Raw genomic sequence first — 288,358 nt, 5'->3', positions numbered from 1 at the left:
AGTGCTGTGTAGAGGCGAAAGCCTGAGTAGTGTTCCAAGGTACAACACTGACCCTTACCACAAATCCACAAATGTGATGGCAATGCTTATACAATTTAATTTCACGAACTGAATAATTGACTTTACCCGTTAATGCTATTGTGGCGTACCAGAGAGTACGTCAGGCAGATGACTAGACAATCTTCTCCCTTTCCAATCTCTCTCTGTTCTTTAGCTCTGTCACCCTTCTCCCCACTCTGCCTCTCTTCCGCTACTCCTCCTCTCCACTTCTATTTGTGTGTGTGTATGTGTGTGTTTTGAGCAACAGCTGGTATCGCCGCAAGACGGGAGAGGACGGCTGTTGGCAGTAACTCTGGGACCGCCTGCGCGACAACTTGGCTTATGACAGCCAGGGGACGGCGAGGACTTGCTCACCGCTTGCCTGCAGCCTACCTCACCCCGAGCCCCACCCCCACCATCAAGCCACTGCCGTCGCTGCATCCTATGTCATCCGTGACGCGGCTGCCCCAGCCTGCGGTTCCACCCCGGAGCGTTTGGAGCCACAAACAGATGTGGAGGGACCACTCCGTCTTCCCCCTTCGTGTTTGCTCAGTTGGAGTCTCCAGTTGCAATAAGTTGGCGGCTTCTTCCTGTATATATGCCTACGTGCGAGTTCGGTTCTGTCTCATGATGCTGCACACATTTTCACATTTCGATTTCCAGGAATTAGCAACAGAGCTTCTGCACTGGACCACTTACGGTGAGATCAGAATTGTGTAGTCAGTAAGTGCAATTATAAAGTGATGTTGCGGCGGCGCGGTTCTTTCCGTCCCTTTACGACGAACCAGCACCTACCCGTGAACATTGTCTCAGCAGATCATCAGTAGGAAAGCCGAGTGAAACCTACTGTACTTCGACGTGAACCAGGCTGCAATTTAAGTCACTAATCTACGTTTCGGGAGAAACACGAAATGAAAGTTTGGAAATTTTGTCCTCAATTAATATATTCTCAAACTTGGGTGACCAAGTATCACTGCCAAGCCCGTGCCAGACTTAACACAGTCACTCATAAACCCGTTCACGCACGTTAGCAAGTTTACGGTGCTGCATTTCCCGAAAACGTAATAGCTACAAAAATTCTAATTGTTTTTGATTGAGAACGCTCGCCAAATATTAAGTCTGTCGGTACCAAATGCAGTCACAGTTGTTTAGCCACCGACCTGCTCAATACGCCACGCGGAATATACGACTTTTCTCGTCACAAAATTCACTTAAAAATTCCGAAATTTCTACACACACATCTGAATAACTATGCCGTCACTTTCCAACACTTTTGATGTATGAAACACTGCTAGATCCGGCAACTTATCATTTTCATCGGAACTACTACTGCACACGTCCGATCTCTTTCATGGCTAGGCTTCGACTCCTTTCTAGAATACTCTAAGTCTTCTCTACCAGCAGAGAAAGGCGCGCGAAGATTATTGCTTTACCATTGGTCAGTTAACTCAACAGCCAATAGCAAATAACACTCTCCCGCGTCAGTCCGCGCTTTTCATCCATAACCAATCGCAAAATAGTAAACCTCACGACTGCACTTTTTACCGACGTAATTATCTAATATGCTGAAGTTTTGCTTATGCGTAAGGTTAATTACTATTGTTATTTATACCTGAATTAACTTTCTCTTTACCATAAACTTACTTTACAAATCTATTCTACAAAAATCCCCTTTGTCCATATCCATACTTCTTCGAAATGTTCCCACACTATATCCTACTACATAACTCGTTAAACAATTATCTCCATATTAACGTTAAACCACACTCATGCATCATTCATACTGCTAAAACACATTTACAACATTTTACATACATAAAAGACATATAACACTTTATGAAAATACTAGAACAGTTTATGAAAAACATTCAATTACTTTAGTGTACTCTAGTGGGCACAATCGAAACTAAAGTCACCGTCCCCCTATCCAATACTGTCCTCTATCGGCTGATACATAAACTACGTGCGCGTTCAGTCTCGCGTCACGATCTGTCACTATCCAGCTCTGAGACACATCTCCCATTTAACCGCCTCCAAGGCAGGATCGTTATATGGCGCTACGCCTCAATGTGAGGTAAGAAAAATGAAAAACTCTTAAGAAAAATATTCAAAATGGGACGGTAACCGGCAGTTGTGGCGTACATTTGCAGACAAAAAAAAATTGTTGCAGTTTCGGACAAATTGGATGAATTATTGAAGAGAAAGAACTCCATAAATTGAGCAAGTCAACAACGTGTTGGTCGACCTCAGGGCTTTAAGCAAGTGGTTATTTGGCTTGGCATTGATTGGTGGAGTTACTGGATGGCGTCCTGAGGGATATCATGCCAAGTTGTTCTGTCCAGCTGGCGCGCGGATCGTCAAAATCCTGAGCCGGTAGGGGGCCGTGCCCATAATATTCTGCCCGTTCTGAGTTGGGAAGACATCCGTCGGCAATGCTGGCCAATTACGAAGGCAAGCAGTGGTTGTGCGGCATGGTTCAAATGGCTCTGAGCACTATGGGACTTAACTTCTAAGGTCATCAGTCCCCTAGAACTTAGAACTACTTAAACCTACCTAACCTAAGGACATCACACATATCCATGCCCGAGGCAGGATTCGAACCTGCGACCGTAGCGGTCACGCGGTTCCAGACTGTAGCGCCTTTAACCGCTTGTCCACACCGGCCGGCTGTGCGGCATGAACTGGACGGTTTTTTACATTAGAGTGTCTCGAGTACACAGAAAGGTCTCAGTCTCAATGGGCGCAGGTCGAACACAGGAAGAACGTAGCTTGAGGAATCATCGGTATAACAGTAGTAAATCGTCGTACCTGTGTTGGGAAAGTGTCAGAGCTCCAATCGTTAATAGAAAGCGCTGATGCTCAAATCATTATAAACAGTGAAAGCTTGCTAAAGCCGGAGATAAGTTCAGCTGAAATTATTGCGAAGGACCTAACGGCTTTCAGAAAGAATAGCCAATATATAGTTGGTGGGGGCGTGTTTGTTGCTGTTAAAAGTAGTTTATCTCTTAGCGAAATTGAAGTAGATCCTGTGGGTTACGATGGGTCGAGTCCATTTTTGGAATTATTAAAATAGTAATTGGATTCTTTTACCGACCTCCCGACTCAGATGATACAATTGCTGAAAAGTTCAAAGAAAACTTGAGGCTAATTTCAAACATCTACTCGACTCATAAAATTATAGTTGCTGGTGACATCAGTTTACCCTTTTTATGTTGGCGAAAATACATGTTTAAATCCGGATTTACGAATAAAACATCATCTGAAATCGCTCTAGACGCATTCTCGAGGGATTAGTGAACACAGGGTTGTCGTAGTGAGACTGAATATCGTAACTCACAAAGTCACAAAATTTAACAAAAAATATTTCTATTTAAAAAAAAATTCGTTTGGCACGTTTCTGAGAGACAATCTCCACTTTTTTCCAAATTAACAGAATAAGTGTAGACCGGATGTGGCTTGAAATCATAATAATAGTATCGACAGCAATTGAGAGGTTCATTCCAAATAAATTAGCAAATAACTGAGCTTATCCCTCATGATGCACAGTACAGGTCAGAATATTATTGCGGAAATAACAAAAAGAGCGTGCCAAATTTAAATGAACGCAAAACCCCCAAGATAGGCGGTCTTTCACAGAAGCTCGAAATTTAGAGCGAACTTCAGTGCGAAATGCTTATAATAGTCTCCACAAGAAAACTTTATCTCGAAACCTGGCAGAAAATGCGAAGAGATTCTGACCTTATGTAAATTATGCTAGCGGCAAGACACATCAAAGCGTTCTCTGCACTATAGCAATTGAAATACTGTCGATGACGGTGCTGATAAAGCAGAGTTATTAAGCACCGCCTTCCGCAGCTCCTTCAACAAGGAGGACGAAATAAATACTCCAGAACTCGAATCAAGATCAGCTACCAACATCAGTTACTGTAAAGTCGATATCTTCGGAGTGGTGAAGCAGCTTAAATCATTTAATAAAAAGCAAGTTTTGCAGACCATATTGTGTACCAGTTAGGTTCCTTTCTGAGTATGCTATTGCAATAACTCCGTTCTTCAAAATCGTACACAAAAAATGGCTCGCCGAAAGATCCGTGGCCGGCTGCTGTGGCGGAGTGGTTCTAGGCGCTTCAGTCCGGAACCGCGCGACTGCTACGGTCGCAGGTTCGAATCCTGCCTCGGGCATGGATGTGTGTGATGTCCTTAGGTTACTCAGGTTTATGCAGTTCTAAGTTCTAGGGGACTGATGACCTCAGATGTTAAGTCCCATAGTGCCCAGAGGCATTTTTGAAAGATCCGTACCGAAAGAATGCACAGCTCGCACATTTATTCAAGAAAGGCAATAATAGTAATCCCATAAATAACCGACCCGTATCATTAACGTCAATGTGCAGGAGGATTTTGAAACATATACTGTGTTCGAGCATTATAAATTACCTAGAAGAAAGCGGTCTATGGACATGCAGTCAACACGAATCTAGAAAACATCGTTCTTAGGAAACGCAACTACTTCTTTAGTCACACGAAGAGCTGAGTGCTATCGACTAAAGATTCCAGATTGATTCCGTATGTCTAGATTTCCAAAATCATTTTGACACCGTTCCTGACAAGCGACTTGTATTCACATTGCTTGTTTGTGAAATATCGTCTCAGTTATGTGACTGGATTCGTAATTTCCTATCAGGGATGTCTCAGTTCGTAGTAATTGACTGAAAGTCATCAAGAAAAGCGGAAGTGACTTCTGGCATTCTCCAGGCTACTGTTATAGGCCCTGTGCTGCTCCTTATGTATGTATACGATTTAGGAAATAATCGGAGCAATTATCTTAGGTTGTTAGCAGACGATGCTATGCTGTCGGCTGTCGTCTAATAAAGTCATCAGAAGATCAAAACCAATCGCAAAACTCTTTAGATAAGATATCTTTATGGTGCAAAAATTGGCAATTGACCCTAAACAGTGAATACTGTGATGTCATCCACGTGAATGCTAAAAGAAATACGCTAAACTTCGGTTAAATGATAAATCAGTCAAATCTAAAGACTGTAAATATAATTATATACCTAGGAAATACAATTACGAAAAACCTAAATTTGAAAATTCTTTGTGGGGAAGGCATAAAGAGGACTGCGTTTTATCAGCAGGACACGTAGAATATGCAACAGAACTACTTAGAAACTACTTACACTACGCCTGTCGTCCTCTTTTTGGGTACTACTGCGCGGTAGGATTAACGGAGTGCACCGAGAAAGTTCACTACATTTTTTACTATCGAGAAATAGGTGAGAGAGTGTCATTACTGTGGTACAGAGTTTGGACTGCACATCTTTAAAATTCTCGCGAAATTTCAATCATGAACTTTCTCCTCCGAAGACGAAAATATTTTGTTGACGCCGACCTACATGGGAGGAACGATGATCATAATAAAATAAGAGTAATCAGAACTCCCATGGAAAGATCAGGTGTTTGCTTTTCCCGTGAGCTGTTCGAGAATGGATTAGCAGAGAATTATTTTTAACGTGGGTCGATGAACGCTATGCTAAGCAATTAAGTGTGATTTGCAGAGTAGCCATGTAGAAATTCTGCCGTGTGTGGGAGAGCATTATCTTACTGAAATGAAAGCCCAGTATGGCCTCCCATGAAGGGTAACAAAACGGAGCGTTGAATGTCGTCGACGTACCGCTGTGCTGTAAGAGTGTCACAGATGACTGCCAAAGGGGTCCTGCTACGAAATGAGATGGCACCCCAGACCATCACACCTGGTTGTCGGGCTGTATGGTGAGTGACAAACAGTTTGGTATCCCCGCACTCCTCGGGGAATCTCCATGTCTTAACTGGTCATTGTGGCCTGCAATCCCCGCGTTATAGGCGTCTTTAGTGGTGAGTTTCACTTACAATTAGCCTCTAATGACCATCGTACACGTCTCAGGAGACACCCTGGAGAACGGTGTGATAAGAAACCCTAACCTTACTCGCTATACGGCCCGACAACCTGGAATGATGGTCTGGGGCGCCATTTCTTTTCATAGCAGGACTGCTCTGTTTGTCATCCGCGACACCGTTACAGAAGAGCTACAAGTTGACGATATTTCAAGCATCATTTTGTTGTCCTTCATGCCAAGCCTTCCTGCCCTGTCATTTCAGCAAAATAATTCCTGTCCAAACACAGCGAGAGGTTCTACTGTTTGTGTCATTTTGCCAAAGCCTTCCTTGGCAATATAGATCGCCGGATCTCTCCACAGTCCAGTATGTCGGGAGCTTTATGGACAGGCCCCTCCAACCAACTCTGTATTTGGACGATATTACGTACCAGTTGGACAGAATGTGGCACGATACCCTCACGAGGACATCCAAGAAATCTGTCATTTAATGCCAAGGCGATTAGCCGAGCAGTCTAGGGCACTGCAGTCATGGACTGTGCGGCTGGTCCCGGCGGAGGTTCGAGTCCTCCCTCGGGCATAGGTATGTGTGTTTGTCCTTAGGATAATTTAGGTTAAGTTGTGTGTAAGCTTAGGGACTGTTGACCTTAACAGTTAAGTCCCATAAGATTTCGCACACATTTGAACATCTGAACAATGCCAAGCCGAATAACTACTTACATAAAGAACGGAGGTGGACCAACACGTTCTTAACTTTTCCGTTTTTGAAACTCTTTCTCTAGATTGGATCATCTAATCTGCCAGAAATTGTAATCATTTTTTATCTATACATGTACGTCACATCTATCAATTTCTGCTTTCTTGAATCATTCCTTCGTGGTGCACCGTATTTTATTGTCTTTTGTTTTGTTTCCATTTCTTTTTGTTTTGCTTGCAGTGTATATTGGAACATATGCTAACAGCTAAATGGAGGTATTATGTAAATTATTTTCTTTCTTCTGTCATCATCCTATTTGGGCAGAGTACATCATCAGAGACGCAAGCCCATTAACAAGAGTTAACACTCGTCGTGTCACTTCTTCTGGTTCCATTGTAAAAGCTAACATATTTTTGACACAATGTATATACGCAATTCGGTGGTACTAAGACACGATTCTGGTTCATGTGACATCACATTATACAGACAATGAACCGGTCGCCTTGTAATGTTTTATGATATACAGGGTTTCCCAATAATCCTAACCAGCCCAAATAACCTTGTCCAGAAGCGAAATAAAAATTCCATCAGGTTCAAATGGTTCAAATGGCTCTGAGCACCATGGGACTTAACATCTATGGTCATCAGTCCCCTAGAACTTAGAACTACTTAAACCTAACTAACCTAAGGACAGCACACAACACCCAGCCATCACGAGGCAGAGAAAATCCCTGACCCCGCCGGGAATCGAACCCAGGAACCCGGGCGTGGGAAGCGAGAACGCAACCGCACGACCACGAGATGCGGGCTTCCATCAGGCATATGTTGTTTAGCTACCAGGTGACATAATCCAATATGACTGCCTTTTTTGTACCTTCGTTAGTTGCAAAGATACGAACAGCAGTACATTTCTCTTTTTAAATAGCATCCTGTGTTTTATCCCGTAGTTCACTTTCTCTACTCAAGACCTGTTCAAAAATGAATCACAGTGTACCATTCACGTAAACATGACGACAATAAAAACAAACACAAAACTGACTTTGATTCCGCCGGATGCAGGGAGTGTAACTCGTCCACTTGCTGTTGTTGACAGTTAAAAAAAAAAAAAAAAAAAAAGGAAACAGAAAGAGAAATGCACACCAATAATTCAGCCAGCCTCTTGTTCTGAGGCTCTGTGTGAGTGCAAACTACACCAACGAAGGGAAAGTTGAGACGCTGCTTACCTCTGGAGAAATTCAGTCTATGCTTAAACTTCCCGTTTCCTGGAGAGTCACAACAAGATGAGAAAACATCCTTCCTGTTAGGCTATTGCTCTATGTAAGAGATCTTCTACCTTCAAGGATAATAAAAGAAAAGTAATGACGGTCCAGTTTTAATCATGGACTACCTTTATTGTGCATAACATATACACAGACGGAAAACAATCAACACCAAGAAGGAGCTGTGCGACATAAACAAAAGTTGGCAGGATTCTTCCACCATGTGAAATACGACGCTTATTAAAGTTTCGTGCTACTCGCATATGATATGTGCTATGAGGATGCAAATCGGGTTTACTTCAAATGCACACTGTAACGGTCGTGAGCGTTAGTTACCTTTAGGATTATGCTGGTGAGTTGATGTTAGTCAAGAATGCCTTTAAGGTGACAAAAATGCGACATTGTCGACACATCAGGTACTGCTGTTCGTATCTTTGCAACTAACGAAGGTACAAAAAAGGCTTGAACGAGGTAGTGTAATAGGGCTACAACAAGCTGGATGTTCCTTCTGCGACACTCCAGGAAGACTGGGTAGGAATGGATACAATTTACACTATTGCTGTCAGCGGTTGTAACGGGAATGTACGGTGGCAGGAAGACCGCTACTCGGACGGAAACGTGGCACTACTCAGAGGGAAGACAATCGTTTCGGCCTATGGCTCTGGCGCATCGAACTGCAATTGAAAAGGCAATTTGAACAACAATTGGCATCACAGTCATACAACGAACAGTAAAAAAAATACCTTACTTCAAGGACAGCTCTGAGTAGGTGCCCTGTAACGTGAATTCCACTGATCCCAAACCACTGCCGAATGTGACTTCAGTGGTGTCAAGCGAGAGCTCATTGGTCGTCAGGAAAGAAATCTGTTTTGTTTTCTGATGAAAGCTGTCTCTATGGCAGAGATGGCTGCGTGCTGATTAGTAGTAGTCTAGTTAAGTGCCTGCTACCGTCCTGTCTACGTGCTAGACACATTTGATCTATTCGTGGAGTTACAGTCTAGGCTGCGATTTAGTATGGCAGCGGAAGAGCTCTCGTGGCTCTGCGAACTACCCTAATTTCAAATGGATGCACGTTTTCTTGATTCTGTTCTACACTCTGGTGACTAACGGTTATTGATGTACCAGCATTTCACTTTTGCAATGGCATATCTCGAGCTTACGTTAACTAGTGATCTTGGTATGTTATTCACTTACATATCTTATTTCGACAAATGTATCCACAATATTTCATCACTCTACGTTAATTATTCTCTGACGTTGCGAATATTTTTTCCGTCAGCGTTGATTGACAGTATTATGGTAGAGTGCTACATGTGGTATTATTATAAATGGGAAAGCATTATTGCAGCTACAGTTCTGGCAACTCACATTCTATAAAATTTCAACACAAGGTGGTCGACTGAATGGCCGGCATCTGTCTTCTTTCTGTTTCCACTTTTTTTACTGTCAGCTCTAGAAATGGGACGAGTTTATTACTCTGGATACCTGCGCTGTGTGCTAATGCAGGAGAGACAAAATTAATTTTATGTTACAATAACGTAATGTTTACATGAATGGTGCTGTGATACGTCGTGGAATATTTCCTGAAGATAAGAAGTGAGTTACCGGATAAAAATTCATAACTTCGTAACGAATAATGTTACAAGAAAGTCAATTATGCTGGTTAATGATCGACTGGTAACCAAACAACATCTACTTGATACATATTTATTTTATTTGTGGACCAAAATAAATATGCAGTGGACGACATAAATGCGACGTCGTGTATACTAAGCTCAGTGCACACAGGTGATATCAATACGTCTTTTGACTTACTTCCAAGTCATCACCAAATAACGCGCGCCTCTGCGGTGGTGTTCGATCCAGGGTAAGTCGGTTCGAATTCTGAGAGTGGTGAAGATTTTCACCAGCCGTGTTCGGTTGACTGAGAGAGGACCGGTGATAAAAATTTCGTGATTATCATACTTTTACTCAATATTCGTGATTTAGTCAAACCCTCTCTACAGTGTCTCATTAAGTCAACGTTTGTGATACCGTCTACGGAGACCCGTTCGTTGGTTGGGGACATTAAGCTCGGCTGTTCCCTTGGTGCTTTCGGAGAGGACTTGGCTAAGCGCTGGCATTGTGTTTTACTTCCCCGTTCTCTCATCACTACACAACAGAAACAGGAGATAACACTTCAAGCACCCATTACAGTCACCTACACTTCACCGATACGCAGATCACCATCCCTCATACTTCGCGAAGAAAAGGTGTCACTGTGCACAAAGAAAAGAAAAACTTATCCAATTAGGTGACTGAACGTGTCCTTCATGATCTCCTAGCCAGTAAGTCACACGATAATTAGTCAGTCAGATGATTTGGTTAATCAACATAATAACTCATCAACTGAATATTTGTAATTGTGAACTACTATGTAGTGCACACAACTCATCTGGTGACGACTTGTTAATAAGTCTAAAGTGGTAGTGATACCACTTATGTGAACTTTACCTAGAGTACATTACTAAAGGAAATCGTTTCACGTTCCTACAACATAAGAACCAGAGATTATTTCAGGTAGATAGCTGAGTCTTTTGCTGCTGCGTGGCCAGATCTTGTGGTCATTTTGATAGTGAAAATGTTATCCTACTCTCTGATTCTTCTGTTTTCTATACCGACTCATCTTCAGGTTTTAGTAACACATACACAAGCAGATGCTGCAGAAAATGGGATACTTTAGCTGTAACTTGGGCACGAACACGAATAGATGTCAAACCGGCGATCCGTTTTCATTTCATAAATTTACTGCAGCTATCCGGAGATGATCATCAGTTCGAAGAAAGCATTAAGGTGCTTAAATATGGATTCATTTTAGTAACTGGTAGTTGCTTTACAGTAATCTGTACAAGGTGGCAGTATTTCTTTGTTATGCAGTATCACGAATCCAGTAAGCCTGCTATAATTACCACATAAACATCATCGGTCGTTCACACGCGCTATGAATTTGCTGGTGAAAATCTGTCCATCTAATACAGGGTCTACATCATTTGCTTATTCCATTATTTAAGCAGCTATTCATGTGCTTTTAAGATCCCGAACGGAGATATTTTATTCTTCGAGAAATAGAAACATTAGAGGGCTTTCGAAATATCTATTCCATGACAGTTACATTAGTAGCCAGCAACTATAGTCGCTTTAACATCTAGCACTAATGTACGTAAACTTATTAATGTAATCGGTTCTTCATCTTTTCTTTTAACATCTTTTAAGTTCTGTCAGACATTTTACACTTCAGTAAAAAAACGGATCGACAGTCACCACCAAATGAAAGTAGGTACATAATTTTTCCTGTTTCTGAAAATTCGTATTTTTTCTACATTGTTCTATAAACAGATTTATGTAAATAAAGTTTCTGAAACAATAAATTCTGAAAATAAGCCATTGAAGTGTTATGGATCAACTCGCTTGAGGCTATACCGTAGATAAGTAGATTCCGATGTACGTGAGGTACTACAAAATAGATTTCTGATTTCTTCTTTAATATTTGCAGCTATGAAACTAAAAGTGATGTAGAAAATAAAGGTAAATTACCCCCAGACAGATACACATGAAACTCTAGTATATGTTTGATTAATTTTTGTTAGAGATTGAGATGATCATAGGACTCCGTATCCAGAACTTATTAGCAAAACTTCTCTCACACGGTAAATTTGAGTCCCCTCAACTCAACAGTATATAATGTAAGCAGCAGATGGAAAATGTACGACAGCATCGAGGATGGTTTGAAGTTTGGTACGTCACTGCTGTCAGGGACAGAATGTTGTGGTGAGTGTTTATATACACGCTCTTTTATGTAGGTGCGGAAGTAGCTACAGAATTAGATGCACGTCTGTGATAATGTCGGAAACTCCATTTTTAAATAAAAACAGAAATTTGTGATGAATCGTATTATTGGAGAATGAAATGTTGGAAGAGACATGGTAATTCTTGATGGCAGAACGTCTGCCAAATTGCGACAGTAAATGGTCGAAGGATGGGCACATCCCTGAACTATCCTCGAGATAAAACCTTATTTTTGAACTAACACATAGTTTGCAAACAACGGGTTATTGTATTTTTGCCGGCCGAAGTGGCCGTGCGGTTAAAGGCGCTGCAGTCTGGAACCGCAAGACCGCAACGGTCGCAGGTTCGAATCCTGCCTCGGGCATGGTTGTTTGTGATGTCCTTAGGTTAGTTAGGTTTAACTAGTTCTAAGTTCTAGGGGACTAATGACCTCAGCAGTTGAGTCCCATAGTGCTCAGAGCCATTTGAACCATTTGTATTTTTCACCTGAACATCAGCAACACTTCATCTTCGTTTACGCTGAGCGTCAGTCTGTTAACATATATAAGTAATATTTTATAGTGACGTTTGGTGACAGACGTTTTCGTATGGTAAGAAAATGGAAAACGCATGCTTTCGGATCTACCGCGTAAGCTTTCCCCCGTATACGATACCAGAGACTGAACTGTGTCGTCATTACAAGAAGAATACATCATTTGAAATGCTTTTAAATGCTCTCCAAATTAAGATTCCGATTTTAGGATAACGCATATAACCTATCATTCATGGCACATCTTTCCTCACTTTCTATTGCGTATTTCGTCGGTTCATAGTCATAGCTGTGCCACGGGTCATGCAGTTCCCCGACGTATTCGCATGGTAAGAACATGGTAAAATGATGTACTCTCATCCTCGAGCGCCTACCTGACGAGAGATCTACTCCATTATAACTTCTGTCGTGTTAGACTGTTTTAGCAGTTCGATGGTGACCCAAGTTATCCATACGCAGCAGATAATGGTAGCTCACCTTACTTCATTGCTCATTTCGACATTTCACCATCGTCGAAAGAACAGACAACTGAAGATACAAAGTACTGCGTCCAACTTACTGAACCTAAGTGAATTCATACTTAGTAAGAGTAAGTTGGACGCGATATTTTGTATCAACTGTGATCTGTTCCTTTGACGATAGAGAAATACCGACACGAGAAATAAAATAAAATAAAATAAAATAAAATAAATATTTTGCAATGAGAACGAGTTTCACTATGTCCAACAACCGTTAAAAGAATCAAATATTTTAGGGCTCCTGGTTTCTGAATAACCAGACTGAACTGATGAGCGGTGACTGTGGACATAGATAATGGACAAACTAAGAGAACGTTTAGTGAGATTTGACAAAGAGAGGACATTTGTGAGAGGAAGGACCTTATCAACAATGATTTGTATAAAAACATGCTATCTAAAGAACCACGGAAACGCCCCATCTTGATTCAGTGGCACCATTATGTTAATGTTATGAAAACAAAAACTGCTACTATCTCTCTACGAAAGAGACTGCAAAGAAATGTGGCTAGGAAACTTAGTAGTAACTTGTGTATCAGTAAGAAGGGCTATGTGTGAATCCTACGTCGATACTCGTATTCTTGGTCAGTTCCTGGCCGAAGACCAATCAGGAAATCTTAGCAACTTTTGCTCATACGTAAAGTAGTGTATGGATTGAGATTCTCTATTCCGTTCCTCCTGGATCCGTCTTGTGCTGAAATGAAAGAAAGGAACTTTATATTCAGAAATTAGAAAATTTTTGTACCACCGAGCAAACGTTTGACCGCCGAATAGACTCGCAAATGAGGAAGCTTCTCGGCCTACAAGGTACGGACATTCGCAGAGGGTGGGTGTGATGGTAGTTGGGAGGTCCAACGTTAAGCGCGTAATGGGGCTCCTTAGGAACTTGCCTGCCTAGGAGGGGAAGAAAGCGAGTGTGCACTCCGTGTGCATACCGGGGGGAGTCACAACAGATGTGGAAAGGATGCTTCCGGATACCATGAAGAGTACAGAGTGCGGCCAACTGCAGGGGGTGGCTCATGTCAGTACGAATGACGTGTGTCGCATTGGATCGGAGTCAATTCTCTCTGGTTTCGGGCGGCTAGCGGAAATGGTAAATACTGCCAGTCTTGATTGCAAAATTAAGCCGGAGCTCACCATCTGCACCATCGTCGATAGAACCGACTGTGGTCCTTTGGTGCAGAGCCGAGTGGAGGGTCTGAATCAGAGGCTCAGGAGATTCTGTGACCGTGTAGGCTGCAGATTCCTTTACTTGCGCCATTGGGTAGTTGGTTTTAGGGCTCCGCTTAATAGGTCAGGAGTCCACTACACACAGGAAGCGGCTACACGGGTAGCGGGGCCTATGTGGAAGGGACTGGGTGGTATTTTAGGTTTGAAGGTCTCAGGAAACCACAGAAAGGGCGTCCGTCTAAAAGGGGTCTGGTAAAACGCAGTAAGGTAATTGTAGAAACGATCGGTATTGTAGTTGAAAATGGCTGTAGCTGTGTTGGGAAAGAGGCAGAGCTCCAAGCCCTAATAGAAAGCACTGAAGCTCAAATAGTTATAGGTAGAGAAAGGATAGATTAAAGACAGTTGGTGGTGGAGTATTTATTGCTGTCAGAAGTACCTTACCTTGTAGTATAATTGAAGTAGATAGTTTCTGCGAAATATTATGGGTAGAGGTTATATTTGACAATCTGACTGAACTATTAACTGGATCGCTTCACCGACCCCTCGACTGAGAAGTTATAGTTGCTGAACAGTTCAAAGAACACTTGAGTCTCATTTTGACAATCTGACTGAACTATTAACTGAATCGTTTCACCGACCCCTCGACTAAGAAGTTTTAGTTGCTGAACAGTTCAAAGAAAACTTGAGTCTCATTTCAAATAGATACCCCTCTCACACTACAATCTACCCTCGATGTGCTGGAAAAATTATGCTTCTAAAGCCGGAGGCAGGCATAGAACGTCATCCGAAATTGTACTGAATGCTTTCTCAGAAAATTATTTTGAGCAATTATTTCATGAGCCCACTCGAATCGCAAATGGTTGCGAAAGCATACTTGACCTCTTAGCTACAAATAATCATGGACAAATAGGGAATATCGTCACGAATACAGGGATTAACGACCACAAGGAATTTGCTGCTAGGCTGAATACCGTAACCCCTACAACCATCTAAAGGAAACGCAAAGTACATCTATTTAAAAAAAAAAAAGGTGATAAAATGCCCTTAAATCGGTTTTAGGAGACAGTCTTCACTTCTTCCGACTTGAACATGTATGGTCTAAGAGTAGAAAAGATGTGAAATGTTGTCAAAGAGATAATATCAACGGAAATTGAGAGATATATACCTCATAAATTAATAACTGATGGTACTGAAGCCCATGGTACACAAAACTGGTCAGATCGCTGTTGCAAACGCTACGAAAAAAGCATGCCCAATTTAAAATAACGCAAAATCTCCAAGACTGGCAAAGTTTTGCAGAAGTTCGAAATATGATGCTTACTTCAAAGCGAGATGCTTTTAATAATTTCCACAACGAAACTCTGTCTCGGAATCTGTCAGGAAATCTAAAGAGATTCTGGTGATACATAAAGCACACCAGTCGCAAGACGCAATCAATACCTTCACTACGTGATAACAACACTGAAGTCACTCATGACAGTGCCACTAAAGCACAATTATTAAACACGGTTTTCCGAAACTCCTTCACCAAGAAAGACAAAGTAAATATTCTTAAATTCCAATCAAGAACAACTGCCAAGATGAGAAACATGGAAGTAGATATCCTCGGTGTAGCAAATCAGATTAAATTACTTAATAAAGCCGGCCGTAATGGCTGAGCGGTTCTAGGCGCTTCAGTCTGGAACCGCGCGACCGCTACGGTCTCAGGTTCGAATCCTGCCTCGGGCATGGATGTGTGTGATGTCCTTAGGTTAGTTAGGTTTAAGTAGTTCTAAGTTCTAGGGGACTGATGACCTCAGATGTTAAGTCCCATAGTGCTCTGAGCCATTTGAACCATTTCTTAATGAAGGCAAGGCCTCCGGTCCAGATTTTATATACCAGTCAGGTTCCTTTCAGAGTATGCTGATACAATAGCTCCATATTTAGCAATTATATAATAACGCTCGATCACAGAATGATCCGTACCTAAAGACAGGAGAGTAGCTCAAGTCACAGCAATACCCGAAAAGGGAAGTACGTGTAATCCTCTGAATTACAGACTCATATCACTGAAGTCGATTTGCAGTACGGTTTTGGCACATGTACTGTGTTCGAACATTATAAAGTACCTCGACACACAGTCAGCACGGATTCCGGAAACATCGTTCTTCTGAAACACAACTAGCTCTTTATACTCAGGAAGTAATGAGTGCTATCGACAGGGGATGTCAAATTGATTCCATATTTTTACATTTCCAGAAGGCTTTCGACACCGTTCCTCACAAATGTCCTCTAAACAAACTGCGTGCTTGTGGAATATCACCTCAGTTGTGCGACTGGATACGTGATTTCTTGTCAGAAAGGTCACAGTTCGTAGTAATAGACGGAAGATCATCGAGTAAAACAGAAGTCATATTCGGAGTTCCCCAAGGAAGTGTTATTGGCACTCTATTGTTCCTGATATGTATTAACGACTTAGGAGACAATATGAGTAGCCCTATTAGATTGTTTGCAGATGTCATTTACCATCTTGTAAAGTCATCAGCTGACCAAAACGAATTGCAAAATGATTTACATTAGGTATCTGCATGGTGCGAAAAATGGCAGTTGACGCTGAATAAATAAAACTGTGAAGCTATTCACGTGAGTACTAAGAGAGATCCGTGAAATATCGAATACACGATAAGTCACACAAATCTGAAGGCTGTAAATTCAACTAAATACTTAGGGATTACAATTACAAATAACCTAAATAGGGACGATCACACAGACAATATTGTGGGTGGAGCGAACCAATAACTGCAATTCATTGGCAGGACACTTAGAAGGTGCAACAGGCTTACTAAAGAGACTGCTTACACCACGCTTGTCCGCCCTATTCTGAAGTACTGCTGTGCGGTGTGGGATTCTCATCAGGTGGGACTGACGAATGACATCGAAGAATTACGAAGAAGGGCAGTTCGTTTTGTATTATCGCGAAATAGGGGAGATAGTGCCGCAGACATGATACGTGAATTGGGGTATCAATCTTTAAAACGAAGGCGTTTTTCGTTGCGGCCGGCTGCGGTGGCCGAGTGGTTCTAGGCGCTTCAGTCCGGAATCGCGCGACAGCTACAGTCGCAGGTTCGAATCCTGCCTCGGGCATGGATGTTTGTGATGTCCTTAGGTTAGTTAGGTTTAAGTAGTTCTAAGTTCTAGGGGATTGATGACCTCCGATGTTAAGTCCCATAGTGGTCACAGCCATTTGAACATTTTTGTTTTTCGTTGCGACGGGATCTTCTCATGAAATTTGAATCACCAGTTTTCTACTCCCATTGCGAAAACATTCTGTTGGCACCCACCTACATATGGAGAAACGATCATCACGGTAAAATAAGAGAAATCAGGGCTCGCACAGAAAAATTTAAGTGCTCGATTTTCCCGAGTGCTGTTCGAGAGTGCAACGGTAGAGATCTTGAAGGTGGTTCATTGAACCCTCTGTCAGGCTATTTATTGTGAATAGCAGAGTAATCGTGTAGATGTAAATGTAGACATCTGCGGAAATTTTAGGGCCTATACTATTTAGTAACAATCTGTTCCCTTATTTTAATAGAGAGGTCGTCCACCAATGTCGTCTACTCTTATTCATTTCTCAAGATCAGATACTTGAAATAATATAAATACTGCACATGTGACGACTGCCAAATCCTTTTATTCACTTATAATATCTGCTAGTACAATTGTATTTAAAACCCTTCTTTACATCAATAACAAAATGGGAACAACTTTTGCAAGTTATCAGAGATAACTGCAATTCCACTTGGCCGGTTCCCACGGCTCCAAGCCATTCGCTAGGTGTGGATGTGAAGCCAAATGCCATTACATTGGCGACCAACAATCAGCCAAATCAAGTCTCTATCGTTCGTTGGCCTTCGTCGGCCCAGTGTGTACGCGCCAAAGCTGCTGGCGTCCCGATAAGGCAACAGTGTATTAGTGATTAATAAATATATAACTGACAATCTTTTGTTGAAGATTGCGAGCGTCCGACTGATGCTCACCACCACATAACAGTGTAGGGGACACCGACTGATCGTTAGTAGAACGGAAATACCTTACATGTTACCACTACTATACTCTTAACCGTGTCCTATTGCTCTGGACGGTTAATAACAGAACGCCTCTGTGCAGTTGTGAAAGACTAGAAGTGTCCAGGTGATCAAAAGTCGAATGCAACCTGCCACTTCATCATCAGTGTCACATGTTCGAACACCGCGCCAGGTTCTGCGTAGAATTTTCCTAAGAGATGCAAGTTTCTGGGGCACAATCTGGCGATAAGCAACATCCTATTACTGAAATACACTCCTGGAAATGGAAAAAAGAACACATTGACACCGGTGTGTCAGACCCACCACACTTGCTCCGGAAACTGCGAGAGGGCTGTACAAGCAATGATCACACGCACGGCACAGCGGACACACCAGGAACCGCGGTGTTGGCCGTCCAATGGCGCTAGCTGCGCAGCATTTGTGCACCGCCGCCGTCAGTGTCAGCCAGTTTGCCGTGGCATACGGAGCTCCATCGCAGTCTTTAACACTGGTAGCATGCCGCGACAGCGTGGACGTGAACCGTATGTGCAGTTGACGGACTTTGAGCGAGGGCGTATAGTGGGCATGCGGGAGGCCGGGTGGACGTACCGCCGAATTGCTCAACATGTGGGGCGTGAGGTCTCCACAGTACATCGATGTTGTCGCCAGTGGTCGGCGGAAGGTGCACGTGCCCGTCGACCTGGGACTGGACCGCAGCGACGCACGGATTCACGCCAAGACCGTAGGATCCTACGCAGTGCCGTAGTGTCCCAGCAAATTAGGGACACTGCTGCTCCTGGGGTATCGGCGAGGACCATTCGCAACCGTCTCCATGAAGCTGGTCTACGGTCCCGCACACCGTTAGGCCGTCTTCCGCTCACGCCCCAACATCGTGCAGCCCGCCTCCAGTGGTGTCGCGACAGGCGTGAATGGAGGGACGAATGGAGACGTGTCGTCTTCAGCGATGAGAGTCGCTTCTGCCTTGGTGCCAATTATGGTCGTATGCGTGTTTGGCGCCGTGCAGGTGAGCGCCAGAATCAGGACTGCATACGACCGAGGCACACAGAGCCAACACCCGTCGTCATGGTGTGGGGAGCGATCTCCTACACTGGCCGTACACCACTGGTGATCGTCGAGGGGACACTGAATAGTGCACGGTACATCCAAACCGTCATCGAACCCATCGTTCTACCATTCCTAGACCGGCAAGGGAACTTGCTGTTCCAACAGGACAATGCACGTCCGCATGTATCCCGTGCCACCCAACGTGCTCTAGAAGGTGTAAGTCAACTACCCTGGCCAGCAAGATCTCCGGATCTGTCCCCCATTGAGCATGTTTGGGACTGGATGAAGCGTCGTCTCACGCGGTCTGCACGTCCAGCACGAACGCTGGTCCAACTGAGGCGCCAGGTGGAAATGGCATGGCAGGCCGTTCCACAGGACTACATCCAGCATCTCTACGATCGTCTCCATGAGAGAATAGCAGCCTGCATTGCTGCGAAAGGTGGATATACACTGTACTAGTGCCGACATTGTGCATGCTCTGTTGCCTGTGTCTATGTGCCTGTGGTTCTGTCAGTGTGATCATGTGATGTATCTGACCCCAGGAATGTGTCAATAAAGTTTCCCCTTCCTGGGACAATGAATTCACGGTGTTCTTATTTCAATTTCCAAGAGTGTATATCAGATTTAATAATTTGTGAAAGAAGCTTTAAAGTTTTAAGTTCTTACTGATCACATGTTGTCTAGTAGAGAATCGACTACAGAGTAACCATGGCACGAGGCATCACAAGATTTCATATCACACACACACACACACACACACACACACTCACACACACACACACTCTGTACAGAACATGCGGAGGAAATTTCAGCCCAGTATTAGTGACACTCTGTCCCAGTTCCATGTCGTACAGAGCTTGGGAAAATTGATCGTCGAATTGCCTGTGTTCGCGTCATATTCTCTGTTATCTTATTCCCATGACACCTGCACAAGATAAAACATGCCAGGAGCAGAATGATGAACAGCTTTCCTCAACCATAGGTCCTCAAAACTTGCCCAAATAAGGTTCGGGAGCAAAATGTTTTTTTTTTCCTTCTAGGTATTTTTCGAATGAGCTACACTGACCTGTTGCAATCAACAGCGCATCTGTGAAGGCGCCCATACGCAAGAACATTACTCTAGAACTGATCATAGTTGCATCTTGTATGCCCTATCGTTCACAAGTACACGGCACTTACGCAATACACCTTCTGTAAATTCTAATCTTCATTTGCCTTCCAAATACTGAATTTACTTGATTATTTCATTTCACATCCGGCTCAGTGACTTCGTCAGTCACAGACAAAGCGCGAACTCTGTTCGTCAAACGAACTAGGGAGGCCCTACGATCAGTTCCTTGGAAAGTCTTTCGCTGCTTGCCAGAGTTTGGAATGATCTCCCACTCGACCAGAGGTGAGGGTTCAACCCCAGTACAGGCAGTTACCCGTGGCGGCCACAGCAGTGGACTGATAGGGGGACACATGGGCTGTACTTGACGTCCCTCGCATCCCCGCGTCTGACCGCCCACACTGATACCGCTTGACAGCAGCCTCAAGCTGTGTGACCGAAGCCAACACAGCCTGGAGCTGTGAGCAAAGGGTAAAAAACTCAGCTAGTATCTGTACACAGCACTCACAGTTCCTATCCACCACTTAAGTCGTCCTGTTTGAAGCTCGTAAAAATATGTAACAAATGAACAATGTACTCGGTTTATTAGCAGCAGCACTGACGGTCCAACCGACACTGAACTATACTAACCTAAACAAACAAAAGCCTGTACGATACGAGGGTCGATACAGACGTCGATAACATTGGCTGTACGTTACACTGTTATTAAAATAAAATGTTGTGCCTAGTAAGCACTCAAACAGCCAAGAAACCACTTCTTTTAGTAGAGCTATACATGCAGTAGAAAGATTAATGGTCACTCACAGTATTGTTTGTTTTTCTTTATCGTTCACTGGGAAAATCTGTGAATAAGGAAACCATTTTCTGTAACACACTGTGCATATCACTTCTTAATAGCTGTGTCATTTCTCTCTAATCGTCTAATCTTTCCAGTTTGTTTTTATAATCGCAGTTCGTATGGACCCATAAACACGCCCGTTCAAGATAAAACTATATCAGCTTTAATGCTCTCACCTTACTACACTCTATGCTCCAGCATTTGTAAATACAAGAAATACGCACCCTTAGTGAGGGCAGACATTGCTTGCAAGGGAAACGGTGACTTTCGAAATTAAGTTTTTTCAGGACTGGCACAGGCTCAGTATGCTCCATTGACAGGTTTCCCTATTTAATTTAATGGCCAATTACTATACTGCAAACTATAAATTACAGAGTTTCTGATCATTCTCCTGACAAATTAAAGAGCGAAACCAGTCAAGAAATCGTATTAAGTGCAATTTGCGGCTGTTCTGAAAAACTCAAACGTGCGCCCGTTCAAGAGAAACCAAAAACTGCTACTGAACCAATGAACATTCGGCCCTGTGTCCACACTAGGAGAGGGGTCCCAGCGCCAACTAACCGCCATTTGTCTGACGTTAGCGCCAGTGGACGGCATCGCAACCAAGGCCAACCGCTTCGTAGGCTGAGATTCGCAGCTCGTTAGCACAAAGCCAACCTCAGCCAACGAAATGGATGGCTGCCGTTCGTTGGCCCTTTTTGGCCTATTGTGAGCGTGCCTTAGGCCCAGCAGTGAAGCGCACGCCAGGACATCGGTTACTGATGGGTGCACGCCTTGCAGTCTTACAGAGGCAGGCTGCTACGTCGTTGCTGGACGGCAACCTCGGCAGCTCCATCAAAATGCTTGTAGGACCTGCTGGTGAGCACTGCAGGATGGTCACAGTCACAGCATCCTATCAGTCTCGACTTCGTAGTAGCCGCTGCAACTCGCATCTGATGCCACAGGAAAGATCGAAGGCAACTAGGCTAGAAGACGGTCGACAGACATAAGCCTCCCCTCTCTACAGTGCCGCTGAAACAGAAAAGAAATTCAACAGGACAGGAGTAGTATATTGTAGGTGACTTTGACCGATTTTTAATGGGGGAGGAGGTGGAGAAGCAGGAGAATGAGGAGGAGGAGATTGGTGTTTAACGTCCCACTGCAACTAGTTCATTATAGTCGGAGCACAATACCGGGTTACGGAAGGATGAAGAAGGAAATCGTCCGTGCCCTTCCGGAGTAACCATTCCGGCATTTACTTTCAGCAATTTAGGGATATCACAGAAAACTTAAATCAGGATGATCTCCAGCGGGTTTGAACCGTCGTCCTCCCGAATGCAAGTCCAGTAATGTACGTCTGGAATACAATACTGAGGTACGCATTATTCAACTATTTGCCTGATTAAAATTGTGTGCACACTGGAAGTGATCTCATTTTAATATCTCATTTTTTTTCTTATTTTATGATTGATTTTTAATTCGTCCCTTATATGAACAAAGTAAAATTAATATACTCATTTGAGGATCAATTTTCCTTTTCATATCATATGGGAGATTACAGAAAACGACAGATAAATTACATTAACTTATGTGATAGCTGAGCCACTTTTTGCTTAGCGAAAGGAAATATGCACTTGAATCGAAGATAAATTGCTTCAGACGTCATTTATTTCAGAGAAAAAAAGAAAGCTATTTAGGTTCATTTTTCTCGGAGAGAGGAAACGCTGTTTAAATGTGTGCAGTGGTCAACAAACTTTCAAGTATCTCCAATTTCTACTTTCCCTGATATTGTCCGTTCATTTTACGTAATAGCATCACACAAGGAGTGCAGCACGATTTTTGGCGCTCAACTTGTGAACAGGTTTCTGACCTTACTGCAGGAAGAGTGCAGATTTCCGTTCGCTACGGCACTAAGAGGGGCACTGGCCATCCTAGAGACACTGGAACGAAGAAAAATTGCCTCTCGTACTCAGGACTGAACGCGATACTTCCAGGAACGGAGTGTAACGCTCTGTCCGCTAGCCCACCACGGCCTCTATGACAAAAACACATTTGTAAAACATTTCGTGCAAGATATATGTGCAAACCGCCACTGTTTTGAATTTTTATTTCTACCAAGATGCGTTTCGGCCGTTTTCCCCGTCTTCAGTTGATGTAATATACATTTAAATATTCAATTAGCTAATTATAAAAAACATAATCTGCACTTTCGATGCTGCACTGCCATGTGGAAAGTAATAATTTCCGTTAAATACTACACTTTGAAGTTGTATATTAATATCTGTATTTGTAAATCCAGATATTGCGAAACGCAATAGTTAATATTCTCTTTTTAATTTGTACATAGCAGCTGCAGCATTCAAATTGCAGTCGATGTTTTTCACGATTTGCAAAGTGGAAGATTTAAATATTTATTAGGCCAGCTGAAGTTGGGCGAAGGCCCGAGACTCATATTGGTTTAAATAAAAATACATTAAAAAGTGACTGGTTACTGTATTTCTTGAACTAATATAATCCACAGCTACGGAGCTTGACAACGGGTGAAATGGATAACTAATATTCATATAATTCTTTTAACAAATCGTCTAGTTGCAGATAAGCTATTGTTATAAAATACAGCAGCCGAGTCCTGCTTCCAGAAACTATTAACATGTTTTGTTACCCACTACTTCTTTGAAACTGTATTGTTACTGCATTTGACAGTTTCTATAAGCCAGCATCTATTACAGAGAAATAAGTATACAGATATGGTAAATCTAGTGCGGAGTAATAATCCGACGTAGTAATATAGGACAGTGGTTTCCCCGAGAGCGTTCATGTAGGCAGCACCGCCAAATATGCGATAGCGATAAACAGGGGCGGCGGTGAGTAACGCGGCTGGCAACAGAGCGGGCGCTCCCCTGATTACCGACCGGAACGCGCTCTGGCGCTGCCGACTCGGCGCAGTCGGATTAGCCCCTAATTTAGTTGCGAAACTAAACACGGTTGCCGGCTAACTGCTGGCCGGAGTAGCGGCCGAATAGTTGTTCCGACAAGCACCGCTCTGCCGCTCTCCACCGGCGCCCAAACCCCCGACAGCGTACAATCGCCCTGAACAGGCCCCGGCAGTTAACTCCGCAGTGAGAGGTACACAGGATTCCATTCAATTCCGAGACGTAACTGTGTCGTTTTTCTCATATATAGCTAGCTGGGAGGAATAAACGATAAAAGGTGAGTATCAGAAATTATGGAACATGAAAGTGGCGGACTAGTGACATTAAACTGAGATACGAAAAATCAGTTTCAGCGAAAACCTTTATATTCGAAATAACAAGGCTGAATGAATAGACCTTGTTGATGATCACAGCTGTACTAAATAATAATTACTTTGTGCAGCTACGTATCATCAACAAGGTCTGCTCCTTTACACAGGCAACCCTCGACGGGAATACGACGATAACAACATTAGTTTCAGTCTCCCTGGCACGTGAATCCAGTTAATAATGTTGGCGAATATTAGGTGATGAAAATAGTCGACTTTGATATAACGATGTAGACAGTGTGACATATGGAGGTTTCGGTCGGTCCGGGTAGCGTGCACAGATACGGAAATGCTTAGGGTGACCGCTCGCGATAAGCGGGAAATCCGACCTCGAGTCTAGTCCGGCACAGGTTCTGAAACGTCACTAATAAGTAATACACCTGCACCTAATACAGCCTTGTTAAATAATTTGCAGTCGGCGAATAAATTTCGAATTCATACTCAGAGAAAGTTTAGAATGTGAAAATGAGACCACAGTTAAAGTCTTATAATATCATTAAAGATCCAGCTACTGTCTCGTCGTCAATTCCTCACTGCCACAAATGTAAGATGTAATATATTCTAGATCAAGTTGAAGAAAGGGCACCGGTCGTTATCGGATATGTTTGCCAGTGACAGCAATCATCGTTTGTGTTACTGAACAGGTAACTTGACCATGATGCAAAGTCGCAGTAGCAGGTTGTCTATTTAATGACTACCAGAGGCAATAAAAATTAGATTTGGAATATTTCATACAGCTACTGTCTGAATATAAAAATCTAATGTTCTGTTATAATCTACCCGTTCTGAGGTGTAATCTTAACATTAATCTCAAGATTAATCCGTAACATGACAAGACAAGTATTACAGTCCGACACTGCCAACACAGGATGATTCCGTGATGATGTCACAAACTTTCAGAGATGACGAAGAAGAGTAAATATAGCAGTTTCGGCCAAGGTACCTTGGTATGGAAACAACCGAGTCGGAAGTTAAAAGCGAAATTCGTTTTGACGTCCTTGGTAGTGGAATACACGTACCGCCATTGTTGTTGCTGATTTATTTACTTATCATATGGTTAGCATCACATTCCTTTAACAATATGTATACATGTAATCAACATGTAGAAAAAATCACAATTATAATCTAAGTAAATCTGCAGTATATGTAATTAAGATTGTAGTGTAGACAACTTTCAGTGGCGGCATTATAGACGAAAAATGAAAAAATTGTGGTGTAAATGTTTCATGTAATGTGCATACTTCAAGAACTCTAGTCACTTGTTCGTTAGAAGAGATTGGTTTTTCAGTATCGATGTTGAACTGCTCATACTTTTTAAGGTATGCACTTTAGAGTCCAATTTTAGTAGACTTTTTTTCTTGATTTGGTCCATAATACCACCTCAGAAAGCTGCCTACCCTATAATCTTAGCAACTACAGTACTGGTACGTCTATCTCAGTGTCAGAGGTGTCCGAACGATTTTCGCTTATAACTGTCAACTCAGTCGTTTCCGGACCAAGGTTACTTACCTGAAACTATTCCTTTACCCTCCTCCATCATTTCCGTCTATTTGTAACGTCATCATGGAATCTCCTTTTACACTCAGAGACAGCGTAACTTACAGAGCGAAAGTTATCCATGCTAAAAGGCGAACATTATTTAAACTGACGAATACTGGGAAGTTGCACGGGACACTGAAACTAGTATTTTTCTGTAATGACACGAGTTTTCTCTGGATTAAATATAATAACCGGCTCCGAAAGATTGCATGGGACAATGAAAGCATGCCGGCCGCTTTGGCCGAGCGGTTCTAGGCGCTTCAGTCCGAAATCTCGCGGCTGCTACGGTCGCAGGTTCGAATCCTGCGTCGGGCATGGATGTGTGTGGTGTCCTTAGGTTAGGTAGGTGTTAGTAGTTATAAGTCTAGGAGACTGATGACCTCAGACGTTAATTCACATTGTGCTTAGAGCCATTTGAACCATTTGAACAACAAAAACACTTCTTCTAATGTCTTTTTCCTGTGACAACAAAAGGTAAAAGAAATAAGTTTTAAGTCTTTATTACGAGGGTACAACAACATTAACACAAAGATAGTTACTTCAGCTACAATAGATATTAAAAATGCCTCCATTGACTCATAAACAGATGTTACACCAGTGGGTCGTGTTCTGTCTAGAACGGGCAAAGACTGAAGGAATGTCGTTAATTTCTACTGCTGCTGCTGCTGCTGATGCTACTGCTAATATCCGGGCAACCAGATCCTCTTCTGATTCAGCAGGGGTTTTATAAACATGGTTGCACAATTCTCCACATACAGAAATGTTCAGAGGGGTCAAATCAGTGAATCGAATAGACCATGGTACAGGCCCATCATTGCCAACCCACTTTGATGCGTGGGTTCAAGCGTCGGCGCACACGACGACAAATGTGCCGGCGCCCCGTCATGCTGCAACCACGTGCGCTGTCTTGTAGCGAGTGACACGTCATCCAGGAACTCCAGGAATGTTCTGACAAGGAAACTGTAGTAGTGTCTGTCATTTAATGGCCTAGATAGGAGATATGGCCAAATTAAACAGTCACCAATAACATTTGTCCACCGATTCAGGTAGAACCGCAACGGACGAGCGCGAGTAAATGTTGCATTCGGATCAGACTCACTCCAAAAATGCTAATTGTAAATGCTAAAGACGCCATCACGCGAACTTTGCTCCATCTCTAAACAGCACAGAGAACGGAAGAGTAGCATGCATCTGACACTGCTCCAAATACTATTGCGGAAACTGTGTTCCAAGTGGATAATCATCTGATTCTAGGTTGCGCACACGCTGTAAGTGAAATGGATTAACAACTGCTAATGAATGACACTTCTTACACTCGTCTAATTTGTCCCGGCGTTATGCTGAGGGAGATTACGCTCTCTTCCGGATTAAATAATGTTCGCAGGTTATTTTGTCATTAGAGAACGATGTTTGTTTTAGTGTCCCGTACAACCTCACAGAGTTTTTCGATGTAAACACTTTCATCAGGTATGTGCAAAGAGATCATTTAGCGACTTCGTACAGACCTAAAACACTAATTTCAAACCTTCACAGGAGTTATTCTAGCAGATACCCCCACATAAAATGATGGCATTTTCGGTACTCGTGCGGTAAAGCTTCAGCATCAGCACGTAGTTTTACTTCTTTACTACTAACTTTGTTAGCAACACATTTTGCAGGCAATATCTACGTATACGACAGAACGTATGTATGAAGTTACTTCGGTGTACGGCACCCACGTCAGAAGAAATGGTGTCCCATAAACTGACATGCAGGAAAAGGTATTCTGTGCTTTTAACGGAACTCAAATTGCCCAGAAAATAATCATCCAATTTTTGATATTGAGAGTACCGAACGGCTTCTAAGGATTTTTAAAAATAATCTGAAACCTTTCCTAAATATTTTCTTGCTTAAATACTTAAAATTTGCAAGCTGTTATGTGTGTGGGATTTCGCTTTTGAAAGAATGAAATGTGGTAAACTATTCATTAATATTGACACATAAATAAAACAGGAAAAATATATCATGCACGGTTAATTCAATGGCTTCTACCACACAGGGCTGGGCCGGCCGTTGTGGCCACGCGGTTAAAGGCGCTTCAGTCTGGAACCGCGCGACCGCTACGGTCGCAGGTTCGAATCCTGCCTCGGGCATGGATGTATGTGATGTCCTTAGGTTTAAGTAGTTCTAAGTCTAGGGGACTGATGACCTAAGATGCTAAGTCCCATAGTGCTCAGAGCCATTTGAACCACACAGGGCTGGTGTGAGAACAATCCACAGTAGCGGGTTATAAATTAAAGCCGGGCCCCTCCCCCTTTTTCCTCGTACATTTTGACCCATGTCAGTTTTCGCTGCTAATTGTTGTGCGCACTGTATACAAATCTGGCACTTGGGCACCCAAGAGCTCTGTCTCAGCTTGGCGCTCCGAGTGGCCACTTCTAGCAGCTCAACAACCTGTATAGAAGTCACAATTGTGGCGTTACTGGGGCCGCTGTCAGACTGGTGCCCCATGTCGTCACTTGGGCCTTAAGACGGCCCCGCTAACCCCTGCATGTTTTAATCACTTGACGAGCTTACAAACACACATGTGTGTCAGCGACGCGGAAGAGAGTTAGAATGTGCCTGCTCAGGCAGTCTAAACAATGTGCTGTACAGCACGGCGTGCTGTTATGTGACAAATAACATAGCCTCTAATCCTTACCCTTCCCACGAAATCTTGATTCTGCTTAACCACAGCTCCGTGGCGCAGCCGAGGTCTAGTTTACCTTGACAGATGCCAATAAAATTATGATTTGGGAAAGAAAAGGAACGTGATTCCGTAAGATAGTTTGTGATCTGTCGCATTGAATATGGCTGTAGCCGGCTGGGGGAGGGGTTTGGGGACAGGAATTTGGAAGAGGTCAGGTGCCAGAGATAATTTGAAGCAGGATATTAACGCAAAGGTTTTATTAACTTATTCCTGTGCTAAAGGGAAAATATAATTTTCTTGCAAATGCATTCCCACATTTCTTCATAAATAAGAATTAACCTGTTCGATAGCAAAAAAGAATTTTGCGGAAATTTCATAACAAAAACAACCTTCAGCTACCTAAATTGGTCAACAAACGGTACCCCAAATAACACTGACATAGTAAAAAATAAAAACAAAAGGAAGTCTAAGTAGTTGTATTGAATAATCACTCTTGTTTCAAAACATTAGATGAAGTGTACTTCAGTTTATTGATGTTTTCATGACCAACCGACTGACTTCTTTCAGTAGTAATAACAAACGTACAGGATACAAAATAACGGGCTACTATATCAGACAGAAAGCAGCAGAATTAAAAAAAAATACAGCTTTCAGACCGTAAAAAATCTCCAATTAAACGCAGCTCCAGTCTTGTCCTTAACAGTACATGAGATGCACAAACGTATTTGGCTGAAAATTTAAAATTACTGCAGAATACCAACAGAGACAGGAACAATGGAGCGTTGTTAATTATATTGTGCTTTGGCCCTCCTGAAATCAACGTGGCTTACGAACTACAAGCAACAATAACATTAAAAGGATTCCAGCAGGCTCGGTGGTGGTTTATAAAATGTATTAATCAGTCCAACATGACTATTTTTGAAACTGGTAGTATGTTAATATTAATTTCAAAACCTAAACTTAGATTTTTCTGAATCGCATCGAATGGTTGCCAGTGACCACTGGTCAATTACTTTAGTGCAAAAGCACCACTCGCTCCCTTTACCAGAGCGGGCAGCATGCCAACGGGCATCTCACGTTTCTGAGATGCTGCGAGCGCCAAAAACGTTGAAGTTTCACCATCTCGATAAAAGATACTGAAACATAGTTCCGCTAATCCGCTTTCGTAGGTACACACTGTAATTATCAAAATCGCAATTCTATTGAGGTGGCCTAAAAAGTCGGTTCAGTCACGAAAAAACATGACGGAACTGCAATAATAGTAATGTAATTGAGACACTCTTTGTCGTCTAATAAACGGCAATTATAATAGCAAGAGACCGATAATTACAGTAATGTTAAGAACCTATTGTTTAAGACGAAGGCACTCGAAAGACAACGGTATCAGGCGCCTCTTCCCTTAGGCCTACGCACGTTGTATGATACTTCCAACACTCATGTTAAATATAAATCTCCTCTCTAATTAAATATTCACCACAAAGAGAACCTCACTCACGTTAGCCATTTAGAGGGTTACCGAAATCTATGTCAAGTACTTTGCAATTTTAGAAACGTAGAACACCGAGAAATAATCTGCAAAGAACCTTCCACTTGAATTAATTAATTTTGCACTGCCACATGAATCTTTATAATACACTCCTGGAAATGGAAAAAAGAACACATTGACACCGGTGTGTCAGACCCACCATACTTGCTCCGGACACTGCGAGAGGGCTGTACAAGCAATGATCACACGCACGGCACAGCGGACACACCAGGAACCGCGGTGTTGGCCGTCGAATGGCGCTAGCAGCGCAGCATTTGTGCACCGCCGCCGTCAGTGTCAGCCAGTTTGCCGTGGCATACGGAGCTCCATCGCAGTCTTTAACACTGGTAGCATGCCGCGACAGCGTGGACGTGAACCGTATGTGCTGTTGACGGACTTTGAGCGAGGGCGTATAGTGGGCATGCGGGAGGCCGGGTGGACGTACCGCCGAATTGCTCAACACGTGGGGCGTGAGGTCTCCACAGTACATCGATGTTGTCGCCAGTGGTCGGCGGAAGGTGCACGTGCCCGTCGACCTGGGACCGGACCGCAGCGACGCACGGATGCACGCCAAGACCGTAGGATCCTACGCAGTGCCGTAGGGGACCGCACCGCCACTTCCCAGCAAATTAGGGACACTGTTGCTCCTGGGGTATCGGCGAGGACCATTCGCAACCGTCTCCATGAAGCTGGGCTACGGTCCCGCACACCGTTAGGCCGTCTTCCGCTCACGCCCCAACATCGTGCAGCCCGCCTCCAGTGGTGTCGCGACAGGCGTGAATGGAGGGACGAATGGAGACGTGTCGTCTTCAGCGATGAGAGTCGCTTCTGCCTTGGTGCCAATGATGGTCGTATGCGTGTTTGGCGCCGTGCAGGTGAGCGCCACAATCAGGACTGCATACGACCGAGGCACACAGGGCCAACACCCGGCATCATGGTGTGGGGAGCGATCTCCTACACTGGCCGTACACCACTGGTGATCGTCGAGGGGACACTGAATAGTGCACGGTACATCCAAACCGTCATCGAACCCATCGTTCTACCATTCCTAGACCGGCAAGGGAACTTGCTGTTCCAACAGGACAATGCACGTCCGCATGTATCCCGTGCCACCCAACGTGCTCTAGAAGGTGTAAGTCAACTACCCTGGCCAGCAAGATCTCCGGATCTGTCCCCCATTGAGCATGTTTGGGACTGGATGAAGCGTCGTCTCACGCGGTCTGCACGTCCAGCACGAACGCTGGTCCAACTGAGGCGCCAGGTGGAAATGGCATGGCAAGCCGTTCCACAGGACTACATCCAGCATTCTACGATCATCTCCATGGGAGAATAGCAGCCTGCATTGCTGCGAAAGGTGGATATACACTGTACTAGTGCCGACATTGTGCATGCTCTGTTGCCTGTGTCTATGTGCCTGTGGTTCTGTCAGTGTGATCATGTGATGTATCTGACCCCAGGAATGTGTCAATAAAGTTTCCCCTTCCTGGGACAATGAATTCACGGTGTTCTTATTTCAATTTCCAGGAGTGTAATTTTAAATTATACTCTTGCTCATCTGCACATGATAAACGGAATCATGCGATTAGTCGGCCATCTACGTGGTTAAACCTTGGAGACATAATCATCGGGAATCTCGCAAGCGTCAAGCCAAACGCCGAAATCACCTACCCATCTCGTTGAGACAGCATAATGACTTCTGCACGTGGTCATATCATCGTTCTAATAATCGCCGCTGTTGGAAATAATACTTGCACACACATTAAAAATCACTTCTCACTTCTACACCTACTGCATGAAATATTTCCGGAATAAACTGTCCCTAACCGGGTAATCGGGGCTGTGTACGAAATGCGATAGTGCGATACTACTCTGCATTATCTCAGAAATGATCATATTTGCCGGGCGTTTAACCACGTGATCTGCTCTCACGCAGCGCGATAGCCACTTTTTCTACCCAGCGCGCCAACAACTTAGCTGATGCCCACTCCACTGAATACGTGCTTCGGCTTGTGAGTCACAGATGGACGGCCGTAGTGGTAGAGCGATTCTAGGCGCTACAGTCATGAACCGCGCGACCGCTACGGTTGCAGGTTCGAATCCTGCTTCGGACATGGATGTAAATGATGTACTTAGGTTAGTTAGGTTTAAGTAGTTCTAAGTTCTAGGGGACTGATGACCTCAGAACGTAAGTCCCATAGTGCTCAGAGCTATTTTAACCGGTCACAGATGAAGTAGCAACCTTTAAAAATAAAGGAATACGTATGAACTGAAACAGAGGAGTCTGATACATTAGGTTTTGTCCTCTGTTATCTTCTTTAAATCACAATTGAAATAAATAATTCTTGACTTCGAGGGTTAAGAATTCTCTCGACTATTTTATGTCTTTGTGAGATGTCGAACTATTGCGTAGCACATCAGTACGAGCGTTCCTTTCGGCATTGCCATTCCGTTCATTTCAGCTGACGGGAAGAGCTGTCTACGCAAAGATCCTTCTAAGACAATCGACACGTTTTCTGTGTGCATGCGCAAAGGTCACGACCATACAACTTCAGGCTACTTCACTCTCACCTTAACGTTCTGAGTAACTCACAGCCATCCATACGTAACGTTCAGGCTCTACCTGCCTTGTGTCATTTCAGGTCCTCCATCTTATGTTAACTGGCGTACAAAGTAACAAAGTTCATTGCATATCGCCTTATAGGTGATGTGAAACTCTTCTGTAAGTTTCTGTGAAGGCTTATTATTATTATTATTATTATTATTATTATTATTATTATTACTGATATTATTATTAACATCATCATAAAATTTAAGTGAAACCGGGAAATGACGGATACAATGATAGACTACTATGTAACGTAGTTGCTACGTTACACACAGCTTCAGTCAAAATGACAAAAAAAGCTGTATTCAACTGTTATCATGCAACTCAGAGGAATATCAATACGTGTTATCATTGACAATAAATAACAGTGGTGAATGTAAACACAGGAGAAAAAGGTTAAGGTCCAATAGCAATCTCCGTGAGATGCGAGAGTGCAGTGTTTAACATAAGATTCTCATCAAAATAATATTCCTCTGTGACCGTCTTGGAATTGCGTTTTCATAGCCATCGGCGTCAGATGTAAAAGTTCTGTTCTCTGTTGACCATGTTCTGGAATACTACAAACTTCGTGTAAGATGGTTTTTGTTATGGCAATGCACGAACTGTTTATCTTTTATTTCCTGTATCTGTTTGAACAGATGGAGCCTTAGGGCAACTTCAGGTCCTTCGCTTTGTGTCTGGCTCCGAGAGATGTGCAACGATCACCACTGGGGTCAGGTCAGGGGGCGCCGAGCTTGGTCAAATGAGGCGATGAAGTTACAAGTGTCAGAGCCCGAGCTCTGAGAACTGGTGTGTGTTTCAGTATTACACGCGAAGGCGTCAGTGAAACAGCGGTATTTGTAATAACATTTTACCAACTTGATTGCTACAACGAACATTGTCTTCTCTGGTGCTCTTGAAACAGGCCACGCTGCTCGCTCAGGTCCCTACGAGGAGTGCTAGACACATCACTTTCGGAGCCCACATAACTAGCGGCAGTCAGGCACAGTGCCTGAAAGCAAAGCGGCGCTGGGTGCTAGAACACGCTCCTTACATTGGTAATAGGGACAACAGCCTCTAGCTGTGACAGGGTGGAAATTCTAGCGAGGTGGTTGTTGGATTTCTCTAAATTCCACTCGCCTAGCTCACTGATTCGCAGCAGTGGAGACACTGATCGTGTCTTCTTTCAGAAGTGACTGATTTAGAGATTTAATGGTGATAGGTGGAGGAAATCCTTATCTGACGAATTTCAGTAAAGAGCATGTTGTCGGGCGTTTTAAGGGACGCCTGTAGTTTTTCACATCATATTCACTGTAGACTTAATATGAACACTCTCTGTGCTGCGTTTGTATACATATTACACTTTAAGTACCTCCGAATCTTTGTTTCTCACAGCTTTTACGCGACCACGCGAGAGATCGACGTGTACCTAAGCTGCTTTCATACTGGAACAATTAACATGACGGGTGAATGCCACCACCGACCCGCCTGTTCATTTTGGCCCTCCTCGCCACAAATACGAATCTCCAGCCTGTCAAAAGAAGGGGAATTTTGCGTAACTCGTTTCAGTCAGTTCCAGACAAGGAAATTTCGTTTTATTGTTGTTTTATCGTTGTATATTGGGGCGCAGCTCAGTCAGTTACATTCTTCTGATGTGGGTGACGCCTTGACGCCAAGTCAGGACACCCAGATGCCTCGCTAGAAACTCCACACTTTTGCGACTCCACATTGTCGTTCTATGCAAACAGTAGCCTTTACGTGGTATTAAACAATTTCATGCAGTCCTACATACCAGTTACGTAACACAAATGTTACAGTGGAGTAGCTGGGACTAGCGAGATGGCCTTCGGAGGCACCTCTGTGGGTTCGATGTCCTCAGCACACTCGAGGACGGACGCTCGCCTAGACACATACCCACAGCATCTTCCGTGTGGCGGTTGTTGCGAAGGCGAAAGCCTAGGGCTCTCTCAGCACACACAGCCTACAGCGAGGAAAGTGGCATAGTTACAGCCTGGAAGGCGACACTCAGGCGTCCATACAGCAAGTAGAAGGTGGCAGCTTGCAGTCAGTCGTTTTGGCCATTCACCAGAGAATGACCCAGAGGGTCCACATGTTCTATCAGTCATGGCTCTGCAGCATCAGCCGTGGCGTCATGGAATGATGAAGTCCACACACAGCAGGCTGCAAACTCGCAAATGAAGTTTTCAAAGAGGCACACCGTATTTTGCCAACAGAGTTAACATGTAACTAGCGAGACTGTCATTCCATTGGTATTTGTGATGCAGACAGAATGACTAGACACTGAGAACGAGGTATCCAAAACACGGATATTTAAAGCCGAAAATGAAGTCACTTCAGCAGTTAGGTGGCTATTGTCCTTGTATAACCAGAGATGTCAGCAGTCCTACCTGCAACGCGGTATCTGCAATTCTCATAATGCCAGAACGCTTTGCAGAGGCGAATTCGGATGCTGCATTTTATTAGCCAATGTTGTAGACTTTACAAAACGATGTTCTGGGTGCCGTCATATTGCACCGTTTGTGCTCCTCGTTGTGGCTTTTCCTGTGTAGCAATGAGTTACTAGCATTGCCATACTTTTGCACTCTTCTCGCCCTCTGTATTTTGATTGTAACACAGGACCTCAGTCGGACTTGTATCTTTTACCGTCTGTATCGAGAAACAGCGTCGAAAATTTATTAGTAAAACCGGGGATTGAGTTTCTATGTAATCGATGGAAGAATGACTATTTATGAACGGGTGGATGTTGTAAAACACTACGAAAAATTATTCCCTTCAGACATAAAAATATATTCACAGGACTTGCAGCCTTCAAAGATAACCTGATGATGACCTAGTTCTTTATTAAACATTCCGGTGACAATCCTGTTACCTGTTCGGATTTTCAAGTGGCTATTACTCAAAAGGGAGTTAGAAGAAAGAGGAATAAAATGCCAGTAGACATTTTTAGCTTGTGTGGGTTCACTGCAAATTTTAAGGACATATTTCGACAGGCTGAAGCTAGACTTGACAGAGATTGTTGAAATGAAGTTCAACAGAAAAAAAGACAAAGAATGACACCTATATAGGTAGCAACTGCTACGCGGTTTTTCGCATTTCTTTCGGCAGAATGATACATAACAGTGCGGATCAGTACAAAGTAACGTGTGTTCCTGAATGCTAAAGGACGCCACATTCGCCGTTGACGTTAGAATTTATTTATTTCACAGTTGCGTTCCTGTAGCGACAAAATTTTGAAAATGGCCCCAAAGGCTGAAATCGCAATTGTAAAATAAATAATTTGTACAGCCAATGGCGAATACGATGTCCTTCAAAACTTTCGACATGACTGTGAACCCCGACTATGTCAACTTAATGAGGCACAGAAATTGTTCAACTTCTATTTTTGCAGTTGAAAACTTATTTCTCACAACTTGTTCCCCAATTACTCCAAATTTCTCAGCGTAATTCCGTATCATTCTGCGCATTAACCACATCTGAACCGCCTCTCTTTGTTTTACGAACAAACTTAACTTTTGACACTTCCTGGCTGATTAAAACTGTGTGTCGAGCGGGGACTCCATATATTTGCAAGGCGGGACATCGGGTACTGATGCAAGTACAGCCGCGAGGGCGGGTCGTGAGCCCGTAGGGCATCTGTCTCCTACATGCGAAGGTCCCAAATTCGAGTCCCAGTCCGGCAAACAGTTTTAATTTGCCAGGAAGTTTCAAGCCAGCGCACACTCCGCTGCAGGTTGAAAATTCATATTGGAACTTCACTTTCGTCTACTATTTTTAATGCGAAAACTGCCCTCGTAAGAATAAATATCGTGAGAGCTTCACTAGAGATTTCCGGTTCTAATAATTGCGTGTGTAACGCCGGTATTTCTGCGCGAGGTCCGATCTGTCTCATTACCGCTAGGAATGACGAGTCGCTAATCAGTGACACATCGTATGTTATTCGCTCTTTCCAGAACGAATGGTCGTTTAAATTTCATGAAGGGTAGTATTGAGCACCCGCGAGAGGACCTATTTATATTCCCTATGATCACTGCGCATAACGGACACTTGTTGGCTTCTTCCCAGAAGGGGCCACCTAAATAACCAATGCACCGGCCATCGCTTTGGGAAATATGTTAATTAGTACGTTTTCTCCGGGTAATTACCCACGGGAATAGCTTTACACAGAACAACCACTACGAATGTGCAAAACGTGCGGTGAATAGTAGTGACATGAAGCGCTGCCATACTACTGTGCAGAGTAGTACATGGCAATATATGACGCCAGAGAACGTTCACGTCCACCTCTGTTTGGAAGTGTCTTTGCATGATCCACTACTAAACACATTTGCTATTACTGTACCGTTACTATAACAACGAATAGAGGCCCTAATATCGATCCAGTATAAATTTCTCACTTGTATTGTTTATGACAGTTATGATTAGATTTCTGCAACATCATCGCCTTGACGGTATGTTAAGATCTAATTTTGTATCCTTCGATAGTCGATAGCTATTACTGAATTAAAGTATTTTCATATCGATTAACGAAACCAAACATAAATTAGCAAAAATTCTACTTAAATTATTAGTACAAAGAAGGATGTTCTTACAAAATTTCCGGAATAGTTGTCAGTTAAAAATGTAATCGCGTTAATGTAATCGGTGTTTGCAATTTTGGAATTATTTGTTGTTGATGTTCAGTTGCATTGTTAAGTATCTATAAGGCAATCGAGAACACCTTTGTCCAAACGTACCTTAAATATAGACAAAATATAATATAATGTTCCGAAATAGCAGAAATGTCAGATAGCTTTCTACCTTCATATTACGGGAATGCCGACTACCCGTATTGACAATATTTTATAAAGTGCACTGATGTTTAAAAAAATAAAGTAAAAACCTATTATACGGAAGACAAATGGTCAGCTATATTCTGAAAATATTATGGACACTATGCTATATCCGGCAAGGAGACTGCGCATCAGGGTAACGAGTGAGTTTCCTTGGAACATTCCTCTGACGTTAGGAAGCTTACCTAGTACATTAAACGATTACACAATACAGTTGGTGAGTCTACTACTACAATATTTGTCAATATAGTCGCCACGAAATTCTTCAAGGGAAACATATGATGTTCCTCTTAGGATACTCTACTCTTTGAATAAATTTTACGGAAGTGGTTTTTAGCCGGCAGCTGCGACCGATCTGTTCTAGGCGCTTCAATCCGGAACCGCGGTGCTGCTACGGACGCAGGTTCGAAACCTACCTCGGGCATGGATGTGTGATGTCCTTAGGTTAGTTAGGATTAAATGGTTCTAAGTCTAGGAGACTGATCACCTCACATGTTAAGTCCCATAGTGCTTAAAGCCATTTGAACCATTTGGAAGTGGTTTTTGACATCCTGAATATATTGCCTGAAAGTCGGTGGCAGAAAGTCAGTTTTCCTTTCACTAGAACCTTTCGGGAAACGTTTTTAGGCCCATTATATGAGACATCCAGACAACTGTCCGTTCTACATCACTAAATTATCTCTGGCGAAAGATAGGAATATGAAAAGAGATGTTGAAAACTATACGTAAACTTATAAACAATCATTTTTAAGTGACTCGTAAGTGAAAATATTGACCATGTACCAACAAAATGAACTAGATTTAAACTTTGTGATTTTATGGTAGGGGAAGTCTTAGAACGAACGACCGGGGTTATTAAAGTTAGTGTTGAACCGTCTATAATCTACACAAATATACTGGTCTGTGTGGTGCTTGAAGTATTTATTTATTGGTTTAGTGTTTTTAAGTACTGTGTGGTGCCTGGCATTATCAAACTGAAGTGACTGAATATTACGTAAGTTTGATATCAGCGTAGCAGAGGCTTCATTATTTCTGCGTTATAACTTAAGAACTACCTAGGAAATTATCATCATATATTTCTGTAGATAAAAAAGTATGACTCTCAACTATCTTGTGTTGTAATAGAATAGAACAAAACTTTCTGGTGTAGCCCAAACGAAGATTATGCTTTGCTGGAAGTAGACTTGCCAAATCAGTAGTTGTGTAAAGTTCCCATCAAAGGAAACCTTAACTTTTGAGAGGTGTGGCACGTTTTACATATGCAAACCTTTGCCTCACCACATTTTGTATACTGCTAGAAGTGATTTCGTATTGAGGTGAGAAACTATGGCTTTTCGGTCTTCTGTACAAAATTAGTTTTATGTTTATATAAATTTTGAAAACTAAAAGGGGCCATTGCATGGGGAGTTAAAAATCAGGAATCATTGTAAGTTACGAAAACATTCTGGCTCTTTCGTAATTTTCTGGATTCTTAAGCGGCTTTATTTGGAACTAATCGCACCACTGTAGTTTTCTGATATGTTACAAGGAATATACAGAACATGTGAATTGTTTGCTTCAAGTGTTTATATCATATTTTCGTCGTAATAATGTGTGATTACATATTCTTCGTTTCTATATAACTTAATGAACTCGATTACATGAAACTCATTTTAAAAAGTTACGATTGATTTTTGTCTTTTTAACATATAACATCATTGAATAAATCCGGAAATCTTTAGGTGTCTCAGTGTTTGGTTAGCGTTACTGCTCCGTAGCTGTGTACTGAATTAATGAATATCCGCTCCAGTTGCTACTTTGTTTCTTATTTTAGAACACGGACTGTTTCAGCTTCTGCGCTGAAGCTACATTCTAGTGCATCTGAAACTGACATCCGAAGTTGGTGATACAATTTCCCGTTCTTTCCCGAAACAAATTGATAACAGTAGACCATATTGACATCTACGTGACAACCGTTTGTCGTCGAGGAAAAACCGTTAACGTGCTACTTTTAAGAAGAAGATATAGTTCCTTATCTCTGGCCATTACATATTTAGTTTGTTCGCCCTTTAAAGATGATGATATGTGATTGTGGCCGTTCATACACTTAGCCTCTTGTCGAGTAGAGAGCTGGATCACGAAACCTGTCGCAAATAGGTTCGATAATTGAAGGTAGCGGGGGCAGCCGGTATCACCGATAAGTATCTCCTCCCATACGGATCTGTTATTCGTTTTGGAGATGGCTTGAATTTGTTCCGGAACCCACAGTGTTTTGATCCACTTACCGAGATACACGGAAAGATAAGGCACACGCAGGCGATGCATTTGTCAACATAGCAGGAGGGACTGTCTCCAGTCACGAGACCTGGAGAGAAAGGAAGCGACTGGTAGTGGTGAGCCCTGAGGCTTATAAGCAACTGCAATGGCTTTAAAGAAGCACCGACACTAGTATATCCAAATTATAATATGGTTACCGTGAAATACCCGTAAAATTCGACAGCGAAATTGCTCACTATTGGCACGATAATGTTCAATACATTAGTAGTACACCTATCACCCGTACAACGAAATCTACAAGCTTTAACCGATTATTAGTTTTAACGGTGATTTCAACTGATGGAATGCACATGTACTCATGACGATGATTTTGGGAATCTTGTACAAAGAAACGATATTGAAATGGATAACGTTTGGGTGAGTGAATGAAATAGATTCGATGAAAAAAATTGCGAAGTTTGCAGTTTCATTTCGTTTGCGCAAATCGTGTGGCTACGCCATCATTTTATTTTCACTCGAATATTGCAAGACTTCACGCATAGGCGAAATATTGATAGTTATTGCCTAAAAATGAACAATCGTTGATACGTCATGTACGATAATGAAACAACACTTCATTGAAAGACAGGTTAAAGTTAATTTTTTTTTTACTTAAGTAGGTACCACGGGATTTCAAAAAGTGAGTTAGGCATTATCTTAGGGGGCGCAGCAAATTGTATTGAATGCAGTATTACACTTCCAAGTGATGCAGGTACACGACACTGTATTTCCCTCATAGTGACCGAGTCCTTGTAAACAACGGTCGACATATGCCACCAGTCGTTCGATTTCGCGACGAGAAAAATCAGCTCCTTCATTGCGGATACATTTGAGACCTTCTGTATGGACTTCCACATCGTTGTAAATTATTTTTTTGCCCACACGGTCTCCTTGCTTGCCGAAAAGACGGAATTTTCGTAGTGCTAGTTCTGGACTGTGTGGCGGATAAGGAACACCCTCGTCTCTGCGGCCCTGATCACGTTCTTGGTACCACTTCACTACAGCTGGACACAACTCTAAGTTTGGGACATGCGCCGCCATAATTTAACAGCAAATCTGTGTGCGATTTAGACTTTTTGCGCTCAAGAATTGAATCGAGTCGCGTACTTTAACTTTGGGGCACATTTCCTATTCCCACACTATTTTACTCGCACGCTCGGATGCTTGTGTTACCCGCATCGCAGCAGAACTGTGTATCTAGGAAAACCAGAACATGTACGCTCTTCCGACAATGTGAAACTCTTGTTGAGTAATGGACTTAGCGTGGGACGACATGTGGAACTTACTTTCTGAAGTAGAACTAAATTACATCTGTAGGAATGTAGCATGTACCGGGTGGTTATAATTAACGCGTAATAAGACGGAAATTAATTACCGTACGAGTAACAAGCTTGTAGCGCTGATGCCAAGGACTTGGGGAAGAGAGATAAAGCAGAATGGATTCAATCTAAACACTGCTTAGTACATCATACCATTACATACCAGTACCACTACTGCTCCAAATAGGCTCAATATGGCACCCACCATGTCGAGAAGAGTCTGAAAGCGCAGGATTGTTTTCTGCAAAGCAGAACGAAGCATGTCCGTATGTATGCTGTCTACCTCTGTTGATATTCTGTGCTTCAAAAGAGCACATGTGTGAATGTCCCCCTGGTAAATCGTATTCTTCAGGCAGCCCCACAATCACAAATCACATGGAGTGAGGTCAGCTGATAGTGACTGCCAGTCATTTAGAAACGATCGGCCGGTAATTCTATTGCTTACAAATGTGTTTCGGAGAAGCAAGTGAACTTCATAAGCGATTGATTCAAATGGCTCTGAGCACTATAGGACTTAACATCTGAGGTCATCAGTCTCCTAGAACTTAGAACTACTTAAACCTAACTAACCTAAGGACATCACACACATCCACGCCCGAGGCAAGATTCGAACCTGCGACCGTAGCAGTCGCGCGGTTCCGGACTATAGCGCCTAGAACCTCATGGCCACCGCGGCCGGCTTTATAAGCGATGTGCGAGACCCCATCTTGCATGAAAACTGTAGAGTTTAATTCGTCTCTCTCCTGCAGGGCAGGTATGACATGCTGGCGAAGCATATCGCAGTGACGCTGGCGAGTCACACTGCACGTCTTTGGTCCTTGAGCGCCAACGTGTCCAAAAAAGTATCGGGCAATGATGAACGTAGGCGTGAATTTACACCGTACGGTGACACGTTCACCACACAGAGGAGCTTCATGCATAGTGATTGCAGGTGAAAATCCCCATGCTCGGTAATTCTGTGTGTTCGCCTCAGCCGTCAGAGCAAAATGAGCTTCGTCTGTCCGTAGGATGGTCAGGGGCCAGTCCCCGTCAAATTTAATCCTCGGGAGAAACTGGAGAGGGAAGTCAACACGTCGTTCTGCGCCTAGTGGTGCAAGGTGCTGTACGGTTTGGATCTTGCACCGATACCTATTGAGAATGGTGCGGAACATCTCCCGTGCAGTGAACCACGGGATTTTCAACTGTCGTGACACAACTCGCACTGCCTGACGATCGCGCGCAGCGTCGTCGGCCATAGCAACCGTGATTTCATCAACCACTTGTGGCGCAACCGGTCGTCGGCCTCTTCCCGAAGCGATGCCCAGCTATCCAGTTGCTTCGAATTTCTTCATCAAGCTCCGCACACAAGGTGAAGAAAAAGAACCTATCCCAAATCTTTTCAACCGGCAGCTGCAGAATTACTGTTGTTTTGATAATAGAGCTTCGCCAATACTGCCCTGCTCCTTCTGTCGAAGATCATGATGACAATTCGAGATGTGCACTGCGACTGTTCAGGTGTGTAAGACCATGCATCACGATGACTGATCACAGCACCCAGTGGCCATAGTTTGAACTGGATGGTGGATCTGTCACGCATGGCAATCATGCTTCCCATACTCTGACGTTTATGCTATCAAGTTTGGTACTCTTACGGTAATTAGTTTCTGTGTTATAAGGTGTTTTATAGGATAAGTTTTATTATAACCAACCGGTAATTACACATTAGGATAAGGTCAGGTATCTGAGGTTCGTGAGGTATATTGGTCAACGCATTGTTTTCCTAGTAAGAATGGGAAAGCGGATGACTATAGCCACATCCAGATTTCACTTCTCTTCAATACAATTTTAACGTCTTGCCCATAAAATTTTCAGTAAGATTCATCTGTTTATCACACGAAATGGTGTAAATAGGTATAAAATGTACAGTAAAAAAGGACAAAAGATCTTAAAAATAGAGGAGACGGAGTGAGCTATTCAATTACTGCATTTGTGTGGAATACTTGACCTTACAGCTGCCCATTACGAGAGTGAGATTAATAACTATTTAAATAAAAATCAATTTCTTTAACTAACAATTTTTGAATCTGATTAAAAATGAAAATAATTTCTCATAGCCCCGTGCATATTTCTAACCTCACACAAATACTCCTGGAACTTAGTGACGGTGAATTTTTAGTAGCTATGAGATACTTCTTAATTACAAAACAAAAACTTGTGATGCCTGCAATAGGTAACAGTAAGCAGTTGACCTGATTATCGATTAATTTTGTCTACCATGCACTCCACGTTTTCGTTGTAGATCTTACAAAAAATTTTAGTAGCTATTAGAAAGTCATAATCATAGATTTTGCCAACTATGTGTATAGAGTTAAGATTAAATATGGGGACAGGAGAAATTATTTTACACTCTTTCGCCCAATTTGAAAACGTGGTATATTAAAAATTTCATTTTGGTTCAACTAATTGTTTTCTGTTTTATAGTCTGTGTGAAGGTTTAAAAGCGATATCAATCATTTAGATGAGTTTACAACCGTGGCGCATGGTAAACGTCGGTTTTATTTTACTTAAAAATCCTTATCTTCACCTGAATCAACCTGTATAATAATTAGTCCCTCATATTGTGAAGAGACTGTGAATATAAAAAGAAATAAAGAGAATCGAGCTCACATGGAGGCAACTAGCGGTAGTACGTCCCGCGAATTATTTGAGACAGGAAAAGAGTCAGGGGAGACGACAATGATACGTACAGTACCTTCCACCACACTCCAGACAAGAAAATTAGGTAAGGTTGCATTGTCATCCTATTCTGAGCTGTGTTCAAAGTTTCAGGTCCGCGGCTCACCGGGAATTTAATGACTGTTGGTCCATTATGACCAGGGGACATCTGCTGGTACGTACTTTTGAATTCAATAAACTTTACCAACAGCGGTATACATTAAGATATTTTATTTTATTTCGAAAGTAACCAGTTTCGGCAATTCATTTTTCCACCTTCATACGCACTTTTCGAATCAACGATCTTATCGTATAGCGCCATAAAACTTGATATCATGAATCCCAATCGTTGTGCCACTGATTCATAATAAAGCTTGACAGCAACTTACGCTTTCGCATAAATCAGCTGCACAACGATTGGGATTCACGATATCCAGTTTTATGGCGCTATACGATAACATCGTTTATGCGAAAGCGTGAGCTGTTGTCACGCTTTATTATGAATCAGCTGCACAACGATTGGGATTCATGATACCAAGTTTTATGGCGCTATACGATAAGATCGTTGATTTGAAAAGAACGTATGGGAACTGAAGGTGGGAAAATGAATTGCCGAAACTGGTTACTTTCGAAATAAAATAAAATATCTTAAAGTGTACCGCTGTTGGTAAAGTTTATTGAAGTGAAAAACATCGGTGATTTAGTTTAAAATCAGTTACGAAATTAATGGCGAACAAACAGGCAGAGGAGGAAGCAGTCTAATAAAAACGTATTAATAAACCGTCCGAATTGCTGCAACCAGCTTAAATATTCGTGTAAAGGCCACTGTATTCTCCTGAATATCAAAATGTAAATCTCCGAAACAAGTCACGTAATCGCCTTAACTATTAGTTTGTATGAGCGTGAAAGTCCATAAATGGTGAAGACGATTGTGTGTGGGTAAGTGTAATATAAATAAATGGAGTTTATTTGCGTGGTCACATCTAAAAGAGAACAAGACACAGATGTTGTTCTACAAATAATATTTCTCGTTGCCTTCGATGAGCGCTAGTCGCTACTCTGTACCGGTGGATGCGTTACCAAGGTGCGAAAAGCTGCAGAAGAAACCTGTTCGCGTGGAACCGCTTTGCCGCTACTCCTCCCAAGCCTGTACATAAATCTATTTTCAGGCCATTAAATTATCCGCAGGGGGTGGCCGCGAGGGGTGAGGAAGCGCTAGCGAGGGTGTGAGGGGGAGGGGGGGAGGTGAGGGGGGAGGATATCACGGCTCTCTGGGCGGCGGCCACCGCATTAATTCCGCGATTGCTATTAGTTAGCCAGATTTACTACACAAGCAGACGACGCGGGCCGCTATTGGCTTTTACGGTTTTCGCGAGCATAAATCCACGCTTTACGGCAGCCGTAGGCCACTAATGGCTGGCAGAAAACACTGAATTACTACCCGACACCGCACCTACACCCAGACGCCCGTATATCCACTTCAGCGCAGAACCGCTAATTTGTAATTTTCTGAAAGTTGTCGCAAAATAAATTGGTCACAAGGAAATCTGCTTCCAACTTTCTCCTGCACAAATATCGTGTTGTCGGTAACGACAATGTAATTTAAAACGAAATGCAACAGTTTTAAAAGTTGTTGGCTATTCCGAGAAGCCTTACAAAAATCTAGTACAGTAAACCGTACATTACGTGCATACGATTACATTAAATTTGTACTCGGGTGGGGCGCTTAAATCCGGAAAAATTTCTATTTCAATTTCCCGTCGTATCGTAGTTCCACCGGAGGTCACGATGCGAGTTCTGGAAAACCATAGGAATCTAGTAAACAGTCAGAATCTAGTAAACAGTCGGAATCTAGTAAACAGTCGGAATCTAGTAAACAGTCGGAATCTAGTAAACAGTCGGAATCTAGTAAACAATCGGAATCTAGTAAACAGTCGGAGTCTAGTAAACAGTCGGAATCTAGTAAACAGTCGGAATGTCAAAATGGCAGAGCTGTTACGGGCAAGTACGCAAACGAAGTTCCGCGATTATGAAATGTCTTCGCGCTGGGCGGTTGTCCAATGAAATAGTTCGATTCTCCAGGTACCCGAGATCAACTGTTTACGATATTTTGGCCAAGTAGAGTGCTTCGGAGCGGTCTGTGGCTCACGTCCTACATGTTGTGCCCAGTGAGCGTGATTTCATGCCACCGTATTTGTTTGAAATGGGAGAAACTATCACAAAAGTAGTTTATCCGCAAGTTTTTACGTACGTCGTGAAACCGTGGATGGTAACTGTTGCCTCGGGGAGACAATAAGTGTTTCAATAGGACTGTGCACCTTCTCACACGAGCCGTTTAGTTCAAAACTGGCTCTCGGATAACGTTGACATGTTCTGGTCAAAGGAGATCTGGTCCCCCAGCAGCCCAGATTTGAACTCCCTAGACAACTATGTTTGGAGCGTATTTGAAAGAGTTACATAGATGACGAGGCACCCTACAATCCCCGTTCTACGCACCGCTATCGAAGCAGAATTCGCGAATGTGAAGAGGGCTGTTTTAAAGAGTGCCTGCCACCGATTAAGGCCAAGATCGAAGGCGGTCATTGCGACTGAAGGGGGTTACATTGAGTAAAGTTACTCTTGAAAAATACTACTGCTCACATGTAAAAGGATTTTTATTTTGTTTTAATGACTTATACGGAGTTACATCGAGTAATATTACTCCTGAAAGATACCATTACTTACGTGAAAAGCTATTTTCATTTGTATTTTGTTTTAATAAATTTGCTTTTTAAAAAAAGTTTCATTTGTCCGTATTTCAGCGCCGCACCTGTATCACGTTATGAAACCAAGACCTGTTGTGTATCATTACACTGTTTATTACAACAGGCCCATTTCAGCGTGATTCAGGTCATCTGTGAATAGCACCAAGTTTGGTACAAAATTTCAAATATGATTCGCTACGTACAATAGAAGGTTTTGATAACCGTTTGCTATCGATGTCTCCGTTGCTGTCGAACTATTGTGTATGTTTGCTCCTTTCATGTTGTTAGAGCTACAGTAGATGTTAAACTTTTGCTCGAGCATTTATTTGTGTAGCTGTCGATTTACGAAAGTTTATTTCATAACGACGTTTCGTGCCAGCTGTATTGATAATTGAGTCAGCGATGATATATAGCTACAGGTTGTTTGCTATTCTATATGGTATTCTATATGTCATACTTTTGTAGTTGGCAACTATATTATACTGTTTGTATTGTTCGTGTTTGGTTCTACGCTCATATTTAATTTAATCCTAGTGTTTTTTATTGAATTAATTGTACCACCTAGTGTTGTGGCGTGCGAGGTTTGTGACAGTTTCCCGATGCTGTTTTCTTCAGCGCATGCTTTCCAGTGGTTACTTTTAATTTAGTGGTTAGTTGATCGCTGATACGTTTGTAGGTCTTGTTTTCCTATGCATATCATGTTTGTAAGGATGATTTCAACGAAATTTTCTGTGGAAAAATTTGTGTATCAATTCGCTCTGCTCCCTTGGAATTTCTTGAGGGTAATATTGTGTGTGTGAATATATTTCGATTTCTCATTAGTCGTCATTTTTGTGCAGTCTGTAATACCGCGACAACTCGTTCTATATCGTCTCGTGTATGTAGAAGTTTTACACACTGCACAAAAAGGATCACTAATGAGTATTCTTGCAGGAATTGAAATATATTCAGGCACAGAAAATTAACCTCCAGAAACTGTAAACGACAACAGGTCGATCTGAAACACAAATATTAAGTAAAAAATTTTACTGTAATTATCCTTCCAAACACGAGACGAGTAGAAAAACAAAGCCTAGAAACATATCCGTGATCATCTTACCACGAAATTCAGAATAACCATTTGAAAACATAATTTGAAGGAAGCATCATCGAAAAATTGTCACAAACCTTGTGGGGCGGCGAATCTTTTGTAAAAAATAATCTATCTAATTGCTGTATAAATGCTTGCATGTTGAATCAGTTTCTGGCTTTTAGAATGTTGTTAATGCTGTCTTTCGCCGTTCTCAACACTGGCTCTCTATTTACTTTTTAGCACCCAGAAAGTGATTTAACAAAACGTGGAGCCAGTAATTAGAGATCCTAGTGCCCACTTCATCTGAGAATACCATTATAGCTGCAGCTTATAGCTCTGAGGAATTAGGAGATTGTCCGGGATTTCTAATCAAAAACGGTTTTCCAAAATAGTTGAGTATATTCTGAAATTCACCGATAAAAAACACAAGTATCCCTACAACCTAACAGAGCAGTTCAGAGTCTAATGCGCTGATGCAACTATAAATGTCCGAATTGAATGTTAAAAAGAATGCTCGCCATAATTTGATGAAAATATTTCATCAAACGCCACGCTAAATATTTGGTAGAATGTCTGTCCCGCGACGGCACGTGAAAATACGACAATACGCAAACTGAAGCTAGATAATGAAAATCATCCCAGAATTAACACTTGAAATGTTTTCATGGTTCCGCGTATCTCTAGTAACTTAATACGGCACCCGAGGCTGTTTGTAGCAGTGACACTGATGCGACGCGACTCCCGACACAGATGGCGTGTCATTCATCGTCTGGAGAGAACTGGGGCCTTCCTTCCTCGCGCAGCGTTCTTATATATAAAGCCGCGGTGCGAACGCCTAAGGGAACTCCTGATCAAATCGGCTCTCCCGACTAGCCGCTGGGCTAGTAACGCACCACTTCAAGTTACATAATAATTTATAGCTTCTTTTGCTGATGGCCGATGAAGCTCTTAATTTAAACGTGCATTCAGCACGCAGGTAAGTATTGATAATAAAATTTTGACGTGACTAAGTTAAATATTTTGGGCGAGAGAATTAATTAAATTACACTGCACGCAGTAGATGAGCTCTGAACTGGCCCTTTTGAGATCCGCTATCGCTATAATTTTATAGGTATTCAAAAGAAACTTTTCACATCTTCATAGTCATAGCGGATCTCCAACCTATTTAAATCTAAACATCCTAGCCGTATTTATTAGCCTACTTAATCTATCTTGCTTCCTTCAGTTTTGAGACGAAAACCAGAAAATCATGAATTTCCACTACAGTCTTAATTTGTTAAATCCAAAGTACTGTTTTTATTAAATCATTATGAACGATGAATCTAAATATAAATTTTGAAGTCTCTAGCTCTTTTCTGTTGCGCCAATGATTTTTTCAGAGAAACGTCCAAATTTCGAAAATGGCTGAAGTTATCGAACTGATATTTAACACACATTACTTTAGTATTATTCCTGACATACTAGAAAAGTTTTAGGTCATTTGCTTGATTTTTAAGGTATCGCGCAACATTTATGACGTCAGAGCTAGTTACAGCAGACTGGCTGGCACACAATGGAAACTGATATGAATTTACTACAGCGTGAGTAGGCTGCTTCCCTACAACCTGGTGCACCACAACACTGTCTGGCTTAACCAATTCCATAGCAAAACAGTAGAATTAAATTACATATGAGTGTAATGCCACGTAAACACGAACCATGCAAGAAATATAATATAGCTGGAGGAACAAAGGTATGACCTCCAAAATACCTTAGCAGCAAACAGCCTGTAACCATATAACAGTGTTGACTCAGCTGTCAGTACAGGTGTCACGAAACATCATTATGAATTAAACTTCCATAATTCGACAGCTATACAAATAAATGTTCTAGCAGGAGATTAAAATTTGTTCCCACATCATAAAGGGGCAAACACACACAATACTGTGACAGCAACGGAGACAGCGGTGTAATATGGACATCAGGGCCATCTGAGTTACTTGACAAGCCATAATTCAATTATACGTTAAATCACCAATTTAAGCATTTGAAATATTGTACCAAACTTTGTAATTTTCATAGGTAACCTGAAGATGACGATCACACGGAAACAATCAAACAACATAATCATACAAAGCACTGTCTTCGTCTCACAGCATAATATACACTCCTGGAAATGGAAAAAAGAACACATTGACACCGGTGTGTCAGACCCACCATACCTGCTCCGGACACTGCGAGAGGGCTGTACAAGCAATGATCACACACACGGCACAGCGGACACACCAGGAACCGCGGTGTCGGCCGTCGAATGGCGCTAGCTGCACAGCATTTGTGCACCGTCGCCGTCAGTGTCAGCCAGTTTGCCGTGGCGTACGGAGCTCCATCGCAGTCTTTAACACTGGTAGCATGCCGCGACAGCGTGGACGTGAACCGTATGTGCAGTTGACGGACTTTGAGCGAGGGCGTATAGTGGGCATGCGGGAGGCCGGGTGGACGTACCGCCGAATTGCTCAACACGTGGGGCGTGAGGTCTCCACAGTACATCGATGTTGTCGCCAGTGGTCGGCGGAAGGTGCACGTGCCCGTCGACCTGGGACCGGACCGCAGCGACGCACGGATGCACGCCAAGACCGTAGGATCCTACGCAGTGCCGTAGGGGACCGCACCGCCACTTCCCAGCAAATTAGGGAGACTGTTGCTCCTGGGGTATCGGCAAGGACCATTCGCAACCGTCTCCATGAAGCTGGGCTACGGTCCCGCACACCGTTAGGCCGTCTTCCGCTCACGCCCCAACATCGTGCAGTCCGCCTCCAGTGGTGTCGCGACAGGCGTGAATGGAGGGACGAATGGAGACGTGTCGTCTTCAGCGATGAGAGTCGCTTCTGCCTTGGTGACAATGATGGTCGTATTCGTGTTTGGCGCCGTGCAGGTGAGCGCCACAATCAGGACTGCATACGACCGAGGCACACAGGGCCAACACCTGGCATCATGGTGTGGGGAGCGATCTCCTACACTGGCCGTACACCACTGGTGATCGTCGAGGGGACACTGAATAGTGCACGGTACATCCAAACCGTCATCGAACCCATCGTTCTACCATTCCTAGACCGGCAAGGGAACTTGCTGTTCCAACAGGACAATGCACGTCCGCATGTATCCCGTGCCACCCAACGTGCTTTAGAAGGTGTAAGTCAACTACCCTGGCCAGCAAGATCTCCGGATCTGTCCCCCATTGAGCATGTTTGGGACTGGATGAAGCGTCGTCTCACGCGGTCTGCACGTCCAGCACGAACGCTGGTCCAACTGAGGCGCCAGGTGGAAATGGCATGGCAAGCCGTTCCACAGGACTACATCCAGCATCTCTACGATCGTCTCCATGGGAGAATAGCAGCCTGCATTGCTGCGAAAGGTGGATATACACTGTACTAGTGCCGACATTGTGCATGCTCTGTTGCCTGTGTCTATGTGCCTGTGGTTCTGTCAGTGTGATCATGTGATGTATCTGACCCCAGGAATGTGTCAATAAAGTTTCCCCTTCCTGGGACAATGAATTCACGGTGTTCTTATTTCAATTTCCAGGAGTGTATAATGTTACATTTAAGTTGTTAAAATTGCTATCGTGGACGTGGTAGCTAGTATAATGTGGGCAGAATGAAGTAAGTGGTTGTGTGAAGGAGGACTGAGCAACTCTCTAAGAGAGACGATCATATCTTGAATGCCAGCCTTGTGGTTAAAAGATGTGGGTGACATATACAGAAGATATTCGAAGAGTATAGTGACATCTGTGCGGCGAAGATAGATTTAGCCAAACAAGAAAAGCCGAGCAGTGGAAAACGGCCTAAGCCGTCGACCTTGGAGCAGAATCAGAACACCTAAGCCGGTTGGGTTGGCCGAGCGGCTCTAGGCGCTACAGTCTGGAACCGCGCGACCGCTACGGTCGCTGGTTAGAATCCTGCCTCGGGCATGGATATGTGTGATGTCCTTCGGTTAGTTAGGTTAAAGTAGTTCTAAGTTCTAGAGGACTGATGACCACAGCAGTTAAGTCCTATAGTGCTCAGAGCCAATTGAACCAAAATACCTAAGAGGGACTCTTACAAGTGACGTGATGCAGGCAGTAAAGTTTCTTTATTCATATGCAGTCATATTCGTTATAAGAAGTATGTTGCGCTACGCTTCGTCTTCGTCCTGACTCTGTGTATTCCTTGGAACTCGATCCCTCAATCAGCTCTCTCGCAACCAGAGCGTGTGCCTTGCTGCCACAGTTGTATGCTTGAACTAGAAATATTAAGGAGAAACGCAGTACAATGATTAAATGTTATAACTTTCTTGGTTTCAACATTGATAGAGAAGGCCGGGGATGTACAATTGAATTCCAACGCTGGCCATAGGCTCAGCAGCAACACCTCCACCATTCCCCCGCCCCTCTTTGGGTAACCAATCTTCTGACTGACTTAATGTGGGCCGAAAGGATTAGTAGGAAAACCTCTTCCTCCCGCCCCCCCTCCCCTTTTGGGTTACCAGTCGTCTGACTAGTATAATGTGTGCCGACAAGAATTCTTCAGCTGTACCAACCTCTTCATCTCAGAGTAGCACATGCATGCAGCGTCCTCGATTATTTTTTGGATGTGTAGCAATCTATGTCCTCCCCCACAGATTTTAACTTTGATGGCTCCCTACAATACCATGCAAGGTAGTTTGTCAGGCGGGAAATGTAACGAGTAAATACTCGGAATCAGAACTTCAGAATTAGAGGAGAATAAGATTACAATTTAGGAAAGCAGTTCCAGAGAATTAAACTAATTAATGCAATAAGTTACAGAGAACTAACGTAGATGGGATTTTGTATCTGTAGAATATGTGAAAGATTTTCTGGGCCTGTCTGACATCCTACATACCTCACCAATAGAGAAGTTAAATATCAGGAATGTCAAAATTATTGAAAGCAGCTGGTTTGGTGCAGGGGGTAATCTGCAAACATGTGGTTGTGAGTTGTTACTGCAGATTATTATTCGTCTTGTAATTCTAGCAGACTACAGATCCCCTTTAGGAAACTTCCAACTAGTTGTGGGAAATACAGATTCATTATCGTCAGACAAGAAGTAAAATTTAGTAGTTTGTTGGGATTTCAGTATAGATTTCTTAAATGATTCTGACCGGAGAAGTGAAATAGCATCACTATTTGACTGTTTAAATGCGTTTTTAGTAATTAATTTTCCAACTCGTGTGCGTATATTCATCAGCGAGACTCTGACAACATGTTTATAGACAGTGCTCAAACTGAAACAATTAATGTGAAAACATTTGTTAAAGGACTACCTGATCAAAGTGCGCATTTAAAGGAAGTAAACTAAGTAGCATCTTAAAGCTCTGAAGGACCATTATACAAATCAATGAACCTTATTAATGATGTCAGGATGTAGTGTCTTAAGGATAAGTTAAAAGAGGTGGTGAGCGATTAGGTATGAATGGAAGGAAACGCATATTTGAAATTCCGTGTAGTCTATAATAAACTCAAGTCGATACGAAATAAATTATCCTAAAAACTTATCCAGCAAATCCATTAAAAACAAATAAGCCATGGATAAATGAATGAACTATAATATAATCTGAGAGGAAGAAGTAAACTTTTATAAATACCACAAAACCAGAACTAGTCAAAATCTGATGTTACTTCGATCCCACAAAAAAAATGCTCTAACACACTGAGAAAAGTCTTTAAAGTCACAAAAAACATGAATACCATGACAGAGATTCTTAATGAAAATAATACTGAAATCAATAAAGTTATAAAAGTTCTCAAAAGCAACTGCTGGTATGGAGTTTATGGAATGTCAAACATTACTGATACGAGTTGTTATAATGTAGTAATTAATGTCCTTAGACATATAATTATGGAATACATCATTGGCTTAGGGAATTCTTCCATGCCGATTAAAGTACATCATTCTTAAACCTCTTTATAAGAGAGGCGACATAGACTTAAATAATTATTGTTCACTTTCCAAAATATTCTATAAAATAATCTACTCATATTTAGTCTCATATTTAGGTAGTAACAGTTTACTCTGCACATTATAGTTGGAATTCCAGAAGGGTTACTCAACTAAGAATTCTATTTGTACATTCAGTCATGAAATATTAGAACCGTTAAATAATGAATTACCAACTGGAATTTTTTGTAACCTTTCTAAGGCATTTGATTCTGTAGATGAGGTTATTTTATTAAAAAAACTTAAGATTTATGGAACTGACTTTGCAGACAAGTAGTTAGAAATACGCTGAATATTCAGATTGGTAGGAGAAAACATTTTAAAATTTCTGCCCACCTTTATTAATTACACACCTGAGCGATCTTCCACATAACGTTCCCAAGCACGACTGGTACTTTATGCAGATGATACTAGCGTTAAAATAAATTTCAGTACAGAGAAAGGAACTTAAGAAATTTTTAATGATATTAGGTTTGTGCCCATAATACTTCATTATAGCTGAATAACTTTAACAAAATATTAATGTGACGAAGACATTGACTTTTCTAATCAAAGTGGTAACAAAAGTCACCAGTCTCTTCAGGGAGTACAAACGGACGCATTTCGTATTAATGATGATTTCCAAAGCAAGACTAAGTGCTTCTCTGAAAATGGATTCTCCCTAAATCTTGAGAAAATACACTAATTGAAGCCCATACAACGAATAGTTACACCTACATATGCCGTAGAATGTGAACAGAAGTCTGCAAATAGGATAGACTGCTCAAAAATTTAGGGTGTAAAGTATTGATGAAAATTTGAAGCGGAAGAAGCATATTACCCACCTGCTAAAACAATTAACTTCATTTACTTTAGGTCTTCATATAACTTCTAGCCTTTTAAACAAATAAATCAAGCTCCTAACATATTCTATAAATTTCCACTCAAGACTTATTGGATAATTTCTGAGGTAGATCATTACTTAGAAAGAAAGTACTGATTGTAAAAGTAGAAATAAAAGTGATTCTTTATCTTCACCTGTATTCACCTTTTGGATATCTCTTAAAGGAGCTACGCAGTGTAAATGCTCCATCACAGCGAACATATTCAATACCGCTAATGAAATGCGTCATAAATAATCTATATGAATTTGAGAAGAGTAGTGATGTCTACAAACATAAGAATTTCAGAGGAGCAGTTATGTCTGTAGATACAAGAATTTGAGAAGAGTGTTGATGTCTATAAATACAAGAAAAAGTGGTCTCCATTAGCAATTACTAACCGGTCAGTCTCAGAAAGGATTTCAGTATCCCTCAAGATAAGTCTCTCACCATTTGTCTATTGACATTACATACATGACAGATAGAAAAGCAAGTTTCAGTTCCTAACTAAACTAACTTCTCCTGGAAAATTCCTCCTATTCCGTAAACAAATTTTTATTTAAAACAGGTAACCCGCTATATATGTATCCTGTAAATTGGATCGTTCCACATCATTTCGATACAAAAATCGTCAAATGGTTTGTGCTACATGTAACTAACTGATAAACTTACTGACAACTTCCTTGGCAATTTTGGTTCAATACTGGAGGACTGTAACAGGTCTGCATCGAATGGATTGCCGACTAAGGTTTTGACAGGATAACACTACACATTCTTCGGCTTCATTGTGTCTCCACTGGCATGGACCGAACGCAACCCCTGGTAAACTGAAGTCTCCAGAGGGCAGTGTGACTTTCTGGCATATTGTAACTGCGCCAGACGCGGTCTTGAACCTGCAGTCTTCCCTTTGCATGTCGAGCACACCGTTTTAATCCCTCTTGATAACTCAAACAAGAGAATACTCCTATGCAGACTCAAAGATTCATTCTTGAAACTATTCCAAGGGTTGTGGCTAAGTCTTTTATCTGCGATATCTTTTTTTCTTTTCTTTCCAGGAGTACTAGTCCACCAGTGAATGCAGGACAACTGCTGTGAAGTATGGAATGTAGGAGAGAGAGACAGGCATAAGTGACGCTGTGAGGAGTAGTGAGTCATGCCTGGTTAGCTCAGTCAGTTAGAGCAGTGTCCGAGAAAGGTTGGGTTCCAAGTTTGGGACTCGGTCCACTACTCCGTTCTAATCTGCCACGAAGTTTAAAAAATGGAGTTGCTTAGTAAAACGTTTATTCCGGAAAAATTATCTGTCTTTGGACTAATACCTCTGCTACAGAGAGAGCCGTCTGCATCTTAGACGCAATCTGTCTGATGTTCTGAGTGGAATAGCTGAATAATAAATGCTGAGTGTAGCGTAATGGTGCTGAGCGTCATCATAGCCGGTGTAACATCTAGCCCCCACGTACCGAGAGCAGTTTCTGTAGTAACATGGGCGTCGTGGAGGTATCTTTAGCCACCTTCTGAGTCAAAATCATATACACAGTTCATTGGTGCAAAGTCTTTTGAGATTAGAGACTTTCGATCAGCAGTGATTATTTAATACGATACGAGGGCATTAGAGGGGCATGTTTATTCATCGACACTGATAGGAACTCCTTGAAAAATAGTTAGAATGAGTGTTGTACCTAGAGGAGAGGGCCGCATTATGTTTTTCGGTCATCACATCAGTCTAGAAACTGTTTTAACAATTAGATGGAGGAATCCACATAGACACCACCATAAACAGTTTCAACCATTATCCTCACTTTTCGTTGTTGTTGGACATGAGATGGTTTTCTGAGCAGCATTTAAAAATATTTCGCTTTCTAGACATTTGAAACCTGTGTAATACATTAAAGCTGTTCGGATTATATTGTTAATTCTTGAGGTACAGAATTTTATGGTGGGTAAATGATACATATCCTTAGAACTGTTTATACACTGAGGTGACAAAAATCATGGAAACCCTCCTAATATCTTGGCGAAGCTCTTTTTGCCCTCGTAGTGCAGCAGCTCGACGTGTCATGTACTCAACAAGTAGCTGGAAGTCCCTTGCAGAAATATTGTGCAATGCTGCTTCTATGGCCGTTCATAATTGAGGAAGTGTGGGACTTCGTACATGAACTGACGTCTTGATTATGTCCAATAAACTTTTGATGCATGTGGTGTTGGGCGACCTGGGTGGCCATATCATTGGCTCCATACGTCCAGAATCCCGATGAGATGGCGCATTGTCATCCATAAATATTCCATCGCTGTTTGGGAATGTATGAGAATGTAAGCACATGACTGGGTGCTGACAGTCTCCAAGTAGTCGAACATGTCAATATCCAGTCAATGATTGGTTCAATTGGACGAGGGGACCCAGTCATTACAATGTACCGGGTGATCAAAATGTCAGTATAAATTTGAAAACTGAATAAATAACGGAATAATGTAGATAGGGAGGTACAAATTGACACACATGCTTGGAATGACATGGGGTTTTATTAGAACCAAAAAAATAAAAAAGTTCAAAAAATGTCCGACAAATGGCGCTTCATCTGATCAGAATAGCAATAATTAGCATAACAAAGCAAGACAAAGCAAAGATGATGTTCTTTACAGTAAATGCTCAATATGACCACCATCATTCCTCAACAATAGCTGTAGTCGAGGAATAATGTTGTGACCAGCACTGTAAAGCATGTCTGGAGTTGTTGTTGTTGTTGTTGTTGTTGTTGTGGTCTTCAGTCCTGCGACTGGTTTGATGCAGCTCTCCATGCTACTCTATCCTGTGCAAGCTTCTTCATCTCCCAGTACCTACAGCAACCTACATCCTTCTGAATCTGTTTAGTGCATTCATCTCTTGGTCTCCCTCTACGATTTTTTCCCTCCACGCTGCCCTCCAATACTAAATTGGTGATCCCTTGATGCCTCAGAACATGTCCTACCAACCGAACCCTTCTTCTACTTAAGTTGTGCCACAGACTTCTCTTCTCCCCAATCCTATTCAATACCTCCTCATTAGTTTTATGTTCTACCCATCTAATCTTCAGCATTCTACTGTAACACCACATTTCGAAAGCTTCTATTTTCATCTTGTCCAAACTAGTTATCGTCCATGATTCACTTCCATACATGGCTACGCTCCAAACAAATACCTTCATAAACGACTTCCTGATACTCGATGCTAACAAATTTCTCTTCTTCAGAAATGCTTTCCTTGCCATTGCCAGTCTACATTTGATATCCTCTCTACTTCGACCATCATCAGTTATTCTGCTCCCTAAATAGCAAAACTCCTTTACTCCCTAATATAATTCCCTCAGCATCACCCGACTTAATTCGACCACATTCCATTATCCTCGTTTTGCTTTTGTTGATGTTCATCTTATACCCTCCTTTCATGACACTGTCCATTCCGTTCAACTGCTCTTCCAAGTCCTCTGCTGCCTTTGACAGAATTACAAAGTCATCAGCGAACCTTTTTATTTCTTTTCCATGGATTTTAATACCTACCCCGAATTTTTCTTTTGTTTCCTTCACTGCTTGCTCAATATACAGATTGAATAACATCGCCCGGGCGGAGTGGCCGTGCGGTTCTAGGCGCTACGGCCTGGAGCCGAACGACGGCTACGGTCGCAGGTTCGAATCCTGCCTTGGGCATGGATGTGTGTGACGTTCTTAGGTTGGTTAGGTGTAACTAGTTCTAAGTTCTAGGTGACTGATGACCTCAGATGTTAAGAGCTGTTTTTTTGAATAACAACGGCGAGAGGCTACAACACTGTCTCGCTCCCTTCCCAACCACTGCTCCCCTTTCGTGCCCCTCGACTCTTATAACTGCCATCTCGTTTCTGTACAAATTGTAAATAGCCTTTCGCTCCCTGTATTTTACCCCTTATTACTTCAGAATGTGAAGGAGAATATTCCAGTCAACATTGTCAAAAGCTTTCTCTAAGTCTACAAATGCTAGAAACGTAGGTTTGCCATTCCTTAATCTAGCTTCTAAGATAAGTCGTAGGGTCAGCATTGACTCACGTGTTCCAATATTTCTACGGAATCCAAACTGATCTTCCCCGAGGTCAGCTTCTACAAGTTTTTCCTTTCGTCCGTAAAGAATTCGCGTTAGTATTTTGCATCCGTGACTTATTAAACTGATGCACAATTTTGGTAAACATTTTTGGAATACAGTGATCAATTAATTGTTATATTTAGATTAAAGTTCAGTCTTGATCACGTTATGTCTGTTTTAATGAGTAACCGGTTTCGGTTTTTTCTATAAAACCATCATCAGACCCATTGGCTCCCTTGGGTTGGTAGGTGGAGCTCTCCTTGCTGCTGTGCAGTCAACTGTTGACTGCACAGCAGCAAGGAGAGCTCCACCAACCAACCCAAGGGAGCCAATGGGTCTGATGATGGTTTTATAGAAAAAACCGAAACCGGTTACTCATTAAAACAGACATAACGTGATCAAGACTGAACTTTAATCTAAATATATTAAACTGATGGTTCGGTAATTTTCACATCTGTCAGCACCTGCTTTCTTTGGGATCGGAATTATTATATTCTTCTTGAAGTCTCATACGTCTTGCCCACGAGATGGTAGAGATTTGTCAGGACTGGCTCTCACAAGGCCGTCAGTAGTTCTAATGGAATGTTGTCTACTCCCGGTGCCTTGTTTCGACTTAGGTCTTTGAGTGCTCTGTCAAACTCTTCACGCAGTATCGTATCTCCCATTTCATCTTCATCTACATCCTCTTCCATTTCCATAAAATTGTCCTCAAGTACATTGCCCTTGTATAGGCCCTCTATATACTCCTTCCACCTTTCTTCTTTTCCTTCTGTGCTTAGAACTGGGCTTCCAGCTGAGGTCTTGATATTCATACAAGTGATTCTCTTTCCTCCGAAGGTCTCATTAATTTTCCTGATGGCAGTATCTACAGGGTGTTTCAAAAATGACTGGTATATTTGAAACGGCAATAAAAACTAAACGAGCAGCGATAGAAATACACCGTTTGTTGCAATATGCTTGGGACAACAGTACATTTTCTGGCGGACAAACTTTCGAAATTACAGTAGTTACAATTTTCAACAACAGATGGCGCTGTAAGTGATGTGAACGATATAGAAGACAACGCAGTCTGTGGGTGCGCCATTCTGTACGTCGTCTTTCTCCTGTAAACGTGTGCTGTTCACAACGTGCAAGTGTGCTGTAGACAACATGGTTTATTCCTTAGAACAGAGGATTATTCTGGTGTTGGAATTCCACCGCCTAGAACACAGTGTTGTTGCAACAAGACGAAGTTTTCAACGGAGTTTTAATGTAACCAAAGGACCGAAAAGCGATACAATAAAGGATCTGTTTGAAAAATTTCAATGGACTGGGAACGTGACGGATTAACGTGCTGGAAAGGTAGGGCGACCGCGTTCGGCAACCACAGAGGCCAACGCGCAGCTAGTGCAGCAGGTGATCCAACAGCGGCCTCGGGTTTCCGTTCGCCGTGCTGCGGTCCAAATGACGCCAACGTCCACGTATCGTCTCATGCGCCAGAGTTTACACCTCTATCCATACAAAATTCAAATGCGGCAACCCCTCAGCGCCGCTACCATTGCTGCACGAGAGACATTCGCTAACAATATAGTGCACAGGATTGATGACGGCGATATGCATGTGGGCAGCATTTTGTTTACTGACGAAGCTTATTTTTACCTGGACAGCTTCGTCAATAAACAGAACTGGCGCATATGGGGAACCGAAAAGCCCCATGTTGCAGTCCCATCGTCCCTGCATCCTCAAAAAGTACTGGTCTGGGCCGCCATTTCTTCCAAAGGAATCATTGGCCCATTTTTCAGATCCGGAACGATTACTGCATCACGCTATCTGGACATTCTTCGTGAATTTGTGGCGCTACAAACTGCCTTAGACGACACTGCGAACACCTCGTGGTTTATGCAAGATGGTGCCCGGCCACATCGCACGGCCGACGTCTTTAATTTCCTGAATGAATATTTCGATGATCGTGTGATTGCTTTGGGCTATCCGAAACATACAGGAGGCGGCGTGGATTGGCCTCCCTATTCGCCAGACATGAACCCCTGTGACTTCTTTCTGTGGGGGCACTTGAAAGACCAGGTGTACCGCCAGAATCCAGAAACAATTGAACAGCTGAAGCAGTACATCTCATCTGCATGTGAAGCCATTCCGCCAGACCCGTTGTCAAAGGTTTCGGGTAATTTCATTCAGAGACTACGCCATATTATTGCTACGCATGGTGGATATGTGGAAAATATCGTACTATAGAGTTTCCCAGACCGCAGCGCCATCTGTTGTTGAAAATTGTAACTACTGTAATTTCGAAAGTTTGTCTGCCTGAAAATGTACTGTTGTCCCAAGCATATTGCAACAAACGGTGTATTTCTATCGCTGCTCGTTTAGTTTTTATTGCCGTTTCAAATATACCGGTCATTTTTGAAACACCCTGTATCTTACCCCTAGTGAGATAATCCTCTACATCCTTACATTTGTCCTCTAGCTATCCCTGCTTAGCCATTTTGCACTTCCTGTCGATGTCGTTTTTGAGACGTTTGTATTCCTTTTTGCCTGCTTCATTAACTGCATTTTTATATTTTCTCTTCCATCAATTAAATTCAGTATTTCTTCTGTTACCCAAGGATTTCTACTAGCCCTCGTCTTTTTACCTACTAGGTCCTCTGCTGCCTTCATCTCTCGAAGCTACCCATTCTTCTTCTACTGTATTTCTTTCACCCATTCCTGTCAATTGTTCCCTGAAACTCTGTACAACCTCTGGTTCTTTCAGTTTATCCAGGTCCCATCTCCTTAAATTCCACCATTTCTCAGTTTCTTCAGTTTTAATCTACTGTTCATAACCAATAGATTGTGATCAGAGTCCACATCTGCCCCTGGAAATGTCTTACAGTTTAAAACCTGGTTCCTAAATCTCTGTCTTACCATTATGTAATCTATCTGAAACCTGACAGTATCTCCAGGCTTCTTCCATGTATAAAACCTCCTTTTACGATTCTTGAACCAAGTGTTACCTATGATTAAGTTGTGCTCTGTGCAAAATTCTATCAGGCGGCTTCCTCTTTCATTTATTAGCCCCAATCCATATTCACCTACTACATTTCCTTCTCTCCCTTTTCCTACTACCGAATTCCAGTCACCCATGACTATTAAACTTTCTTCTCCCTTCACTATCTGAATAATTTCTTTTATTTCATCACACATTTCTTCAATGTCTTCGTCATCAGCAGAGCATATAAACTTGTACTACTGTAGTAGGAGTGGGCCTCGTGTCCATCTTGGCCACAATAATGCGTTCACTATGCTGTTTGTAGTAGCTTACCCGCACTCCTATGTTTTTATTCATTATTAAACCGACGCCTGCATTACCCCTATTTGATTTTGTATTTATACCCCTGTATTCACCTGACCAGAAGTCTTGTTCCTCCTGCTACCGAACTTCACTAATTCCCACTATATCTAACTTTAACCTGTCCCTTTTTAAATTTTCTAACCTACCTGCCCGATTAAGGGATGTGACATTCCACGCTCCGATCCGTAGAACGCCAGTTTTCTTTCTCTTGATAAAGACGTCCTCTTGAGTAGTCCCCGCCCGGAGATCCGAATGGGGGACTATTTTACCTCCGGAGTATTTTACCCAAGAGGACGCCATCATCTTTTAATCATACAGTAGAGCTGCATGCCCTCGGAAAAAATTGCGGCTGTATGTTCCCCTTGCTTTCAGCCGTTCGCAGTACCAGCACAGCAAGGCCGTTTTGGTTAGTGTTACAAGGCCAGATCAGTCAATCATCCAGACTGTTGCCCCTGCAACTACTGAAAAGGCTGCTTGCCCCTCTTCAGGAACCACACGTTTGTCTGGCCTCTCAACAGATACCCCTCCGTTGTGGTTGCACCTACGGTACGGCTATCTGTATCGCTGAGGCACGCAAGCCTCCCCACCAACGGCAAGGTCCATGGTTCTTGGGGGGAGGCATTGGCGTCGGATGTTGTCTTACAGCATCCCTTTAGCTGTCGGTCGATCACGATGCACTTGTGACTTCCGGTAACTCCAAAATCAATAATCGCACGGACTGATGTCAGGGGACCTGGGAGGCCAAGCATGACGAAAGTGGTGGCTGAGCACACGATCATCACCAAGAGAGCTTTCACGCGTCTAGCAATATGGGGTAGAGCCCCATCCTGCATAAACATCGTACGTTCCAGCAGGTGTTTATCAGCGAGGCTGGGGATGATGCGATCCTGTAACATATCGACGTAACTCTCACCCTTCACGGTGGCAGTTACAAAACCAGAATCACGCATTTCCTCGAAGGGAAAAGGCCCGATAACGGTAGATGGGGTAAATCCAACCCATACCGTGACTTTCTCGTTGTGCAATGGAGTTTCCACGACAGTTCTAGGATTTTTGGGTAGCCCAAATTCTGCAGTTGTGGGCGTTGACAGACCCTCGGAACGTGAAATGAGCTTCGTGGGTCCACAACACGTTACTCAACCAATCGTCCTCTTCTACCATCTTATGAAACGCCCACACCGCAAATGCCCTCCGCTTCACTAAATCGCCAGGTAACAGTTCATGATGCCGATGGATTTTGTACGGATAGCATCCGAGGGTACGCCTAAGTGCCAACCACAAACAGTAGTGTATGGAATGCCGGTGCGACGTGCGACTGCACGAGCGCTTAATTCCCCGTGCATACACGAACCCGCTACGGTCTCCATTTCTTCCTGAACTGTCTCAGCAGCATTACGCCTTTTGCTCGGTCGGCCATTACGGGGTCTATCGTCTAAACAACTTGAGGCTTCGAACTTCGAAATCATTCTCGCCACAGCTGCATTTGTCAACGGACATTTACCCGTTCGGATCCCCTTACTATGGCGATGGGATCGTAACGCTGAAGTAGCACATTCCCCTTTCTGATAATACAGCTTCTCTAAAAGCACCTTTTCAGGTAACGTCAACATGCTGTGACTCCAGGCGCATCTGATTCTCTCTCTCATTACAGCTCCTTTTATACACGATTGTCATGCGCAGTCACTGACGTTTTGCTGTCCAGTGCCATCTGTTGGACATTTTGTGAACTTTTTTTTCCTTTTTTTTGTTCTAAGTAAACCCCATGTCATTCGAAGCATGTGTGTCAATTTTTACCTCTCTATCTACATTATTCCGTGGTTTATTAAGTGTTCAAATTTATACTGACTTTTTGATCACCCGTTAAATACATCCCACACCGTAATGGAGCCTTCACCAGAGAGCACTGTAGCACGTTAACAACTAGGGAGCTTGGCTTCGGGGGGGGGGGGGGGGGGGTGGGGGTCGGGTCAGTGCCACTTTTGAATCCTGCTACCAGCTCTTACCAATGGAAATCGGGACTCATCTGTCCAGGCCACTCTTTTCAGCCGTGTAGGATCCAACCAATATGGTCACAAGTCCATGAGAGGTGCTGCTGGCGATGTCGTGGTGTTCATACAGGCACTCACGTCGATCACCTCCTGACAGAGGCCTTTAATGCAGATATCGCAGCGCCGTCCTGACGCATACGTACGTCGTAAGCTGCACATTCATTTCTGCGTTTATTTCACGCAGTATTGCTTGTATGTTAGCACTGACAGCTCTTCGGAAACATCGCTGCTCTCGGTCTTTAAATGGAGGCCGTTCGCCAATGCGTTGATCGCAGTGAGAGGCCACGCCTGAAATTTGGTATCCTCAGCACGTTCTTGACTCTGTCGCTCTCGTCATATTGAATTATCTAACGATTTTCGAAGCTGAATGTCCTGAGTCTATCTCCAACTACCATTTCGCGTTGAAAATCTGTTAATCGCCGTCGTGCGACCGTAATCTCGTCGTAAAAAAAATGGTTCAAATGGCTCTGATCACTATGGGACTAAACTTAAAATTCACACCTTATTAAGAACGTTCTACGTACTGCAATACGTTCAAATGGTTCAACTGGCTCTGAGCACTAAGGGACTAAACTTAAAATTCACACTTTATTAAGAACGTTCTATGTACTGAAATAGGTTCAAATGGTTCAAATGGCTTTGAGCACTAAGGGACTAAACTTAAAATTCACACTTTATTAAGAACGTTCTAAGTACTGCAGTAGTTTCAAATGGTTCAAATGGCTCTGAGCACTAAGGGACTAAACTTAAAATTCACACTTTATTAAGAACGTTCTAAGTACTGCTATAGGTTCAAATGGTTCTGAGCACTAAGGGACTAAACTTAAAATTCACACTTTATTAAGAACGTTCTAAGTTCAAAATGGTTCAAATGGCTCTGAGCACTATGGGACTCAACTGCTGAGGTCATTAGTCCCCTAGAACTTAGAACTAGTTAAACCTAACTAACCTAAGGACATCACAAACATCCATGCCCGAGGCAGGATTCGAACCTGCGACCGTAGCGGTCTTGCGGTTCCAGACTGCAGCGCCTTTAACCGCACGGCCACTTCGGCCGGCGAACGTTCTAAGTACTGCAATAGGTTCAAATGGTTCAAATGGCTCTGAGCACTATGGGACTTAACATCTGAGGTCATCAGTCCCCTACAGCTTAGAACTAACCTAAGGACATCACACACATCCATGCCCGAGGCAGGATTCGAACCTGCGACCGTAGCAGTCGCGCGGTTCCGGACTGAGCACCTAGAACCGCTCGTCCACCGCGGCCGGCTCATATCGTAAACCTTCTGACATTAATCACCTGAGTACACATGATAGCTCAGCCATTGCAGTGCAGTGCACGCTATACTATCGCCATCTACATATGTACACATCGCTATCACGTGACTTTTGTGTTCTTAGTGTTTAACATGTGAACAGTTAACGTCATCGGTCGTGTACAGTCTTGTACCCTGAAACAGAAGTTCTTTTGTCATGGAACATACGATACTCGCCAATAAGCTGAATTTCTTTAATTTCCTAACAATTTTACCTTTATTGTAAGTGGAAATGTGTGTTGGTGTTTAATAACTTTTATTTCAAAATACATTTAACATATAACTGCCTTTTGATAATATTTTCGCATAAGTTGGGTTCACTTACTGGTTATTGGTGTCTCGTGGGGTAGTAATGTAACGGATAAACTATTAAATGCAGTAGTTATAACATTTTCTCAAGTACAACGCCTTGAACTTTCAATCGAATGTTTGTTCCTTGATACTAGTGTTTTTGAAAACGTATCCACACTCAGAAAAATCTTAATTTTGCGGAGTAATTTTTGTGATTCCAGAAAAGTACTTAGCATATAAATAAGAAAAAACAATCTTTCAAAAGGAAAAAGACAATATATAAGACTTCCATTACGGGCATGGCTAGAGGCAGATGCCGGAAATATGTAGCATGGTACTACACTCCCTCTACACAGTCGTCTGTGAACCGTCCAAGGCGGATATTTTTCTGGTTTTACATGAAGCTGTTAGCATACGAAAACCAAGTAGAAAATGAAGATGAACTAGGATGAACTAGCAGCTGAGGGTCGTAGCTGCCTTTGCCATGTGGAATGCCAAGGAACTATGACAAAATTTTATGCACAGCTATAAATCATACATACAGACTGGCAGCCGTCTCTGAAATGTTTCTTTGTTCGTATGGTGTTGCTATAAAGTTTAAGTTGTTCGTGTCTACAATTGACTAAATATTCATCAGTGTCCACTATTTCCTTATGTAAAAGAAATCAGTTTGGAGTCTTCATTATCTCTTTCATAGTAAAGTGACTCCGACTGCAACGTGCACATCACCATTACTGGCGCGCTGAACAGTGGCCGTAGTGTTTTGTCACTACTCACTCACTCACTATCTCTCTCTCTCTCTCTCTCTCTCTCTCTCTCTCTCTCTCTCTCTCACACACACACACACACACACACACACACACACACACATCGTGCTGTGAGGACTACACACGGATGCAGTATACAGGGAGCAGAAAAATTATGTCACAAATTTTAACCCTGGATAGCTAATGCCAGTAGGAACCAAAATTACTAATGCTGTGTAGGTGGACAATGCACCATTTTTAAACTACGGAAACTTGGCGCCACGCGCTCCGATTGGCCGCCAGAGTGGAAAGATGGCGCGCTACCACCGAGCGTGCGGGCCGCTTCGGATACATCGCGATCGGCGGCTGGCAAAGCATTCGCGGTCATGCGTTGTCCAGAGCATCCGGCAACAGGGAAATCCTGCGGCCAATCAGAGCGTATGGCGCCAAGTTTCCATAGTTAAAAAATTGTGCGTTGTCGACCTTCACAACGTTTTGGTTTCAAGTGGCATCAGTATCCAGGGTTAAAATTTCGCCCCCCCCCCCCCCCTTCCCGTATAGTACCCATTTTTCCGGTAACTCCAAACAATTTTAGCCAGCAACAGATTTGGTAGCAGTGAATACTGAAAACAGCGGTAACCTTCTTCGAAGAACGAGTGCATCACCGCTTCTCTGACGCCTGTTATGACGCCAATTGGATAGGCCTGTGAAGTGATTGTTTAGGCGCTTGTTTATTAGACTGCCCTGTATTTGCTTCGTGTCCCCACATACGACCGTCTTGAAGGGAGATTCATCGAAACTTTAGCAAGCTCTTATTGATTTCATGCGTAGACACTAACATACCTTGATAATCACAAATATGACCTCAATAGCGTTCCACTCTTTGCTCCATTTACTAGTTTCGGAATAATTCCAATTTTCTGAACTTCGTTTTTTCTGTTTCTAACATGAAACAGATGAAGGTCTTAAGCAGACGTACGTCACACTCGGAAGAAGACCACAGCCATCTAGCCAGTTATTCACAATCGAGTCGAAATTAAATATGTTATTCTTTACAGGTGAAGCGCAAAGAATGCAGAAATAACGCGAAGAGAACGCTTGATATGTACGAAGAAAGATGATCCGGAAGACGTTGTCCGACAACAATGTGTCTCATGTCCAGTGTCTCCATTGACGATTAGACGTTGAACCGTAATTATCCTCATGTTTTGAACGACAGTTCACCAGAATCCAAATCAGTATGTCAATCACTAACCCAGCTCACTCGGTCCCATTCCGCCTTTGGCATCCTCTGGATGTCAGTGGTGGTGGTATAACGGCTTAAATATTTCGACTTAGAGTATTTCACAGAATGTCATTCGTATATGACGCCAGGAAACGAACTGGCCTTTCTGGTCTCTTGTTGAAGGTCTGGTTCACCAGGGTATCCCTTTGTCATCTGATAGTATTGTCCATCGTATGTTACACAACCCCATGTCCATTACAAAAAAACTGCATTCAAATTGCAGATTTTCATCCAAATGCCACATACAATCAGTCAGATTCCTTTATCGAAGACGTTGTAAAGTGAGGTTGTGTATGCACCTTAAACAGTTTCGTGAGATGGTGCTTGTCTGTCACGCAGTGATTTAGTGCGCACAGTTTAGTTACCACAACTGAAACGTCTCATCGTGGGACCAGAGTGTTCACTGGGTTACAGGCGTGATACGCTAACAATTCGAAACAGTATCACCGGCTGTCACTGACGGAGGACACGTTGTGAAAGGTGAGGCACAGAGTTTTACATTCAATGTTTGGTCCTATGACAAGCTACGGATTGGCGCCTATCCTGAACATTCAAGTGTTTACGTCTTGAAACAGCTTGACGCAGCAACTGACAGTGTTATGATGATAGGCAAAGGATGAGCGCAGGAATCACGAATTGAACTTGCTTTTGGACAGTGTGCACTTAGACAGCAGCAACAAGAAAAAGAGAAGCACACTAGCGTGGATGCTGTTTGGCAGCAATATCTCCGGGAAAATCAGCAGAACCATGGAGTGACACATTCCAAATGTGTATTTCGTCGAGCCACCAAGAGTTTGACATTACTAGGTTTAGTAACGGCAGCTACGGTCAAAGATGGTCTAATTAACAGTAATAACAACCTGTAACCAATGCAGGCGTAGAACCCTGCACTGTGCCGAGAAAAAGCAAAGCGTACCTGCACAATGAGATGCGCAATCTTCAACGATAAGAGCGGACACTGTAGTGGAGACTGCAGTTCGAAGCCGGGTTAAGCCACCCTCACCCCCCCACTATCCTAACCACCGCCACCATCCACCGCGGCGGCTGCACAGATATCGGCAGGAGGGCAATGATGGCGGCGATAATGGCCATCGTACACAGCTCGTCGACACGAGCGCAGCAGTTGTTGTCAGAAACGACATGAAGATAGTAATGAATCTGTTCGTCGAAATATCACGGAGAACTTGAGGCGTGACCGAAGTGGACTCCTGAGTATTGTACATGCAGAAATCACCATAGATTTACATAAACAATCCTAATTGTTTACTGATCCGTCGATTTACGTTTCGTACCGCTTTCATGTAAGATTGGTTATTTTATATGGATGCTTGAGTTTGGCTTCCTGCAGTTCACTTACATTGCACCATGTAACAAGCAGAGGGTACCATTCCAGTGCTATTGTAAGAACATTGCTTGGACTTTGATGCTATGAGTTAAAACGAAGATCACTATTAGCCACTTTTCCACGATTATTTCATAGCGATGGATTTCTCTTCTTACATCTGCATCTGTACCCTGCAAATCACCCAAGAGAATGTGGAGCTGTGTGCGTATTGTTCCATAGTCATTCCACCCAGACCTCATCCATTCATGCAGAAACAAAAAGAAGTACCCCTTTACCATAGCATGAATTTCTCTAATTTCACCACTATGGTCATTATGCAAGATGTAGATTGGAGTTGGTATTTTTTGGGACACTTGTATCATTACGAAACGAAGAAGTCGTAAGTCATCTGTCATAAACACATTCAGTCACTGACAAGATGGAGGTGAAAAGAGCTGACCATTCATTATTTAAACACTCCTCATTAGAGCATTGTAACTATCGTTCTTTTTTCTGTATGTAAAATATTGTAACAACACAAAAATGGTCATCATATGCCTTACGCACTACGGTAAACATAGGTAGCCCATATCTGTTTATAGCAGCATATTTTACGTTATCAGGCCCTTGCATTCCCTCCACCGCTATTGGTCACAGTCATAGCTCGACTCAGTTTGTAGGTAACGAACCACAATAAAACGCACTCATAGGTTGTAATTTCTTTGTTACTTACTCATTTGGCGAGTAAAAATACAGAGAATAGTATGTACCTTCAATATTTAACTCACAGAAGATAAAATGTATCACTATCGTCCAATAGCGTGATGTAACAGACTCGAGGAATTCAACACCATCATCGATTTGTTCTGGTACGGAATGGAGACGATCTTGCGTGTAGGTGACTACAATGGAACATGTGTAAATATCGTGTTTGGCAAGCATGATCTTGGCATTTTAGTACATGCGTATTTAGAGATTTTTAATGCTGCTAGAACTAGGTACTTGAGGGACAAATCTGGAGATGGTGCTCCCAAGCATCCTTTGTTATACTGTCTCTGTTTTACTTCAGTCGATGCATAACATATGCTAGGGATCTTATCGTACTTGCTAGTATGGCGGTGGGTGTTAATTTAGTTAAATATCACATGTATGCAAAGTGCTAGAAAACCAAATGGTTCCTTGAAGCTTGCAGAAGCGCTTATAGACGGTTTTTACAGGAAGCTTCCTGAAAGCTGCAATGAACGCCGCGAACAATTACATGCAGGAGAAAGCGTTGTCGCTCGATCAGGTAACACATGAGCCAGGTAGCTCACTTTGGGAGTCTCTTCAGACACTGTAACATCGTAAGTTCATTCGGGGGGAAAGTTTAGAACATTGAACTACAGACGTCCTTGCGACGCCGTTCCCTCCAGTGTGTTCGTCGATTTCGAATCTCACAGTGCAGCGAACTTCAGCTACGGGGTTGAACTCTAGACAGACAGAATAACCGGCCCATAATACCCATATTTGTACCTCGGTTTTGACTTCAGTTTCTTGAGGAATATGATGCCTTTACATGTCAGTAAATCATGTAGTGAAATCCCAGCATGTACCCCGGTGAAGTATGCCACCTTTCCCGTTCGCAGCCCTTTGATATGACCGAAAGCGAATGCTTTTTTCCTCTCCATTCCACCTCCAGCTGTAAGTTAGAAAATATTAGAAACTAAAAATATTTCGGAAAAGTTAACTCTGTTGACAGTTCAACTATCTTTCTACATTTCTCCGTGCCTTAGTGCCTCTTCTCCATCCGCATGGCGCTGGAGTTTACTGTTTACTTCCGTAAACAAGGTTACTGGTTTGTAATGAGCTTCTGATAATCAAAATACGTAGCCCATGAAAGGTGAGTTGAACGCTTGAACCCTGGAAAAAGGAAGACTAGAATATAATGTTTAGCTCGTTGTTGACGATGAGGTCATTCTAACAAGACCAAAGCTCTGCCTGAAAAAAGGGTCGGGAAGTAATTGTCCTTTTCAGTCGCTGCGTTGCTGTATTTACTTTAAAATGTATAGATAAATCATGCAAAACCTACACCCGGACGACCGGGCGTGGATTTGACAACGCATCTCACGAATACAAGTGCAAAACCGGAATCACATCGCCAGCCAACTTCATTTTAACATAATAAAATCAGATTAGATGTCTTCCTTCCTCTGTTCTTTTTGCTTGGTAAGTAATAGTATCAAGAGATAAGTTAAAGTCATACGTAGATTAAGGACTAGACAAATTAAAATTACGTAATAACACCCAGTAAATGGCAGAACAACGATTAAAATGTTGGATTCATATTCGGGTGGGCTGCTGCTCAAATCCCCGTACGGCTACCATGATTCAGCTATTCCGTGATTTGTCTAAAGGTCTTGACGAAATTGATGGGGAGGTTCCTTTCAGAGATAGGTTTCCTTCCCCATACTTTCTGATTTCACGTGTCTGCACCGTATCCGATGATCCGTCATTAACTGAACGTTAAACCTTCTTCCTTGTAAAAGGCACATTTAAGCTGTGATAGCAGGATTCTGTTCGCAATGATTTTTGTACGAGACAAGAGATAACGTTTTGCGTGCTCGTATTTACTGCGGTGGCTTCAGTGGGTAGCGAACGCTATTACATTAGCATTATCAATGAGACGTAATTTCCAAGAATGGCTTGTGCTGCTCCGTTGCCTAGCACCAGTCTTGAGCGTGTCTTTGCCACCGAGAGTGTGTTCGTGAAGAGTTCTCTCTACAGCGTGAAGAACTTTCTTTATTGAGGCTGCAGAAGATCTGTAGAATACGCACAGCTCCTCGTGATGCGGCAGGTATGTTATTACCAATATGAACACTGTAATTATTCGACTTCGTGCTCTTGAGTACGCAATAAACGCTTCTGTTAAATCATAGTTGTAAGGGTTACACATGTGACTCGCGCAAAGGATCTAGTCATGATCAATAACTTTATAGACTCCGGAGTCAGAGAAATGTAGTCACAGGTGCGGCATTAGGAACTATAATAATGGGTTATTTGAAGACGTGCTTGTTCTACGTTGACAATCATGCCACTCGATTAATAGCGCAGTTCTAATGTATCCTTGGTATTCCTCTCTTTAATATCGCTAATAGAATCTCTGTAAAGTTATTTGCAAGCATTCTACGCTTCGTTTTACATCGAAATGTTTTCACCAATTTATGAATTTAATTTCTGTAGTATGTTGTTTAAAACTTGATTATTTAACTAAACTATTGAAAATTTGTGTCTCGCACAGTTGAAACACTTCTATACGTGTAACATGCGGAGTCCTTAGATGGGTCCACTACATAGCTTGAGTTTCTGTAGAAGTTTTAAATGGAAACAATGCGAGAGAATACCATTTCGAGTGAGCTAAAGATAATCTCACCGGACACATTATTAGTCATGTCCTTAAAAGAGCACACGGGCGGATTTGGAACGCTGTACACCGTGTGGAACGGGTACCGGGCGGTTATGAGAGCCTCTGTGAGTGACACCACTCATGGTAGTGATGTGTTGTACGTATTCCATTCCATTGTTTAATAACAATGTATTATGTTGTGTTGACTTGTCCACATGACAGAATGGTAAAAGTAAGTTTGGTATTTGAACGTGTCCCTGACCACACAGTAAATGAAGATTCATAGTTTGTTGGTCTATCAGCCTGGACTGCCTCATGTTCATGGAAGGAATGGTGTACTAATCGCAGCCAAGCTACGTGGCGTAAGAGCAGTAATTCGAAAAAGATTCTGTTCGACAGGAACCGTGGACTGCTGTCACGCCCTGTTATTGACAGTCGATTTAAAGTCAGAATGGAATTGCTGCTTTCAGAAAATTTTGGCCCATATAGATCATTTTCCTAGCGAACATTGGGAAGGGAATTGCGTGCATTGAACATGTGGAGTCGCGCACCTCTTTAAAAGTCCGTTGCTTGGAGCAGCACGTAAAGCCACACGTCTTCAGTAGGCCAAACAACAGAAACCCGACAACAGCTGACTGCCTGCATGTAGTGTAGTCCGATGAGCCGTAAATTGAGTCTCTTTACATCATACATAAAAGAGTATTGCGATGGTTCAGCGTTGTATACACAGCACACAGTCTGAAGCACACAGTCTGGAGCACCCAGGCTGAAGCTCGTTCTCTTTTTTCCCCCTATTTTTTTATTTTATATTTCAATTTTTGTGTGGGGTTTATCATGGCATGGATTGCGTCTCCTCATGATGTTACCGGTAACATGAAGGATTATGTCTGTTTCAACTATGTGTTGCCCTTTAGTTTACTATGTCGGATAAAATGCATCGCGTTCAGGGCCTATGTTCAGGGGCACTGGGCATACTGGGAGGAAGTGGGGAGAGGATAGTAAAGTGTTACTGACTACTTTTGTCGTGGTTACTGGCGATCATATGGTACTTAGAAGGCCTATCTGTGCACCCTCTATTTGTACTCTGCAAGCAGTAACTGTGCTGAGTTCAGAGGCGATCAGTGATAGCAACATTCATTCTAGGGTACAACCATGTCCCACCGACGAGTACATATCACTATAGAATAGCTTCAGACATTTGAACGCCGTCGCGTTGTGGGCATATCGGAAGCTGGATTGAAGTATCGACGGATTGACGCACATGTTGATGAACTTGTATCGGTAGTGTGACACAGCTTTCAGTAGTAGTCTGTGGAACTTTCCCACATCAGCAGACCAAGTTCTAGACGTCCGTGTTGTACACACACACACGTCAACGCCAGCGCATTGCGTGAGCAGCGGTGGCCGACCGGACATCATTCAGTGACGAAAGCCGATCCCATGTTGCAATTGCTGTGTCTAATGAGAACATTAGGAAACGTGTGTTTGCATCAGGATTAAGATGACGTGCTTCTCTGGCCAGCCTATCACTGACACCACCATACATCCAAATATAGAAACTCTGGCGTCGTGGAAGTGTTGACTGGAGATAGGAATGGCACTCTTTGGTTTGCAGTGATGAGAGCTTCTTATGTCTGTATGCGAATGAGCGACGTAGAATTGTATTGCGTAGACCTGGTGAGCTATCAACTCCAGAGTGCATTCACCAGCACACACACGTCGCTTCCCAGGTTTCATGGGATGGGGCGTCATCAGTTGCAACTCGCTTGTGCATTTGGTGTTTCTGTGGTGTAAAGTATCCATGCATTTTATTGTCAGAAGATACAACATATCTACAAGTCTTAGGCCGCTTGCAATGCGCTTGTCCGTCCTCTGCTAGCGCCCTGCTTTGCAATATGGGAGCCTTGCCATATAGGATTAAGGGATGACATCGGAAAAGTTATAACAAGGGCAGCTCGTTTCGTGTGAACGTGAAATAAGAGGGAGAGTGTCAGGTATATGATACGGGAGCTGGGCTGGCAATCACTGAAACAGAGGCGTTTTTTATGTGGCGAGATCCTTTAAGAAAATTTTTATCCCCTACGTTCCTCTCCGCATGCGCAAGTGTTTGTCGACACCTCCCTACACTATGAAAAATTTTGATTCTAATAAAATTTGAGAAATCAAAGCTCACACGCAAAGATGTGTTCACCCATCCCGCGCGATGTAGAGAAATTGAGTGAAAGTCATTTGATCACCTACCGCCACATACTTAAGTGTGAACTGCAGAGTAGATGTATGTTGAGAAAAATAGTCTATACTTTGAGGAAGTCGACTGCAACATGACCAAATGCTGGTTACTTTAGTACTTCAAAATGTGGGTATTCCCAGAAGAATTTGAATCTTATCGACCGCTGCCAAGGAAGCCTACCTATTTGTAAAATGCATGTAACTAGCTAGATTCGAAGCAAAAGATGGAGAGAGGTAACGATTGGTTCTAACAAGCCATTTACTGGTCGTTAAAAGACGGATAATGTTCATAAAATTCGATGCACTCGTTATATCAACAGGCTACAGTAATTGAAGGCAGTTGTACTCTAATCTTATAGCAGAATGCTTTTTACTGTTGGCACATGAAATCTCTGGTACTCTGGAGTGGTTTATTTTTGCTCTTTGGGAACTTTTTGTGTTGTATGTTATTGAAAACACAGCCCTTTGAGATTGACAAGGAATGTGTAGTTATAATTTTTTCTTTAAGCGGCTGAGAATAGTGTACGGACCGGCTTCGAGGCGCCTCTGGGAGGCACCGAGCAGACACCATCGAGTGCCGCGAGCGCCTTTGACTGACGTCCGGACACCGTCGGCGGCGGCGCCCGGGTCGAAGGGAATCGAGTTAGCTGACCCCTGGCAGGCAAGCTACCTGCAGCGCCCCGGCACGAGAGCCCTCGGCGCAATTCAATCTAGAGGGCGCACCAGTCTGTCGCAAGACTTTTCTCTGGGAGAGGCGCCATCGCTGCAGCGCCAGAGCAGACTGTGGGAACTTGACTCGTCTCAAAAACTCAAACGTTACCTCGTTCCTTTCGGCAGACGGCTCACGTCATAGATACCACCCAGACGTCCCATTGCTCAAACAACTCAAGGGATTGCTTCCTCCCCTTTCCTTCCTCTTTCCTTTTCCATCCCAAACTGCCAACTTCTCCTTATTTAAATTTTATAGTTACGAGAGCGATCAAATCCTTACTCTTTTTAAGAATGAATGCAAGTAGTTTTGCCACACACAGAATGTTACTGTTGTAGACTTTCAGTGTGAGCACTGGTATGATGCAACACTTATAGCTAATTTGGACCAACTCTCCATCTCGCCATAGGTACTGCAACCTGTGTACTTCTGAAGCTACTGATGATAATTATGATGATGTTGCTATTTTAATTAGGGCTCTTAACAGAATAGTCAACAGCCTCGTTATTGGTAATCACGATACACATAGCGTAATTGGTCCAATGTTCGTTGTAAGAAGCGGAATTGCTGCGGCTGTTTCCCATTAGCTTACGTAGCAATTTTCTTCAAAATATCTGGCGATGACGACACAAATATGTGTTTTGTCATTGATTTTATCAGCTGGTTATTTACCTTTCCACGTACTAAAACTGGCAATATTTTGCCCCCACTTCCCTCTGTCACCAACATGACCATTCCTTCGTACCTCAGCATGAATACTTACAACCGTTCTTTCTTTCAGTTGTGTTGGACATTGCGATTTACTAGCTCGTCACGGTCACAAGTTATCTGACATCACCATCTGCAATTCAGAGCCTTTCCTGTAGCACCAAATTTCCAAACTTCTTTTGCCTCTGAGTTTTTACTGTTTATCATCAACTTTTCACTTCCTCAAAAGCCTACAACCCAGACATATGCGCTAAAAATACTTCCTAAGACCAGATAAACAGTGAAATTGTTTCCAAATTGTTTACATCTTTTATCGCAAGGAATACAGTTTTTGTTCTTGACGTCACGTTCCGTACAGACGAGGCCTTGTCCCATCGCTTTGGACGTGTTAACACAAAACACCCACTTACACGCCATTGCTTGATCAGAATACTGGAGGTGCGGCAATACTCACATGGCGCAGTACTGAACTTTTTTTTGGGAGCAACTGTGATCAGTGAACGTTATTGTTTAATTGGATTGGATTGTTTGGGGGAAGAGACCAAACCGCGAGGTCATCGGTCTCATCGGATTAAGCAAGGACGGGGAAGGAAGTCGGCCGTGCCCTTTCAAAGGAACCATCCCGGCAATTGCCTGGAGTGATTTAGGGAAATCACGGAAAACCTAACTCAGGAAGGCCGGACGCGGGATTGAACCGTCGTCCTCCCGTATTGTTTAATGATCCACGATTTCGCTGGGCAGCTTAAAGAAGTCGAAATAACTACTAATTGCTTCAACAAGATGGGGCTACTGAAGTCACAGTTAACAACACTTTGCGGCATCTGGAAAAGTTCTTTCGGGGGCGTGTTATCTGAAAAAATAAATCCGTGGCCCCCACGCTTGCTGGACCTTCCTCTACCAGACTTTTTTTGTGGAGCAGCAAAACTGCAGTGTATCGCAAGCTCCATGCACGCTTTGTGACTTAAAAACTGGAACAACTGCTTGCGTGCGAAGCGTATCACAACCAGTTAAAACACATTTCTAATCAAATCAAGTAGTACAATTTCTTAGGTTTCCTTGAGCAGCATCATTCTGAATAAAAGAATTTGGGTATTAAGTCGTGTCATGAAACATTAAAGCAGCTGAATTGACGACATTTCCACCATCTTTGCAGTGGTCCACTTCTGGGGCCCTAAAGGGGATCACTGTAAAGTCAGTCGAAACGCCGGTAGTTCAACTGCTTCAGTGTTTCTCATAACGCAAACCAATACCCGAAACCATTTTATTTAAAATTAAGCGGAATTAGTCTTGTATAGCCGCACGTGGACATCATTTGCAACAAATGTTTTAACGGTGCAGCAACGTGCCGAACACCATGTACAGTGAAAGAATGTTTATGAGGTTGGCGAGTTCAGTATTTGTTAAGGACTGAAGTAAAAGTTGTGAACACTAATCACCATACAGTACGTGTGTAGAAATACTTGCCGGCCGATGTGGCCGAGCGGTTCTAGGCACTTCAGTCTGGAACCGCGCGACCGCTACGGTCGCAGGTTCGAATCCTGCCTCGGACATCGATGTGTGTGATGTCCTTAGGTTAGTTAGGTTTAAGTAGTTCTAAGTTGTAGGGGACTGATCACCTCAGATGTTAAGTCCCATAGTGCTTAGAGCCATTTGAACCATTTTTAGACATACTTTCTTAGTTACGGTGGAAGGAAAACACGTACCCTTTCACCAATTACCAATTTAAATTTTTGTCTTAAAACTGTTATACCTTTCATATTCACATTATATTCAGGTTCCTTCATCGCATATTAATACAGAGAATTAATTACCGATGTTAGTTGTTTGTAACATATTTTCTTCTTTACTGTATATTTTATGTTTTCTGTCAACATATGACTGACCTGAGTTTTTTAGTTTCTTTCTTTGTACTTGTTTCCAAGCGTGAACTCTTCGTTTTTCCCCACGCTGAGATTCTGGAGGAATAGCGCTGTCAGGTAGGTCTTTCAGTGTTCCATCTACTGCTTCACCACTTTCTCGAACAAAAAATAGTTTTCAACGGACAATATTAAAATGGGTTCAAACACATTTTTAATAACATTAGAATAATGCACAATCCTGCTTCCTTTATCTCACTCTGGTCACATAGAGAGTTTATTTGATTATGCTACAGCGAGTGAGTCGGGCCTTACCAGAACATATAGATAAATTTACTTCTTTCAGAATAAAACCAATAAAATAATTAGGTTCCTGAGGCAAGGAGTACTACCATCTCAAAGATCTTCGAATAGGAGCAAAGGAGTGCTTGACTCTTCAGTGAATAGATTAAATAAATTATATTACCTGACAATTTTTCGCTGCTTGTAACACTTCCATCGCCAGGGTCATAGTCCTTGTCATCATCAGATTGATCTCTCGAAACGTATGGTGGATATATAAAGCACAATGCAATATTAAGCTTAGTAAACAAAACATGATCTGACTTAACCTTATTTTACAATGATTTCAGTGTAACTTTTTGAACTTCATTACTATTTTAATTTCAAATTCTAAAGTAATTTTACTGTCGATAGTTTTTAGTGTGATTCTACAGCTACTTTAACTGATTCAGAAAGATTGTCATCAGTGTTGGTGCTTTCTCTAGAAGAACCAAGCACTGAGTTTTCCATTTTTCGTTCACAGTTGAAAGATTACAGCATTGAAGAGTTATTATTCCTTATGTGGAAGCTGAATCATTATATTTATTGATAATCTCTTAAACGGCTTGGAAAAAACCAGGCCTAAATACCAATGAGCTTGAAACTTCCTGGCAGATTGAAAGTGTGTGCCGGACCGAGACTTGAACTCGGGACCGTTGCCTTTCGTGGGCAAGTGCTCTACCAACCGAGCTACCCAAGCACGACTTACGACCCGTTCTCACAGCTTTACTTCTGTCAGTACCTCGTCTCCTACCTTCCAAACTTCACAGAAGCTCTCCTGCGAACCAGGAGAGCTTCTGTAAAGTTTGGAAGGTAAGAGACGAGGTACTGGCAGAAGTAAAGCTGTGAGGACGGGGCGTGAGTCGTGCTTGGGTAGTTCAGTTGGTAGAGCATTTGCCCGCGAAAGGCAAACGTCCCGAGTTCAAGTCTGGGTCCGGCACACAGTTTTAATCTGCCAGGAAGTTTTATATCAGCGCACACTCCGCTGCAGAGTGAAAATCTCATTTTGGACATATGAGCTTATTGAAGTCAGAAGCAGATGGTAACATGTGACTAGCGAAACAAAACAAGTTAGAACGAAAGGGATCCAATTGACACACAGACAGCTAGCGCTATCAAAAATTAAGTACATCTGTTAGCTGGTGAACGGATGCTACGCTAGGTGGCAGCACCTGTCAAGAAATCCACTTACGAGGGGACCTTCTGTGAGGTGCATGGATTTATGAGCTCCCACTTCGCCTGCTTATAGTGTGGGTAGGCACATATCACACCCTAAAATTGTAGGTGCCAATGCGACCTCGTTTTTGAAATATTGCCCATTAAGGTTTCGGTAGCTCTTTATATATAGAAAAGTTTCATTATTGTGGCAAGTGAGCGAGTAGCCGAGTAACAAGGGAGCGAGACTCCAGTCCGAACGACTCTGGTTCAAGACCCGTCTATGCTACAAAAATAGCTCCTGTGAACGGGAACGCGTTCTGCAGATCTTCGTGAGACTCGCGTCCATCTAGAAAAGTTTTTACTGAGTTTAACGAAGGCAAATACCAAATTAAGATAACTTCAAGATGCCTAAATAAGGCGAAACGCGTAGATGAAAAATAAAAATTAAAATTGCAAACAAGACTGTTTTTAACCATTACTGATAATACTCAAAGTGAAGTCACAGCGTTTTATGATGATCTCTCCCCTTACTTCCTTCTTTCATCTAAGGTCCACATTAAAAAATGTCCAGTCCAAGTAATTAATAAGCAAAGTCTTTAATTAAAATTTGAGAGGAGCGAAGATTACAATAATCTTTTAAGTTTACGTAGCTTGACTTTTTGAGATGCCTCCAGTTCTTCTTGTCTAGGGGTCTGAGTCATGAAGCTGAAAATCTAACGTCAGTTCCTCAAGATTGGTTTGAGCTAAATAAATTGGAATATTGTTGTTGCAGAATTTCTTACGTAAACACATTTTCCATTGGCTTTCTCACATTTTAGTACATCATACAGTATTTTGATGTTTCACATTTACAAAGCCGAAATTACATTCTTCCCACCTGTTATACAAAAATACGTCTGATCACATCAGAGGCAAGCTTAATACCCCAACACCCTGCGGAAATAACAATATTCCATAGGTTTACAATTTTTATTAATAAGTGAATTCCTACTAGTTTTCATTACATTATTAATTTGATTATTATTCCGTAAATTAACCAAGAAATAAACATAGTAAAGAGTGCAGGTTGGCGTAATTAGTAACAGAAATTTTAACTGTGCAAATAATTCGTAATTTCAAATGTTTGTAAGAAAAATAATTGTAACTGCACATTCAGAAATAAAATATGTTATTCAGTAGTTCGTTTTCATAAACTTTAGCTTGAAATCTAACATACTGTGCATAAAATTATATGAAAGTTTTGAGAAAAGCAACTGAGAGAATATACAGCTGCCCAAATACGAAAATAATACTGGTATCGAAAACTACCGTTGAGGAAAAGTACTGGCAGAGAAGAATATCCCGCTACACCTGGAGATTAAAAAAGGTGGAACGTGATTCTTAGTATGGTCTGTGATCGGTGCGGACAGCAGCACGTACCGAACGCAACATCGAGAAAAGTTGTTGACGCAGAGCTTCCCACTCCTCCATTAACGCTGTTGACAGCTGTTGGATGGTCGTCTGTGTATGTGGACCTGGTGCAACACGTCTTCCCAACGCGCACCTCAAGTGCTCTACGAGGTTCAGCTCAGTGGCACGGGCAGGCCAGTCTATTTGCCGAATATCCTCTCGTTCCAAGAGCTCCTCCAAGTGCTCTGTTCTATGCGAACGCACAATGCCGTCCATAAAAATGAAGTCAGAGCCGAAAGCACCACTGAAAAGACGTTCAAGGGCACGGAATACAGTGTCACAATAACGTTGACTGGTGAGTGTACCTGTTCAATGCTTTGGAAGTCAGTATTCACATGCAACATTCTACGTCCTCAGTCCATAACACTTGGACCACCATAAAGATCATTTTCTACAACTTTCATCGGTGCCTTGCGTACCCTCATATGGCGAGAGGTGGGAACACTTAATGCCGCCGCCTCAGTTTTGGCAGAAGACTGCCTAGTGCACAGAGGGCTCTACTTTCCACAGCGAGCATGACTAAGCTCGACCGATGACCTCGCTGTCTGGTCTCCTTCCCCAAAACAAAACAATGACTAAGCTCACCCGCACAGTTTACGGAAAGCATCATAGTTACCAGACATTTCGAGACACTGAATTCTTCTAACGCCGTGAGGTTCTTATCTGGCACATCTCTGGCGTCTGATGTGCGAAGGAGTGTTCAAACGAAGCACAAAGAGCTCCCTTACAGCGGAAAACTCCATCTTGGTAAAAATAACTAACTTCCGTATTAACGGTAATTACGACGAGAATAAAATGGATAATACCTCTATACCAGTGCATCGGGAGTGTCTGTCTGTCGTATCTCGCCCCGCTCCCTCTCATCACAGATAAAATCACGAATCAAATTTTAGTCAAAATCAAGTCATATAACAATATCATTAGTAACCACAGAGGCTTATTATCCTCCAATTGCTCAACTTCTGATGAGACAGTAGAAGTTGATCCCATTTGTGAAACATTTTTACTTCGTTATTCTGATAAGATGAATAAATTCAACAGTACAACTGAAAGGCTACGTACTTCGCTTATATCCTCTCTAATCCGAGCATTTCGTTTTTTGCGTTACATTCTTATCTTTCCCTTTTGGTTGCTTGTATAATAAGCGAATCATGAATATTCCACGAAACGTGGGTCCAGAAATGAGCCGTTTGCGAGATAATTGCGAATGTGTGGTAACAAGCCACAAATGACGTAAGTGTGAAATAATGTCCAATGAAGTATAACTGTGTTTGAAATGTAACTTCTGAAAAATTACGCATATAGCAGGGCTCAAATTTTACCTATGGTCTATTTTAACAAGAAATACTATACTACTTCTGCACATTACATGTTATACACTATTTAGTCATATTAACCTGTCAAAAGCCTGAATAACTACCTTCGGCAACACAGACCGCTGCAAGACGTGCGGCAAGACAGTCAGTGATGATCTGGAAGATACCGATATGTATGTGGAGCCATGCCGACTCAGAGCCATGGCCAGTTGCGCAAGATTTCCCTCGTGAGGACCCATGGTGCGAACAGCACTCTCGAGGGGTCACACGGATTCTCGATTGGTTTTAATTCAGGGGAGTTCGGTGGCCAGAGGATTGCGGTAGACTCATCATGGTGCTCTTCGAACCACACCTGTACACTGGGCAGCGTGTTGCATTGTCCTGCTGGTAGATGCCATCTTGTCGAAGACAACCAAACTACATGTAGGTGTGGACATAGCCCTCAAGCACAGCGCATACTTACGTTGATCCATTGTGTCTTACAGAATGACAAGATCACCCAGCGAATGCCCTCCGGCCTGAACCCTTTCGAGGATTGTTGAAGGGTGTCAAATTTCAGACGTCGCACGCTGGACGCACCGAAGGCCATCTATCCGATGGAGCATAAACCGCGATTAATCTGAAAAGGCTACCTGTAGCCACTTAGTTTATGTCCATTTGCGGTATTGACGTGAAAATCGCATCCTTCATAGCAATGAACAGCAGTCAGCACGGATGCATGAACCAGACGGCTGCTGCGGTGGCCCAAAGGCAGAAACGTTCGCCAAATAGTCGTCGAGGAGACGCTGTTGGCCCATTCTTGGTTGATCTGTTGCACGTCTGTTCGCCCGTACACAACTCTGCAGCCATCATTCACCCCTGTTATCTATGGCCCGCGGTACACCACAGTTGCCTTGGCGCCGGCTTTGGACAGCGCCATCTTGCCATACATAGTATACTTCAACCAGGACGGCTCTCGAACGGTTTACAAACTCAACGGTTTCGGGAATGCTTCCGTTCTTGGCGCGAAAATCAATGACCATGCCCTTTTGGACGTCAGCCAAGTCACTCTATTTCCACATTACCATAACGACTGTACTGTTTTCGGCGTTCCCCCGACAAGCACTGTATACTGTCGACTACTGGTGCTGCCACATGCAATCTGTGAGTGACTATTGTACGCGGACGTTGAAAATAAGAGGTGGTAACGGGGCTGTGTGACTGGATGGTGAAATTGGCTGTGCATTCGTATCTCGTATTTGATGCAATACCGTGACTGCTTCAGAGGCGTGTTATGAATTCTATGAAACACCTTCGGACAGTATCATTCATTGATCCAGTTCTTCAATGTTCTCAATAGGAGCGCTGCGCGCTTCATTTTTTAGATGTCTGTAGACAGAAAAGTCTGGAGATTGAGCTAAAATAACGTTGGAGGCCCAGGTAGAGGCTCTTTTCCAGCGACACATGTTGGTCTAACTTATACTGGGGCGTCAGATGACACCCTAGATCAGCAGAAAAGTGCACCAGTGTCCTAACATTCAAGTAATACAGTTCCTAATCAAGAATAAGGGGTGCATTTTCAGTTGATTTATACGGAACTTACATTTGAACAAATGTTCAAATGTTTGTGGATTGCTAAGGGACCAACCTGCTGAGGTCATCGGTCTCTTGATTTACACAATTTTTAACAAACGTACGCTAGGAACAACACACACACTAATTCCCGAGGGAGGACTCGAACTTCCCGCTGGAAAGGACACGAAATCCGTGACATGGCGCCTCTAACCGCGCGACCATTACACGCGGCCTTACATTAGTACACACTATTTCAGAACTTCACACAGAGTTCACTGACGGTTCGTAAACAAAAATTATCAATGCTTCGTCAAACTGCTCGTTTGGCGAGACATATACAGGGTAAGTCACTGATTATTGCCACCTAGAATAACTCTGCAATTGTGATAGGAGCTGAAACTTTGGTGGAACAAGAGTTTCATGGGGCTGCTAGGGCTATAACATGACGTTGGTCTTTTTTCTTCTGCCAGGTTGAGACGCTTCAGAGATATGGTGAACTTCCTTTTTGTAAGTGGGATGCTATAGTTTGGTACTTATTTTCTGATAGCGGCTATCGAGAAGAATCCAATGATGGGTGACAGTAAGGTCTTTGATGGTCAACGATGATCAGAAACGTGGCATGAACGGCCATTTACAGAAGGTGCTCGAAGTGATGACCATTGGTATCATGGATTCAGTAGTATTCCTTATCGCTTTGGCACCTATCGAATCACGTGCTCTGACAAATCTCTCTCGTCTATTGTGCAAATAGTAAATATTCGCCCAATAAGGCCTATCCACCTAAAGTGCCACTGACATGTAAACACCAATGGACGGTTTCGCAATACATCACTAATAGGAAGGGTAAGACCAGTATCGTCGAATCCAGCTAATGTGAATGATGTATTCCTTCGAAGAACAAGTCGATATGCATCTCTTTTACGGAGAATGCCTACGAAATTCAGTGAGAGCTAGACACACGCTGAAAGATATCCTCAGTGTACTCACCCTACATCTCGTACAGTTAAATACGTGTATGATAAATTCAGAACAAGTGGATCTTTAACGCATCGGAAACATATCCTGCAAAGGAAAGTTACTAACGAGGAAATGGAAATTCGTACTCTTGCCACTGTTGTTCGAGATCCTTGTGTTAGTTCGCATCAAATTTCAAGGGAATCTGGGTTCAGCCTGAGAAGTGTTGTTCGTGTTCTGCATCACCATAAATATCATCCTTACCATATTAGTCTCCATCAAGAATTAACTGGTACGGATTGCATGCGTCGCACTGAATTCTGCCGATGGGCTCAACTTCAGATTCAGAGGGATGACACCTTTATTAATTTGATTTTATTTACTGATGAGGCTACATTCACGAACCATGGAAATGTTAATTGGCATAATATGCATTGCTTAGCAACTGAAAATCCATGTTTGCTGCTGCAAGTTGCACACCAAAAACCGTGGTCAGTGAGAGTATGGTGTTGGATTCTGGAGGACAGAATTATAGACCCCTACTCCATCGAAGGAAATATTAATGGTAGGACGTACACCACATTCCTGCAAGAAACATTCGGTCTGTTATTTCTTATTCGTAGTATCAAACATTGGCCTTAATTTGAATAAGAAATTTCTGAAAATGTCCGTCAGGGACATAGCATTGTATGACAGTGAAACATCGACTACCTAAAAACGAGAACGGAAGAGAATCGAAGGATTTGGAATGTGGCGCTACAGACGAATGTTGAAAATTAGGTGGAGTGTTAAGGTAAGAAATGAGGTGGTTTTGCGCAGAATCTAAGAGGAAACGAATACGTCGAGAACACTGACAAGGAGAAGGGACAAGTTGAGAGGACGTCTGATTAAATATCAGGAAATGACTCCAATGATAGTAGAGGGAGCTGTAGAGGGCAAAAACCGTAGATGAAGAAAGAGATTGGAATACATCCAGCAGATAATTGAGGACACAGATTTCAAGTGCTACTCTGAGATGAAGAGGCTGGCACAGGAGAGAGATTCGTGGCAGTCAGAAGACTGATGACACACACAAAAAAGAGAAGAATAGCTCCCTGAAGGCTTGCGGCATGTGTAGGCTGTCAACACACAGGCGCTTACGAAGCAGGTGAATACGCAATTAAGTGGCCAGCACCGACCGACTCTGGCAGCGGATGAATTCCGCCTGCCTCTCCTTCGCTGGTCCAAAGCCTGGTTTAACAGCTTCCGTTTACATAAACTTGGAAGTGTGAATGGCTCTGAGCACTATGGGACTTAACTACTGAGGTTATCAGTCCTCTAGAACTTAGAACTAATTAAACCTAACTAACCTAAGGACATCACACACATCAAAGCCAGAGGCAGGATTCGAACCTGTGACCGTAGCGGTCGCGCGGTTCCAGACTGTAGCGCTATGGAAGTCTGCAGCCCAATAGCAAAGCATAATTGACAGTCCGTAAGTCAACGCTGCGACATTATTTGGCGAATCCATGGCAACAATACATTCATCTAAAGAACGAAAACGATATTGTGTCTTTTGTCTTTAGAAAGGTTGTACCGTAGTATGCAGAAAATGTTGTGGTATACAAGGTACTTGAAAAGCTGTCACATATTCTTGCAGGAGGTAATACTGGTCCAAACTAGAAGGAAATTTCCAGTACTGGAAACAAATATGTATTGAGATTTTTGCCGTTGAAGATCCGCAGTTCACAGACCGCATTTTATTTATTTACAGATAAGACAGGATTCGCCAGAGAAGGCAAAGAAAATTAATATGATACGCATGTATTAGCATATGCATGTCCTCGAGGAATCAAGAAGGTCAGATCTTATAATCCCTTCAGTATAAACATGTGGCCGGGAATTGGAGACGGCAGACTCAAAGGGCCATACATTTCCCAAAGCACATTAACAGTCGCTAAGTTTCACCGATTTCTGCGCAGTGAATTACCAGCGCTAATGGATACAGTTACCCTTGCAGAAAGTCATTGAAAGTGGTTTCCGCACGACGGGCTACCACCTCGTTTTCTAGGGATCGTATGACGGTACCTCAACTCGACGTTTCATGAGCAGTGGATTGGCCGAGGAGGTCCGGTAGCATGTCCTTCCCGTTTGCAGGATCTGAATCCGTTGGATTTCTTCCTCTAGCGATATTTAAAGGCCATTGTGTATGCCCAGCCCAACGACAATGGGCAGACTCTACAGGTCCGTGTGACGAATTCATATGACACAGTCCTCATAGAGCCACTCGTAATTGAGAGTGTTCGTGTTTCACTGCAAAGAAGAACTGAAAGATGTAAGAGGATGTGTGGTAACCAAATGCAGCACTGCTTAGAGTAGCTGCTTGTACTAACAGAGAGCAAGGAATGAGAGAGAAGATTGTCCCTAATCTCGACAGGCATTGGTTTCTAGACATATCGCTAAAGGAACTTTTCTTCCAGCGTTCACCAATAGAGCCTCCCGTAGGAATATGTAACCATTTATTTAACATCCTGTATACGCATGTGCAATTGATTGGTAATGTAATGGAAACGTCTAACTAAATTTATCACTCATATCTTTATCATCACCGGAAATATCTCCAGATCACTTCACACTGACATTCGTGAAAGGAAGCACATATTTCACAATACATACTTGCTGCTCGTAGGGATAGTACTATCTACAATACCCAACATGTTAATGCCTATCATTTGTAATAACTTATAGATACATTTTTCATTTGTGATCCTGCCTCATCCACTCTCGGGCGTACATTGTGCTTCCAGCGTACATAATTTCTCGCTGATAAGCATCTTCCGAATGAATAGGCCTCTGATTAATCATGCGCCGCCCGCCTCTCAGTCCATTACGTAATGGGCGGTAATATTCAGACCGGAATTAAACTCATTACAGCTGTGAAGTTGCGAACGCCCTTCCCCTGCGGGCCCGGATGCCTAGGCGCGCACTTCGCGGCCTCAAGCGCTCATAAGGTATGATGGAAGAGGGGATCGCGTGTCAGCGCCTGCAGAAATGGAGGCCCCGCGTACAACGCAATTACGCTACTACAGGACTGTTGAAACCAGGGGCAGTATCTCATGAGGTACGGGAAAAATGTCTTGTTAGCAATTCGGAGTAAATTGTGAATTTTCGTATTGCTGCAGCTACCAAAATATCTCAAACATTAAGCATGTTTCCACAGGAGCGATGGAAAGTCGAACATAGCGTGATCAGTCTGTTGGTGTATCTAAGCGCATGTCACCAGTATTTTAACACGTGCACATATGGAAGTCTCTTTAGTATAAAGAACATAGTTACAGCATTCCCAGATATAACTAGACACTGTGTAAGTAGGCTGTTTATGTGTTTGTATGTTGGCAGCGCTATGTAGCGCTTTGCATTGATAACTCTGACAGCTCTGTGCGCATTCTGTAAGAGACTTTGTTGCTGGACGGACTCAGCAGTTGCAAGTTACTCGCCAGTAGTGGTGGCAATTGGAGGTGAACAGCCAGCACTGATGGAAGTTGGACGTGAGTGGTCAGTAGTGCTGGAGGTTAGAGGTTAATAATTAGCAGTATTGGAGGTTTGCAGCATTAGCGCGTGCGAACGGTCTGAATGTGTATCCGTCATGGAAGTTTATTACTGATGATTATACAATTTTTTTTAACTGGTTGTCACTTGATTAAGGTAAAATCTGCTAAATACATTGTTTACTCTGCATATTGTTTACTATGCAACAAAATTTTTCCTTTGCTTATCACATGCCTACTAATAGTTGTAGCCGACAGTAGTCAGAATCTTTTATTTAGCTGCTTTTATTGGTGTTTGCTGTGGTTTGTGTAATGAGGATTTTCTGTGAGATAAGTGACTTATGATATGTATGGGTTATTGTTAGGATTTCTTCTCATTCAGGGCCATTCTTTTGAGTTAACTTTAAAGCAGTCAGGTCGCGGTACCGCTGAATATTGTAACTAATGAATAGGAAAAGTTTGAGCTCCGTTTGTCAGGGCGAATTCTGTAGGTCAGTGTTGAAATGCTAAAATAGCAAAGAGACAGTATAATCAGTTTCATTCAGCAGTTTAAGAAAGTTCAGTTGCATTAAGGAATTGAAGTAAAAACGTAGAAGTTACACCGTCTCAGTTATTGCAATTTAAGTAAAAAAAATTATTAAATTAAGAAGTTTCAACTGTAAAAGGTCCTAGCATGGTTGAACTTCAAGAAGCGAAGTGGAACACATTAGAGTGAAGCACGTATAAATATTGCCAGAAGTCGGTGGTGGAAGAATATCTAACGAAAGGCAAATGATCAGGTCTTGCAGTTTCGCCATCCGAGATCACGGATAACACTACGCAACAATGAATTTGCTCCAGGGTGAAAGTAACACGAGTGTTACGTAATTGGATCTGCTGATTCCGATTTTGCAATCAGAAATGTCTTAGTACTGCTGGATTTGAAAGTCATATGATATTAAAAGATTGTAAAAGGGTTAATATGTAACTGCATCAATGACCAGTTTTTGGCGTACGATTGTGTGAGTGTATTCTCAAGGTTACTCTGCTTCATGCGTCTGTGGCAAAATAAATGTGCACTAGATAAAACAGACAGACGGGCTTTGACAAGCTGTAACTATCCCGCAACAAGTTCTAATTTGTCAGTGAGCTACAGAATCATGGAGGTTTCAGCATGTTTTATAAAATTAGTTCCTGTGCAATTTCTCCTGTTCGCCCATCATTCTGTTTCGGAGGTGACTAGAGAATAGTTCGAGCTAGTGTGATTCTATATTTTGTTAATCAACAGTCGCAATAACATGCATTTAAGTCATTTCGAATAAGACGATTCGGTAATTTGGTATATGGTGATTCAGTAAACGAAAGATGAATAGGTGCAGTTGTGTAAATTGTCGAGAGTGCTTTTTCAGCGTTTGTGGCAAGTATACGACGTCGGACCAGCACCAGATTAAGAACAGAAACCTACGTATAGCTTACAAACATTATTTCGCATGCGAAATCGGAGATTAAGCAAAATCCTGGGGTCCTCATCTCTATTACACAGTCCGTTACTACGACCTAACCCAGTGGCTAAACGGTTAGCGAAATCGAATGTCTTTTGCGATTCCCATGGTTTGGCGGGAGCAGAAAGATAACCCCTCGGATTGCTATTTCTGTTTGACCAACATATCCGGGAACAGCAAGAAAAGCAAGTCAAAAATCGTGTATCCGCATTGTCAGTATTCTCTAAAACTTGTGGGGTGTGGTACAGATTACGCAGTACCAATTCCTTCTTCATCCGAAGGAAGTGATACTGAAGGTATTGACAGCGACACTGGAGGTATGGAATACACGAATAATCCCAAAAATGACATTAAAAAGCCACATTTGGTCAGCTAAGCCGAAATGGACAACTGGTTCGTGATTTCTCCCAGTCGAAAGGAAAGTCTGGACTGTGGGATTCGAGACTGAAGGAGTGAAACTTATTCGAGAGAGGTGCTTCACTTACGCATTTTCAGATCGTGGCAAAAAGTTCGCAGCACACTATGCTGCTGAATGCGGTGTCTCCCCCTGCCATGAGGTGACAGGACTCATAAAGGAACTAGATAACAAATACGTAGCAGAAGAGTGGAGACTTGTTATTGACTCTAGCAGTCTCAAAGCTCCAATTCTACACAATGGGAACCAGAAACCTTTAATTCCTGTTGTTCACGCCGTGGGATGATGTAAACCTACGAAACAATGAACACTCTCTTGATGCTGATTAATTACTCTGAGCATAATTGGAATATAAGCGTTAATTTGATTGTTGTAGCCCCTCTCTTAGGAATGCTGACTGTGTACACAAAGGAAATATACCTTCTTTGTCTGTTGAGTAACCTTGATGACAAGAGTCTCTACATAGTGAAAAACTGGCAACCGACAAATTTCCCAGTAGTCGGACAGCGCTACGTTCAACATTTGCCTCTTGAGGATCGTAATAAGATTTACCTACCTCCACCCCATATCAAACTGGGTCTTATGAAACAGTTCGTTGCAGCAAAAGATAAAACAACTCGTGGTTTTGAGTAAATAAAAGGCAAATTCGTTAAGATGAAAACAGACGAAAGATTGAAAGCAGGAGTCTTTGTTGAACCAGAAATGCGAAAGTTGATCCACAATTCAGACTGGAGCTCACCGACGCGTTTGTACTTGTCGTGCAAAAATTTCTTGGGAACCACAGAGCAGACATGTATGCAGAAATTGTGGACAACTTGTTAAGTCTTCCAGCACCACGTTTGCCGAATGTCACTAAGTTGTGTTTCTTGCATTCGCATCTCACCTTCTTTCCGTCAAATATGCGAGCCGTGAGTGACGAGCGCGGTGAAAGATTTCACCAGGACCACGGAAGCAAGGTCCCTTCAATCCGAACATGATGAGGGATGGCGGTTGGTTTCTACACAAGGGCAACAGGTGATGTCCACAGGCGTAAAACAGGAAGCTCTACACATTTATAAACCAAGCCACTGGCGATATTAGTGTAAGTGTCCCTGACTCATTTCAGAGGTAAATAAACATTTATAATACACTTCTTAATTGTAATATTTAGTTTTTCCATCCCATAGTAGACACATTAATTTCCCTAAAATTTCTCACATTCGCAATTCAACGTAATTATTTTTATTTTCTTTGATAACGTTTAAATGTACATAGCTGTTTTTCCTGACGTGCCAGAGCAAATTCGATTGCATTTCTGTATTAAGCGCATATGGAGTACTGTAAGGAACGTATTTTCAAACACAGTAGCAGTGAAAAAATTTTATTTTTGTTGCGTGGTATATTGAAAAATTACCCCACGACGTAAATAGATATGCGAGAATTTTCGATTGTGACGCATAGGAAAAGCAAACAAAGTACCTTGCAAATGGCCGAGACCTTGTTCACCTGTTTATAGGTCGAGAATTCACTTATCAGGAATGATAAATATTACGATATTATGTAAGTATAATCGGATAAGTAGCTAAAATTTAGTCACGGATTTCAGACGGAGGAGGGTATCCTGTATATTCTGCCCTAGTTTATCTGCTGGGTACAAACGTTGTATAGAGTGAGGGACGCTCAAAAAATCGTAACAGACAATAAATTTACCACTGAAAGAACGTTTCATCTGCTCCGATGCCCGCAAGATTGCATATAATTCTGCTCTACATCCACCCCCCCTCCCCCAACCCCTTTAGCTGAGTAGTCAGCGAGGCGGAATGCAACGCCAAGGGAACCGGGTTCGATTTCCGGCTGGGGAAGGAGATATTCTCCATTCAGGGACTGAGTGTTGTGTTGTCCTCATTATCATTTCATACCCATCTCCGACGCGCAAGTCACCCAATGTGGCGTCGAATGCAATAAGTACTTGCCTTCGGCGTCCGAACTTCCCCGGATGGGGGACTCATGGCCCACAATGCAGTACGCTCATTTCCATTTTTTTTAAATATAATTATGCGTCGAAGACAACAAAGTCTCCAGGCAGTCAGATCTTGAGGACGCGATACGGGAAAACAACAGACCAACCAACTGTGGCCCCCTCTTTAGACCCATACGAAACACAGCTACATAGTTCTGGTGCTCAGACAATGTTAGAAAATATCGCATTAAGGATTGCAGGACGGCCTGAGTGGCCGAGCGGTTCTAGGCGCTACAGTTTGGAACCGCGCGACCGCTACGGTAGCAGGTTCGAATCCTGCCTCGGGCATGGATGTGTTTGATGTCCTTAGGTTAGTTAGGTTTAAGTAGTTCTAAGCTCTAGGGGACTGATGACCTCAGAAGTTAAGTCCCATAGTGCTCAGAGCCATTTGAACCAAGGATTGCAGTCTCTTCTGTACTGCCACAAATCGTATATCGCTCTTGGCCTCTGCAATAACGTGGACGGCAGACTGTTAAAACCCTTGATTTGAGGTTGTACTTGGTCCGCACTGAGTGAATCCAGCACACGTCGCACGTCGAACCGAAACGGCATTGTGGCTCGTGGACTGTTGGAGAATAGGCGTTCCAGAGTCGGACGAGCAATAGTAAGGTACGCTGGTGAAGTTGGAGCTTCAAGTAACTTGTACGCTGAAGCACGATGAGGAGCTACCGCCGGATGGTGAGTGTTGGCTCCCCAACCTCAGCACAGAATCTGAGTATGGCACTGGTCGTACAGTCACCCACGGCCAGCTGAACCCGCCTCATGGTGGACAGAGTAAGTGATCTTCAGATTGGAAGGCCATGCCGATCCATACACCGTGCACCCATAGTCGAGCAGCGAGCGCACGAAAGCCCAATAAAACTGTAGCAGACGCGCCGTATCTGCTCCGCAACACCTGTGTTATCGCACCGTGATGCGACATTGACACATACTTGCATTAGACGGCAAAAATACCTCTAAGACCACACACTTGAACATATGAACTGTGGTCTTGTTTCGAAAGTGTGGACACCTTGCTGTTCGAAGCGCCGTCGAGCCCAAAGATGACACTGCAGGGCGCCACGGTTTTGCATACTTACTGAGAATGTTTGTACATACCTTTGAGCAAAGTTTCAAATTTACTCGTTGCAGTGGTTGGGGATTACGGTGTTTCGAAAAAGTGACCCTTTAACTCTGTTGGGCAGTGAACATACATATAATATGTGTATTATACAGGCACCTATAACTTCGACGCTCTATAGCGTCGTTGTATGACGTTTCCGGACGCAGGCCGCTATCCTCATTTTGTTCCTCATGACACGTTCTACATCCTCTCGAACTTCGTCCGTGTTACTTTGAAACACCCTGTATTAATTTTATATGTGCTGGGCAGGAAAGGGCGATTCTATTCAGAAATAATGCAAAACACTATAACTAAGTTTCGTAAGTAGTGTGGCTTTACCCATTCTATTTGAGAACTAGTTGTAGAAAGACCAATACAAATATTTTACATTTATTGATCTAGCAGTATTGCACAGTATATCAATTACACTGATTTCATTAATGTGTCGTAGTTCTTCACTACTACAAGTCGTTCAAAAATTAAACGCAGCGTGGTGGTAATGAACAGGAAGGCTGCCGTCAGTTACTACAGGAAATTAAATAAAATATTTTCTATGTTCGGACAAACCTATAATAATTTCTATAAAGATATGTTCTAAAACAAATAATTTGTTGAGTTGTGGAGCATTCTGCTTGTGTCGAGATCGGTCAGTGCTCTATGGAGTAGGCTGTCTTCTTTCTCTTTACCACTCCGTATATTTTGTAACTTGCCTTGACGTGTGAAAGAATTTCGCTAAGCGTATGTTAATTAATTGTGAGTTTTATGTGAGTAAATTGACTGAAGACACATCAAAACATCTGTAGATATTATATTTGAAATGTTCCTTTACAACTTACAGCTTTCCTATAACTTAGATGTCAATATAAGCTTCCAGTCTGAGTTAAGGAGATGGTACAACGCCACTGCAAATTACGAAGCCATCTTGTCAGTTCCTCCAACACATTTCATTGCGAAAGTGTGGTAAGAATAAAAAATAAATTTGAAGAGTTTTTCGGTACTTAATGAGAAATGGTTTATAAATAAATTCAAACATGAGTAACATGAAACACTACAAACGACAAAACTAAGTAATTCTGACCAAGAAAAAGCTGAAATAAGCATATAGCATCTTCTTAAATATCATTAGGCCCTGATAGATTCAGCAGAATCTCTAGTAATCATCCACAAATAATTGCATAAATCGTGAATAATATTTTCTTATACTTTCTAGTGAGTCAACAAGACACTACGCTGGGTGAATTTGAAAGGGTGTAGAACATTTTTCGTCAAGGAACGTTTAGACATAGCGTCTGGGACAGTAGGTCACATTACAGTATTGCATCTTCTTAAGCATGCGAAAGATGGAGGGAAGCGTGGAAAATCGCAAGCAAATTTAATGTGCGTTCCAAGGTACTGGAGAAAGCCGCAGCTAATACCTATTTTAAAGCAATAACCATTTTGGTTTGGAGGAGGGGACCAAACAGAGGCCGGCCGTTGTAGCCGAGCGGTTCTAGGCGCTTCAGTCTGGAACTGCGCGACGGCTACGGTCGGAGGTTTGAATCCTGCCTCGGGCATGGATGTGTCTCATGTCCTTAGGTTAGTTAGGTTTAAGCAGTTCTAGGGGACTGATGAGCTCTGATGTTAAGTCCCATATTGCTCAGAGCCATTTGAACCATTTTGAACCAAACAGAGAGGTTATCGGTCGCTTCTGAATAGGGAAGAATGGGGATGGAAGTCGGCCGTGCACTTCGAAAGGAACTATCCGGGTATTTTCCTGATGCGATTTAAGGAAATCATGGAAAACCTGAATCAGGACTGCAGGATACGGGTCTGAACTGTTGTCCTCCCGAATGCGAGTCCAGTGTCCACTGCGCCACCAAGCTCATTAATATTAGTGTTATTGAAACTGCCAGCACTTAGTGTGCCCGAGAGAAGCGGCAAACAGTAAGCATGGAAATATGCCGCTGGAGGCTGCAACGATAGAGACGGAAGGAACACAATTACGTAACAACTGAAGGCAGGTAATCTTTACTTCATAGTTTCAGAAGGAAAGAGACAGTCAGTAACAAACAAAAACGTGGACGGCAATTACATACCGCGGGCAAGAGCCTCTAACGTAAAATTAAAAGTACCATACCAACTTCCACTATGTAGCTTCAGCCGGCCGTTGTGGCCGTGCGGTTCTAGGCGCATCAATCTGGAACCGCGTGACCACTACGGTCGCAGGTTCGAATCCTGCCTCGGGCATGGATGTGCGTGATATCCTTAGGTTAGTTAGGTTTAAGTAGTTCTAAGTTCTAGGGGACTGATGACCACCGATGTTAAGCCCCATAGTGCTCAGAGCCATTTGAACCATTTTATGTAGCTTCTACGGGCATTTGTTAATTTTTCATCATTGGCGAGTATTTACAATTTTTCTATCCAAACAAGCGCTTACTCCTTATAGATTTCCTCCGGAGTCTTAATTCAGCTCCTTTTTTAAGTCCATATCACCGGCTGACTGTGCTCATGTACATTATCTGCACCTGATACCCATTGAAATTTTGATGTTCCTTCGTGTAACCATGTGCTTTAGGCGGTTCTGGCAGTTCGAGTGTCACCCGAACGCTATGAGGCCGTGTATTTTTAACGAACCACTGTTAATTCCCCCCCCCATGAACCATGGACATTGCCGTTGGTGGGGAGGCTTGCGTGCCTCAGCGATACAGATAGCCGTACCGTAGGTGCAACCACAACGGAGGGGTATCTGTTGAGAGGCCAGACAATCGTGTGGTTCCTGAAGAGGGGCAGCAGCCTTTTCAGTAGTTGCAAGGGCAACAGTCTGGATGATTGACTGATCTGGCGTTGTAACAATAACCAAAACGGCCTTGCTGTGCTGGTACTGCGAACGGCTGAAAGCAAGGGGAAACAACAGCCGTAATTTTTCCCGAGGGCATGCAGCTTTACTGTATGATTAAATGATGATGGCGTCCTCTTGGGTAAAATATTCCGGAGGTGAAACAGTCCCCCATTCGGATCTCCGGGCGGGGACTACTCAAGAGGATGTAGTTATCAGGAGAAAGAAAACTGGCGTTCTACGGATCGGAGCGTGGAATGTCAGATCCCTTAATCGGGCAGGTAGGTTAGAAAATTTAAAAAGTGAAATGGATAGGTTGAAGTTAGATATAGTGGGAATTAGTGAAGTTCGGTGGCAGGAGGAACAAGACCTCTGGTCAGGTGACTACGGGGTTATAAACACATAATCAAATACGGGTAATGCAGGAGTAGGTTTAATAATGAATAGGAAAATAGGAATGCGGGTAAGCTACTACAAACAGCATAGTGAACGCATTATTGTGGCCAAGATAGATACGAAGCCCACACCTACTAAAGTGGTACAAGTTAATACGCCAACTAGCTCTGCAGATGACGAAGAAATTGAAGTCATGTATGATGAAATAAAAGAAATTATTCAGATTGTGAAGGGAGACGAAAATTTAATAGTCATGGGTGACTGGAATTCGAGTGTAGGAAAAGGGAGAGAAGGAAACATAGTAGGTGAATATGGATTGGGGCTAAGAAATGAAAGATGAAGCCGCCTGGAGATACATGGAAGACCCCTGGAGTATACATGGAAGACCCCGGGAGATACTAAAAGGTATCAGATAGATTACATGATGGTACGACAGAGATTTAGGAACCAGGTTTTAAATTGTAAGACATTTCCAGTGGCAGCTGTGGACTCTGACCACAATCTATTGGTTATAACCTGTAGATTAAAACGGAAGAAACTGCAAAAAGGTGGGAATTTAAGGATATGGGACCTGGATAAACTGAAAGAACCAGAGGTTGTACAGAGTTTCAGGGAGAGCATAAGGGAACAATTGACAGGAATGGGGGAAAGAAATACAGTAGAAGAAGGATGGGTAGCTTTGAGGGATGAAGTAGCGAAGGCAGCAGAGGATCAAGTAGGTAAAAAGACGAGGGCTTTTAGAAATCATTGGGTAACAGAAGAAATATTTAATTTAATTGATGAAAGGAGAAAATATAAAAATGCAGTAAATGAAGCAGGCAAAAAGGAATACAAACGTCTCAAAAATGAGATCGACAGGAAGTGCGACATAGCTAAGCAGGGATGGCTAGAGGACAAATGTAAGGATGTAGAGGCCTATCTCACTAGGGGTAAGATAGGTACTGCCTACAGGAAAATTAAAGAGACCTTTGGAGATAAGAAACCGGCTTTTATGAATATCAATAGCTCAGATGGAAACCCAGTTCTAAGCAAAGAAGGGAAAGCAGAAAAGTGGAAGGAGTATATGGAGGGTCTATACAAGGGCGATGTACTTGAGGACAATATTATGGAAATGGAGTAGGATGTAGATGAAGATGAAATGGGAGATATGATACTGCGTGAAGAGTTTGACAGATTACTGAAAGACCTGAGTCGAAACAAGGCCACCGGAGTAGACAACATTCCATTAGAACAACTGACTGCCTTGGGAGAGCCAGTCATGACAAAACTCTACCATCTGGTGAGCAAGATGTATGAAACAGGCGAAATACCCTCAGACTTCAAGAAGAATATAGTAATTCCAATCTCTAAGAAAGCAGGTGTTGACAGATGTGATAATTACCGAACTATCAGTTTAATAAGTCACAGCTGCAAAATACTAACACGAATTCTTTACAGACGAATGGAAAAACTAGTAGAAGCCAACCTCAGGGAAGATCAGTTTGGATTCCGTAGAAACACTGGAACACGTGAGGCAGTACTGACCTTACGACTTAACTTAGGAGAAAGATTAAGGAAAGGCAAACCTACGTTTCTAGCATATGTAGACTTAGAGAAAGCTTTTGACAATGTTGACTGGAATACTCTCTTTCAAATTCTAAAGGTGGCAGGGGTAAAATACAGGGAGCGAAAGGCTATTTACTATTTGTACAGAAACCAGATGGCAGTTATAAGAGTCGAGAGGCATGAAAAGGAAGCAGTGGTTGGGAAGGGAGTGAGACAGGGTTGTAGCCTCTCCCCGATGTTGTTCAATCTGTATATTGAGCAAGCAGTAAAGGAAACAAAAGAAAAATTCGGAGTAGGTATTAAAATTCATGGGGAAGAAATAAAAACTTTGAGGTTCGCCGATGACACTGTAACTCTGTCAGAGACAGCAAAGGACATGGAAGAGCAGTTGAATGGAATGGGCAGTGTCTTGAAAGGAGGATATAAGATGAACATCAACAAAAGCAAAACAAGGATAATGGAATGTAGTCTAATTAAGTCGGGTGATGCTGAGGGAATTAGATTAGGAAATGAGACACTTGAAGTAGCAAAGGAGTTTTGCTATTTGGGGAGCAAAATAACTGATGATGGTCGAAGTACAGAGGATATAAAATGTAGACTGGCAATGGCAAGGAAAGCGTTTCTGAAGAAGAGAAATTTGTTAACATCGAGTATAGATTTAAGTGTCAGGAAGTCATTTCTGAAAGTATTTGTATGGAGTGTAGCCATGTATGGAAGTGAAACATGGACGATAAATAGTTTGAACAAGAAGAGAATAGAAGCTTTCGAAATGTGGTGCTACAGAAGAATGCTGAAGATTAGATGGGTAGATCACATAACTAATGAAGAAGTATTGAATAGGATTGGGGAGAAGAGAAGTTTCTGGCACAACTCGACCAGAAGAAGGGATCGGTTGGTAGGACATGTTCTGACGCACCAAGGGATCACCAATTTAGTATTGGAGGGCAGCGTGGAGGGTAAAAATTGTAGAGGGAGACCAAGAGATGAATACATTAAGCAGATTCAGAAGGATGTAGGTTGCAGTAGGTACTGGGAGATGAAAAAGCTTGCTCAAGATAGAGTAGCATGGAGAGCTGCATGAAACCAGTCTCAGGACTGACCACAACAACAACAACTGTCAATTTTGTTATGTGAAAACTTGCTTCCCTGTGTCTCTGGTCAACAGACTTATTTTTCTCATTAATATACCCTCTAACTCATATTTTGTCATAGACGTATACACCTGAGGATGCAGTTAAACCATCGTGAAACCGGTTGTGTATGATTCTGTAGGGAAGGAACTTCTAAAGTTTTATCCGACTACCAAAAATTTTTAGAAGGTTTTAAAAGCTTGAAAAATATATATTTTATCATTATCTAAACTGTGGATGCCCAAAACGTAGCCGGCCGACTTCGGCGCGCGGTTCTAGGCGCTACAATCTGGAGCCGCGCGACCGCTACGATCGCAGGTTCGAATCCTGCCGCGGTCATGGATGTGTGTTATGCCCTTACGTTGGTTATAATAAATTAGTTCTAGGGGACTTATGACCTCATAAGTTAAGTCCCATTGTTCTCAGAGCCATTTGAACCAAAAACCTAAAATTATATGCTAATGGTGTGTGTCCGAAAACACCGAAAGTGGAATGATAACATTAGATGTATGACAAGCAGTTGTATGTTAGTAATAGATCGCCAAACTGTTTTTGAAATGTTAGTCACCTTTATAGGAAGTGGAAACATTATCAGTAACCCTTTTACGTATCGGACCTGTAGATGAGCAGCTACTCAGCAAAGTGAACCTTTGGCCTTGCGACGTTCCGCACCTATGCGAGGCCCACGAGGAAGACCGGCCATGGCGCGTACGTCATATCACGTGACACTGCAGGTCTTACGAGTGCCAGCAGCCGTCTCCAGTGGGGAACGAGTAGCTTTTCCGATGAGTTTGTTAATTCTTGACTGCGTGTTTAAATCCACGCACGTTCTCGATAGCACACGACAAAATTTAAGACCTTTCCGATTAAATTTTGACATACCGTATGCCCTCTACTGAGCCAAGCGTTGGCGAAGTATGGCGGAGAGGCCGACCTTTGTGACGTCACAGGTTCCTTGCAAGGCCCGTAGATTTCGTTGGCCCCGCTGCTCTGCTGTGGACGTCAGTATCGGCCTGATCCTGACTGATGCGGTGGAGCGTGTTCCTCCGGTCACGGCGAGTAGCCGCTTCTGATTACAACGGCCGGCTGCGCTGAGCTCCATGCGTGCCCGGTTGCAGATCGAGGCACGCGATACCGGCTCGCCTCACCTCAGCCCTGCCGTGCACTGTGCGTTCCCGCGTGGCCTGCCGAGCCCCACGCTGTACACAGAGGGGGCGCATTGTGCCGTGCGAAGGCCGTCGCTGAGCCTCTGACACCACACACTGCCCGTAGGCCGGCTCATCTGTTTACACGGATCCCTGCGCTGCTGGAATGTGTATCCAGTGCGTGCTCATTACCCGCACTGCATCTGGCTTGGCACGACCGACCGCCTTGGGCGTATACGGTGCGTTCATAAATTATCTGTACAATTTAAACACTTTAATAATTTTAAAACTGTACTATACAGAGTGGTCCATTGATCGTGACCGGACCAAATATCTCACGAAATAAGTGTCAAACGAAAAAACTACAAAGAATGAAACTTGTCTAGCTTGAAGGGGGAAACCAGATGACACTATGGTTGGCCCGCTACATGGCGCTGCCATAGGTCCAACGGATATCAACTGCGTTTTTTAAAATAGCAACCCCCATTTTTTATTGAGTATTCGTGTAGTATGTAAAGAAATATGAATGCTTTACTCGGACCACTTTATCCGCTTTGTGATAGATCGCGCTGTAATAGCCACAAACATGTGGCTAACAATTTTAGACGAACAGTTGGTAACAGTTAGGTTTTTTAAATTAAATTACAGAACGTAGCTAAGTTTGGACATTTTATTTCGATTATTCCAATGTGATACATGTATCTTTGTGAACTTATCATTTCTGATAACGCATGCTGTTACAGCGTGATTACCCGTAAATACCACATTAATGCAATAAATGCTCAAAATGATGTCCGTAAATCTCAATGCATTTCGCAATACGTGTAACGACATTCGTTTCAACAGCGAGTAGGTCGTTTTCCATAATGTTCGCACATGCATTGACAATGGGTTGACGCATGTTGACAGGTGTTGCCGGTGGATCAAGATACAAAATATCCTTCAACTTTCCCCACAGAAAGAAATCTGGGGACGTCAGATCCGGTGAACGTGCGGGCCATGGTATGGTGCTTCGACGACCAATCCTCCTGTCATGAAATATGCTATTCAATACCGCTTCAACCGCACGCGAGCTATGTGCCGGACTTCCATCATGTTGGAAGTACATCGCCATTCTGTCATACAGTGAAACATCTAGTAGTAACATCGGTAGATCATTATGTAGGAACTCAGCATACATTGCACCATTTAGATTGCCATCAATAAAATGTGGGCCAGTTATCCTTCCTCCCATAATGCCACACCATACATTAACCCGCCAAGGACGCTGATGTTCCCCATGACGCAGCCATCGTGGATTTTCCGTTGCTCAATAGCGCATAGTATGGCGATTTACGTTACCACTGCGTGAATGACGCTACGTCGCTAAATAGAACGCGTGCAAAAAATCTGTCATCGTCCCGTAATTTCTCTTGTGTCCAGTGGGAGAACTGTACACGACGTTCAAAGTCTTGGCCACGCAATTCCAGGTGCATAGACATATGGTACATATGCAACCGATGTTGATGTAGCATTCTCAAAACCGACGTTTTTGAGATTACCAATTCTCGAGCTATTTGTCTGCTACGGATGTGCGGATTAGCCGCGACAGCAGCTAAAACACCTCCTTGGGCATCATCATTTTTTGCAGGTCATGGTTGACATTTCACATTAGGCTGAACACTTCCTGTTCCCTTAAATAAAGTAGCTATGCGGCGAACTGTCCGGACACTTGGATGATGTCGTTCTGGATACCGAGCAGCATACATAGCACACGCCCGTTGGGCATTTTGATCACAATAGGCACACATCAACACGATATCGACCTTTTCCGCAATTGCTAAACGGTCCATTATAACACGTATATATACCACGAAGCAAATACCATCCGCACTTACGGAATGTTACGTGATACCACGTACTTATACGTTTGTGACTATTACAGCACCATATATCAAAAAGCGAAAAAAGTGATCCAACTAAAAGATTCATATTTCTTTACGTACTACACAAATATGTAATAAAAATTGGGGTTTCTATTTTTAAAAAAGCTTTGATATTTGTTTGTCCTATGGCGGCGCCATCTAGCGGGTCAACCATAGCGCCATCTTGTTTCCCGCTTCAAGCTAGACGAGTTTCGTTCTTTGTAGTTTTTTCGTTTGATCCTAATTTCGTGAGATATTTGGCCAGGTCACTATCAATGGACCACCCTGTATATTGAAAAATGATTTTCAATATGTGGTAATTTTTTTTAAATTTTTTACACAAAACTGAACCAGAAGACCTGATAAAATTTAGAAGCCACAAAGAATGTGGCCTGGCTCCTACGAAAGACGTCCAACACCCAACTGTCGAACACGGTATGGAAGGCCACTGCAGTCCCTACCAACTATTTGTGGTTTGTATACGACATTTATGGAAATAGGTAGCATTCTCCATAAAAAGAGGGTTGGTCGCCCATCTCTTTCAGACGTCAACGTGGACAAGGTACGGCAGGCATTCCTAGGAATCCAACAAAATCGGTGCGTATAGCTCGCGCAGGATACTGTGGCCGATATGCAGTGACATTTCGTCCAAAGCGCTGGGCCAGTTCATTCGTTTCTCCAGAAGGGGAGCGGTCAGCGATGACAGAATCGAAGCGAACAGCCCGCAATCTTTCTCGAACGCTTTGCTGATAGCTTTAGATGTCAGTTTCATGATGATGTGCCCATCGTTAATGGTCATAGTTATTGTGATACCTGCGTGAAAGTAAGAGACTGCACGCAATACGGAAAAGTGTGAAATAAAAATAGAGGTCGAAATGACTTTGAGTTTGGTGCATACTACATTATATGTTGTTGCATATGAAATGCAGCTAAAACTTAGTTTTTTTTTTTCGAGTTGGGTAGAGATATCTCTGTCACCAATCTCGAGAAAACTGACCTGATGCTGATGTAGTACACTCATTTTGCGATCGCAGCGTGCCAGCGATAGAGCCAGAGGGAAATATTCACAGCCGCACGGAGTGGCTACACGGTTTGAGGCGCCATGTCATGGACTGCATTGGCTCTCCCGCCATGTGTGTGTTGTCCTTGGCGTCAGTTACTTTAAATTATTTTCAGTAGTGTTTAAGTCGAGGGACTGATGAGCTCAGCAGTTTGGTCCCTTAGTAGTTCACTCATACACAAAACATATCCACAACATTCCTCATATTTCATTAACGGTTTCAGACATAGAAATGAGATTTTGGCAATTAATAGCACGCAAAGAAGAGAGTATTTTACCATATCGACATTATGTAAAACTTCATTAACTGCAGTGTTACTCTAAAAGCTACTGACTTTTTCGGTAGAAGAGTGTAATTTTTAAGGGCCATTGATAGCTGGTGACACGAGAGATGCTATAGGTTTTGGAACAACATATGTGAAGACATTACACTTTTTTTATACCGAGGAGGTGCTTTTTCATAAGCTATTGACTTTATTTTTCCGCATTTCCTCACATAACAAAGTTAATAAACCAATGTTTCAGAATTATCTCGCAATTGTGTCTGCACAACATGTTAATGAGGTGAGGCAGTGCTAACTCTGCTGTGTTTTGACAAAAGAATCAGATTTCGACATGGCAACCAGAGAAATGTGTAGGTTTTACTCAAAATTTGCCACTCATGACACTTCATTGAAAGACAAACGGTTAACAATCCACGCGAAAATAAATCGCTGCATTTTCGGCGGAATTCTTTTTAGATATTAACGAAAGCAGAGGTGACAGCACATCTTTTTGAATGATCACCATGCAAGTGTGAAAGTGGAGACGCCCCTCTTAATATTTACAAAAAATGTGAGCCTAGGCGACGGTTGAGACCGGCACTTCCTCTCCAGCTCTCCGAGCGACTCCCACCACTGTAGCTCTCCCCAAGCTTCCCCAGCCGACTGCGCATATAGCAGCCACGACATTTTGCGCGCACTATACATCGGTCGGAGAGTTAGAAATGAGACGGTCAACAGTGCACAATGTCTAGCGTAAGAGGTTACGGCCGTACCTCTTAACAGTGCGGCTGCTTCAGGCATTAAAGCCTACAGATAAACCTTAGCACGAACAGTTTGCCGTGGATATGCTAGCCACGATTAGTACAAACACTGACTTTTTGTCAAAGATTTGTTTCTCCTATGAGACAACGTTTCGTGTGACTGGAACATTGAATTGTCACGTATGTAGGGTTCACAGCATCCGCATGTTACACGTGAAATGGAATGAGACAGTCCCAAGATCAACGTTTGGCGCAGACTGATGCACAATTTTGCAATATTCCATTCTTTTTCATCGAGTCTGCCGTCAACGGTGGTGTTTACCTGGACATGTTGCAAGAGTTTGCTGTGCCACAATTGGGACACTTGCAACCTATTGTCATATTCCAGCAGGATGGGGCACCATCCCCTTGGTCACAAAACGTCCGTCACTTTCTAGATGAAAAGTTTGCGGATAGGTTGTTGGATGACATGGTTCAATTCGATGGCCTCCACGATCCCCTGACCTCACACCACTATACTTTTCCCTGTTGGGTTTTCTAAGGGAACTGGTGTACCGAACCAAGACTAGAGGACCTGCGAGACTTGAAGGCACCTATTCGCAATGGGTTGCAACGTGTCACTGTGGTGATCTTGTACCATACGTGGATAGAAATGGAATTCCGACTCGACATTATTCGTGCCACTATGGGTTGACACATTAATATGTACGAGTATGACTAAGGAAACAAAATATAATGAGTTATCGTATTACGTGATGAAAACCATTTGTTAATTCTGGTACAGTTCCAAAGGTTTTAAAGTCTTCAGTTAGGGACATCCTGTAGTTCCAGGAACAGACCACAGTTAAAGAGATGTCATTAAAAAATACAGTGATTGAAAACTTTTAGTAGCAGCTGCTGTTGCTACAACCATTTTATGTAACTTTTCCGATAGCGTGCTCCGCTGAGACAGGCAGATTCGAGGTGAGACACGTTCTGATTTGTTAGTCAGCTTTAACAGACGCTAGAGTTACGTACACGTGGACTAGCGGTAGCGTCATAATCAAAACGTCTTCGGTCCCGGGTTCGAATCCCGCAGCTGGTTAAATTTCGATTAATAATCAGCATTGGCGGCCGAAGACTTCCGGCATAAGAAGTCATTCCTCCTCCTGCCGGCGGCCTTGTCAAAGAGGGCGAAGGACCGAAGTTCAAGCCACTCTCTTGTCCAAGGGGTGGGAAACTGCCCCTAAAGGCGGAAGAATCAGCAATGATCAGTGACATGAGGATGCAGATGGTAATGGAAACCACTGAATTAAAAACACGTAACGTGTATCCACAGGACATGTGGCCAGTAATTGAAGAAGTGTCACTATGATTTCCCCATTGGCTAAAGATACTGGAATAGTCCCCCATTCGGATCACCGGGAGAGAACTGCCAAGAAGGAGGTTACCATGAGAAAAAGACTGAATAATCTACGAAAGCATAACGTTCTACGAGTCTGGGCGTGGAATGTCAGAAGCTTGAACGTGGTAGGGAAACTAGAACCTCCGAAAAGGGATATACAAAGGTTCAATCTAGATATAGTAGGGGATCAGTGAAGTGAAGTGCAAAGAAGACAAGGATTTATGGTCAGATGAGTATCGGGTAATATCAACAGCAGCAGAAAATGGTATAACATGTGTAGGATTCGTTATGAATAGGAAGGTAGGCCAGAGGGTGTGTTACTGTGAACAGTTCAGTGACCGGGTTGTTCTAATCAGAATCGACAGCAGACCAACACCGACAACGATAGTTCAGGTATACATGCCGACGTCGCAAGCTGAAGATGAACAGATAGAGAAAGTGTATGAGGATATTGAAAGGGTAATGCAGTATGAATAGGGGGACGAAAATCTAATAATCATGGGAGACTGGAATGCAGTTGTAGGGGAAGGAGTAGAAGAAAAGGTTAAAGGAGAATATGGGCTTTGGTCAAGGAATGAGAGAGGAGAAAGACTGGGTTTTGTAACAAGTTGCAGTTAGTAATAGCAAATACTCAGTTCAAGAATCACAAGAGGAGGAGGTATACGTGGAAAATGCAGGGTGATACGGGAAGATTTCAGTCAGATTACATAGTGATCAGACAGAGGTTCAGAAATCAGACACTGGATTGTAAGGCGTACCCAGGAGCAGAGATAACTCAGATCAAAATATAGTAGTGATGAAGAATAGGTTGAAGTTTAAGACATTAGTCAGGAAGAATCAGTGTGCAAAGAAGTGGGATACTAAAGTATCTAGGGATGACGAAATATGGTAGAAAAATTGGTTCTGAGCACTATGGAACTTAACTGCTGAGGTCATTAGTCCCCAAGAAGTTAGAACTACTTAAACCTAACTAACCTAAGGACATCACACACATCCATGCCCGTGGCAGGATTCAAACCTGCGACCGTAGCGGTCGTGCTTTTCCTGACTGTAGCGCCTAGAACCGCTCAGCCATTCCGGCCCGCAAACACGGTAGAAGTTCTCTAGGCTATAGATAAAACAGAAAGGAATAGATCACTAGGCAATACAGATGAAGACGATTGGACATCTCTAAAGCGGGCCTTCACGGAGGTTTGAAAGGAAAACATAGGTGCAAAGAAGGTAACTGCGAAGAAACCATGGGTAACAGAAGAAATACTTCAATTGATCGATGAATGAAGGAAGTACAAAAATATTCCACGAAACTCAGGAATACAAAAATGCAAGTCGCTCAGGAATGAAATATATGGGAAGTGCAGGGAAGCTAAGACGAAATGGCTATAGGAAAAATGTGAATACATCGAAAATGAGATGATTGTTGTCAGAAGGGCGCACCCAGCATACAGGAAATTTAAAACAACCTTCGGTGACATGAAAAGCAAGATTCATAGCGAAAAGATTGCAACGGGAATTCCACTGTTAAATGTAAATGAGAGAGCGGATAGATGGAAAGAATACATTGAAAGCCTCTATGAGGGGGAAGATTTTGTCTGATGTGATAGAAGAAGAAACAAGGGTCGATTTAGAAGAGACAGGGGATCCATTATTTGAATCAGAATTTAGAAGAGCTTTGGAGGACTTAAGATCAAATAAGGCAGAAGGGATGTATAAAATTCTATCAGAATTTCTAAAATCATTGGGGATGTGGCAACAAAACGCCTATTCACGTCGGTGTGTAGAATGTATGAGTCTGACTAAATACCATGTGACGTTCGGAAAAGCATCATCCACACTATTCCGAAGACGGCAAGAGGTCACCAGTGCGAGAATGATCGCACAATCAGCTTAACAGCTCATGCATCCAAGTTGCTTACAAGACTAATTTACAGAAGAATGGAAATGAGAATTGAGGATGCGCTAGATGACGATCAGTTTGGTTGTAGGAAAGGTAAAGGCATGAGAGAGGCAATTCTAACATTGTTGGGGTTGGGTTGTTTTGGGGAAGGAGACCAGACAGCAAGGTCATCGGTCTCATCGGATTAGGGAAGGATGGGGAAGGAAGTCGGCCGTGCCCGTTGAAAGGAACCATCCCGACATTTGCCTGGAGCGATTTACGGAAATCATGGAAAACCTAAATCAGGATGGCCGGACGCAGGATTGAACCGTCGTCCTCACGAATGCGAGTCCAGTGTCTATCTAACATTGTGGTTAATAATGTAAGCAAGACTAAAGAACAATCAAGACACGTTCATATGATTTGTGGACCTAGAAAAAGCGTTCGACAATGTCAAATGGTGCAAGATGTTCGAAATTCTGAAAAAAGTGATGGTAGACTATAGGGAGAGACGAGTGATATACAATGTGTGTATACAGCAGCCAAGAGGAAATAATAAGAGTGGACGACCAAGAACGAAGTGCTCGTATTAAAAAGGATGTAAGACAAGCATGTAGCCTTTCGCCCCTACTGCTGAATCTGCACATCGAAGAAGCAATGGTGGAAATAAGCGAAAGGTTCATCAGTGGAATTATAATTCAAGGTGAAAGGATATGAAAGATTGGATTCGCTGATGACATTGCTATCCTGAGTGAAAGCGAAGAAGAATTACATGATGTGCTGAACGAAATGAACACTCTAATGAGTACAAAGTATGGATCGAGAGTAAATCGATGAATGAAATTACAGTGAAATTCAGACCATTAGCTGCTTACAGGCGTTGATAAATATCAATGTGGACAGTTGAAAATTTGTGTTCCGACCGGGACTGGAACCTTGCATCTCCTGCTTGCATGAGAGACGCTCTATCCGACTGAGTCACCGAGGACACAGAGGATAATGCGACTGCAGGGACTTATTTCACCCCCTCCCCGTCCCACAAGACGTATTATGTTCCTGCAAATATGAGATGGAAAGTACATTTAACTAATATGATGAGACATTAAACAGTAGCTTTGTATTTAATAGTTCTTCTGCTACCTGTCACGATTTTCTTTATATATGTAAATAAAGAAAATCGTTACTGGTAACAAAAAAATTATTTATAATCAAACAAATTGTTTTCACAGTCGCAGGCTTTCAAAACTGTTTACAATGGATCAAATCAGAAAAAAACATTCAATTTCAGGCAATTGTATGTTGTAGCCGGAAGTGTTTGTACTTCAGAACATGTTTCTACGGTAGTGGAAATCAGTATAATGGCATTGATGGTTTTAGGAAAATTAACATTGAAGTTGGAACAGTTGTACCGAGAAATGCAATCAAATTGTATCGCATTTGATGTCAGTAGAACATTATATAACAAAATATCAACGAGTGAGCTGGAATAATCCGCTCATCATCAGAATAAACCTGATGTAAACATTGTAGTATGTATTCCTCCGCGTTTGCTGAAATCTCATTGGATTTCCGTTTCACGTGGGACTGCAGCATAGCTGTTTCGAGTACTGTCAAATACGATAATAAGGGTACGTATCGTGCTGTGCGTTATGCGCACATCGAGTTAGTGATAGTACGGGACTACTGCTTTACCGGCGCATTTAACTTGGACACCACTGGCCTGTTAGCTGGTACAGATAGCCTGCAGTGACGTGGCCAGCTGCAGTTCACACGTAAAAAGTGAAAAGCAGACTAGCAGTGCGGCTACGAATTTCATTTAATTTTCTTAGCAGAATGAAATAATACACAGAAAATCTCCCATAATACGCTCCTTAGACGTCTACACGAAAACCTCGACACGTTTTTAGCTAAAGTACTATTGTAATTAAAAACAAGAATGATGAAAATTCCCGACTTAACCATAGGGTAATTCTTCTGCATAAGCTGTGTGTAACGTAAGAGAGTGTTGAGGGATATCACCGTATAGTTCAATTTTGAAGCCATTGAAGGTATTACTTACAGTTATTTGTCTGGTAATCTCTTAACTGTTTCCTTATCCGAATCCGAGAAATACATTTCAGTTCTGGAAGTGTCACCTGCTACGTTGACAACGAGCCTATCAACAACAGAATCCACGAAGCCATCCAGGCGCTGCATTTTCTCTTCTCTTTTACAACAAGCAGTTCTATATCCCGCCAGCTTTCGTCTGCATGCATTAGTTCCAGTACGTCTGGCTGCTTAACAGCCTGTTTACTTCTCGGGCTAAATCCCGCAGCTTGGCATCACATCAGTTCTGTTGGGTTTAAATTGTAATGGTACAGTAGCAGACGTAAAAATACAGCATTTGTATGATGTGTTCGATGCTGTGAAAATGATTGTTTTTCGTGTTTCTACGATACTTACCTACCTCTGTGATACAAGACGATGGACACAGTCGAGATAAAGAGGATCTGGTTTTGCAGATCGGCCTTCGAAAATTAAATTGTTATGTTTTCTTAATTTTTTAAAAAAATTTATGAACCGGAACATTCTTCCATAAAGCATCGATAATTAAGAATTTGTATTTGAAATGGAAACAGATTTCGCATCCAATATGTAATTAGAAACAAGACGTGTGTTATTCATAAAAAATGATGATGAGTTTTATAATTATGAGATGTAGGTGTTTCACATTGAACGAGAGAAAAAATGATAGTGGGAAGATTTAAATCAACGCACAAATACTCGCATGTTGGGCACAGTCCATTATGCTACTGACTGCACTACACGTTCAATCTACATTTCGTTATCAATTGCATTATATGTAGCGCCGGGGAAACTTCAAAGACGATTATCTCCGTAAATCTATGAAAAATGATAAGAACAGCCTGTATCTAGAAACTTTTAACTGTGTTCCACGCACGTGTTTCACTACAAAACACAAAGCAGCCTCATCCATTTTCATACTGCGCAGTAACAGGGCGTCAATCAGAGTACAACGCTGCAGAGTCTGTTACTGTACACGTTTTTTGAAATAAAAGCTACGTAGCTAAAGCGTAATTAAGAAAAACGTTGATGGCTGGTAATACATTTGAGTATCTTAAAATTTCATTTAAGGTAACTTAGTAACAAGATATCTAATACGTAGGTAGGACCTACTTCCAAGAGCGTAAAAACACCAGTGTACGTTTACTACGGCTTCTGACCAAACATCGCGTTTGTATTTGTTTACATCAGGTTTATTCTAATGTTGAACGTATTTTAAAGGCTGGAACTCGGCATAAAGGCAGTCGTCTCAGTGCAGTGTTAGTTTGTATGTACGTACTTTTACTGCAGATAGGAAATAGACACAATTAGTGACAGTGCGTCTTGTGTACATAAACCACGATTGTGAAAGTGCTACGCAGAAAACAGTTATTATGTGACGTAAAAACAAAACTCTGCGCGTACAAGGAAATGGAACTATGGAACTATCTTAATTATGAAATAGTGAAGAAGCTGTAACCTTCAAGTACAGTGATTAATAATTTAGTTGGGTTTGGCTCACAATAAGGACTGAATAGCATATATGGGAGAAGTAGAAAATAGTTTGAGGCATATAAAAGGTTACTTTTGCTCAAATCAAGGGCCACGAACCGTTTTCTTCACAGGTTGTTGCTGAATTACAGTTGCTGGTAAGACGTTCACGAAAACTGTCACGTGGCAAATATCATGCATTCAAGAAACGACCGCAGAAAACCACTGTAGCACCCAGACATAAAGAGGCTAGACTGGAGTTTGCTGGTAAACGTATATCATGAATTTAAGAATGGCATAAGGTGATCTTCTGTGATGAGAAAAAATTTGGTTTAAATGGGTCGGATGTATTTCAGTATTATTGGCATGATCTGAGAACAGAGCAGCAAATAAGAAGGGGCAGAAATTTTGGTGCTGGAAGTGTTAAGATATGGGCAGCCTTTTGTGCTGAAATGTAAATCACTTAATGCTTGACTGAACTCTAGAATGAACACTGATATATACACTGAGATGCTAGAGACAGAATTCATTAAAATTTATGAGGACCTAGGGAACGAAAATCTAATAGTTCAACAAGATAATGCTTCCTGTTTATGTTTCTGCACCAACCAAAACGTGGTTTGCAGATAAAGATATCGATATGTTATCCAGGCCTGCACGTATCCCTAATTTGAATCTCGCGGAAAACCTTTGGGGAATACTTGCGCGGCGTGTTTCTTGCAGCGGAAGGCAATTCGAGGCCGTATGTGATATGAAAAGAGCGGTACGAGAAGATTGGTTGACAATTTCACTGCAAGAACTAGAGGTCGTAACAAAATCAACGCCGAAAATTGTTTCTGAGGCAATTAAAAAGAACGGATGTTGGGCAAAGTACTAACTGTGCAATAACACAACAGGACAATGAGTGCCTTCATACCAATTTCCATCCAGGAAATGCAAACGCCTGATTTTGTAAATCGTGTTTTGCGAAAAGCTATGTAATTGCGTCGTTATTGCTTATGTCTTATATGCATGTACTGCTTTCATAATAAATTCGATACATATGTTTCAGATATTGTACCATTTCTTTCGTAGGAACCCTGTGTTTACGGTGATATCCATTACTGTATCATGTGAAAATTGACACTGTTATGAACACAGTCTCTCGTCTGAAGCAACTGCTTAAATACTGTTAGAGTGCTTGGAATCCATTTTCAACTGACAAAACGAAAAACTAAAACTTTTGAATTCTTCATAATTAAAGCACAATCTCCTAAATGTCAAGATTAAAAGTCTGAATGAGATTTTCACTCTGCAGCGGAGTGTGCGCTGATATGAAACTTGCTGATAGATTAAAAGTGTATACCGGACCGATACTGGAACTCGGGATCTTTGCCTTTAGCGGGCAAGTGCTCTACCATCTGAGCTACCCAAGCACGACTCACGCCCCGTCCTCACAGCTTTATTTCCTCCAGTACCTCGTCTCCTACTTTCCAAACTTCCCAGAAGCTCTCCTGCGAACCTAGCAGAACTAGCACTCCTGGAAAAAGGATATTGCGGAGACAAGCGTGGACCGTCTCCCCGACCGCTGCAAATCGTGAAGCTCCGCTGAGCCGCCTTCTGGTGACGTTCCTCTGCAGTGACAAATTCAGTGAGGGCACATTGCTTGTTATATACATCACCTACAGACGCCAATTTGAAACCGTCCTGCAGCTACGCTATCTTTCGGAAGTGACTGAAACTTGGTGGCCTCACTCAGGGGGCTACAAAAAATACGCCCGCAACGTTTCCCATTCGTAGCATTGTTTTCGGCTGAGAAAGTACGGTGCATTACTTTCTGGGCCACCCTCGTAATAATGTAGAAAGCCGGAGGAAAGGTGCATATATTCGTTGGTAAATTATGTACATCGACAATATTTCGCCTTTGAATCATGAGAGTAATTTCCAGTCTCCCTAATTACAAATCGAAATTCACAAATGCGTTATCGCCACAGAGCATTGAAGTCCCCGGGTCTCACGTGGATTGCGTGTACGTTCAAAGAGCAACACTTCATTCCGTAAGCAGATACTGTCACTTTGTGACAAGTGGCCGTGAGCAGCATCACTTTAATAAGCCGAAGCAGGGCCCGTCACAGCCACTCAGCGCTCGCAGCTGTCGGGCCTCGCTGGGTTGCATGCGGCCCCTGTATGGCTCGGCGACCTGCACGCGATGGATGTGCCAAGTTCCGACAGCGCCCAGCGCCCGTATTGCATCTGAAGGACGTTTACGTTCTGCTCTGAGAAAGCCTCACATCGATTTGCGCAAATAGTAGCTTTTAAGCTAAAGGTTACGCTCTTTCTACTTGTTGCAGAGTCTGTTGTAGATTGTGCTGGTGAAATTTATTGCTAGTCAATTTTCTTGAGTGTTGATTTTTATATAAAAATGTATGTCCGTATATCTGTTTGCGATTAACAGACTTCGACACCATTTGACCAGTCACCATGAAAGTTGATACATGTATGTATTGTTTCACGCCGAAGGTTCTTATGAGCTATCTTAATGCCCACTGCTCCACTCACGTTGACTGTATGGCCAGCACAGACTATTGTTCTCCTTTAATCCAATTTGTATGTTGTTCACGCATTGCAACATCGTCTATACTTTTCACACTAATTGGGCCTATAGATACATAGCCTTCTCCGAATTTGCTTCTGACCAAAAAGCGATTCTGTCAGTTAGAGTCGGAGACCTTTATTAACCTCCCTTCTGAGCTCTTGTGGTGACATTTCCATAGAAACTTAATGCTGTAACACATATTTATTTACATGTCAAATACAGATTTTCGTAGATTAAGCTTTAAAAATGTTTTAATATAACATTTTCATAAAAACTTTCATTCCCTTTTTCACCCCCTTAGGGCTTGAATTTCGAAAAACACTGGAACACGTATTTTATTATTTGCAACCGAGAACAACAATATCAATTTTCACAGATGTAGCTTTAAAAATGCTTATTAGGACTTAAGTAATGGTTTACTTTTCAATAAAGGTGTCACCCACTGTTGTTCCCCATATTGGTTGACTTTCCAAAAATGCTGAAGCACATACTTTAATGCCTGACAGAGAATTCAAACACCAATTTTTGTAGTTCTAGCTTCAACATTTCCTTACCAGCAACATATTTTTTGAAAACCTTACATCCTCTACTTCACCTCCTCAGGGGTAGAATTTCGAACAATCCATTACTAAACTATGCTTGCCTCTCGAAATTTCTACTTTCTGTCATTAGTGGTTTGGGATCGGTGATGATGAGTCAATGAATCAGTCTTGCCTCATTAGACGCCTCTGGGTGCTGAATTTTCGAAAACACTGGACATGTACCTTTTTTTTATTTTCAACCAAGAAATCAAATACCAGTTTCCATAGAAGCATCTTTAAAAATACCTTAGGAATTCTCTAATATTGATTTGTTTAAAGAAATCAACAACTATTTCACCTCCATAGGGCTTAAATTATTAAAAATGCTGAAACACTTTTTTCTTTATTTTGTGACTGAGAGAACCAAATAACAATTTTTGTAACGCTATTAAAAAAAAGACATTTCATCCTTTATTTCACCCCATTAGGGGCGGAATTTAGAAAAATCTCTTCTTAAACGACGCCTACAGTATAAAATGAACACCCTTGGAAATTTAAAGTTTCAATTCTTTGCAATTTGGACTGGGTGATTATGAGTATATTTTTACATGATGCTCTAATAAAGATTCAGACACAAGCTATATATTTTTGTAAACACCAGTGTACAGCTTCTCTGCTAAAACATACCCTGAGAAAGGAAAAGCTATACAATAGTGTCCTGTAATAAGTTCAGTTTACTTTTCCTTTCTCAAAATCAATTTTAACTACGACCGTTAGACAAACTGTTACTCCCTTACTTGTTATTTCTACTTATTTGTGTAATTTAAACAAAAATGTGCTGTTTCTTTCTTCCACACAATCGCTTTTAACAGGAAACAGGAAAGTTGTATTCATGGCTTATTGGCTTATGATTAGAATCCAACTACGGAATCTGAATAATGTGATACCTCGTAACCGTGTCCGTTCGCAGATTAAAACTATGCCAAATATATCATTGAAGCTACTATCATCATAGATCCGGCAGCTGGAGAGATCTCTCTCATACCCCTTATAACAATAATGGCAAAGATATATTTTAAGCGTCTTCATTGTCCAGTTGAGACTTCTTTTTGCAATAAGATTAAATGAGGCTCAAGAATACAGAGAATGGTCGAAGAGGGGATGGACCGAGAGATGGGGAGAGGAAATGGACAGAGAGAGGTGAAGGTCAATGGGGGAGAGAGAGAGGTCGAATGAGGAGATTGGCAGAAATGGGGGGGGGGGTGATTAAAAGTGATGGGATTGAGGAGATGATGGATGAAAAGAGGAGTTACCCGGAGATTCGTAGTGACAGTGTGGTGAAGAAGATTAGGACCTCTTATTTTCTGCGGTTGTGAAGCATTAGTGGGTTCGCTACACTATTAAAATATATATGTGCATACATTCTACATCTCCTCCACCGAGCGAGGTGGCGCAGTGGTTAGCACACTGGACTCGCATTCGGGAGGACGACGGTTCAATCCTGTCTCCGGCCATCCTGATTTGGGTTTTCCGTGATTTCCCTAAATCGCTTCAGGCAAATGCCGGGATGATTTCTTTGAAAGGGCACGGCCGATTTCCTTCCCCATCCTTCCCTCACCCGAGCTTGCGCTCCGTCTCTAATGTCCTCGTTGTCGACAGGACGTTAAACACTAAGATCCTCTTCCTCTACATCTGCTCCCAAACGACTAGATAGATTGCAACCATACTGTAAATACATACCATTTACAATCTGGAAAGAATCAATGTAGAACTAGGAACCACCTACCTCCCCCAACGATGGTGAGAGTGGAAGATGGTGGGTTACAAGCATAACCTAGGAACGTCTGGAACAACTTCCGGCAAATTTTGAGTGTAAATTACTCATTACTTCAATTATTTGTATAAAAGTATCATATATTACCATCGCTGGAGATATTGGTAGGGATTAAAAGCCCAGACGAGTAAAATTGTTCCAGAACTACCGATACTGGTATCGAATCTAAATGTTTAAGTAGTTAGTCTCAATCATGAATGTCCTGAAGAAGTTCCACTGCTAGGGGTGCGGTGCACAGAGAGCGACAAATCACCAGATCTCTGTAACGCCGGGAGCGATTTCTGCTCCATTTGGCACACACATCACCTGCTATCTGGAGAAAAGTATGGTGACAGTAAGACACTTCCAGCACCCCTGTGGCTGAGAACAGGGGTGAATAGGAATGACATAAAACCTTACCAGAAGAGCCACTGTAGCAGAATCAACAAATAATACAGGAATCATTATTTGTGTAAAAATATTGTGGGGATAATACCCCTTGCTGCAGCTTGGGGTGGGGTTGGAGATTAGAAGATGTGTAATATAACTGTGATCGAAAACGGCATGTTGGTATTTTTTCCTGACTTTAGCTTGACTTGAATTCCTCTAAAGTATGAAAATCAATTTGTTCCTTACTTGTGTCCGTCACTACCTACCCAGGCAGCGAGATTCTGGGCCAGTGATCATGCTATAGGGCTAAGTACCTACGGTACATTTAATTTTTGTGTCACATGTTCTAAAGCAGCGAAAAATAAGACAACTGTCAACAACAGTTCTATTCCTAGAAAGGACGGTCAGTTACTTTAGCCGGTATGCTTAAAAAGAGATGAAAGTCTGACAGTTCTTACGGAAAGGATCAAATACGAAACTATTACGAAGAAATGAAACGGATTATCAATGACACCGTCAATACCTGGATATGCTGCAACATGTTACTACAACGTGGCTGGTGAATCTGAAGACCAACACGAACGTGACTTAAAACAGAGAAATTAGATTAATACTTGTTCCATAGACCATGAATACGACATTTCATAATGATGTGGAACGTGTCAGGTTAATAAAAGATGTCTGTACAAGATATTACATTACACAAAATATTGCATGACACTAATGTTTAAGTTGTTGTTTGTTTTTTTCCCTTAATTTATATCTAAAAATTCAGCCAATGAGTAGAAGGAGTTGTCATCTTTCTTTTTAAATGTTAGTTGGCTATCTGTCAGGCTTTTGATGCTGTTTGGTAGATGACCAAAGACTCTTGTGGCAGCATAATTTACCCCTTTCTTTGCCAAAGTCAGATTTAACCCTGCATAGTGAAGACCATCCTTTCTCCTGGTGTTATAGCTATGCACACTGCTATTGCTTTTGAATTGGTTGGATTATTAACAAAAAATTTCATAAGTGAATATATACACTGTGAGGTTACTGTGAAGACCCTAGATCCTTAAATAGATGTCTGCAGGATGACTGTGGGTGTGCCCCAGCAATTATTCTGATTACACGTTTTTGAGCAATGAATACTTTTCTACTCAACGATGAATTACCCCAGAATATGATGCCATACGAAAGCAGTGAATGAAAGTAGGCATAGTAAGCTAATTTACTGAGATTCTTATCATCAAAATTTGCAATAACCTTAATAGCATACGTAGCTGAACTCAGACGTTTCAGCAGACCATCAGTGTGTTGCTTCCAGTTTAACCTCTCATTAATGGATAAACCTAAAAATTTTCAAAATTCTGCCTTAGCTACAGACTTCTGTTCAAAGTCTATATTTATTACTGGAGTTGTTCCATTTACTGTACGGAACTGTATATACTGTGTTTTATCAAAATTTAAAGAGAGTCCTTTTGCTGAGAACCACTTATAAGTTTGTGAAAAACATAATTGACAATTACATCACTTAGTTCTCGGTTTTTGGATGTTATTACTATACTTGTATCATCAGCAAAAAGATCTAACTTTGCATCTTCATCAATGTGGAATGGTAAGTCATTAATGTATATCAAGAACAGTAAAGGACCTAAGACCAAACCCTGTGGGACCCCGTACTTGATAGCCCCCAGTTTGAGGAATCAGCTGTTTTTTTAACATTACATGAACCACTTATTTCAACTTTCTGCAATCTTCCAGTTAAGTATGAATTAAACCATTTGTGCACTGCCACGCTCAAACCATAATGATTTAGCTTATCTCAAAGAATTCTACGATTTACACAATCAAAGGCGTTTGAGAGATCACAAAAAATACCGATGGGTGATGTCAGGTTATTCAGAGCATTTAATATTTGGTCAGTGAAAGTGTATATAGCATTTTCTGTTGAAAAGCCTTTTTGAAAACCATACTGACATTTTGTTAGTACTTTATTTTTACAAATATGCGAGGCTACTCTTCAATACATTACTTTCTCAAAAATGTTTGATAGAGCTGTCTGAAGAGAGATTGGGCGGTAGTTGTTGACATCTGACGTATCCCCCTTTTTATGCATGGTTTTACAATGACATATTTCAGTCTATCGGGGAAAACACCCTGTTCCAAAGAGCTATTACATATGTGGCTGAGAATCCTACTTATCTGTGGGGAACAAGCTTTAAATACATTGCAGGAAATGCCATAAATTCCGTACGAGCTTTAACTTTTCAGTGTGTTTATTATTTTACTGATTTCAGAAGGAGAGGTCGGTGGAATTACAGTTGTTTCAAACTGCACAGGTATGGCCTCTTCTATTAGTAGCCTTGCCTCTTCTAGTGAAGTTCTAGATCCTATTTCTCCACAACATTTAAAAAATGATTATTGAAAATATTTTCAATTTCTGATTGTTTGTTAGTACACTTGTCATTCAGTTTTATGGCACTAAAGTCTTCCTGTGCTCTTGGTTGCCCTGTTTCCCTTTCAATAATATTCCAAATTGCTTTAATTTTATTATCAGAGTTACTGATCTCAGACATGATACAAATGCTTCTTGAATTTTTAATAACTTTTCTTAGTACCGCACAATAGTTTTTATAATATTGAACAATTTGGGGGTCAGTACTCCGTCTTGCTGTTAGATACGGTTCTCTTTTACGGTTGCAAGATATTCTTATTCCTTTGGTTAGCCAAGGTTTTTTATATGTTTTCTTGGCATTATGTTTAACTATTTTCTTGGGAAAACAATTTTCAAATACTCTTAAAAATGTATTGTGAAATAAGTTATATTTCAAGTTTGCATCGGGTTCCTTATACACTTCATCCCAGTCTAGCTACTGTAGGCTTTCCCTAAAGTTTGCAATATTTATATTGTTTATTGAACGCACTGCTTTGAAAGTCTGATTTGATATACTGTATGGAGCTATGTTATGTACTGTAACTAGCTGTGCACCATGATCTGAAAGACCATTCTCAACAGGATAAGCATTTATGTCCTTAAACTTACCTTGGTCTATAAAAAAGTTATCTATCAATGAACTGCTGTTCTTTGTTATCCGAGTAGGAAAATCAGTGATGGAACTCAAATTGAAAGAACTGAGTAATACTACAAGGTCATTCTTCCTATTACACTCTTTCAGGCAATGAACATTGAAATCCCCACAAACGATAATTTGCTTCCCCCTGTCTGACAGATAGCACAACAAAGCATCCAAGTTTTCTAGAAATAGCTGGAAATTCCCTGAGGGGGACCTATACACTGTTACAATTATGAAAGTGCCATCATTTAATTTAAGTTCAGTGGCACACGCTTCTATATGTTGCTCCACACAAAATTTTTTAGTTTCTAAATTTTTTACACTGTGGAAGGTTTTGACATATATGGCAGCTCCTCTCATTTAAGTAGGCGTGAAATGTTTATACTCTATGTGATCAAAAGTATCCGGACGGCTGGCTGAAAATGACTTAAAAGTTCGTGGCGCCCTCCATAGGTAATGCTCTAATTCAATATTGTGTTGGCACACCCTTAGCTTCAGGACAGCTTCCACTCTCGTAGGCATACGTTCAGCCAGGCACTGGAAGGTTTCATGGGAATGGCAGCCCATTCTCCTCCCTGAGGAGAGCTATCGATGTTGCTCGGTGAGGCCTAGCATGAAGTAGGCGTGTATGTGTGAAATATATGTGATTTATGCATGCCCGGGTGAAACAGTCGATAAAAACTTCTATTTGTGTAAATGTATAATATGAAAACATTTGAGTCAACAACTAAATTGATGTTGGTCTTTTGCAGTCTTTTCATTTATAGTTATGTAAAGTTAAACGTCATTTTCAGATTGAAGCCTTGCTTATTTATAGCCACATTTTAGGTACTGCCATCATCAGATAAGATGTTAGGAACTGTAAAACAACTTTCAGTGTCAGTCTACAGCGACTTTCATTTAAAAAATAAAGTGTGAATTTTTCAAGATATTTTGTTTTCTTTATTAATGAGTTATGCGTCTTGCAGGTGGGATAGAATTATCTCTCTTCAGAGACAGTACTGCATTCTGCAGTTGTCCTGCCTTTCATGATACTACCACTCCGAGTAGTTTCTTATTGGCAAGAAACGGTTATGTACTGTCTGAGCTAAGAGAACCACTGTCACTGGCTTCAGATGCTGCTTGAATATTGGTTTGTTTAGACATGTCATAATGACAAGTTACAATGGCAGGATATTTGCGAGTGGAAAGAAACTGGCTACAAATTAATAAATATATTTTTCTTTATTTATAACCACGTGTCAGGTACTACTATCATCAGATCAAAAGTTAAAAAATGTGTAACTGTTAAGTGTCAGTTTAAAAAAAATATATAGTCTGATCTTAGACTCATTCAATAAATTTATTTCCTTTATTATTGAAATCCGTATTCTGTAGATGGGAGGGAATTAGTCTATTCCAGAGATTAGGTAATTGTCTCCAATTTTCCTACGTTTCATGTTAATACCATTGATGATATATTCGTACCTAGGAACGTCTTTAGATTCGCTAGGAATTACAGTCCTAATCGCATTCTAAATCGAGTTTGTTCTTACAAATAAATCGTCATTAAAAAGCAGAAAAGAAGTCTGAGTACAGTGACTTATTGAGCTGGCCTCCAGTCTCAAACTAAGTCGTTAAAGCTTTCTTCGGCAGTCATTTTTGAAAGCCATATGGTCTCCCGTAATTGGTCAGTTGCAGATGATGCACCGCAGAGCACGTGTAACAACAGAGTAATTTACTTCAGTACTGGTTGCCATGTGATCGTTGTATTCCGAGAGCCCTACAGAGGTGGCGTTGTGATGCGAACAATTAGACGTGCGGGCTACAAAACTCGACTGTATAACACGGATTACTTTATACACATGCTGTCGAGCAATCACCTATTCCCGAATTGGTTTTGATCACACCACTGCAGAACCCCAACACTCGTTGAGGCAATTTTCAGTTTGTGTTTCATTTAACTTATTGATTTCGCATATGTGAACATGGTATTTGATTATATTTGATTAAGCTGTCACAAAATGAAGGAGAAGAAGAAGAAGAAGCAGCAGCACTAGCACTGAATTGCACTGTTTATGTAGTGCACATCTCTCTCTCTCTCTCTCTCTCTCTCTCTCTCTCTCTCTCTCTCTCTCTCTCTATTTCACACACAAACACACACACACACACACACACACACACACACACACACACACACACACCATGTAGCGTCTGTTGTGTTGCAGAGACGCAACTACGTGGGCTTCAAACAGTTTAAGAGCAAATGGATTGCTGGGCGTTACTAGAAACGTGTTTCGGACTCGGTCTTTTGTTAATGCATTAATTTGAATTCTCTCTCCATACGCAGCAGGTGAATGTTAATTCTTCAATGAGAAGTTCGTGTGTTACATTAGTTCTCCGTATATTGTGTTATACTCAAAGATCAAAGTGATTCTTACGTTCTCCCTCTTTTCTTTTTCAGATCTCAACGACAAGTAAGTTTCGATGCTGCTATTAGTGGAGGCACAACCAAACATAGTTGGTGAGTTGGTTATATCGTTAAGTTATTTAGGAGATTCTGTGTAATAGGAATTTTATATTAGCGAAATGAATATCTACGTCTGCATGAATACTCAGAAAATCACATTTAAGTGTCAGGCAGACGGTTCATCGGACTACCTTCACAATTCTCTGCTATTCCAATCTTGTATAGTGCCTGGAAAGTATGAACACCTATATCTTTCCGTGCGAGCTCTGATTTCCCTTATTTTATCATGGTGATCATTCCTCCCTATGCAGGTCGGCGTCAACAGAGCATTTTCGCATTCGGAGGAGAAAGTTGGTGATTGCAAATTCGTGAGAAGATTGCTGCGCAACGAAAAACGTGAGAAGATTGCTGCGCAACGAAAAACGCCCTTGTTTTAATGATGTCCATCCTAAATCCTTTATCATTTCACTGACATTCTCTCCCCTATTTCGCGATAATGCAAAACGTGCTGTCCTTCATTGAACTTTTTCTATGTAGTTCGTCAATCCTATCTGGTAAGGATCCCACACGGCCCGGCAGTGTGCTAATAGAGGACGGAATAACGTAGTGTAGGCAGTATCCTTAGTATATCTGTCACATTTTCTAAGTGTCCTGCCAATGAAGCGCCGTCTTTGGTTAGCCTTTCCCACAACATTTTCTATATGTTCCCTCCAATTTAAGTATTTCGTGATTGTATTTCCTAGATATTTAGTTGAATTTACGGCCTTTACATTTTTGATATTTGGTGTAACCGAAGGTTAACGGATTCCTTTTAGCGATCATTTGGATGACCTCACACTTCTCGTTGTTTATCAGTTACCAATTTTCGCACCATACAGATATCTTTTATAAATCGTTTTTCAGTTCGTTTTGATTATCTAATGACTTTAATAGTCGATAGACGAAAACGTCATCTGCAAACAGCCGGCCGGTGTGACCGAGCGGATCTAGGCGCTTCAGTCTGGAACCGCACGATCGCTACGGTCGCAGGTTCGAATCCTGCCTCGGGCATGGATGTGTGTGATGCCCTTAGGTTAGTTAGGTTTAAGTAGTTCTAAGTTCTAGGGGACTAATGACCTTAGATGTTAAGTCCCATAGCGCTCAGAGCCATCTGCAAACAACCTAAGACGGCTGCTCAGTTTGTCTCCCAAATAATTTATTTACATAAAGAACAGCAAAGGGCCTATAACACTACCTTGGGGAACGTTAGAAACCCCACAGTTTCAAATGCCATCTGGAAAGGTAAATTACCTTACAGGTAACTTCTGTTAGAAAAATATTCATATCACTAAATAACAAGCTATAGGCAATATGTTGCATTTTCCTTGGTAAAATACTATTAGATATTATTCGAATAGTTGCAACGAATTAGTGACAATATGCTACTGGATATCAGCTGAAGTTTCATAAAAGTTTATACGTATGGAACAAAAATTCTACTGGACCCCTTAAATGTCTTTAGTATTTGTGAAATATGTGTGAAACGGATTCATTTGGTGTATTCCGCTATTAAAAAAAGAAAAGAAAACGAAATTATTAGAGCCCGGACGTTGAGATTAATGTAAGTGATCGTAGATTCTACAGACTTATTGGAACATTATCGTAGAAAAGTTTCAGAAGGGGAGGAATAGTCAATTATGAAAATTTGGTTGAAGCGTCACCGTGAAACCAGTGCTCACCTAGTACTGAGGGACTCTCAGTGGTGCAAGCCAGCGACAGAAAAAGTTTTACAATTCTTATGCCTTGTGTTTCTTACTTCTTTTGATCATAAACATAGATAGAGGCCAGGAGTGGCATTATTTGTTTTATATTTTGTACTACATTCTTATTCAATAATAATCCTCAGATTCAACGCTGGACCTTACCATTGATGATAGATTGTAGAAAGTAGAACTACATAATCTACTGAAAGCGAAAAACTCTTCAGATGAGATACGGAACTTCTTAACTATTAACACTCATGTTCACCAAGTCTATTCTTTCGGACATGTCCGAAAGAACAGACAACACGAATTCATGTACGAGGGCAATCCCAAAAGTAAGGTCTCCTATTTTTTAGAAGTACATAGACCTGTTTATTTCTACAATGGTTTACATCTGTTTACAGCTTGAACATTTAGCTATTTTTCGACATAATCACCATTTCTGTTAATGCATTTTTGTAGACGCTGTGGCAGTTTTTGTATGCCCATGTCATACCAGCTCGCCGCCATGCTGTTCAGAAAGTTATGAACGTCTTCTTTCACCCTGTCGTCGGAGCTGAATCGCTGGTGGTAAAGTGGTATACCCAGGTTTCGTCACCCGTGGCAATTGAGTCCAGAAAGTTTTCCTGTTTGCCTGCAAGGACGTGAAGAAATGCGCGGGAAGCATCAACTCGTTGCCGCATGTGGTCCTCAGTCAGCTTGCGTGGCACCCATGTTGCTCATACCTTCCGGTAGTTCAATGTTTCCGTTACAATTCTGTGAGCGGTTCTTCGGAATACCTCAGGAACCAACGTGCAGAGATCATTCAGGGTGATCCGCCGATCTTCACGCATGCTTTGCTCAACCTTCAACACTGTCTCCTCAGAAATTGACGGTCTCCTGCTCCTTTGTTCGTCATGAATTTCGTTCGTCATGAATTTCTGTCCGACCAGCTGAAAACTCTCTACACCACATACCAACATTTTTGACGTCCATGCACGACTCACCATATACTTCTGTCAATTGGCGATGGATTTCAATCGGCACAGTGCCCTTTGCGTTCAAAAACCGAATAACTGCGCGCAATTCGCACTTGGCGTTAACATGCAACGGGAGCTAAATTCTAAACGGCTGCCAAACCAAGACTAAGTGCCTGAGCGCCGCGTGCACATGTCTACACACAGCCCGTGAAGCACTCTTCATAATGGTGTGACGAACTGCCACACAAAGAGAGTTCTGTACTTATAAAAAATAGGAGATCTTACTTTTGGGATTACCCTCGTAATTATGATTGGCCTCGAAGGGCAATGAATGAATAATTACTTTCGACCTCCTGCAAAATAATCTCAAAGAGCAAGCATTGCGGAAATCGACGTAGACTGCCAACAGGTGGTTCTAGGAGGGAATGTGGATCGGTCGGGATGTATGCTGGGCTAGTCCACACACCTGTGACAAACACTGTGTTCGGACAGCACAGTCGTTAACGCAACAGACTAGTAAGCAACAAATCCTGGGTTAGAATCCCGGTCCGGCACACATTTTCGGCGCTGATGCTGCCTGAGGTCCCGATGCAGCTAACATCAGTAGTTTCTTCCATTTATTTCTTTTCCCCTCCCTCCAGCTCCAATCTAGATCATAGTTAAAGGGTTGTCGAAATACTCCACAGCGCAAGAGCTATGTAACGTCTTTAATTAAACATATTCTGACGAAAATAAGTCTGTCTGTGATGATCTCGCTTTCACCACACTTACATTTGAATTTAGGCATTTCGTACATGGATGCGTTTCAAAGTTTCCAAAAGGAAAATGACGCAGTGAAGAAAAAGTGGGACCATGTTCTTTTCTGAGAACACTGTGGAATTATTCACGTAATTATTACCGACTACCAAACACTGTGAGTTTTGGTTCCTTGGTTCGTAGATTGAAGGGACTAAACGGCAAGTTCATCAGTCGCTGTGAGTTTTGGGGCTTCCTTTGCATTCGCAAGTTATTGTTAGTCCAGGAAAGGTTGATCAATTCGATCTGAGATATCAGTTCGTGCAATTCATCACATTTGTCCAAAGTTTCTGAATGTGAATTGTGGTAGCCTTGTACGTGTATTCCATGGTCAGATTAGTAGCTGTTAAAAGAGTAGTTCAAAAGGGAATACAGAACACAGTGAGTGAACACAGGAGAGAAAAACAATTTGTTCTCAGATCCCACTCAGTTAACTAATATACAGAAAGGTACGCGCTATTCTCCAGTGTGTTGTTTTCAGTAGGCTTTCAGTGGAACCAGATGTATTACTGATTAAACCTAAGATATTCTGATCTAAGTTGAAACAATTCCATGCAGAGCATTACTTCCATTCTGTGCAGGATTTCCCCCTTTGTTTCAGCTTTACACCACCGTTAAATCCTTAAAAACAGTTTTTATTATTAAAAATACTTTGTTCCAGCATCCACGTCTTTCAAAATTTTACTTACATTCTGCAATTCATCCAGTAACTCGGCGTTCATGGCCGCGGGGTATGTGAGGAAAATGAAAATTAATAAAGTGACGGTGGTCAATACGCGCTATTCAGTTATAACAGGATACAACATGTCTGAATGTAATGCACTCAGAAAACTCTTCACCCTCAAACGGTGAGCTTTCGCAGTAGCCAAAACGTCCTCAACCACTCCTCGGAATAGCGAAGCAACTTAAAAAACTTATTAAAAACAAGTCCACCGGTTCAAAAATGGCTCTGAGCACTATGGGACCTAACATCTGAGGTCATCAGTCCCCTAGAACTTAGAACTACTTAAACCTAACTAACCTAAGGGCATCACACACATTCATGTTCGAAGCAGGATTCGAACCTGCGACCGTAGCGGTCGCGAAGTTCACCGTTCTGTATTGTACATCAATCACGTTCCTTTCAGACTATGCTGTTGCAATAGCTCCATGCTTAATAATCATACCCAACAACTCGCTAGACGAAAGTTCCGTATCCAAACATTGGGATGTTGCACAACTCACACCAGTATTCAAGAAACCCTGTAGGAGTAATCCGCGAAATTACAGGCCCTTATCATTAACTTCGATATTCAACAGGATTTTGGAGCATATACAGGGTGTTACAAAAAGGTACGGCCAAACTTTCGGGAAATATTCCTCACACACAAATAAAGAAAAGATGTTATGTGGACATGTGTCCGGAAACGCTTAATTTCCATGTTACAGCTCATTTTAGTTTCGTCAGTATGTACTGTACTTCCTCGATTCACCTCCAGTTGGCCCAATTGAAGGAAGGTAATGTTGACTTCGGTGCTTGTGTTGACATGCGACTCATTGCTCTACAGTACTCGCATCAAGCACATCAATACGTAGCATCAACAGGTTAGTGTTCATCACGAACGTGGTTTTGCAGTCAGTGCAATGTTTACAAATGCAGAGTTGGCAGATGCCCATTTTATGTATGGATTTGCATGGACAATAGCCGTGGCGCGGTACGTTTGTATCGATACAGATTTCCAGAATGAAGGTGTCCCGACGGGAAGACGTTCGAAGCGATTGATCGGCGTCTTAGGGACCACGGAGCATTCCACCCTATGACTCGCGAGTGGGGAAGACCTAGAACGACGAGGACACGTGCAATGGACGAGGCAATTCTTCGTGCAGTTGACGATAACTCTAATGTCAGCGTCATAGAAGTTGCTGCTGTACAAGGTATCGTTGACCACGTCACTGTATGGAGAGTGCTACGGGAGAATCAGTTGTTTCCGTACCATGTACAGCGTGTGCAGGCACTATCAGCAGCTGATTGGCCTCCACGGGTTCACTTCTGCGAATGGTTCATCCAACAATGTGCCAAACCTCATTTCAATGCAAATGTTCTCTTTACGGATGAGGCTTCTTTCCAACGTGATCAAATCGTAAATTTTCACAATCAACATGTGTGGGCTGACGAGAATCCGCACGCAATTGTGCAATCACGTCATCAACACAGATTTTTTGTGAACGTTTGGGCAGGCATTGTTGGTGATGTCTTGATAGGGCCCCATGTTCTTCCACCAACGCTCAATGGAGCACGTTGTTATGATTTCATACGGGATACTCTACCTGTGCTGCTAGAACATGTGCCTTTACAAGTACGACACAACATGTGGTTCATGCACGATGGAGCTCCTGCACATTTCAGTCGAAGTGTTCGTACGCTTCTCAACAACAGATTCGGTGACCGATGGATTGGTAGAGGCGGACCAATTCCATGGCCTCCACGCTGTCCTGACCTCAACCCTCTTGACTTTCAGTTATGGGGGCATTTGAAAGCTCTTGTCTCTACGCAACCCCTGTACCAAATGTAGAGACTCTTGGTGCTCGTATTGTGGATGGCTGTGATACAATACGCCATTCTCCAGGGCTGCATCAGCGCATCAGGGATTCCATGCGACGGAGGGTGGATGAATGTATCCTCGCTAGCGGAGGATATTTTGAACATTTCCTGTAACAAAGTGTTTGAAGTCACGCTGGTACGTTCTGCTGCTGTGTGTTTCCATTCCATGATTAACGTGATTTGAAGAGTAGAAATGAAATGAGCTCTAACATGGAAAGTAAGCGTTTCCGGACACATGTCCACATAACATTTTATTTCTTTGTGTGTGAGGAATGTTTCCTGAAAGTTTAGCCGCACATTTTTGTAACACCCTGTATTGTGTTCAAATGCTGTGAATTACCTCGAAGAGAATGGTCTATTGACTCATAGTCAACACGGATTTAGGAAACGTTTTCGTGCAACACAAATTGCAGTTCACTCATACCAAGTGCTGAGTGCTATTGACAAGGGATGTTAGACTGATTCCGTATTTATAGATGTCCAGTAGGCTTTAACAATGTACCTCACAAGCGGATTGTAATCAATTTACTTGCTTATGGTTATTCTCTCAGTTATGCGACTGGATTCGCGATTCCCTGTCGGAATGTAGTAAAAGACGGAGATCCATCATGTAAATCAGAAGTGATTTCTGGCGTTCCCCAAGGTAGTGTTGCAGGCCCTCTGCTCTTCCTTATCTATATAAACGATTTAGGAGATAATCCGTTCAGCTGTCTTAGATTGCTTGCAGATGCAACTGTCGTTTATTGACTGTTAAATAATGGAAAATTTGAGGTCATGCACATGAATGCTGAAAAGGAATTCGTTCAACTTCTGTTACACTACAAATCAATCAAATCCGAAGGCCGTAAATTAAACTAAATACCTAAGAATTACAATTACGCAGGCTTTAAATTGGAAAGAACACATCGAAAATGTTGTGGGGAAGGCAAATAAAAGACTTCGATATATTGACAGTTCACTTAGAAGATGCAAAGATCTAGTAAAGAGACTGCCTACACTACACTTATCGGTCCTCTTTTGGAGTACTGCTGCGCGTTGTTGGACTCTTACCAGATATGGTTAACAGAGTACATCGTGAAAGTTGAAAGAAGAGCAACACGTTTTGTGTTATTGAGAAATAGGGAAGAGAGTGTCATCGACATGAAACAGGATCTGCGGTGGACATCATTAAAACAAAGGCGTTTATCGCGAAACATCCCCTTAGAAAATTAAGAATGACTGTGCTGGTAAACGGCTACTTTATTTAATTTTCAAGCAGCTGAGCAAAACTGAACGTACTGAGACATTTCTCTCTTTACTTATTCTGATCAACTCTAAACTGACACACAATATTTGTAGCCCAACGCAATCTGACTTTCAATATTCCCTTCAAAAGATTGGTCCTTACTAACAATAACCTATACCTCTCATGAATCACTTACTTCACAAAAATCTTCGTTACTCGGACTACTGCAATACAGCGAGCGCCAATACTGTCAACAAAATAAAAGATTCTAACTACAGAAGGCACTAACTACTGATAGGCATAGTTATCAAATGAAAGATTTTGATGGAGAACAATGTATTTACCTTAATAGTATTCAAAAGTCATAATACGAGTATTTATATAAATTCTCGACATCCAGTTTAACAAATTTCCTTTTTCTGACGGACACACGTCCAGATCGTCCGCTCTCAAAACTCTGCCATCTCTCTTCGCACATCCACCACTGCTGGCGGCTCACCTCCAACTGCGCAACGCTACGCGCTGTTCATATCCAACTGCCCAACACTACAATAGTGAATATTCCAACAATGCAAACCAGCCACAGACTGCACACAGCACAGACAGTGATTTTCATACAGAGCGCTACGTGGCGTTACCAACATAAAAACCTAAACAGTCTACTTACAATCGTTGCGGCGATATCTTATCACGAAATTTCGATCACGTACTTTCTGCTTCGATTGCAAAAATATTTTGTTTACGCCGTTCTGCATAGGGAGAATTAATTATAATAATACGATGAGGGAAATCAGAACTTGCACGGAAAGATATAGGTGTTTGTTTTTCTCCACACCCCGATGGAGAGTGGAGTAATAGAGAATTATTGTGAAGGGGGTTCCATCAACTCTCTACCAGCAGCTTAGGTTGGTTTGCAGAGTATCGATGTAGATGTAAATGCGTTTTCTTTGTCTGTGGAATTCTAAAAAGCTATGTGTGGTTCACATCGGCAACTACAAAATGGGTGGATACAACGTTCTTAATTGGCCCAGCAGCAAATACATGGCTTTTTTACAATTTTGATCTGGGGGTCCACCGCCTCAATCTGCTGTAAGAAAGAACATATAGTCCAGCCAGCCTGTAATACATTTACTGTCTGTGTTATTAGCTAATTTTGACTGTAATCATTTTTAAGCATTTGTCACTAACTACAAGCCAAATTACAAAAACATTAAACAATCTGGCCAGTACATACGTAAAGGCACACCGAGCTTTCATTTACGTGAAAGCGATTTCGTACCTTTACATATGTCGTGGACACTTAGTCAAATGTTGTGTGAAGATTGAAGCTTGTGATGTGTGCTTGGTAATTACTAATAGTGTAAATTAGCGAATAGCACGAACATTAAGTGTATTACAACTTGCTCTGACCATGATTTCTTTCTTATAGCATGTTATTCGCTGGTACACACTCTATGATTGATACTGTTGCCCGAAGTCTTTGATGCATACCTACGTGCTCTATCGTAATTTACGTGCAATTTTTAGCTTGTTCTGTGGACAGTGGATATTAAATGTTGATTTCGACTGACAGATATGTAGTTCAGATATACGTTCTGTCCTAGTATGCACAGTTCATAGCACTTGCATTCTTATTTTGGAAGATGCTCTCATCCTTCACGATGAGGATATCTGCAACCAGTACCTGAAGGAAACGTGTGTCGTACCTAACGAAGATCCTTGTTTATGGCTGATACCACACAAGCGAGGCATACCGTGAGGGGCGTCCGGAAGGTAGGATAAGATAGAATTAAATCTCAAGACAACCAGTCTACTGCTTGCACACCGAATTTCTAATAAAAGTAAATACCATACACATTCCCTCTAAGCAGAGAGTTTTGGCGATTCAGACTAAAATATCGCATTAGTGGAAGGCCTTTTGTGCCTACTTCAACCCGAAATTACCTACAATACACGAATAAGCGGACAGCGAATCGCTTCAGAAGTGGCGTCGATAAATCCACAGAAAGATGTGTGAAAAGAGGTTATATAGACTTCCTGCCGAACGATAAAGATTTTGATGTCCTATAGCCGCTGATGCGTATCACCGCCAGTTATGATATGCACAGATTTCCTAAGCCAGTAAAATGGCAAATGTCGTTGTCAGCTTCTGGACGCGTCTCTGTGACGTGTCTTTCTGACGTAAGATTGACTTCTTCTTACATTACGTTTCTATTTTACACTTCGTTATGTTTACACCAGCGACGAGAAATAATCCTAATGAAATGAAATGTAAAAATGTAACCCAATTAAACAGCGAGGTCATCGGTCTCATCGGATTAGGGAAGGACGGGGAAGGAAGTCGGCCGTGCCCTTTGAAAGGAACCATCCCGGCATTTGCCTGGTGCGATTTAGGGAAATCACGGAAAACCTAAATCAGGATGGCCGGACGCGGGATTGAACCGTCGTCCTCCCGAATGCGAGTCCAGTGTCTAACCACTGCGCCATCTCGCTCGGTCAACATAAATCTCTCGATGCTGAAAGTTAGTAACAAATTTGATGAAAAACATATGCCAAAGGAAATAATGCCTTTATTAACACAGCAAGAAAGAATGCGAGGTAATACCAGTAAACGTCTTGAAAATTTGGATGGGTTTCGTATTATGGCATTCTCAATTAAAAGGATTATCTTCTTCTGTAGGAATGATAAAGTTCCAAACAAAATCGTGGAAAGAACAGCTGTTCAGACAAAGTAATCTAAGTGAATGAGCAAGTGGGCTTAGGACCCACACATCTAATCCTTGAATAGCACCAAGAAAAACTTCCAAGGGATTAAAATTATTGAGCTAATTATCAACTTAGAGAAAGCTCTTAACAACGTGTAGCTGCAAGCAAGAGTGTCCATTGTCAAAACAAATATAAGTGACACCCAAGTGCTGTGAAGTGGCGCAATTTCGAGCAGAAAAGAGAATAAATTAAGATCAAATCCTGACAAAATGAGCTCACTTTAGTTCCAATACAAATACGTTTATCTCATTGTAAACGACTCACCATACATGAAATAGATGCATGTGGGTTCGATGAAGCAGGAACCGAATGTACTCGGATGTTATGTTGCAATCTGGTGTGCGATCCATCCAACAACTCACAACCAAATGCCTACTCTCTCTCTCTCTCTCTCTCTCTCTCTCTCTCTCTCTCTCTCTCTCTCTCCCTATCTCCCTCCCCCCCCTCTCTCTCTCTCTCTCTCTCTCTCTCTCTCTCTCTCTCTCTCTCTATGCTCCGAGGGCTGAAGTTCTTATGTCACCACCCATTGAGCAACAATTCGATTCCAACGCATTTCCTATTTCGAAATTCTTTACAAGTTCCCAGCTGTAACCCCAGTTTTTGCTCTGGTGCATGGGATGGAACCACTAGGGAAAGTTCAAAATCATTCGACGAAATTTTGACGTGATCCAAAGTAGCTAAGGGTATTTATTCTTTTGAAGTGGTCCTGTTTCACACCTTCCTGTGGCATGAAAATGAAGAGTGTAACATTGACACACACTTCAATAAAACAGCAAATAGCTCCTCTAAGACCTCCAGTTTAGCAAAATCGCCAATGGTACCCGAACACACATGATGAGGTTTTTCTAAATGTGCCTCTACAAGTAAAACCTGCAAAGTAGCCCTAGGCGCCTGCAGTTAGGCAACCACTTGTCACACCTCTAATGTTAATTCACTGCCTCCAAGCACGTAGGAGTACTTCGCTAGTTCTCTGTGTAAACGCACATTTTGAAAATTCCCAATAAATGTGGGTGGGTGCCAATGAGACTATCGCTGAACTGGAGGGCCTTAGAGGGACCCTCAGCCATTGTATTCACACGTGCGACAATGTCGCACCCCTCCATCATCACGCCACAGGAGGATACAAGACAGGAAAAACGTAAGCATCCTTTGTTCCTTCAGATCACGTTCGTATCCCATCCAATGGTTTTGAACGATTCTCAGTGGTTCCAGTCTGTACAAGAGAGCATAAATTGCAGTTGCACTGCACTCCAAATGGGTGCAATCATATTCAGTGGGTGTACAGCCCTACGAGTTCCTCAAGAGTGTCAACACGTCCGAGGGTGTCAGCAGTATCAGACGTTGCCAAGAATGATTTGCTGTTGCTCATCGCTGTCGTTGCTGTCGTTTTTTATTGCAGAATGTTTGAGAATCAGCGTCCCAAGGAAAAGAGAGCTTTCATATGCCACCCCGTGAGAATGTTCCATACCAATTCTAACTTCCGATGTGTCTGAAATGTTTTCCTTGGGCGCTCATTACAAAACCGCCTGCTTTCAATGCTGGACGGCACACTTTTGGCCTCCACTGCAGAGATGTTAGAAGAGGTTATCAGATGGTGAGGGGGCTCTGACGACCTTCCCATCATGTAACACGTCGTGGTGCTGAGTAAAATTGTGTTAAAATTTTCTGGCAATGTGACATCACTGACCCACTTCACACGTCACATGAGCTGCTCGGCTCTAGCCATTTTTTCTCGTGTGTCGACACCTTCCTTTTTGAAGCGCCGGCGGGACTGAGCGTGCGGTCGCAGGGTTCCACGCTTTTGCACCTTCACGGAGGAAGGTCATACACATCTCCATGCCGAATTTCAAACTTAACCCTCACAATGTGAGACAATTACGGTGTTCCGAAATAGTAATTATTTGACTATGTTGTGCAGTGCATATGTGAGGTAGAAGAAGGTTTGAGGTCAACACAGAATAGAAATGATTTAATTCTCGATTATGACTATTATGGAGGTCCACCTCGTACCAGTACATTTTCTTGCCATATCAGATTTGGGAACACTACTTTTGTGGCACCACTGTTGTTAAACTGGAAATGTGCTTCCCAAACGAGAAGAAACTGCATCACGTAAGATAGATAGGACAGCAGCCTGTTTTACGCAAAATTTAGAGGTCATCTGGAAGTATGGTGCCAGGTGGGGTGCTCTAGGGAAGTCGTAAATAAGGAAGATTAAGTGTGGTCGCAGGACGCGGTGCGTTGCCCTTATCGTACCGCCAGGGCAGGCTGGCGCCGGCGGTAGGCCCGGCTAGCTGCGAGGTACGCCGCTGTGTCACGGAGGACCGGCGCGGTCTTTCAGGCCGGCCGCCGTGTTTCCTAACGGCCACCTGAAATATGGCGGCGCTGCCGGCGGCTTTTATCAGCGAGAAATACGGCGGGGGCGTCTTGTGTGTCGCCTGTTACCGCCAGCGTTCTGTTGAAATTTGTTACAGACGGGGCTGTGAGGGGATCGTGGGCTCCCTCACCGCGATTGCTGCGCACTTCCAACACTCTGTTCTACCTCTGCATTCGTGCGCGCTAGGTTCGGTCTAAACCTCAAATCACTACAGCTCAAAAAAAAAATCTAATGCTACTTCAATAGAGGGGCTATACAAGGGCGGCGTACTTGAGGACAATATTATGGAAATGGAAGAGGATGTAGATGAAGACGAAATGGGAGATACGATACTGGGTGAAGAGCTTGACAGAGCACTGAAAGACCTGAGTCGAAACAAGGCTCCGGAGTAGACAACATTCCATTAGAACTACTAACGGCCTCGGGAGAGCCAGTCCTGACAAAACTCTACCATCTGGTGAGCAAAATGTATGAGACAGGCGAAATACCCTCAGACTTCAAGAAGAATATACTAATTCCAATCCCAAAGAAAGCAGGTGTTGACAGATGTGAAAAGTGCCGAACTATCAGTTGAATAAGTCACGGCTGCAAAATACTAACGCGAATTCTTTACAGACGAATGGAAAAACTAGTAGAAGCCGACCTTGGGGAAGATCAGTTTGGATTCCGTAGAAATATTGGAACACGTGAGGCAATACTTACCCTACGGCTTATCTTAGAAGCTGGATTAAGGACAGACAAACCGACGTTTCCAGCATTTGTAGACTTAGAGAAAGCTTTTGACAACGTTAACTGGAATACTCTCTTTCAAATTCTGAAGGTGGCAGGGGTAAAATACAGGAAGCGAAAGGCTATTTACAATTTGTATAGAAACCAAATGGCAGTTACAAGACTTGAGGGGCATGAAAGGGAAGCAGTGGTTGGGAAGGGAGTGAGACAGGATTGTAGCCTCTCCCTGATGTTATTAAATCTGTATATTGTGCAAGCAGTGAAGGAAACAAAAGAAAAATTCGGAGTAGGTATTAAAATACATGGAGAAGAAATAAAAACTTTGAGGTTCGCCGATGACATTGTAACTCGGTCAGAGACAGCAAAGGACTTGGAAGAGCAGTTGAACGGAATGGATAGTGTCTTGAAGGGAGGATATAAGAAGAACATCAACAAAGGCAAAACAAGGATAATGGAATGTAGTCGAATTAAGTCGAGTGATGTTGAGGGTATTAGATTAGGAAATGAGACACTTAAAGTAGTAAAGGAGTTTTGCTAGTTGGGGATCAAAATAACTGATGATGGTCGAAGTAGAGAGGATATAAAATGTAGACTGGCAATGGCAAGGAAAGCGTTTCTGAAAGTATTTGTATGGAGTGTAGCCATGTATGGAAGTGAAACATGGACGATAAATAAGTTTAGAAAAAGAAGAGAATAGAAGCTTTCGAAATGCTGAAGATTAGATGTGTAATTCACATAACTAATGAGGAGGTATTGAACAGAATTGGGGAGATGAGGAGTTCGTGGCACAACTTGACTAGAAGAAGGGATCGGTTGGTAGGACATGTTCTGAGGCATCGAGGGATCACTAGTTTAGTATTGCAGGGCAGCGTGGAGGGTAAAAATCGTAGAGGGAGACCAAGAGATGAATACACCAAGCAGATTCAGAAGGATGTAGGTTCCAGTAGGTACTGGGAGATGAAGAAGCTTGCGCAGGATAGAGTAGCATGGAGACCTGCATCAAACCAGTCTCAGGACTGAAGACCACAACAACACCTCAACCTTTTACGATTTGTTAATACCGAAGCGACTTCTAAGCACCGTTGGTCATAATTAAAGTGACAGTGTTCCAACTATTCAGTACAAGCTGTTTGTATCACAGAACACTGAAATATAGTAGGTTTGTTCATTAATCTGTGCGCTTGCGGAGTACACTGATAAAAATAGCACTTCAGTTTTTGCCACCAGGCGGATATATCGCCTGTAAGCAGTCAGAATGTAGTATGGGTACGCATAAAGAAGAGGAACGATCCAATATATGAGAATGGTGGTTCTGGTACTTTTATTAAGATACACAAGTTACAACATGTGTTCAGTATGGTCTCTCGACTCAACCGGCCGGTGTGGCCGTGCGGTTCTAAGCGCTTCAATTTGGAACCGCTTGACCACTACAGTCGCAGGTTCGAATCCTGCCTCGGGCATGGATGTGTGTGATGTCCTTAGGTTAGTTCGGCTTAAGTAGTTCTAAGTTCTAGGGGTCTGATGACCACAGATGTTAAGTCCCATAGTGCTCAGAGCCATTTTCTCCCGACTCAGCAACATGATGCATCCGTAATACTGTATGGTCGACAGCTACTCTTAGCACATCTAGTGTAGTCAGTGGGTATGTCGTCACATGCTATCCTTCAAATCAAAGAGAGTCCGGATACATCACTTATTGACATGTCCTTCCACATATCCCCACAACCAGTAGTCACATAAATTTCAGTTGGAGCTTGGAAGGCCATAGATTTGGAAACTCCCTAGAGATGATGTATTTGTATGGAGTGTGGCAATGCATGGAAGTGAACCGCGGACGAAAATAGTTTGGGCAAGAAGACAATAGAAGCTTTAGAAAACTGGTGCCACAGAAGAATGCTGAAGATTAGATGGGTATATCACGTAACTACTGAGGAGGTATTGAATAGAATTAGGGAGAAGAGAAATTTATGGCACACCTTGACTAGAAGAAGGGATCGGTTGGTAGGACATGTTCTGATTCACCAAGGGATCACCAATATAGTATTGGAGGGCAGCGTGGGGGGTAAAAATCGTAGAGAGAGACCAAGAGATGAATACACTAAACAGATTCAAAAGGATGTAGATGGCAGTAGGTAGTGGTAGATAAAGAAGCTTCTACAGGATAGAGTAGCATGGAGAGCAGCATCAAACCAGTCTCAGGACTGAAGACCACAACACTCATCTTTAACCAACGTCCGGCCGGGGTGGCCGAGCGGTTCTAGGCACTACAGTCTGGAACCGTGCGACCGCTACGGTAGCAGGTTCGAATCCTGCCTCGGGCATGGATGTGTGTGATGTCCTTAGGTTAGTTATGTTTAAGTGGTTCTAAGTTCTAGGGGACTGATGACCTCAGAAGGCAAGTCCCACAGTGCTCAGAGCCATTTGAACCATTTAACCAACGAAGCAACACGCTGTGTTATCCCATCTTACATGAAAATAGTGATTAGCACACAGTTGCATTCTTGCGTAGGTAGAGATCCTTATACAGAAATGATATCCTTACATTGAGGTGACTAACGTCATGCGATAATGATATGCACATACGCAGATGGCGGTAGTATCGCGTATACAAGGTGTAAAAGCGCAGTGCATTGGTAAAGCAGTCAATACTACTCTGGTGACTCATGTGAAAAGGTATCCGGCGTGATTATGAACACGCGAAAGGAGTTAAAAAACGTTGAATGCGAATTGTAGTTGGAGCTAAACGCATATGATATTCCATTTCGGAAATCGTTAGTGAATTAAACATTCGGAGATCCAGATTCGAAGTGAGTGGGGAATACCAAATTTCAGGCATTTCCTCTTACCTTGCATATTGCAGTGGCTGACGCCCTTCACTTAACGACCTAGAGCAACGGCGTTAGCGTAGATTTCTCATTGCTAACAGACAAGCAACACTGAGTTATGTCACCAGAGGAATAAATGTTTGGTGTAAGACGAAGTGTGCGTTAGGACAGTGCAGAGACCTTTGGATGTAATGCGCTACGACAGCGAGTTCCTTCGCTAAGAACACGACATCATCTGCACGGCCTCTCCTGGGCTCCCGATCAAATCGATTGGACCCTAGTGCACTGGAAAACCGTGGCGTCGTCATTTGAGTCCCGATTTCAGTTGCTAAGAGCTGATGGTAGGGTTCGAGTGTGACACAGACATCACGAAAAGGTGGACCCAATTTGTCAACAAGAGACTGTACAATCCGGAGATAGCTCCAAAATGATTTGGGGTGTGTTCACTGAAGTGGACTGGGTCCCCTAGTCCAAGTGAACCAATCGTTGACTGAAATGATTACGTTCAGCTACTTCGAGACCATTTACAGCCATTCACAGACTTCATGTTCCCAAACAACGATGTAATTTTTTAATGGACGACAATGCGCCATATTACTAGGCCACAGCTCTTCCCGAATGGTTTGAAGAATGTTCTGAATAGTTATAATGAAAGATTTGACAGCCAGGTCGCGAGAAACCAGTCCTTTTCAACATACTGAGACATAATCCAGAGGTTCGTTCATGCAGAAAATTCGGCTCATGCAACACCTTCGTAGTAATAAGCGGCTATAGATGCAGCATGTCTCAACATTTCAGCAGGTGACGTCCAACGACTTGTTCGGTAATTTCGACGTTGAGCTGCCGCACTACGCCGAGAAAAAAAAGGTCCGACTCAATATTAAGAGGAATCCTATAACTTATCCTGTATCAGTGAATAAAGTGCAAATGCCGCTACACACCTAACAGGCCCGCGAGATACCATCTTTTTGAAGAAAGGAGGAAATACACTACTGGCCATTAAAATTGCTACACCACGAAGACGACGTGCTAGAGACGCGAAATTTAACCGACAGAAAGAAGATGCTGTGATATGCAAATGATTAGCTTTTCAGAGCATTCACAAAAGGTTCGCGCCGGTGGCGACATCTACAACGAGCTGACTTGAGGAAAGTTTCCAACCGATTTCTCATACACAAACAGCAGTTGACCGGCGTTGCCTGGTGAAACGTCGTTGTGATGCCTCGTGTAAGGAGGACAAATGCGTACCATCACGGTTCCGACTTTGATAAAGGTCGGAATGTAGCTTATCGCGATTGCGGTTTATCGTATCGCGACATTACTTCTCGCGTTGGTCTAGATCCAATGACTGTTAGCAGAATATGGAATCGATGGGTTCAGGAGGGTAATGCGGAATGCCGTGCTGGATCCCGACGGCCTCGTATCACTACCAGTGGAGATGACAGGCATCTTATCCGCATGGCTGTAACGGATCGTGCAGCCACGTCTCGATCCGTGAGTCAACAGATGGGGCCGTTTGCAAGGCAACAACCATCTGCACGAACAGTTCGACGTTTGCAGTAGCATGGACTATCAGCTCGGAGACCATGGCTGCGGTTACCCTTGACGCTGCATCACAGACAGGAGCGCCTGCGATGGTGTACTCAACGACGAACCTGGGTGCACGAATGGCAAAACGTCATTTTTTCGGATGAATCCAGGTTCTGTTAACAGCATCATGATGGTTGCACCGTGTTTGGCGACATTGCGGTGAACGCACATTGGAAGCGTGTATTCGTCACCGCCATACTGGCGTGCTTTCCAAACAATAAAGTACAAAGTAATGGCGCTGTAAACGATCTTGGGGTTTAATTTGGTACAAATGCTGTATCTTGTGGGAATACAACTGTAAAATTCACCTCAAAGTCTACTGAACTGTTGACCAGAGGAGAGAGGATTCTTGTGACACAGATCGAGCACTGGCTGCAGAATTTAAGGCTTGTCAGCTATAGCTACAGCAATTTCCTCAGCAGCTGTCATGAGAGTTGACCACCTCCCTCTCCCTGCCCCAACACCTAACTCACCTGCTCCTTCAAATTTCTTGTCATATTCTTTAATCCACTTGTTGACATGAGGTCTCTTCACAGATGTTTCTTTCAAAAGGACTCTTAGCACTATGGGACTTAACATCTGAGGTCATCAGTCTCCAAGAACGTAGAACTACTTAAACCTAACTAACCTAAGGACATCACACACATCCATGCCCGAGGCAGAATTCGAACCTGCGACCGTAGCAGTCGCGCGGCTCCGGACAGAAGCGTCTAGAACCGCTCGGCCACCATGGCCGGCGATGTTTCTGTCAACAACGTTCTAGCAGTGCGGTGCTGCTATTACAGACTTCTGATAAAACAACTTCACCAGCAGTGCACAGTCATTCTTCTCTGAAGCAATTGGGTTTCGTACGGAAAACTTCAGCCTTCCTAATTTGTTACATCAACAGTCACTACACAAAAGAGATCAATTCTCGTCGCCAGGCGACAAACAGTATACTGACATCAAAACAAGACACAATTCACATTGTGGCTGCTGGCCATCACCATAGTTTCACCTGGTGTAAAAAAGTGGAATTACTAATTTTCAGCGAACTGAGTGAGCTCGCTGATTAATGATCATACCTTGAAGTTTCAGCGTCTTGCGATGTATACATGTTGCACTGCAGCACTCGGAACATCGTCAATTTAATTATAACATTATTGTATGCCTATGGAGTGTGGTGTCAAACGGATGACTGAATTCATGATTTCCTGTCGGTAAGGCCACAATTAATGGAATTTAACCTGAAATCGTCTAGCGAAGCCGAAGTGATATTTGGGATTCCTGAAGGACGTGTTACTACACCGTCCGTCGAAAACCTTCCGAGACTGATTTTATTCAAGGAGTATGAACGATGTCGGAGCAGTAACGACGGAGGCTGCTTGAACTAACAACTGTAAACAAGAGATGCACATTCGACTAGTTAGTTGTGAGCAGGCAGTGTTACAAGCGGGGGAGTACCACTGCACTGTGTCACTGTTGCTGTGTCACAAATGGCGAAAGAGCAATATCTCTACATCAAGTATTGAAATATTCTCCAGAATGTTTTCCAGAAGGATTAAGTGTCTGCATTTCTTGTCCTGCGCAACTTGACTACAGAACGAAATCGACGGCGCTGCGCCGTTGTCGAGTTAATTAACGTTGGAGACAGCTAAACGTTCGAATCCGGGGCGGGTGGGAGATGTTACGCGTTCGGGGCCTGGCTGTCACATTTTACCTACGTTCGCATCGTCATAAATGACATTCCATTCTTGAAATGTCCGTATTGGCACCTCCAGAAATCCAGAGCAGGAAACAAAAAGAGAAAGAAAAATTATCCAATGCGGCAGCTGCGCGCAGTTTCAAGCGGCCCTCCAGAGAGGTGTCACCAAACGTGTTCTTCATTGGGTGTCCTAAAGGCGATAAAAAAACTGGACGTGGGAAGATATTAAGGATCGAGAAGAAGCTAAATGCTGAGTAGGCTCGTGCGGCGTCATGTTCGGTATGAGAACAACACACACTAATTGTATCTGGCGGGCCGCTTGAATTTGTGAGCACAGTGTACTGGTTGGCTGACTTCAATGCTATTTAACTGCTAAAACGGCACGACATCTCGAATTTTTTGTTTAACAGTTATTTCTTAGGACACCCTTCTCCACATCACCCTTACAAACTTTTCGAACTGTTTCTGGTCATCTTGCATATTTTTGACCTAAGGTGTGGAAAACATATACGCAATCATGATATACGCTAAAGCCATTTTTGTGATCCACTTCGCTTCCCAAATGCCATCGCTTATCGTAAGGCTGTTCGAGAAATTATATCCAGCTGCTGTGTGCGAGCGGTTTTGATCACCACACTGTAACACGAAATCTTTTCCAGAAAAAATAGCGACGATACTCTCAAATTGCGACAGGTGAGAACACGCGATGTACTCAGGAATACTGTCGATCTCATCGTTTTGTCTGGCCCAGGAATTTTTTTTTTTGGAAATTTGTAGTAAGTTCCTATGGGACCAAACTGCTGAGGTCATCGGTCCCTATGCTTATACAAAACTGAATCTAACTGAAACTAACTTACGCTAAGGAGAACACACACTTATGCCCAAGGACGACTCGAATCTCCGACGGGAGAAGCCGCGCGAACCGTGACAAGGCGCCGTCGACCGCGCAGCTACCCCGCTGAGCTCTGGTCCAGGTGATACGGTATGGGGTGCGGGCTACAAGTGCGTACCGACCTCGAAATCTTTGAACACAGTACACTCACCGGATAACGTTCCTGTAACACTGTGCTCATTCCCCATCTGCGCCTTTTCAGGGATGCATTCGGCTCTGACTTCATTTTGTTGGATGACAATGCGCATCGCGTCGAACAGCGCAAGCAGGAGAGCCCTTTGAACGAGAGGATATGTGGCCCAATAAACTCACCCGCCCATTCCCTCGACATAAATTCCATTCAGCATTTGTGGGATGCGTTGGCAAAATGTGTTGCTGCACGTCCACGTGCACCAACGACCATCCAGCAGCTTTTTACCGCACTTGTGCAGGCATGGAACGCCCTGCAACAAGGACACCTTACCAAGCTTGTGGCCAGCATGGGAGCGCGTTGCAGAGCATGCATTGCCGTCCATCGTGGTCAGATACCCTATTTGGAACCATGTCCCACCGTTTCTGATGTTCAAGGGGCCTTCATATATCGTAAAAACTCCAGTTTTATTATTGTCTTAGAATAGAAGTTTCATTTTTATGCATCTCACTGTGTGTTTCTTTCAGAAACCTTCTGCGCTATACTGCAGCAGTTCTTTCTACGTATGGCCCAAGTTCCATCAAGCTATGTTATTGCTCAGTGACATTACCCTGTAGTTTCTTTCATCCCAAATTTTTGCACAACAATGTGTAATAAATGAGCTAAATATAGTAGTGGTCGGGGAAATGCCGGTTGATCTTCCAGTGGCTTTCAGCTGCTTCAACAAACCTTTCATTGTAACCCTTGGAAGTAGGGAACAGTGGAAGAATGAACCGCGATACCGTACAGGAGACATAGTCTCGTTTACTGACCGGTCGAAAACAGTTGAACATAACGGGGCCGTGGTATATGGAGTAAAGTAGAGAACAGAGAGCGCAGTCTCTTTAGGGAAGTTCAGTACGCTATTCCAGCCTGATTTACTCGCAAACAGAAGTGCGCGAGCAGAATCTACATAGATGCTGCTGGTATCGTAGCACCTGCATTCATTCAGAAAGTGAAACAGCTCTGAAATCTCTATCAGGCCCTGCAACTAAATCGAAGATCGTTGCAGAATGTCTTGAATCCCAGATGAGGCTAGAGGAAAGAAACGGGGTAAACCTTCTGCCTGTCCTAGATCGCTCAGGAGTTGGTGGTAATGAACAAGCCGATAGGCTGGAGAGGGCAAGGGCGACAACTCAATTTGTTGGACCGGAAAAGTCTTAACCACCACTAAGGCGATGGTAAAATCTAAACTACGTAGCTTAATCAGGAGGCAACACGAAGAACATCCTAAAAGGAAAATCTGGCAAGCTAGTGTTGAAAAATTCACATTGTAGAAGAAGTTCTACAGTCATTCACTTAAACCTGGCGGCAGATTAAACTCATTGTAGATCTAATGACTGGTTATAGAAACGTCAGAAAGACCTTGCACATGACGGTGATGGAGAAAGAAGCTGGTAAGTGCAGACTGTGTGGTGTAAGGGATGAAACTAACGTACCTTTAATCTCCCAGTGCGAAGCATTTGAGAATAAAGGACACTAAATATTCGGCTCACTAATTTCTGAAGAGATTTTGTATATCAAAGACGCTGTAAATCATCTCGTACACTCTTGAAAGGTGCTGGCTGACTGTAATAGAATGAAAGGCAGAGATACCGCTCAATAAACTTGGTTTCTGTACGGGGAAAAAAGGTCTAAGATCGCTGTTGTCTTGTCTCCCAGATTAAACTAAATCAGTTCAAACTGGATAGGACCTACTACCTAAAGTGTTGGGGCGAGGAAATCACTCAGCTCAGTCCTGCTTCTTGTTGAAGTAGTCAGATAGCCCTACAACAGGCAATTCGCTATATGGGCGTTTCACCAAACGACAGATTGATTTTAACACATATGAACGAAAATTTTGCGTAGATGTGGCGAGACATGCAGAGTGAGACTGCTAGTATGAGTTATTGGGGTATCGTCACAGGAATCTCACTTCTGAGATCGAGGGCTGTGTGCTTTGGCTACGTTGTTGTGCGCCGTAAACCAATCATCACTATATCCACCAGCACCACCACCACCAAGAACAACAACAACAACAACAACAACAACAACAACACCACCGTCATCATCATCATCATCATCATCATCATCATCATCATCATCACATAATGGTGAAAGTTTTTCCCTAATTAAGGTATTACCGTTCTTGCATCACGAAACAAAATGTAAAAATCCCAGTGTCTCCCCAGAGATACAAGCGTTACTTGTGTTGAGCGCTTTCGTTCTTGCCGTGGTGTAATGCATTGTCCATTTTGAGCTCGGCCGGTACATGTTATGACAACCCGCCAGGCACGTGATACTGCGTACTTTTCTATTTGCCGTTGCTTCAGCAGCGTAATATCTCCAGCACAACAGTCACCTGTCATTCGATTGTTCGTAAGGTTACAACTTACTATAAGCAATATGAAAGCTAGTTGGCTACAAGTAAATAGTATAAGTTAGGCCATGAACTGTCAAAGTTCTTCTGTTCAGTCTACATTTATTTCTGGGATCCAGGATTCACATAGACACTGGGAAAAGCAATGTAAAATAAGAAAAAAAAATTACATAACATTGAGAAAAATGCGACATTTTAGTCGATTCCCAAATGGGTATCATGCCACATACCACTCTGTTTTTAAATTTTCTTTCATTTCTTATGGCAGACAACGAAACATTTGTTGCCCGTTCTGGATAAGAAGCGGCGGATGCTTGAGCAACATATGCTTTTACCAGCATCATTCTGTATTGGAGCAATGGAATATTTTCATTCGTGAGGCAGCGAACCATGCGGGCGTTTTCCAGTGCTGCATTCATTGCGTTGGTGAACAACTGAATGTACAGTTTCTTGCCTCGAAATCCTACACGGTACTTCTGCACCTTCCAGTCCAGTTTACCCACTGACTTCCTATACTTCTTGTGTTCTGGTATCATTCTTGGCTATTGAACTTGTACATGTTGATTTACAGCTTTGCTCGATCCAATGTCTTGGCTTACAGAATGCACTTTCTCACGGTTTGACAAGAGTTTTACACAACTCGTATGTTTCCTGATCACTCACATTATCTCCGTGTTGTAGCAAAATCGACATTATACGTTCCTCTATGCTCCTTTTCATGTTGTTCTCACATTCTATGGGACATTTGCTCATTGGGGTCATTCACACGCATCCAGACGCCTTTACTCTCATTTCTGTGAGCTCTGCCATCAAACGGAAACTAGTGAAATAGTTGTCAAAATATGTTTTCAGGAGTTCATGAAATTGCAAAACAGAAATTACATTCACTGCATCTTATACGCCAAGTACTAAAACGGGAAAATCACTTGAATCATTGGATTTTACTTCATACGATAACAGTTTAAATGAGAATCTCACCGGTTTCACAGGAATCAATTGTTCTACATAATGGTGTCCCTAATATTGAACCATTTCCTCATCAGTGATCAGGCTATCAGATAAATGTGAAATTTCGTGAAATTCTCATTCAGGAAGTCCATAAAGGGACGAATTTTAAACGTTTATTCATTTCGTTAACTGTATGTGTGTTATCATCGAGGTGAAGGTGGTGCTCGATTTCCAAATACCTGTTGCGGCTCTTATACTGTGGTACGCTCTTTATATCAGAGTTCTCAACTTTGCTGCAATATAATTGTTACTGGGAGCATGGCATCCAGCAAAGAGCATTACACATGAGAAGTTTTTGATGCATTCACTGGATAACGCAAAGCTGTGATTATTCTTCTGTGTAGCTAGTTCAACTCCTTCACTAGCAGTCATATTCAGTACTTGTTCTCCAAAAAATTTTTCAAAGCACTCAGCTGCAGAATTGCTTTCCAGTGCTGCTACCAGATTTCAATTCCGCTGATCAGTTTCTGCTAGATCGGGATCGGTTTTACTGCAAGCTGCATCTTCTATTTGTTCAATAAGAAGTGATATTAGTTTAAGTTTTATTTTTGCGATGGCCTGCATTTACCTAGTCCTCCGTTTCTTCAGTAATATGGACATTCGGGGTACCGACACATCAGCTGGAAGAGCATCTTCCAATTTATTTTCGTCGATACCGTCACAGGCAGACATCCAATGTACGCAATCTAGAGGGCGTTCGACAATGTCAGTCGTCTCATTCACTTGACCCTCATCATCAGAAATTGCCACTGAGTTGGCGTCACTTACAATTTTATCAACATCCCTTACAGAAAGTGCTTTATAGCGGTTAATTGTGCCTAGAGAGAAAATAGCAAGCTGTCACAAGTCTAGATAAAAATGCAGAACTGTAGCAATGGGCGTAAATACAAATTTTTCATTATAATTCAAATACCAAATGGGTTTCGTGGGTAACGTTGAAAGACTATGCATAGTTGGTATATTCCATAAACGCTCAAAGTTCGCTATGAAGTGTAATATTGCGTTGTCATTCTTAATACACTGTTTAACAAAATTACCCCGACACTTTTATTAGACAGAAATATGGGGTGTGCACACTTCTCCTTTATGACAGGTTGAATTGAACTGGGGACACTTTCAGGGTGAGGTGCCTGAATGTGTGGAGGTACGACAGCCCATTCTTCATCAAGATCCGAATTTACTTGGTTAATCATAAATTGACATATCAATTTTCTTAATATTACAGTTACTTCTGTTACTCCAAAACTATAATTAAACCGTTAGCCAGTTACCCAATTACTAATACTGTTGTACACTACAGAATCTATTCTGTGTTTGTTCACTTGTTTCGGTGCGTTTAACCTGTAGATGGTTATTTGCGCTACTGCATACGCCTTCTTACTTCCTCGGCTCCCAACCATCGCCCGCTGTATTCCATGGGCGTGGGGCAGCACATTAGCGGTGTTTCCACTGCAACAAGCAATTCCACTAATTACTGTTACGTCTTGAAGTCCACACTTTCCTGATCACTTGCACCATCATAGTCAGAATTCTTGAGAAACTATTTCATTCGGTGATTGACGACCTCAGCTTTTTTCTCTCTATCGGCGGGATATGTTGTCTGTCCGGGATGGAGGCATGCTGGCGTGTGGTTGAATGCTCCATGAAATCTTCCTTGGCCTTCCTGGATACTGCAGCTGCAGTGTCGCCCAAGACGCGCCAAGTCGACCCCCTCCTTAGAGCTGTTTTGGGATACAACATCGTTAATGCTTGACGTCCCTTACCTGCTGCAACTTCATAGGGCGTGCAGTCGCGCAGTGAGTTCCGGTGTGCACACACTGCCGCAGGCGCAGCTATAATTCATCTGTCCTTTGGCCTTGTATAGATACGTGGCAAACGGCCATGGCCATTCAGGTTGTATATCAATCCACCCAACAGGTTAAGAAATCTCATTTTTAGTCTGTTCCTTAGGTTACTGAGAAATTCGTGCCTTCTCTTGTCTGTGCCTGAAGGGTCCTATTTATTTTTCCACAGTTGTGATATACGAACCTTTATTAATTTTTTTCATATTGTCCTCAGTTCCAAGCATCCTTTGTACTTCCATTTTGTTGCACTTCTTTTCGCAGAATAGGGCTTCCCTATCCTAATTTTCAAGTCCAGTGGGCGTATTCGTAGAATTAGTAAGGAGGGTTCATTCGGGGTATTGCAGTAGACGCCCGTTAATCTTGAAAGCACTCCTCGTAGAACTTTTCCCACTAATGAGGCTGGCTTCACCAGCTGCAATCAGTGAACCCAAACGCTCGCATCATATCTTACGATTGAAGCTAAAAAGATCAGTGGTATGCTCTGTTTCAAGGGAAGCCGAAATTGACTTTATGCAATGGTCATAATTTTATTTATTATGTTTGTTCCTTTTGTGCCTGCTTCCTGTATATTACGTGCAAAGTTACGACGTTCATACAGAAATACCACTAGATATCTCGTTAATGCGCTTTTCCTAACCGTTACATCATTTAATGTTATTTTACGGTTTCTTGCTCTGTTTTCTTTCAGCAGGAGGTATGCTGTTTTGTGAGGTGCAAATGACAGTTTAATCTTCCGACACAGACTTCAAGCAGAACGCCACATTACATTTGTCTTCTATAACTCTACTTCAGTCACCATTAACAACGAACAGCACGTCATCTGCAAACGCTACCAGCCCGCCTATGTTACCGCTGCCATGTAACTTCCCCAGTGCTACAGCCCAAAACTCTGGACCACGCACTGATCCTTGCGGACAGCGTTTTGCTACTGCGTTTTTTATTTTCTTTCCTTGGCTTATTCAAGAAGCGTGGTCCCCGAGGCTATACTCTCTCAAGCAGCTGTACAGGGCTTCTGGACACTCCAATTAGCTAAGGTGACCAAAGAAAGACGGCCTCCATACGTAATCGAAAGCACCAGCAATATACACTCCTGGAAATTGAAATAAGAACACCGTGAATTCATTGTCCCAGGAAGGGGAAACTTTATTGACACATTCCTGGGGTCAGATACATCACATGATCACACTGACAGAACCACAGGCACATAGACACAGGCAACAGAGCATGCACAATGTCGGCACTAGTACAGTGTATATCCACCTTTCGCAGCAATGCAGGCTGCTATTCTCCCATGGAGACGATCGTAGAGATGCTGGAAGTAGTCCTGTGGAACGGTTTGCCATGCCATTTCCACCTGGCGCCTCAGTTGGACCAGCGTTCGTGCTGGACGTGCAGACCGCGTGAGACGACGCTTCATCCAGTCCCAAACATGCTCAATGGGGGACAGATCCGGAGATCTTGCTGGCCAGGGTAGTTGACTTACACCTTCTAGAGCACGTTGGGTGGCACGGGATACATGCGGACGTGCATTGTCCTGTTGGAACAGCAAGTTCCCTTGCCGGTCTAGGAATGGTAGAACGATGGGTTCGATGACGGTTTGGATGTACCGTGCACTATTCAGTGTCCCCTCGACGATCACCAGTGGTGTACGGCCAGTGTAGGAGATCGCTCCCCACACCATGATGCCAGGTGTTGGCCCTTTGTGCCTCGGTCGTATGCAGTCCTGATTGTGGCGCTCACCTGCACGGCGCCAAACACGCGTACGACCATCATTGGCACCAAGGCAGAAGCGACTCTCATCGCTGAAGACGACACGTCTCCATTCGTCCCTCCATTCACGCCTGTCGCGACACCACTGGAGGCGGGCTGCACTATGTTGGGGCGTGAGCGGAAGACGGCCTAACGGTGTGCGGGACCGTAGCCAAGCTTCATGGAGATGGTTGCGAATGGTCCTCGCCGATACCCCAGGAGCAACAGTGTCCCTAATTTGCTGGGAAGTGGCGGTGCGGTCCCTTACGGCACTGCGTAGGATCCTACGGTCTTGGCGTGCATCCGTGCGTCGCTGCGGTCCGGTCCCAGGTCGACGGGCACGTGCACCTTCCGCCGACCACTGGCGACAACATCGATGTACTGTGGAGACCTCACGCCCCACGTGTTGAGCAATTCGGCGGTACGTCCACCCGGCATCCCGCATGCCCACTATATGCCCTCGCTCAAAGTCCGTCAACTGCACATACGGTTCACGTCCACGCTGTCGCTGCATGCTACCAGTGTTAAAGACTGCGATGGAGCTCCGTATGCCACGGCAAACTGGCTGACACTGACGGCGGCGGTGCACAAATGCTGCGCAGCTAGCGCCATTCGACGGCCAACACCGCGGTTCCTGGTGTGTCCGCTGTGCCGTGCGTGTGATCATTGCTTGTACAGCCCTCTCGCAGTGTCCGGAGCAAGTATGGTGGGTCTGACACACCGGTGTCAATGTGTTCTTTTTTCCATTTCCAGGATTGTAGATCATCATTGCTAGAGCGTACAAAGAGTATCTGCCGCTAGCGATATCGAAAGTGGTGATGCAGGATGCTGGGGTCTGGGTCGAAGTCGACGTTAAAAGTCACCTCAAAGGTGTTCCGTTGGGTTCAACTAGAGGTTCTGAGCAAGCCATTCCATTTAAAGAACGGTTATGCTGATGTAAAGAGTCATCTTATCCTAACTGTTCCTCTACTGTACGCACCACTTAGCGTTCTAAAATGAGTTCATATCCTTCTTCTTTAAGCTTTCTCTAAAGCACAATAAGAGAGCTACAACCTAACCATGAAAAGCACTCCTAATTCCATAGCACCATCTCCTCTGTACGTTATTGTCGGCACTACTTATGATGATAGGTAAAATCCCCCAGGCATTCGCCAATCTCAAATGCGTCCATCCGATCGTCGTAGAGTATAACGTGATTCATCACTCCAGATATCTTGTTTCCAGTCATCCACTGACTATGGGGTCACTCTTTACTGGACCTCAACAGTGGCGCAGCATTGACTACAGAAATGTGAAACTTATGGGGAACTGCACGACCATTGAATCCTATTCCCTTTAAGTCCCTACGCTTAGTAATGCTGTTGGATGGAATACCGACAGCACTTTGGAACTCACGAGTGATTCCTCTCGCTGCTTTCATGGGATTTGCTTACGTCCACCCTCTGCAACATTCAAGACGACTGTCCGTCTTTACTTGAGGCCTGCCTGTTCCTGGGTTAGCTGTGGATATTTCTTCGCTTTTTCAAATGTTCCAGTGTGTGTGAATTTCTAAGGGACCAAACTGCTGAGGTCATCGGTCAATAGACTTTGACACTACTTAATCTAACTTAAGCTAACTGACGCTAAGAACATCATACACGCACGCGTGAACGAGGGAGAACTCGAACCTCCGGCGGGAGGGGCCGCGCAATCAGTGATATCGCGACCTCAAACCGCGCTGCCGCTCCTCGTGGCTCACTTTTTCACTTCACAATCACTAACAGTCCACCTGGCTAGCTCTCAAAAGGCTGAAATGTCCTGACGGGTTTCTTACTCAGGTGACATGCAATGACTACTCCTGGTTCGAAGTCACTGACGTCTACTGACCGATCCATTAAATTGTTACTGCTTCTGTAGTGACAACACTATATTCCACACCGCTGTCTGTATTGAGTGTCCGACGGTAGTGATATTTAATGATCACTTCTGCATTATGGGTGCACAGTGTATTTCATTTACAAGTAATACCACATGGTACTCATTTATGGTTGAAATCCTTTGCTCCTGTCTATAGCGACGCGAAATCTTTACCAGTACCTGTTTTTTAATAACTTTGGTACTGTCTTGATGTTTACGTGTCTGTTATCGTATATCTGACGAGTTCACGTGGAACTTTCTGAACGCATGGTGACCATTTTCATTTTCTAAAAATTTGCTTGAACTGTTTGTAAAATTCCGATGGACTAACGCGGAAATTCTTAGCGATAAATGAAGAAAAAGACAAAGTCCACAGAAGAGTTCATAAGGCTCAGCCCCAGTCGTAAATATATAGGTCTGGCGGTGAAGGGTTGAGGGGTATTTATCAGTTTATGGCATCAGCGTGCTCTGTGGAAGCCGTTACGATATCGCCTCGTGAGGGAAACGACTTGTGTACGGACAAAAGCTGTTCGTGGGAATAAATGTCCTCCAATCTTAAATTGGAAACGTTCCTGCCTCAGCGATTGGAACGAAACCTGCCACCGGAGCCTTATCTGACTGGCGTTTGAGAGCGGCTTTGAGGTATGAATGCGGTCTCCCTCGTCGGTTGTCCGCTATCTGTGTACAAAAATCTCGCAGCGGAGAGCCCGCAGCTGTCATCGTGGGTGCCATTCGTTCCGGCTTAGAATGAATATTCTCGTCCAGATAGCTATACATCGGTGCAGACTTGATAGTTGTTACGACTGTACTAATAAATCACTACATTCAAATGTGCGTGGAACTTGCCAGATAAGACCTTCGTCATAGCTTCACCGTTTAACCAAGATGTACGTAATAAAACGAAAAAATTATTGTCTCCCGGAAAAAGTATTGTACACCGGAGAGGCCGCGAACAGTTACGCAATTATACAGTAATAGTACGAAATCTTTGAAAGACACTCACTGGGCGTTAGAGGTACTTTACGATAAATAGAAACGTTTGCTTTATTTTTTTTAATTTCAGGAAGTTTTATATGATTTGACTGCTCATATTTGCAATGGCGCTGCTTATAACCGCAGTCTACAAACTGAACTGCTGGCGCAGGCGAAATTTCTTCCTTCTTTGTAGATTCAGGGTGAAAATGATTTTTATACTATACTTCAGTTGCTGATGGTTTATCCCTAACGAAAACGTCAGCTTTTAGGGGTGATCAAAAAATGCCACTATTCCTATTGGGGGGGTGCAAAACACTGCATCTGGAACTAACATATCGTTGTTAGTATGATTCGATAAATGTTTTATTGTACATACAATTGCTAAAATTGCAGGACAGATAAACATGAAAATCGTACTAGTTTACTTCAGGACGGATGGAAAGAAGAAACTACGTTAAGACACAGAAGATTCAGTAATGTGTACACAGACGTGATCAGTTCTGACGTAATGGTCTGTAAGACTCCCCTCTGGATTAACACGACGAAGTGGTCAGTCGATCGGCCTTTGTGAAATTCCATTGTACCCAGCTACGAAATTACAAGAAATAATTTTCACGCACCAATAAGGAAATGAAAACTGTAGGAAACGTAAAAGGGTATATACTGTGATATTCCCCAGTGGGAGAAACCGACCGCACATCTGATTGTTCCAATGGTTGAGGGAGACGAGGCTAATTATGCCAAATTATGATGATGATGATGATTGGTTTGTGGGGCGCTCAGCTGCTTGGTTATCAGCGCCCGTACTAATTCCCAACCTTTGCTCAGCCCAATCTCGCCACTTTCCGGAATGATGATGAAATGATGAGGGCAGCAGAAACACCCAGTCATCTCGAGGCAGGTGAAAATCCCTGACCCCGCCGGGAATCGAACCCGGGACCTCGTGCTCGGGAGGCGAGAACGCGACCGCGAGACCACGAGCTGCGTACTGTGCCAAATGTAGGGACCGCGGAGGACAGAGAACGGTACGTAGTCACGACCTGGAAGGAACCTTACTTACCATTGTGGTACAGCAGCCTTCTGTCGGCACTTGGGCAGTTGAACGTGACGAGTGCCACGAACATTATTGTGTAGAAAATAGTACGGGTACAGCATCTGCAACTGTATCAGCCACATAAAGAAGAAGCTTTAATCCTTACTGATTTTGGAGCTTACGTTTTACTGAGCCTATTGGATACTGTATCCTGCTGGGTGTGTACTTTCCTCGCTGGCAGACCGTTTTATGAGAGTCGGGCTATAACAATGTTTACACTAATTATCAATAGGTTATAGAGAATGCCCATACTATAAGAGTGAATTAGCAACATATATTTCAGCGAACATCATGTCGGGTATAGTCAGGCATGCCTTAATAGGCTGCAATCTGCTTACTCCTCTCTTAACTGCACCTGAGTATAGGGTATTTCTGGAACACATTCTTTTCACGTTGTGGAAGGTACCTTTGTTGACCTTAGTACACTATGAGATTCCAGCATGATGAGGCTCCATCTCACCTAGGGTACTGCTTTTTCCGTACAAGCCCGGTTTTTCGACGCTTTTCATAATTCTTAATTTGTTTGGGCGTAGTGTCCGAAGTTGCTTTTTAGTTCTTGAGGGTATTTTGTGCTGTCGTTGCAGCTATAAACATTCGTGCTTTTTTTTTCTTTTTCCCAAGACGCGTTTCGCTTTATTGCAGTAATGCATCGTCAGTGGTCTGTAATTAAGTTATTTACTCTTTGATTTGCTTTTAGATGGAAGAACAGTTCGCTAAGAATAAGCTGGTTTGTACTTAGTCTGATCTTCAGTTGACTTCTCGCTTACATCGGGAAATGTGACTGTGTGTAACTCAGAAAAACGACGATGTGCTAACAGACGGCATTTCGTGATGTAAGTGAGAAATCAACTGAAAATCACCGTAAGTACAGATCAACTGACTCTTAACGAAGTTTTTCGATCTAAAAGCAAACCAAAATGTGAATAACGTAATTACAAACCACTGATGATACTTTACTTCAATAAAGAGAAACGCGTATGGTGAAAAAAATAACACATTTTTGTAGTTGCAACGACAGAAAAAAATTACCGTCAAGCTTTTTATAATGTCCGGCCGGAATCCTTGTTTTTTAGAAATGTCCGAGTTCTTGGTAGAGAAGTTGCAGTTCATCTTTTGACGAATTTCAGTGTCGCTACATACACTTGACGATGTATTTTTTCACGAAGATTGTTACCAATGATGTAATTGTCGGGAAAATGTTGCATTCACAGTCGCCGTATGCGGTATTTCGAATATTACATTTTCATAGTCGACGTATGCGATAGCTCGATTCGAGATGTCGTAATTTGTTTAGCAATGCCTGGATATTTCAACGCTCTAAAACAAGCAGTAGTTAGTTAATATCTGAATTGAAGTATGTCGTCTTCTAAGTCAAATCGTAGTGATAACAGAAAAAAGTCAGTGCAAATTCTCAGACAAAATAAACGCAAAACACTAATGGTTTGTATTTGGACGAAACGAAAGTGAAGCCAAATGTAGAGTACAGTGCACTGAGCACCTAAAAAAATAGATGCAGCCAGGGGAATAATTCAGGTGCTGTAAATAGCAGAGACTTAATATCTTCGTTTTCAGGAAACACTTAGATGTCTTACAAACCAAAGGCGTGAAAATACATGATTCGAAAGTTTATGATCAGTTCTCGAACAACAAGAATTTTGCCAGATCCACGGTGCTGAACGAAAACTCTAAACTAGACCAACAGTGGTGTTCTCTGTTTAAACAATTTTCTGAAATTTTGAAAATGTGTCAATTTGTCTTTGCAATTCCTTGTAGCAGTGCATCTACTGAATTTGTATTTCCTTTCATAAGTTCTCTGTGGCCAAAACAGAGGAAACCATCGTTGATGGATTCAGTGAGAGGAATTTTACTAGACAAATAGAGTTTTATGTACACGCCTTGTGAGAAATTTTATAGCTATATACCTCAAGGTAACAACTGACCTCTTCTCTCAAGGGTACTTTCTACTGAATAATATGGTTTCAAAGGGTACACTAATGAAAAATGCTGAAAATTACTTCAGGATGATTATCTTACATCAATAACATTAAGTACCATTGTTAATACTATTCCAATTTTCCTATGTATTATTGTATGCTCACATTGAGAACGGAGCAAGTTTATTAACCCAGTGTATAAAATATACGCAATTTATTGATTCTAAAATAAATTACCATGCTTTTTATAAAAAAAAATTACACGCTTTTTGTGAAGTACTATCCTGATTATAATAGTTTGGTGTTGGTAACCTTAGTCTCACCTTGCGTGTGTTGGTCGGACTCACTCGTGTCAAATGTAGGAGAATATCCACAGGGGAGCCTGTTTCCTGGCTAAATCGTAAACCCCAAGTTGGAATGCAGCTGCCACAACTTATGCACGAGGCCTGCGATCATCTCATGGCAAGGAGTCTCGCTGCCTGTAACGCTGTTCAAACAATGTCAGGCTTACTGAACGGGTTCGACAGAAAGTCGTAAGACAGTGTTATGTTGGCACTGAAGCTTTGGGACGCCAATTTATACCACTTTTGTAAACGTAGTACTTGTTGCTAGTTAGGTATATTATCCTGGAAGTGTATCAACTGAGAGATTGTTCTAAGAAATATTGTCCTTGCAGCTGACTATCGTTCGCTGCACTCCACGATATTCCGATTGGGTATCTGTGAATCGTCCTCAGGTGAACCATGGAAGACCGTCTCATATGTGTTTGACTGACAGGTTCTCAGTTCAAATATTGTGGAGAAGAAAGGCTGCAAACTTGAAACATTTATGTCATCGGGGAAGTTTAAAAAATACTTCGATTTTGATATTTGTTTAATACCCCAACGTTAGTTTTCATTTTCTTTTTTAATTTCGTTTACAACTGTAGACCCTGCCGTTTGCTGGCAATAGTATCCTATTGGGATCTGATACAGATGCTCTTTTCCATTATCGCTAGAAACATGTACGATTATCCCAGGTATAGCATGTGTAAATGGATGTTTTTTTTATATTGTTTATGAAGTGTTCTGTCAAAAGTTTAGTCACGCTATAACGTTTACCTCCCCATACTATTGACGCGATAGTGATACGCCTTGCACTGTAATGCATGTTATGTTACACTAGGGTTGGTGCAGTGCAGCGTTTACCAATCTTCTTCCTACGGGGCACACTAAATACACTACAAACTTTCACGGCACCCTTACATGTTATATTTTTCTTATATGTAAAAAACACATAAAACATACCCATTTTTATTATTATAATATGCATAATCATGTACAATGATTGACGATTTCTTGCGAATCTGGCAACTCCAGGAAAAGCTTTGGCGATAACTTTTTAGGGTTCTAGATATTTTATCTGCCGAAGATTAGAAGAATAAAAATCTCGCTACACACCTGAAATGTATTCGTGAAAATACAACGGTGTGACGACACCGTAGCTGAGAAACTCTGCTGTAGTAAGTCGAACACACTTTTGCAATACGAAACTAAACTAACAATGTGCTTAATAAGCCAGTGATGAAGCTATTATACGTATATGCAAGTGAAATGACGCAGTGGTAAGACATCAGACCTCGAATTGGGCAGGACTGCAGTTCATATGCTGTCCGATAGTCGTGGTGGTGGTGGTGGTGGTGGTGGTGGTTTTTGGGGGAAGGAGACCAGACAGCGAGGTCATCGGTCTCATCGGATTAGGGAAGGACGGGGAAGGAAGTCGGCCGTGCCCTTTGAAAGGAACCATCCCGGCATTTGCCTGGAGCGATTTAGGGAAATCACGGAAAACCTTAATCAGGATGGCCGGACGCGGGATTGAACCGTCGTCCTCCCGAATGCGAGTCCAGTGTCTAACCACTGCGCCACCTCGCTCGGTAATCATGTTCTGAGTTTGCCGTTGTTGCACCAAATCACTTCACACAAAAAGTAGTGGGTTTCTTTGCTGTGGACACGTTCGATTACCTTCTCCAGTGTTCATTTTACTTAACACCTTCCTTCTTTTAATTTAGGGGCGTTCGACATAGGACTGCCTGAAATGTAAGCCACTTAGGGGAAAATGGCAGTGGCTCGACGATTTTGTAAAGTCAGAAAAATACCATAGAGAGGGCGCACGCATACATTCACAGAAAAAGAGCGACAAGTTGCTATCAATTAAAAATTGAAACGTAAAATCAATAGGTGACTATATTCATTTAATCCCCAATAGATTGATATTGAAAGCTGAATTATGAAAACCCAGCACATCGCAAAACAAAACTATAGATATTGGTTGATATAACTGAAGTATATTGCCGATATATTACTACCGGTATCATTTCCACATAATACTGAGGTATTCAATGTATTGATTCATAATTTCCATCTCTACATGGACATCATGCCAGATATTGCGTTATCGGTTGTGTTTATAGTCACTTAGTTAATCAGATATTTTACACACCTAGAGGACAGCAGAGCAAAGCTGAAATGTACACGGTTATTCGGCTGCCACAATCGATTCTATTTTATGTGATCCTGCAAGGTTGTACGTGGCTTTCATAAACCACATGTGAGAGTCTCATATTCTCTCGCTCGCTACGCGCAAACTATCAGTCCCGCACAAAAAATGAACTTGAGCTTTTCGTAAGACATTTAATGAAGTTAATTTTGTGCTGTGGCATGATATCTATGGAGGACACGGTTTTCGAATTAACCAGAAAAATGTAGAATAGTGACCTCCAAACACACCTCACACACATCCCTCACCAGTCACGATTTATAGTGTGCTATTCGTGGCACTCCCTCCTATCACTGTACGAAAATTTCAGTCTACGCGAACTATTTCTGATATTTACATTTTTTGGGTCTCCATTGATTGGGGTAGTGTGGCACGACGGCTTTTTTGTTTAATTTAAGCGTGCACTTAGAGTAATGAAAGAAAAACGACTTTTTTTTAAACTTTCCGCCCAAACTAATCACTTTGAAAACGCGACCCATAACTTAACCCTTAAAATCACAGTAGTTGCGATTTTAGAGGGCCCGACGAATATTACGATGTAATGATTTATTTTGTACTGTTAAATTCAAAAGATTGTTATGCAAAATACGCAGTAAAGTTAGTTTGATAATTCGTTAGTGCTCTACTAAGATGGTGCAACGGCCTTGCCGCAGTGGATACACAAGTTCCCCTCACATCACCGAAGTTAAGCTCTGTCGGGCGTGGCCGGCACTTGGATGGGTGACTATCTGGGTCGCCATGCGCTGTTGCCATTTTTCGGGGTACACTCAGCCTCGGGATGCCAATTGAGGAGCTATTCGACCGAACAGTAGCGGCTCCGGTCAAAGAAAACCATCGTAACGACCGGGAGAACGGTGTGCTGACCACACGCCCCTCCTATCTGCATCCTTATTGAGGATGACACGGCGGTCGGATGGCCCCAGTGGGCCACTTGTGGCCTGAAGACGGCGCGCTACTAAGATGGTGGCGCATTAAAGATAATCAAAGAAGACCGAAAAACATCGAATGGGTGGAATAATTCTTACATTCGCAAAGTTTTTGTACAGTGGTGGAGGGAATGCCGTGAATAAGGTACTACAAATTCTGACCCGTGAGGCTTGAATGTGGGAATGGCGATGCTCTTGGAGGTCACTTTTGTACGATTTTCCTGAGTCACTCGAAATTACGGCCTGTAGCGAAAACGTATCCCAGTAAAAAATTTAACTCCATGAAATTTCCTACAAAAGGGTCTTGTTCATTTATTTATTTTCTATTTAATTTTTATTTCTTTTTTCGTAGGACTAATAGTTTGCGTACAGCGATGCGAGACAATTTGAAAATCTAGAGCGTGATTTTTAAAAGCCAGATATAACATTGCGGACTGCATGAAAACGACATCGGTAGGAGCATCTGAATCACCCCGCATAATACGGCAGAAGGTGTGTACTACAGCATGTGGAAGGAGGAAAGTAACGGCCGCTTGTGTTGGGGGACTGGGGCGGCCGCACGTGACGACCCACACGAGAGCCGATCCCAGTGGCTTTGTCCCGCTATCTGCAGGCAGACAGGGCTCATTCCTCAACCGAGACGGTACCCACCCCCACTCACCCCCTGCTGCGCCCTCGCACCCCGTTGCCGAGGGGATCCCCACGCACCAGCCGCCTTCCGTTTTCTCCGCCGACCAGCTTTCTTGTATTGTCCTCTTCTCTTTTCTCGTGGGTTCCCCGAACAGAGTTAAAATTAGGTGGTGCCGCCATTGTTTGACCCCGCTGCGTCAGTCGCACAAAGGCAGTTCAATTAGATGAAATCAGTAAATTTGCTCCACGTACCTTACTGGACTCTTCCTAACTCATTCGCTTTCCCCCTTCGAGGCCAAACAATTGCGGCGAGATTAGTTGCAGGCCGGGAGAACGTCTCAGGGATTCACTGAGAGAAGCGATGCGATTCTACTGCGACTGAGATATCTAGACTGAAATCTGTCTGTCCGTAAACTTGTACGAATTCGACAATTTACCATCTGTTGGCAGCCATAATCTGATTTAATTACCTTAGACAAAGTAGAAAGTAATTTCAAGACACCTCCCGCATAACCTGAAGCCTTCATTACACCTATATGAGAGAGCGCAACATATTGTTCAATTTCATCTAGTCTAAGCGATAAACGCAGATAACCATCTTCATTGTGTTCACTATTATTACCATTGCTATTATTATAATATCTTTAACCGTTATTGTTCTCACCAGTATTAAATTCGGTTGCCTTCTTCGCATTACTATTTTCTTCTTTGAAGCTCTGGACCAAAGGAATTATTACTCATTGGGAGATTGAGCATTTTTTCAGCAGCTCGATGAACGTGAAACATTACTTTCGCCCCAAAAGGGGAAAGTTTTGTCAACAAGCTAAGTCGACTTATAAATCAGTCTTCTCCTTAGGTTTTGCATTCTACTTTCGGTATATTACGTGTAATAAGTAGAGCTTGAACCCTTTAAAAGAGCCGTTTGTGATAAAGCTCCGGTTCCAAACCGTGTAGGTGCGTCGCACCCGTGTCAGATGAGCCCGGTTAATTTACGATGAGGGTCACTATGCTGGCCATCCTGGATGTGGTTCTTAACGTTTCCTACATCCCCAGTAGGTAATACCAGACTGGTAACCAAGTTCCGCCTCATTTACACGATTTTTCAAACATTTGGAGACAGTTCAGCTGACTTTAACATTAATAACCCAACAGTCAGGCAGTATAGATGCACATACACCGATGGAAAAAAGTAACAGCACCAAACAACAGTTAATGTAGCGTAATGAAATTCTGAAATTTTGAATGCATTGAATTGGTAATGTATTCAAGTGATTAACATTCCAAGATGATTAACATTCCAAGATCTCGGGTAAATGAGCGCCTGAAATATGTCATCACGAAGTCCGCAACTTGTGGTCTTGCGGTAGTATTCTCGATTCCTCCGCACGGGGTCCCAGGTTCGATTCCCGGCGGGGTCGGGGATTTTTCCTGCCTCGAGATGACTGGGTGTTGTTGTTTCGTCTTCGTCGTACCACTTGGTCAGTCGGTAAAGGGACAGTTAATGCTGCTAGTAGATGACACTGGAGTTGGTGTCTGCTGAGTCCCATATGCGCTTGTCTGGAGACAGATCTCGTGATCGAGTGCACCAAAGCAACGTGTCGACAGTCTGCTAAGATTGTTGGGTTGCAACAGTGGTATTTAGGCAGGCGTTGTCCTGAATGATGATAATTAATCGTAGCACAACAGATCGAATCACCAGAGTGACGAACAAATTTGCAGTCTGGGTGCATAGGATAACCACGAGAGTGCGCCAGCTGTCGTATGAAATCGCAACCCAGACTAAGCTTGCAGGTGTAGGTCTAGTGTGTATAGCATGCAGACAGGTTGACTATACGACCTCTACTCGTCTCTTTCTAATTAGCAGACAGCCATCACCGCTATTGAGTCAGAACCAGTTGTCATCATCCTGCCCACCATTAAGCTCTCGCTTGACACCACTGAAGATGGGAATGACGCTAGTCTGAGGTCAGTGGTATGCACGCTACAGGGCATCTGGCTCAGAGCTGTCCTTGAGCTAACAAATTTGTAGCACTTCGTTGTGTCGCTGTCGTACCAACTGTTGTGACTGACAATTCACAATTTTTCACAAACACAGCTTTTATTTATTTAAGTTTACCCGGTTCATGACTGAACACAAAAGAAAGGTAAAAATGCTACTAAAAGTCTCCTAATTGAGGAAAACAAAGTTCACTTCTAATTTTCCACAAAGGTTCGTGCTAACACACACACACACACACACACAAACACACACACACACACACACACACACACACACACACACACACACACACACACCAATAAAAGTCCAATTCAGAGACGAAGACGTAATCTTCAGATGTCGAAGTCCGCAAGGTCGGCAACCGGAGTGAACTGAACTTTGGGTCTGGTTCTAGCCACTAAATAGCTGTCTCTAACCTATCAGGTTTCGGCGTAGTGATACTTACTGCACTTACTGCAGGAAGTAGTGCTCGGAATGTCTGTTTCCATTATCTTGTATATAAATAACCAGTGTTTACCATGGTGCTTTTGATACACCTTGGACATAGACAACCCCGTCCTCTGTGGTGTAATATGGGTTGCCGGCCCTCAGGGGCTACTTAGGCTCCAGCGTAACACCAACTGGTGCTCAAATTTCTGCTGCAGATTCAGTATGATATGCCAGAGCCGTACGCCAAACACAGTGGTCATGACTCTCAGTACTGCTACAGCACCGTCTCGAGCCTGGTCTTCTTGCCACCGTACATTTCCCTGACCATCGCTCCCGGCAGTTATGTGAAGAGGCTACATTCCTACAAGTATTTTTGCAGTATCCAAGAAGGAACATCTAGCTTGTACTATCCCAATTAAAAAACCTCATTCAAATTCAGTGTGGTGTTAATAATGGCATCTTTGCCCTCTTAAAGCCATGACTTAACTACACTGTCGGTCAGATTAATATTCATATTTTAGTTCATGATCTCAGTCTTCTGCATTAGCACATCTTATATGTGTCGTTTATGACTTTTCTACATCAGGAAATTTTGGGGCAGAATGTTCATACAACTCCATGTGTAGCCTGTAGAGTACTTGTACCCGCGGAGCCGTAGTGGAGGTGATCTAGAACAGCGAGAAAGATATATTGTGAGCCATAAAATTTTGTGTCCAGCGACATAGCTGTGCGAGTGATTCGGGGAAGCAGTGGTCTGTGAACTGTACCTGCAGATGGACTTCGTGACATAGCACTCTACTATTCCGACTTAGGATTAGAGCAGGTGGGCGCTGGCTCACAAAACATTTTACCTAGGCCAGGCGACAGACAGTCACAAAGCTGTCCAGTTAGTGGGAATTGGGTGGAGGAACCCATTTAAGAAAGACTACTGTAATCTGATCTTTTGTGCCAACAATGGGACTGTCATAAAACTACAAGCATCCTCACATTATAAGCTGGGACGATATGAATAGAGCAGCTAGTGCACGCATTTAGTGGAGGAAAGACTGTAACTGTCATGGTGCCAGGAAGTCACCAGGTTCTTTAAGTGAGCGGGAAACACATTATTTCATGGGGATGGCTGTCGGGGAAGCCTAACAGTCTTCTTTCTGAAATTGTGAATAGTCAGCCTGGAAAATTAAGATCTGTCTGTAAATCAGGGACTGTGGTCCAACCTAGATAGACGTTTCTTGCCGAAACATGGCCATGCTTATCATGTGAACGACGCTTCCCTAGTCTAAGGTCTTCTTTTCTCCGACAATAGAGATTTTGAGTCATTGATTGGCTCTCTTCATGATATGCAAAGCATAGGCTTGCTCCTGCAGCATGAAAACTCCAGTGCTGTGTGTGGCTAGCAGAACTGCCGAGAGGGCAGATTCAATGAGTGGAGGATAGTTAGATTAGTTTGTACAACGTGAAGGTGGGTTTTTTCCTGCTAAGCCGGCTCCCATACCGAGGGTCGGTGGAAAGTCATTGTGGTTCATTGCCTTTTTGTGTTCTGATCCACTCCAGGGATAACTTCAGGTCTTTCCATTGTGGGTGAGGCTTTTGGTCTGCAACTTGTGGTGGTCTAAGAGCCAGTGGCAATTTCCAATTCTACCAACAGTGGAAATGCGTATTATCTCAGACATACCATTTGTCACGAAGGTGAACTTACTCGTCCTGAGTCGACTCTCTGACGTTTGACAATTCCATCATGTTCCATTTTGTCTGTGAGCCAAATTGTTTGTCCATACCAGCGAACGTGTGCACCTCAAACTGAAATCTGGCAGTGTTTCCGCAGCAATACATTCGCATAGTGAGTGCGCCACCACCTCCACACGTGAGTACACAAGCCAATAGTGTCGCTCGCGGCCGGCATAAATACCGCCGCGTCTCCACCGGTCTGTCAGTCGTGTACTTCGTCTGACGGCGATCGTTACTATGTCCTCCGTCCTACTGTCTACTCGTCGACGATGACTTCGCTTTGGTATTGATTTTCCTCTTTTGTCTGGATTTCGATTGTGGCTCGTGCTTGACCTGTTCACAGCACTGTGACGAAAGTTCGTTGCACTTCGTTGATGCTTAGGTTGCTATTGGCTTCCTCTTGTTGTGTCCGGCCCACGCTCGGTCAGCCACATTGCTCGACTCCAGCGTGGGTCTGAATCCCGTCTGCAGGTGGTGTTCCTGCCTTGTGTCGCCATCGTTTCTCTCCTGTTTTTCTGGCACTTGCACCGATACCCAGATATTCGAAGATCTATAAACTGACATCCGCAAAGACCAACAATGTAACGGAGTGAACCACTGACTTGTAAGAGTCATATGCCGTAAATTGTCCCAACAGCCCACTGTTCTGTTTGTTATAACTGACAACGACGGGGAGCCGAAACTCACGTAGGTTCGAGAATTCAATATCCTCATTACAGCCCCTCTGTTGACCTGCAGCCGGAGCACTTGGAGAAGAACACTTAACTCTGTAAACAGTTTGGGAGAAGTTAGAAGCGTTGGAGCCACACATGATTACGTCCATGTCCATATCCTGAGCAACCTTCAGCGAATGACAAACGGAGGTGACATCGCCTTTCTAGACACATCTTGTGACACTACTGCCACATCGCCGATGCTTCTATTTGGCCACCCGTTGTCCGAGAAACTCCAGAAAATTGTGTTGTTTGTGAAACTTATCCCAGTGGAGTATTTTCACAGAGTAAAGCCTTCTGGCGCACATCCTTGTCCGGAGCTAAACAGATAATTACCTCGAGGACGAGAGTGTCTACATAAGAGTCGTCGTTGGGTTCGGTAACGAACTGAAACGGATAAGGTCGTGAAGTTCGGCTGCTCATGCCCTATATGATTCGTTTGGTTTTTCACAGCATCGATGAATTCAGATCACGCCACTATGACATACATCCGTTTGGGATGATAGTTGGGCAATAAACTGCACATGTGTTCAAAAATAAGACCAGCCAGTCCTTGAAAAGGGGCAAGATGACACAGTAATTAATACACCTTAAGTGTAATCCACGAGAGGAATAACACTTTGTATACATTCGCGTCTGTCATACCGAAAGCAATAAATTGTGTTTGAGTCTTTTCGTAGGCTTCCCAATCCACGGCTGAATCGTCATACGGAGGGAAAGTGGAGGGTTAGGCTGGTGGAGCGGTACCCTGCCTGTTATTGGAAGTCGATAAAGTGGTCACTGCCGAATTAAGCGCTTCAATCAGCTCCGGTAGCAGGACACCCGTGATGACTAAACCGGGTGAAACCGCCCTTAAAGACTGCACACGAGGAAACCGCTCCAGACTCATCAAGAATATTATAACAACGTAGTAGTACACGAAACCGATCCAAATATAGCAGATATGACTTTATTTATAATCCTCTGAAGAATAACGGAAGTAAGATTCTCGTGACTCCACATGTAATACGACGAAAGAATCATACAGAAGGTGCAACGTAAGCGATACCTTGAACCACTGATGCGAGCAATACAAACTAAACGAACATGAGAGAAAGTCAGCGCTGCTCCGCCCGAATACAAGCGCTAGTCACAAGTAGACGGTGCGGACCAGACACCAGTGTGTGCACGTTTCTTACAGGCTTTCTCCAGTGGCCCGCCCGCGCTGATAAATGTAGCGGTTGATTTAAGTACACCCGATAGGCGACACTAAACTTGTCGCACTCAGATTCACACACGCTGGTAGCAGGGTATAGGAAAAAGACTCTTCCTTGTTGGGCATGAAATGCACAGCGTCTTTTGTGCCAGACTCCTCTGGCAAGGTTATCCATGGGCGTACTTCACTTCTAAATGACTTCTCTAGACTTGTCTTTGACAAGAGGATCTTATCCGGCTAAGTATGGTGAGGTCTAGCAGCAACAGTGCTGCGAACTGCTGGGAAAGTCGAATCATTTTCAATGTTCAGTAATATCAGTCTTCATTCTGAACACTTCTTTGCAGTTGCAGTTTCAGTTTCAAATTGCTTTCAACTCCGGCAATAGAAGAACACTGATATCCATCGGTAGTATTTTCCGTCTCTAACCACTGAACTTCCGCAATCACGGTACGACTCCAGCTGATGTAAATGTCTTATCAAGATACGCATTCATCTGGATCACATTCAGAACTCTACATCTTTATCTGCATCTACATCAATACTCCGGTTTCCGTCCGATGGTGTGTGGTGGAGGATATTTCTCAAACCATTAACTGATCTCTCCTTGAATGTCCATTTGCGAATGGTGCATGGAAAGAATAATAGTCGGTAACCCACCGTAAGAGCACAGTTTACCGTACTCGACTTTCTACCATCAAAGAACTTACAGGAAGAAGACAGGAACAAATCTCCAGTGTTCGTACTGAAATGTTAAGTCGAGCCGCGCGTAAAGTTCCTATCAGGATGCAGCAAAGTGCACCCCGAGTTTGAGCTCATCTATCGAATATGAAACTGAAGAAATAATACTGCTTCTGACGTTCAGCAATGACGTACTCTGGGCTGTACACTGACATAAATAAATAAGTACAATGTAGTTGTGCTCATCCGTTAATCTCCGTACAAACGTGTCGCGCTCTTTTTAGTTATTCTGTGTTACTTCCTATACATTATTCATAAATTTAATCTTCGGGAAGATTTGGGGCACTTCCTTGGGTGACATTGATCGTAGAAACATTCGAAACACAGATACTCCGAACACCACAAGTATCACTCGAAGTTAAGTTTGCCGCAGTGACACTTCTTAGTATGAATCACACTGGGGAAAGAAAAACGGTGTTAACATTGCTGAATATCTCGCGCTTTGGCAATAATTCCCATAATTCCGTGGCAAACCGTGATTAGTGGATCACTTTTCTGGAAACTTGCATTTGCAGTTAATTATGAATCGAGATACACCACAGAAATTACACCAAAAATAACTTCAAACAATATTCTATTCTTCTTTTCTTATCTTTTACTTTCTTTTGCTGACAAACAATTAGTAAACGAATAAACACAACGTTATATCAGTATACACTGGACAACATTACCGTGGTAATCTTCTACAGACATGGGCATATAAACGAAAAGTAGAACGGGAGCAAAAATCGGGTTTCGAATAAGGGGCGCAAAATTAAGGAGCTGCGACGCTAACCACTGTCACCAATTCATCTGAGAAAGGCCGCGTTAAGCACCTGGGAGGTACGTCGATGACTTTGATCGTCGTTTTTGCTGAAACGACTGGCTATTTACTGATCAGCTGAGACACGTCTTCGCTTATTTTGACCACTATTCCACTGAGCGAAGTTCCCGGGGATTATTATGTCACTCGCCATGTTCTCCTCGTCGGCGACCTTTCGTAGTTACTCTTCCATAACACCTGCAGACTTCTACATATCCATAACTGTAATAACTCAAGGAAAGAATGAAGCCGGTCGGAGGGGCCGTGCGGTTCTAGGCGCTGCATTCTGGAACTGAGCGACCACTACGGTCGCAGGTTCGAATCCTGCCTCGAGCATGGATGTGTGTGATGTCCTTAGGTTAGTTAGGTTTAATTAGTTCTAAGTTCTAGGCGACTAATGACCTCAGAAGTTAAGTCGCATGGTGCTCAGAGCCATTTGAACCATTTTTTAAAGAATGAATCTGCCTGTGATACCGCTTAATACGTCGGAAGTCATTGGCGACCACAGTAATAACTTACTAGCTCCATGTTTGTTGATTCCGTTTCATGACAAATTTTCGACAATATCATACACAGTTGGCTTTATATATGACAACAACGCGAACACTCTGTCACAGGACGATAGATTGCTAAGCGATCTAACGACTAATGAGAAGTGATGAAATGCTATTATTCTGCTCTGTGTGCGCAGCGTAGCCGCGCTACACGAGGTGTCAGCGACACGCTTGTGTGGACATTCTCACGGCAATGAAATGCATATCATCGGATTTTCAGAAAAAAATTAGGTAAAAAAATATGATCCCCTTACATTTTACAGCCTGAAATCTTCGCTCGACAGAGAACTGATTTTCTTTTTCTTATTGGTCATTGTTGTTGAGCTGCATCAAATAAAGTATTGCAAGAAATTTTAAAAATTTTGGTGAGGTGCTAACACCTTGTGTGGACATTGTGTATGGTTTCTTTTATGTCACCCATTGCCCGATATCATATGTAGCTAACGTATCGAAATTGTATTTATATCTGAGAGGAGAGCACTGTCTCTACAACCTTCAAATGGTTCAAATGGGCTCTGAGCACTATGGAACTTAACATCTGAGGTCATCAGTCCCGTAGAACTTAGAACTACTTAAACCTAACTAACCTAAGGACATCACACACATCCATGCCCGAGGCAGGATTCGAACCTGCGACCGTAGCGGCCGCGTGGTTCCAGAATGAAGCGCCTAGAACCGCTCGGCCGCTCGGCCACTCCGGCCGGCCTACCACCTTCCACGAGATATTTTCTTTTGTGTTACCGGAAGGCCGTGCGCACTAGGCGCCTAGTGTTCTGTCCTTATGCAACATGAGTCGTGTGGTTCTTGAAGTTTTCCCGTGTTATGATTATTCTGAGAGGTTTCGGGATCGCACCAGTACCATGCTGACTTCTTGTCATAATATTTGGGCTGGCAATCATTCAGACATCTTCACGTCACTGGAGCCTACTTTTGTTTTTTAATTGAATTTCCATTCCCCCTGTCTCCCCTCCCCAGAGGAAGGGGCGGGCTGTCAGCAGTGTAATATTCCGATCTACATCCTAAAGATGTTAAAAACAGTATGAGGAGATAATAAAACAATAAAAACAGGCGACAAAACGATGACTGGTTAAAAGTGTAACATGGCTAAAAGTTGCGAAGTAAAAATAAAAAAAAGCAAATGGTTGGTGATGCTGACTAAAGCACATAGCAATTAGACAGGCACAATTAAAAAACACAGCGACAGCCTGGTTTCTGTTCGCAAGAGTTAAAAAACACACTTAGAGACAGTATGGTGTCTGTTCGCAACAATGAAAGGGGACGCACGACACTGAACACGCACTTAAAACTGCACCATAGAGGAGACACGACGGTGGGGAATGGTGGGCGGGGGGGGGGGGAGGGAGGATCCGGACCGATGAAGGGGAAAAAAAGAGAGAGAGGAAAAGAAAAGGGAGGGAGAGGACACAGAGAAAGGAGGGGGGCAGGGTGGACGCGAGAAGAAGTGGGGAAGGAGTGGAGGGGAAAGCAAAAGGACTCAGGGGAGAGAATGGAGTCAAAGAGAAGGGTAGGCGGGGAAAAAACTGGAGGGAAGGGGGACGAGAGGGAGGCCAGGAAAAGGAAAGAGGGAGGGAGGGGGAGATGAGGATCAGATTTGATAGGAGGGATAAATGGATGGAGAGAGGACATCATCCAAGAGGAGATGTTGATGAAAGCAACCTTGGGAAAGGAGATGAAGGGTGTAAAGGTGGAGGAGACTGCTAGTTCAAGGTATTGGCTTTATAGCAAAAATAGGAGCGGAGATACATGTGCATTGGCGGACGTCTATCTATGTCCGCGCCCTCTGTAAATATTGTTCCATCTGTCGCGCTCAGGCTCATGGGTGAAGGTGAAACTCCATGTCTCCCTCTATCAGAAGGTGCACTCGCGGGCTGAAATCAAAAGTCAGATGGCGCCAGATATGTAATAAGACTATATTGGCCTCTCAGAAAAAAAAAGATGTCACAGGGTCCCAAACCGTGTCCACTTGAAAGCCGCCATCACGATTTATAAGAGATTCTGCTAGACATATTTCCACAAATCCTTTAATTACTGAATCCCAAATTCTCGTCGCGGCCAGGATTTTTGTGGTAGAATAATCCATAGAGTGTCGTGTGGTAATAAACTGTTCAGCTACGACCGACTTACTGGGCTGCTTAACGCGAGTGTGGCGCTCATTACCAACACACGTTTCATGCAACGCTTACGTGGGTCTGTTGAACATAAGCGCCACACTCGCCTTCCACAGCCCAGCAAGTCGGCCGTAGCTGAACATTGTGTTACCTACGACACTTTATTGATTATCCTGCGACATAAATGTTGGCCACGGTGAGATCCTTTTGGGATTCAGTAATTAAGGAATGTGTGGAAATATGTCTAGCACAATATCTTACAAATCGTGTTGGTGACTTTCAAATAGACAAATGGAACACTTTAATTTTTTTCTAAGAGAAAACATGGTATTCATAATGACACGTTAGATGCCGTCTGGCCTTTGCTTTTAATGCAGCGAGCGCACGATCCAACAGAGGTCGGAAGTGTTGTTTCACCTTCACACATGATCCTTCACGTCACAAGTGGAGTAATATTTGAAGAGGGCGTGGATACCGATAGAGGACCTCCTGTCACGTCCGCCAATGCACATGCGCCTCCTCTCCAATTTTTGTTATAAAGGCGACACCGTCAACTAGCAGTCTCCAGTGGCGTGCACTCACATGAAGATGGCTGAACGGTTGCCAGTCGAATATTATGGCAAGAAGTCAACATGATCCTGCTGCGGTCTTGAAACCTCATAGAATGTGCATCATGTGGTTATAACACCCGTCGTATTTGATATCGAACAAACAGAACGAGGTTTCTGGCAAATGGTGTCACGCAATGTGGTGCATATTTTGCCATGTGATAAATACTTGAAACGTTTTCATCTTTTGAGATGTGGCAGAAACTTCGGTTCTTTTCTTAATTATTTCAGTTTCCATTGAAACTTTTATCCCTTTTTTGCGGGTTGTGCCTTAAGTTGATAGGATCATTCCATAAGTTTAATAAACACACCAAACACACATAACATGTAGTTAAGTCGCCAATAATATATTCTCGTTCACTATTTACAGAAGTCTGCCAACGCTGGGTAACTTTTCGATTCAAGGATTGTATAAATAACGTGGTTTCGAAGCGAGGAACTCGTCGAGCAACGTTCGTTGCTTATTTTCACCCGGAAGGTACTGTCCTTGAAGGTTGATCCATAGAAAGCGGAAAAGATGAAAATCTGAGGTCGCAAAATAAGATGACTAAGATGTGTGTGGAATGACTTCCTATCCCAATTCCTGTTTAGTGCTTTTTTTCTGTCTGGCAGAATTCGGACCGGCGTTCTCGTGGAGTAGACTCACTTCGCGAAGTTTATCTGTTACTGGGCCTGCAAGAACGCTCAGTTGTTGACATTAAAGGTCAGCAGTGATGGTTACACCTCAAGGAAACAATTCGTAGTAGTCACACCGTCGCTGTTCCACCAGATGAATAACGTTATCTTTTGCTGAAGCCCGCCGGTCTTTGTAGGGTAAGTTGCTTCTTTGTGTAGGCTCAACCATTCCTATATGTTCGTTGTGTCAGTTTAAAGACACCACTTGTCGTCACCAATAACGACGTAGGATAGGAATGGTCGGTGCTACTCACAAGCCAACTGATAATGAGCTAGCTGAGACACACACATGTCCACCCAGCGATTTTTGTGTTTTGGCTTAGGGAGTCACTTTGAATTAATGAGTGTAATCAGTCTTCATCAAATTCACAAGTCTTCCTGGATGTGAAGAGTCTCCAATGTCAAAACCATCCTCCTCCAAAAAGCATTTCCTCCCCGTGCTTATTCCCACACACGGCGCAACTGTTTCTGACCACCTTCTCTACTGTCACCCCAATGGCGAACTCAGAAAAAATACACTACTGGCTATTAAAATTGCTACACCACGAAGATGACTTGCTACAGATACGAAATTTAACCGACAGGAAGGAGATGCTGTGGTATGCAAATGATTAGCTTTTCAGAGAACTCACACAAGGTTGGCGCCGGTGGCGACCCCTACAACGTGGTGACATGAGGAAAGTTTCAAACCGATTTGTCATTCACAAACAGCAGTTTACCGGCGTTGCCTGGTGAAACTTTGTTGTGATGCCTCGTGTAAGAAGGAGAAAAGCTTACCAACACTTTTCCGACTTTGATAAGGGTCGGATTGCAGCCTATCACGATTGCGGTTTATCGTATCGCGACATTGCAGCACGCATTGGTCGAGATCTAATGACTGTTTGCAGAATATGGAATCGATGGGTTCAGGAGGGTAATACGGAACGCCATGCTGGATCACAACGGCTTCGTATCACTAGCAGTCAAGACGACATGCATCTTATCCGCATGGCTGTAATGGATCGTGCAGCCACGTCTCGATCCCTGAGGCAACAGATGGGGACGTTTGCAAGACAACAACCATCTGCACGAACAGTTCGACGATGTATGTAGCAGCATGAACTTTCAGCCTGGAGACCATGGCTGCGGCTACCCTTGACGCTGCATCATAGACAGGAGCGCCTGTGATGGTGTACTCAACGACGAACCTGGGGGTACCAATGGCAAAACGTCATTTTTTCGGATGAATCCAGGTTCTGTTTACAGCATCATGATGGTCGCATCCGTGTTCGGCAACATCGTGGTGAACGCACATTGGAAGCATTTATTCGTCATCGCCATACTGGCGTATCACCCGGTGTGATAGTATGGAGTACCATTGGTTACACGTCTCGGTCACCTCTTGTTCGCATTGGCGGCACTTTGAACAGTGGACGTTACATTTCAGAAGTGTCACGACCAGTGGCTCTACCCTTCAGTGGATCTCTGCGAAACCCTACATTTCAGCAGCATAATGCACGACCGCATGTTGCAGGTCCTGTATGGGTCTTTCTGGATACAGAAAATGTTCGACTGCTGCCCTGACCAGCACATTCTCCAGATCTCTCACCAACTGAAAACGTCTGGTCAATGGTGGCCGAGCAACTGGCTAGTCACAATACGCGTCACTACTCTTGATGAACTGTGGTATCGTGTTGAAGCTGCATGGGGCGCTGTACCTTTACACACCATCCAAGCTCTATTTGACTCAATGCACAGGTGTATCAAGGCCGTTATTACGGCCAGAGGTGGTTGTTCTGGGTACTGATTTCTCAGGATCTATGCACCCAAGCTTCGTGAAAATGTAATCATATGTTAGTTCTAGTATAATATAGCCGTCCAATGAATACCCGTTTATCATCTGCATTTGTTCCTGGTGTAGCAATTTTAATGGCCAGTAGTGTAATACGTGGAAATGTTTGGATTACTGCACTTAGCACTACATTTTTGAGCACCCTCAACTCCATTCAATGTCTCCAAATGACAGAATATTAAATTCAAACTCAAATAGCAGGAGTGAACTATAAACAAAAAACGACAGTCGTTAAATAAATCATCCCCAACCGGAATACCAATGTGAAAAAAATATATAAAATAAAACCGTTTCAGACTTACGCGTCAACCTAGTACTTACAACTTCTGGAATACTTTACAGCTACATGTAATTATGACAGCTTTCCAACTAGTCTCTCCATCAACACTATTAATTTGGACTTTATACGAAGGCGTCTGATACGGTGCTTCTGTTTCATTTTTAACCTGTGATATCAAGTACAAGATATAATTGCCGATAACTATTTTCATTATTTCGTCCTCTCTACAACAAGAAAAGAGTGTCAGTTTCATCAATCAAAATTGTGATGTAAACAGCCACACTAATAAGATCACGGCAGCAGACACACATAAGCTGAAGGCTGGAAAGCCACTTATTACTCTAGGTGGAAACGTGGGTACTTAAGTCATTCTACCTAGCCGATACGTGTCTCGCATGTTAACGCATATGGAGCACACAGAGACCTACATGGCCACCCATCTTAATACTTCGGAAGCACACAAGCAAGTGGCCATCCACAAATACGACCAGAGCATCTGGCGAAAGAATCAACCGCTTTAATACGCACATCCAGAGCACATCTCCCCGGGGACAGTAGCAGCCCTGCGTGTATAACGCCTCCAAAGCAGTCAAAAAACGATTGGTCAACGTTGTAAAATTTTTTCTAGGTTGGAGTTAGCTGTCTTTTTAACACCAAATCATTGTCCACCTTCTTGCAGAGCCGATTTCTTTGGTGCACGGAATTTATGCGGACTGATAGAAAAGAAGAAGTCTATTTCCATATGTAACACACTTGATCTGGGGATCCAGAAGAGAGAATTTTCTCTAGGGAATCTGGAGAGAATACATTGTCAAAAGATTCTGAGGGAGGCACATAGACTCAGAGCGTGAGATGACACACTTCGTCCACAGATGAGGAAAAGGGATGTTCCTGCAATCAGCAGGGTGAAGTATTGCAGACTGCTGCAGATCATGACGATATTATATGTCCGTTGCGCTTCATTAAATCATTTGAGCTTGGGGGGGGGGGGGGAGAGGGGAGAAATGATTATCGGTAAGTCCAATCAGTATGTGTCATTCTAACATCATTAAGGATATTTCAGAAGCTTAGTTGATCCCTCACAATTTCTTCTCGCAAATTATGCATAGTCCCTAGGCTTTTAGGTTTCAGCAGGTGGTCATACATGTACCAAAAAGAATGAATAACTCACTAATTATCACAAATAAATATGACTTACAGGTATTTTACTGTACCATACAAGCACTTACTGCCTCATAAAAAGTTATTTTCACCCTGTTCGCTGACAAAGTCTTGCCTCATAAAATTTATCTGCCAAAGATGTAAACAACAACATGTTATAATAAGCAGTCACGGAGCAACACTGTGAATCACTATGAATGGTGATATTGAGTGACTCCAGCGCTAGAAAACACCTCCTAACTAATACACTAAATGTAGAAGCTACATCTAAAAACCCTGGCAGATGTTTCCATAGGAAAGTAACCCCTTTAACTGTGGTTGTGTTATCTACACTCCTGATTCTTATTTTTGTGTGGATATTATTCTTTAGGGCACCTGTTTCGCCATATTCCACGGACTTTAGCAGAGATTTATGATTCTCGAAAACTTGGGAAACTGGACTACTAATGCTTCAGTTCCAGTTAGTGGAGTGTCATGAGAGGTCCCACTGAGATTTATTTTATGAGACTGTTGATTAATCAAATGCGCAATAGAATGAATGGGGAGACTTCAAAACGATGATACGTGGGGGATGTCCAATTATAATATTTGCACACATTTCCTAAAGAGAGTACGCTTTCTGTTGGTGAGTTCACGAGGAAAATGGAAATGAATGTGGCTGAGAGCCAAAATGACCCAAATAGACAATTCCCACTAGAAAACCATTTTCCCAGCACATCATTATCAAGAAAAACACTTAACTAATAAGAATCCACAAAACGTATGGGTGTTTACACCAAAAACCCTTATCCGTAACATAATCACGGAAATAACAGGCGAAGAATTATGGAGTGTGGATGCATGAGGAAGAAAAATAAGTTTGGGGTCGCAACACACAGCCTTTTGCATGGCGGTAAATTACCGAAGCAATTTACTCAAGCACCGGTAATAGCATGCTTTACAACCTAGGGTGGAATTTCACGGGGCAGTAACTATGATCCACTACATTTGGGAAAAGTTAATAATTGCAATAAATCCCATTGTACTGAGGTATTCCCAACCATAGAGATATTCGTTATGCTAAGGGGGTTGAGCGTGATGCATCACGATGAGTGTAGACTGAGTGGACAAAAAATCCAGAGAGAAGCCAAAATGACGCAATAACGTCGACAAATTCCAATACTAATAAATCTAAAAGTATATTCATGTATTCGTTCTACTCATTGCGTTAAGAACTACTCGTTTAAACAGCAGTGTAGTGGAAATTCCCTACTGAATTACATGTGTTGCTCAGTAGATCACAGAAGTACAGGTTCAGCAGAACAGTCCTACATGATAGTGAATCACATTTAGAATGATAAGAATTGGAATCCAGAGCTACAGAGAATTCACTAAAGGCGATGAATAAATCAAGAGACTCGTGAACTTCATAGGATGGTGAGCGAGCACGAAGGCTGCACTCATAGTTAACGAAAAAATTTATTCAATATTCACCTCACGCAGCGTGTGTGTCAATTAATTAATGAAAGTGAAAGTAAGTTATGAACGTAACCATAATCGTCTTCAGCATCAAACACATGATAAAATGGTAACAGCTGACAACATTACAATGAAAATATTTTAGAATAAAACTGTCGTCCCTCCTGAATACAACTTTCTATTGCGTTTCTCGTAAGGTGTCGTAGTTAACTACTTTGTAAACCAGTACTTAAGTAGTTTCGAGCAACTGGAAATTTATGTTAGAAGATGCTCCGAATCTAAAACACGAACACTCATTGTGGCATCCCCGGGACGAGTGTCCAACAAAATTCCTAACAGCCTGCCGTTAGCTGCCGAGATCTGGTGCTACTTTTTTTTCTTGTCTTTGGAGATATACTGGGCTAACCGAAAAAACGGTAAAAGAGCTGGTGGGTGTTTGAAAAATCGAAAGAAGTTAAAAAAAGTTGGGATGATAGTTGCTCTATACCACTCCAGGTTATAGGACGTGTTGGAAAAGAACTGAGTGGTCAATTTCCACGACTTGACATACAAAAGATCGTAAATGCCCTGATTTCAACTGGTACACACACACACACACACACACACACACACACACACACACACACACACACAGCTACCAAAACATCCACATGAATATGTTGATGATTTGGGATAAGAAGAGGAAAAAGGTTGCTGAAATATGCCAGAAGTAAAACATAGTGATCCCTACGAATTCTTTCTCCAACCACAAGGTGGAAATATGATGGAGAACAGAAGAAAAATAAGCTGCTAGATTTGTTACAAAGAGAACAAGTTATAATAAATGACATGCATATTTGAAAGCGGAATGAAGCTTTCAGTACTACCTAGAAAGAAGCATGTAAGACGTATTCTCTCTAACGAAGACGTCTTGCTTGAAGGGCACTGACATACGACAGAAAGTGGATCTCACTGAATCTCAATTATTCCATTCTTCGATACGTTATCCCCCTGCATCTAGTGATGGATCATATGAATATCCGGATCTCTTCTGTGAATGCGTTTCTATTCAAGATTCAGTTTTAAGAGTGCAGTTTTATTGCGTCGTGTGCTGCCACGTTGAAGAATATGTTAGTGTCCACATTGAGATACCTCTAGACCTTCACAGTCAAAAAAAGCATCGAGGTCTTTATGCACAAGTAATGGAATAAGTCACCACATGTCACTATTAGGTAAATTGTCTTCCAATTTACCGATGAAGGAGCCCATACTGTTCAATTTAAAGTGTACTTCATAATCCCACCACCTTTCGGGAGTACGTGCGGCACAGTATTATCTGTTCTTCCAATACTTTAGCAGATAATTACGTTATCTACAAGGGGAGTGCTGGCAGAATTTAAATCACTTGACACATTACTCTGGAGTTAATGCATTTGTAGAGCTACCAAGAATAGCAATACTCAAACTGCGCTGTTTTCGCTATCTGACCTCTCCTACGTCATTACAGTCCTTTATTATTGTTTTACTACAATCCGCAATCTTCACAAATTTCAGCTGATACGAAGTGTAGGCAGTTCTTATCATGAAATATGTTCGCATTATGAATATGTGTTAGCATCAGCTGTCTGTGACAAAATTTGTTCCACGATTCGAAACCGTATTCCTCGCTTGTCATATTCAGTCGCCTTTATCGGTTTGGCTATCCGAGCACGCCCTCTAGTGCTTGTCCAAACCTCTATACGCCACACAATAACAGTCCAGACGCTCACACATTCGTGAAACTAAGCATACGAAGACAACTGAATTTATTACAATACAATGTCCTTCAGACTTGATCACACCTTAGTGAACTACGACATTGTATTGTAATAAATGCAGTTCCTCCTTTAAACACAGACTCTATCGCCATTAACGATATAATCACGCCTGCTGGGGCTAAGATAACGATAGAAAGTAACATTTGTCTTCCTGTGCTTAGTGTCACGAATCGGCGAGCATTTCGATTCTGGCTGCGTGACATATGAAGGTTTGGTCCGGTAGTGGAGGCATGCTGGGGTAGCTGAAGTGCTGAAGGCGAAGACTCATACAACAAGCTGGAAATTTGGGTTCGACTCCCGATCGGGCAATAACTGTCATTTTTTCAAGTAGCTGATGCTAGTACATATTCACAATATGTAAATCTATTGCATGATTTCCTCAGCTGCAAATCGCCAAAGACAATGTCTGTTCCTTCAGGTGTGCATGCATGTCCGAAACACGTTGTGTTATAAGAAAAGCAGTTACTGCATAGACACTGAAAAATGTCGCCATTAATAGTAGTTCCTCTTATTTCACACAAGAAGAATACTAAGAACAGATATGTATTTTCAGTTAAGTGGGTGAATGGCTTTCTATTATTGTTAGGTCATCTTTCCCTCTGCAGTCATTTTCTTGGAGGCGCAGTTATCTGGTTGATATTCGTTGCTACAAGAAGTTTAAGGAGTTGACCATTTCAACAGATTCTTTCATAAATGAAAGGTTTTATCACTTGTCATGTACATGAAGTCTTTTATTCTTCCAAACATTAATGCTTACAGAATTTCAAACTTTTAGCAATTTTACACAAACATATGCCTTCGCTGCTCGGACATCAGGACGGAAATTTCGTAAAAACGTTACATGTAGCGAGAGATCAACAACGGTCGTCCCTGATAATCATAAATACGTTAACATAGTTATTCTCTAATGCAATTACTCTTCATACATAAACATCAATTTGGTTAGTTCTACATAAATGACTTAGGCAGCACCAACACCAACATTTCTGGAGCAAATTAATAAAAAAGTATGCTAATTATAACACATCATGTTCAATGAAGTTGATGGTTTTCTTACTACAAAACTAGACGAAATTATTGGAAATGGTTTTACGCCTATCTAACGGATAAATGTTGTTTTCAAAGTCACATATTTCATATAACAGCGATTCCATTTCAAATACAACATAGAATTCGTATGAGATAATGATTAATTAATCTCCTAACATTATAGTTATTAGGTCAGTATGATGCACATGCTATGTATCTGTGCATGACATGATACATTTATACCCCACAGCAAACGAAATTATAAACGGTTGTTGAGTGAAAAACAATTACATAGAGTAAGTTAAAAGTGTGTTGTTCCTTGATCATTATTCAGACATTCGCCTGTAAGCAGCCCTTTAAAAGAAATTTACTATATTTTCTTATTCGACGTTTTGAAATGGTAAGTCACTCTACATGTTCAGCAGACATTCTGTGAAATTATAAAAAAATTCCTCGAGTAAAGTAATTTTTCTTTTTAAACGTGTAAAACTGTTCCGATGTAAACGAGGTCTTGTACTTAGGAACTATAAACATATTCCAATTTAAAAGTGTTGTAATAGAGAAAATTGTGTCAGTGCTCCACTTAATAGTTTATTTGTTACATTATTACTCTTCTGCACACCAGTAATCAGAGAGATAAAATGAAGAAGTATTAGCAAAAACCAGTTACAAGTTTAAAACAATTTGGAATAGCAACTATTGGCAATTATTCCAAAAATCAATTTATTAGACAGGGAAAAATATAAACGCTGTCCATTTACAAATTTTAAAAAAGGTTCAAATGGCTCTAAGCACTATGGGACTTAACATCTGAGGTCATCAGTCCCCTAGAAATTAGAACTACTTAAACCTAACTAACCTAAGGACATAACACACATCCATGCCCGAGGCAGGATTCGAACCTGCACGAAACACAACCTCATCTGACAACAACAAAAACAGTAGAAATTGCCGCAAACTGCTTTTTTGGGTTTCAGATGGATATTCCTTCATGCTCTTCTATAAACAGTCACTACATTAAAACACCGACCACGAAAGTCATGTGTTCCTGCATCTTCCAATTATAGCGCTATCCCCTAAGACTAAATCACACGTACAAATGAAGTCATATAGCAGACTGTAGTGTTTCATAGCAACTGTCCCCAACCAAGGCCCATTTTTTTTTAACATCGAGTCAGTTTAAGAACGACATTTAGAGTAGTGAAAAGTGATTTGCCGCTTTCTATATGAATAATTCCGAAGCTTGAATCTACAGAAATTTCTCGAAAAGCACAATAATACCCAAGTACATTGTCATGAGTAGGGTTTGGAAATTAATGATGCCAGCCGTCCTTCCTACACAAGCCTTGACACTAATAGATTGGTGTGAAGTGTGACTGAGTAGTGTGACATTCCACGGTAGGTATCTGATAATCACCTGCTACCGATGCAAGTTGTGCTCGGCCGCAAGCGCAAGGACATGCTGCGATTCGCGTCAACAGTCAGGGGGAAACCCCACTTTAGCGTAATATGCTTGTCCTGCTACAATTCGGAGCATCTTCCCCTCGTTCCACTTAGACCGTCCTCTAATTAAATCTCCAATGTTAGGTTGGCAATTAGCTTCAGCGCGCAAACGACCACTTACCGGAATACTTCTCTTTCTTTAATTAAACGAAAGGCCATGTTGTGAAGGGCAGTTGAGAACGAAAAACATCGTCTAACGAATAAGAGGACACGAAAACGGGAACAAAACAATCTCATAACTGTTTTAATGGCCGGATACAATTTGCGCTTTCTCGGTCACGTTCCGCATTACTTTTTCTCTTCTTTATTTGTGTTGTTTCCGTGATGCTTGCTTCTCTGGTAACTAAAATCAAATATTTACCACTAATAATTTGTTTACTATTTAATAATGAAAAGTGGAGTTGCAATTATCCTTGGAAGAAACTTCGAATGCTCTGCTTCACATAATCCTTACGAACATGTACTTTATATAGCGAAACTACTTACCTTCTTTAATATGGATAATGCTATACTGTTACATTCTTAAGTATCAAACGTCAGAGGATTCAGGAGAGGAACATGGGTCTTATTCCAAAACATATTCCTAATAAAGTCTGATGCTCCAGTTTTTTTCCAGACCCGCTCTAGTTATTTGGATTGTAGACTTCACCGCTCATTGTAATGTTTTCACCCTCTGAATCTTCAAGCTTCCTCTGAGTTTCACTGCAGGGTTACATTGTACTGCTAGAAACTCTACCACTATTTCAATCCATAGTCATTGCTTTTATTACTTGATAAAGAAGTCAGTATTAAATCATTTCATTTTGGTGTCGACATGGGTATCCTAGAGTTGTATACAATAAGAACTTCAAAATCTTTTTGCCGTCAAGTGTTCTCAGAATTACGTTATTTGTCTTCAAATAGATAGACTGTGTTACAGAAGAGTGAAACAGGAAACGGAGATTTGCGTAACAGACCGTAGAAGCTGTCAAGAGCAGTCACATGAGCTAGGAGCCTGCTAAAGTAAGTTTGGGAAATCATTTTCGAGGTCACAAAGCTCTTATGATTTTCGTAGTAGGAGAATGTAGTTTCACAATACAAACGCTACCTTTTTTAGATGCACTCAGATACTAGTCTTACCGAACTGCTGCATTCCAATCTCTGGTTACATCTCATTATTATTATCTGGTGTTTTCTTAATTATTAGCTCTTACTTGCATAACAGAGCTTTGATTTGGACTAATATAGGTCTCAGCAAATAATTTCCCTGCGTCATTTAAAGAATAACTGTATTCAGTAAGACTTTTATGCTTGGGCTTTTATTCGTTCACAAACTGCACTACCGTCTGAATCAATGAAATTAATGCTTTCCCCCTAATATGGTAGATTTATTTGGCAGTAGCCTCAAAACGCTTAACGAGATTTACATTTTATATTCCTTTAATTGAGGAATCGAGAAAATACACTGGCCTGGAGAAAGAACACAGGTGAGTCACCAACCGCGACTTTCACCAGCAACCAACACTGCTGCTATTAAACACCGTTGCTGAAGTCACAGATATGCAATAATTTATTATAATAATTCAGTGGTTCAATTTTGTCCCAATACCAGAGATAAACTAAAAAGCTGACTGTTCTAAATGAGTAATAGTTATAAAAAACACCATATACTGGTTTGTGAACAGAGGTTTAGCACAAAATTTATAAATGGATTTCATTCACGTTTCCTCGAAGTGGACGTGTTTCGTACTGAGCTAGCAAAGTTGTTGGCGGTGTTTCAGGATGTTGAATCACTAAGCTTAACTTTCATTTTTCCAACGAAATGGAGGCATTATTTGCAAACTATAAGCTGTGATGTCGCTATTTTCTGTTTTTGTGCTAATAATAATGCATTCGCGAGTGCTAAATGGGGTGAATAATTAGAATAGAGAATTATGCTGATAATCCACTTCATAAATGTTACTTGCAAACAGATACCACAATAAGTGGCGAAATAATTGTCGTTGGTACAGTTAGAAATCGTTTCTCCATCTGTTACCAGGAAATTATCCTCGCATCTCACCTAATTTGTTGATATATGAATAAGTGTTTTGATAAATAAACATTTAAATTACTTTCACTGGTCAAAATGTATAGCGCGTTCCTCGTCTGTGTTTCCTATGGTCGAAACAGTAAGTAAATGTAAACTCACTGAAAACAAAACAGGCTACGGCAGTGTTCCGTTACTGGGAATGAAGTATAATATGTCTGCGGCTTTGGTGCAGGGCAGTGCCCTGACGTCATTGAAATCGGCAGCTATCTTACATAAATAGTTCATTACATTTTTCTCCTGTGCTCTTTTGTTGCAATTGAATCTTCATTCGTCCTAACACTACATAAGCTTTGTTTTGAAACTAAATGATTTCAGAATAACAATTCTTAAAAATTTCTATGGTTGTCTCATTAAACCTGCACGTTTTTTTTTTTTTAACTAAATTCGGTGCTATCATAAGTAGTCTGCCATTCCCACAACTAATTTATTCTATATCGCATTGATGTCTCATCCAGGATAATAATGTTATCTTTTCCTCTTGCATATTTACCAACAATTTCACCGTTTTTACCATTACTACTTTTAAAACGTAAATTTTTGGTGATATTTTGTGGAGAAAAGTCTGTACCAATGTCTTATTACTTACATCAAAACAAATCTCACACATGAACCCCAGGGCACAAACACCGCTCTTTGCAGTCTCCATTATTTTCTGGGCAGTCAAATGTTTCCATCTGCAATCCCGTGTACACAGATAAGGAGGACGAGTGGTTCATGTCCGTCGACACCCGTGTCATCAGCGACGAGTCACAAGTTCGGGTGGAGGAGGGGTGGGGAAGGATATTGGCCATGCAACTTACAAAGAAGTTGTCTTAAAGAAATTATGGAAGTCAAAGAAATCTTAATTCGTGATAGCGGGGCGAGTCTCTGTACCGCTTTTCTCTGAAATGCGAGTCCACAGTGTGATTACTTTTCACATCCTCGCTCGGTGCGATCCCAACTTGTCCACATGTATGACTACTACCTGAACGTTCTTCATTCGTAAAAGCAGCAGTTTTATATAGGATCTAAGTGTGTTATTCATCATGTAACACAGTACTTGAAATACCACGATCACCCTTCACATCTACAAACGACGAAATCTAGGTAATTAACAGCTCCATGTGTCGGTGTTATGTGCCAGGATACCTGTCGCTTCAAACAAAGGAACCATTTCTGCGTTGTTAAAACAGTCACTGAGTAACGTAGAGCCTTCTCCAATTTGCACTCACCCTTATGCATAGAATTTCTGAAAGACTTCCAAACGTCATCGGTTATAATCACCCCATTCCATTCACATTCATGTAGAATCGTTATTGACATTACTGGAATACACGTTCCAAAGTCGCAATGACACATTGTTTGTACCTCCTTCCTTCTGTGGCTGAACAGTTTCGTGTTGGCTATGAATGACATTGTATGATGTAACATTAAGCTCAGGATGTTTCTGATGCTACTCTAACCGTTACGCTCGTTAAGAGTAGATAGATAGCTTAAGGATTTAAGTCTGGGAATAATTAAGGCACACTGTTGTTCAGCCGTGAGCTAGGACACACGTCTACATTCCCTGTCATCTTAATTCAGTTTCGGCTTCAGTTGTGACAAGGAGTCGCAGCAGAAAGATGAATGGCAACTCTGGTTTACTCATAGGACCAATTGTGACTAAATGTTGCGAAATTTGTACTTCTTCACTTCAAGGCATTTCGGCGGTTGAAGCGCCGAGCGGATCAAGGCGCTACAGTCTGGAACCGCACAACCGCTACTGTCGCAGGTTCGAATCCTGCCCCGCCATGATTGTGAGTGATGTCCTTAGGTTAGTTTGGTTTAAGTAGTTCTCAGTTCTAGGGGACTGACGACCTTAGAAGTTAAGTCTCATAGTGCTCAGAGCCAATCGGGGGTTGAAGCACCTGTCTCAAAAATGGTTCAAATGGCTCTGAGCACTATGGGACTTAGCTTCTGAGGTCATCAGTGCCCTAGAACTTAGAACTACTTCACCCTAACTAATCTAGGGGCATCACACACATCCATGCCCGAGGCAGGATTCGAACCTGCGACGTAGCGGTCGCGCGGTTCCAGACTGAAGCGCCTAGAACCGCTTGGCCACTGTGGCCGGCACATCTGTCTCTCGTTCCTACATCTTCCACAATCCACTCGATGAATATGACACGAACAATTTCTGTAAACGTAAGTTCTAAAAGCAACTGGCCAGCTATACTTCGACACGTCGTTGATTACGATTCTTTCATAACTAACAGCATTGGCGATGGCATTTACTGGCAGGAATGGCCCTGGGAATATCAACTTGTATCGACAGATAATTTTTGTATTGATGATAACAGCAAAAATTCCTAGCAAAAAGTCCTAGAAGTAGAGTTGTTGTTGTATCTCTTCCCTACCGCAGATGACGAACTGTTGCCAACACAGTAAGACTTGGTTTAGCGACCACTTTGCCCTGAACCAAGAACAAATTTGCACTGTAGAACTTTTGCAAGCTCTGTGGATGCTACACCTCACTTACTGACAAGTATTTACACTATAAGTAAGCTGTTTAGGTTTCTATGTTGGTAAAGCCACGAAGCGCTCTATATGAAAATCACTGACAGTGCTGTGTTAAGTCTGTGGCTGGTTTGCATTGTTGGAATATTTGCTATTGTAGTGTTGGGCAGTTGGATGTGAACAGCGCGTAGCGTTGCGCAGTTGGAGGTGAGCCGCCAGCAGTGGTGGATGTGGGGAGAGAGATGGCAGAATTTTGTGTCCATCAGAAAGAGTAAATTTTTAATATTGGATATCGTGAACTGATATATATATATATATATATATATGATGACTTTTGAACATGAATAAGGTAAATACAATGTTTGTTCCCCCTCAAAATCTTTCATTTACTGACTATGCCTATTAGTAGTTAGTGCCTACAGTAGTTAAAATCTTCTATTTAGGTTTCAGTAGTGGCGCTCGCTGTATTGCAGTAGTTCGAGTAACGAAGATTCTTGTGAGTTAAGTGATTCATGAAAGTTATAGGTTATTGTTAGCCAGGGCCATTCTTTTGTAGGGATTGTTGAAAGTCAGACTGCGTTGCGCGAAAAATATTGTGTGTCAGTTTAGTGTTGATCAGAATAAGTAACTGTTTCCTCTGACACGGTAACTGCTCAACATCTAGGCCAATCAGTGAAGATGCCGCTTTGCTTTCAGTATTTCTTTTATATTGGTTAGGTATTATCCATAATCAAGTGCACCATGATCTTATGGCATGTTAATTAATCTACACAACTTACATCAAGTCACAGTTCATTTCCCTTGCTGGATTTCTCACTAACTCCTACACTCTATTATCCAGTACTGTTCCTTCATACTTTATGCACACCATGCGTTCATATGGCTTTTCTCCTACAGGCTCACATCATTTCGCCCTTACAATCCCTGTTCATTTGATTGCCTCCAACACTTCATTCCTTACAATCCATTCTCTCCACACAATATTCTCTCCACACAATCTTCCCTCCACACAATATTCCCTCCACACTCCATTCTCTCCACACTCCATTCCCTCCACCCTCTGTTCCCTCCACGTTCCATTCCCTCCACGCTCCGTTCCCTTCAGACTCTGTTACCTCCAAGCTCTGTTCCCTCCACACACTGTACCCTCCACGCACCGTACCCTCCACGCACCGTACCCTCCACGCACCGTACCCTCCACGCACCGTACCCTCCACGCACCGTACCCTCCACGCACCGTACCCTCCACGCACCGTACCCTCCACGCACCGTACCCTCCACGCACCGTACCCTCCACGCACCGTACCCTCCACGCACCGTACCCTCCATGCACCGTACCCTCCACGCACCGTACCCTCCACGCACCGTACCCTCCACGCACCGTACCCTCCACGCACCGTACCCTCCACGCACCGTACCCTCCACGCACCGTACCCTCCACGCACCGTACCCTCCACGCACCGTACCCTCCACGCACCGTACCCTCCACGCACCGTACCCTCCACGCACCGTACCCTCCACGCACCGTACCCTCCACGCACCGTACCCTCCACGCACCGTACCCTCCACGCACCGTACCCTCCACGCACCGTACCCTCCACGCACCGTACCCTCCACGCACCGTACCCTCCACGCACCGTACCCTCCACGCACCGTACCTTCGCCGCACCGTTCCCTCGCCGCACCGTTCCCCCCGCGCACCGTTCCCCCCGCCCACCGTTCCCCCCGCGCACCGTTTCCCCCCGCGCACCGTTCCCCCCCGCGCACCTTTCCCCCCCGCGCACCTTTCCCCCCCGCGCACCGTTCCCCCCGCGCACCGTTCCCCCCGCGCACCGTTCCCCCCGCGCACCGTTCCCCCCCGCGCACCGTTCCCCCCCGCGCACCGCTCCCCCCGCGCACCGCTCCCCCCGCGCACCGCTCCACCCGCGCACCAGTCCCCCGTGCCCTGTTCCCCCCTTGTACCGCTCCCCACCTCGTTCCATACACTCGTCACTCTACTGCCTCGTCACTCTCTACCCCCTCGTCACTCTCTGTCCCCTCGTCACTCTCTGTCCCCTCGTCACTCTCTGTCCCCTCGTCACTCTCTGTCCCCTCGTCACTCTCTGTCCCCTCGTCACTCTCTGTCCCCTCGTCACTCTCTGTCCCCTCGTCACTCTCTGTCCCCTCGTCACTCTCTGTCCCCTCGTCACTCTCTTTCCCCTCGTCACTCTCTTTCCCCTCGTCACTCTCTTTCCCCTCGTCACTCTCTTTCCCCTCGTCACTCTCTTTCCCCTCGTCACTCTCTTTCCCCTCGTCACTCTCTTTCCCCTCGTCACTCTCTTTCCCCTCGTCACTCTCTTTCCCCTCGTCACTCTCTTTCCCCTCGTCACTCTCTGTCCCCTTGTCACTCCATTGCCCCCACACCCCATTCTGACCAGACTCCATACTGTTCACACACCTGCAACACACTACATGCCGTCATCTTTATCTCTTTTCCCCCATTCGTCACTTTGTACATAACTCTCTTCCTGTCTTCCTTGTTTCCTTCTCTCTGTTTCTGTCTACCTATTTTCCCCCTCTTTACCTTACTCCCTTCATCTTTCTCCCATCATTTCCTGTCCACCTTTACTTTCTCCTCTTTCCTGTTACTGCCACTCCTTCTCACTGTCCCCACATAGCTCCCTTCATTTCTCTCTGCCAACCTCCCATTTCTCTCTTCACCAAGAATCCTCCCTCAATAGCAATTTTTCGGTTAGTCTATCCCATACTCCTTTTGCCATTTAGTGGCTCTCTACAACTGCAGTTTTATTTCTCAGTGAAAATTTGCCTCTCTTAGGAACAAATTAATGTGCAGCTGTTTTGTATAAGGGATATACTCCACCTTGATGATGAACAGTGTGAACTGTGGATTAATGTGATGAGAGAAAAATGTCACTCAAGCCAGGAAATGTAAAGGGATTTCACTCCTGTTGTTATAGCCATTTGAGAAGGATTATTATTATATGAAATACATGAGAAAATTGGAAATCATGTTCTTTACCGTCATTGGCATTGTTTTGTTATTTGAGGTTGCTGCACTGACTCGATGATGATGATGATGATGAAGATGGTGATGATGATGATGATGATGATGATAATAACCTGAACAAAAAATCGCAAGCTCTCATTACAAGTCTGTAGTAGCATCATAAGCTCTTTCATTTCTGTTAGCACGTACATCCATTCGGGAGGACGACAGTTCAATCCCACATCCAGCCATCCTGATCTAGGTTTTCTGTGATTTCCCGAAATCGCTCCATGCAAATGACGGGATGGTTCCTTTGAAAGGCCACGGGCGACTTCCTTTCCCACCCTTCGCTAATCCGATGAGACCGATGACCTTGCTGTCTGGTCTTCTCCCCCAAAGACAACACACAACCCACATGTACACCTTGTATAGTATTCCCTTACGAATTATTTGTTGATGGCAATCCAATTCTCTCTCAGAACACATGTATGTCAAACTCTCCTTTGTTATTTCAATTAAAGTGTAAGGCTTTACTCTATAAGCAAATCATATGAATTCTTCTAGTACCCAGTAAAATTATACATTAACAGATTCATACATCTGTATGTCATCGCTGTTCCTCCGACCTATTAAAATCATAAATGGCGTTTAGTGGCACAACATTCACCTAACGTTATTGTGTGTCTGCTTGGGGTGAGGGAGTTAGCAAACTTTACATTAAATAGAATTTATTCTCATCGTGAGTATAACAGCCAACTAGGTTCGTTGATGCTGGCCTGTCATTTCCCCATAGGGAACGAGATTTCTAGAGCGACACCTAATACATGTTAACATAAAGGCATTGCCTAACGAAAAATCAGGCAGACAACTAAAGAATATTGTACACACGCTGAGGTGACAAAAGTCATATCATAGCTCTTGATACCGTGAAGGACCTGCTTTTGACCGCCGTTGTGCAGCAACTCGACGTGGCATGGACTTAACAAGTCGTTGGAGGTCCCGAGAAGAAATATTGAGCCATGCTGCCTCTATCGCCACCCATAATTGCGAAGGCGTGGCTGGTGCAGGATTTTGTGTACGGACTGACCTGTCGCTTATGTCTCATAAATGTTCGACGGGGTTCATGTCGGGCGACCAGGTGGGCATATCATACACTCTAATTGTCCGAAATGTACTTCAAACATAGAAACAGAGCCAACCCCATTATGGAGCTACCACTAGCTTGCACAATACCATCTTGAAAACTTGGGTCCATCGCTTAGTGACGTCCGCGACACACTCGAACCCTACCATCAGCTCTTACCAACTGAAATGGGGACTCACCTGAGCAGGCCACGGTTGCTAATTGTCTAGGGTCCAACCGATAAGGTCATTAGGGTCCTTAGCCCAGGAGAGACCCTGTAGGCAATGTCGTGCTGTTAGCAAAGGCACTCGCATCGGTCGTCAGCTACCATACTCCATTAACGACACATTTCGCGACACTTTCGTAACGGACACATTCTTCGTACGTCCTACAATGACCTCTGCGGCCATTTCACGCAATGTTGCTTATCTATCAACACTGACATTTATATGAAAACGCCGCTGTCCTAGTACGTTAAGTGAATTCCGTCGGCCAATGCGTTTTCCGTGGTGAGAGGTAATGCCCGAAATTTGATGTTCTCGGCACACTCTTGACACTATGGATCCCGAAGTATTGAGTTTCTTAAGGATTTTCGAAACAATGTCCCATGCGTCTAGCGCTCGAGCCACCATTCCGCGTAAGAAGTCAGATAATTCACGTCGGCGGCTGTAATCATGTCGGAATACTTTTCAAGTGAACGACAGTGCACTGCCATTTTATACCTAGTGTATGCGATACCATCGGCATCGCTACATGTGCATATCGCTGCCCCGTGATTCTATCACCTCCGTGTAATATTCTAGCATAGGAAAGTTACAAGGACGCATGTAATGTATACGTTGGCGATTACTTCGATTTGGCTTCTTCGAAATACACTACTGGCCGTTAAAATTGCTACTCTAAGAAGAAATGCAGATGATAAACGTATATCCTTTTAACATATATTTTATACTAGTACTGACATGTGTTTACTTTTTCACGCCATTTGGGTGTATAGATCCTGAGAAATCACTACCCAGAACAACCACCTCTGGCCGTAATAACGGCCTTGATACGCCTGGGCATTGAGTCAAACAGAACTTCGATGGCGTGCACAGGTACACTGCCCATGCTGCTTCAACACGATACCACAGTTCATTAAGAGTAGTGAATGGCGTATTGTGACGAGCTAGTTGCTCGGCCACCATTGACCAGACGTTTTCAATTGGTGAGAGATCTGGAGAATATGCTGGCCAGGGCAGTAGTCGAACATTATCTGTACCCAGAAAGGCCCATACAGGACCTGCACCATGCGGTCGTGCATTATCCTGCTAAAATGTAGGGATTCGCAGGAATCGAATGAAGGATAAGCCACGGGTCGTAACACATCTGAAATGTAACGTCCACTGTTCAAAGTGCAGTCAATGGGAACAAGAGGTGACCCAGACGTGTAACCAATGGCACCCCATATTATCACGCCAGGTGATACGCAAGTATGGCGATGACGAATACACGCTTCCAAAGTGCGTTCACTGCCATGTCGCCAAACGCGGATGCAACCATCATGATGCTGTAAACAGAACCTGGATTAATCGGAAAAAATGACGTTTTGCCGTTCGTGCACCCATGTTCGTCGTTGAGTACACCATCGCAGACGCTCCTCTCTGTGATGCAAGGGTAACCGCAGCCATGGTCTCCGAGCTGATAGTCCACGCTGCTGTAAACGTCGTCGAACTGTTCGTGCAGATGGTTGTTGTCTTGCAAACGTCCCCATCTGTTGACTCAGGGATCGAGATGTAGCTGTACGATCCGTTACAGCCATGCGGATAAGATGCCTGTCATCTCGACTGCTAGTGATACGAGGCCATTGGGATCCAGCAAGGCGTTCCGTATTACCCTCCTGAACCAACCGATTCCATATTCTGCTAACAGACATTGGATCTCGACCAACGCGAGCAGCAGTGTTGCGATACGATAAACCGCAATCGCGATAGGCTACAAACCGATCGTTATCAAAGTCGGAAACGTGATGGTACGCATTTCTTCTCCTTACACGAGGCATCACAACAACATTTCACCAGGCAACGCCGCTAAAGTGCTGCTTGTGTATGAGAAATCGATTGGAAACTTTTCTCGTGTCATCACGTTGTAGGTGTCGCCAACGGCACCAACCTTGTGTGAATGATCTGAAAAGCTAATCATTTGCATATTACGACGTATTCTTCCTGTCGGTTGAATTTCGCGTCTGTCGGACGTCATCTTCGTGGAGTAGCAATTTTAATGGCCAGTAGTGTATATGTTTTGTGCTGTAGCCATTTCTCCATAACACTTGCGGTCGATAAGGTGTCCCTCAGTGTTCCCTGGATCGAGCGCTCATACGTTTCTGCTCAGGCCACTGAGTGATGTCGTGGACCACAGCGCCCGCTGTGTGAAATCCGTGCGCGTCTCCGCAGCAGCAGCGTCGGTTTCCCTTCCGGAGCAGGACAGCTCTGGTCTGTCTCCGCAGTGGGCGGTCGCGCGTGCCCTGCATACTCCTAGTTGTGTCTGCGGGCCCGCGGCTGCGGCTGCGGACAGTGAGGGAGGCGGACGCTGTCTGGCCCGTAATTAACACAAAGTGGCCGCCCGCTAACCCGCCGCCGTCATCCGTCACTGCGCCGCAGTCTGTAATGGGCTCGGGGGCGTGAGCCGCTGCCGCTGCCACCGCCCACCGACACACGGCGCCACGCCTCCGCCGCGACTCGAAATTAAGGCGTCACCAAGGCTTACTGCACTTACACGTACGAAACATCTGTATCTGTCTGTACTAATAATAATACTGTAAGATCTTCGTGTATTATGTATCTGTTTGTCTGTCTGAAGATGCTAGTCTCCAAAATGGTTCAAATGGCTCTGAGCACTATGGGACTCAACTTCTGAGGTCATCAGTCCCCTAGAACTTAGAACTACTTAAATCTAACTAACCTAAGGACATCACACACATCCATGCCCATGGCAGGATTCTAACCTGCGACGTAGCGGTCCCGCGGTTCCAGACTGTGGCGCCTAGAACCGCTCGGCCACCCCGGCCGACGTCTCCAAAACTACTAGAGGAATTTTCATGAGGTTTTCACGGATAACTTGACCGTAGGTTAAGGCAACGTATGGGCATTATTTCATCAAAATCAGATCAGGGGAAAACATACACGAGTAGTTGAAAGTTTTGTCTAAATACAAACTAACAAACTAGGATATTCGGAAATAGTGATTTTACCTTGTGTATTAAAATCTTAACGACATCGCTTTGCTTGTTTCAGTACATTGTATACATTCTCCTCTACGAATAACGAATTCATTACGTTTGCATGGTGTTTTGGGTGCCTACTTATTATATACTAATTTAGTCATCTTCTACAAATGAATATGCCTACAAACTGTCGAGTCTTTCTGAATAAAGGAGAATGGCTAAAAGACTGAGGACTATGCGGTGGCCGGCCGGTGTGGACTAGCGGTTCTAGGCACTTCAGTCTGGCACCGCACGACCGCTACGGTCACAGGTTCGAATCCTGTTTCAGGTATGAATGTGTGTGATGTCCTTAGGTTAGTTAGGTTTCAGTAGTTCTAATTTCTAGGGCACTGATGACCTCAGAAGTAAAGTCCCATAGTGTTCAGAGCCATTTGAAGGATTTGAACTATACAGTCTCAAGAATACAATGAAGACCGTGAGTGAGACTTACAATACCTCCAGTGCATCATCCTTTAACTCACTCCTTGGAAACTCCTTCTGTAAGGGAGGAAGGTCATAATTCTGATCGAGAGTATCAGTCATTATGTCGCTCCTCAGAAGCACCCACTCACAGAGGCTTAAAGTTACTTCTCCCCAACGTTATTTCTCTCCAAATTTTGAGGGAAGTAGTGCAGGCGACTTAGTTTTTATATCATACGTCTGACTTATTCCTAACAATTCATTGTTTGTCTTTAATTGTGTGGAATTCCCAGTAGGTTTACTTTATGCCTTGACCATAAACAAAGTATAAGGCCAGACACAGTGTGTTGCGGGCGTCGACCTTCAGGTCGTTTGTTTTTCACAAGGACAGCTCTATCTGACTCTCTCCACGTTAGTCAAGAAAACAGACTTACTGTTCATGTCCCCAATCACGCTGCTGTAGATGGTGTGCAGAAAGAAGCTTTGCGTATCAAATATAAATTCTAAACATACGAATCTTGCGCACAGCTACAAGAAAACATCCAGGCAACTATGGGTTTCTCAGCTAGTCTCACGTATGTGTCACATCTACATACACTACCGGAAAACAGACTTTAACACCCGGAAGGACAAGTCATTTTATTGACAAGTGAGGTGACAAGTACTCGATAAGCAACCTGAGCTATCAGGAAACGGGATTTAACCTGCATAACACTGTGTGCGTGTTGTATGAGTGTCAATTTCACTGTCCTTCAAGCCCCCAACACATCGTAACATGAAAAACTTAAAACTAACATTTGGATAGGCTATCTCACCGCGTGCAAGAGGAAATGATAACAAAAAATGAAACACACGTCACAGAAAAGTGTACCCAAACAGTAATATCAGTACACAGTGTATCTCCACCCCCTCTCTGGCGGCACCATAGGCGTGCATTATCGCAAAGCGTCGTAAACGTTCCGAATGGCTTCCTGCGATGGACTGTAACAACCACATTGCACGTTTTTTTGCAATTCGGCAATGGTTCTTCCAGACTCTGGTGCTCGAGTAAGTTCCCACATCATAATGTCCAGTACATGTTCAGTAGGCGAGGGATTTGGTGATCTTGCTGGCTAGGGCAGTTGTACACCACGAAGATCGCGCTGCATCTCGGCGGCTGTATGTGCATTGTCCTGCTGAAAAACCGCATCACTTTCCTGTGGAAGAAATAGCAGTATCTCGGAGATAAGAGCTTGTGCAACGTGGCGGGAATTGGTTATTTTACCCTGCAGAAACACCAAATGCGACCACAAGCTATAACTGATGGCTCGCACAGTATGAAGCCTGGGATGGTGCCTGTGTGTCGTGAGCAAATGTACGCTGCAAAAGGCAGGTCACCAACTCCGCGCCATACACGTGTAGAAACATCGATCACATACCGACAGAACCTACCCTCACCACTGAAGACAACAGAGTGGTATCACGACCTCCAGTCAGCTTTTTCCCTACATCAGAGTAGCCATGGTTGGCATTATCATTGAGTCAGTGGTACCGTAGCCATAGGCACACTTCATCTTAATCCTGCTGCTAGCAGACTGTTCCCAATGGTCCCTGATGGCATAGCAGGTGCAACATATGTTCGTATTTTGTTCCTGGATGCTTCTCGTGCCGATACTGAAGTCCGTCTGTACTACGTGTATGTCCAGAGCCTGGTGAACAGGTGCGGCAGTGATCCACAGACCACTACTGAAAGCAGCGCCACACCAGTGATATGCTGTGCCATGCGTGTGCGTCAGCCGGTCGATACGTCCATCCAGCTTCCCGTAGAGCCACAGTGCGGTCCCGATCAAATGGCAAAAACTGTTGAACAGGAGTACCTACCCGTCAGTGTGGCATACTTGTACCCTAAAATGAATATTGCAAATGGAGTTCGCCACTACACTCTGCACATTTACTCCGTACGTAGTCAAAAACGTGGGTGCAAACACAGGCGTCCTAAGCGTCATCTGATCGCCATTGACCTGGTGACACCGAACACGGTCCTCAAGAATACTGTATTTGCTTAAATATTTCATACCTTTTTGTTCACATATTCCATCCGCATACGTAGTGAATTCAACCCTACAGTTTCATCTGCTGTAAAGTATATGCAACTAATATGCCTACGTTCGTCAATGAAACCGAGATCGATAAGAAACCTGAGATATCATAAAACGGAATTTAACCTGCATAGCATTGTGTGAGTGTTGTTTAAGTGTCGGTTTCACTGTCCTTTAAGCCCCCAACAGATCGTTACATGAAAAACTTAAAGGTAACGTTTGGATAAACTAATTGATTGCGAATTTGAATATGAATTTACAAGTCATACAGAGTCTGACCTGTGCAACCGAATTTACTGGATTAGAGTACATCACATGTTGTAGTGTGTCAGTGTCTTTGCTTTGGCCCTAAGTTTTTCATTTACCTGTTTAGATGCCGTTGTGGCAGAGTGATTCTAGGCGCTTCAGTGTGGAACCGCGCGACCGCTACGGCCGCAGGTTCAAATCCTGCTTCGGGCATATACGTGTGTGATGTCCTTAGGTTAGTTAGGTTTAAGTAGTTCTAAGTTCTAGGGGACTGATGACCTCAGATGTTAAGTCCCATAGTGCTCACAGCCATTTGATGACTGCCTTTTTCCATATGGTCTACAGCAGCCTGCAGCAGCAGCGACTAAAACGTATTGTTACTAAGCATAAATTTAATAAAAAGGAGTTTGCTCAGGTCCTGTTAACTATTAAATAACTTGTGAGAAGAGATTTCATTAATTAAGTCTATTTAAAAACTTCAGAAATCATCATGACCAAGCATTAATAATGGCGAAACGCCTCACAATGACTGTATAAGTGTCAATAATGGCCGAGTGCCAGATCAACAAATTATTTCAATTTCAGAGTTACATTAACATTTAATAACAACAGCATATTTATTAATTAGACATGGAGAACAATTATCATCATTTGGAGGATAAGGAGGCTTTTTTAACTGACAAGCGAAACATTGGATTATTGTTAACTAGGGCTAACCGTCACGCGACTAACCCTGCAATTGCGCTTTACGCTATGCCTGCGAATTTCACCTTGAATTCCATCTTCAAGCGTACGTTAGCCATGTAAATCTCTCCTGGCTATATAAATGAAATCAGGCCTTGAGTGTGGTAAGATCTGCCATCAACGACGTGAGGGCAGCGTGACACGACTTCTGTCTCACAACAATGCTTAGAATCGCGCTCCCATGTTTCGCCCTCAGATTGTTAGTATCGATATCTGAGTGCTTACACAATGCAAAGAATGGTGTTAAGTTAGCTATATTTTTTTCAGTGTAATGTATAGTTCTGACACACTCCTTACACTGCATCATAAGGAAACTTGTAGTTCTGTCAGTAACATCGTAGTTTCGAGAAATATGAGTAGCTAGCTGCTGAACTTTGCTGTTTTACTGGAAATTTTATGATTGTGTTTTTAACCATATTGGGGGATTTTCGACGGTACAGCTACCTCATGGATATTTCCCGTCTTGGCTAAAGGCAAATGCCCAGGCGGTAGCTTTGAAAGCATACGGACGATATTATTCCACACTCGTCACCAATGACTTCATCTTTCTATTTCTACACCTCGCAGATTCATTTTTGATTATAAGAAGAAAGGAAATAGAGTGAGCCTTTGAATTATCTTTGAACAAGGCGCGCGAATTGCATTGGCTGACTCTTAAAGTATGTAAAGAAACTATGTTACAAATGAGCACTGCCAATCACCTCATTGACTCATTAATTTGTTGTTTAATAAAAACACCTACAAAACATGAAAGTTTTGTTTGTGTGACTGTTAAGGGGGGTAGGACGTCAAAGGGGCCGACTTGGAGAAGGAGAGGCGTCACAGAACATATTAATTTCCAGTGTCTATAATTTTACAAATAAATTCATAAAACTTTGTCAGCAACATCAGGAAAGATTCAGCATTCACACTTATGGCAGTGGAAGTTAGAAAACATAACAAAATAATTTTTTTCACGTGCGAAATTTCATAATTTTTTCACTTACTAATGGCTGCATTTGTTGCTATAGGTACACTGTTCTTCATAAGTTAGAGAGATTCTTCAATGAATTTTGTACAGCATACATACCATACTCACAGATGTATGAAACTGTAGAATTTATTTAATTTATGAAAAAACGAATGAACTGTTATATTTTAAACTTCATGTTTAGAAAAAAAACAAATTTTGTAGTTAATTACCTCAATTTTTACCACGGTTTTTAATAGATTTGGAAAATTCTAGAGTTTCATACACCTTTAAGTATGGTTTGTATGCTGTGCAAAATTCATCGAAGAATCTCTTTTACTTATCAAGAAAAATGTACCTATAGCAACAAATACTGCCATGAGTAAGTGAAAAAAAGATGAGATTTCACGTCTAAAAAAATCATTTCGTTATTTTTTCGAACTTCCACTCCTATGAGTGTGAATTCTGAATCCTTCTTGGTCATGCTGACTAAGTTTTATGAATTTATTTGTAAAAGTGTAGACAGAGGAAATCAGAATGTCCTCTGGTGCCTCTCCTGCTCCAAGTCGGCCCGTTTGACGCCCTACCCCCCTTAATTAATTACTGATTATGTTTCGGCACTTCAAAAGCAGAGTATAAATACTTATCGGGGGCCTAATGGGGTACTGAAGTTCGTTTGAGAGTATTCGCGGAGCTCTGATCGCTCAGGCGTAAAGGTCTCAGAAAGACTGAAAACTATTGTCTTAAACATTTCAAACAGGAATACGATTACTTACCAACCAGCGATCTGCAAAAGCCTTTACTCATCAAAAAATGTGCGTTCCGGGGAAAGCATTGCATCGTTGCTGCGATGAGCAACGCGAGAGTTAGCTGTGAGGATGGAGAACAGGTCCAGTGTGCGGAGCACTTCCCGGGACAGAGACGCCGTCACGTGGCTTGCACGTGCTGTGAGCCGCTGACAGCTGGACAAAGTGAGCCCCTAATTAACACGAGCCGGTTGCCCGCTCTACCGTCCGGAGCTGCACCGCCCACCTGGCACGGCCGCCGCACCACTGCGTCCCGCTGGACAGGCCTGCTGGAGTCCCCTGGAACTGTCTCCCGTTGCTTCGCGGCAAAGCCGCCAGCGTCGCTTTGAGCAAGGGCTGGCACTCGGACAGCACCACTCCTCTATGCTAAGCCGTCCCCAGTTCTGTTTCTGCTTAACTACAGTTTCTTTCTGGAATTTTACGTTTCTTTCCAAGAGTGTGCAGCCTTCCGCTTCGCAAGCTGCGTAATTCTTTGATCGTTATAATTATCTTACGGTTGTGTAATGGCTCCGTTCCTTCCCTTGCTTTCTGAGCGTTGTACTCTCTTTGTTCCTGCTCCCAAATCTCCTTAGTAACATTCCCGGCGTTCTCGAAAAACGCATTTCACAACTTATTCTCGTTGTAGTATCAAATTAATTTTTATGTTCATGCTCTGTACTTGTACATAGTGGAAACTATTGACAAAACCAAGTAGAAATATGGAAAAGAAAGTGACTTTAAGAGAGAATAAATAGTCTTCTTTAAGGTTTCTGAATTACGTCGTAGTTCTGTCCGATAAGGTACATTAGTTGAACGAAATTAAAACTGTCTTGAAAAGAGATTATAAGAAGAACATTAACAGAATTAAGACAATGGCCAAATTAAATCTAGTGTTGTTGAGAGAGTTGGATTACGAAATGGGGAGATAAATAAGTATTGCTATTTGGGCAACAAAAGAACTTACGATTACTAATGTAAAGATACATAACGTCGACTGACAGTAGTAGGTAAATTGTTTCTTAGAAAAGAAATTCAGGCATAGTAGGAGGAGATTAGTGTTTAACATCACATCGACAACGAGGTCATTAGAGACGGGGCACAAGCTCGGGTTAGGGAAGGATGGGGAAGGAAATCGGCCGTGCCCTTTCAAAGGAACCATCCCGGAATTTGCCTGAAGTGATATAGGGAAATCACGGAAAACCTAAATCAGGATGGCCGGACGCGGGATTGAACCGTCGTCCTTCCGAATGCGAGTCCAGTGTGCTAACCACTGCGCTACCTCGCTCGGCTCAGGCATAGTAAAGCCATTTGTGGGAGTACTTGTCTACAGTTCATCCTTATGTGGAAGTGAAATTTGTACTGTAAGTAGCAAAAAAAATGTGAAAAAAATGGAAAATTTTTAAATGTAGTGTTACAGATAAATGCTGAAGGTTAGATCTGTAGATCGAAGAACAAGTGAGGAGATACTGAATGTACCTAGTTAATAAGGAAAATTATGACGAAACTTCATAAGAAGAACGGTTCCGTAAAAACTTACTGACAAGAAAAGAAGTGAAGCAATCAAAGGGGAGGAGGAAACTAAGTAATACTTTACAGGCTGAGGGTATGTGCTTATAAAATCGAGTGAAAGTTACAAAGATCTTGGTAGTATGAACTCACTTATCAATATGCTGATGGACCCCTCTAGCCGAGATGCATGCACTTATTCAATTGAGGAAGTTGTCATAAGGAGCGTTACACTCCCCTGAGGCAAACTGCCTTACAAGTGTTGCAACTGATCTTTGATATCCTGGTTACTGGCGCTGGTCCCTCTCTTGCTCTATCAGGGACGAAAATGGAGAGGTTGCTGGTCACGGGAGTACCTCAGTGTTATGCAGGTCGTTCATAGAAACATATGCCATGTGTGGACTAGCGTTATCGTGTTGAAAAAGGTCAACACGTTAGTTTGGCATGAGACGTAACATATGAGGATGCACGATATCTGTGACGTACCGTTGTGCCATCACTAAAAGCCTATCCTAAACCTTTGATGAATGGGACGTCCCCCGGTGTGGCCGAGTGGTTCTGGGCGCATCAGTCTGGAACCGCGAAAGCGCGCGTGCGCGCGCTTGCGCGTTCGCGGTTCCAGACTGATGCACCCAGAACCGCTCGGCAACACCGGCCTGCTTTGCTGCTATATTTGACCAAGGTCGATCACGTCCTTACTTTCGAGCAGTAGTGCATGTGGTTCGTAACACTCCTCATCTGCGGGAAACAATGCTGTGAACGTTACCATACTCCTGGTGTATACTCATCACACTTCGTCCTTCCTCCTGTTTCGCGCTTATTCTTCACAGTGAGAAGTCATACATTCGTTGTCTCCGAGTCACGATGCAGTGGAGTGCACCGTAGCTGCTCACTGATTGAGACACAGTATCTTCTGCTGTTCCCTCAACTACCTCGTGTTACAGCGCCAGCCCTTTTTGCGCTGAAATCACGCTGACCTCACTATGTGTGACCTCCAGCATTCTGTGCACGACTGGCAGACATCTGACAACACGCTACCCGGACTCTCACAGTTTTCCGCTGAATAGTTAATATGTTACGTTACTACAATCTCCACTCTCAGCAACGTGACCACCGCCTACGTTCGACATCAACCTGCAGTGACCGGTCATGGAAGGCAGGTGGCAGCATCAGCAGTGGAGAGTATATGAACGGTGTCGGGAGGACGAGAGAAACAGTGTAGTAGTTGTCGTTATCCGAAAATGGAGCGATTTAATTGGTGTCCAAGAGGACATGCTCATTGACTTTTTAGAGAAGAGAGGAAGTATTAATGAAACGGCTAAGCTCGTAAACTTTTTACATGTTTCCTTGGTTGAGGTATACGGTGCATGACAGAATGGCGCTGTTCAAAATCAGTTATGTGGCTACTGCGGTGAACCACGTGTAACATCATAGATTAAGCGTCGACCTGCGACAGCAATCGCACAACTTGCGTACGGGCTGCTAGACGCCGCTGCGATCGCTAAGAGTGCATTGCGGTCGCTGGCGCGCGTGTTGCGCAACCGTATATAAATGCCTACGGAGTTCGGCCAGCTCTCATTTTGTTGGCATCTCATTCTTGCCTATTCCCTTATTTGCTTAGTTGCTTAGCTCTTATTCGTTTATGACTTATGTTATTGTGCTCTCTTTCAGCCATTCTGATTGTTTTGATTTACTCCCAATTGAGAATTGCTCATTTTGGTATTTCACTTTTGCATATTTCTCATTTTCCTAATAATATGCTCCTTAGCTTTTTACAGCTGAATTAATTAACATAGTCTCATGTACTGTTTGTTCATTTCAGCTTGTTCATATTTTGATGTTCTTTAAATACTGTAATAATTACCGGAAGCATTTCTTCCCTTAAACTTGTGTAAAGTATTCTCGATGTAGGATTTGTTCTGGGACACAGATGTAAGGTTTTGAATGTATACGAAACTGTGCTTTAAAAGGAATTTATTTTTTCAGTTTGTACTAAATCAGACGACAATTTTGTGATATGAAGGAGAAATTTGAGGGGCGAACCCATGGAAATAGTCTTAAGTGATCCCCTTTAAAAATAAAAATTTGTGTGACACTGAAAGACGTGAAACTGTAGGCACCGAAAATTTATATATATATATATATATATATATATATATATAAAATTATACGTCGCACAAGGGCGATAGATGACAGGGGTGAACAACGACTGTGGGGGTGTGTAACGGCGATTAGACGTGCCACTGTTGTGGAACTGACCTCCCTGATGAGCCAAGAGGCTAGAGGCTACTGACAGTGTCCCGTCAACGGCCGCTCAGGGAACGTTGCTGCGCGTGGACCTCCGTGGTAGGCGCCTATTTCAAGTTCCCATGCCGACTGCTCTCCTTCAGGAACAAAGTCTGGAATTTGCACGACAGTACGGCAACTGGATGCCTAGTGAGCGGTGACAGATGGCCTTTTCAAACTAATCACGTTTTATACTCCATCGGACAGATGGCCACTGGCGTGAACGCCATGAAACGTTATGAAACGTCTGGAGGAGGGAACACCGTGGTCTGGGGAATGTGTTCGTGGCAGTTCCTGAGTGGTCTCGGCATTCTGGAATGTACAATGAAGGAAAAGCTATGTTCCTATTTCTGTGGACCATTTGTATCCCCAGGTGTAGTTCTTTTTTCCTCGGCACCATGGCACCTACCAGCATAGCAAAGCTACGCGTCACATAACTCACAGTGTACTCCTTTCACCAACAAACTCCAGGATTTAAGCACAATCGAGAATCTGTGTTACCACCTCGATCAGGCTAATCTCGCCTTGGCTTCACAATCGAGAAACCAGTGCAACTGGCCTCAGTACTGAAGTCGTCATAGCTCGACTTCCCTCTCGGTACCTTCAGAAGCTCATTGACGCGCTTCCTGCACGTCTCGCAGCGGTTCACGCTGCAAAAGGTGATTATTCAGTCTTTTGACAAGTGGTCACATTAGTGCGCTTGGAAAGTATATATCTGTTTCGCCCTTAGGTTTTGAGGAGCAGTTCATTGAGCTACTGACTCATGTGAGGAAAAACAGTGTTGTTATAAAAGAGTTCAAATTTATTAAACGATATAGATGTCTTTATTAGCAGTAGTAAGCACCGGCGAGACTCTACTGCTGCGTTCTTTTCCTGCTATTAGCTTTTGGAAGAAAAGAAAATAGTTGGACGATACGGATTCTTCCGCTTTTATCCGTTCTTCCTGGGCGAGTTATGGCGTTCTAGGCTGCACGGAACCCACGCGGTAAGAATATCTCTGGAAGTGCGAGGATCAGTCAGCTTGGTGGACCATTCTCTGGGCTCACCTTTATGTGGATAGGAGGAGCTCTGGTGGCCCGTGGCTGCAGAAAGAAAGGCGCGACCCAGACCCGCGGGCTGGCCTGCGCTGAATGTGTGGCGGGGACGTGACCACTCAGGCGGTGTTTGTAGGCTCGCGCCGCCCGCCCTGACCGGAATGTGTTACGAGGGTGGAGGAGGAGGAGGAGGAGGAGGAGAGCGGCTCTGGTAGCAGCGGAGGTCGGAGGCGGGCAGCGGACCTCGTCTCCAGTCGACACGGACGAGGCGGCGCAGCGACACGTGTACCGCCGGGTGGCCTACATGACCCGAATGTGTTCGCCTCCCAAGGGGGCCCTGCGACAGGTGGTGCAGCCAGCACTCAGTGTGCAAAATTGTGCGGCCGTCGAGGAATCTTCAACCTTCCCCACTTGCAGAGCTCAGAGAAAGGGGGAGTGGGAGGCTACAGAACTATTTCGTTTTTATCTTCTTCTCCATTTCATGGTTGTTGTTGAGGTCTTCAGTCTGAAGACTGGTTTGAAGCAACTCTCCACGATAGTCTATCCTGTGAAAGTCTCTTCATCTGTGAATAACCGCAGCAACTACATCCCTTAGAACCTGCTTAGAGTATTCATGAATTGCCCTCCCTCTACAGTTTTTACACCCCACACTTTCTTTGATATCTATGTGAAGATTCTTATATGGCCCAGGACGTATCTCGTCAATCGATCCCTCATTTAAGTCAAGCTGTGCCCCACTTCCGTTTAGATCCTCGCCATGAGTAATCGATCTAGACTTACAATCTTCACCATTCTTCTGTAGCATCACAATTAAAAGACTTCTATTCTTCTCTTGAACGAACGGATTATCGTTCATGTTTTACTTCCGTACAAGGCTACACTTCAGATACATTCCTTCACAAAAGACACTTAAATTTATATTAGACCGTAACAAATTCTCCTTTTTCAGAAATGATCTGCTTGCTATTGTCAGTCTGCATTAAATATACTCTCAACTTTGCTGGTCAGAAGCTATTTTGCTGCCCAAGTAGCAAACCCTTTACTGTCTCATTATCTAATCTAATTCCCGCAGCATCTCCCACATTAATTCGACGATATTCGATTACACTCGTTTAACTTCTGTTGAATTTCATCCAACAATATTTTTTAAGATAGTATTCTTTTGGTTATCTGGTAATATAAAACATTACATTCTCTCCGAACTTTATTTCACTTCCCAAATTTCTTCTAAGTTTCCTTCACAGTCACACCCAACTTTTTCACGATACCAATTGAATACCATCGCAGGTAGGCTACAAACCTGTCCCATTCACATCTCAACCACTCGTCCGTTCATGTCCTTTCACTCATCTAACTGCAGTCTGATTTCTGTACCGGTAGTAAACAACATTCTGCTCCCTCTAATTTACCCTTACGACCTACAAAATTTTGAATACTGCTGTCCAGTCTATATTCGCAAATGCTCTCCCCGAAATCTTCTAATGTTGTAAACGTAGGTTTGCCTTCCTTGAACCTGTCCTCTAGGCTAAGTGATGGGGTCAGTATCGTCTACCCTGTTCCACCGTCTATCTGGAACCCAGACTGCTCTTCCTCGAGGTCATATTTTATTAGTTTTTCTAATCTTCTGTAAATAATTCTCGTAAATCTTTCGCAACCATTAAACAGATAATTCGACAATTTACGAATCCGTCGGCACCTGCTTTCTTTGCAATCGGAATTATTACATTTTTCTTGAAGTCTGAAGGTACTCCACCTGTCACAGGCTTCTTGCACACCAGATGGAATAGTTTTGTCATAGCTGGCTCTCCCAAGGCTATCAGTGGTTCATACGGAATGTCGTCTACTCCAGTGGCCTTGTTTCGACCTGGGTTTTTCAGTACCCTGCCAAATTCTTTGCTCAGTATTGTATCTGTCATCTCATCTTCATCTACGAACTCTTACCTTTCTATAACATGGCCTTCAGGTTCGTCTCCATTCTTCAGACCCTCTACATACTTCCTCCACATTTCTGCTTTCCCCTGTTTGCTTCGTACTAGTTTTCTCTCTGTGCTCTTGATATTCATATAGCTGCTTTTCTTTCCTCCAAAGACCTCTTTAATTTTCACGTAGGCGTTATCTTTCCGCGGCTTAAGCATGCTTTTTCTATCAGTCCCATATTTCCGACGTCTGTATTCTCTCTGACCTGCGTTATTTTCTGCGTTCTCGTATTTTATCCTTTCGTCAATTAAATTCGAAATTTCCTAGGTTACCCTGGGATTTCTACTAAGCCTTATCTTTTTACCTAATTGATCATGTGCTGCCTTCGTTACTTCGTCTCCCAGAGCAATCAGTTCGTCTTCTACTGCATTCCTTTCGCCTGTTTGAATCCTAAATTGCCAAATGCTTCCTCTGAAACTCTCAACAATCTCTCTTTCTTCAGTTCGTCAAGGTCCCATCTCGATAATTTCCTATCTTTCTCCTATTTTTCCACTTTGAATCTGGAGCTCATAACCAGTGAATTATTCTCAGAATCCGCATCTGACCCTGGAAATGACCTACAGTTCAATACCCAGTTACGATGTCTCCTTCTTACCATTATAAAGGGTAAATCACCGAAAACTTGCATCGCAGCTATTTCAGAAATGGAAAGTGCTGTTGATGTGCAATTTCACAGAATGAATTATCAGTTTATTGCTCGTGTTGTCAGCCAATCAACAGACTGTAGTAATATTTAGAAAGTGTTATTTGAGGAAATATAAACTTTTTAACCGGAACAGTGCGCATTGACATTAACAAACAAAAAGTAGGGTAAATCGTAATGTTAGAATTGTTTGTTGTAGGATTCTACTGCGAATAGTTTAAGAGATATCGTTATTTGAAAAGTTTCCACACCAACACTTGTTTGTACCATTCAACCTGCGTAGTTCAAATGGTTCAAATGGCTCTGAGCACTCTGGGACCAAACATCTGAGGTCATCAGTCCCCTAAAACTTAGAACTACTTAAACCTAACTAACCTAAGGTCATCAAACACATCCATGCCCGAGGCAGGATTCGAACCTGCAACCGTAGCGAACCTGCGTAATTACTAGGTACGATGTTGTTATGTTTCCTTGCAGTTTGCTTGTGTGGTTCTCGGCTACATTGCGACTTGATACTCAGTTAATGCGTGATTGTCCGAATGTACGTCATGAGTGGACGATGGGATATAGCAATCCAGAAAAAGCCGACATGCTCAGGGTGTGTTGAGTGTGTACAGTGTATGCGGGAAGATTTCATAAAAGACGTCAACCATCTCGGTAAGCCAGTTCAGTAGATCATCTTACAGTCATCTTTTAAGTTCTGGTTTGTTGTTTGAACTGGGATACCGATGTAGTGAGGTGTTTGTCTGCCTATCATCTTTCTCTCTCTGATAGGAAATTACACACACCGGCTAATCTACTGTTTCTGGACCGTAAATGAGTGGGATGTTTTCTCTTAGCAGGTTTTTCGACGCGTAATTGATAGCCTTTCCTATTGACAAAGGGACAATGGGAAAGCTATGGAATGGGACAGGCAGTAAGTATGATTAAATTAGCCATGTTCATTGCAGTAAAAGACACGAATGTAAGATAGTCCTGTCATAAGTTTTATAACATGCGCTCACAAATCTGAGTAATTTGCACGAAGCACCTTGCTATAAGATATGGAATTAAACACATAGACATGCATCAAATTAAACGAGATTACATCCAGTATCTAGAGAGCGAGAAATGTTTTAACGAGAGAATAAGATGCTAGCTATGAGTTTCGTGTAAGGTAAACGTAATTAAGGCAGTTTATTTAATTTTGTAGACACACTCCACTTATTAACTGGTAAAATATTTTCATTCCAGTTCGTTTAGAATAATTTCAAAATTCGATATGATATTGCTATCAGTGTCTGTGTTATTGCGAATTACGATGCAATATTTATCCGCCGACTCCGCATAACCAACTTCCAAGTAAAATGTCTCGCCCGTACGGGAATCTTCATAACGGAAGTACCAGTGCAGGTCGTAGACACATGGTTGATAATGACATACGGAGCTATGGGTCTGGTCGTGAGTCGTGTTCATACAGCTTAGTGGTACGGTGACGGCTCTCGATAATTGGGAAATCCGGGAGTGAGTCTCGATCCAACACTAATTTTCATTGCCTTCGATCTGTTGTGTAAAGCTGATGATTGTTCATATTTCCATCTGCGAATAAACTTCAAAGTTTCATTGTAAGTTGAGCATTTTAGTAAAAACTGATGAGAGAAAATACGTGCGATACCTCCCAATATCGTGTTGGACATTGTTTTCCTAGCATAGCGCAGCAACTAGACATGGCATGGACTCAACAAATCGTTGGAAGCCCCTGCAGAAATACTAACCCAGGCTGCCGCTATAGTCGTCCTAAACTACGAAAGAATTGCCGGTGCAGGTTGTTCGCACATACTGACCTCTCGATTATGTTCCACAAATGTTCAACGGGATTCATTACCGGCGATCTGGGTGATAAAACCGTTGGCTCGAAGTGTCCAAAATGTACTTCAAACTAGCCGCGAACAGTTGTGAGGCGGTTCAAAAAAATTGTTCAAATGGCTCTGAGCGGTATGGGACTTAACTTCTGAGGTCATCAGTCCCCTAGAACTTAGAACTACTGAAACCTAACTAACCTAAGGACATCACACACATCCATGCCCTTGGCAGGATTCGAACATGCGGACGTAGCAGTCGCGCGGTTCCAGACTGTAGCGCCTAGAACCGCTCGGTCACACCGGCGCAATATTATCGCCATATATGTATGCGCATATCGCTATCCCATAACTTTTGTCACCCCTGTATGTATTCCTTTGTGTTCACCATTTCCCGAAACATACGTCGCAGTATCCTCATCCGTTGATTAAAAAAATGTGTAAATAGCCTTTTGTGCCCTACCCTACTCACCATGTAAACGCAGCTTAATACCACTAGTCTCTTCACGTGACTCACAGTGGTAAAAGGAATGTTCTTTAAATCCAAAATGTTTAAAATAGTCGTGCGACAGTTATTTCATTTCCGTGTGTCTGTTGTCAGGACTGATTGGTACAGTAGATGTGTGTGTTGTTCTTAGCATAAGTTAGTTTAACTTAGTTTAAGTAGTGTGCAAGTCTAGGGACCGATGACCTATGCAGTTTGGTCCCTTAGGAATTGACACACACATCCAAATACAGTAGAACATCGTTTCTATCATACCAATAAGTTCAGAAATGCCACACAACATAAAAAAAACACTTTCATAGTAGTCTTTGCTTGTACTTTAAGGCTCTTGCTTCGCTGCTTCCGCTATTTATTTCATTCTGAAGACCCACTGTCTTTCCAGAAATAGATTCTTCAATGACACCTGCTAACGATTCTTCAGTAGATCCATGGCTCAGCAACACTAATGAAACAAAACAGTGACTAATCACGCTGTTCTCGTTTGGATCCAAAGCATATTCACTAGCGATTCAGCTTCTCTGACTAACGTAGAAAGTACCATTAAGTGTCCGACTTCGATTTATAAACAATGATACAAATTGAAATTGCTCCGAATGAATAAGATTGAGTACATTGTTTTTGGCACCGACTCGTTGTGATGATTGGTGAATGAAAGGCTAACCAAACGATATTGATTGATTTGATCTTTTTATTTACACATTAGTACTTCCTGAAACAGTGCAATATCGTTACACCGAGAGGCATAGTAAACAAGTTTGGTGTCAATAGTGTGCCACCGGGTGCTCTGTCGAGTCATTGTTTGCATTTGATTCACAATATTTGGTCAGTCTTCTTCTTCAAGTGCTGAGAGTTTTGCTGTTACGTATAATCGCAGCCTGTACTGCAATCAGAGAAATATCAAGTTGGCAGAACACGCATAACACGAGAGTGGAAAGTTTCGTATAGCTGAAATCACTAGGAAAATACAGGTTGTCGAGAGTAGCAGAGTAGCATTTGTGCAACATTAGCCGATATAAATTCATGCAAAGTGCGGAAACGGTAGACCACAATCTGTACCTGTATACCTCTTACGACAGTAGCACTACAGGTGTCGGAAATTGCTGTACGTGTTGAACAAAACCGGCAGCTAATTATTTGCGTACATTAATACGCGCCGTTGATCTCCTGGCTTAAAAGTCATTTTCGATCGGTGCTTTTACGCGAGCACGATTTCTGCCACGAGAGCTGGAACCGTGCTGGTTGTTATTCATGAAGCGCGTGGAACGGATTCAATCAGGACGTAATCTGCTCAGGCGACTACGACCCACTCTGCCATGCCGCAAGCAGCACACACCGACGCCCACAGCACACTTGCGTGACGTCACCAACTGGCGAAACGATTTAACTTGGCTTTTTCTTTCTGTGGTATCCGTGGAAAGACTTTTCCAAAAAATTGTTAATCGTGTAGGCAGAGCGATCATTTTTCTCTACCTCTATCTATCTTACTTCTCTCTGCAGATAAAGTGAGCAAGAAATGCAGATAGATTATTTGCGTATGATCACAACCTGATGCATCACGGGAATCCCTTTATACGTAAACTCTAATACGAGATCGTAATGGAGAGCACATAAAGTACACTGCTTGACAAAAAAAGTTAAGCACCCACAAAACATAGCCATATATCAGTGTAACTTCGTACACACTATCGGCTAATATATAAATGATTAGAGCTGCAATTTTCTGTGACATACAAAGACTGTCACAAACGTTTTAGGTCGGACTGGAACACCTGACAGTGGGTCTAGAACCGATTACACTGAGTTAGGGGAACAATGAACGGATATGTATATTTATTGTGTTACGGACATACACAGCGTACAGCGCATATCAACATCGTAGCTCATAGTAATTCTTCAAAGCGATGACCACCAGTCTCAGTATAAGTATTGCAACGGAGCACGTATTTCCGCCGCACTCTAGTTGAGATCAATAGTGCCTCCTGTACACTGGAACAGGTAGCGGATGATAAACCAAGAGCGCATCTCACTATTAGACAGATGTAGTATGCACAACTTAGTTCATAGCGTCTCACCGGCGCATTGACCGCTACCGTACGCACACCTCTATCCCTGTTGTTAATTACTCATTCCATCAGAAAGATTGTGATATTTCCTCGTTGAGGTGTGTTATTGTGCATAGTGCAAGATGCATAGTCGAAGATGGAACGTTACTTATTATGATAATTTGCACACATGCATTTATGTACGGTATGGCAGTGTGAGGTGCCCATAAAGTAGCACTAATGTATAGAGAACATTTCCCTACAGGCGCCATTCTATTTTGAAGAAGTTTATTTCCATGGATGCTAGCTTACGACTGACGGGGCTGTTCAAGCCACAGATAGGCGCCCAAGGTTCCCGTCAAAGACAGTTCCTAACATTATACGTTGAGGAGACGGTGTTGAACCGTGTGGTCAACCACCCAGCAATAAGCGCCCTCAAGCTGCCCGTGGAAACGCACACTTCGAAGAACACAGTGTGGAGAGCACTGTCAAATAGATGCAAAACACCTATAATAAAGAACGTGTGCAAGCAGTAGGACCAACAGATTTTCTGCCCAGAATTCACTTCTGTCAGTGCTGAACATCGTACAGTTTTTATTGTTCACGGATGAGACGTCATTCACACGTCATGGTGTTTTCAGAAGACGCAACAGCCACGTCTGTAGTGAGAAAAAACCCAACGCCAGCCACAATGGTGGCTACGATCAATGATTCTCTGTCAACGTATGGGCGGACATTGTCCAAAATTACCTAATAGGACAGTATTTGCTGCCTCCCCGTTTGATTCTTTCACGTTATCTGGTGCTCCTACGAAATGTACTGCCACCTTTCGTAGAAACTGTATCCTTTGTTGTACAATGTGGTTTCAACACACCGGTACACCAGCCTCTTCGATGTGAACGCCATCAATCTCCTGAATAACACATACCTTCATGGTCTGATTGGAAAAGTAGGTCTTGTCTCATGACCGCGCGATCGCCAGATCTCACATCTCTGGACTTTTTCATCTGAGGTTATGTCAAGACTTTGGTGTATGAAACCGGCGTGGAAATGGATGAGGTCCTGCTTGCTAGAGTCCAAGCTGTTCCCCCTCCTGGTACAAGACACACCAGGGAGCTTTCAGACAGTAAGCTTGAACTTCATGCGCCTTTGCCATGCATGTATTGAGACAGGCGGTGGTCACTTTGAAATATCACTATGGGCTACGATGCTCTTAGGCAGTATACGACGTGTACGTGCATAACGTGATAAAAATGTATTTCTGACCATTGGTTCCCTATCGCAATATAATCGATTGTGGACTCACCATCACCTGTTTAAATTTGATCCGAAAAATTTTAGACACCTTGTAGAACGGATACCGCAAAGCAATAGTGTCACTCACGTTTGGTGATGGTACTAGGCTTAGTAGGGAACGTAAAAGGGAGGAGGGGGGGAGGGGGGGGAGACGTGAACAGCATCAGATGTTGAGTGATCACAGTGAAGAAGACAGAGATGCCGCATATTTGTGTGACCAGAGGATCGAATCTTGCAATATCCAAGCCCGTGGTGCATTCGGACGCGACAGTGGTTCGATGTTGAACTGTATGGAACATGAGGACTGGCATACTCATCGTCATGGTTCCACTCGACCACGTATGACCAGCACGGATCGCCAAGCACGTCGTAATGTCTTCTCACGTGCACCTGCTGTCTGAGAACAAGTGAGGGACTCCCTGAAACATTTTGTGTCATTCGGCACCACCGGTTGGAGACTAGCAGCAGCCAGATTATAGAAACACCGTACCACGCATAAGATGGTAATAACACCATAGCCACTTCGTTTGGTATTGTGCCGTGGTTGGGAAGACGAAATGCTGGTAAATAGCGTCGCATTGTGTTCAGCGATGAATTGCAGCTTACCACTACTCCGGATGTCGGCCCCTGGTAGATGAGTGATCAGCCCGATGGAATGTCATACCTAACGTCCCAGGTTCGATTCCTGGCTCGGTCGGAGATTTTCTCCGCTCAGGGACTGGGTGTAGTGTTGTCCTTATCATCATCATTTCATCCCCATCGACACGCAAGTCGCCCACGTGTCGTCAACTCGAAAGACTTGCACCATGTGAACGGTCTACCACCGGCCGGTGTGGCCGAGCGGTTCTAGGCGCTTCAATCTGGAACCGTGAGACCGATACGGTCGCATGTTCGAATCCTGCCTCGGGCATGGATGTGTGTGATGTCTTTAGGTTAGTTAGGTTTAAGTAGTTCTGAGTTCTAGGGGACTGATGACCTCATACGTTAAGTCCCATAGTGCTCAGAGCAATTTGAACCATTTTTGAACGGTCTACCCGACGGGAGACCCCAGCCATACGGCATTTCCATTACTACTCCGGATGACCGTCGTCGGCGAATTGGTAGTGGTCTTAATTTTCGGCTCACCACTGTATGTTCCATTGGACGTTCATTGTCTTTCATTGAGATACTGTGCCTGATCTTTGTGAATGCCGTAATTTCTTACTTCTAGAAGTATGTAGCATTCAGTAGTATCAAAAAACGATACACTCTGTCTGTCGTAAGTATTTCCTTATCGTATCAAAATTGCGGCCCAAATTATTTTGGATAAAAATGTCTATTGTTTGTTACACAGAGCCATCAGCTGGCCCTCATACCTGGGTAATAGTCCACCAAATCGTGATACGTGAATGAACTAAGATATCTCGCTGGAAGAGGTCTAACCACCATACAGCAACTATTGGCCCAATGTCTTTAGGAGAAACTATGTCAGTCGACATCTTTTGTGTCTGTTTTCCGTACATGTCAATCGGAACACTCACCTTGTAGGTTTTCTCTATCCACAGAAGAGTCTTACAAGGCTTTTTAACTGAAATTATGTAAAAGTTTCCTCCACTTTGGCTTGGAACCATCTGCAGTTTTCTCTTCCCATACCCAAATTCTATTAAAATGGAAACTGACCTCAAGACATCCGTCCACGCACGCCATTTAAAGACCCATATAATTGCTTTCCGTACTAACAGGTTGAAGTGGCAAGAAATTTTTCCGCTGAATCGCAGAAGACAAAATTAGTGAAACATATAATATTGTTCTACAGAAAGGGACGTTTTAGACACTTGGCAAGATAAACTCGTAATTCGACGAAAAAATCTATTATATTATAGTCTTCAAAGTGACACACAATTTACGCATTCTGAATGAATAGTAATAGGACAGAAATGGTAGCAAAGGGAGCATAAATCAGCATGCGTGAACAGAAGAGTCAGTGTGATAGACAATGTTCTATGAAATAAATAGTGCGACGATATTACTAACAAAAAAGAATAAAAAATGAGACGATCGAAGGAGACAACCTGGAGCTAGTACTACATTTTGACAAATACCTGAGCGTTATTGTGGCTTATCTCAAGGGACGGCGGTAACCATTCATTCCTACAGTCATTAATAAATTATATGATGTGTTACTGGGATTCACTGGATGAAAAACGAGGGAATTAATTGCTCATATAATCAGTTGCTTTCTCAGTTGTCGTGAGACTTCACACTTAGTATGTATTACTATCATCACAGTGCCTTAGATAGATTCACATGTCCTGGCTGCAGGCTATACCGGTCACAGAATCGCATATATTCCCGTTGAAATCCATCTAAAAAGGAGGGTGTTCTCCTCAGGCTCCTCTTTAAAGAAGAAAAGCAAAGGACTGACGAAATTGACTAACTAATCTGTAACAGGTTGCATTAAGCTCTGAATGAAACGATGCGTAATGTTAAAAGGCCGTACTGTGGAAGGTAATGTATCTTGTTTTCTGTTTATTTACGTTTTTATTTATTTCTCAACATTATCACCCCGGCGACGAAGACATTTTTCCCAACGAGAGATCAGTTTGTTGACACCGACACTGTAGAATGTTTGACTCCATTGACGGAGCCGCAACCTCAGCTATGCTTGCACCGCTACATCACTATGAAAATGAGGTCCTCGAAGGTGTTGTTTAAGTTTTAGAAACAGATGAAAATCGGATGATGCCAAGTAGGCACTGTGGAGGATGGTCAATGACAGTGATCCAAGGCGGCGGGCTGTTGCAGATGTCGCAGCGCTCTTTTGTTGTCTGGCCTTTTCGAACGAAGACTGCAATCCTTACTGTTTCGGACTTACTATGATAGTATGCCTAACCTATATTCTCACTCCTAGACGTATGAGGCGTTTAATGGTGTCAAACAACGATTCACTGCGTCTGTCAGAAGTCTTTCCTCACTGTAACAGAACAGCGGTCCAAATTATTTTCAATAAAAAATGTCGATTAAGCTGAAGCCGTTTGTTATATACGAACCATCCGCTTATATAACAATCTAGGAAATCGGGATATCTGAATGAACAAAAATACCTCGATGGATGAGGGCTGACCACCGTACTGCAATTTTTGATCCAATATACTTAGGACAGACCACGTCAGTCGAAATCTCTTCTGTCTGTTTTCCGTACATATTACTCTGAATACACACCTAGTATGCTTTCTCCACCCACATAAAACTGTCAGATAAAATATTACGTCCAGCAATTTTTTCTAACTGAAATTATAAAAGTACTTCCTGTACTTCGGCGGAATACCATCTAAAGTCTCCTCTGCCCTTGTCCGAAGTCAATTAAAATGGAAACTCACCTTTAAGTTTCCTTCCATGAACGTCATACAGAAATATATGACTTGTTTTCATACTAACAAGTTGAAGGTATAAGCAGGTTTTCCGCCTGACTCGCAACTGACGTAACTAGCGAACCATACAATATTTTTGGACAGGAACGAGCTTTTCAGACACAAGAGAAGAGTAATTCGTGCTCAGACGAAAAATAATTACAGTACGGTTTTCACAATCACACACTGCTAGTGCAAACTGAAGTAGTAATAATAATAATAATAATAATAATAATAATAATAATAATAATAAACCCACAAAACCAGCATGGCAACACAGGCAACAGATCAAAATAGAAAAACTGAGAAAAGACATCGGACAGCTAACACAATTTATAAGAAATGAAATCTCGAAAAAAAAAACGAAAAAAATTAGGTAAAATCTCACAACAAGAAGCGACAGAGCAATTAGACGAAAAGAAGCAGAAATTACAAGCATTAGCCAAACGACTCAGAAGATACAAAAAAAAAAGTGAAAATAGAAGGAAACAAAACCAAACATTCAACACAAACCAAAAGAAATTTTACCAGACAATAGATAACACACACATTAAAATAAACAATCCACCAAACATAACAGACATGGAACACTTCTGGAGCAACATATGGTCAAACCCGGTACAACATAACAGGCATGCACGGTGGATACAAGCAGAAACAGACACATACAAGATGATACCACAAATGCCTGAAGTGATAATTTTGCAACATGAAGTCACCCAAGCAATTAATTCTACTCACAATTGGAAAGCCCCTGGAAATGATAAAATAGCAAATTTCTGGTTAAAGAAGTTCACCTCAACACATTCACATCTAACTAAATTATTTAACAGTTACATTGCAGACCCATACACATTCCCTGATACACTTACACACGGAATAACATATCTGAAACCTAAAGATCAAGCAGACACAGCGAACCCAGCTAAATATCGCCCCATAACATGCCTACCAACAATATACAAAATATTAACTTCAGTCGTTAAACAGAAATTAATGACACATACAACACAGAACAAAATTATAAATGAAGAACAAAAAGGCTGTTGCAAAGGAGCACGAGGATGTAAAGAGCAACTGATAATAGATGCAGAGGTGACATATCAAGCTAAAACTAAACAAAGGTCGCTACACTACGCATACATTGATTACCAAAAAGATTTTGATAGTGTACCCCACTCATGGTTACTACAAATATTGGAAATATACAAAGTAGATCCTAAATTGATACAGTTCCTAAACATAGTAATGAAAAATTGGGAAAACCACACTTAATATCCAAACAAATTCAAATAATATCACATCACAGCCAATACAGATTAAGCGTGGAATATACCAAGGAGACTCATTAAGTCCTTTCTGGTTCTGCCTTGCTCTGAACCCACTATCCAACATGCTAAATAATACAAATTATGGATACAATATTACTGAAACATACCCACACAAAATCACACATTTGCTATACATGGATGATCTAAAACTACTGGCAGCAACAAATCAACAACTCAACCAATTACTAAAGATAACAGAAGGATTCAGCAATGATATAAGTATGGCTTTCGGAACAGACAAATGTAAGAGAAATAGCATAGTCAAGGGAAAACATACTAAACAAGACGATTACATATTGGATAACCACAGCGACTGCATAGAAGCGATGGAAAAAACGGATGCCTATAAATATCTAGGATACAGACAAAAAATAGGAATAGATAATACAAATATCAAAGAAGAACTAAAAGAAAAATATAGACAAAGACTAACAAAAATACTGAAAACAGAATTGACAGCAAGAAACAAGACAAAATCTATAAATACCTATGCCATACCAATATTGACCTACTCATTTGGAGTAGTGAAATGGAGTAACACAGACCTAGAAGCACTCAATACACTTACACGATCACAATGCCACAAATATAGAATACATCACATACATTCAGCAACAGAAAGATTCACATTAAGCAGAAAGGCAGGAGTAAGGGGATTTATCGACATAAAAAACCTACATTATGGCCAGGTAGACAATTTAAGAAAATTCTTTCTAGAACGAGCAGAAACTAGCAAAATACACAAGGCAATCACTCATATAAATACATCGGCTACACCACTGCAATTTCATAACCACTTCTACAACCCTTTAGATCACATAACATCAACAGACATGAAGAAAGTAAATTGGAAAAAGAAAACACTACATGGCAAGCACCCGTATCATCTAACACAGCCACACATCGATCAAGACGCATCCAACACATGGCTAAGAAAAGGCAATATATACAGTGAGACAGAAGGATTCATGATTGCAATACAGGATCAAACAATAAACACCAGATATTACAGCAAGCATATTATTAAAGATCCCAATACCACAACGGATAAATGCAGACTTTGTAAACAACAAATAGAAACAGTAGATCACATCACAAGCGGATGTACAATACTAGCAAATACAGAATACCCCAGAAGATATGACAATGTCGCAAAAATAATACATCAACAGCTTGCCTTACAACATAAACTTTTAAAACAACACGTTCCTACATACAAGTATACACCACAAAATGTACTGGAGAATGATGAATACAAATTATACTGGAACAGAACCATTATAACAGATAAAACAACGCCACATAACAAACCTGACATCATATTCACCAATAAAAAGAAGAAATTAACACAACTAATCGAAATATCCATACCCAATACAACAAATATACAAAAGAAAACAGGAGAAAAAATTTAAAAATACATCCAACTGGCTGAGGAAGTCAAAGACATGTGGCATCAGGATAAAGTTGACATCATACCAATTATACTATCAACTACAGGAGTCATACCACACAATATCCACCAGTACATCAATGCAATACAGCTACATCCAAACATATACATACAGCTACAGAAATCCGTAATTATTGATACATGTTCAATTACCCGAAAGTTCCTAAATGCAATATAACACATACCGTACAGTTAAAAGGAAGTGACGCTTGATCAAGGTCCGCGTCACTCCATTTTTAACCGGACTTAACGTCTGAGAAAGTGAAGATAATAATAATAATAATAGGACTACAGTGGGGGCAAAGATAGCAGAAACAAGCATGCATTAACACAAGAGCCGGATCGACAGATACTGTTCTGTTAAATGAATAACATGATTTTAATATTGACAAGGCAAATTAAATAATGAGATGATTGAGGAAGCGACAGTATAACATTTTAATGATTAGAAGACTGGGAATACGATTAGACATCCGTTGCACTATTTATTAGAGACATATGAAAATCTGTGCCGGATCAGACCTCAAACCAGGAGTTCCCGCTTATCGCGAGTGGTGACCTTAACCACTTCCGCTATCCTTGACTGCCTCCTGGACCGGCCCAAGTCTCCGTACGTCACAATCTGTCCATGTCCTGGACTCGCACACTTGCTGTGAAACCTTCACAAGAAGAGACATTTTATTACTGTCCCGGTCTGTCTGGGCATGTGATACTCTTTTTCGGTGTCTGTATTTTACGGAGAGCTATGCAGTGTCGTTAAGACAAGCATGCATGTCTGAAGGACATTGCATAGCACAGTAAAATACAGACACCGCTAAATTGTATTTTGACGATTACTTTAGCATTGGTGTGGCTTTTGGCAGGGGATGATCGTGACTATTCACTCTTGCTGCCATCAATAAATTAGTTCATAGTTTTTGGCAAAATGTCTTTTAGTGTTTCTGCGACCATGTTTGGCTCAATAAAACACTCTTGTCTTGGTCGCTGTACTAGTTTCGTGTTAACAGTATCTTCAGATTACATCTGTGGCACAGTGAATTGACATTAAAAGGATGGAACAAACTTTACCATAAACAACGTTTAGAGCTATTGTGGTGATGCATAACTTAACCGCATACCTTATGGTTTCATAGTATCTAGTCAGGGTTTAAAACACCTTACTCGTCTTGAAAAGGAAAGCTGGCTCTAGCCGTGCGGTATATTACAAAATAAACTAGTTCGGCTACCAGTGAACGGCATGCAGCAAATTTAATTTTCCGCATTAATTTTTAATGTGACCAGTTATTTCCCCCCTTATACTCTCTACATCCAGTATAAAAGCGAAACATTTTAAAATGATTTTAGTGAAGGTAATTCTGTGTTGACAGATATATGTTTGAATTATGTGGTAAAATATTATTTTTTTTAACGAGAAAGAAACTGTAATTTTTAATGCGCATAAAAATACACTGCAGTATTAACATATAATTATAACTATCGGTGTTACATGTATAGAGGAACAAGTATAGCGAACTTTGAGGCCGCGAGAAAAAAGAAACCTTATATACGACATCTTAGATGTAGGATCATATAAAAAACAACTATACTAATAATAACACAATGCTACTTACAACCGATGACAGCAATGACGATGAACAACCTTGACAATTATTGTACCCAAGTGACACACCTACGGTTATTTTCTGAAGACTAACGTCCTTGTGTAAACTTTATATAACGTACTGTGGTAAGTTTACATACGTTATCATAATTAACACGTTACAGAAAATACGTGTAATCTTAAATAACCTACTCAGTCATTCGGTGAAAACATCATCAGTACATCAACAGTAATGTGTAAAGTAAGGTGTGCGATACCAGGATGGGCTCCACGAAAGATCTTGCGTGACCTGCTCGTCCAACATTGCGTTTAATTGCAACTAAAATAAATTCTGAAAATATGCTGCTTCCATGAGAAATGGCAACAAAATCACCGAAAACCCCATCAGTTAACATGTTGAGGGTGGCTCAGTGTCAAACTCGCCCGAGAGGGAGAGTGCAGTACCGTTTGGCAACAGTTCCACTGTGCTAAAAGGTCACTTGGCGCGTACTTTCATATATGAAATTACCCAATGCCACTAACAAGTCATAAAACCACAATGTCCACAACTGTGTTTCAGGGGATGATACGTAGTGAAAAAGAAAGCATACTTAAACTGTAAAAGTGTCATGACAATCACCAAAGTGAATTTGATTTCAAGAATGATTCATAGTGTAAAAGCATACAAAGTCATATTCGGTAGCATTATATTTGTCAAAGCCAACTAGGAACACACCTCAAATCGACGCTCGCTGTAAAATAACACTTACAACTCCATCAAAACACGAACTAGTGCAACGTCAATATAAAACATCGAGATCCATATCCCAAAGAAAATGTAAAAAGAACACACAATATTATCATAGTGCCATTAGTTTATAAAACGTTTACATATCAGTATTGGTAGGTCACTGCGATAAAATAATTGTACAATAACTGTAGTCATTACCTGGGGAGAGGTCTCATTATTCCATTGTTTTGGAGAGGCATAGCTGTGTTACTCCTGCCGTCATTGGTGAGAGGAGTAATAGGGAATGCATTCAGGTCACTGCTGGTACTGACTGGGGAACTCTGACTGCCCAGCAGTACGTCACGGATATCCTGAGTCCTCGTGTGTTGCCTCTCATGCGACAGAACCGTGGTAACATTTTTCAACAGGACAATGCTGCTCCACAGATGGCAGATTGTCTCGGTAAACTGTATATGCGACGTCTAGGTATTCAATTGTCAGTAAAGTCCGTAATCCAGTCCGCCAGTCCGCAACAGAACAAATGTCGTATCAGTGCGGATGTCAGTTCTATCCCAGTGCCAATACGTATGATATGATGTTGCATATAAGAGATTGCTCCATTGCAACTCAGTCATACAGAAATAACATGGGAAAAGGAGGATTTTTTACATGCATTTAAATATAATACAAGTTCAAAAACATGGTGACTAGTAGATTTTGTAGTGATCAGCAGATAGAAGTGTGTGCTTGTAAATTATTGTTTTAAATAGTTCACTTTTAATTGTAACTGTGTATAGACCCCCCACTGGGACATTTTGAACTTTTTGTGAGGAATCTGGAATCTATACTGTGCTATCGGTCAGACAGCAGCAAACAGTTAATAGTCTGTGGTAGCTTCAGTGTAGATTTTCTAAGGGATTCTGATAGGAAAAATGATCTGGGAGCCCTAGATCCTAAAATTTGATCTCAGTAATTAACATTCCAACACAGGCGGATAATGACATTACGACCCAAATAGATAATGTTTTATTTGGTGAAATTCAAAGCAAGAAAATAATGTTAATCTAGTAACAAATGATTTCTTATATCATGACGTACAGTTAGTTAGGATAAATAACATAGTGCATTACATTAGGGATACTCCTGATAGAACAGTGGGAATAATTAATGACTCCAGGGCGAAGGTTTTTAGGAATTGTTTACTGGAGATTACATGTGATGTAATATATAGTCAACCAAATGCTAAGATAAAATTTCATCTATTCCATGGTAATTTCATATCAATATTTGAGGATAACCTTCCCCATAAGCTAAGCAGTAATGACGCTAAACAGCCATGTAATAAAACCGTGGTTCACTAGGGGGATTAAAGTAACTTGTGAAAGGAAAACGGAAATAAATCTTTTGGAAGAACATGTAGGGATCCTGCAGTAGTTACACACTACAAAGAGTACTCAAAATTACTAAGAAAGTTTATTAAAAAGCCGAGGAACATGTACATAATGTCAGAAATTAGTACTTCCGACAACAGACTTCAGGCTAATGGTATGTAATGAAACAAGAGACAGGACAACCAGCCACAGAACAAGACAGCATCACTATTGGAGTGATGGAAGGACTATAAATGATGAGTCACAGGTAGCAAATTCATTTAATACTAATTTCATAAATATAGTAGAAATCACAGGGACAAAAAGTTCAAGAGCGAAATCAGAACAGTATGATGAAAATACAACTTTCATAAAATTCAATCATATGAATGTATCATCAACTCCTCCTTCTGATATTAAAAAAATTGTACATTCTCGCGAAAGTAAAATTTCATCTGGTTTTGATAGTGTTTCCAGTAGAGTACTAAGGATTTGTTCCCATGTGATAAGCCTCACTAACTCAAGGCATTTTTTCCAAAGGGATTCAAATATGTCATTCTTAAACCTATCTTTATGAAAGGTGATAAGAGAGATATCAATAACTATGGACTTGTTTCATTGTTGACATCATTCTCCAAAATGTTTGAGAGTGTGATGTATTCTAGAATTGTATCTCACCTTAGTAACAATAGTATCCTTGGCAGTCACAGGTTGAATTTCAGAAGGGTTGCTTTCCTGAGAATGCCATTCACAAGTTCGCTCACTAGATTTTACAAGCCTTAAATATTGAAGTAACGCCGGTTGGTAATATCTGCGAACACTCTAAGGAATTTGACTGCTTGAATCACAGTATTCTTCTAGGTTCAAAAATGGCTCTGAGCACTATGGGACTTAAAACTGAGGTCATCAGTCCCCTAGAACGTAGAACTACTTAAACCTAACTAACCTAAAGACAGCACACACATCCATGACCGAGGCAGGATTCGAACCTGCGACCGTAGCAGTCACGCGGTTCCGGACTGAAGCGCCGAGAACCACTCGGCCACCGCGGCCGGTCCTTCTAGGTAAATCTGCGTTTTCTGTGCTTCATGGTATATCCAACCGACGGATAATGTCAATGCAGAAAGTTGTACTTCATAATTCAAGCAATATGGCCCAGGGCGTAATTCTGACTGGGGAGAAATTATATAAAGGGTTTCCCAAGTTTCAGTCTTAGGTCCACTACTGTCCCATGTATATGTAAACGCTCTCCCGTATAGTATACAACAAGCAGACTTAGTATATTGGTAGATGACACTAGTATTGTAAACAATCCAAGAATGCGTACAAAAACAGCGGAAATGGTAAAAAAAGTTATCAGAAGTATCGTTGACTGGTTTTTAGAAAGACAAAACATATTCATTTCTGCAGATCAATAAGTATTAAGCCAATGATAACACAAGTTGAGGAAATAATAAACACGATAGAAACTTAAGAATTCCTAGGAGTCCATACTCATGAGAATTAAAACTGAAAAAAATCACATTTTAGAGCTCCTAAAACAACTTCGTTCAGCCAGATTTGCGCTTAGTATCATTGCAAACCTTCGGCAGAGACAAATCAGTAAGCTGACATATTTGGCATATTTTCGTTCAGTAATGCCACATGGTATAATGACATGGGGTTGCTTACCTTTAACAAAGAAAGTCATTGCGCAAAAACGTCTGTAAGAATAATATATGGTACTCACCCACTATTACCTTGAAGACATCGTTTTAAGGAGTTATGAATTCTGACTACTGCTCCGCAGTGTATTTGTTCTGTCATGAATCTTGTTATAAATAATCTACTATAGTTCAAAAGAAAGAATTACGTTCATAATTAGAACACCAGAAGGAAAAACGACATTCATGACTCCACATTAAGGTTGTCTTCAGCACAGAAATGGATGCAAAACGCTGCAACAAAATTTTTTGTTACTTGCTCAGTGATGTAAATTGTCTGACAGACAACAAAGTAAAATTTGAAAAACTAATTGAGAATTTTTCTCCTTGACAACTCCTCCTATTCAATAGAAGAATTTCTACTATTGTTATGTGTATTGAGAAGGAATTAATAACTGACATCAACGTACCTTTTTTCTTTTAATAGTAAAAATTTAAAAACTTAAAACCAACTGCATGTACAAATTAATTTGCAATGTGAATGTAAAATGACTCGTTCACATCATTACGACCTATCATGCAAAAATGGCCATGGAATGCGTGACTAACTAATTAACTAACTAACTAACTCAACGATCAGTTACAACGGTATAAAATTTCGTGGCAGATTAAAACTTTGTGCCGCACGGAGGCCTGAACTAGGGACCTCTCCCTTTAGCGGGCAAGTGTTCTACCGAGTGAGCTACCTAAGCACTACTCACGACCCTGTCCTCACAGCCTTACTTCCACCATTACCTCATCTCCTACCTGCCAAACTGCACAGAAGCTCTCCTGTCAAACTTTCTCAGGTTTTCGCAAGAGAACTTCTGTGAAGTTTGGAAGGTAGGAGATGAGGTACCACGGAAGCAAGGCTATGAGGACAGGGTTCTGAGTCGTGCTTGAGTTGCGCTGTCGGTAGAGCACTTGAGTGCGACAGACGAAGGTCACGAGTTCGAGCCTCAGTCCGGCACACAGTTTTAATCAGCTAGGAAGCTTCAAAGCAGCGTACACTACGCTACTGGTTGCAAATTTCTATCAGTTCCAACATTTGCGGGCCAGCTTGCCACAGGAACGCGGCTTAATGACATCATTCCCAACCAAATCACTGCATGCATTCTTTCATACAGTTTGCAACAAGATTCTAATAAATGTGCTCATACAGCATTCTTCCATGCAAATTAGACTCGATTTTGTAATCACTAAAATAACATGCCATACTCTATCTACTCGTGAAGTTTCATTTTGCGTCATCTTGCCATTGTGGGAGACCTACTTCATTTGTCGCACACTGTATTACCAGCACTTTTGAAAGCCACAAATACTTTACCTACATATGACATACATGAAAAAAATATTTTCTAAGTATGGGCATGAAATTTTCGAAACACGATAAGTTGTAATTTATGCACTTTATTCCATTGGGATATGGTTTCTTTTCGGCCAGATGTTGCGTCTTTTGTCGAGCCTCTTACATCAGACCGAATGAGGTGATCAAGTCTAAAGACACTGGACTTATACTCGGGAAGACAGCTGCATTTCCCATTCGGTCATCGATGTTCAGGTCGTCCATAATTTTCCAAAATCTCTTAAGGCAAATGTCGGGATGGTTCCTTCAAAACGATCCAGCAGATTTCCTTCCTCGATTCAGGCTTACTTCCCGTCTCTGAGGAACAACATGTAACCAGTAAACAATCTTCAGATGTGATATTTGTCGGATGGTTTACTTTTCCTCGTCAATCCGTTAATACTCTTTTACCGGAGGTGCACTGAGGTGCCATATTCACTCGCGTTACCGCCCCTCGACAGCTAAAAACGGATATAAAAGGTAAAAAGACTCAAATAATACGCAGGAAGACACAGTTAGAAACACTTTATAAAACTCATGTATTTAACATGATACAAATTTGCGAGTTATTTCTTAACATATAATTCAATGCGCGCAAAACAGGAAAAGCCGACCCTATTTGATCATGCAATCTACAGCAAGTCACTGAAATTCACACAGTCAGATATCTCCAAAATTCTTTTTTGATTTGTTTAAGATTGATCGACCACATAAACGGAGATGTGCGGAGGGCAGAGCTCAGAATAAAGAGTATTGCGATATTTGTTAAAATATACACACATCAAAAAGTTTTGCATCACCTCGGTTCCGAGAGTTCCAGAATCTGTACAGAAAATGGGAATAGAGGTCAACATAAACATCATTGCCGCTGTTTTTATTGCTCATGAAACCCAAACTTTGAATGCTGTAGGCCTTCTGAGGTGGTGATCCAGATTGCTATGCACACCAGTACCTCAAATACCCAGTAGCACGTCCTCTTGCATTGATGCATGCCTGTATTCGTCGTGGCATAGTATCCACAAGTTCATCAAGGCACTTTTGGTCCAGATTGTCCCACTCCATAATGGCGATTCGCCGTAGATCCCTCAGAGTGATTGGTGTGTCACGTCATCCATAAAAAGCACTTTTCAATTGGGTTCATGTCTGCTGGAGAACATGCTGGCCACTCTAGTCGAGCGATGTCGTTATCCTGAAGCAAGCCATTCACAAGATGTGCACGATGGGAGCGCAAACCGTAGTCTATGAAGACGAATGCCTTGTTAGTATGCTGCCGATATGATTGCACTATCGGTTTGAGGATGGCACTCACGTATCGTACAGCCATTACGGCGCTTTCCATGACCACCAGCGGCGTACGTCGGCCCCACATAATGCCAACCCCGAAAAGCAGAGATCCTCCACCTAGATGCACTCGCTGGACAATGAGTCGAAGGCGTTCAGCCTGTCCAGGTTGCACCCAAACACGTCTCTGCGATTGTCTGGCTGAAAGCATAAGCGACACACATTGGCGAAGAGAACGTGATTCCAATCCTGAGCGGTCCAATCGGCATGTTGTTGGGCCCATCACTACCGCGTTGCATGGTGTCGTGGTTGCAATGATGGACCTCGCCATTGGCGTCGGGATTGAAGCTGCGCATCATGCAGCTTATTGCGCACAGTTTGCGTCGTAACACGACGTCCTGTTGCTGCAAGGAAAGCTTTATTGAAGATGGTGGCTTTGCTGTCAGTGTTAATCCGAGCCTAACCCGTAGGTTGCGTTCATCCGCTGCAGTAGTAACCCTTAGGCGGCCTGAGCGAGGCATGTCATCGACAGTTCCTGTCTCTCTGTATCTGCTCCATGACCGAACAACATCACTTTGGTTCACTACGAGACGCCTGGACACTTCGCTTGTTGAGAGCCCTTCCTAGCACAAAGTAACAATGCGGTCGCGATCTAACCGCGGTATTGACCGTCTACAGACAACACGAGCCCTGTACCTTCTTCCTGGTGGAATGACTGCAACTGATAGGGCTGTCGGACCCCTCCATTTAATAGGCGCCGGCCGGCCGCGGTGGTCTCGCGGTTCTAGGCGCTCAGTCCGGAACCGCGCGACTGCTACCGTCGCAGGTTCGAATCCTGCCTCGGGTACGAATGTGTGTGATGTCCTTAGGTTAGTTAGGTTTAAGTAGTTCTAAGTTCTAGGGGACTGACGACCAGAGATGTTAAGCCCCATAGTGCTCAGAGCCATTTTTTAATAGTCGCTGCTCATGGATGGTTGTTTACATCTTTGGGCGGGTTTGGTGACATCTCTGAACAGTCAAAGGGACTGTGTCTGTGATACAATATGCACAGTCAGCTATTACGGTATATTGATAATATTTACTTTATGGACCGTCTGAAACAACTGAATGAAACATAGTTTTCGTGCCTTGCGCGTTTCGCCTTTATTTTCTGCAAGGCACCTTCAGTGGCCAAGAATATGTATATATTTTTGCTATTTAGTTTACAGTTTGGTCAATGTACCGATGAGTAATAAACAGCTCTGGTGGTCGGTTTTCGCTATTATGTAGCAATATTTTGAACTGCACTTGCAGGTTGCGTGGACGATTTTCTACGTGTAACGCTCCTGTTCTTCTTCTTATCAATGTCGATTTGCGGTTTTTTCCCTTATACCACAGCACTAGGAACTGAACACTTGTTTGATAGCCGGCTGAGGTGACCGAGCGGTTCTGGGCGCTACAGTCTGGAACCGCGCGACCGCTACGGTCGCGGGTTCGAGTCCTGCCTCGGTCATGGATGTGTGTGATGTCCTTAGGTTTAAGTAGTTCTAAGTTGTAGGGGACTGATGAACTTAGATGTTAGGTCCCATAGTTCTCAGAGCCGTTTGAACCATTTGAACTTGTTTGATACAATATTTTGGTTTGTAAAATTATAAAGAATGTAGCAGCCAGTCGCGGAAAGATTATTTATCTTGTTACAAATCGATTTGGACTGATATCAGCCATCATCGGTTAATTTTTCTAACCGATGCATGCCATAAGTAGAAGTACACTCCTTGGCAGATTTGTATCACGGTTTGTGTTGCCGACTGCCAGATGTTATTGCCAAACATCGAATGTTATTGCCAACTTTTGAGTGTAGATATTGAAGTATCTGTGATCTGTTTGTGTATGCATTTTGTGTGTGTGTGTGTGTGTGTGTGTGTGTGTGTGTGTGTGTGTTCGTAAGATATTTATATATTTGTGCAGTGTGTGTGTTTGCATGTGTGTGATTCACGGTGGCGAAGAGGAGGGAGGGGCGTAGGATGGTGCACAAGATACGCTCTACCACGTACTAAATAGTGACTCCCTAATGTAGATGTTTACTTGGAAGAAGTGTCTCACTGCTATAAACAACTTGGTTTGCTCTGTACTACTACTACTACTACTACTGCTACATATTGCTGACCACAACTAGCTTGTATACTGGAGAATTAAAGTAGTGAGCAGCAGAAGGAAATGTATTTAGAGCAAACTAATTACGTAAACCAGACGTCGGTCATTAGTTCTGCATTTCCTTGCAGCGACGACGTACCGACAGAGAAAAATTCTGAAGAAGTGTTCCGGAACTCACCTTATCTCTTATGAATTTGTGTGTTTCCAATCTTACAAGGGGAGGCCGCCAATTTTGAAATTCAGATTTGTTTCATACTGCGCATAATAAAAGCTCATGGCCAGTGGTGTAATGTGGCAAAGCACCAACATGCACTTCTCAGCCGTTGTCGAGAAAATTGACAGTTAAAAGAAACCGTTGAGGTGAAATACTCTCTACGATTAATGATGTTCTACAGCGTCATAGCGCAGCGGTAAGCGCTGGGGTTCGTAATCCGAAGGTCGCCGGATCGAATCTCGCGCCATGCAATATTTTTTTATTATTAGTTTTTTGCAATTCAAATATATATATATATATATATATATATTATGCGCAGTATGAATCGAATCTGAATTTCACAAATGGCGGCCTCCCCTTGTTAGCTGACAAGACTCCGTCGACATCTGCTAGTTGAATGCACCCTTTCACGAAACTAACAAAGCTTCCTGGCATTGCGGCCTATTCATTTCAGCAATAATTCAGGATATTTGCGAAGTGGTCCAAACTAGCGTTATTCATTCCTTAATATAGTCGTTAACATGCTTGATGGGGAAGGCTAAGAAACTACAGAGTGGTTGATGACAGCGCGGCTGAGTTGTGGGAAATACGAGGTGGTCAGGAAAGGCTATAATTCAGTCGAAGCGTTCATCGTGACAGCGGCCGCTATCTACTCTCGCAGTTCGTGCTAATGGATGCCCGGAATAGCCGCAGCGGTCTTAATCTTAATTGCGCCGCAACACCTCTAAAAGGGCTACAACCAGCGAATCGGCATCTGTTCTTTCTGCAGTTCCGGTCTGATAGTGCTTGCAGTTTGTAGAAAGGATAGCAGTTTACAAAAAAGGCAATGGAGTAACTGCGTGGTCTGTATGCATTACGTAACTAAAATGTCGTTTTGGGTGAGATCAGTCCTTCTTTAATTACCATCAATAAGAATTTAAATGCCATCGGTTTATTTCTGCCACTAAAATGAACGAAATTGGTTGGAACAACAGCAACGGAAAATTTGCAGTCAGTCTGTTCAATAAAAACAGCTTTGAAAAGTCCTGCTTCCGCACCATAGTGACCGAGATCAACATTTTCTTTAACACATACAAGACTCAGGTGGGACCTTGTCGTACTGGCCCCGTAAGACTGTGAACTTTGGCTAAAAAGGCAGCAGAAATTTTCCGACGTAACCCTCTAACGACTGATTCGTTGTGACTACGAAATGTTCACCTCAGCGTCCATAACTGCTTTACTGGACTAAAAACGGTTTTCAACCATAAATTTATTTACATGTGTGTGGCAACAGATGTCAAAGATGTTTAACAGTGTGGGTATTGAAATCCCAGAAAATCCTCACTTCTTACTTTGCCTCGGCACTTTTTGTAGGAATGTGTAATCTAGGTGACAACCTGAACAGACCCTTAGATTGTTTGCAGTAAAATCATCAGACGATCAATTACAATTACAAAATGATCTAGAGAGAATTTCTGTATGGTCCAAAAGTGTCAATTGGCACTAAACAAAGAAAAGTGCGAGGTCATCCACATGGGTACTAAATGAAGTCCGATAAATTTTGGGTATACGATAAATCGCACAAATCCAAGGGCTGTCAGTTCGACTAACTATGTAGGAATTGCAATCACGAGCAACTTAAATTGGAAAGACCACATAGATAATATTGTGGGGAAGGCGAAACAAAGACTGCGCTTTGTTTGCAGAACACTTAGAAGATGCGACAAACCCAGTAAAAAGACAGCCTACATTACATTTGTCCGTTCTCTGCTGGAATGTTGCTGCGCGGTGTGGGATCCTTACCTGGTAGGATTGACGGAGGACATCAAAAAAGTGCAAAGAAGGGCAGCCCGTTTCGTGTTATCGTGCAATAGGGGTGAAAGTGTCACTGATATCATACGCGAATTGCGGTTGCAGTGACTGAAACAAAGGCAGTTTTCTTTGCGGCGAGATCTATTAATGAAATTTCTATCAGCAACTTTCTCTTCCGAATGCGAAAATAATTTGTTGATACCCACCTACGTAGGGAGAAATGATCATCATAATAAAATAAGAGAAATCAGAGTTCGAACGGAAAGATTTAGATGTTCCTTTTTCCCACGCCCCATTCGACAGGGGAATGGTAGAGAAGTAGTATGAAAATGGTTCGATGAACCCTCTACCGGGCACTTAAGTGTGAATTTCAGGGTAACCATGTAGATGTAGAAGAACTGACGAAAGATCAAAATTTTTGTTTGTGATTCAATTCTCTTGTCATGTTTTAATGTCTCTAGTTAAAATGGTTCAAATGGCTCTGAGCACTGTGGGACTTAACTTCTGAGGTCATCAGTCCCCTAGAACTTAGAACTACTTAAACCTAACTAACCTAAGAACATCACACACATCCATGCCCGAGGCAGGACTCGAACCTGCGAACGTAGCGGTCGCGCGGTTCCAGGCTGAAGCGCCTAGAACCGCTCGGCCACTCTGGCCCACTCTCCAGTTAATGCCGATAACTATTACAGGTAAGTAAAATAAGTTAAGCCGTATGGCATGAATGGCTGGGAGATCCGGAGGGAAGGTTCAGCCTTCTAATCGGAAAGGTTTTCCCAATTCTCCACGCCCCTCTCCCTCGACACGCATGAGAGCTCTAGGACAGCCCAATTTAAGGTACCCACCCGACGGACGTGTCACCAGCAACAGTGCTACACGCTCTCACCTAATCAGAAAGTGGGCAGCTCTGGAATTTAATACAGGACACTGTCGCTAAGACTGGTAATCAGAAGCCTTACTCCACCACCTGTCCTATCCCTTCTTGCCAAATACTGGCAGTGGAAACTTCATCCACAACCAGCATTCGAACCGGCTTGCACCCGAGTTAAACGCCACTGCATAGTCTTATTTTAGAGACCTCCGCTACAGAAGCGGGAACTGTTAAAGGTGATTAATAACACGAATACACACAGAAACTTGGATATAATATTCCTGGCTGGTGACATCAAAATACCTTTATTGCTGCTTCGCTCTCAACCTTCACCCGCTGATTAGATTGTTGTTTCTTTTCTGGTCTAATGGGGTAGACAGACGTCTTAACTACAGTAACAGATATGCTTAGCAGACATATGCTACTGAGTCCCGTGATCAACAATGTGCGCTGAACGGTACGCTCCGAAATACTTGAGCCTGTATCAGCACTGTATTCTGTCGTCAGATCCAGAAACATGCCGCCTACACGTTTCAACGTCCTTCAACTACTTTTCATAGTCTCATGACTGCAGCATGCTAACAGCCGACTCGCTTCGTCGTTTCCGAGACGCCGAGCTGTAACAATCTGCCCTTTGTGAAAGTCGTCTTTCAACATCAACATACATACTCAGCAGTCCACCATACGGTGCGCGGCGGAGGGTATCTCGTACCACAACTAGCATCTTCTCTCCCTATTCCACTCCCAAACAGAACGAGGGAAAAATTACTGCCTATATGCCTCTGTACGAGCCCTAATCTCTCATATCTTATCGTTGTTGTCTTTCTGCTAAATATAAGTTGGCGGCAGTAAAATTGTACTGCAGTCAGCCTCAACTGCTGGTTCTCTAAATTTCCTCATTAGCGATTCACGAAAAGAACGCCTCCTTTCCTCTAGAGGCTCCCACCCGGGTTCTTGAAGCATTTCCGTAACACACACGTGATGATCAAACCTACCAGTAACAAATCAAGCAGCCCGCCTCTAAATTGCTTCTATGTCCTCCCTCAATCCGACCTGATAGGGATCCCAAACGCTCGAGCAGTACTCAAGAACGTGTCGTACTAGTGTTTCATAAGCGGTCTCCTTTACAGATCAACCACATCGTCCCAAAATTATACCAGTGAACCGATGACGACTATCCGCCTTCCCCACAACTGCCATTACATGCTTGTCCCACCTCATATCGCTCTGCAATGTTACGCCCAAACATTTAATCGACGTGCCTGTGTCAAGCGCTCACTAATAATGGAGTATACTGGATATCCACATCTGCGGCCAGTTTCGTTACTTGAATGGTTCCCTATTACCCTCTGCTCCAGTTATATCCTTATGACTTCACAGGTGCTGAAAAGCTACCTTGTGGCGGCATTCAATCGCAAGCGGAAAGAGATCGTGATATTTTGGTTTATCGGTGTATAACAAAATAGATGTATGAGGGGCTATCAAAGAGTTTAAAGTCGAACGCCGTACAGTCAAGAATACATTCGACAATCACGCAAAATCGTTCTGAGCGTCGATTTACTCATCCCACCGATGCACTAGATTGAAGATACCCGTATGGTAAAAGACCAAGTCCTGCTGCATGAAGAAGTCCGTAACTGCCTGCTGCACATCCTCGTCCGACAGGAATCGTCGAGTCTTCAAGGCCCCGTTTAAGTGACATCGTGTAGGATCTTTTTTCGTCGGGCGCAGTACAGCAACTCCACGTGGCATGGACTCAGCATGTCGTTAGATGTCCCCTGCAGAAATCTACATCTATATCTAAATGGATATACTGCAAATCACATTCAAGTGCCTGGCAGAGGGTTGATAGAACCACCTTCACAATTCTCTGTTATTCCAATCTCGTATAGCACGCCGAAAGAATGAACACCTACGTGTTTCCGTACGACCTCTGATATCCCTTATTTTATTGTGGTGATCGTTCCTCCCTATGTAGGTCAGTGTCAACAAAATACTTCCGCATTCGGAGGAGAAAGTTGGTGACTGGAATTTCGTGAGAAGATTCCGTCGCAACGAAAAATACCTTTCTTTTAATGATTTCCAGCCCAAATCCTGTATCATTTGTGTGACACTCTCTCCCATATTTCGCGATAATACAAACGTGCTGCCTTTCTTTGAACGTTTTCGATGTACGCCGTCTGTCCTATCTGGTGAGGAACCCACACCGCGCAGCAGTATTCTAAAAAGAGGACGGACAAGCGTAGTGTAGGCAGTCTCCTTAGTATGTCTGTTACATTTTGTAAGTGTCCTGCCAATAAAACGCAGTCTTTGGTTAGCCTTCCCCACAACATTTTCTATGTGTTCCTTCCTATTTAAGTTGTTAGTAATTGTAATAAATGGTTCAAATGGCTCTGAGCACTATGGGACTTAACATCTGTGGTCATCAGTCCCCTAGAATTTAGAACTACTTAAACCTAAGGACATCATACACATCCATGCCTGAGGCAGCATTCGAACCTGCGACCGTAGCGGTAACGCGGTTCCAGACTGAAGCGCCTAGAACCGCACGGCCACACCAAGCGGCAATTGTAATACCAAGGTATTTAGTTGAATTTACGGTTTTTAAATTAGACTGATTTATCGTGTAACCAAAGTTTAACGAGTTCTTTTTAGCTAAGAGCACTCTTCCTTATTTAGGGTCAACTGCCAATTTTCGCACCATTCCGATATAGTTTCTTCTGATGACTTTATTGGTCGATGAACGACAGCGTCATCCGCAAAAAACCGAAGACGGCTGCTGAGATTGTCTCCAAAATCGTTTATATAGATTAGGAACAGCAAAGGGCCTATGACACTACCTTGGGGAACGCCAGAAATCACCTCTGTTTTACTCGATGACTTTCCGTCAGTTACAGAGAACTGTGACCTCTCTGACAGGAAATCACAAATCCATTCACACAACTGAGATGACATTCCGTAAGCACGCAATTTCACTACGAGTCGCTTGTGTGGTACAGTGTCAAAAACCTACCGAATCTATCTGAAATCCCTATATTGCCTCTATAGCCGCCCACAATTGCGCAAGTGTTGCAGTTGCAGGATTAGGATTTCGTGACGAACCGAGTTATCGATTACTCCCCAAATGTTAGATGGGATGCATGGCGGGCAATATGGGTGGCCAAATCAATCGCGTAGTTTGTCCACAATGTTCCTCAAACCAGTCCTGCGTTTTTTGGTAACACGAAATCCCTGAATGGCTGCTATTGGTCGCCATGTAACCCAACATAGCCATTTCCAGTCCATGATCGGTTCATTTGGACTAGAGGACCGAATCCATTCCGTCTCAACATACCCCATACCATTCATTAAAGATCCACTACCAGCTTGCCCATTGCTTTCTTGACAACTTGGATCCAACGCTACGCGAGGTCTGCGCCACACTCGAACCCTACTGTTAATTCTTACCAACGGAAATCGGACTCATCTGACCAGGCCACCGTTTACCAGTAGGCGGCCGCGGTGGTCTAGCGGTTCTAGGCGCTCAGTCCGGAACCGCGCGACTGCTACGGTCGCAGGTTCGAATCCTGCCTCGGGCATGGATGTGTGTGGTGTTCTTAGGTTAGTTAGGTTTAAGTAGGTCTCAGTTCTAGGGGACTAATGACCACAGATGTTAAGTCCCATAGTTCTCAGAGCCATTTTGTTTACCAGTAGTCTCGGGTCGAACCGATATGGTCGTGAGCCAGGAGAGCCGCTGCAGGCGATGTGATGCTGTTTGCAAAGGCGCTGGCGTCGGCCGTCTGCTGACATAGCCCAGTAAAGAATAATTGTGCTGGACTTTCCTAACGGAAGCGTTCATCGTATATCCCCAGTGATTTTCTCCGTTATTTAACGCAGTGTTGCTTACCTTTTAGCACTGACAACTCTTACGCAAATGCCGATGCTCTTTGTCGTTATTTGAATAACGTCGGGCACTGTGTTGTCCGTAGTGAGAGGTTCAAAATGGTTCAAATGGCTCTGAGCACTATGCGACTTAACTTCAGAGGTCATCAGTCGCCTAGAACGTAGAACTAATTAAAGCTAACTAACCTAAGGACATCACACACACCCATGCCCGAGGCAGGATTCGAACCTGAGACCGCTCCGGTCGCTCGGTTCCAGACTGCAGCGCCTAGAACCGCACGGCCACTCCGGCCGGCTGGTGAGAGGTAACGCCTGAAATTTTGTATTATTGGCACACTACTCGCAATATTGAATTCCCATATATCTAGCTCCATCTACCACTCCGCGTTCAAAGTCTGTTAATTCTTATCGTGACGCCGTATTCTCCTTGGAAACCTTTTCACAAGATTTACCTGAGTGCAAATGACAGCTCCGCGCATACTCTCCCCTTTTATACCTTGTTTAAGTGACATTACCGCTATTAGTATACGTGCATTCGCTATCCCATGGTTTACAACCATTGTTATCACAAATTTTTGATACTCAAACATGTTTCAGCGCTCTCAATGCATTTGTAATAAAGTAATGACCACCTGCTAAGACCCATACACCTTAGCATAATTAATCATTTTCCAACATACGAAATCCACAAAAGGAATGTTCTCCTAATTAGGTTCATTAAGAGAAACGAGAAACGTCATGTGGCTACCAAAATACATGTGACTATGTGATTTATTTTAAACATGATTTATTTACGAATCAATTAACAGAAGATAAGAATATTTTCAGCATGATGGAACAAATTCAAATGGCTCTGAGCATTACGGGACTTAACTTCTGTGGTCATCAGTCCCCTAGAACGTAGAACTACTTAAACCTAACTAACCTAAGGGCATCACACACATCCATACCCCAGGCAGGATTCGAACCAGCGACCGTAGCGGTCGCGCGGTTACAGACTGTAGCGCCTAGAACCGCTCAGCCATCCCGGCCGGTATGATGGAACAACAGCACAAACTCAAATGAAGTCCTCGCATAAGTCGGCGAGGACATCGGTAAACAGAGCAAAGACAGCAAACGCGATAAAATCTCCCGATCTCTGACCCTCCGATTTCTTTTCCTACGAGGTACCATATAGTGCCTTGAGCGGGGAGGCTAGCGTCTTACGGCACACCCCTCAGACGCGGTCTCGGTTTCTGAGGTACTGCTTTTGAGACCCAATAAGTGTAGTTTTGCCGGTGTCGGTTGATTAATTACGCCATCTACTATCCATAGAACAGATTTCGACGATCAGTGATGAAGCAGAATTAGTCTCAAAAAGTGATATATTGTGAAAGGGACGAAAAAACATTTAGGGCATGGAACCCCCATTCCCCTACGCCACAACCTATTCTCCATTCTGCATCTGCACTCTTACCAGATACGTAGTAAAAATGTTAAACATATTGCTGCGTGTGAAACATTACCCTCACAATTATTCAAAACTCATATTTTAGCAGGGGAGCACTGTTAACAAACAAAAAATAGACTCCCAACTCATGTGTGAAGATGACAAACATTTTACCCATCAATACATCAAAATGCAAAATAAAATCATCTAGAGCTTGATGCTGTCACTTGTTAATGACTTCCTCAAGGTCATCACACATGTGCTTATGCACATAGTGCACGCCACAACTGCTATATCAATGTGACAAAATTTAGTAAAAAATGCGAACAATATCCTCTTAAAGTATAATGTTTATGTTTTACGATCCAAAACTAAAACCGATAAAAGTGGAATTGCTACCAATATTTGACAATAATGAACGCTGACTGTTAAATTTTTTACGTAGAACATGATGCTGTTTTATGGATATTGTTCTACCGATCGGAAATGATGTGTTCAATCTTCAATCTATATTAGCAAAATTGCGCTCAACGTCTCTCTAAACCATGACCTCGATGCCCAGAGACATGATGGAGGGTGGGACTGAGGCACAGTTGTCTTATTATTATCAGATGTACACAAATAATCCTCACACACTTTAAGAGCTGTAGCAATAGAAGGAAAACGCTGTTGTTGCTATTTCTCAGTTTTAACTGATATGTGTGTCACACTGTTTGATGAACCGAACGCAGCATTTTCTATGAAGGAATTTTCACCACTTCATTAGCTAAGGGAGTTAGTGTCATGTCAGACGTAGTAACATATTGTGAGATGAATTTTGGTAACTAATTATTACTTTACTTACACCTTCAAGGACAAAAAATGTGCTCCGTTCTGGAATATTTAATAGTCAACTTGACGTTAAGAGCTATAACTCATTTTTTCTCAGAGTAGCCGTCATTCCCCATGAAACATTATGAGTATTAGCAGCTATGATACCATGGCATTAACGTTTTCAGTAATGTAAGAGGTGCGTAGATCTACGTGTGTTCAGTTTTACATTTCAAGTTAAACAGCTGACTAATGTGTTAGTTCACCGCTTGTTTAAATTTATAAGTTGCTTTTTTATCTCTTTTCCGTATGGCGTATAGTAGTTTCTTACTTTGTATATGTAATGCATTTGCATTTTCTAAACGATTGTAAAGTATTTCATCCCTTTAAAGCAAGAAGATAACGAAATAGAGTGGAGAAGGCCCATGAGATGTAGAAATACGTCCCGAAGCTATTTATGAAACTGAAAAACGGGGTGGTTCCTATTGTGGAGATAATGTGGTGTCAGTTTTCAGCTTGCAATAGTAATCAGTCCTATCTCATGATAATGCGGCCGCACGCTTTGCTAAACGGCCAACTCGTAGTCTGCCTGCGACACTGATATGTTATCGTAAGCGCGTTGCTGAGAGTCAGGTTTCGGATTAGGGAATTCAGTGCAACGGTGGCCACATCACATAACGCAATGAAACCTGCAAAATCAACTTGCCACGGCAACATTAATGCGCCCCAACGCGCACGCTCCGCTTGTTGCTGGAATTAGGATCACCACACACGTTACTCTGGGGCATTTCTGTTGCTCTTCCTCTCGTGACGTGTAGCTCTTTCAAAACCGTTTTAGATCATCGACAGTGATACGTAGTGCTCATAGGCATCATGTTAAATTATGTAATCGATTTAGCATTTACGGCAAGGATGTATAGGCTTCATCGTGAGGACCTGTACCGCAAGAAGTTAAAAAGAAAAAGAAAAGAATCTTTTTTATTAATACAGTGTATACATAAAGTCCCAGTGTCAATTCAAAAGCTCAGAAATTGGAGACTATTACGTTGCTTTCTTTGGTGTTATGACGTAGCAAATTATAATTTTTTGCACATTACTAGTTTCTAGAACCTTGGAAGCGAAGGATGCCTCTTTCGTGGTGTGGCGTTGTATTGCTATCGTCAACAATGTCGAAGCGCTACTGGTCACAAACACGCGCGTGAGTAGAGAGTGGTAGTTTGGGTAGCTCTTGGAGTGGTCGCATACAGCCGGATCTCGCGAAAATTGCCTAAGAAACTACGTAAAGAGTTGATCATGGAGTTGAAACCATTACGTCAATACATAAGGGAAAAGTAATTTAGAGTTCGTTACATTTTTGGAAAGGTGTACGGACTTATTTATGAAATTCGTGGGCAAAACATCTTCCAGGTTGTTGGTCAGAACTTCCTTAAGCGGAACTTACTGCCGTTTAAACCCAATAAATGTGTGAATGAACCTAGGCATTGTTAGATTTAAATTGTTCTAAGCACTATGGGACTTAACATATGAGATCATCAGTCCCATAGACTTAGAACTTCTTAAACCTAACTAACTTAAGGACATCAAGCACATCCGTGCCCGAGGCAGGATTCTAACCAGCGTGGTTCCAGACTGAAGCGCCTAGATCCGCTCGGCCACAGCGGTCTGCTAATCATTGTTAGGGAGAGTGTTGAATGTCTGAAGGACAATAAAACGAAGTATTCAAATGGTTCAAATGGGACTTAACTTCTGAGGTCATCAGTCTCATAGAACTTAGAACTACTTAAACCTAACTAACCTAAGGACATCACACACATCCATGCCCGAGGCAGGATTTGAAGCAGCGACCGTAGCGGTCACGCGGTTCCAGACTGTAGCGCCTAGAACCGCTCGGCCACCACGGCCGGCAGAAAAACGGAGTATTGTTATTTCCATATATCCTTTCTTTTCGAACTGAGAAGATTCGATATTCGTAAAGTAAACGATACACGTGTTCGTATTAGGCAACATGGCTAATTTCATTTAGTAACGAAGCCTGTTCTCTGTGCAAAGTTTCCGCACTCTAGTCAATAGCTTTTACACCGACCATAAAAGGAGCAGTGTATCATCTGGATCCGAAGATCGACACAACACACGTGAACATATCCGTAATAGCCCGAAGTTAATTTTTTGGTGTGGCCTAACGTTCTATGGGGTGATATGCCAACTTATCTTCCCAGAGAAAACCATAGAGAGAAACGATTACATGGACAAGATCGAACATTTCCTACTATCTCAGATCGAAGGACTGCAGCCGCCCATACCCGTCATCCAGCGTGACGGCGCACCCCGACATTGCAGTGTAAAAGTGGGGAATGTGCTGAATGACACATTTCCTGAGAGCTGGGTGGATCCTGGTTGTCCCATCTCGTCACCCCTCTCTCTCTTGATGTCACGCCACTAGACTTCCTTTCGTTGGGTTACATCAAGAATCTCGTCTACACAGCACTAGTACTAGTTAATGACATTGATAATCTGTGTGCACTAATTAGTGAAGCAATGCAGAACCGCACATGCACCGAACTCCCATCGCCTTACGTTCTCCTAGTGGGACACATGCTGAAATTCTAGCATAATAAAAGAAAACTTCAAGAGACGATTAACTTTTGATAACAAACCGTGATGCTCTGTTTCTAATAGTTCCCAAGTTAAGGGGATAAAGGAGACCACTCACCGAATATAGCAGAAGCGTTGAGTCGTCAATAGGCAAAAACATAGAAGCGAGAACGTTTAACCATTCGGAATAAATTGTTCATCCAACTAGAGCGCGCGCACGCGCACACACACACACACACACACACACACACACACACACACATACATACATACATACACACACCTTCCCGGCTGGACACACAGTGCTGGGACTAGGGTAGGGAGGAAGTTGTGTTGGCTCGGGTGGATAGTTCGCTCCCTTCCTCATTTATGTTTAGTTTCTACCTTAGTATTTTATCCAAATCACATTGGCTTTTTGTGGACACTCAGTACCGTGGAATGAGTCCCTTTACGATGGGCAAAAGACATGGAGGCAAGCATTTCTGTAGGCCTACCTGGCTGAATTTTCCAGTGGACATCCGATATGAATTGAGATTCTGAGAAACCAAGGGGTACAAGTGACAAATTTTTAATTCTGGAGATAAGTAGAGATTTTAGTAGCTAAAGTAGGCACTAATCTGCGTCGTCACTAAAGCAGGTGAAAGCAGTCTGGTGCTGACATCTAGTAGCTGAATAGATGACTGCTACGACAATCTCGTTTTCTTTGGAAGTCATAGGGTGTAAGTGTACTTGTATCTCTTGGCTACCAAGTGACTGGAAACAGCAAACAGCTCTTGGTTTTCCTGGTTGTTGACAGAAGCATTTAATTTAAAATTGCTATTTTGGTTCTTTATTATTATTATTATTGTTATTATTATTATTATTATTGGATTTCCTACACAAGTCATTAATATTATACATGTTTTTAAACTACAAAAAATAATTGCATATCTGTGGCAAACGTCTGAAGCAGAAAAATATGAATAGAACCTCAATCTTATATCTACTAAGTATTGAAGTCTAGGAAGCTGGTGTCTACAAACATCATTAATTAACTCTACAGTTTCAGCACCAGAGTCCATGCAGCCAAAAAAATAAAGGTGCCATGCACGCAAAAAAATAACCTGCACCTACAAACTGAGAAGATTCGGTGTTTATAAATAGTTTCTCTTGTTGACGTTGGATGTAAGCTGCAAAAGTGTTACCAATGTCCTGCCTGAGAAATCTCCCATTGACGTTCCTCCAAAAGACTGAAGAGGATATAAAAAAAGGAAACATGGTTTCTAGTAAACATGTTCAGATTATTAAGGACCAAATAAATTCATTTCCAAAATATAGCACTCATTATAGAAGAAAGGAATTTTTTAAATATTTAGATAATAGGCTGAATACAACCAGAATACATTAAATGCATTAAGAAGTTCGCGCAGAAAATAAATTACCATCTGTTAAAGAGAGTGATTTGTGTTCAGTAAGGTCTTTATTCTTGATTTCCATACATCTTGAGCTGATAGCAGTGAGATGTGTGACAGGTTGCAGAATTTGATAGTTCATGGATATTCAAAAAGCTCTCGAACATTAACTCTTGAAAAGGAAATACATTTTTGTGAGGCACAGGCAGCTAGAGAAGCAAAAGACAGGGCAAAAGACTGTTCAAAACATGACAGTATGCTTAGAGCAATATATTTTGACCTACAGAAGAATCTCGCCACGCCTGTGTTTACCTGTAGCAGAGCGTGTTATGCGAGACAACTGTGGAACTGCGATTTTTGTATACACGATTTAGTTGCAACAATGTACATTTGGCATGAGTGTCGAGGATGCCAAGAAATTTCATCCTGTCTTTTACGCTGTGTTGGTAGATTACTCACATCAGTTGAACACATAACAGCTTTGAATGACAACGCTGAGGGTTAGAATAAAACGAAATATAGAGCAAAATTCTGGCATTGCAGTAACCAGAATAGACACATTGAAACTGTAGTCCACAGATTAATGATTTCTGGCAATTCCTATAATGAATGCGAGCAAGATTGAGAGGTTTCCAGGAAAATCCTCGGATTGTTGTAGCTGGTGAGTGGGAAGCAGTTATTTCCAAGGGCAGCAGGAAATTTAAGATGGTCCAGGTGACTGACAATGATTTCATCACACTTAGTGCACTCTGCTACAGACGAATGTTAAAAATTAGGTGGACTAAAAAGGTAAGGAATGAGGAGGTTCTGCGCAGAATCGGAGAGGAAAGGAATATGTGGAAAACACTGATAAGGAGAAGGGACAGGATGATAGGACATCTGTTAAGACTAGGGGGAGCTGTAGAGGGCATGGCGGTCCGCATAAAACCAGTCAGAAGACTAATGACAAAAATAAAGTGGACTCAGTGATTATTTGAAGGACTCAGTGAGAAAAGAATTCACCCTTCAATTTATTTTAGAAAGACTCTCCAAACGAAGAGCTGGAATACTTTCAAAGAATTAACAACAAGAAAACTATTCGTTACGGAAGAAATATCAGTGTCTTCTCTGCTCTAGCAACAAATAATGAAAACCTTAAGTTAAAATACCTAAAATACAGAGAGCTACAGGCTGTACTTCCCTCTGTGCCACCAGTACTTAATGAGCTTTACCGAAATCTTCCACACCATGAAGCTGCGAGAATACTGAAGACAGTTAATCAAAATAATGAAGCAGCTGATTGTTATTAAGAAAATGACCATGACAGGATAATGGAGACAGACACTGAGTAGACTCATAAAATTGTACAACTCATGTATTAAGTCACCACCTGCGCTGTAAGTGTTACTGTTAATGTCGATGTGGTCCATGATATTTATTTAGTAATAAAAAATTACTAAAAGACAAAATACAATATTGATCGCTCTGGATAACTTCAGCAATAAACCTTGAAACATTTGCCATTTATTGTTTTATACTTAAGTTGTTCATGGAATTTTCTAGAGTGCTGTTTGAGACGTTCCGACTTAGTAACTGCTCCTTTATTTCAAGGGCGTCGCATCGGATAATGTTGTGGAAGCTGCACAATGTTTCAACGAGACAGGTGCTCGTCACCTTCGGGTGCTTATTGACCTGTTGCCGCAATGGCTCGGCAATATATACTCTGGCTCTCCAGAAAAGCGCAGGTACCTAGGGATCGGGCTATAACGTAATCGCAGGCGAATCTGCCGTCTGCCGGAGAAACGGGCCACGGTCTACACCTGCACGACGCGGGAGAAACGCGGTCGCAAATAGTGACGCACAGTGCGAACGGGCAGTGTGTTGGCGCCCATTTTCAGTATCTGGATTCAGATTCCCCATCTGTGTTAACTCTGATTCGCTTGTCTGAGGTCGACGGTGGGCAGGACACAGTGGATGTCGCTGTGCTCTATGATTCGTCAACGATGACGTTATGGAGACACCCCCTGACGCCTGCGCTTTTCTAGTGAGACAGCGCGAGTCAGTGCAGCAACTTGCCAGTAAGTACCTGCAGATAACGAGCAGCTGTCTCTTTGAAATAAAAATGAGCATCTTTTACGACATTATCCTACTTGACGCCCGTGAACCCAGAACCATTTTCTGGAGTGTCTCAGCTCTGAACATCATTTACTCAAAACTAACACTTTGTTATTTAAATCCCTTGCATTCTCAGTCAGAATTCACCACTCAAAACTCACCTTCCCTCAAGTCACTTTCTCACTACCACACATTCAAATAAGTGCGACAACAATTAGCATAACTGATAAGATCTAAAAAAATCGTTAAAGGACTTTTTTCAGCTTAGAACGACGTCGATTTATCGGAAACCAGGATTCTTCCATTCCTTAACTTAAACAGAAATAGAAATAAGAATAGAATTCCAAAGATTGATTTCCTAAATGTGGGGTCACTTATGATCACAAAAAGCAGTGGCAAAATTTCATTTTTCAATTTAAAGTTGACAACAGACAAGATTTGAAACACTATGTTGGAAGACAGACCCCTGTTTTGACTTTGCTCAACTTAGTAAGATAGTATGAGTAGCTTCATTAGAGTGAAGTGTAAGCGCAAACCAATAACCTAATGACGTTAGTGTTATTTGTATTACTTTGGTCCAGTTCCTACCATTTTTTTAATTTTGTCTCAGACGTACTACATATATGACATTAAATTACTTCTTTTTTCAGGTTCAATAGAGTGAAAAGAATACTCATTACTCCAGTTTTTAATTTCAAATAATATCAAAGGAAACAGTTATTAAAAACTGGAACGTAGTTACTTTCCATTGTTCTATCTACGGTATGGGGTACCTTACAAACATTATGGTGGCTTTAAGTTACAGTTATTATGTCCATTTATTTGATCAAGAAATAAAAAATGTACTGTTTAACACATTTATTTTTTAATTTACGAATTTTAAATGCCAGTACACAAGAAAGCAAGTGGGACAACTGTTCACTAGATGCATTCACTTAGGAGCCAGTTTAAAGAATACAATTCCTTTTTATGAGCACCTTATTTTGGAGTTGAATTTTTCAAACCACATCGGATTCGTTGTACATAAGAACATCCCGTTCTTTAGGTCAAATCGAGTTTCCCACTTATTTTCATGCAACTCTCCTCTACCCTGTTTTGAAAACTTTAATGACAAAACCAGGGCAGACTTCGCTTTTTATTTGACAGTATCTAAATCTTTAATTTTGGACCCTTCTCTCTGACTCAGCTTTCGTCAAGTATTTTCCTTAAATGTAAGTCCATTGTATCTAGAGCATGAGAGCGATACGGAATCCCAAGTACTTTTTTCTATTTATTGTTCATTATGTACTGTAGTAGAATCTGCAATTTGTGATTTAAAGAGCAGTTTAATATCAAATATTTAAACACTACCAGCAACGTAAAATAATTTAATACTAATATCCATTATTCTTGTGGTTTCTCACCTGTTTGATCCTAGAGATACAGTTAAGGAAACAGATCGCTCCTCAGGAGACAGTGCTGATTAATTAAGCTGCGAAACGGAAATTAATACAGTGTGATTAGTTACGGGGCCCTGGGCACTGTATCTTGAGTGGGTCTCAGTTAATTTTCTATTATTGCTACCTGCGTAAATGGGAGTCACTATCTCCGAAAAGAAAATCACCATGTAAAATACATTATAGTTTATTACACAATTTACATATTACATTTTAAGCTATTAATCATTCATTACAGCTTCGATTCAAGCAGCACAATGATGGTAAAGTTAACAACAACTAATTGTAGAGATTGTGTGTTGACTGAGATGGCAAATTGGTTATGATGATTCACTATCATTGCTATTATACTGTGAAGTTATGTGGTACATATGCAGTGATGGCAAGATGTGAGACTGACAACGAATGAAGATAAATATCGTACTGGAACAGAGCGGCCATTACACAGATCACTAATTTCATGCTAATCAACAAGCTGTTGTGAATCTGCATCCTTATCTTGCCGGTGTTGCAGTGAAATCTTACCACAATTCTCCGTCTCTGCCGATCGGGTGTACTCTTCTCTGAGTCCGTCCTCCTCCGAATCTAGCTCTCAAATCTTTACTCCGAATGTCCATGTTCGAATCTCTGTGCTCCAGTGTACAAGAGCGAATGTGTCTACCAAAGATCTGCATCCAAATAACTACAAACGCACTCCTCCAGGCTTGTTTTTCATACGCCTAAGACTTCCAACCGACCACAAGACTTTCTGGTAACACTAGCCAGTGGTATACATTTGTAATGTTTTCAGCGCTCCCTCCAGTAGTTACGTAAAACTCCTCCCCCAATCACATTCTTTACTGCGCCTCTCAGTTCAAAAAAGTGGAACTCAGGGCATGTGTCACATGCAGCCTACCAGTGTCAGAATTTACTTTCCTCACCAGTGCGTTTTTACTGTCGTGGGAAAACAAAAGGAGAAAATCGTTCTACTCTCAGCGTCAGCTTGGCGGGCGACCAGCCAAGCAACAAGGTCACAGTCGGTGGTGTTTCTGGTATACGTTGTTAGAATGTTACCCGCGGTAGGATCCTCTACTTTGCACAGCCAGAGAAGCTAATACCATATGTGTGAAATCCATCACACCACCGCACAATTTTTTCTCGTTGACCTCAGGGAGCGTTGTAGAGACGCAGTTGGGACTGTGGGGGTAGCGTCATGACTGGCTCTCTGTATTGACTTCGGCGCTTGCGGTCTGCGGCACGGCCTTCTGAACAAAGCCCCGTTCTTCTGCTTTCCCTCGGCTGTGGATCCACTGTGAAGCTTGTAAAGGACACCGCCTCATACATCCCAAGACAATGACCTCTTTAGCAGCCCACCGTCTCCTTAGCACTCGCTTGCCACTGTCGGCAACCTGTCCATCCTCAAACATTATTACACCATGTACCGTAATAGCTGAAAGCACATAGAGCTGTTATTACCACTACAGTCAATGTCATTTCCATCCTTAAGATTCTAAGTGCAATTGGCATGTTTATCTGCCATTAACATATTAAATCATTCCATTACTTCTTAGGTGGACGAGATTTGGATAGTGAGAATGATTAGCCACCTCTCATCTTGTAGGTGGAAATTTAGTACAGTAGTTACGTTTCAGGTTTCATATTTTTATTAAATATCATATAGTACAAATTTATTAAAAATATGTGTAACATAATTTCTGAATAATGAAAAATAAGAATAATGTGTAGTATTATTTAAATATCTCGACCTGTTTATGGTGATACACAGACGTTTTCAACAAAATGTCAATCATATTTCCTCCTGAAGAAATTTCAGTAGTAATTGACGCAATCCAAATATGCAGATGTAGTAGTTTGGCGGTTTCATTGAGTACGTAACGTATTAGACTATCAGATGCTGCATAAAACAGATGCACACAATAATTCTGCACATCTATTTTGATACTTTTAAGAATCACCTTCTAAGAGTAGCAGCAAATATTGGATTAAAGGGCTTACTTGAAGGAGCAATAGAATATGTTAAAAATGTAAATCTACAAAACTTTAGGCCACTAGAAGTAGCACGTACATCCTTAAGTGAAATTAATGCAATTATAAAAATTCGACAATGTAAAAGCTCTGTGAGGTTGATGGAATTTTTTTAAAAATATTCGAAAAAGTAATGTATTCAAGATTATTCGCTCACTTAATTGGAAAAGCAAGTCACATATTGGATTCCAGAAAGACTGTGCTGTGTAGGCGACTGTGGGAGTCAGCACCATCATAGACAAGGATGGAGAGAAGTTGCGATGGCTGGCGGCAGGAATCCAAACTGATCTGTAGATGAAACCTTCGGGTTAATAGAATTCCTTATTTCTATGAAAGGAAACTAAACTTCTCATTATGAAGTGATGTGCATCCTGTGCCTCCTACATGCAATTATCTTACCCACTATTATTACTCGGAGAACGCATGCTAAGTATCGTCTTACTATTACGGACCATCGCGGGGAGGGGAGCAGTACGATGCGAGAAAGAGGAGCAGCACTTGCTCCCGTGTGTAGGAGGTACGTAATTTGTCATTTGACGCATGAACGTACGCACAAACCGATCCGCTTCTCCATGCAGCTGAGGATGAAAGGGAGCAATGATGAGGTGAGTGATGCCATTGGCTGTACAAATTGTTCAAAGTGCTCAGTCGTAAACTGTGGTATATTAGCTGTAACCAACTTTTCAGCGATACCTTCCAAGGAAAAACTTGATGACTTAATCTGAATGCTACAATACCATTCAGTCGAGTTCATGGGCACTGCAAACGGATATTTGCTGAAAGAGTCCGCAACAATAAGCCAACGAGTGTCCCAAAAGGGCCACCAAAGTCAATGTGCACCCTCTGCCACGGCCATTGAGACTTTGGCTAAGCTCAATTCGTTTGCGGCGGCCCGATATAGTTTCAGCATAGGCGCGACCGAGGCCCACCAGAGTCAATCTCGTAGGCTTCGGGCACAACAATATGACGTCATCCGTTCAATGTGTGCGTCCAGTGCCGATGCGCTAGCTGTTTTGGGCGTACAATTCCGCAACGATCTTGGTCGAGCAATCGCAACCCCCTTTTTTTCATTACTTCAGCATTAAGCACAGGCGATTATCCAGGGTCATTTTGCAATAAAATAGCACACTACTTGAAGGAGTGGATATTGCAAAAAGCAACATATCGGCGCACAAAAGAGTTCTGAACGTTTTGCACTTAGAGATGCGAAGCAGTACTGATGTGCAACAGAAGTTTCAATTAAGTGACTGCTTCCATCGCCTGTGCAGTTTTCCTATGCTGTAGTGGAAAAGTCTGTAGAAGTTCAGTGTCCTGTGCATCGGTCTGAGAAAAAGATGTGGCAGTAGCATCGAATTCAGAATCAGACGCAACATGAAGGCAAGAAAAGGCGTCAGCATTTGCACGGTTCGACGTGGACCGATACAATATTTCGTACTGATGCTGTGACAATGTCAAAGTCCAATGTTGCACCTTCTGAGCCGCGCATAGCAGAACCGGTTTGGACAGATGAAACAAAGACTGAAGTGGATTATGGTCCGTCACTAGGTAAAACTTCCGACCTAACAGATAACGGTGAAACTTCCTCACGCCATAGATTATAGCGAACGCTTTCTTCTCGGTTTGGGAATAGTTACATTGAGGCTTGGTCAATAACTTGGAAGCGAAAGCAGTCACCCTATCCTGTGAACCAAATCTGTGCAAGAACACACCTATGATTCCGTACAAAGAAGTGTCCAGTTCCAAAACCACAGGTTTAGTGGGATCGAAATTAACCGGGCATCTGTCTCTCAACAAGGCATTTTTAAGATTCCGGAGTGCATCCTGACACTTATAGGCACTAAATTGCGTGCAAGATTTATCAACTGTGGTGAGCCCAGCTGTTTATAAGTGGCACGCTTAAGCAATGTAATGGAATCGCCAGTGTCTAACTGAAGTTGCACAGAGCGTTCGGCAATGACTACATTCACAAACAGTTTATTTGATTGTCATTGCAGAGCACTTGGGCAGGGTGTAGGGACATCCTGAGTTTGGTCCATTATTGGTACCGGTAGCCCGTTTAAAAAAATTACATTCACTCAGTGAGAAGGTGCTCCACACTTACGAGAGCGAATGTGGGTAGAGTCATTTTGCTGTTGCAAAGCGCACACACTGCACATGACCTGGCTTTCCACAATCATAGTCGTGTTCCGCAAATGTCAATATTATATTTTATGCCAGAAAAAATATTGGGAACATGATTTCAAAGCAGAGGCACACTTTGACACATTTTGACTTTGTGCATGGCGTGGTGGCCTGTTTCTGCGTGGTGATTGATCGCAAGGCTGTACCTGTTTGTCACTTTGCGTTATACTGCAAGTGGGAGCTACCTCAGAGTTTTCCACGGCACTATCACACGACTCCTGATGTTCAATAATTTGCAACAATTATTTCAAAGCACGATCAGAATGTTTTAAAATTTGCTCATGATTCCCTCTGCCAGGCACATGGTACATTATTGCATTACGAAACATTGTCTCACTCTAGTACTGTCCACAGGTACTTTGAAAACAACACAGCCGTGTCAGACCCTGAAGTTCAGTGATCCACTGACGGTATGTCTGTTCTGGTCTCTCCATAATCGAAAGAACTTGTAGCGAGCTGCAGCGTCCTACATCTGATCCTCGTAATACTTAGTGAAGGTTGAAACTAAATCTTCAAAAACTAATACCTCCGGCCTACTAGTCGGGAATAACTTCTGAGGAAGGCGGTAAACTCCTGTCCGGCCGATGACAAGAAATAAGAGAGTTTCATAGTACCTTGCACTTGATGTGTTGCACAATGAGATTCGAACTCAATGTAGCATAAAAAACTTCCTGGTAGATGAAAACTGTGTGCCGGACCTATTCTTGAACTCGAGACCTTTGCCTTATGCGAACAAGTGCTCTACCATCGGAGCTACCCAAGCACGACTCACGCCCCGTCCTCACAGCTTTACTTCCGCCGTTACCTCGTCTTCTACTTTCCAAATTTCACATAAGCTCTCCTGCGAACCTTGCAGAACTAGTACTCCTGGAAGAAAGGATATTGCGGAGACATGGCTTAGCCACAGCCTGGAGATGTTTCCAGAATGAGAATTCATTCTGAATGTAGCATAATTTCCATTTCTCTTGTTGTTTATTGAAAGCTCGGAATGGTGGAATGCATGGAGACAGTGCCGCGGATGTGGTTGATTTAACGTGGCGTGCATTAATGAGTTGCTGGACTCGCGTCTTCAGTTGCGCGTTTGGTGGTCCTGAAACTGAATAAACTGCATTCGATCAAAGCCAGCAGCAAACGGAGTCGTAGGCGCAGGATGTGTAGGGAGCGAGTTAGAGGCCATTTTAAATGAAAGGAGCGCCGCAAAAATTACAAGCAATTCAAATACACAAATAGCGGAAGCGTTGCGACTAGTCTGACAGAAAGAACAAAATTATTAGCAATGCTCCTCTGAAATATAAGAGAAATATTAGTGACACGCTGCGGTACAATGACGAAGAACAAAGGCTACGTTGGTTTTAGAATCTGCGGCGCCAGATTTTGTGTCGGCTGCTGTGGGAGTCAACACCGACAAAAACAAGGATGGACAGAAGTTGTGATGGCCGGTGGATCCATAATGATCTGAACATAACAATTTCAAATTAATACAAGTCTTTATTTATAAAAGAAAAGAAACATAACTTAACCTCTCCTTATGACGTGGCTTGATGTGCCTACTGCATACAAGTACTTTACGGACTATTACTACTCGCAGTACGTAGCGTAAGTATTGACTTCCTATTAAACAGGACTGATGGTCTCGAAGTCTGCTACCGAACTCGGCAGACCAGCGATGGGCAGCTGGTTCAGTCGGCGTTGACAGGGGGCGCTGATCTCTGTCTTCCTGATGGTGTGGTACAGTTCGCTCTTTCCACTGGCAAACGCGTCAGCTTCTTCCGGATGCCATTTTGCGGCACTACGCTGGTCGTTGTGCAGTCGATTCTTTAGAACTGGACAAGTTGCTCGACTGAAAATGTCACCTCCACATCCACCCATCAAATTACAAGCCTTATATAATAATATACAGCCCGTAGGTATTTTTTGTGATCTGTGTAAGATATTCGATTGCGTAGATAATAATATCCTATTAGAAAACCTCAAGTTTTTGTGAAATTGACCGTTTTACACACAGCTGGTTTGAAGAATACTTGACAAACATAATACAAAACGATGTGATGAATAATTCAGACAATGTCGCGTAGAAAATTTTAGTGACTGGGGTAAAATCACTAAGGGAGCCCAACAGGACTCAATTTTGGATCCACTCCTATTCCTCATATAATAAGAATGACCTTTCACTTAACACTCAACAAGGAAAGTTTGTACTTTTGCAGACTGTACTCGTGTTCCAATAAATACCACTGAAGACAAAGCAACAGAAGAGTTAGTAGATGACATTTCCCAAGGAATTATTAAGTGGTTCAGTGATAATTGATTATTCCCAGATTTTGAATAAGCACATTATATTCCGTTCTGTACACATACGTGGTTTTCAGCCACAGACGTCATGTAGGTACCTCTTCAAGGGGCTGGGCATTTTAACTTTCCCATAAACTATTAGAATTTGAGAAGAACAGTGATGTACATACCTGCTACCCTAGAAGAAAAAGTTACCTTTACTACCCATTGTTAAAGCTGTCAGTGGATCAGAAATGAGTTCAATATGCAGCAAGAAAAATTCTCGATCATTTGCCCTATAACATAAAATGTCTGTCGGGTAGTTAAGCTAATCTTAAATCTAATACAAAAATTTTCTGCTGAACAACTCATTCTATCCCCTGGATCGTTTTCTATATTAAAACTGGTGTCCAGTAAAAAACCCTTCTTTTTTGAAGTTTAGTTGCACGAGTAGGAATAAAACGATTACATTTTCATTTACGTTAACAGTAATCGTGTATACGTATCCTGTAAGCTGACTCGTTCCACATCATTTCGATAAAAGAATCGTTCAAGTAATCTATGGAATATCTAACTAACTAATTAACTATTTAATAACATAGTTTGAGACTGGCAAATTGGGCCGTAAGTACACGCCCAGACCATAAACATGGAGGTAATGCTAATTAAAATTTTCATTTTCAGACTAATAATTTTGGAATCCGTTGTAATTTAAATTAAAAATGGTTGAGATTATGTGGATGATACTTTCAATTGGTGTCTTGCATCTGCATCACAAACAAGTTTCCTTATAGTTACAGTTTGTTATATTTAAGTGTGAGATTCTTAATTTATCATTGACATTGCTGTCAACTTTTTATTTCCTTTCTTTTTAATTAACGTTTACATAATGATAAACCGTGTTGTACAACTTAAAGATTTCAGTTCATTAAATTTTATTTTTCGTGGTTCATCAAAACGTAAACTGAACAGAATAAATACTAATCCTTAAATAATGTGTTACATGCTTTAAATTCGGAAACAGCTCTGAATTTCCATTACAGCTAGTCAGTTACCACAACATTTCGTCCGGTAAATTTCAGTTTCAGGCTACGGGTGTAGAGGTCCAAAATACGTCCCCTCTTTAGTGGCTTCATATTTAAAGCAACGTTAGAGTGGATTTCGTTTTCCCTTACTGGGAAGATGCATTTCCCCCTACGTGATGGTTATTCGTTTTTAACCTACAAGTCCTCGTGTTGTGCTCATGCATTCTTTCCATCGTTTCGCCTAATTATCCTTGACTTTTATTTGGGAAGTGTGTGAATGTTGTCTTTGAAGTTAACGGTGAGCCTGTAAAAATGGCAGCAGTTCAGCAGATATAGTTTCCGTTTGAATATGTTATACTTCACGCTATAGGAGGTAAGGTTGATAGCGTATGGGAAGGAGGGTAGGAATATTTCAAATTTTTTATTCTCCACTCAAGTGCCAAAGTAGTACGATCATCCGATGAACAGCATGTTGGTCCACGCCTCAAACGTCCTACATCATCGAATGTATTTGGCATACGTTTGATATGTCCTTGGATGTTTTCCATAAGTAAGTAGCGCCCGTATGTACGCACATGTCAAAGAATTTCCATAAATTACGGGCCTATGTTTTGTGATCGCCGAGATGGTACTCGGTGGGGCGCCACACTCGTTTTGTCGGTTTCAGATCAATAGAATTTGGTGGCCAAGAAATCAGCCTGAGTCCATTTCCATGTTCCTAAAACTACTGTAGCACCATTCTGGCCTCCTGGAACGGCAATGGAAATAGGAGTTACGTGATTGGAAATCATATGCACTAGCCCGCCGCTATGATACTGAATTTTATTAGTACAAAAGGTCCCTTAATAGCATGATATTGTCCCCAACAGTGCGTATGCACGGTGCATCTTCCGAGGATGCATCTTCCGCCAGGGTGACAGCGCATCCAGACAATATTTCATGACCTGACCTAACGAGTAACTCGATCCCTCACATCAGTCGACACATTTACATTGACACTCAATCCAGTTTGGATGATTTTGTGCACAGTGCTATTCTAATTGATGATGTTATTGTGTCAGCATCTCAGCACGCACGGGTCGTCTGTTGTGGAGTCTCATGCTCAACAACGTGCGCTGAACTGTGTGCTACGAAACAGCACACCTGTCGTCAGATATGTCAAAGGCCCACGTCTTCCCTTCTTTACACACCGGGCGTGCCTCTGACACCAATGTTCCGTGACAGATCACGGACGTTCAAAAAATTGACACCTTCTCGTGGTTTCAATATCTCACAGCCACTTGTCATAGATGTTCTCGACGGTACTCGTAACGCGCCAAGAGTCGTTTCGAAGACAGCTGTTCTCAGGTGCAGGGCTCTTTGTCAAAGTCGCTTACGTCAGTGGATTTTCTCATATGCTGACCATATCGTCCCTATTCATCTCTGATTTTCTTATATACTCGTACGAGGGTCGTTCCGAAAGTAATGTCTCCTATTCTTTTGTTGTGACTTTGGATGTCCGCACCAGATGTCGGCGGTGCAGTGCTAAGGCTTGAACCTTCCTCCTTCATCTTCAGGTGGTTCCGTTGTTCTGCGGTAGTTGGCGCCACGAGAGAAGTGTTCCAAAATAGAGTCTGGTATGGACGCTCGTATAAAACAGCGTTGTGTGGTTGATTTCCTCACTGCTGAAGACATTGCGCCGATTGAAATCCAACGGCGCTTGCTAAAGGTATGTGGAGACGATAAAATACTCATCAGCAAAGTGAGGTGAAGGCTACAGCACTTTCAAGGTGGTGGAAAGGATATGCATCAAAAGCCTCGGCCCGGTCGACACTGCACAGCTGTCATCCCTCGCAATGAAGAGCGTCTTGATCAACTCAATCTGTGCTGATCGGTGGACAACGACCAGAGAATTGTGTACAAAGCTGAATGTCGGCTGTATTGCCTTCAAAACAATGTTGGAACATCTTGATTATCGCGAAGCCTGTGCAAGATGGTTCCCGCGGATGCTTACAGAAGGACAAAATGCTCATCGAATGGAAATTTGTGAGGACCTGCTGGCCCAATATGAAGCTTATGGTGGCAGTTTTCTGAATAGCATCGTCACCGGAGTTGAGACGTGGTGTCATCACTACGAGCCGGAATACAGACGACAATTCGTGGAATCGGGACATGCGAATTCTCTGTCATAGAAGAAAGTGAAGACACAGCTGTCTGCAGGCAAAATGTTGTGCACAGTCTCCTGGGACAACCAGGCTGTAGTTCCTTTGTATGTCCTGGAGGCTCGAGGAACTGTCGATTCAGCACCCTATAAGACAACACTGAGTAAGCTGAAAACCCAAATTTCCACCATAATGCCAGACAAGGAGACCAACTTTGGCATGCAACATGACAACGCCATGCCCCACACCAGTTTAGCGACCACGCAACCCATTGCAACATTCAGGAGGACTGTCTTAACACATCCACTGTACAGTCCCAATTTAGAGCCTTCAGACTTCAATCTCTTTGGCTCTCTGAATGATGGACTACGTGGCGAATATTTTCAAGACTCGGTTGCTGTTGTCAAAGCTGTAAGGAAGTGGTTAGCCTCATCTGGTTCTAATTTTTACGAACACGACATGCGGACTCTGGTTCATCGTTGGCAAAATCGCATAAGGAATGGTGGTGACTATGTGGAAAAATGACAGTCTATAGCTGAAATATTGCTCTATTTAGCTGTGCTGGTGCGATATATGTATCTCCTGTAGCTTGCATCAGTAAAAATAGGAGGCGTTACTTTTGGTACGACGCTCGTACTATGCTTACCGTGTCACGTGCCTGCTACGTCAGTAGCCGCCGTTCAATTTCGCGGTAGCCGGTGCCTATAATGTTTCGGCTCATCACTGTACTTTACCTTAAACGGCCACTGTGTTACCGTAAAGTAGAATGCCTCATTTGTGTGAATATCCTTTAGTCTCACTTCTACAGATATGTGGTATTAAACATTTCTTGCTGCTACAGGTGTGTTCTCTGCATTCCGTGCTGACGGTGGAGTTTGTTATGACTCTACTGCTCGAGAACCTGTGCCCGTCTGGTGTCAGGTGAAGGTTTACAGATGAAATTCCGAGGTCGTTACAAGATAACTCGGGATATACCTTACTTCCTGTAATATACGAAGTGTAAGAAAAGATATTGCCCAGTATTTCGAGAACATTCCTCGTATGTGGAGGCATAAAATATGTTATATTTACAAAGGTCCGGAAACGCATTTATCTCTATGTTAGAGCTCATTTGCTACTTGTCTTCATGAAGAAATAGTCATGGGAAACACACACCAGCATTACACGAACTGTTTTCTTCCATAAAAGTGTTCGGCATTCTCTCTTGGTTACGTATGAAGCACTTTCCTATACGAAATGTTTTGAATGCCCTCTGTTAGCGCTGGCCGCTGTGATCGAGCAGTTCTAAGCGCTTCAGTCCGGAACCGCACGACTGCTACGGTCGCAGGTTCGAATCCTGCCTTGGGCATGGACGTATGTGATGTCCTTAGGTTAGTTAGGTTTAAGTTGTTCTAAGTTCTAGGGGACTGATGACCTCAGATGATGAGTCCCTTAGTGCTCAGAGCCATTTGAACCTCTGTTAGCAAGAATAAATGCATCAACCCGGCGTCGGATACAATCCTTGATGCGCTGGTGTATCTGTGAAGAAGTGGGTATTGTTTGGCAGCCTTCCACAACAAGGGCACGATTACTCTGTAAATTTTATATCGGGATTCCGTACACAAGAGCTTTCAGATGCCCGCGCTAATGAGGAGTCATATTGAGCTTAGATCCGGAGAACCTGGAGATCAAGGAATTCCTCCATCTCTAACTAGCCATGTGAAATGGTGTCTGTGATTCAGAAGCCTGAAAACATCAATTGTGAAATGAGGAGCAGCTTCATCGGGCATGAAGTACATGTTTTGTCGCACTCTAAAAAGTACATCTACGGTCAGGACCGGTAGAGTATCCTCTAAGAAAACGGTAAGTTTCTCCGTCAATCCCGGCTGAAAGATTATGAGGACCTAACAAAGAGTCACCAACACTGCCGGACCAAGCGTTGACAGAAAATCTTTCGTCGATGACATGGTTCTATGGGAAATATCAAAGCATGGGGGTTCAGTGTGATGGCCGGTTCATGCATGAATCTTCGCTAAAAGAGGGCATTTTGAACATTTCAGTTAGTAAAATGTTTGTTATTGGAACGAAATGGGTATTTCATGTAAGAAAACAATTCATGCAATGTAGGTACGTTATGTTTATGTGTGTTTCCCATGATTAATGTAATTATTAGAATACAAGCTCTAACATGTTAATAAAGCGTTTCCTGTGTCCATGCAACCTATTTGCTTCTTTTACATGTTAGGAGTATTCGCTGAAGATTTGGCCATGCATTATTTTTTTTACATTCTGTAAGTTTCGCGAAATCAGCACAGGAGAAATTCAAGTATTTAGAGAACATACGAAGATATCGACAGTTGTTCTGCACACACAGTATCTTCGATTCTGACAGGCAAGAATGAGATCCCAAGTGTACGAAAAGCACCCCACCCAAAATCTAACCTGGCTCTCGGAGTATATATGTGAATGTCAGTCTTGACTAAAATATGGTATTCGTTGAGAAGGCACATCCTGAGATACGAAGTATTAGTTAATTTGATTGTAGAGCAAAGGGTTGCTTGATATTTTGCCTCTACCAAAGTTATCATCCGTCAGAAATGCAATGTCAATCCAACGAGAACTGGACACATGTTGCTAGAAATATGAAATTAGCTAATAGAAGTTTTTCTGAAACTATCCCCTAGCTGACATTAACCAGTGTTAACAGGACCAGTCAAATCGAAATAATTAATACCTAACGATAAATTAGGTGTGTATCAGTACCAATGATGGCCAGAACTCAGTGGACATAGTTAACATTTTTATCCTCAAATGCATCGTTCATCTAAATGAGAGGACGTTCTGGAAGCATATTAAGTTGAGCTGCAAGCCTACAACTGTTCAGCGCGTCGTTTAACAGGACATGGTAGCCCACTGGTGAGGAAAATTCTGAGAAGACTGTAGCCGGTAACTTCACGGGACACTGCCACTTACTCAACCAGTCCTTCTTTGACAAACTGCCGTTGGGCGACAGTTTCGAATGATTTCACAGCACAGGTACGATTACCAGTAGTGTAGGGCCATCAGCAATGCATCTTTTACAACCTGAAAGCGGAAGGAGAAGCATTGCCATTTTTAGCGATGTCTGGGACGATGCTTTTGCGAACAGAGCTTACAAAACAGAACTTTCTCCGAAATACACTGCCAACTATAGATAAGATCGAGAAGCGGATTGTGAAGCTTTAGTTGGGCCACACTTGACGGCATGTGGTGACGCTGAATGAGCTGCCAGGATCGTGTAATATAAATTTGAAGTTGGATAGAGAGGCTTCGCTGTGCTGTTGATGATCGACCTAACTGTCCATAGAAAGAAAAGAAGGAGAGAGAAAGAGAGACAGAGAGAGAGAGAGAGAGAGAGAGAGAGAGAGAGAGAGAGAGAGAGAAAACACTACATAGTTTTTCAACACCGAGTATCAGGGAGCGTGTAAGTGGTTAACTTCCTGAAATTTGTGACAGAGTAGGGACTAGCTTCTTTTAAAGCACCTTTTACTGGTTAGCACTCAGATACATAGAGTTCAACCAATCCAAATGACGTCATGAAAGAAATTGGGGGAACGTGAGTCTTCCTGAATGGTAGCAGGCAAAACAAAATCACTTTATCGCCCAGTCTCTCCTCTACTAGAGTCGACCAGACTTCTCCGCACTTCATCGGCCGAGCAACCACGCGCCTCTCCAAGCATATGAAGTGGGAACTTAGAAAATCTTACGGCTAAGTTGGGCTTGGTTGCAGAAGCGATCGGCGAATGATTTTGCAGCCTCTTAAAGCTCCACCAGCATATCATCGTGGTGGGACCCAGGCGTGATGATGAGACGAACTGTAGTGACAGTCAGATAATTTTTACTGAGTTTCAATAACTTCGGGATTCACTCTGAAGACTTCCTTGCAAATTTTATGATCAACATGCTTTCAACTCGGACCGCAGATGTAAATGTATGCCCCTCTACAACAATGTCTCCCTCTTGTGAGTAAAATTTTGGCAGTCATAATACATTTTTATGAGTAAAATGATTTGCGCTGATATACATTTATTACAGTCAGACCTCAGATCCTTTAGCTAGCTTTGCCAAGGAATTAGATTTCGTTTGTAGATCATTGTCAGATATTTAACAGAGAACTTTCAGTGTAATAAACTGAATTAATTGTGATTCTTACTTTATTACACAGATAATGACTTCTTATTCATTTATTTTCTGAAGGCAACAATTAATTAGGTCATATTAACAGGGCTAATTTACATACCTCTAGGCAAAACACATTACGTGTCGGCTTGCAACAGGGGTGATAACATGAATGGTGTATTTGCATTCGTACGAATTAGCACGGCATTAAAAGTAGGGAGAGTGCTACAGCCGGTTAAGGCAAAGAGACCACTTCTATCACGTAGAAAAACGAAAGTCGAAGTGATACATACGGGGACAAATGATCATGAAATACAGAATCAACTGAAATCACTCAAAAGACAAAATATGCCTGGACCCTGCGACCGTAGAACCACAACGGCTCCATATGAAAATCAAAATTTTGCAGTACAAATTAGCCTGGAAAGGAGATATGCATTAATATCTAATTAAGTTTTAGGAAGTCTTTTTTAAAAGTAATTATCTGGAAAGTAACATTATGTGTAAGTGAAATTTGGACAAAGGAACAGTTATAAGTAGCCTGTTCGTATGTTGGCACGCTGTAGACTGTATTAATATGACGACAGCGCTCTGGGCCCTCGGTAAGAGACTATGTGGCAGGATGGACTTGCTGTCAGCAGTTAGCAGTTAGCAATTAGCGGTTAGCAGTTAGGAAGCGCACTGTTTGGACGTGTGGCATTCATGGAGATTCAGTGTTAGTGGAACATAGCTTCTGAAAATGATGATTGATGTTTTTGCTAATATCTGGGTAGTCGAATTATTGAAAGTTATATAATTTTTGGAACTGGATCTCACATGATTAATGTAAAATCTGCTGAATACCTTGTTTGCTCTTCAACAAAATCTTTCTTTTGGAAACCATACGCCTAATATTAGTTAGAGCCTATGGTAGTTAGAATCTTTTTTATTCAGATGGCTGTAGTTGCTGCTTGCTGTAATTCGTTTTATGAAGATTTCCTGCGAGGTGAGTGATTTATGAAAAAGTATGGGTTATTGTTAGGATTTCTTCCAATTAGGGCCATTCTTTTGTGTTAATTATTTGAAGCCAGTTTGTCATTTTAGAGCAGTCAGATTGCGTTGCGTTTTTATATTATTGGTAATAAATGAATAGATTAAGTTTGAGTCGTTCTTGTCAGGGAAAAATTCTGTAGGTGAGTTTTGTAATGATAAAAATAAGTAACGACACAGTAGGTTCAGTTGCATTCAGCAGTTTCAGCACAAACTAAAAAGTTTCACCCACTCAGTTATTTCAGTAGACAAAAAAGAAGAACAAAGAACTTTCACAATGCAGACAAAGAAAGGGTGGAAGTTGGTCAAAGTAAAGCTGCAGGGTAATGCTGAAGACTATATGGGTAAATCAGATAATAAATGAAAAGGCTCTGCTTCGATTCGGAGAGAAATAAATGTATGACACCATTTGGACCAAAGAAGAGATTGGTTGGAAGGACACCCTTTGAAGTTTTGAGGCATCATGGAGTACTTCTAGTCATGATGAGATAACGTTAACAAACAATGTACAGAATCAATTAGTTTCTAGTTGTGGGAATCCTCAGCTAAAATTATCCAGATTTGACAAAAAAAACCACTTCCTCCTTTCAATGAAGCTTTATTTATAGGAACAGGACAGGTTTCGTGATATCAGGTCACATCTTCAGTTGCTCATTTCAACAAGATACAAAACATACAGCCGAAATGATGATCCAAAAACGGACACTGTGCAGTATTTCAAATAGTCATATGGCTTGGATTATTACAATGCGTATACACTTTTGGACCATAATGTCGACGGTGTGATTTTTGCCGTATTTAGGTGTACTATGGAGGTGATTTGAAATCAATAAACCGGTCACGATCCTGTAAATAAGGGTTTATATACAGCTGGAAGCTGTTTATTTGTCAAATATGCATGTACAAGATACTATCATTTGAGCTATCGTCATCTGTTAAGCGGCGACCCCAGCCCACGTTTGCTCCGACGAAACACTGACGGTGCAGCACTTCCCAAACCAGTGTCGTTTTTTAAAACCTTACGCTTTAATTTCGGTTTGTCATCCGAGCTATCTGAAATCTTTAGAAGACACAGCTCTAGCGATATAACGCATTTTAGTCTTAGTTCGCCGTAGCAACAAGGCAACTGAGATTTAAGTTTCGACCGTGGACGCCAATGATGCTGTAAATTCCTTATGAACTGCTACTGAAGGAGAAAGTGGGTTGATACAAGTATGTATTTTACCTTGAACTGTATTTATTGCGTTTTAACTAGCTTCCCAGGCACAGTATCATTATTCATTACAGTTTTACTAATCTACTAATTCTGTTTAGTGTCCTATGCGTCAGATTACTTCAAGAAACGTTGAATGCTTTCTCCAGAAAACTGCCCATTTTAAGTCATGATTTGGACGCTTGTCACCTTACCTGTTTTGCGCCGTAATGTGCTAACAAACAACCAAACAAAAAAGTTTGGCACTTAAGACAAGTGTGGAGAGTGAACATTGAGAGACTGAGCAGGGCTTGACTAATCTAAGCGAGTTGACGCCTCCGTAGATTAGAATAGTTACCTGCAGGTGATAGACTAATGTCCAGAGCTTCATGACTCTTCCGAGTAAAGAAAACAACAGGTAATCGAAGAGTCTGAACTCAATTAGCATTGTAGACACTCCGTCGCAGACTCGAAAGCGTTGTTTTGTTGCCATATATATATATATATATATATATATATATATATATATATATATATATATATATATATAGAGAGAGAGAGAGAGAGAGAGAGAGAGAGAGACTGACTCAGTATTTCTATGCGAGTTCAGCGCACAGTGGTTGAGCGAGCACAGTGCCCGCTCCACGGGCGGTACGCCGGTCGCTGATCGCAGGTTTGTTTTCCGGGAAGGCAGCGCGGCGTGAACTCGCAGGAAGTAATGCGCAGGCAGCGGACGTTCCGGCCGCAAATTCTCCCTGCCCCGCCGCCCCCGCTTCCCACGCCTGGCGCCCTCTGGCCGCACGCCGCCCATTTCCCCGACTCCCGGCCGCGGCCTCGTGCACTCGCAATCGCGCAGACAGCGTCGGCGCGCCAGCCCTGTTTAATTATACAGTATTAATTGCATTCGCCAAATACCGTGAATCCGACGTGTGGTCGCAGGCTGCAGGCAGGAAACAGGCGCCACTGGCTGAGCTTTTTAAGTTGCTTCGGCCGCTTCTGTAATAGTGGTGCAGTGGCCTTTATTCTGACGCAGACTGAGGCACTAAATGTGTTTGAACAAACTCCCTTAGAAATAAGAACACCCTCGAGAATAAAGTGGAGAGAGAAGGAGGTGTAAAGGTGCTCTCCACAGTTTTGGGATTCTGGAAGTTCAAGCAAAGGTAGCAATGGATTCAGCACAGCAAAAAAAGACAATGGCCGAATAAATATATGAACTAAAATTTTTATTTTTCGTGATTAATGGGAAACACACTAGAAAATCGTCTGGTGGAACACTCATAAAATGCTCGTGAAGCAGTCTGTTTGCTTACATAGGGTGAACCTATCACTCAACCGAAAAATTTTCGGTCGCTATTGAGGCACTTTTTCAGACTGTTTCCGTGTGAGAGGCATTTGGTCAGTGGTGGCACGTTACTAGGTAATAATATAATTATCTTTGTTTCTGTGAAAATACAGTGAATATACGTGGGCTATCCACAAAGTACATTACGTTTTGAAATTAAAAATAAATAAAGTATTCGAAATTTTTTTTATTATATACAGATGAAGGCCACACTTAAATACTACTTTTCTACAAAGTTGCCATTTAAATTAAGGCACTTATCGTAGCGATGGACGAGCTTGAAATTCCTACGTCGTAAAATTCGGCCGCCTGCGCCTTCAACCACGTAATGACTGTCTTTTGGGACAGAAAAGGTGTGATTTTTGTGGATTTCCTGGAAAGAGGCACTACAATAAACTCTCAAAGGTATTGCCAAACTCTGCACAACCTCAGAAGAGCAATACAAAACAAGCGCAGAGGAAAGTTGGGCTCAAAGATCTTGCTGATTCACGACAACGCCCGGGCCCACACGGCAAATGCCACTAGTGAAGTTCTCGAATCTTTTAAGTGGAAGTTGTTTCCTCATTCGCCGTACAGTCCCGACCAGGCACCGAGCGACTTCCACTTATTCCCAGCAATGAAGAAGTGGTTGGCTATGCAGCGTTTTGATGACGACGCACAGCTTCAGGAAGAGGTAACCACGTGGTCGAAGGCGCAGGCGGCCGAATTTTACGACGAAGGAATTTCCAAGCTCGTCCATCGCTACGATAAGTGCCTTAATTTAAATGGCAACTATGTAGAAAAGTAGTATTTAAGTGTGGCTTTCATATGTATACAATTAAAGAAAATTTCCAATACTTTATTTATTTTTAATTCCAAAACGTAATGTACATTGTGGATAGCCCTCGTATAAGGGGGAGGGCGTCAAAAAGTTTCCTTTAGAAGACCGTACAGTCCGGAACCATTATGCTAATCACGAAAAATCCTCGTGAGCGTTGAGGCGATCATCCCACTGACGCACCATGTTGAAGATAACTATTTGGTAAAGCACTGTGTCCTGCTGCTTGAAGAAGTCCGTAACTACCTGCTGCACATCCTCGTCCGACAGGAATAGTCGCCCCTTCAAGGTCTTTAAGTGGACGAAGGCGTGATAATAACACGGAAAGATATCAGGGCTGTAGTGCGGGTGCTGTTGTCTCCTCCACTTGAGTTGATGTAACTTCTACGTTAAATCGTTTCACATAAGGGGACGCGAATATTGATGAAGCGACGCTTTTCGCAATGGTATTTTTCAACAGGCATGCCGCCCCGTACACATTCTCCATTGGAAATCTACAGGTATTTGTCCTTCGGCAGCCAAGAAAAGAATAACAGTACTTTGGACCTGTTTCGACACATTTGGTAATAACGCCGCCATTTTCACGATTCCGCATTTACCGCAAGCACGTCCGGAAGAAACGAATGCCACACTAATCCCGTGCCAACCTCTAGGTGCTTATATACTCACACCTGAATGCCGCTACGTTGGATGTAAGCTGCACCGACGATCCCGGAAGGACACTTTTTGATCGCCCATTATTAAACTTTCGACACTGGAGAGTGTTCCAATGGAAAAGAGTGATCGTAGGAGAAAGAAATTTTATGGAAGCATTTGTAATGATGTGGGGAAGACCAGTCACTAATAAATCATTGTAAGAAACACACAGCCTGAAAGGGTAACATTTGTTAATTGTCTACCACGTGTACCTTCAATGTTACAGATGTTGCTCATTGTAATGATCATATGCAATCACGACAACCTGAAATCGCTCTAGGTATACCATTTAAAAATAGTTCGCAGCACTTCGGACGGTGTTCCATGGAACGTTCAGCTGTCGTAACAAGCCTTTTGCACTGGTTGAAAATCACATGTTGCGTCCTACATTCTCAGCCATAGCAGCAATAACAATTTGTGGGGCTGTTGACCGTCGGCCCCTCCCAGGAGCAATTCCCAAATCACCAGCTAATTGCAACTGCTGAATCCATGTTCTTCAAATCTGGAACGGAAAGAGAACCTCTCTGTGTTTCTGTACTCATGTTGTTTGGATAAAATAGCTTTACGAGTAAAGCCCTGCTCGCCATGTCCAGACACATGAAGACTGTCTGCAACAGTAACGCGCAATGATGCTTGTGATTCAATCCTTCGTCGCCGTACCAGTAACTGTGCATTAGCGCCAAGTCATGACATTAATACATTTACAACGCAAATCCTGCAGTGCACAGTCTGAACATAATTTATGTAAGTTGAGTACCCATATGGTAAGTAGTTTTCCGTCTACACTGGCTCACGTAGCGAAATAACTATATGTTAACTTCACTAAAATGAAAACCTGTAATATGTGATAAGGGAAACGTACAGCACAAAACACAGAGTAATGGAAGAATTCTCTGATGCAGAAGTAGGCCTGTGGTAGCGTGGTTGCCGTTACAACAGGAACATTTCAACGTGAAGTTCAGCGTTACATAGAGTGGTCCAAAACACGTGTTGAACATTGCTCAATTCTTCATAAGTAAAGTTTCTCATACTTGTGCGTGCCTCGTTGACGTAAAACTAACACTGCCGGAGAACAAGACATCATCACAGAACCGTGCAATAGTACACTGAAGAGCCAAAGAAACTGGTACACCTGCCTAATACCGTGTACGCCCCCCCGCGAGCACGCAAAAATGCCGCAACACAACGTGTCATGGACTCGACTAATGTCTGAAGTAGTGCTAGATGGAAATGACACCATGAATACTGTAGGGCTGTCAATAAACCCGTAAGACTACGTAGACCCGGAGATCTCTTCCGAACAGCACGTTGCAAAGCACCAGATGTGCTCAATAATGTTCATCTCTGGGGAGTTCGGTGGCCAGCGGAAGTGTTTATATTCAGAAGAGTGTTCCTGGAGCCAATCTGTAGCAATTCTGGACGTATAGTGCGTCGCATTGTATTGCTGGAATAGACCAAGACCGTCGGAATGCATGATGGACATGAACGGATGCGGGTGATCAGACAGTATGCTTACGTACACGTGTAACCTGTCACAGCCTTCTCTAGACGTCACAAGGGTTCCATATACTCAAACTGCGCACACCCCACGCCAATACAGAACCTTCACCAGCATGAACAATCCCCTGCTGACAAGCAGGATCGCTGGATTCATGAGGTTGTCTACGTATCCGTACACGTCCATCAGGTCGATCCAATTCCAAACGAAAGTCGTATTACCAGGAAACAGGTTTCCAGTCATCAATAGTACAATGTCTGTATTGACGGGCCCAGGTGAGGCATAAAACTTTGTGCCGTGCAGTCATCAAGGGCACACGAGTGGGCCTTCAGCTCCGAAAACGTATATCGATGATGTTTCGTTGAATTGTTCGCACGCTGACATATCTTAATGGCCCAACATTGAAATCTGCTGCAATTTCCGGAAGGATTGCACTTACGTCACTTTCAACGATTCTCTTCAGTGTCGTTGGTCCCATTCTTACAGGATCCCTTCTCGGCCGCAGCGGTGTCGGAGATTGGATGTTTAACCGGATTCCTGATATTCATGGTACACTCATGAAATGATGGTACGAGAAAATCCCCACTTCATCGCTGCCTCGGAGATGCTATGTCCTATTGCTCGTGCGCCGAGTGCAACACTACTTTCAAACTCACTTAAGTCTTGATAACCGGCAACCGTAGCAGCAGTAAGCGATCTAACTATACGGCAGACTCTTGTGGTCTTAAAAAGGCGCTGCCGACCGCAACGCCGTATTCTGCCTGTTTACGTATCTCTCTATTTGAATACGCATGCTTGTACCAGTTTCTTTGGCGCAGCGGTATAAAAGTAAATGTGAGGGTAAGACTGAAATGGGCTTTCTGTGGCCAACAGCAAGTGCTGTTAGCGAATGGAACAAGTTTGTTTACAGACAAGTCATACAGCATGTATGGCCTAACATTTGTACCGCTGTGCAGACATTTTCAATGCAGTACAGATAAAAAGATAAAGGGTGTAATATATTAAACAACATGCAATTTCTCTGTAAGGAGCCAGCTGAGTCCATGGGTTCCTGATGCCAAAATACACGAAAAATATCACTGAACAATCACCGAAATATTGATGGAAATTCGGTTCACCTTGTATACACAAATGCTCTCGTCGTATCATCGAACGAGCAAGGTGAAGCTGTGATTAGCATTATGAACTCGCATTTGGTTGGAGGACGGCTGAAATGCCCGTCCGGCCATCCATATTTGGGTTTTCTGTCATTCATTTCATTTCCGTGTCCGGTCAGCATTTCCAAAAAATAGCAACTGCTATAGCTTTGTCATTTCCTTCGTAAACATCTTGTATTGGGCACGAGTTGCCCAGGATGGAGCGTACAAGTAGGTGGCTTGGACTTCTTCAGCCCCGCCGTTGCAAGAGGTGTCTGCGCTCACTGGAAGATTTCCCCATTTCTTCAGGTTGGTCTTGCATTGTGGGACGCCCACTCTAAGGCGGGTGACGGACATCCATAAAGCGTATTGTAGGTTTATGGCCGGAGCTAGTTCTTCTTTGGTGATACGTCAACAGGCACTGAGCTCTTCCATGTTTGAAGACGAATTGCCTCTGGTGCTAACTCCAGTTGCGCAGTCGTAGCAAGGAAATTCTTGACGGATTTAAGGCGAGATCTTGCTGTCTGATGACCATACAGAGAGTGTCGGCGGTCATTCTATTGCTTTGTTCTCTCATTGACTGTAGCAGTGGCTCTCTGGATATTGGGTGGGTCTCTTCCAACAATCGGGTACAATTACTGCGCTGGTGTTGGCTTCAAGGATATTGAGAAGAACCTTGTAGAATCGTTCACCACAATATCGTCTTGCTTAGCATGAGTTGAAGCGTTCCACGCAGGAGCAACGTAGTCAGCCTCTGATACACAAAGCGCTAGTGCAGAAGTCCTTAAGATGTGCGGGTTGGCTCCCCAGCTGCTGCCAATCAGCTTCTTTAGTATCCCATTGCGAACAGTGACTTTGTGTTTCACGTTGAGTCATTGCTGCCTGTACGTTAGAGCCCTGTCCAGTGTGACACCTACGTAGACTGGTGTTGAGGAATGTTTCTGTTGTTGTGCTCGCCATGTGATGACTTGAGTTTTACTGGGACTGGGCTTTAGGTGGTTGGAATCATAGTACTTGGAGAATTCATCCATTTCTAGAGGCACGTTTCCCTCTATTAGTACAGGGAAATGGGTTTTCTGAGATTGCACAACATCGCTTACCGCAAATACCGGTGTGGTTCCTTTGAAAGGGCACGACCGATTTCTTTCCCCATCCAATCCGAGTGTCTGCCTCGTCACTAATGACGAAACGCGGAATACTAATCTTCCAGCCTTCCTCGAATACTCGACCGTCGAACTACTTCAAACACCAGTGTTTCCTCCACATCACTCTGACAAGATCTCTGCGTTGCAGATATCTTCGGTGTAAACTAATTGTTTTGGGAGATTCTATTCCCGATAGTCCTCAGGACTGAGTTCGGGTTTACGGGCAGTCGGAGGAGATGATATACTCCTATTTCTGACGTGATTAATATTGTCAGGCGCATCTCCTACCGTTTGGCTGAAACGTAATAGACACGCAGGCAGACTAAGTATTTTCTGATATAAACTGCCGAATTTCAAGTCGACATAGTTCTTCGAAATGGCATGATGTTTCCATGAGTTCCATTCAGTCGTCAGAAGATGATGGAGGTATTATTCCTGGAAACGTAGCGTTAGTAGGACGAAATCATCTGGCTGGAAACTATGTAACTTTAGATCATTCTAACTCGCCGCTAAAAACAACGGAATCATATCAAGTTCTTCCTCCGTATTCGCGGGAGGAATGGAATATAGTTTCCAGTGAAACAGTTGTGTTGAATACTTGAAAGATTGGCAGGGAGGCATTATGGACCTATCGGAGAGTCACCTCCGACTCCAATCTACACGTTTATCTTAAATCGTCGCAGGTGCCTAGCCCGAAATGCATTTTCATTAAAGTATTTCTGAAATACAACGTATACTCCGATGAGTGAAACCCATGTGATCACAGCAAGCAGCGGCACTGGACCCTCCTCGTGGCCTTACGTTCACCTGACCCGGTAGGGGAATGTACATAACCGGAGAAGAGATTAACGGGCAATCATTATTACCATGATACAGCCGGAAATGGAGAAATCGAGTGACATAATCGACTTCGAAAAAGGACTAATTGTTATGGCCTGGCGCATGTGTCGAGCACCATAGAAACGGAGAATCTGGTCAACCTTTCTGTCCTACTGTGGTGAGCACATGTGGAAAGTGGTTGAAGGACGGTGAAATCGGAGTAGGCGGCAAAAAAGTGTTGGACTTCCACGACACTTCGCAGAACTTGGGGTTCTGTGGGGCCGGCCGGTGTGGCCGTGCGGTTAAAGGCGCTTCCGTCTGGAACCGCGTGACCGCTACGGTCGCAGGTTCGAATCCTGCCTCGGGCATGCACGTGTGAGATGTCCTTAGGTTAGTTAGGTTTAATTAGTTCTAAGTTCTAGGCGACTGATGACCTCAGAAGTTAAGTCGCATAGAGCTCAGAACCATTTGAACCATTTTTTTTGGTTCTGTGGGATTCTGGCTGTGTAAAGCAGGATAGGCGGCGAACTGTGAAAAATCTGACCACAGAGCATAATTATGGTGCATACACGAAGTGTTTCTGAGCTCATTGTCCAAGGCACACTCACGAACTTACGGTAGATGTAGATGACACTTAGGTGTTTCCACGTTGACCGAAAGATGCAGCTAGTTACGAATGCACTGGGCAATGGGTCATCGACATTGGACCGTAGATAAACGGAAACGTGTCGCCTTGTGGCATCACTCAAGTTTCCTGCTCACCACTTCGGCGGTCGTGTCCAGAAACGCCACCACTCAGGTCAAAGTTTCCTTCAAAAATGAAGGGCGCTGGCTGGTAGGGAAATATTATGCTACAAGGAGCACTGACCTTATCTTCCACAAGACATATGGTAATAATCGAAGATCTATGACAGTTGTGAACAACGTGAACATTATTAGAGCAACTTCACTTGATCCATGGTTACTTCCCCGATGGCTATGGCATCTTCCAAACGGATAATTGTCAGTGCCACAGGACCAGCATCATGGCATTGTGGTCTGAGCAGAATTAAATTTCAATCACGCTGACGTCTTGGCTACCAAATACGCCTTACCTGAACCCATAAGAACACACATGAGACACTATAGAGCGTCAGCTCCGCTCCCACAAACGACCGGTCCGTAATCAATGTGAACCGCGTGACCTCCAGAAATCTACGAGGACGTGCTGAAAAGTATGCCTCGGAAATTTGTATGTGAAAATTCTTAAAGCTTCAAAAAATTAAATAAATTTTATTAGCATTCTACATCTTTTTTCCTCGTGAATACATACTTATTTTGTCAACATAATAACCATGGCGACTAACACAAGTCTCCCGACGATAATAGCGTTACTGTAGTCACAACCACACATCTGCTTCTTCCTCTTCATCACTGTTAAAGCGAAGTCATCGAAAGTGTACTATAAATTTTGGAAACAGATGAAAATCGGATGGGGCCAAGTAGGGGCTGTATGGAATATGGTTGATGGAAGTGAACCCAGGGCATGAGATAGTTGCAGACCTCGCAGCGCTCGTGTGTGGTCTGGCGTTGATGACTGGACTGCGCTGAAACAGAGGGTGCTCCATGTGCGGACAAAGTCTTAGAAATACTGTTTGCAGTTTCCTCAGGGTCTCGCAGTACGTTGAGAGTAGAATACGTCATAGTGCGTTTACGAATGAAATGCAACACACTTTCAGCATCCCAGAACACTGTGAGCGTGACTTTGCATGCTGATGGCATTGGTCTGAACTTCGTGGCGGCGGTCTCCCTTTGCGACGGGATTGCAATGATGCTCTCTTGTTTACGGGCTCAGACAAATGGAAAAAGTTTTCATTACCTGCCACATTCTTGTTAATGGACGCATAGCCACCTGACTCAGAAAGCCAAAGAGATTTTGGAGCGTATCAGACAACTTGATTACAGTGCGCTGTTTCTCACACACCGATATTGTTCCCTTACACACCGCCATGTTAAAAGTCACAATTCGGAGACCCGTAGTTGTAGAGGATTGCAACTTGCTTCAGCGAAGCAAAAGCTGACGAAGCAATATACTTGACATGTAATACCTCAACTGATACGGAGAGCAGAATAAAAAATTCGGAGGCAATACCTTTCAGCACGTCCTCGCATCAAGGACTTCCGTAATTCACTGCGCGCTGAACAACTGTTGTATTCCTTTCGAAAGGAGGACCATCACGCTGTTGTTCACAATGGTCTGGTTGATCAGTGCATACACTCGGATGAGAAAAGTCATGGGATACCTCCTAATATCGTATCGGACTTCCTTTTGCCGATCTTAGCAACTCGACATGGAATGGACTCAACCTGCAGAAATATTGAGCCACGCTGCCTCTACAGCCACCCATAACTGCGAAAGTGTTGCCGGTGAAGGATTGTGTGCACGAACTGACCTACCAATTACGTCTCATAAATTTTTTATGGGATTAATTTTGGGTGATCTGGATAGCCAAATCAATCGATTGAATTGTCCAGAATGTTCTTGAAACCAGTGGCGAACGATTGCAGTCCAGTGACATGTCTGGGAACATGAAGTCAATGAATGGCTGTAGATGGTCTCCAAGTAGCCGAATATAACCATTTCCAGTCAATCATCTGTTAAGTTGGACCAGGGAACCCAGTCCATTCCATGTAAACACAGCTCACGATTATGGAGCCATCAGTAGCTTTCACAGTGTCTTGTTGATAACTTCAGTCTATGGGGTAGTGGGGTCTGACACACTCGAACCCTACCATCATCTGTTATTGACTGAAGCTCATCCGACTAGGTCACGGTTTTCCAGTCGCCTAAGGACCAAACGATATGATCACGAGCTGAAGAGACGCGCTGCAGGCGATGTGCTGTTAGGAAAGGTACTTATATCGGCCGTCTGTTGGCATAGCCATTAACGGCAATTTTTTGCGCAGTGTCCTAACAGTCTTTCATCGTACGTTCTACATTGACTTATGCAGTTATTTCACGTACTGTTGCGTGTCTGTTAGCACTGACAACTATACGCAAACGCCGATTCTCTCGGTTGTTAAATGAAGTCCGTCGGACATTGCGTTGTCCATGGTGAGAGGTAATGCCTGAAATCTGATATTCTTCGCATGCTCTTGACACTGTGATTTCGGAATATTGAGTTCCCTAGCGATTTGCGAAATGGAATGCTGCAAGCGTCTAGATCCACCTACCATTCCACGTTCGAAGTCGGTTAATCCCGTCGTGTGGCCATAATCATGTCGGAAACTTTCCGATGTGGATCACCTGAGTACAAATGACATCGCCGCCAATGCACTGCCCTCTCGTACCCTATGTACGCGACAATACCGCTATCTGTATATGTGAATATCGCATCCCACGACTTTTTATCACTTTAGTGTATATACGGTCGTTAATAGTATTTATGAGATACTTACAATGTACTGCAAAACCACATGCAAGTACAAGAGGTTATGGAAGCAATACTTTCGTAGTTCGTGACTGCGTTAAAAGGCAGGTGTTACTTTGATATGGTCTGAATATAACAAGCCTTGTTAGGTGAGTTCTGATCCGATCATCAGCAGACAGCTTCAAAACCGCTGCTCTCTACCAAAGCAGATATTACAGCAACAGCATGAACAGAGCGTTAGTGGCTTAGTCATAAGATGGAACGACCTACACAACCACACACACACACACACACACACACACACACACACACACACACACTTCTCCACGCTCACTAGTTTCTCATAAGAGACCTCGTTATGTGAATAGCGGAGCAACTATGAATAGCCCAGGTAATATATTGCGAGGCGGCAGCAGATAACATCTGCCGCGGGCGAGCTCCTCTTGCCTCTGCTGACACTAATAACGCCACAGTATACCTGCGCCTAGCCCTAACAGGGGCCTTACAGCTGTTGTGTTCAACCCTGCCGTACCGGTATCGAGCTCGCTTAAATTACCTGCCGTCAGATTACAGAATACGGGCGAGCCCTCTGTAGATAGATGTTACTGTTTAGAAGAATGCATCCACTTCTACGAGGTAACAAAGGCCTTTAAAAAGGTCTCCAGCTTATATTCTGTTACATGCGTTGTGAAAGCTACTTTAAATTACATACGTTGGTATTGTCGAGGAATGTCTGTGTTTTCCTCCTTCGCATCTCGAGTTTACATCCAGCTCTACATTTCACAAGTCTTTGCTACTCCACTGAAAAGTGCCATTTTACAACGGAAAAATCAGATCCTATGAGTGTAAAGACCGCGGATAGTTTTCCAGGGCCATTTTCTTTATACGCTGAGTGACATTTGACGTGATACCATGCTTCGTACAGTCCAGTTAACTGTCGCATTCTGACATCCTATATTGAAATCGTCATTATCACACCAGACTACTGTCCGAAAGAACAACGATTCAAATCCACGTCCGACCATACCGACTTAGGTTCCCCGCGATTGCCCTAATTCGCTACAAGCACGTCGCGATTGGGTATCTCTAATAAGCATGGCTGAATTACATTGTCCATACCCATTATTATCCAAATATCTTGCTTTTATGGCATCACTTACTCCCGGCGATATAATTCATTGGTAGTACAAAAAATGCGTTAACATAGAAACTCTCAGTTATAAATAACCTGAATTATCGCTTTCGCCTGCGAAAGCAAAGTATTGTAAATAACATTGTCCACTTGTTAGCGTTCCTTCATTTTAACAAACTTTTATATTCCGTGACTTTACTAATGATTCTTTTTTTCCTGGTAGTTGGCTTGACTACGGAAGGCCGTATTTTCAAAGGAGGTGTACTTCTGTTTTTAAGAAAAGAAACGACAGACACTATTGCTACAACTTGTTGTCGTTGTTGTTTTTGTTGTTGTTGTCTTCAGTCCTGATACTGGTTTGATGCAGCTCTCCATGCTACTCTATCCTGTGCAAGCTTCTTCGTCTCCCAGTACTTACTGCAACCTACATCCTCCTGAATCTGCTTAGTGTATTCATCTCTTGGTCTGCCTCTACGATTTTTACCCTCCACGCTGCCCTCCAATGCTAAATTTGTGATCCCTTGATGCCTCAGAACATGTCCTACCAACCGGTCCCTTCTTCTTCTCAAGTTGTGCCACAAACTCCTCTTCTCCCCAATTCTATTCAATACCTCCTCATTAGTTATGTGATCTACCCATCTAATCTTCAGCATTATTCTGTAGCACTGCATTTCGAAAGCTTCTATTCTCTTCTTGTCCAAACTATTTATCGTCCACGTTTCACTTCCATACATGGCTACACTCCATACACATACTTTCAGAAACAACTTCCTGACACTTAAATCTATACTCGATGTTAACAAATTTCTGTTCTTCAGAAACGCCTTCCTTGCCATTGCCAGTCTACATTTTATATCCTCTCTACTTTGACCATCATCAGTTATTTTGCTCCCCAAATAGCAAAGCTCCTTTACTATTTTAAGTGTCTCATTTCCTAATCTAATTCCCTCAGCATCACCCGACTTAATTCGACTACATTGCATTATCCTTGTTTTTCTTTTGTTGATGTTCATCTTATATCCTCCTTTCAAGACACTGTCCATCCCGTTCAACAGCTCTTCCAAGTCCTTTGCGGTCTCTGACAGAATTAGAATGTCATCGGCGAACCTCAACGTTTTTATTTCTTCTCCATGGACTTTAATACATACTCCGAATTTTTCTTTTGTTTCCTTTACTGCTTGCTCAATATACAGATTGAATAACATCGGGGACAGGCTACAACCCTGTCTCACTCCCTTCCCAACCACTGCTTCCCTTTCATGTCCCTCTACTCTTATAACTGCCATCTGCGTGATTTACAAATTGTAATAGCCTTTCGATCCCTGCATTTTACCCCTGCTGCCTTCAGAATTTGAAAGAGAGTATTCCAGTCAACATTGTCAAAAGCTTTCTTTAAGTCTGCAAATGCTAGAAATGTATGTTTGCCTTTCCTTAATCTATTTTCTAAGATAAGTCGTAGGGTCAGTATTTCCTCACGTGTACCAACATTTCTGCGGAATCCAAACTGATCTTTGCCGAGGTCGGCTTCTACCAGTTTTTCCATTCGTCTGTAAAGAACTCGCGTTAGTATTTTGCAACTGTGACTTACTAAACTGATAGTTCGGTAATTTTCACATCTGCCAACACCTGCTTTCTTTGGGATTGGAATTATTATATTGTTCTTGAAGTCTGAGGGTATTTCGCCTGTCTCATACATCTTGCTCACCAGATGGTAGAGTTTTGTCAGGATTGGCTCTCCCAAGGCTGTCAGTAGTTCTAATGGAATGTTGTGTACTCCCGGGGCCATGTTTCGACTCAGGCCTTTCAGTGCTCTGTCAAACTCTTCACGCAGTATCATATCTCCCATTTCATCTTCATCGTCTTCCATTTCCATAATACTGTCCTCAAGTACATAGCCCTTGTATAGACCCTCTATATACTCCTTCCACCTTTCTGCTTTCCCTTCTTTGCTTAGAACTGGGTATCCATCTGAGCTCTTGATATTCATAAAAGTGCCTCTCTTTTCTCCAAAGGTCTCTTTAATTTTCCTGTAGTCAGTATCTATCTTACCCCTCCTACGCCATCATCATTTAACCATACAGTAAAGGTGCATGCCCTCGGGAAAAATTACTGCTCTAGTTTCTCCTTGTTTTCAGCCGTTCGCAGTACCAGCACAGCAAGGCCGTTTTGGTTAGTGTTGCAAGGCCAGATCAGTTAATCATCCAGACTGTTGCCCCTGCAACTACTGAAAAGGCTGCTGCCCATGTTCGACATATCAGAAAATATTAATTTTTGTCAATATACGCTCTTGTAAGAAGCTGAATATTTACTGCAATAGTTGAGCACTGAGAAGAAGGTTGTTATGAAATAATAATTGTTATCTTAAAAGGTTAAGTGTTTCTCATTTCTGAAGTGAATATTATTCTCATCTTTCCTCTCCTAGTCATTACGATACAAGTTGCAAGGAAGCAGAAGACAGGAATTTGTATGGTAAATGTACCGGTAGTACCGTGCGATCCCTGTTTAATATCACGGTCTTTTGGAATGAAAAGATCCTCTTTTGTGAAAAGCGAAATTTATGGAACTAGCCCTAGCGACACAGACTATCACTGTTGTTCAGAATCCTATCCGACTGACTTGCTCTTTAATAGCAGTTTCAAGAATTTTTCAGTGCTACATTACGACGCAGATCTTGAAAAGCTGTTTCTTACGCTGGCTGCTAAGAAGAAACCTTGGGCGCCCTCGATTGGTCTCCGGAGACGCCACGCATTACTGCAAAACAATAATTTACTCATTTTCAGCCAAGAAGACAGTAATTAAGATCCACAGCACTAAATATTTTAATTCTGATGAAAAAGTCCATTTCAATTTTCATGTTCCAAAGTAACTCCATAGGACAGATTTACTTAAAACATTTAATACTAGGAAGGACAGAGGACCTGGTAAGAGGAGGGAACAATATTTACAATCAATTTAGCAGCGGAAAGTTTCGAGGCTGCCTGTCCGTTCCGTGGCCAAGGTAGGTCATTAGACCAAGAAAGGGTCATTAGACTGTTGGCGGGACCTTAAAACCTACTCATACTTCCTTCCTTGGATAGGCGGCCTTCTTTTCCATGTAGACTGCCGACTGTCTCTTATGGCTCTGCGGAGCCATCTAAAGTCCGCCCTTCAGAAACTTTTGGTCGTTCTTGTGCCGGTTCATGTGTATGAAAACAGTGCCTTTACGATGCTGTTGATCCGCCTTAAGACACTGTTGACGACGGAAACTGATTCTTGCATAACATCCAATATGCTAAGACCACTGAGTCTTACACCAATTATTAGCCCACGTGTAAAGTTGATTTACTCGCATTGTGGTGCTATGTCCAATGCACATTTGCCTGTAACGAAATTCTCACACTTGTTTACATTTGCGCCGCATATAGCGACGGCATTATGACATCATGCAACTTACATCTTTACACGGAAAAAACCGTCCTATGACCTTTGACCTATACATTGAGGTAATAAATGTCATGGGACAGCGATATACATATATACAGCTGGCAAAATTTGGCGTTAATGGGCTGTGGCGGTACGAATGCCTTTGCTAGCAGCACATCGCCTGCAGCGAAATCTCTTGGGCTCGCTACCATATCGGTTGTACCCTAGACGACTGGTAAACAATGGCGTGGTCAGATGAGTCCCGATACCAGTAAGTAAGTGACGGCAGTAGGGTAAGAATGCGATGCCGACCTCACGAAGCCATAGACCCAAATTGTCCAAAACACACTGTGTAAGCTGGTTGTAGTTGCATAAGGGTGTGAGCTGCGTTTGCATGGAATGGACTCGGTCCTATGGTCCATATGAGCAGATCATCGACTGGAAATGTTTATGCTTTGTTACCTGGAAACCATTTACACCCATTTATGGACGACAGTGCTCCTTGTCACAGGACCACAATTGTTCGCGATTGGTTTTAGGAATATTCTGGAATGATTTGGCCATCCAGGTCACCCGACATCAATCCCGTCGAACACTTACGCGACATAATCGGAAGTCAGTGCACAAAATCCTGCACCGTCAACAAGTTCGCAGCTGTGGACGGCTATAGAGACAACATCGTTCGGTATTTCTGCAGAGGACTTCCAACGACTTGTTGATTCCGTGCCACGTTGAGTAGCTGCAGTACGCCCGGCCCTGACTTTTACCCTCTCAGATGGTTCAAATGGCTCTGAGCACTATGCGACTTAACTTCTGAGATCATCAGTCGCCTAGAACTTAGAACTAATTAAACCTAACTTTCCTAAGGACATCACACACATCCATGCCCGAGGCAGGATTCGAACCTGTGACCGCAGTGGTCGCTCGGCTCCAGACTGTAGCGCCTAGAACCACACGGCCACTCCGGCCGGCTTTACCCTCTCATCTTAAGTTTATTTGTCTGGTTTAATAAGTGTAACGCATTTTTATTTACACAAACTTCTTTGCTAAATAAACTGGTTCATTCGTCTTTCTTGATAACGTTCCGTTTCTAAGGCCCAAAATGTGTTGATTACTGTAACCTGGCACAGAACCCAGTGGTTCCGCAAATATCTTATTTTCTGCATACCGGATTTCCTGCTTGACGACTGGGTTTCTTTGTACCGTGGTACCTATTTTACGCTGCGTATTACTTTTTACCATCACTTTTAATTCAGAAGTGGTTGGTGACCTACTAAACCTGTATCATTGGTTTATTGCTACTTAAAATAATCGCATTGATCTCATACATTCATTTAGACCCTTTTAAGGATATTTTATGTGTGTTTTCTCCTGAATCTCATTTGTGCTATCACACACAAGATTCCCCACGGACCAAAAGATCCTACCTGTGGATTATTTTATGTTTGTTTTTAAAATGGCCTTACTGTTTAACTTGAGTTTCCGCCTGTGTCTTTGACACAGTTTTCAATATATATAATGCCACTGTTGCAATAATGCTCAGTTTCTTTGTAGCAGAATATAACTGATAATCGATGTTCGAGTTTTTGCGAATCTTCTGGTCATCATACCATGCGACAGTAAATGTTATATTATGCTGTTCCTGAAGTTCGTCAATTTAATGTTTTTAAGTAAGCGGGTGTACGAGTAGTTGAGTTCATGAATTCTCTGTTATTCTCTATTTTCTCGTAATTTGTGCAGCAATTAGTAGGTGAAATCCTTGCTGTGGTATACTAGCCACCCAGCACCGAATCATATGGCAAAACACGTACACTGCACTTAAACTTCGTAGAACTGTTCACATTGTAGCCTGGATCCAGACCTAAATAATTGCGAATCACAGACCTGGGATTCAGTACCACTAGTTCACATGATGATCATGTACCACTATGTGTGACAAGTCTCAGTTCAATTTTGTCATTTAACAGTGTGAGAGTTTGTCTGTCGGTTTGTGATACTACAATTATTCTTTCACGGAATTAAATTGTACAGTAACATTAAAGGAAATTTGCCTCGCGGTCTTCTGTCTGTGCCCGAGACGAGAGACAGACGGAAATTACCCAACATCAGTCCCTCTGTACAGGAGTAACATTGGGCCAAGTTAATTTTAATGCAATGCCTATCGAACTGTAAGTATTGGTGTCTAACCAGATGCCGGGGGCTAATAGAGGGTCGCCTTTGTAGGAAGGCGAACGGCAGGAGTGCAGGAATACCTTCGTGGAAAGTAGCTGCCGCTTAGGAGCAACCAGGTAATGAACGTCTAACAGATCTGGACTCTCTTCCCCAGAAATAGTTGGTAAGGCGAACACAGCTTTCCTTAGGAACAGCTGTTCAGGGTGCCTATAGAATATAATGTCTACCCTGACGGTCTGCTGTTTTCTTTTTGGACGGAGTTTTATCAGGCAGGACCCGGCAGGTCCACTCAGCCGAACTTCTGTCGTGTCCTGGAGCAGTCAACACGTAGCGCCGGGAATTGTTGCCCATTGTAGGAGACCTCTTGGTAGGCGCCCTCCAGACTAAATTCTGTTTTTTAGGCTCACACACCTAACAAGAGCAGTGAGAGCCGTTCAAAATCAGGTATGACTTTTACTGTTCGCGTGAGGCGAATGATCGACGTGACGCGCTCTGTTGGCAGACAACTGCCGCCCGCCATCCCCATAACACGGCCGAGGTGCTACGGCGTACTGAATAGTAGGTAACACGCCAGCAACATGCCCCACTGTTTCTCCTCACTTTTAGTATTCCTCTCTCTCTCTGGCTTATTTCACCCCTATAAACCAGGGGAGTACAACCTGCAGCCATAGACCGCATGCGGCCCAGAGCAAGTATCAGTGAGGTCCGAAAAGTAAACACCTATCACACAATCGGTAAAAAAACGGTTTGAATAAAGTAATAATCAATTGAATATTTACAATCAGAAAGAAGTGACGATTTTACAGCCGGCCGCGGTGGTCTAGCGGTTCTAGGCGCGCAGTCCGGAACCGCGCGACTGCTACGGTCGCAGGTTCGAATCCTGCCTCGGGCATGGATGTGTGTGATGTCCTTAGGTTAGTTAGGTTTAAGTAGTTCTAAGTTCTAGGGGACTGATGACCACAGATGTTAAGTCCCATAGTGCTCAGAGCCATTTTTGAAAGTGATGATTTTGAGTTTTAAACTCCCACCACACGATTCTATTCCCTCATTGGTCCACCATATTCTTAACATATCCACCCTTGCTCTACCTGAACACCCAGAGTCTCGTTTTATAACCGGTCAGTCGGTCACTGCTAGTATGTTATCTTGCAGCTTCTTCAGTTGCAACTGCGAAACTACAGATTTAGAGACCTATAATGAAAATTATTTGTGGCCATACAACGATATTCTGTGTTGGCCGGCAGGAGTGGCCGAGCGGTTCTAGGCGCTTCAGTCTGGAAACTCGCGACTGCTACTGTAGCAGGTTCGAATCCTGCTTCCGGCATGGATGTGTTAGTTAGGTTTAAATAGTCCTAAGTTCTAGGGGACTGATGACCTCAGATGTAAGTCCCATAGTGCTCAAGGCCATTCTTTTTCTAAATTCTGTGTTATTTCTGTACAATTGTGATAAAGAACATTTCTCGCCATAGTTCTGATCACTAAAAGTCAGTATAGGATTAATGTCTTCATGTGGATTGCAATTACTGCCAATTTTCACTGTCTAATAGAACCACAATTCTGTTATAACAGGTCTAATTTGATATCATATACATTGCTGCAAATAATAATCATATTTGACAATGAACGTCTCTATAACGGGCTTCCACGAAATCCTTTTCCTTTCGTGTGCCGTTTCTACCGTTGCATATGATCAATACAAATCAAAATATGTCAGTACTGCATGTGATGACGGAAGCTGCTTCCTGGGCGTTCATCGCCCCATAGCAGTCATAACGCTCATTCCCCTCATACCCAGCCGACGGTAGAGAAACTTCTTTATAACGTGGTTGTACTGTACTGTCTGGCCGCAACGACATGACCCCATGTCCCTGGCTTTTGCTCAGAGCTTATTGTTAGTGTGGTCCGCCCCGATAGCTGAGTAGTCAGCGTGACGAATTGCCGTCATACGGGCCCGGGTTCCATTACCGACTGGGTCGGGGATTTTCTCCGCTCAGGGATTGGGTGTTGTGCTGTCTTCATTATCATTTCATCCTCATCAGGCGCGCAGATCGCCCAATGTGGCGTAGAATGTAATAAGACCTGCACCAAGGCGGCCGGACCTGCCCCGCAAGGGGCCTCCCGGCCAATGAAGCCAAACGCTCATTTCCATTTTCCATTGTTATTATTGTTAAGTATATTATGTTACACCAAAAGTACTGGTCTTCTTTCGATGTGGATCACGTGAACTACGAGGCTGACATTCCCGAAGAAAAGAATTATTTGTTACCAATTTATAACTTTTACTTTCAACTGATACTAGCTCGCTTGTTAGTTTTGATACTGAATACTAGCGGACTCTTTCCTCCCAATTTTGGAGCTTAAAATTCGTTTTGCTGTCTGATTGTAAATCTTAAACTTTAGCTTCTCCCATTGGTATGATTGTGGTGCTGCTCCTCTTGTTCACCTATATCCTCATAAGCTTGGATACTTCCAAGGCCACATGGTACGGCGTCATTTTCTTTGGGTTTCAAATGAAAATGTGGACACACAAGGCTTGCCCATAATTTTTAATGCTTTCCGTTGTAAAGCGTCAGCGTCACTGGCTTACCACGCGAGTTGGTTAAGAATCTCGTTTACATGTGTTCGTTACAAACTGATTCATGAAGACTATGCATTTTAGTAGCAGTAGCAAGTTATGCACGTCTAGACGGACATTCAGATCTAATCTGATAGGTCCGTTTCATCTCGAAAAAAAAAAAAAAAAAAAGACCGGCCTTGGTGGCCGAGCGGTTCAAGGCACATCAGTCCGGAACCGCATGCCCGCTACGGTCGCAGGTTCGAATCGTGCCTCGGGGATGGATATGTGTGCTGTCCTTAGGTTAGTTAGGTTTAAGTAGTCCTAAGTTCTAGGGGACTGATGACCTCAGATGTTAAGTCCCATAGCGCTCAGAGCCCTTTTCAACCATCCCGACCAAACCTTAATTAAGAGTTCTGCACTCAGTTCTAAGTCGTTTTCTGTATGTACGAATGTAAATCGGCGGCATACATTCATTCACCTTGCTTCCAAATGCGGGAGCGCTTGTAACTAAAAAAGCAAGAGTGACGCCAAATATTCTTATAAGCCGGATGATGATGAAGTCCCATACCATAAGCCGGAAAGAAACAAAATCACGTCGCCACTAATACATTTTTCTACTCCTGTCAAGTTTTTTTCATTCAGTTGGGAATATTTTCCCACTCACCATATCCGTTTCAGTTTTCCCATAGCGTGTACCCAGCAATAACGGAAATATTGTTTCTGCTTCGAGGATCTGCTTCATTAAAACGCCATTAAGCACATAATTCCGACTGACAGCGATCGCTGGCAGTATCGGATAATTATCCCGTCCACTCGGTAATTGCGCAGAGCGCATTTTGCATATGCGTATTTATATTTATTAGTCGCTCATTAGCCGGCGGCCATGCATTGGCCGCTTCTTTCGGTCGCCGAGAGGTGACGCTATCCACCGCGCTGCGCGCCGCCCGTCCGAAACGTAATTCGGCGGAGCAGGACGGCGCCGCGTCCATCTGATTGTGCCAGGAACAATAGTCGTGACGTCAATGGGAGACAGCCGCTCGGCTGCCTGGCGGTGACGGGCAGCGGGGGCGTGTGGGGGCGGGCGGCTGCTGCTGCGGCGGCGGCGGCTCTGCCGGGCGGTGTCTGCTGTGCGAGCCACCCGCCGGACGTCGGCTTTCCGCTTTAGGGCCGGTGCCAAGTAGCCTAATCTGATTCCTGTGGAGCGCCTGCCATTCCCCTTGTGCTTGGGGCATCTCAACATAAATTGTGTCTATTGCGTTATTTCAGCACATCTCAATACTGGCGACAGTCATTCTGTACGACAGTCGTAAGGTCGCAAGATTTTCCACCACATAGTTCATATTGTTGTATTTATACTTATATTAGATCATATTCACTATGCAAACTGGATTAATCATTTTCCTGGCTGTTACTGGCTAGCATCATGTACTGACAAATTCTGTGATACTGCATGTGTGGGAGTTAATTAGAGCTGAGCACTGACAAAAAGGGCCAAATGCCTCAAGTTACTCAGATGCCGCTATTGGCTACAGAGGATCTGTGAAGCATGTTGTATTTTGAAGGGGCAGAAACTTATTATAGAGGGTGTTACAAAAAGGTACGGCCAAACTTTCAGGAAACATTCCTCACACACAAATAAAGAAAAGATGTTATGCGGACATGTGTCTGGAAACGCTAAATTTCCATGTTAGAGCTCGTTTTAGTTTCGTCCACCTACGCTCAATGGATCACGTTATCATGATTTCATACGGGATACTCTACCTGTGCTGCTAGAACATGTGCCTTTACAAGTACGACACAACATGTGGTTCATGCGCGATGGAGCTCCTGCACATTTCAGTCGAAGTGTTCGGACGCTTCTCAACAACAGATTCGGTGACCGATGGATTGGTAGAGGAGGACCAATCCCATGGACCCCACGCTCTCCTGACCTCAACCCTCTTGGCTTTCATTTATGGGGGCATTTGAAAGCTCTTGTCTACGCAACTCCGGTACCAAGTGCAGAGACTCTTGGTGCTCGTATTGTGGACTGCTGTGATACAATACGCCATTCTCCAGGGCTGCATCAGCGCATCAGGGATTCCAAGCGACGGAGGGTGGATGCAAGTATCCTCGCTAACGGAGGACATTTTGAATATTTCCTGTAACAAAGTGTTTAAAGTCACGCTGGTACGTTCTGCTGCTGTGTGTTTCCATTCCATGATTAATGTGATTTGAAGAGAAGTAATAAAATGAGCTTTAACATGGAAAGTAAGCGTTTCCCGACACGTGTCCATATAACATATTTTCTTTCTTTGTGTGTGAGGAATATTTCCTGAAAGTTTGGCCGTACCTTTTGGAACTGCCTGTATATGAAGATGGTATCTGTTCTTTCGGACATGTCCCAAAGAACATATACCATCTTATATATATATATATATATATATATATATATATATGTGTGTGTGTGTGTGTGTGTGTGTGTGTGTGTGTGTGTGTGTGTGTGTGTGTGTGTGTATATATATGTATAGCTCACCCACCATTTGACCATCTTCTTCTGTGCGGATGCACAAACAGTGCCCGAACTCTTACGGGAATCGGCAGTAAGGCCGCGAGTAATGAGTATAATGGACAGGGGCACTATAAATATAGTGTGGGACAATAAGTTGCGAATGTGGGTCTCACGGGAGGCGTGCCAGAGGTAAGTCCCTGCAGTCGCGCTACCCTCTGTGTCCTCGATGGCTCAGATGGATAGAGCGTCTGCCAAGTAAGCAGGAGATCCAGGGTTCGTGTCCCGGTCGGGGCACACATTTTCAACTGTCCCCGTTGACTTATATCAACGCCTGTATGCAGCTAGGGGTATTCATTTCACTGTAATTTCAGAAACTTATTGCCCGGAAAGAGAGCGTGACAGTGGTGGTTCGTGATTCTAGACACTGCAGATCTCCTGTAGTGCAGGCAGAGCATGCGGGTGGTGCTCTATGGTGAGACGAAAAAATTTTCAAAATAGAAAGAGCGTTGGAGATGAAAGAATGTGAAAGGACATCCTTTTAGTGCAAAAGTAATGTGTGGGGTCACAGACGATGTTCATAAGCTGACTTCTGTGGAATATTCTCGTGGGAAGCCCCGTTAACACGCCCCCAGCCAAAATCTGCAGAGAAGCATTAAGAATGGGGAATGGAGCCTTCCAGAAATGCTTCTGTGAAGAGTATAAGACTTGTGTGATTGGCTAGTGGATTCATGACCCACCTAGTGGAATGTAATGTTCTTGTAATGGCCGCTGGGATTCGTCGCTTGAGCGCGAATGTAGACATTCTGAGTCCAGCGGGGAGCAGTACATGATGAGAGAAAAGGCTTCCCTGCAGAAGCGATCGAGGGCACTTGCCTCCGCCGGCCGTGTGGCCGAGCGGTTCTGGGCGCTTCATTCCGCAACCGCTCTGCTGCCACGGTCGCAGGTTAGAATCCTGCCTCGGGTAAGGATGTGTGTGATGTCCTTAGATTAGTTAGGTTTACGTAGTTCTAAGTCTAGGGGACTGATGACCTCAGATGTTAAGTCCCATAGTACTCAGAGCCATTTGAAACATTTTTTGAGCTTGTCTCCGGAGCTCACTAGAGGGGACATCGCTGGTGAGAACCATAGTGGGGGACTCGGCGGCTAAATTTTATATAAGTGTTCCTTTCGACTCCTGGAGTGTGTGAAGTAGCTCCTTTCTTACAGAATTGTTATTCCGTTTAACTGCGTGACTTTTCTTTAGCTCTCTGTGTAGGCTGACAAACACTGAAGTTCTTCTTTATGGGAAAATAATTGAGCCGAATTTCTGTTACTGGCTAGTTGTAAGGTGTCAGGCAAATCCAGCACCTTCCATGAAAACCCTGACATGATAAGCAAATGCAATAGTATGTCACATAGCTCCGAATAAATCGTGACATTAAATTAACCAAAGTAATACGAGTAACGAATGAGCAAATGGAATACCACAGACTAACACAAGAATCCCTAAATGCATGCCATACCTTCCCACCGTGAGACAGACGCAGTTCCGAGGGGAGAAACGAGAACAGAAGCTGAGAGCCGAACCGTGCTAAGCTGGAAGGCCCTACGATAAGGGATGGACCGACACCCACGTCGCCAGCTAACCGCTAGGACACCACCCACAAGTTCTAGCGTGAGACTTTTTCGCGTCTCTGTTACGTTAGGACCACCCCCCCAGCCCATGTTAAAAGATAGAGCCCTCCAAAAGAACAGTACAGATCTTACGATAACACTAAAGGACCACATCAGCTGCAAGTTTTAGCGTGAGACTTTTTCGCGTCTCTGTTATGTCAAACTTTAAAAACATTGCCCCGCCACGAAAAGTATAACGTTTCTCATTGGATAGACAGAATTTTTGTAGGTGGAGCTTAAGGTTAACATTGAGACTCTGATTGGTCAGATGGAAACACAGCCAGATAGTTTTTTTTAAACCAACTTCGGTAAATTGTAGTAAGGAGAAGTTAGGACTGAGTTGCTTCTGCGAGGGCGAGCTGGACAGAGCTGCGCCGGCCGCCGCCCCGTGACGAACACCGACAAGGTAATGAACGCACGCGATGCCGCATAACAGCGCATAAAGCTTCACTCAGAACTGCAGAAGTCTCATTTGTTATAACCCCTTTTTGCGTAATACTAGTGTCGATCGTCAATTAAAGCTCATGGTGTTCACATTTGCCACTTGAAGTAAAAATCTGAAGCGCGATGATTTTTCTGTTATATAGTTATTGAGAAGCCACATCAGCCACTGTAATTTACGACAAGTTAGGTAAGTAATTAAAGATAATTTAGGGTCACTGTAGACCATTTTGATAATTAGCTTTTTTGTGAAACTTAATTTAAACCTAGATTATAGATGTGATATGGCATAGGTCATCCTTCGATCCATTGTAGATCTTGGAAACCCATTCAGGGAATATTCTTTCACATTTTTGTTGAACGCAGTCAGTTTTTACCATCCTGTATAAAACATTTCCTTTTATCAATAGTGCAATTTATAAACGATGTTTTGTGAGTAGAATAAAATTTCCAATGGTAAATTTAACTACTTTTTCGACGTTATTTTACCAGCTAACTAAAAATAGGAAAGCCTTGAACCCCTTCCACTAAATTTAGTCAGTATTAAGATTCTTTTACGGGGAGTACAGTGGAGCTGACGCTGAAATCATTAAGTATTTGGTTATATCATCGCTAGTCTCACTGAACTCTTCTGAATTCTACATGTCATGTGTGGTCTGGCGTCTCCTTACCAGCAACAGGTCCTAGGTTCAAACTAGTCAATTCCCTAAAAAACACGCTCAGAGCGTCGTTGCGAGAATGTGGTAGGGAGACACGATATAGAACAAACAGACACTACGCAGAATGTTTAGAGAGTCGAATTTCTGTTACTGGCTAGTGAGCAAACAGAAATCTTGACTTGTGTGCCATCTTGTAACGAGATTTCAGCCCTAGGAGTTTACGGACGGCATAATGCGTCCACTGCATAGGCAGAGAATTGGACGTACGCTACGTACATCATCTGCACAACGGCAAACGAGTATATCATCTTTGCATTACAACTCTTGTCCATACTTCAGTAGGTGATACGTGCTGTCCAGTTTTGCTGACAGGAAAAATGTTACAGTAAAAACATTCAGTTGCATTTACTTGTGCACTCAGCTTCTTAGTGAAAGGGAAAGTAAGGGCGTGGGTCATTTGTTTCTCACCGCTAATCTGTATCAGCCAACTTGGTGTCCGTCTAATAACGGGAGGATTTGGTGTAAAGTCAAACACATGTTCTGCTGATCTCGACGTTACATGTATGGTAGAAGCTGACATTGTGTATTTCACATTTGTACGATTTTCTGTTTTAAATGTTTTTTTTGAATAAAGAAGTTACATTATCCCACTGTGACTCACTAAGGTGCCTCCTGAAGAGAATGGTTGATCTGAAACGAAGTAAAATCATAGCTCGATAACTTGAATCATGAAAATCCCCAGGCGTCATTTGAAGATTTGAGATCAAATAAAGCGGGTGGTACTGATAAAACTCAATCGGATGTGTGAAAATAATCGAGGGTAGTGGCAGCTTAACGACTATTCGAGTTGATGTGTTGAATCTATGAGACTGGCGACGTACCATCAAACTGTGGAAAAATTTCTGTCATACAATCCCAAGGATTAAAGACAGGTAAGTGCAAGAACTATCGCACCATCAGATTAACATCTAAAACTGCTCTCTAATAGAGAGGAGAAGTTAGAAATGAGACCATTCATTTGTTAATGTGGCACGATACTGCTTTGTGTATGCAAATCGGCCAATGCTAGTGAGTTGTAAAAACCCAAACAGGTGAGTATATAGCGTCCTTTTTTGTCCTGAGGCACATGAGGTGCAGGTTCTGACACGATATGTGACCTCCTTCGTGTACTCACGACAACGTGGTCTGCCGCAGGGAATCCCTCCAAACGGCTGCCGCGTCCGGAGAGCTAGCAGGCTGTCGCGTGTGGGTCGCGTGTCAGTGTCAACGGCCAGCCTCACTTTCACTTGTGGCCGGGCGAGGATCCCGCCTAATCCCTCAGGTATACGGCCCGTTGACTGTCAGCTTGCAGGACCGGACGCTCGCCTTCTTGCAGGTAGCCGAAGACCTCTTGTTTTTGCGCTAGCTGGCCTCTGCATTGCCACGATACCCGTCATCTGCACAGTTCTGACAAAAATCTTATGCCTAACTTTTCCCATGACCTATGTTATAATAAATTTACATAATGACACATTGATGGTCTGTCATTTCAGACACTCTTATTTTACTTTTATAGTTATTAATCTATGGCTATCAGTATAACAAAATCTTGGTGTATCAAATTTAGACATGGAAATAATTTATCTTGATATTTGTGTAGAGACCGGTCTCACTACTCTACATGGTGTGTGACGCTACACTGGATGAACAGCTAAATGTGCGGGCCTGCACTAATATTACTATTAATTATATAGATCGACAGAAAACATGCTCAAGAATTAACTAACATTTGCCAACGATCTACATTCTATGTCTTTTGAATAAATTATGTTATTATGCAGGTCGAAGTTTTACTGAGCTTATAAAGAACAAGCAACTATTCTACGTTCGCTCGCCGGTCGTCCCTCCATCTTGGGTCTGTGATTTGATGACCTGAAAAATAACATCCCAACAGGCGCGCGCCAAACACTTGTGGTAGAAAACCCCCACAATATTAATCTAGTTATTGTTAAATCCTACAGTTTAACTTATTCTAGTATCGTACCTTTTTTTTGTTTTGTTTACCTTATACAATACTCTTACATAATTCCTGTTACGTTGAGATGTCTCGTTGCTCGCCGCTATTGACGACAGTGATGTGCGCGCCGTACGACATGACCTCCGAGTTTTCATTACGCCTCACTGAAACTCCAGAGACTGGGTTAGCCATGGCTATACACGACAATAAATTTATAGTTGCAACTTCCTTCTCTATGTGATGCGGTTTTCGCGATCAAAGCACACCTTTCCAGAGGCAATGTAATATGACCACGCCAGGACTGGTTCCTGTTGCGGATTCAGTCGCCCAACACACGCCAGCTACACAGTATGTCACGATTATCCAAGTATAAGTCCCTGGTTATTCATCTGTGACAGTCACGAGCAGCACGCTAAATCTCCAACCAGCACCTTGGCATGGTAGGCTTTATGCCCGCATTTCTATCGTCTAGGGCACCATTGGAGTCAAACGCTCACAGGTTCACCCCGACTTGCAAGACAACGATGCTGGCGCAGCTCTGCAAAAACTATACTGCCCATATTCATCCTCGAAATCACGCAATATACCACAGTCTTGCAGTGAACTGACGCGTGCCTGCAAGCATTGGTATGAACGTCTCACGAACTGGTTGTGGCCGCTATGGAGCGTATCACGACTTCTCAGAACGCTTCTAAGGGCACGTTGTTGTATGCGCCCGTTTGTGCGACATCTCGTCACTCATCTTTATCCCTTAACATGAACACCAGATAGGAAAGGACAAAAACATTGCTCATGGAAAGGTAGTGCCTCTTATCGCAACGACAGAGGAGATCGCGAACATAGACAAAAAAAGTTAACAGCAGTAAATTCTTATGCGAGAAAACGCAGCGTGCTAATACTTTAACAATCTTAAGCTATTAATGCAACGGTTATTGTTCCCCGAAGAAAGGTTCATATATTTGCCTATTCTACTATGTACACCACTTAAACTACTATTATTCCACGAAATTCTTTGTGTGAGAGATGTGGTGGAGTCCTATGGACTAGCGTCAATCCCTTCTTAGACTCCCCCTCCTCTGACGTGCATTAGGATTTAGAGGTCTAATTTCCATCTCCTGGTTCTCCTGTTGTCCTTGATTTCGCTCTCTCCAATTACGGTCGCTTTGCCGTTCGTCATTCCTCCTGTCCCAGATTGCTTGTCTAGATTGACCCTGTTCCCTGACGTTCTGGTTTCCGTGTCTCTGGTTTCCATAACCTTGAATAGCGTAACCTTGATTTCCGTAACCCTGGTTTCCTAACTGACCAGTGCGATTATGCGATCTGCTGTCGTCTTCCCTTGCTGGCCGTGGTATTTGTTATTTCGCGCCTTCTTCCTGTCCTTTGTGTCTTGTTTATCAAAGACTACTACGAGTTTGCGCAGTAGACTCTTGAATGCATCTATGTCAGATCCACACTTCCCGACAAGTGTCTGTTGATACCTAACTGGCAATTTGGAAAAGCAAAATTTAATGATTTCTCCGTTGCTATATGGACTATCTAAAAACTGATTCTTCTTGAGTAAATCATCACAAAATTTGGTGGCGCTCCTTTGCCCGGACACTTCCAGTTCAGGACAAAATATTATTTCCTCTTTAATCCTGTCTTGCGTTTCCTTTGACCAGTAGGTCCGCAGGAATGCACCAACAAATTCCTCATAAGTCCGACACGTCGCTGCCACACCCCGCATCTTTTCCGCGGTTTGGCCTTCGATGTGTCCACACATGACTTCTAATTTTACCTGGGTTGGCCATGACGACGGTAATGAATTTGTAAACTGCATCACCCAGCTCTTCGGATGCATCGACCCTCCATTATATTTGAACTTCTGGAATTTTAGTATCGACAGGAAGTGATTCTGATCAAAATCCTGTCCGATACTCGCACTGGTGTTGTCACTCGTTTCCGATACTTGCACGTCTGCTGAGTGTCCTGATCTATCTTGCTGATAACTGTGATGTGCTACCTCTGTATCACAGTGGAAGTGGCACTCCGAATTCATTTTCCTAAGTGGGCTACAATTATTGGAGCTATTACTAGGTGTTTCTGCGTGTGCCTTGTTAGTTCTGCACTCTGTCACTGGGCTAGAGCACGGCGGGCTTTTCCTCGGAGACACAATTCTGTGTACTCCATCATTGGTATCCGAACGCGCAGTGCTCGTGTGCCCGTTTCGCTCTAGTTTTGCTATCCGACTATTTCTTTCATTCGTTTCGTGATGTTCGTAACCGCAATATTACCTTGAGTTTTTAAGAACGCTAGGGATTTTGCGTGGGCTTGTGTCGCACGTCGCAAGCGACCTGCAAGTTGAGAAGTTACTTTTGCGATTTTCATTGCCCCTGTTGCTGCCGTTTTGGCTAGGCCTGCTACTTTTTGTGCTACCATTGACATTTGTTTTGCTTCTCCACATTCTTTCTTTATTGTTAGTAATTCCCCACGAATTTCCCCT

This window comes from Schistocerca serialis, chromosome 4 (assembly GCF_023864345.2).
Source record: "Schistocerca serialis cubense isolate TAMUIC-IGC-003099 chromosome 4, iqSchSeri2.2, whole genome shotgun sequence".
Classification (NCBI taxonomy): domain Eukaryota; kingdom Metazoa; phylum Arthropoda; class Insecta; order Orthoptera; family Acrididae; genus Schistocerca; species Schistocerca serialis.
The sequence above is the reverse complement of the archived record's forward strand: the minus strand, read 5'-3'. Positions refer to the sequence as shown.